We start from the raw sequence: 220,116 nt of genomic DNA, 5'->3' as shown, positions 1-220,116 counted from the left end.
ACACCGAGATGCAGCTCCTGAGAGAGCGTGTGAGGAATCTGGAGCTGCAGCTTGATGACTTACAGCTTATTAGGGAGAGTGAGTAGGAGATAGATAGGAGTTAGTCACCCTGAGGCTGCAGGAGTTAGATAAGTGGGTGATGGGCAGGGAAGCGAAGGGAAGAGCTCAGACAGTAGAGAGCACCCCTGTGGCCATCCCCCTCAGTAATTATTATCTTGTTGTGCATGCTGTTGAAGGGGGTGACCTGACAGAGGATGATCACGGCGATCAGGTCTGTATCACTGAGCCTGGTTCCGTGGTGCAGAGGGGAAAGAGGAAGATGAGGAATCCGGTAGTCACAGGGGATTCCATAGTGAGGGGAACAGACAGGAGGTTCTGTCAGCCTGATAGAGTCACCCACATGGTGTGTTGCCTCCCAGGTGCCAAGGTACGGGATGTCTCGGATCAGGTGCAGAGTATTCTGAAGGGAGAAGGTGAACAGCCAAAAGTCTTAGTTTACCTTGGAACCAATGACATTGGTAGAAAAAGGGAAGTGGTCCTGAAGAGAGGGTTCAGGGAGTTAGGTACGAAGCTGAAAAGCAGGACCTCCAGTGTAGTAATCTCAGGATTGCTACCTGCTTCATGAGCTAACGAGCACAAGAATAGCATGACCAGGCACATTAATGCATGCCTGAGAGACTGGCGTAGGGGGCAGAGCTTCGGGTTTGTGGATCATTGGGGCCTCTTCTGGGGGAGGTACGACCTGTACAAAAAGGACGGGTTACACCTGAACCCAAAGGGGTCCAATATCCTAATGGGCATATTTAATAGAGCTGTTAGGGAGTGTTTAAACTAATTTGGCACGGAGATGGGAACTGGAGTGACAGGGCTGAGGAAAGGGGAATCAGAAATAAATCTAAGAGAGCATGCAACAGAGATAATAGAAAGAACAGACAGAAGATGACGCTTAATCACAGCCAATGGGAGAACTCACAGGGCAATAGAGGTGTGGTGCAGTTAAAACAGAAAGCAACAAATATTGGACTGAAAGTTATATTTGAATGCATGTAGCATATGAAATAAAATGGACAGTCTTGAAATTCAGCTACAGTTGTGGCCATCTCTGTAACTTGGCTAAAGATGGCTGCCACTGGGAGCTGAACGTCCAAGGATATACGATGTATGGGATAGATAGGTTAGTAGGCAGAGGGGTTGGTGTGGCCCTGTGTATAAGAAATAATAATTAGAAAGGAATGACATTGGATCGGAAGGTGTAGAGTCTCTATGGGTTGAGTTAAGAAATGGCAGGGGTAAAAGGACCACAATGGCAATTGTATACAGGCTTCCAAACAGCAGCCAGAATGTGGATTACAAATTACAGCAGGAGATAGAAAAGGAGTGTCAGAAGGGCAAAGTCATGTTAATCGTTGGGGATTTTAACGTGAAAGCGGATTGGGAAACCAGGCCAGTACTGGACCTCAAAAGAGAGAATTTGTAGAATATCTAAGGGATGGCTTTTTAGAACAGCTTGTTGTTGAGCCCACTAGGGGATCGGCTGTGCTGGATTGGGTGTTGTGCAATGATCCAAAGGTGATAAGAGAGCTTAGGGTTAAGGAACCCTTAGGGAACAGTGATCACAATATGATCGAGTTCACTTTGAAATTTGAGAGAGAAAAAATAAAATCCAATATGTTGGTATTTCAGTGGAATAAAGGAAATTACAATGGCATGAGAGAGGAACTGGCCAAAGTTGACTGGAAAGGGACACTAGCAGGAAGGACAGCAGAGCAGCAATGTCTGGAGATTTTGTGAAAAAATGAGGGAAGTGAAAGACAGATATATTCCAGATAAGAAGAAATTTCCAAAGGGAAGAAGGACACTACCGTAGCTGGCAAGTGAAGTCAGAGCCAAAGTGAAAACAAGAGAAGGCATATAAGGAAGCCAGAGCTAGTGGGAAGATAGGGGATTGGGGAATTTTTAAAAACTTGCAGAAGGAAACTAAGAAGGTCATTAGAGAGTCTAGGACAACAAGGCGCGACTTCAGCATTGAAGGATGTCCATTTAGAACAGAGGTGTGGAAAAATTACTTCTGTCAGAGGGTGGTAAGTCTGTGGAATTTGTTCTTATGAGTGGCAGAGGCCAAGTCATTGGGTGCATTTAAGGCAGAGATGGATAGATTCTTGATTAGCCAGGGCATGAAAGGGTATGGGAGAAGACAGGGCAGTGGGGATGACTGGAAGAATTAGATCAGTCCATGATTGAATGGCGGAGCAGACTCAATGGGCTGAGTGGCCTGCTTCTGCTCCTATATCTTATGGTCTTATGGATTTTGAAGGCACAATGAGTGTAAGGGAAGTTTATTTGAATGCCCATAGTATTTATAACAAGGTCAGTGAACTTGTGGCATATAACAGTAAAAAATGGTATTATTTTGTGGCCATTACAGAAACATGGTTGCAAGGAGGAGAGGATTGGGAATTAAATATCCAAGGATATCAGGGTTCAATCTAAAACTAGTGTATTATGCCTAAACAAGGGAGACTACAATGAGATGAGGGAGGAGTTGGATAGGGTAGACTGGGAACACAGGCTATATGGTGGGACGGTTGAGGAACAGTGGAAGACTTTCAAAGAGATTTTTCATGGTGCTCAAAAGTATATTCCAGTTAAAAGCAAGGACAGTAAGGATGGGGAGAGCCAGCCTTGGATAACTAAGGAAATAAAGGAAGGGATCAAACTAAAAGCTCATGCGTACAAAGTCACCAGGAGTAGAGGGAAACTGGAAGATTGGGAAAACTTTCAAAAGCAACAAAGAACCGCTAAGTGAGCAATAAAGAAAGAGAAGATAGAAAATAAACTAACACAAAATATAAAATATATAAGTTTTTATAATTATATAAAGTGGAAAAGGGTGGCTAAAGTGAAAGTCGGTCCCTTGGAGAACAAGAAGGGGAAATTAATATTGGGTAATGAGGAAATGGCCGAGGCTCTGAATAACTATTTTATGTCAGTTTTCACGGTGGAGGACATGTCTAACGAGCTAAAGAGAGATGATATGGATGCGATAGGATGTGAGGACCTCAATACAAAAGGTATCACTAAAGAGGTAGTGCTGAGCAAACTTGTGGGCGGAAACATAAAAACATAACATAAGAAATAGGAGCAGGAGTAGGCCATCCAGCCCATCGAGCCTGCCCCGCCATTCAGTAAGATCATGGCTGATCTGTCCGTAAACTCAGCTCCATCTACCTGCCTTTTCCCCATAACCCTTAATTCCCCTACTATGTAAAAATCTATCTGACTGTATCTTAAATATATTTAGTGAAGAAGCCTCAACTGCTTCCCTGGGCAGAGAATTCCACAGATTCACCACTCTCTGGGAAAAACAGTTTCTCCTCATCTCCATCCTAAACCTTCTCCCCTGAATCTTAAGGCAATGTCCCCTAGTTCTAGTCTCACCTACCAATGAAAACAACTTTCCTACTTCTTCCTTATCTACCCATTTCAAAATTTTGTATGTTTCTATAAGATCCTCTCTCATTCTTCTGAATTCCAGAGAGTATAGTCCCAGGCAACTCAATCTCTCCTCACATTCTGTTTGCCTTAATAACCTGTTGTACCTTCAAGCCAACTTTTAACGATTCATGCACAAGCACTCCCAAGTCCTTCTGAACAACAGCATGCTGCAATCTTTCACCATTTAAATAATCATCTGCTCTTCTATTATTCCTTCCAAAGTGGATGATCTCGCATTTACCAACGTTGTATTCCATCTGCCAGACCATGGCCCACTCACTTAACCTATCTATATCCCTCTGCAGACTCTCCACATCCACTGTACAATTTGCTTTTCCACTCAGTTTAGTGTCATCAGCAAATTTTGCTACGCTACACTCTGTCCCCTCTTCCAAATCATCAATGTAAATGGTAAACAGCTGCGGGCCCAGTACCAACTCCTGTGGCACCCCACTCACCACTGGCTGCCAACTGGAGAAACGCCCATTTATACCAACTCTCTGCCTTCTATAGGTTAACCAATCCACTATCCATGCCAATACACTTCCTCCAACTCCATGCATCCATATCTTATTTATGAGTCTCTTGTGTGGCACCTTATCGAACGCCTTCTGGAAATCCAAGTATACGACATCCATCTATTCCCTTCTATCCAATGCACTCTTTATGTCCTCAAAAATCTCCAATAAGTTTGTCAAAAAGGACCTGGCCTTTCTGAATCCATGCTGCGTCTGTCTAATGGAACCACTCCTTTCTAAATGTTTCGCAATTTTTCCTTAATGACAACTTCAAGCATTTTCCTGACTGCAGATGTTAAGCTAACTGGCCTATAGTTGCCTGTCTTTTGCCTACATCCTTTTTTAAAAGTGGCGTGACATTTGCTGTCTTCCAATCTGCTGGGGCGCTGGGACCTGCCCAGAGTCTAGAGACTTTTGATAAATGATTACCAACGCATCTACTATAACCTCCACTAATTCCCTCAGCACCCTGGGATGCATCCCATCAGGACCAGGGGACTTATCTACCTTCAGGCCCTCCAGTTTTCTCATCACTATCTCTTTAGTGACAGTGATTTTATCGAGGCCCTCACCTCCCATTTCATCCACAACAATCCTTCTTTGGCATATTGGATGTGTCCTCCACCGTGAAGATCAACACAAAATAGTCGTTCAATGGCTCAGCCATTTCCTTATCACCCAATATCAATTTCCCCTTCTCGTCTTCTAAGTGACCTACGTTGACTTTAGCCACCCTCTTCCACTTTATATATTTATAAAAACTTTTGCTATCTGTTTTTATATTTTGTGCTAATTTACTTTCCTACTCTATCTTCACTTTCCTTATTTCTTGTGTAGTTATTCTTTGTTGCTTTTTAAAGTTTTCCCAATCCTCCAGTTTCCCACTACTCTTTGCGACTTTGTACACATGAGCTTTTAATTTGATACTATCTTTTATTTCCTTAGCTATCCAAGGCTGGCTCTCCCCACACTTACTGTCCTTACTATTGACTGGAATATTCTTTTGCTGAGCACTGCGAAAAATCTCTTTGAAAGTAGACAAGTCCCCTGGTCCTGATGGAATGCATCCCAGGGTACTGAAAGAAATGACAGAGGTTACAGTTGAGGATTTGATGATAATTTACCAAAATTCTCTGGACCTGGGCGGGTCCCAGCAGATTGGAAAAAGATGAATGTCATGCCACTGTTCAAAAAAGGGGAGTTTACATAGTAGGGGAATTAAGCGTTATGCAGAAAAGGCAGGTAAGTGGAGATGAGTCCATGCTCAGCATGGATATCAGTGAGTTAGACCAGTGCCAAGGATTGAAAAGGAAGAGAGCTTTATGAATGGACACCGGAGTGCAGGGAGACAGAGTAAGAGGGCTTTGGCTCAACGGGACTTAAACGATATTGGGTCGAGGTGAAGTAAGTTACTTGTGAGGAATAGGAATAGGAAGTATGTCTGTGGGGCCGGTGTTCTGTATTGGGTGTCAGATGTGGGAAGTCCGAGAGACTTCCAGCCTCCCGGACAGCCACATCTGCACCAGATGCATCGAGCTGCAGCTCCTTACGGACCGGGTTAGGGAACTGGGGATGCAGCTCGCTGACCTTCGTCTGATCAGGGACAGTGAGGAGGTGATAGAGAGGAGCTATAGGCAAGTAGTCACACCAGGGCTCAGGAGACAGATGATTGGATAACAGTCAGGAGAGGGAAGGGCAAGAGTCAGATACTAGAGAGTACCCCTGTGGCTGTACCCCTTAACAATAAGTACTCCAGTTTGAGTACTGTTGCGGGGTGACGGCCTACCTGGGGGAAGCAACAGTGGTCGTGTCTCTGGCGCAGAGTCTGGCCCTGTGGTTCAGAAGGGCAGGGAAAGGAAGAGGATAGCAGCAGTGATACGGGACTTTATAGTTAGGGGGTCAGACAGGCAATTCTATGGACGCAGGAAAGAAACATGGATGGTAGTTTGCCTTCCAGGTGCTAGGGTCTGGGATGTTTCTGATCATGTCCACAATATCCTGAAGTGGGAAGGTGAACTGCCAGAGGTCATGGTACATATTGGTACCAACTACGTAGGTAGGAGAAGGGAGAAGGTCCTGAAAACATACTACAGGGAGTTAGGATAGCAGCTGAGAAGCAGGACTTCAAAGGTAGTAATCTCGGGATTATTGCCTGTGCCACGTGACAGTGAGTATAGGAATAGAATGAGGTGGAGGATAAATGCGTGGCTGCTGGATTGGAGCAGAGGGCAGGGATTCAGATTTCTGGATCATTGGGACCTCTTTTGGGACAGGCGTGACCTGTACAAAAATGACAGGTTGCACTTGAATCCTGGGGGCAGGGTGGGACCAATATCCTGGTGGGGATACTTGCTAAGGCTACTGGGGGGAGTTTAAACTAGAATTGCTGGGGGATGGGAACCGAATTAAAGAGATGGAGGAAGGGGCAGTTGGCTCACAAATAGAGAAAGCTTGGAGACGGTGTGTGGGGGAGGATAGGCAGGTGATAGAAAAGGGACGTGCTCAGACTGATGATTTGAGATGTGTCTATTTTAACGCAAGGAGTATTGTGAACAAAGCGGATGAGCTTAGAGCGTGGATCAGTACTTGAAGCTATGATGTTGTTGCCATTACAGAGACTTGGATGGCTCAGGGGCAGGAATGGTTACTTCGCGTACCAGGCTTTAGATGTTTCAGAAAGGACAGGGAGGGAGGCAAAAGAGGTGGGGGGCGTGGCACTGCTGATCAGAGATAGTGTCATGGCTGCAAAAAAGGAAGAAGTCATGGAGGGATTGTCTACTGAGTCTCTGCGGGTGGAAGTTAGAAACAGGAAGGGGTCAATAACTTCACTGGGTTTTTTTTATAAACCACCCAGTAGTAACAGGGACATCGAGGAGCAGATAGGGAGCCAGATTCTGGAAAGGTGTAATAATAACAGGGTTGCCGTGGTGGAGATTTTAATTTCCCAAATATTGATTGGCATTTCCCAAGAACAAGGGGTTTAGATGGGGGTGGGGTTTGTTAGCTGTATTCAGGAAGGTTTCCTGACACAATATGTAGATAAGCCTACAAGAGGAGAGGCTGTACTTGATCTGGTATTGGGAAATGAACCTGGTCAAATGTCAGGTCTCTGAATGGGAGAGTATTTTGGAGATAGTGATCACAACTCTATCTCCTTTACCATCACATTGGAGAGGGGTAGGAACAGACAAGTTAGGAAAGCAACACACATCAAAGTTGCTGGTGAACGCAGCAGGCCAGGCAGCATCTGTAGGAAGAAGTACAGTCGACATTTCGGCCCGAGACCCTTCGTCAGGACTAACTGAAGGAAGAGTTAGTAAGAGATTTGAAAGTGGGAGGGGGAGGGGGAGATCCAAAATGATAGGAGAAGACAGGAGCAGGAGGGATGGAGCCAAGAGCTGGACAGGTGATTGGCAAAAGGGATATGAGAGGATCATGGGACAGGAGGACTAGGGAGAAGGAAAAAGGGGAGGGGGGAAAACCCAGAGGATGGGCAAGGGGTATAGTCAGAGGGTCAGAGGGAGAAAAAGGGGGGAGAGAGAGAGAGAGAGAGAGAAAGAATGAATGTGTGTATATAAATAAATAACGGATGGGGTATGGAGGGAGGTGGGGCATTAGCGGAAGCATTTAGTTGGAGTAAGGAAAAATATAAAGCTATTAGGCAGGAACTTGGAAACATAAATTGGGAACAGATGTTCTCAGGGAAATGTATGACAGAACTGTGGCAAAAAAAGCTTATGAAAGGTTCAAATAACTAGGTAATGATAGAGATCTAGAAGATTATAAGGCTAGCAGGAAGGAGCATGGGAATGAAATTAGGAGAGCCAGAAGGGGCCATGAGAAGGCCTTGGCAGGCAGGACTAAGGAAAACCCCAAGGCATTCTACAAGTATGTGAAGAGCAAGGGGATAAGATGTGACAGAATGGAACCAATCAAGTGTGACAGTGGAAAAGTGTGTATTGAACCGGAGGAGATAGCAGAGGTACTTAATGAATACTTTGCTTCAGTATTCACTGCAGAAAATGATCTTGGGGATTGTAGGGATGACTTACAGTAGACTGAAAAGCTTGAGCATATGGATATTAAGGAAGAGGATGTGATGGAGCTTCTGGAAAGCACCAAGTTGGATAAGTCACTGGGACTGGATGAGATATAACCCAGGCAACTGTGGGATGGGAGAGTTTCCAGAGGATTGGAGAGTTGCAGATGTTGTTCCCTTATTCAAGAAAGGGAATAGTGATAGCCCAGGAAATTATAGACCGGAGAGTCTTACTTCAGTGGTTGGTAAGTTGATGGAAAAGAACCCAAAAGGCAAAATTTATGAACATTTGGAGAGGCATAATATGATTAGGAAGAGTCAGCATGGCTTTGTCAAAGGCAGGTCATGCTTTATGAGTCTGATTGAATTTTTTGAGGATGTGGCTAAACACATTCATGAAGATAAAGCAGTAGATGTAGTGTATATGGATTTCAGCAAGGCATTTGATAAGGTAACCCATGCAAGGCTTATTGAGAATGTAAGGAAGCATGGGATCCAAGGGGAACTTGCTTTGTGGATCCAGAATTGGCTTGCCCACAGAAGGCAGTGGTTGTAGACGGGTCATATTCTGCATGGAGGTCGGTGACCAGTGGTGTGCCTCAGGGATCTGTTCTGGTATTCCTTCTCTTCGTGATTTTTATAAGTGACCTGGATGAGGAAGTGGAGGGATGGATTAGTAACTTTGCTGATGACACAAAGGTTGGGTGTGTTGTGGTTAGTGTGGACGGCTGTCAGAGGTTAAAGCGGGACATTGATAGAATGCAAAACTGGGCTGAGAAGTGGCAGATGGAGTTCAACCCAGGTAAGTGTGAGGTTGTTCATTTTGGTAGGTCATATATGATGACAGAATATAGCATTAATGGTAAGACTCTTGGCAGTGTGGAGGATCAGAGGGTTCTTGGGGTCAGAATCCATAGGCACTCAAAGTTGCTGCACAGGTTGACTCTGCAGTTAAGAAGGCGTACAGTGCTTTGGCCTTCCTCAGCCGTGGGATTGAGTTTAGGAGCTGAGAGGTAATGTTGCAGCTATATAGGACCCTGGTCAGACCCCACTTGGAGTACTGTGCTCAGTTCTGGTCGCCTCACTATAGGAAGGATGTAGAAACTATAGAAAGGGTGCAGGGGAGATTTACAAGGATGTTGCCTGGAGTGGGGAGCATGCCTTATGAAAATAGGTTGAGTGAACTCAGCCTTTTCTCCCTGGAGCGATGGAAGATGAGAGGTGACCTGATAGGGGTGTACAAGATGCTCAGAGGCATAGATCGTGTGGATAGTCAGAGGCTTTCTCCCAGGGCTGAAATGGCTAACACGAGAGGGCACAGTTTTAAGGTGCGTGGAAGTAGGTACAGAGGAAATGTCAATGGTAAGTTTTTTACGCAGAGAGTGCTAAGTGCATGGAATGGGCTGCCGGTGACAGTGGTGGAGGCGGAAATGATAGGGTCTTTTTAGAGCATCCTGGATAGGTATATGGAGCTTAAGAAACAGAGGGGTTATGGGTAACCCCGGTTAGTTTCTAAAATAAGTATATGTTCGGCACAGTATTGTGGGCCGAGGGGCCTGTATTGTGCTGTGGGTTTTCTATGTCTCTATGTTGCTATCAGCCATTATCTTATTGAATGGTGGAGCAGGGTCAATGAGTTGATGGCCTACTCCTGCTCCTATTTCTTATGTTCGTATGTCCTTATATCATAGTGGCTGAAGCCAGCTGCAAGTTCATGAGGGACTGGTGATGTCAAGTTCTGTAGTTATTGTGGCTGCTCATCACACCCAGGCCTGAACCCTGGTTGCTGAGCATTGGAGCGGTTTGTTCTGCTGATGTTAGTCTTAAATTAGACTGGTGTTTAATATTATAGATCTGTGACAAATAAATCAGTTCTATTTCAGATCCTGTGTCTCTGGTGCTTACTGTCTCTGCCACGCACCCAGTGTGAAATTCTGAGGCCACTCAGCCCAGCTGGTCCCTGCCCCAGTTTCTGTTCCACGATAGTCTTTTAAAATCCATCCCCGTTGCTCAGTTCTCGCTTCCCCTTGGGGATGTGTTCCAAATGGTCACCACTCTGGGTGAAGAGTTTTCCCTTGAATATTTGGCATGACTTTCTACAAGGAGCATAGGATGAGCTCACTGGTGTTTTGTCTCAGAGATTCCTCGTTCCTGGGGTTCGGGGCCAAAGACGATGTCATGGGTTGTTAAGCTCCACCTTCGCTGCTCTTTTCAAAGTTCACAGTCATTTTCTGTGTTTCCAATGGAATGTGTCTCACACACTGGGTTGTTGAAATCCACTATTCTACTCTACAACCTGATAGAGAAAGGTCAGGTACCACAGGGCATTGCTTTGAGGTGCTAGAAAGTGCTGGGGCATGGTGGGATGGATTAATGGAGAGGAGGAAGCAATCAGACCAGGAAGATGAGGCAATGAATAACAGATCGGCAACCTTTGTAAGCTGATTCGCTGAAAATATGTTTTAAAAATACAAAATGCTGGAGAAACTTGGTATGTAAGGAGCATGGTGATGTGTGTAGGGCCAAAATGTCAGCTGTTTATTTCTCTCAGATGATCCTGCCTCACCTCCTGAGTCCCTCCCCACATTTTGTGTGTGTTGCTCTGGACTTGCACCATCTGCAGAATCTCTTATGGTTTTGTATCTACAATGTGTGTACACTTTGATTTTGCAGCTTTGAATGCCTGTTGCTATTGAGTCTGTGGAAGATTTCTGCATTAAAGTAATTGCTGAGTTCACATTAAAATATTGACTGGATTTGAGGCTTCTGGCAGAGGGGAACCGATGGTTGCAGACACCTTAGAAGTCAAATCAAGTGACATGGGGGACAGCAGGGCTTTGCTTCTAGATAAGCTCAAAGCTTTCTATGCTCATTTTGACCATTAGAACATAGAGACACCAATATGAGCTCTCATATACCCCTATCATCCCATGATCTCTTCTTTGAAGCCGATGTGCAGGCTGCCTTCAGGAGAATGAATCCATGGAGATCATCCAGACCGGACAGGGTACCTGGCCACACACTAGAGACTTGTGTTGATCAACAAGTGAGTGTGTTCACTGAGATTTTAACCTCTCTCTCCAGCAGTGTGTGGTACCCACCTGCTTCAAGGAGGTTCATTTACACTGGTGCCCAAGAAGAGCATGGTGACCTGCCTCAATGACTATTACCCAGATGTACTTATATCCACAGCGATGAAGTGTTTTGAGAGGTTGGTGATGAGACATCAGCTCCTGCCTGAGAGGCGACTTGGATCTGCTCCAGTTTGCCTACCAGAGCAACAGGTCCACAACTGATGCCATTTCATTGGCTTTTCACTTAATCCTGGAACACCTTGATAGTAAATGTGCATACAACAGTATGCTCTTTATTGACCAGAGCTCAGCATTCAATACATCATCCCCTCAAAACCAATCAATAAGCACCAAGACCTTGGCCTCTACATCTTGTGCGATTAGATCCTAGATTTCCTGGCTTGCAGACCCTAGTCAGTTCAGATTGGCAGCAATATTTCCTCCATGATCTCCATCAGTACAGGTGCACCACGGGGCTGCATGCTTAGCCCCTGCTCTATTGGGCTTTGTGGCCATGTCTGTGTGGCAAAGCTCCAATGCCATTTTAAAGTTTGCAGACAACACCACTAATGTGGGATGAATCAAAGGGGGTGATGAATCATCATACAGGAGGGAGATTGAAAATCTGACTGAGTGATGTCATAACAACAACTTCTCACTCAATGTCAGCAAGACCAAGGAGTTAATTGTAGACCTCAGAAGAGGGAATCTAAAGGCCCATGAGCCAGCCCTCACCAGAGGATCAGAGGTGGAGAGGGGCAGCAGCTTTAAACTCCTGGGTGTTACTATTTCAGAGGACCTGTACTTCCTTAGGAGTTGTGGAAACTTGACATGACATCTAAAACTTTGACAATCTTCTGCTGATGTGTAGAGGATATGATAATGATTGGCTGCATCACAGTCTGGTATAGAAACACCAATGCATTTGAACAGAAAATCCTCCAAAATGTAGTGAATTTGGCCCAGAACCTCATGTTACAGCCCTCCCACCATGCAGCACATCTACATGAAACACTGTCATAGGAAAGCAGCATACATCATCAGGGATCTCCACTACCCAGGTCATGCTCTCTTCTCACTGCAGCCATCAGGTAGAAGGTACAAGAGCCTCTAGACTCACACCACCATTAGGCTCTTGAACAAAGGGGATAGCTACACTCAATTTCATTTGCCACATCATTGAAATCTTCCCACAACCAATAAGCTCACTTGAATGGACTCTTTGTCTCATATTCTGGTTACATATTGCGATTTATTTATATTTGCATTTGCACAGTTTGCTGTCTTCTACATGCTGTTTGATCTTTCAGCGATCCTCTCATAGTTACTATGCTATAGATTTGGTGATTATACCCACAAGAAAATTAATCTCAGGGTTATATACGGTGACATATATGTAGTTTGAAATGGCACCGTGCATACCCAGAAAGCACAGCGCGAAGGAATTCACCATCGCTGAAGCTGTCATTTAAATGCGCATGCGTCGGGGAAACGGAGAGCTCAGAAATCGCGCATGCGCTCAAGGGACAAAATGCACTGGCGCTTCGGGAGTAGGTAGGAGCGGGGTTCGGGTGGGTTTTCATCAGCACCGGGGTCGGCAGCCTGACTGGGGGACAATTACTCCGGGCGCCGGACACACTGTGGACCCGGGATGGTGACACTTATTTCCCTCTCTCAGCCCCACGATTCACACCCGGTCCGGTGAATTTTCCGATGATGGGCGCTGCCGAGGCCATGTTGCGGCGCATGCGCATCGCGGGCCGGTGAGGGACAGAGGCTGGGTTCGGGGTTGGTGACAATGTCTCTGTGTAGAGGCGGCAATGGGTGATGCTGCCAAGGCTTTCCACTCAGTCCGCAGGCTGAGGGGCTGGCAGCCCAGTCATCTCCCAGACACAGCCGAGCCTCAGCTGTCTGAATCCCAGGATCGGGAACGGAACAGAATCAGAGTGACAGATCACCGGCATATGTCATGAAATGTGTTGTCTTTGCGGCAGAAGTACAATGCAATATATAATTATAAAAAACAACGAATTGCAGTTAAAGTATATATAATAGAAAAGTAAATATGCAAAAAAAGTAGTGAAGTAGTATTCATGGGTGCAATGTTGATTGAGAATCGGATGGAGAGGGAAAGAAACTGTTCCTGAATCATTGAGTTTGGCTCCAGTACCTCCTTCCTGATGGTAGCAATGTGAAGACGGCATGTCCTGGGTGATGGGGATCCTTAATGATAGATGCTGTCCTTTTCAGGCATCGATCCTTGAAAAAGGATGCTACAGAGGCTAGTGCCCATGATGGAGCTGACTGAGTTAACAACTTTATGCAGTTTATTTTGATTCTGTGCAGTAGCCCTCTCCCCCTCCTCCGCCACAGTAGGCAGTGATGCAGCCAGTTAGACTACTCTCCGTGGTACGCATGTAGAAATTTACGAGTGTTTTTGGTGACGTACCAAATCTCCTAATGAAATATAGATGCTGTGCCTTCTTTGTAGCTGCATCGATATGTTGGGCCCAGGATAGATCCTTAGAGATGTTGGCAACCAGGAACTTAAAGTTGTTCACACATTCCACTTCTGCTCTGTGTATGAGGACTGGGATATTTTCCCTCATCTTACCCTTTCTGAAGTCCATAATCAGTTCTTTGGTCTGATTGACGTTGATAGCAAGGTTGTCGCTGCGGCTCTAGTCAACTAGATCAACTATGTCTCCCTTCTCGTCACCATCTAAAATTCTACCAGCAATAGTTCTGTCATCAGCAAATTTATAGCTGGCATCTTTGCTGTGTCTAGCCACACTGTCATGAGTGTAGAGAGAGTAGAGCAGTGGGCTAAGCACACATCCTCGAAGTGCACCAGTGTTGACTGTCAGTGAGGTGGAGGTGTTATTTCCAATCTTCACAGATCATGGTCTTCCGGTTCGGAAGTCTGGGACCCGGTTGCAGAAAGAGGTACAAAGGCCCAGGCTTTGGAGATTTTCAATCAGGATTGTAGAAATGATTGTGTTAGACGCTGAGCTATAGTCAACGAACAGTATCCTGACATAAATATGAGTATTGTCCGGGTGACTCAAGACCACGTGAATAGCCAATGAGATTGCATTCCCTGTAGACCTATTATGGAGATAGGCAAATTGCAGTGGGTCCAGGTCCTTGCTGAGATAGGAATTAATTCTAGCCATAATCAACCTCTGAAAACCCTGGGTGTGAGTGCGACTGGATGATGGTTGTTGAGGCAGCTCGCTCTGCTCTTCTTGGGCACTGGTATGATTGTTGCCCTTTTGAAGCAGGTGGGAACTTCCAACTGTAGCAACGAAAGGTCAAAAATGTCTTTGAACACAGCCGCCAGTTGGATAGCACGGGTTTTTGGAGCCCTGCCAGAAACCTCTTGCCTCACGAGTATTCACCCTTTTGAAAGGCAGTCTGACATTGGCCTCCAAAACAGAGATCACAGGGTCACCGGGTGCTGCAAGAATCCTCATAGCTGTGGCTTCTTTTCTCCCTTTCAAACTGTGCATAAAAGATGTTGAGCTTGTCTGAGAGTGAAGCATCGCTGCCATTCATCATGTTCAATTTAGCTCTGTATGAAGTAATGACCTGCAAACACTGTCGGAATTGACGTGCATTCATTTCCACCTCTAGCCTCTTTTGGATTTGTTCCTTTACTCCTGAGATAGCCCTCCGCAAGTCCTGAGTCACCAGACTTGAATGCCACAAATCTAGCCCTCATCAGACTACGAACCTCCTGGTTCAGCCACGGCTTTTTGATTCGTGCAGTACGTTCTTGCAGACACGCACTCGCCCAGATAAGTTTTAATGAAGTCAGTGACAATTGTGGTGTACTCATTCAGATTTGAAGATGAATCCCTGAATACAGACCAGTCCAATGACTCAAAGCAGTCCTGTGCTCTCTCGTCCACACTTCTTGGTCCTCACTGCTGGTGCTACAGTCTTCAATCTCTTCCTCTTCTCATGGAGTATGAGTACAGCTGGGTGATCAGATTTAACAAAGCCTGGGCATGGGATGGGGCGCTGAGTGCTCTTGCTGGCCATATAAATGTGGTCCATTGTGATGGTTCCTCTGGTTCCACAAGCGATCTGTTGGGTATGTTGGGTATAGTTACTTAGAAACTTTTTCAAGCTGGCCTGGTTAAAATCCTGCAAACTGATGGGGCTGCGCTGTTTCATGCCTGTTTATTACGTCACTCAGTAGCCTGGAGTTTGTATGACACTGGCCTGAGGTGTTACTAGACACTACTTAGCCAGCAGGATAGTAGGCGAAAGCCACAAAGCGAGCACTTAAACCAGAATGACATGCTCTCTTCCACTGTCTTGAAGGGGAACCGCACCAGCGACCAGCGGCCATTTGAGTTTCATTAACTCTGAGCAGCTATGGACTTTTTAAATCGCTTTAAAACGATGTCACTAATTGTACGGTTCATAGACGTAGCTGTGGTTTTCCAGCTGTAGCAATCCAAAATGGGAACATTCGATGATTTCCATTGGAATTTCTCACACAAGTTGCCTTCTTGATGGTGCCCCAGAACATCGATGAAGAACTTCTAGAGCACCTTCTTGGTAGATAATGGGCTTAGTTGAGACTGAGTCTCAAAAGAAGTTGATTGTTCTTTGTTCCAGTCAATTAAAATATCAGTTAGTGCTGAATAGAATAGAAAACAAAACCCTTGCATTCACTTTGGATCTTTTCAAAAATCACCTCTGTTCTACCTCTTCTGCTTCTAGATCTTTCTACCCGTGAGAACATGTTTAGTCCCATTCTCTCTGGGCTCAGACTGATATCAGACACCTTTATCTGGGGTAACCAGTGACCTGTAGCACTCACACTGTGGGGGGGAGGGGTTTGAGTACTTCTCCAGAGCAGCCATGTAATATCATGTGCTCTTTGTAGCTCTGTGGGACATGGCCACAACCTGAAATAATACTGACTGGGAGAGACAAACTGAGCCAAGTCACAGATTGACAACAGGCAGAAATGGTCTAATCTGATACAGACAGAAAAACAGAATTTAGTTGTCAGTTGGAATTCCCAAACCATGCCCAGATTTGTTCCTCCAACTTGGGTTGATCTTTGCTGCAGCAGTATAATGTTAGAGCTCAGTTATTTGATTGACAATGCTATCCTTCACCCATTGATGTCTTTTGTAAATCTTCTTACAGGTTTGAAACTTCAAAGAATTTCTGAATGGGGATCTTGAAAACAAAAACACGTCAGTTCTGCTGTCTTTGTCAGCTCACCAGCATTTGAAAACAATCAGTCTCTGAATGTAGAGGAGGAGATGCTTGAGAAGACAGAACAACAGCCACAGCAAGGGGAATCCGAACACGTATTCAGTGTCGGGGTGAGATTTGCATGAACCCACTTGGAAATAAAGTCTGTAAATTGTCTTCAAATTATTGAAAGAGTGACCAGAAATTTCCTTTGTAGCACTGATATATCAGTTGTCGATCCTTGGAGATAAAGATGTATCTCATCCCAGCTGGACATGTATTTTGTGTCTGAAAGGAAACATTCTGTTTTAACTCAGTGAAATCCACTGGAACCGGGGTGTTGAGAACACACCAGCATTTGTTCACCAGAGATCAGTTCTTCAACTGCAATGATTTTACAAGGGATTCACTATGACTAACATCTGACTTGGTGAATTGTCAGACAATTGATATCATTCACCTGCTCTCAGTGTGGGCATGAATTATCTCACTCAGCCAACCTGCAGATATACCAGTGAGTTCACACTGGGGAGAGGCCAATGATCTGCTCTTTGGGAGAGGATATACTCAGTCATCCAACCTGAAGATACATCAGCAAGTTCACACTATAGTGAGGCGGTTCACCTGTTCTGCGGGAAGCAATTGGTTCTGTCATCCAAACTGAAGATTTCAGACTGGGGTGTCGGAGTTTGGATTTCAGTTCAGACACGGTCTGTAAGGAGCTTGTACGTCTTTGCTGTGACCACATGGTTTTCCTCCGGGTGCTCTAGTTTCCTCTCACAGTCCAAGGACATATCAGATAATAGGTTAATTGGTCATTGTAAATTGTCCTCTGGTAGAGCTGGGTTAACAGGTGGATTGCTGGATGGAGCAGCTGATTGGGCTGAAGAGGCCTGTTCCATGCTGTATCTCCAAATAAAATCCAGTAAAATCCACACCAGTGAGAGGCCGTTCACCTGCTCCTTGTGAGAAGAGATTCACTCACTCAGCCCACTGGCAGACGTATCAGTGAGTTCACAGGGGAGAGAGACTGTTCTATGGTTTAGTGTATGGACAGAGATTCACTAATTCATCCCACATGATGAGACACCAGAAAGTTCAAAATGGGGAGAGACCATTCACCTGCTCTGAATGCGGGAAGGGATTTACTTGGCCATCAAAACTGCTATCACACCAGCGAGTTCACATTGGGGAGAGGCCGTTCACTTGCTCTGAATGTGGGAAGGGATTTACTGAGTCTTCTAATCTTCTGGCACACCAGCGAGTTCATATTGGGGAGAGACCGTTCACTTGCTCTGAATGTGGGAAGGGATTCACACGGTCATATCACCTACGGACACACCAGCGAATTCACACTGGGGAGAGACCATTCATTTGCTCCGAATGTGGGAAGGGATTTATTCGATCATCTCTCCTTCTAGCACACCAGCGAATTCACACTGGGGAGAGACCGTTCACTTGCTCTGAATGTGGGAAGGGATTCACTCGGTCGTCTATCCTTCTGGCACACCAGCGAATTCACAATGCGGAGAGCCCGTTCATCTGTTCTGTGTGTGGGAAGAGATTCACCCGGTCAATTCATCTGATGAGACACCAGCGAGCTCACACCAGGGAGAGGCTATTGACCTGCTCTGAATGTGGAAAGGGATTTACTCGACCATCTAGCCTTCTGAAACACCAGCGAATTCACACTGGGGAGAAACCATTCACATGCTCTGAATGTGGGAAGGGATTCACTTACTCAACTGATCTGATGAGACACCAGCGAGGTCACACTGGGGAGAGGCCATTCACCTGCTCTGAATGTGGAAAGGGATTTATTGAGTCATCTAAATTACTGATACACAAACGAATTCACACTGGGGAGAGACCATTCACCTGCTCTGAATGTGGAAAGGGATTCACTCAGTTACATCATCTGCAAGAACACCGGCGAATTCACACTGGGGAGAGGCCATTCACCTGCTCTGAGTGTGGGAAGGGGTTTATTGAGTCATCTAACCTACTGGCACACCAGCGAATTCACACTGGGGAGAGACCATTCACTTGCTCTGAATGTGGGAAAGGGTTTACTCGGTCATCTGTACTTTTGGTACACCAGCGAATTCACACTGGGGAGAGCACATTCATGTGTTCTGTGTGTGGGGAAGGTTTTACACGGTCAACTCATCTGATAAGGCACCAGCGAGTTCACACTGGAGAGAGGCCATTGAACTGCTCTGAGTGTGGGAAGGGATTTACTCGATCATCTAACCTTCTGCGACACCAGCGGATTCACACTGGGGAGAGACCATTCACGTGCTCTGAATGTGGGAAGGGATTCACTCAGTCAACTCATCTAATGATACACCAGCAAGGTCACAGTGGGGAAAGACCATTCACCTGCTCTGAATGTGGCAAGGGATTTACCCGGCCATCCCACTTACAGAGACACCAGCGAGTTCACACTGGGGAGAGGCCATTCACCTGCTCTGAGTGTGGGAAGGGGTTCAGTCACTTATCACACCTTAGGAGGCACCTACGAGCTCACACTGGGGAGAGACCATTCACCTGCTCTGAATGTGGGAAGGGATTCGCTCAGTCATCCAGCCTTGTGACGCACTACCGAGTTCACACTCGGGAAAGTGTTTAAATAAGCAGCCTGCTGCATATTTAACCCTCACAGTTTCTGAATCCAGAGACACGTTCAAAAGTGACTTGGTATCAGACTGTAATTATTGCTGCTCTCTTCAGACCAAGTCTGCGCCCTAGTGATTGGGATGGGAAGTGTTTCTTATACTAATGTAATGGGAATGGAGTTGAATTTTCCGGATCTGTGACAAATAAATGAATTGTATTTTAACACTGTCTCAGGTACTTAGTTAATCTACAACACACCCAGTGTAGGGTTAGGACCCAACACAGTCCAGCTGGTCCCTGCCCATGTTTATATTGCACAAATTTCCTTTCAAATCCATCCCAGCTTTTCACCTCTCAGTCTCCCTCTGGTGATGGGTTCCAAATAGCCACCACTCTGTGGGTGAAAAGGTTCACCTTAAATTTCCTGAATGACTTTCCGCAGACTGAAGACGAGGTCACTGCAGTTATGTCTGACATGTTCTTCATCCCTCAAACCTCTGTGCTGAGAAAGAGCGGCATTGGTTGTTAACTTCCCTATTCCCTGCTCTTTTCAACATCATACACAATGAACTCTGCAGATGCTGGAAAACTAGAGTAATACTCACACAATGCTGGAGGAACGCAGCAGTTGAAGGGGAAAAACGGATCGAGTATTAAGGGGGACTTTTCTGGTTTGCTACCAGACTAGTGTTCTGCAGGGGTTTGTGTTGGGACCTTGTGTAATCACGTAACAACTTGGTTGACAGAATTGAAGTCTTTGTGGCCAAGTTTGCAGGTGATAGAAAGATAGTTGCAAGGCAATGTAGGTTTTGCGGAAGCAGGGAATCTGCAGAAGAACTTAGACGTAGTTGGAGAAAGAAGTGGCAGATGGGATATACTTAGCCATGTTAGCATTCATTTCAAGAGATCTAGAATATGACGGCAAGGATATGCTGCTGAGGCTTTGGTCTGACTGCATTTGGAGCAGTCCTGAGTCCCTTACCTAAACAAGATGTGCCAGCAAGATATCTGAATTCATTGCCATAGACAACTGTGCAGTCCCAGTCATTTAAAGTGGACCTTGTTTAGTAAGGGTGACAAAGGTCACAGGGATAAGGCAGGGGAATGGGATTGAGAGTGATAATAAATTATTCATGACAGAATGGTAGAGCAGACTCCTTGGGCCAAATGGCCTAACCCTGCTGCCGTGTCTTACTGTCTTATTTAAAGTAATAAAGTGACAACATTTTGCGCCAAGGCCCTTCATCGGGGCTGGAAAGGAAGTGGGAAGAAGCTGGAATAAAAAGATGGTGGGAGGAGATGGAGTACGGGTGATAGGAGGAGGAGGAGGAGGAAGTCAGGAGCTGGGAGGTGATAAGTGGAAAAGGTAAAGGGCTGCAGAAGAAGAAAACTGATGGGAGAGGACAGTTGACAGTGAGAGAGAGGGAACAAGGAGGGGAACCAGAGGGACGTTGTGAACATTTACTATCAAAGTACATATGTATCAGCTTATACTACCCTGAGATTCGTTTTCTTGTGTGAGTCAGAATCGATGAAAGAGCATCCAACTTGGGCGTTCAACCAGAGTGCAGAAGACAACAAACTGTGCAAATGCAAAAATAAATTTTAAAACATTACTGACTATAAATAATAATACTAAATGGACAGAGGTGATTCACTTTTTGCGGGTGTAGAAAGGAATTCGTTCGGTCATCAGCTACTGAAGCACCAAGTTAAGCTAGTGGAATAGCCTTGCAGCTGTTCTGAGTGTGGGGAGGGCTTCATTCAGTTAAAACACGTTGTGAGACTCCAGCAACCTCTCAATAAGGGGAGGCCACACTTCAGTCCTGACCAAGCAAAGAGACTTGCTCAATGGTCCATCCTGCAGAAACACAAGCAACCTCGCATCAAGGAGCAGTCTGGTGGCTGAACCCAGTTGCAAGTTCCTGACAGACTGCTGATATCAGATTCTGAAGTTATTGCGGCTGCTCATCACACCCAGTACTGAACCCTGGTCACTGAGCGTTGGAGATGTTTGTTAGCCGTAAGTTAGTCTCACATAGTTAGCCCTAACTTAGGAAGGTAAGGATAAAAATCTACAGATGAATCACACATAAATAACAAACTAAAGTGCATTAATATTAAATATTGTAAGATGTGGAATAGGTTAACCAATACAATGTGGCTGGGAATTCAGAAACCTGGTGGCCTGGGGTAAGAAACTTTCTCATCCTGACTGTTTTTGTTTTTCGCATCGTAGTCTCCTGTCTGATGGCAGAAATTCAAAGAGGATGCTGGATGGTGGGTGAGATCCTTCATAACACTAAGAGCCATGCTGAGACCTCACTAAGCCTCCACATTCAGACTTAGGTTCTTCTCAGACTGTTAGCACCAGCAGCAATAGATATGAAATTGAGTCGGGTTTTTATAAATGAACAACGAAGTGAATGAACTTCTACTCAAAAACATAGAAAAGTAAACAAAGGACTAACTTAAACGGAAGTTAACTGTGTTATGCATCTTTAGTTAGCAAACAGTCGAACTTGAAGACAATTCTGAACAGATCTTACTTAAGCACAGTCTTAAAGTGGTAGTTCAAAGAGTCCAAGTGATTTATAAAATAAGTGAGAGGAGAGACTTCCCGAACCAGCGATGAAGAAAAGACGAAACTGTTGATGCAGATCCCAGCCAAGAAATGCCTTGTCCGAAGAGATCATGAAGAATAAGATTTCTCACAGTAGCGGACCTTCCGCCGGAGGTGGTCACCACCCAACACCCGAGACTATGCAGGGGTTAACCGAAAGTGTGTGTCACAATACCCGTATGCACCATACCAAATGTCAATCACAGAACACTGTTGAGAGATATCTCTCTCCCTCCGTGACATTACATCACCCCACTTTCACGAGACAATTACATCGTGCTCACGAGATACTCATGGGACAGGTAACAAGACCAATCCACCAGCCACTCCACTTCCTCTTTAGACTCCATCTCGTCATCATTTTTGGTAAGCCCAGCCACTGTTGTGTCATTGGCAATTTTGACGACACAGTTAAAGGTTAGAAATGTGAACAACAGTGGGCTGAGCACCAGTGCTCAGCATAATGGGACGAGAGACCTTGCTGCCCACACGGACTGACTGTGGCCTTACTGTTAATAAGTCCTGTATCTAATTGCAGAGGGAGGTGTTGAGACCCAGCAAGGACAGTTTCCCCACCAGTTTCTGGAGTATGAGGGTACCGAACGCCGAACTGAGATATACAAACAGCAGTCTGGCATATGAGATCCCGTTTTCCAGGTGGGAGGGCAGAGGCTACTGCATCGTCAGTGGATCTATTTGAGCAATGAATTAGAAAGGAACCAATGTAGCCAGAAGAAAGGCTTTAATGAGCTTCATGACAAACTGCTCAAAGCGTTTCATAATGGTTGATGTTAATGCCACAGGAATGATGGTTTCTACCTTGAAAACCAAGGGGACAATGGACTGTTCTGGAGAGATGTTGAATATATCCATCAACATCTCCGTCAGCTGGGCTGTGTGGTCTTTCAGAACCCGGCCTGGTTTACTATCAGGCCCCGTAGCTTTGCGTGGCTCTTCCTCACCTCAGCTTCAGCCAGGTGGAATGTCGGCTCCCTGGGGGGACTTCTGGTCCAATGCGTGACTGCCCCCATACCAGATGGAGATGTAACTTGTCAGGACATTCTCAATGGTGCTCCTGTAAAGCAGTTAAGATGGGGGGTGGGGAGTGGCAGGGAGCCTTGCTTGCCTCCATCTCCTTAGAAAGTGGAGGCACTGCTGTGCCTTCTTGTTCAGGGAGGTGATATTAAGGGACCAGATGAGGTCGTCCGTGATGAGAGCTCCCAGAAACTTTGTACGTGTAACTCTGTCTACGGAGGAGCCATGCATTCACTGAGGAGGATGGTTTGTCTGCATCTTCCTGAAATCCACAATGATTTCCTTTGTCTTCCCACGTTCAGCCTTGGGTTGTTCTTCTCACACCAGTCCACCAGCCCCTCCACTTCCTCTCTGTACTCCGTCTCGTCATCGTTGTTGATAAGGCCAACCACTGTTGTGTCATCCGGAGACTTGACGACACGGTTTGAGCTGGATCCTGCGACACAGTCAGGTGTCAGCAGTGTGAACAGCAGCGGGCTGAACGCACAGCCTTGGGCAGCGCCAGTGCTCAGCATAATGGAACGAGAGACGTTGCTGCCCACACGGACTGACTGTGGCCTTACTGTTAATAAGTCCAGTATCCAATTGCAGATGGAGGTGTTGAGACCCAGCGAGGACAGTTTCCCCACCAGGTTCAGGGGTATGATGGTGTTGAACGCCGAAATGAAGTCTATAAACAACAGTTTGGCACATCAGACCCCATTTTGCAGGTGGGACAGGACAGAGCGGAGGCAGAGGCAATTGCATTGTCAGTGGATCGACTTGAGCGATAAGCGAACTGGAAAGGGTCCAGTGCAGCCGGGAGTAAGGTTTTAATGTGCTCCTTAACCAGACGCTCAAAGCATTTCACAACTGTTGATGTTAATGCCACAGGACAATAGACATTTAGGCAGGTTACTGTTGCCTTCTTTGGCAGTGAAATGATGGTTTCCACCTTGAATATCGAGGGGACAATGGATTGTTCCAGAGGGATATTGAATATATCCGTCAGGTGGGCTGCGCGGTCTTTCAGAATCCGACCTGGCATATTATCGGGCTCCACAGCTTTGTGTGGGTTGAATCTGGCCAGGTCTTCCTCACCTCGGCTTCAGCCAAACGGGGTGTCTGTTCCCCTGGGGGGGGGCGGCGGTGGGGGTGGAGTGCCTTCCTCGCTTCGTTCTGCGCATCAAACCGGGTGTAGGAGACATCCAGCCTCTCAGGGAGTGAGGCATCCTGGTCTCCGACGCGCAGGGTTGGCTTGTAGTCTGTAACGCTCGGAATTCCCTGCCACAGGCGTCTCGTGTCTCTAGTATCGCAGAAGTGACTGTAAGTTCGCTGAGAACGCTCCCATTTCGCCTTCCCGACGGAGCGGGAAAGCACAGTTCGTGCTTAGCAACCCCCTCCCTAAAGGCAGCATCATGATGCCCCAGACTGGCACAGACCTCCGCAGAAAGCCGCGGCTTCTGCTTTGTCCTCACCAGATGCGTTTCATCCTCAGTACACTGGTCGCAAAATGCACATATTCCTCCATGGGTTCCACAGGTATCAGTCTCCCTGAACATTCTCCAGTTCATACCACCAAAGCACAGATTGCCCCCTCAGGCCAGGTTTTCACCACCTTTACAACTGCTTTGACCCGTTTGCTCGCTGGTTTGTATGCTGGAATTAGCTTTACAGATAAGTCATCTGAAGGTACTCTGAAGGGTTGAGGGATTGTGTTCTAGGCACCTGGTATATTAGTATAAACCAGGTCTGGTGTATTTTCACCTCTGCTAGCGAAATCAACATGCTGGTGGAATTTAGGCAGAATCGTCTTTAGGTTCACATGTTTAAAATCGTCTGTGATAATGAAGATAGCATCGAGCTGCTCAGTACTATGTAGTATTGAAGCCACCCAGCTTGTGCCTAGCTGCGTTTGTGCTCCACACGTTTTTATAGATCATTTTCTGTTGTTCAGCGCTCTCCCTCCCTGTGACATGCTCCACTGATCACCACTCTGTGGGCGAAGTGGGTTCCCTTGAATTTCCCGCATGCCTTTGGCAGACTGAAGAAGAAAGCGATCTCACTGGGGTTTTGTCCCAGATATTCCTCATTCCGTGGGGCTCTGGGCGAAGAGGATGCCATGGCTTGTTGAACTCCCATGTCCCTGCATTGTTCAATGTTTCACTCTGCTCCTTGAAATGTTACTGATCATTTTCACTGTGTGTAATGGGTTGCTACGTGACACCATTATCCTCGAAAGTCTGAAATCAGAGTGGGGAACCATTAGATAGATGTTCAATGGAGCAGGGTCAGAAACCAGCACAGTGCAGGGCTCAGGACAACACACAATGGTGGGAGTAGGAGCACAGGGTGAGGCGGAGGGAATTAGCTGAGGAGGATGTGGCAGCGAATGGAAGATTGACAACATTTGGAAGCTGACTGGCAGGAAAATGTCATTTTATGTGTGGAGTTTGACTTGACATATGCAATGCCTGTTGACATTGAGTATATAGCTTGTGGGAGCTTGCTGTGTTAAATGGCTGTTGTGTTCTCCTTGGGAAAACGTTGACTGGATTGGAGCCAACTCCAGAATGGTGAAGATTGTCAGTGGTGCAATCGATCTCTACCCCAAAGTGCACTGGAGGAAAATATTGTGGAGTGTCAACCAGAATGTAGCAAACTACAGCAGCTAATTGAAAACTAGTGAATCCAGGGAATAGTTCCACCCCATTCCTTATTTTGTCCATCTTGCCACATGGCTGTTTACCAAATCAGAGATGCATTGCACCAGCCACCATGGTTGGTTGAGCTGTCGGATCATTATTGTTCGAACGCATCCAGCCTGCCAGACCTTTGGTATCGTCAACCTCCCGCTTCTGTATTTCAGGCCAGTGGCCCGATCCTGGCCTGGCTGAACCATGGGGCAACTCTCCTCCAGGGCTGTGCCGCCAGCGATTAAAATATTGGAGTTCACTCCCCACCGCTACTTGTGGGGAGACTGTGCATTCTGCCGTGGCTACCCGCGTTTGCTACCAGTGTTTCCTCCCTCGTTCCAGGGGCCCACAGTTAGGGTTGGGCTTGGTATGGTGTGGACAAGGCATATTGAAACTTGTGGCTGCTCCCCAATGCAGCCCTTGCTGATTTGATTTGGCTCGGACAGCACGTTTCGCTGTATGGTCAAGCTGTACTTGAAGTATTGTGAGCAGTTTGGAAAGGATGTGTTGGCATTGGAGAGGGTCAAGAGGTGGTTCATGAGTATGATCCACAGAATGAAAGGGCTGATGTATGAGAAGTGTTTGGTAACCTGTAGTCATCAGTATTTGGAAGAATGAGAGGGGATCTCATTGAAATCTTTTGAATATTGAAAAGCCTAGAGTCGACGTGCAGAGGATGTTTCCAGTAGCAGGGTGTTTAGGAGCACTCCTCACAGCATCAGAATAGAAGGATGTCCCTTTTGAACAGAGGTCAGCAGAGATTTATTGAGCCAGACAGAGGTAAATCTGTGGAATTCATTGCGTGACGGGGTCCTGAATTACCCCTATGAACTGTGCTTTTGAAAAGAGAGAGTTGTTCAACACCAGACACCTTGTTATTAAGAGAGAGAGAGAGGCGAAGACTGCTTGGAGATGGTGTTATGGTTTCTCTGCAGCGTGTTTACACTTCTGCAAGGACACTGGCAGCTTCTGTGTTCTTACAGTGAGAGAAGGGAGGAGTTACTTGATGGACAGCTGGTGTTCAGCATGGTGAGATAAATAGAAGGTCAACTGTTAGACCTACAGACACATGGTTTTGGACACTGAATGAGCTTTGTTGTGCCCACAGAAATGGTGGGTTTTGGAGAATTGGTCAGGTGGATCAATCAGTGGCTCTTGCAGTGTGAAAAGGGAGTGACCAGTGGAGAGTTATTTGTGTGTCCGACCCTCACCTGGGTTGATAATTCCACCACAGAAGGATGGTCCCCTTTGTTGTGGTCACAGTTGGTGACTTCTAAAGGATTTTGGAGGACAGCGGGAAGATCAATGACATCAGCTCACCTGAAGACTCAAATATCTCCCTCTCTCTCTCTGCATCACTACTCAACTCAATACCATGAACTGAACTGAACTTTACTCATCATCGTAAGACTATCTATTTACCCCTAGACTTGAAGGAGCTTGGTTTTCATATATTTGCACACTTATACATATCTAATCATTGCTAACTTGTTTTATATATCTGATTTTATATTACTGTATTGCGTAGTTACTAATAAATACCTTTAGTTAATAGCAATACCGGACTCCAAAGTGTTTTCCACTTTGGCTGGATCTTTAACCCGTCACGGGGTACATGACAATTGACACAGATGGCTGTGAAGATGTAGCCTTTGGGTGTATTTAAAGTGGAGGTTAGTGGGTTCTTCTTTAATCAGAGTGTCAAAGGTTATGGGGAGCAGAAAAGAGAATGGGGTTCAGAGGGATAATAAATCAGCCATGATAGAATGGGGGATTAGAGACGATGATGTGAATGGAGTAATTCTCATCTTAGACAAGAAAATCTGCAGATGCTAGAAATCCAGGTAACACAGACAAAATGCTAGAGGAACTCAGCAGGCCAGGCAGCATCTGTGGAAAAGAGTTTCAGGCTGAGACCCTTCATGAGTACTGGAAAAGAAGATGAGAAATTGGAGTAAGAAACTAGGGGAAGGGAGATAGATGGTAGGTGATTGGGGAAACTGGGAGCGGGGAAGGGGTGAAGTAATGGGCTGGGAAGCTGATAGGTGAAAGATAGTAACACACATCAAAGTTGCTGGTGGACGCAGCAGGCCAGGCAGCATCTCTAGGAAGAGGTACAGTCGACGTTTCAGGCCGAGACCCTTCGTCAGGACTCACTGAAGGAAGAGTGAGTAAGGGATTTGGAAGTGGGAGTGGGAGGGGGAGATCCAAAATGATAGGAGAAGACAGGAGTGGGAGGGATGGAGCCAAGAGCTGGACAGGTGATTTGCAAAAGGGATATGAGAGGATCATGGGACAGGAGGCCCAGGGAGAAAGACAAGGGGTGGGGGGAACCCAGAGGATGGGCAAGGGGTATAGTCAGAGGGACAGAGGGAGAAAAAGGACAGTGAGAGAAAGAATGTGTGTATAAAAATAAATAACGGATGGGGTACAAGGGGGAGGTGGGGCATTAGCGGAAGTTAGAGAAGTCGATGTTCATGCCATCAGGTTGGAGGCTACCCAGATGGAATATAAGGTGTTGTTCCTCCAACCTGAGTGTGGCTTCATCTTTACAGTAGAGGAGGCCATGGATAGACATATTGGAATGGGAATGGGATGTGGAATTAAAATGTGTGGCCACTGGGAGATCCTGCTTTCTCTGGCGGACAGTGCGTAGGTGTTCAGCAAAGCGGTCTCCCGGTCTGTGTCGGGTCTCGCCAATATATAGAAGGCTGTATCGGGAGCACCGGACACAGTATATCACCCCAGCCGACTCACAGGTGAAGTGTTGCCTCACCTGGAAGGACTGTTTGGGGCCCTGAATGGTGGTAAGGGAGGAAGTGTAAGGGCATGTGTAGCACTTGTTCCGCTTACAAGGATAAGTGCCAGGAGGGAGATCAGTGGGGAGGGATGGGGGGGGAACGAATGGACAAGGGAGTTGTGTAAGGAGCGATCCCTGTGGAAAGCAGAGAGAGGAGAGGAGGGAAAGATGTGCTTGGTGGTGGGATCCCGTTGGAGGTGGCGGAAGTTACGGAGAATAATATGTTGGACCTGGAGGCTGGTGGGGTGGTAGGTGAGGACCAGGAAAACCCTATTCCTAGTGGGGTGGCGGGAGGATGGAGTGAGAGCAGCTGTGCGTGAAATGGAGGAGATGCGTTTGAGAGCAGAGTTCTCACCTCCAACGGGATCCCACCACTAAACACACCTTTCCCTCCCTCACTCTGCTTTCCGCAGGGATCGCTACCTACGCGACTCCCTTGTCCATTCGTGTGTCCCCCATCCCTCCCCACTGATCTCCCTCCTGGCACTTATCCGTGTAAGCGGAACAAGTGCTACACATGCCCTTACACTTCCTCCCTTACCACCATTCAGGGCCCCAAACAGTCCTTCCAGGTGAGGCAACACTTCACCTGTGAGTCGGCTGGGGTGATATACTGCGTCCTGTGCTCCCGATGTGGCCTTCTATATATTGGCAAGACCTGACGCAGACCGGGAGACCGCTTTGCTGAACACCTACGCTCTGTCCGCCAGAGAAAGCAGGATCTCCCAGTGGCCACACATTTTAATTCCACATCCCATTCGCATTCTGACATGTCTATCCACGGCCTCCTCTACTGTAAAGATGAAGCCACACTCAGGTTGGAGGAACAACACCTTATATTCCATCTGGGTAGCTTCCAACCTGATGGCATGAACATTGACTTCTCTAACTTCCGCTAATGCCCCACCTCCCCCTCGTACCCCATCTGTTATTTGTTTTTATACACACATTCTTTCTCTCACTCTCCTTTTTCTCCCCCTGTCCCTCTGACTATACCCCTTGCCCATCCTCTGGGTTCCCCCCATCCTGTCTTTCTCCCCGGACCTCCTGTCCCATGATCCTCTCATATCCCTTTTGCCAATCACCTGTCCAGCTCTTGACTCCATCCCTCCCCCTCCTGTCTTCTCCTATCATTTTGGATCTCCCCCTCCCCTTCCCACTTTCAAATCTCTTACTAACTCTTCCTTCAGTTAGTCCTGACGAAGGGTCACGGCCTGAAACGTCGACTATACCTCTTCCTAGAGATGCTGCCTGGCCTGCTGCGTTCACCAGCAACTTTGATGTGTGTTGCTTGAATTTCCAGCATCTGCAGAATTCCTGTTGTTTGGGGTGAAAGTTAGTGTTAGAGAAGAGGAAATCTGATCGGAGAGGGTAGAACACCATGGTGGAAAGTGAATTGGGAGGAGTACCAAAGGGAGGTGATGGGCAGGTAAGGCGATGAGGTGAAAGAGGGAAACGGAAATGGGAAGTATGAAGTGGGGTGGCAATTACCAGAAGTTTGAGAAATCATGTTTATGCTATTAGGTTGGAGGCTACCCAAACGGAATATAAACTGTTACCCTTCCCTCCAACATGTGTGCAGCTTCATCGGGGCATTAGGCAAGGCCATAGACTGAATTGTCGGAATGGGAATAGGAAGTGGAATTGAAGTGGGTGGCCACTGGGAGATCCCACTTTTTTTCGCGGATGCAGCGTAGATGCTCGGAAAAGTCTCCCTACCTACGTCAGGTCTCACCGATATACAGGAGGCCACACCAGGAGCACCGGATACAGTAAGTGGCCCCAACAGATTCACAGGTGAAGTGTTGCCTCACCTGGAAGGACTGTTTGAAGTCCTGGATGCTAGTGAGGGAGGAAGTGTAGGGGCAGGTATGGCACTTGTTCCGCTTGCAAGGGTACGTACCAGGAGGGAGATCAGTGGGGAGAGATGAACGGGCCAGGGAAGTGCATAGGAAAGATCCCTGTGGAAAGCAAGAAGTGGAGGGAAGGTAAGATATGCTTGGTGGTGGGATCCCGTTAGAGATAACAGAGGTTACAGAGAAATTCCTATTTCCCTCTCTCACCTCATCTCCTTCACTTCCCTCTGGTTCTCCTCCTCTTTCCCTTTCTTCCATGGTCTTCTACCCTTTCTTATCAGACGCCCCTTTCTCCAGCCCTTCATTTCTTCCACCTACCAGCTTCCCAGCTCTTTACCTCACCCCTCCCCTTCTCCCGGTTTCACCTATCACCTACTACCTGAACTTCTTCCTCCCCAACCCCCACCTTCTTACGCTGTCATCTTTCTTTTTCCAGTCCTGATGAAGGGTCCCGGCCTGAAACGTCGAATATTTACACTTCTCCATGTATGCTGTCTTGTCTGCTAAGTCCCTCCAGCATTTTTTTGTGTGTAATTCTCACCTTCGTCTTACGGTCTTCTAAAAAGGATGCAGAGATTTAGCAGGATGCTGCCTGGATTAGTGAGCGTGTCTCATGAATACAGGTTGAGCGAGCCAGGGCTTTTCTCTTTAGATCAAAGGAGCATGAAAGCTGACTTAGAGACACTGATAGAGTGGACAGACAGTGACTTTTTACCAGGCTGAACATGGTTCATCGAAGGGGCACGAATGGAAGGTAATTGGAGGAAAGCTCAGAGGCGAGGTGAGAGGTAGGTTTCCTTTTGGTACAGAGGGAGGAGGGTGTGTGGAACACCCTCCCAGGCCTGGTAGAAGCAGATGTGTTGGGAATATTTAAGAAAATATTAGATACATATATGGAAGATAGTAAAATGGAAGGATATGTAGTGGGGGAAGTGTTAGATTGGTCTTAGTGTTGTTTAAAAGGATGGGCATGACATCGGGGGCCTGTAACAAAAATTATTTTAAAATTAATTCCATGTTCTTTCCTGATTCAGCAGTAGGCGTTCATGTAAATATTCACAAACAGAGACACTATGCATGTGTTAAACCACAATGAGTCACTATTAGATTTATAGAAAAGATGCAATACAATAAGGAAAACAAATGGTTAATGACGTAGCAGTGCAAAAAACAAACTACAACTTATCATCCACGAAACAAGCTGATCTGCCAAAGTGCTGGCAATATGTATCTCTCACTCTCTGTACCCCCTCTCTCCCTCCCTCTCCTTCACCCTTTCTCCCTCTCTGTCTCCCTTTTCCCTCCCTCCCTCCTGCCCCTTTTTATGCCCTGTGAAACCCCTGACACTGGCACTTCCCCACACATATGGTACCTGTGCCTGCACAATGATCTCACTTTCCCCGGCCAAACATGCTTTTCACCATTTTCCACTGCTGTGACGGTAGACTTGGACTCCCTTCACTTTCTCAAAACATTGCAGTGGACTGGTGTGCTTGCACTTTCTCATAACAATCCCACTCCAGGCTAACAGCTTTTTGTCTCACAGATTTCCATTTTATTTTAACATATACCAAACAGGAATCACATTTCACTCTTTCCCTGGAGGGCCAAATGTCTCGCAGCGAGGGGAACGGGGGCTTGTACACACTTTCAATGGCAACATGGCTCTTCAACTCCAGACAGCCTCTGTCCTTCTCTCCCCCTGCCCCGGGATCCGCATGCCAGCCCCCAGGGAGTATTCTGTGCACGAGCGCAACAGCGAAGGTTCTGGAGCCAAATCACTGTAACCATGATGGATGGATTGGTTTCTGAATCGTGAGCATTGGTGGGTGAAGAAGGCACTGTGCATGGCATGAACAGTGCTTTCACGCCAATCCACAGGTTGTTCCCCATACAGATTACAGAAGGGAAAGGTTTGCTGGCTTGTGGCTCAGTACAGTGGATAAATCCCCAGGACCTGAGAAAGAGAAATGCACGTTCAGTGCACTGTACAGCTGCCTCAAAGCACCAAATCTCAGGACATACAAGCAAGTGATAGTCAACCCGATTCTGAAGTGGAGTGTCTATTTTCCACTTATTGAAACGCCGGGTGAAAATTGAGTGATGGTGTGTCCTCGAATGATCTGATACCCACATTTTGGGAGTTAAGTACCTAACTGAGACTGAAGTCTGGAATCTACCTCACTGTGAATTCAAATGTCACTTATTGATGCACAGAAAGAAACAAAATCATTGTGTCACCTTTGCTCCTTTAGGAAATCACCTCTATTCAACGTCCTCTGGTTCTGACCTTCTGCCACCAAGACCATATTCCCTTCGGGTACATAATAGCGTACTGGGTAACAAGTCACCTGAAGCATTCACACCACAAAAGTCCCACACAGTGTCATCTCCAACGAGGAAGACTGAGCACATTGAATGGTTCACAGAGAATGGTGACACTGGGTTTACCATCTCCAAATGCCCGGGCAGTCCATATAATCAGAAAGTCTGAAGAGGCAGCTCTGTCAATAGCATGTGCTCTTAGTAGGTGTGTGGGACTTTGTGAAGCTATACCAGATTTTCTCAACCTTTTGCCTTGGAGGAACCCTTGAAAGAACCTTCAGGTCTCAGGGAATCCCTGTGTAAAAGTTATTATATCTGCAGATCACAATATGTTAGTGTTATTATTAAGTTGTAGATACAATAATCCAAAAATAATTGTCAATGTTCTTTTGAGCAGAGAATTAATTTTAAGCCAGCCTTTCTTGGGGAAAAAAACAGGTAGTTAAACTTAGCTTTTCTATCTTGAAATTAATCTCTTTCTTTCCCTTTCATAAATTTTAAAAACTCATAAGGCAAGCATATTAAGCGCACATGGATTTCACCTTCAACTAAAATGAGAGGATTTCTATCCTTGCTCTTGATGCTTGTTAAACAAGAAAAAGCTTGCTCACACATGTAAGAAGTTGAAAACTGCAGCAAATTGTTCATTGTTTTCATGTGAATGGCTGGATACTCTCCTTTCACAGAAATCCAGAACTTGTCCAGGGTGTCAGTAGTTTCAGTTGAACTCTGTCTTTTTGTGCGTTTTCCCCCTGGACGTCAGTCTGTGGTTTTGTATTGCCATGTGCTCTTGTTTGTTTTCATGCCCCATGTGCTCCTGTCCCCACTCCTGCTCTACTCCGGCCCCTGTATTACTGAGTACTCCACCTCTCACTGTCATAGTCTGGATTGGGGTCCCTTTAAACTTACCTTGTTTATGTTACGATCCGGACTGTTGATTCCCTGTTTTCCCGTGTCCCTCAACTTTGGTGATTAGAGGCAATTAACGCTCGGCTGAACCAGTAGTTTATAGTCTCCGGCTTTCAGCGCGGGAGTGTCTGCAAAGTCATCTAAGGTACGGTGTGCCAACATCATCTGGCCGGAGCAAGCCTAGTCTCTGCCGAGGCGAGTGCCAGTAATTGTCTTTTCCTCACCAGAGCAACCCAGTCCAGTTACCTCGCTAAAGCGAGCCTGCAAAGTTTCCTCACCGAGGTGGGTCCGTCAGTTAACCCGTCGGAGGGAATCAAGAACCACTGTCTACTGTTCCCGGGCCGAGTCGAGAGCTCGCCACTACCCGGAGGCTCCAAGTCAAGTCCTGGCCCTGGTGGCATTCTAGCACCAAGTCAAGTCCTGGTCCTGGAGGCATTCAAGCACCAAGTCAAGTCCTTTCCCTGGCGGCTTCCCAGTTCTGGCCCTGGCGGTCTGTGATTCCTGTCCTACCCCCTTGTCTGAATCCCTTCTCTGCCCCTCTTGCCTCTAGCCCTCGTCTGCAGCCCCCGCCTGCACTTCGGTCTAGTTCCATCACCGGAGCTAGATAGGTACTGTCTCGTGTTCATTCGTGTTGGTCTTGTCTTGTCTTGTCCTCGCCTCCGTGGGGTAAGTCTGGCTATCTTGCCATTGCCCCGCGGGGGGTCATGAGTCTTGGTCCTATGTCCTGTACCCAAGGAGGGGTCCAGACTCTGTTCTGTGTATGTGTCCATGGTTCCACGTACCTGTTCTCCCGAGATCGAGGCACTGTTTTCCATGTTCCTCCTCTCCCTAGCCCATGTCATGTCCATGCCTGGTTCTGGGGTCTGAGCCCGAGGCAAGACCCAGGTACTGGGTCCTTGCCCAGTCTCAGGCTCGGAGTCCATACCCTAGCCTCTTCATGTCTCCTCTAGTTCTGGGAGTCGATTCCGAGTCCTAGCCCAGACCCCTAGTCCCAGCCTAGTAGTAGTCCTGAGTCCTTGTCCAGTTCGCTACTCCTGCTCCTGCCTTGCTCTCCTGGTATCGAACAATAAACTAAATCCAAGTAACCTCACAAGATGTGTCTTGCATTTGGGTCCACCCTTGCTCCCTATGCCCCCGCCATTGTGACACTCACCGGTTTCTCATTATTACCAGTTTTGCTACCACTTCTGTCTCATTGTGCTCCACCTATCATCTGCCTGTCTGTTTATTGCTCAGTGTATTTCAGTCCTGTGTTTTCACCTGTTTGTGGCCAGACTGTGCTAATGAATTTTCCTGAGCCTTTCCAGTATTCGTATCTGAACTCTGTCCGTCTGATTATCGGCTCTGCCTGTTTTCCAATTCTGGATTTTGGATTTCTCTGGATGTTTTGATCTCTGCCTGAACTTTGACGTCAACTTTGTTTGCTCCTCGGGATTTGCTACTCAAGAAGTATCTCTGTGTGCACAGTACTGGGTCTGTGATTGGATCCCTGCTCCAGCGAGCTGACAGTACAATCTGGCCAGAATGGATCCAGGGGACCATGATCGTCTGAGAGCTGCTCTGGAACAACAGAGTTCTGGACCCTAGCCACCTCCAGTGGCTGGAACTCGCAGGCACAATACAACACCTTCCTGAACGGCCTCTCTGAAGATACCAAAGATGAGCTGCTCACCCAGGACCTTCCTGCCACCTTTGAAGCCCTGATGGATTTGGCCATCCGTATTGATGTTCGCCTTCAGCAGTGCTGCAGAGGGAGGGGTTCCAGAGGGTCCGTGGGGGCACTAGGTGAGTTCCAAGCTCCTCATCAGTCTACATTGCCCTGCTGTTTGTCCCCGTCTACAATTCCTGTTCCAGAGTCTGAAGCTATGAAGGTTGACTGTACCCGCCTGACGCTGACTGAAAGACAAAGGAGAATCAGCACCTGTTCCTGTCTGTACTGTGGCCAAGCAGACCACTTCATCGCCACCTGCCCAGTAAAAGCCAACGCTCACCATTAGGATGAGGAGTACTGGTGAGCGTGACCCCTGTCCGGCCCTCCTCGACGCCACTCACTCTCATACCTGCTTCTCTGGAGTGGGGCTTCCAATGCCGAGCAGTCTCTGTCTTGGTCAATTCTGGTGCGGAGGGGTATTTTATCGATCCTGGCTTGGCTGCCCAGTGGGTGTTACCCATGTCTGCTCTCCAGTCACCATTAACAGCCAATGCCTTGAACGGTCAGAGACTGGCTATCATCACCCATGGCACGGCCCTGGTGACTCTCAGTTTATCCAGCAACCATCATGAACAGTTAACCCTTTATGTTATTGACTCTCCTCAAGCTCCCATTGTCCTGGTTATTTAAACACAACCCCCACGTTGACTGGCTCAATCGCAAGATTCTAGGCTGGAGCCCATTCTGTCATTCCCACTGCCTCCGCCATGCTCAGATCCCCTTGTCTCCAAGCCCAGATCCCCCCGAGGAATTTCCGGACCTTAGTGCCATCCCTCCTGAATACATGGACCTCAAGGCTGTGTTCAGCAAGTCCCGGGCCACTTCCCTACCATCTCATCGTCCATATGATTGTGCCATTGACCTCTTGCCTGGTACATCTCCCCCAAGGGGCCGCCTGTATTCCCTGTCCGTACCCAAAACAGAAGCCATGAGGAAGTACATCCAAGAGTCTCTGGCTGCGGGCATCATCCCGCCGTCTTTCTCCCCTGCTGGTGCTGGTTTTTACTTTGTTGAAAAGGACGGCTCCTTGCGTCCATGCATTGATTACTGGGGACTGAATGAAGTCACTGCTAAGAACCGTTACCCTCTTCTGCTCATGACCTCAACATCTGAACTACTGCAAGGAGCCTCAGTTTTCACCAAGCTTGATCTCTGTAACACCTATCATCTTGTCCGCATCTGCGAAGGGAACGAGTGGAAGGCAGCCTTCAAAACCACCTCAGGCCATTACAAGTATCTAGTCATGCCATTCGCTCTCACCAATGCCCTCGTTGTCTTCCAAGCCCTGGTAAATGACGTTCTCAGGGACATGCTGAACCAATTTGTTTTTGTGTATCTCGACAACAGTTTGATTTTTTTGTTTTTTCGAAGTCCCTTGCTGAACACACAGGTCATGTCCGTAGAGTTCTCCAGCGCCTTCTGGAGAACTAGCTCTTTGTAAAGGCTGACAAATGTGAGTTTCATTGCAATACAGTCTCCTTCCTGGGATATGTAATTTCAGATGGGTCCATTCAGATGGACCAACAGAAGGTCAAGGTGGTGGTCAATTGGCCCCAACTTTTGACTCGTCGGGAGTTGCAACACTTCTTGGGCTTTGTCAACTTCTATCGCTGCTTCATCAGAAACTACAGTACACCGGCTGCACCACTCACTGCTCTTACCTCATCGGCTGTCAGATTCTCCTGGTCCCCTGCTGCTGAAAAAGCGTTCTCTGACCTGAAGGAACGTTTCACCTCTGCCCCCATCCTGATTCAACCTGACTGGCAGTTCATTGTGGAGGTGGATGCATCTGGCATTGGCGTAGGAGCTGTTCTCTCTCAGCGCTCGGCCAAGGACGAGAAGGTAAACCCCTGCGCCGCCTTCTCTCACCGCCTCACCCCCACGGAGTGGAATTAGGATGTCGGAAACCGGGAGCTGCTGGCAAGAATCTGGAGTATATCCGTACGGCCAAGCGTCTCAACTCCCGTCAAGCCCGTTGGTCCCTGTTTTTCTCAAGATTCAATTTTACTCTGTCCTTCTGCCCATTTCCAAGAATAGAAAACCTGATGCCTTCTCCCAAAGATTTCCTTCCTCTGAGACCCCTGAGGTACCTGATGTCACCCTCCCTGCTCACTGCCTCGTGGGTGCAGCGCAATGGGACATTGAAGCCAGGGTGCAAGCTGCTCAAGAGAGCGAGGCAGCCCCTAGTCAATGCCCCACTAACCGTGTTTATGCTCCCAGCTCACAGGTATTGCAGTGGGGTCATTCTTCCCGGTTATCCTGTCACCCTGGAACCAAGCATACTCAGGCCTTCATCAGTCGGCGGTTCTGATGGCCCTCCATGGGAGATGACATCTGCAACTTTGTCTCAGCCTGCTCGGACTGTGCTCAAGGCAAGAACTCTAACCTGTCACCCGCTGGTCCGTTACAATCCCTGTCTATCCCCAAGAGACCCTGGTCCCACATTGCCCTGGATTTTGTCACCGGTCTTCCAAAATCAGATGGTAATACCACCATTCTCACAGTAGTTGATCGTTTCTCCAAGTCTGTACACTTTACCCAAACGCCCCTCTGCCAAAGAAACAGCCAAATTACTAGTACTGCATGTTTTTAAATTACATGGTTTACGTTTAGATGTTGTGTCAGACAGGGGCTCTCAATTCACGTCCAACTTCTGGAGGGCATTCTGTAATCTTCTGGGTGCCCCTGAGTCTGTCTTCAGGATTCCACCCACAGACCAATGGCCAGTCCGAGCGGGCCAACCAACAGCTAGAGACAGTACTACGGTGTCTGGTCTCCCAGAACCCCTCCACATGGAGTCAGCAGCTACCCTGGGCCGAGTATGCCATAAACTCTCATCCGTCCTCATCCACCGGTCTGTCCCCCTTCGAGTGCTGCCTTGGCTACCAACCTCCACTGTTTCCTGCCCAAGAGGAGAAGGTTGGCTGCCGAGGCATTCACCCAGCGTTGTCAGCGGACGTGGAGGCGTACTCACTCTGCCCTTCTCCATGCCTCTACTAGGATGAAGTGTCAAGCTGACCGCCATTGCTCCAAGGCCCCATGTTACCACCAGGGACAGCGTGTGTGGCTTTCAACCTGAGACCGGCCCCTCAAGGTGGACTCCCGCAAGCTCGCCCCAGCTTCATCGGCCCTTTTCCTATTGCTAAAGTCATCAGCCCTGCTGCTGTCTATCTGAAGCTCCCCTCCACTCTCTGTCGCATTCATCCCACCTTCCATGTCTCCCTCATCAAGCCTCTCATGAGCCACCCCCTGTGTCCTGTCCCCAAACCCCCCTCCCCCACAGCTCATCGATGGGTCAGAGGCCCTCACGGTGCATCTACTGCTGGACGTTCGTCGCTGAGGAGAGGTGCTGGGTCCCTGCCTGTAACATCCTGGACCCCCCTCTCATCTGTCTGTCTGAATATCGACTCTGCCTGTTTCCCAATTCTGGTTTTTAGATCTCTCTGGATGTTTTGATCTCTGCCTGAACTTCGACGCTGACTTTGTTTGCACCTCGGGATTAGTTACTCAATTAATATCACTGTGTGCTCAGTACTGGGTCTGCGATTGGATCCCTGCTCCAGCGCCCTGACACAGGGCCAGGTCAGTAAATCCCAAATTGAGTGCATGATCAGACTGCAGCTCACAAAGTTCTTCCTCTTCGCTCAAAGTCAAGTTCTCAGGCTGAGCAGAAGATTCAGAGAAAGGATCCCTCACTCACTCATACACTCGTGTTGAAATGGAGGAAAACTACCACTCAATTTTGTTCTTCAGTTCTTCCAGGTGGTTTTCAATAAGACTCGAGACTTTCTGATATCCTTCCTCACTCTCAAGCCCAAGCAGCGGTGGAAACATTTCAAAGTTTTCTTTTGTAACATGATTTTTCCAGAGATTCAGTTTCCTTTTAAATTCAAGAATCTTGTCACTTGAAGTCAAAACATTTTCTCCAGGGCCTTGCAGAGACTTGTTCAACTGGTTCATATGATGAAAAATGTCTGCTAAAGCAGGCTAGTTTCTGCAGCCAATTTTCATCTTCGAATCATTCAGCAAAATCTGGCCTACTTTTTGCTTGAAAGTACTCCTGCAATTTACCTTTCACCTTAAATATCCTGAGAACTCTTTCCCCTGCTAAATCACCGGATTTCTGTATGAAGTAGGAGATTGGTGTGCTCTTTGTCCAGATCTTCACACAGGTTTTTAAAACTTTCTTGAGTGAACTGGTCTTTGTTTAATAAAATTACCCACTTTGTAGCATCATCCGGATCTTCTTCCATTTCATCTCCAAGGGTTTTTCACATCTGCACTTCTCTGTGAAGAAGGCAGTGTGTTGTGACGGTGTCAGGATTTTCTTTTTTTACAAGATAAACAAACCTCTCATGAACCAACCATTGATGGGGCATCATCAGTACAGATGCCAATAAAGTTCCTCCAAGACAGAGCTTTTGTTTCCAGATATGAAGACAAAACATTAAAAACATCTTGACCTTTGCTTGTTTCGGGCAACTCTTTGCAACAGAAAATGCTTTCTTGCATTTCACCATCATTTACAAATCTTACAAATGCAGAAGACATGTACTGGTGAAATCTGTTGACTCATCAACCTGGATAGAAACGCTGTTGTTTTTCAGTTTATCACTCAAAGTCTCTTCAGCATCATGTGACACGTCATCAATACGTCAATTGTCGTACTGTTTGAGAGTGAAACATTTTCAATTTCTCATATTACAACTTGTCCTAGCATTTTACCCACTATAGTTTTACATGCTGGCATTATTAGGTTCTCACCAGCTGTGTGAATGTTCTTTTTCTGGGTAATAAATTATGCCGAATCACAGCATGTAAAAATTCCTTTAGATTGAAAATTTCCCCTCCAATTTTCTGCTATACTGATAGTTTGTTTGTTCCCCCAGGTCAGTCAGCTGCATGTAAAAGGAGGTTGGGGGAGGTAATTCGGGAGGAAGAGGCTGACATCACAGCCCAAGTTGGGCGAGTCCATTCAATGCTCGGAAAACGCACTTCATGCTCCTCATCAGCCTATTGTCCTCTCCTCCGTACAATGCTGTGCTCAGCAACTATCAACAGCCTTCCCCATCTCGCGTCAAAAATTGAGAAGGTACTCAAACACAGGTCACTGCCCACCACTGCGAGCGCTAGCACCGCGCTTTGCGCTATGTTAAAAAGAGAAAAGAAGTTTTTTTTACTCTTGCGGAACCCTTGGCGACCTCTCACGGAACCCTGGTTGAGAAACCCCTGGAGTAGAGGCACCCATGGGTGATGTTGCCAAGGCTTTCCTCTCAGTCCACAGGTTGTGTTTCGAAGCACTGACAGAGGGAATTTTTATAGGACACAGCTAAGCTTCAACCACCTGAATCCAAGGATATGGAAAGGAACGAAACTGGTTTTGAGTCAATCTTTGATGAAGAACTTCCTGGGCAGCTTCCTGGTAGACAACCTGCTCACTTGGTAGATTAGTTGTCTGTAGAATAAAAAAAACAAAATCCTCGCATTCGCTCTGGTTTTTCAGAAAATCAGCTCTTCCAGTTCTGGATTTTTCCACCAGTGAGAACATGTTTTGTCCCCTTCTCTCCATGAACATAACGGTACCAGACACCTTTGTCTGGGGTAACAAGTGACCTTGTGGGAGGGGTGTTAGAGTAATTCAACAGTCTCCGGGAGCAGCTGTGTAATGTTGTCGGGTAATGTGTTCACAACCACTGACATTGAGTTGGGGTTCACGTTGAGGCTGGTCTGATGTGATGACGTAAAGTCCTTATAGCACGCCTTTGAGTTCAGGTTTTGGATTTCAATAAATGAGTTGTTATGGTTTTCTCGAATTTAAAATGCCTGAATGTTGTTTTATTTGAGAAAACCTACTCTGGTGACCCTGTCGCTCTAGGACGATTCCAGAGATATTGAACATGTTGGCCAACACAGTCACTTTGAAACTGCTGGAGTTTTGGGAACAAATATCCGTTACTTGATTTGTATAAACCGAGGCACAATACGCACTGTGAGAAGTCATCGCCGATAACACCAGATTCTACTCTGTGCTGGCGTCACTCAGAAACCCCGTGGCTGTGAGAGTGGTGAGTCCACTAGAACACGATAAATAGTGATCGCTAAAGACTCACCATTTACAGACTTTAGGACTATCAGAGTGTGAGCACACCAAACAGTTGCTCTCCATACCCGGCCTCAGCAATGTTAAACCGTTGGAGCTAATGACCACATGTACCGTCTCTCCTGGAAAATCACCATCCTTGTTTTACTTTTAAAGAACTCTTCAGGCAGCAAGTGTCTGATCAAGTTCACATAGCCCTCACTAATGCACCAGTGATGGCTGGAGAGAGCTTGCTAAAATGGCTGATAATCTTCACTCAGCCAGGCAGCAGTGCATCATTCCTCCTCCTTTCGCTACCGCAATATGCCCGGTCAACAAGGTGCAACATAAGGACGCCTGCGGCTGTGACACAGACAACACCAGGCCTGTGCTTTTACCACACTCGCTTCGGTACGGACACTAGGAACTGCCGACTGCCCAAGTACCTCTATTTAGTAGCTACCATCAGGTGTCTGTGTGTTCGGAGAGCATTCCCAGAACAGTTATGATAGCCTTATTTTGTCTTTTTAAGTTTCAGCACATGAACATTTGGGCTGAAATATGCAGCACGACGGCTAATGGACTTTGTATTAAAAGACCTATATTCTTGTTTCATTTACCCGGATGACCTACTTGTCACCAGTGCGTCCAAATCCGAACACATATCCAATCTCCGCACATTTTCTGAGCACTTAAGCTAACATGGCTTGATTATTAACCCTGCTAAATGCCAGTTTGGTTTGTCAACCACTGACTTTCTCGGTGATCTTCGTATCATCCACAAACTTTGCCAAACAGACATCAATTCAACTACCTAAATCATTGACAAACAATGTGAAAAGTAACGGACCCAATACTGACCGCTGAGGAACACCACTAGTTACCGGCAGTCCCTTTCATTCCCACCTGCTGCCTCCTGTAGGTCAGCCATTCTGTTATCCATCACAGTATCTTTTATATCTTGTTAAGCAGCCTCATGTATGGCACCTTATCAAACACCTTCTGAAAATCCAAGTATATGACATCCACAATGTCTCCTTTGTCCACCCTGCTTGTTACTTCCTCAAAGAACTCTAACGGATTTGTCAGGCAAGATCTCCCTTTAGAGAAACCATGCTGACTTCGATTTACTTTATCAACAGTCTCCAAGTACCTCAAAACCTTATCCTTAACAATGGTTAAGAGTGTATTCCTGTGATATACTATTTTTTTGGAGGACTTTCCATTCAATAGCATTGGTGTTTCCATGCCAGTCAATATACTCTTCACTACAAAAACAAAAACACATCAATTCTGCTCTCTCTCTGCTGGATGGACCCACCTGGAGATAAAGCTTGTAAATTGTCTTCAAGTTATTGAAGGAGTGAACAGGTATTTCCCTTGTAGCACCAATGTACCAGTTGTTGATGCTGTCGATCGTTCACCTGCTCTGAATGTGGGAACAGATTTACTCAATCATCTAAACTACTTGCACACCAGCACGTTCACTCCGGGGAGAGGCCATTCACCTGTTCCGTGTGAGGGAAGTAATTCTCTCGGTCAAATCAGGTGATGAGTCATCAGCGAGTTCAGACTGGGGAGAGGCCGTTCATTTGCTCTGAATGTAGGAAGGGATTTACTCGATCATCCCACCTACTAGCACACCAGCGAGTTCACACTGGGGAGAGACCATTCACCTGCTCTGAATGTGGGAAGGGATTCTCTCAGTCATCTCACTCAGAGATAGAGAGGGGCAGCAGCTTTAAATTCTCGGTTTACTATTTCAGAGGACCTGGACTTCCTGAGGAGTTTGTGGAAATTCGGCATGACGTCTAAAACTTTGACAATCTTCTCCCACCTCTTCTAGCTTTGAAAGGCTCAGCAGTCCTATCCTGGCAGTGAATTGTGAAGCCATCGAGCTGAATCGCTGCATCTGGAATGTAAAATAAAAGCACCAACAGTTTTTAATGTACTACTAGTACAGTGATCTTGCTCTAATATCTTAAATTTTATTTACCAGATACTGTACATTTGCCAGCAGCCTGTATTGGTAGCCAAAAGTCACGCTTCGTATAATGAACCTTTAAGCTGGAGTAACCTCTTCGCTTTCTTCACTGTCTTAAAGGGGAACTGCACCAGTGACCAGAGTCCATTCGAGTTTCATTGACTTTGAGTAGCAATGGATTTTTTAATCACCTTGAAACGATGTTACTAACTGTATGGCCACAGATGAAGCTGTGGTTTCCAGCTGTAGCGTCTAAAATGGGAGTATTTGATGATTTCCATCGGAGCTGTTTGCACAAGTCGCTTTCTTCAAGCAGCCCAGGAATTTTGAATGAAGAACTTCCAGGGCAACTTCTTGGTAGGTAATGTGCTTAGTTGAGACTGGGTCTTAAAACAAGGTAGTCTTTCTCTGTTCCAGTCAATTAGTGCTGAATAGAATACAAAACAAAACTTTTGCATTCACTTTGGTTCTGTTTGAAAATCACTGCTGTTCTGCCTCTCCTGGTTCTGGATCTTTCTACCCACGAGAACATGTTTAGTCCCATTATCTCTGGGAACAGACTGATATCAGACACCTTTATCTGGGGTAACCAGTGACCTGCAGCACTCACACTGGTGTGGGAGGGGGGTTTGAGTACTTAGAAAGTCTCCAGAGCAGCCATGTAATATCATGTGCTCTTTGTAGCTCTGTGGGACATGACCAGAACCTGAAGTAATACTGACTGGGAGAGACAAACTGAGCCAAGTCACAGATTGACAACAGGCAGAAATGTCCATTCTGATACAGGCGGAAAGACAGGAAATTAATTGTCAGTCCAGATTCCTGCACAGTGCCCAATTAGACAATGAGGAATTGTGGGCTGAAACTCACTGTAACAGTGTAATGTCAGACTCACCATAGCGAGTAAACTGAGTGGATTTGCCCTTCATTCATTGATGTGTTTTGTAAATCTTCTTACAGATGAGAGACAGCAAAGAATTTCTGAATGGGGATCTTGAAAACAAAAACACGTCAGTTCTGCTGTCTTTGTCAGCTCACCAACATTTGAAAACAATCAGTCTTTGAATGTAGAGGAGGAGATGCTTGAGAAGGCAGCTCAGCAGTCACAGCAAGGAGAATCCAAACACGTGTTCAGTGTCGGGGTGAGATTTGCATGAACCCAACTGGAGGTAAAGCTTCTAATTGTCTTCAGATTATCAAAGAAGTGACCGGATATTCCCTTTGTAGCAGCGACAGATCACTTGTCGATCCTTGGAGATGAAGATGTATCTCATCCCAGCTGGACCTGTGTTTTGTGTCTGAAAGGAAACATTCTGTTTTAACTCAGTGAAATCCGCTGGAACCGGGGTGCTGAGAACACACCAGCATTTGTTCACCAGAGATCAGTTCTTCATCTGCAATGATTTTACAAGGGATTCACTATGACTAACATCTGACTTGGTGAATTATCAGACAATTGATAGCAGGGAGATATCATTCACCTGCTCTCAGTGTGGGACAGAATTCTCTCACTCAGCCAACCTGCAGATAAACCAGTGAGTTCACACTGGGGAGAGGCCAATGATCTGCTCTTTGGGAGAGGATATACTCAGTCATCCAACCTGAAGATACATCAGCAAGTTCACACTACAGTGAGGCGGTTCACCTGTTCTGCAGGAAGCAATTGGTTCTGTCATCCAAACTGAAGATTTCAGACTGGGGTGTTGGAGTTTAGATTTCAGTTCAGACACGGTCTGTAAGGAGCTTGTACGTCTTTGCTGTGACCACATGGCTTTCCTCTGGGTGCTCTAGTTTCCTCTCAGAGTCCAAGGACATATCGGATAATAGGTTAATTGGTCATTGTAAATTGTCCTCTGACAGAGCTGGGTTAACAGGTGGATTGCTGGATGGAGCAGCTGATTGGGCTGAAGAGGCCTGTTCCATGCTGTATCTCCAAATAAAATCCAGTAAAATCCACACCAGTGAGAGGCCGTTCACCTGCTCCTTGTGGGAAGAGATTCACTCACTCAGCCCATTCGCAGACACATCAGTGAGTTCACCAGGAAGGGAGACTATTAGTGTGTGGACAGGGATTCACTAATTCATCCCACATGATGAAACACCAGTGAGTTCACACTGGGGAGGCACCGTTCACCTGCTCTGAATTTGGGAAGGGATTTACTCAGTCTTCCAACCTGCTGACACATCAGCGTGTTCACAGTGGGGAAAGACTATTCGTTTGCTCTGAGTGTGGGAAGGGATTTACTCAGTCATCTATGCTTCTGGCTCATCAGCGAGTTCACATTGGGGAGAGACCATTCACCTGCTCTGAATGTGGGAAGGGATTTACCCAGTCTTCCCATTTACAGACACACCAGCCAGTTCACACTGGAGAGAGACTGACCACCTTCTCTCAGTATGGGAAGGGATTCACTCAGTCCTCCCACCTTATGAAGCACTACCGAGTTCACATTCGGGAAAGTGTTTAAGTAAGCGGCCTGCTGGATATTTAACCCTCACAGTTTCTGAGTCCAGAGACACGTTCAAAAGTGGTGTCAGACTGTAATTATTGCTGCTCTCCTCAAAACAAGTCTGCACCCTAGTGACTGGGATGGGAAGTGTTTCTTATGCTGATGTTCATATTTAATTGGAATGAAGTTTAATATTTTGGATCAGTGACAAATAAATGAATTCTATTTTAAACATTGTCTCAGGTACTTAGTTAATCACAACACACCATAGTTAGGACCAATCACAGTCCAGCTGGTCCCTGCCCACGTTTCTGTTCCATGAGTTTCCTTTCGAATCCATCCCTGCTTTTCCCCTCTCACTCTCCCTGTGGTGATGGGTGCCAAATACTAACCACACTGTGGGTGAAAAGGTTTTCCTAGAATTTCCTGATTGACTTTCTGCAGACTGAAGATAAGCTCACTGCAGATATGTCTGTCATGTTCTTCATCCCTCAAACCTCTGTGCTGAGAAAGAGTGGCATTGTTGGTTAACCTCCCTATTCCCTGATCTTTTCAACATCATACACAAGAGAGTCTGCAGATGTTGGAAATCCAGAGCAAGACTCACACAGTGCAGGAGGAACACTGCAGGTCAAGTTGAAAAGTAGAACGTGAGAATTAAGGGGGCCTATTCTGAATTGTTACCAGAGGCTAGTGGTGTTCTGCAGGAGTTGGTGTTGTACCTTGCCTTTTCACATAACATGCCAATGACTTGGATGGAGGAATTGAAGGTTTTGTGCCAAGTTTGCAGATGATATGAAGATAGTTGCAGGACTGGGTAAGATGGCAGAAGCAGGAAATCTGCAGAAAGACTCAGAGAGATTAGGAGAAAGGGCAAAGAAGTGCCAGTGTAGGGAAGGGTATGGCCATGCACTTTGGTAGAAGGAAAAAAGGAGTAGATTATTTTCTAACTGGGGTGATAATTGAAAAATCGGTGGTGCAAAGGGACTTGAGAATCCCGCGTGATTCTGTGAAGGTTAACTTGCAGGTTCATCCGGTGTTAAGGAAGGCAAATACCATGTTAGGATTTATTTCAGAAAGTCCGGAATATAATGGCAAGGTTGTGTTTCTGAGGCTCTGGTCTGATTGGATTTGGAGTATTGTGAGCATTCCTGAGACCCTTTACTAAGAAAAGATGTGCTGGCAGCACCCTGAGGAGGTTCAAAAGATCGCTTCCAGGAAACTCGTTGTTGTTTAGAAGAATGAGGGAGATCATTCAATCCTATTGAATTTTGAAAGGGCTGGACAGAGTGTATGCTAAAAGGATGTTTCCTCTAATGGGGGAGTCTAGGACCAGAAAGCACAGATTCAGAATAGGTGGACATCTCTTTAGAACAGAGACGAGGAGGAATTTCTTTAGCTGGAAGGTGGTGAATCTATGGAATTCATTGCCACAGATGACTGTGCAGTCCCAGTCATTGGGTATATTTAAAGTGGAGTTTGTTTAGTAAGGGTGACAAAGGTCACAGTGATAAGGCAGGGGAATGGGGTTGAGAATGAAAATAAATTATCCATGACAGAATGGTGCAGCAGACTCCAAGGGCCAAATGACCTAATTCTGCTGCTAGGTCTTAGCCATCTTATTTAAAGTAATAAAGGGATGATGTTTTGCGTCAAAGCCCTTCATTGGGGCTGGAAAGGAAGTGGGAAGAAGACAGAGAAAGGAGATGGTGGGAGGAGAAGGAGTCCAGGCTGACAGGTGACAGGTGAATCCAAGTGAGGAGCAGTTTGGTGGCTAGAGGAGGAGGAGGATGGAGTGAGAAGCTGGGAGGTGATAAGTGGGAAAGGTAAAGGGCTGCAGAAGAAGCAGACTGATGGGAGAGGACAGGACAGTGAGAGAGAGGGAAACCAGAGGGATGTTGTGAACATTTCCACTGCTTCCAAAGAGCTGCATCTCACACAAACTGGGTTGTTACAATACTCGACTGCCTAAAGTCTGAAAGCAGAATGGGAGACCATTACTTGGATGTTCTACAGAGCATAGTCAGAAACTAGAGACAGACAGGGTATGGGGCTCTGGGCAGTGGTGGGGCCAGGAGCATGTAATCAGTTGCAGGGAATCAGAGGAGTGGGGTGTGGCAATGATTGACAGGGTAACAGCATTTGCAGTTCATTGAGAAAAACTTCATGTATTGACTTCGACTAGTGACACACACAATGCCTCTTGACATTGATTAATTTGCTTGTGGGAGACTTGTGTTAATCTGGCTTTAGGAGTTTTGTCCCAGAGATTCCTTGTTTCTTGGGGCTCTGGGTGAAAGAGAATGCCATAGGTGTTGAGCTCCTTTTTCCTGCTCTTTTCAAAGTCAGGAGTAATTTTCAGTGCTTTAAAGGGCTGTGTCTCACACAGCTGGGCTGTTCCAATCAACCACTGAAAGATGTCACTGCATTGACTGTGCGAGGGATTCACTAGATCTGACATCTCCCTTGAATCGCCAGGGAGTTGATATCAGAGAGATACCATTCATCCGCTCTTAGTGTGGGACGGGATCCACTCACTCAGCTCACCCACAGACACACCAGTGAGTTCACACAGTGGAGAGGCCATTCACCTGCTCTGCGTGGGAGGGATATACTCTGTCACTCAGCCTGAAGATCCATCAGGAAGTTCACATCAGAGTGAGATGGTTCAGTGGTTCTGACTGCAGGAAGCAATTCATTCTGACATCCAAGCTGAAGACACATCAGAAAATTCACCCCAGTGAGAGGTTGCTCATCTGCTCAGACAGTCAGAAGACATTCACTTGATTATTCCACCTACTGACAAGCCAGTGAGTTCACAGCAGACTGAGAGAGACTGTTCAACTGTTCTGTGTGTGTAAAGGAATTCACGAGTTCATTTCACGTGAAGAGTCACCAGCAAATACAATCCAAGGAGAGGCCATTCACCCGCTCACACCGTGGGAATAAATTTACTGAGTCATCTCACCTACAGTCACACCAGTGAGTTCACTCTGGGGAGAGACCATTCATCTGTTCTGTCTGTGGGAAAGGATACACTGAATCTTCTGATCTGATGACATGCCAAAGAGTTCACACAGGGGAGTGGCTGTTCATCTGTTCTCTGTGTTCTCACTTATCCCAGTGGACAAAACACCTGTGAGTTCACTCTGGGGAGAAGACATTCTCTTGCTCAGATGGTGGGAAGGTACTTATCAGTCATCTCACTCTCAATGAGATGGCTCTTCACACAGCCTGCTTCTGAAGACAAATTGGAGCGGGTCCAAGCCACCACTTAGACAGGAGCTGATATGCCTCTCAAAACACTTCATCACTGTGGATGTGAGTGCCACTGGGCGATAGTCACTGAGGCAGGTGACCGTGCTCTTCTTGGGCACCGGTATGATTGAAGCCTGCTTGAAGCAGGTGAGTACCAGACACGCTGGAGCAAGAGGCTGAAGATACTCTGAACACACCAGCCGCTTGGGTCAGCACAGGTCTTCAGTACTGGGCCAGGTACTCTGTACAGACTGGGTGCTTTTGTAGCCCCCTGGCCAGCCTCAGGATCGCTCGGCTCGCTGTTGTCTAGGGAAACTGCCCTCGGCCCCGCCAAACTGGGTAATTAGTTTGTGCGGATGCTGTGTGATGTACCCCACCCCGCCCAAATAACAGACAATACACCAGATACGATTTACAGTTTATAGATATTACTGGAACTATATAATTAATAGAGATAAAATATAAAAGGAAAATAAAAGGTGCCACACTTATCATAGTTCAATCTCTTCGTGTACAACAGTTGGAGCTCTAGTAACGATCCTCTCTCCACCATTCGAGTCCCTCTGACCCACCTCGACCAGCCGCCTGGACCAACCACGGTGGTCGACCAGACGCTCCACACGAGTCTGTCTCCAACTCCTCTCCTCACCAAAAACCCTGGACCTCGGACTCCTGCTCGGGGTCCGACCCCGTTAGCAGACTCACAGCACCTTGTCCATCCTCTGTCTCTCTCTCTCTCTCTCTCTTTCTCGTGCCTTCTGCCCAAAAACCCCACACGTCACAATAACTTACAGACACACTAGAAAGAATAACATCTATCCCAATTGGTTTGTTAGCTCTATTATCAATAATATAACACAAGCAAGCTGCTAGCGTCTCAGCATTTAACATAACAAAGAAACCATTTTAATTAGCCTACGCAGTAACATAAAAGAAGAAACCCCTTACACTTTCATTCAGTAGGCAAAGAGATTTTTTCAATCATCCCTCCTGCTGAAACACCTTCCTGTCATTCAACAGCCATTTGCCTCTCAACCAGCCCGCTGGGCCACTGGCGTCATTAACTTGCCATGTCTGTATTTCAGGTTAGTGGCCAGAACAGGGCCTGGTGGGACCATGGGGCATCTCTCCTCCAGGGCCAGGTTACCACTGCTATTTTGGGGCAGCACAGTGGTGAGGCCATTGGCACACCTCTTGGCAGTGCCAACCTGTGATTAAAATATTGGAATTTGACTCCTGCCACTGCGTGTGGACAGACTGTGCGTTCTCCAGTGGCTGCCTGGGTTTACTACTATCCTCCCTCAGTGCAGGAGCACACGGTCGGGGTCGGGTTGGTGAGGTGTGAACATGCTGCGTTGGCATCAGAGGCATGTTGCCACTCCTGACTGCTCCCCACTCCGTCCTTGCTGGTTTGGTTTACTGTGGAGGTTGATGGGTTCTTCGTTAGTCAGGGCGTCAGAGATTACGTGGACCAGCAAGAAGAGTGGGGTTCAAAGGGAAAATAAATCAGCCGTGATGAAATGGCGGATCTGAGTCAATGGAGTGAATGGACTAATTCTCATCCTAGTCTTACGGTCTTACAGAGAGGATGCAGTGGTTCACCAGGATGCTGCCTGGATTACTGAGCACGCCTCATGGGCATAGGTTGAGCGAGCCAGGGCTTTTGTCTTTGGGTCAAAGGTATATGAGAGATGACTTGATAGAGAGAACAGCCAGTGACTTTTTACCAGGGTGGGTATGGTTCATGCCAGGGGGCATGATTGAAGGTGACTGGAGGAAAGCACAGGGAGATGTCAGAGATAGTCTTGTTTTCACTCTGACAGTGGAGGGTGCGTGGAACAAACTGCCAGTTCTGGTAGAAGCAGATACGTTGGGAATATTTAACAAATATTAGATACATATATGCAAGATAGAAAAACAGAGGGATATGTAGGAGGGAAGGGTTAGATTGATCCTAGTGTTGGTTAAAAGGGTGAGCATGACATCAGGAGCCTGTAACGAACTTTATTTTAAAATTTGCCTCATGTTCCTTCCAGATTCAGCCATAGGTGTTCCCATAAATATTCACAAGCAAAAGCAACACTACCTGTGTTAAACCACAAGAAATCACTTTCATAGATTTACATCAAACAATTACTGGAGTAAAGAAACAATTACCGATTATCCACAAAATGAGCTGATCTACCAAATGCCGACAAACATTCATGTCCCCCACCCATCTGTCTCTCTCCCCCTCTCTCCCTCCACCTTCTCTCTCTCTATCTCTCCCCTCTCTCTCCTTCTTCCTCTCTCTCTCCCCTTCCCTCTCTCCCTCTCTCTGCCACTTCACCCTCGCTCCCTTCCCGTTTTGCCCTCTCTCTCCTCCCACTTCCAATATCTCCCTCTCTCCCTCTACCCCTCTACCACTCTCCCTTTTCCCTCTCTCCCCTTTCTCCCTTTCTCCATCTAACCCTGACTCACTCTCTCCCTCTCTATCCTCCCTACTCCTCCTCTCCCTCTACAACACCATCTCCTCCCCATCCCTCTCTCCACCACACCCGCTCTCACCCTCTCCAGCTCTACCCCTCTTTCTGTCTCCCTCTCCATCCCTCTCCCTCTCTCTCTCCCCTTCATTCTCCCATCCCTCTCTCACCCTCTCAACCCAAATTCCCCTCTACCACTCTCCCTTTCTCGTTCTTCCTCTCTCCCTCTCCATCCATCCCATCTTCTCTGTCCATCTCCCCTCCCTCTATCACTCTCTCTTCCTCACTCTGCATCTCCTACTCCCTCTTCCCATCTCTCATTCTCCCCTCTCCCTCTTCCTCCCTCACACTCTCTCCTTGTTACCCCCGCCACTCTCCCCTCTCTCCCACTACCTCACTCTCTCCGTTTCCTCCCCCAACTCTCGCACTCTCCCCTCACCCTTTGCCCCTCTCTCTGTCTCTCCCACTCTCCCTCTCTCACACTTTAAACCTCCCTTCTCCCTCCCCCTCCCTTTCTGCCATAGTCTCCCCCTCTCCCTCTCCCTCTTTCTCTCTCCCCAGAGTCGCACTCTATCCTCTATCCCCATCACTCCCTCTCTCCCTTCCTCTGCATCTCCCCCTCTCTCTGTCCCACCCTCTCTCTCCTCTCCCACTCTCTCCCCTCTCTCCGCTCTCTCTCCCTCTTGCTCCTCCCCCTCTCAGTCTCCCTCTCCCTCTCCATTACCCACTCCCTCCCACTCTCTCTACCCTCCCCACTCCCCCTTATACCCCACCCAATCTACCCATATCCCTCTCCCTCTCTACCCCACATCCCTCTGTCACTCTCTCCTTTCTCCCTCTCCCTCCATTCCCTACTCCTGTCTCCTCCTCCGCTCTTTTCCTCTACTCCTCTCCCTCTCTCCCTATCCATCCATCCCCATCTCCCTCTCTCTCCCCCTTTTCCCTCTCTCCCTCTATTCCTCCATCCCTCCTTCTCTCTCTCTCTCCTTCCTCCCTCTCTCACCCCAACTCTCACTGCCCCTTTTGCTCTCCCTCGCCCTTCCCTACTTCCCCCATCTCTCCCTGCCTCCCTCCCTCTCTCTTTCCCCATCCCCTCACCTCCTCTCTGTTTCACCCTCTCCAACTCTCCCACTCTCCCCTCTCTCTCTCCCTTCCCTCCTTCCCTCTCTCCCTCCCTACATCCTCATATCCCTCTCTCCCTATCTCCCCATCCCACCCTCCTGCTCCCTCTTTCTCTCTCACTCCTTCTCCCCCTCCCTCTCTCTATCTCCCCTTCCACCCTCTCTTTCTCTCTCCTTCATTCTCCCACACCCCCTCTCCCCCTCTCTCTCCATTTCTCCCCCTCTCTCTCACCCTCTCAACCCAAATTCCACTCTCCCACTCTCCCTTTTCCCTCTCACCCCAAGCTGTCTCTCCCTTTCTACTTCACCCTCTCGCTTTCTATCTCTCTCCCTCTTTATCCTCCCTTTCTCTCTTTGCCTCCTTCTCTCTCTCTCCCTCATTCTCCATCTCTCCACCACACCCGCTCTCCCCCTCCTCCCCCTCCACCTCTACCACCCTCTCCTTCTCTCCCTCCCCATCCCTCTCCCTCTCTGCTTCATCCTCCCCTCCCTCCCTCTCCCTCTCTCACCCTCTTGACCCAAATTCTCCTCTAACACTCTCCCTTTATCCCTCTCACTCCCTCTCTATCCTCTCACCTCCTCTCCCTCTCTTCCCTTCTTTCCCTCCCTCTCTCTCTCATTCTCCCACCCCATCTCCTCTATCCGTCCCTCTCTTCCCATCCCTATCTCGCTCTCCCTCCCCCCTCTCTCCACCACACCCGCTCTACTCATCTCTCCCTCTCACCTTCTCTCTGCCCCACTCCCCCCTCCCCTCCTCTCTCTATCTCTCTCTCCCACCCAGCCCCCTCTCTCCTTCACTCCCTCTCTACCCCTCTCTTCCTCACTAACCGTCTCCTACTCCGTCTCGCCATCTCTCGCTTCCCCTCTCTCCCTCTCCCTCCCTCTGTCCACCTCTCCCCCACTCCCATGCTCTCTCCTCTTCTCAACCCTCTCTCCCCTTCACCCACATTCACCCTCTTTCACCCCTCTCCTTCCGTTTCTCAACCTCTTCCTCTCCCTTTCTCTCTCCCACTCTCCCTCTCACCCCTCTCCCTTCCTCCAACCCTCTCACTCCCTCCCCCCCTCTCCCACACTCTCTTCCTTATCTCACTCTCTCTCCCTCTCCCTCTGCTATCTCTACCTTCCCCTCTTTCTCTCTCTCTCTGCCTGTCATCTCCTCTCCCTGTATCCCTCCCCACTTGCCCCTCCCCCTCCCTCTCTCCCTCTGACTCTCTCTCCCTCCCTCTCTCCCTATCTTCTCCTCTCTCTCCCCTCTGACCCTGTCTCTCCCTCTCTCACCTCCCCTCTCCCCTCTCTCTCTCCCACTCTTGTCCTCTCCTCCATCTCTCCCTCCCCTTCTCCCCTCTCTCCCCTTCTTCCTCATCCCTCTTTTTCCCTCTCTCCCCCTCTCCCTCTGCCTCTCGCCCTCTCTCCTTCCCTACCTCTCCCTCCACTCCTCCTCCCCTCTCCTTCTTTCTTCCCTCTGTCCCTCTACCCACTCTTCCTCCCTCTCTCTCCTCTCTCCCTCCCTCCTCCTCTCTCTACCTCCCTCCTTCCCCTTCCCCTCCTTCCCCTTCCCCTCCTTCTCCTCCTCCTCCACCCACCCCCTTCTTTCTTTCTCTCTCTCTCTCTCCCTCTTTCTGACCCTCCTGCTCTTACAAAGGATCCCACTCCAAGCTAATACCATTTTTGTCTCACGGATTTCCATTTTTTATTTTAACAAATACTAAGCAGAAATCACATTTAACTCTTTTCTTGGAGGGCCAAATGTTCCGCACTGTGCTGTGTTTTTCATGTTCATTTGAATGAGGGGAACGGGGGCTTACACAACATGACCCTTCAACTCCGGATGGCCTCTGTTCTTCTCCCCTCTGCCCCAGGACCCGCATGCCAGGCCCCAGGGAGTATTCTGCGTATTAGTGAAGGTTCTGCCGCTGAATCACTGACAGTAATGGATGGATTGGTCACAAACAAGAGAAAATCTGCAGATGCTGGAAATTCAAGCAACACACACAAAATGCTAGAGGAACCCAGCATGCCAGGCATCATCTATTAAACAGTCAACGTTTCAGGCTGAGACTCTACATCAGGACCCTGGATCATGTGCATTGGTGAGTGAAGAAGGTACTTCCACGCCAATCTGCAGGTTGTCCCCTATACAGATTACACAGGAGGAAAGGTTTGCTGTCTTGAGGCTCAGTACTGTGGATAAATCCCCAGGGCCTGAGAAAGAGAAATACACGTTCAGTGCACTGTACAGCTGCCTCAAAGCACCAAATCTCAGGACATACAAGCAAGTGATAGTCAACCAGATTCTGAAGTGGAGTGTCTATTTTACGCTTATTAAATCACAGGGTGAAATTGAGTGATGGTGGGTCCTCGAGAACAATCTGATACCCACATTTTGGAAGATTAAGAACGTAATTTGAGACTGAAGTTAACTAGCTTTGGATCTACCTGACTGTGAATTCAAATGCCACTTAGTGCTGTTCAGAAAGGAACAAAATCATTGCATCACCTTTGCTCCTTTAGAAAATCACCTTCATTCAACATCCTCTGGTTCTGACCTTCTGCCACCGAGACCAGGTTTCTCTACCATTCTCCTGGGGTACATAATAATGTATTCAGTAACAAGTCACCAGTAGCCTTCACACCACAAAACTCCCACACAGTGTCAGTCTCCAAGGAGGAAGCCTAATCACCTGCTCCTGAGGTTCAAAGACGTTGCTAATGCTGGCTTTACCACTGTCAAGTGTTGGGAGGGTCAAAATAATCAGAAAATATCCAGACAGCGTCATTATCATGTGCTCTGAGAAGGGCTGTGGGACAACATGAAGCTATACTAGACAGAGACAAACTGAGCCAAGTTACAGATTGATGAAGGACAGAGAGGTTTATACTGTTTCAGGGTGCAGGAGATAGAATATGAGGTGTTGTTCCTCCAAATGGTATTGGGCTTGTTGTAAGAGTGTGACATCGAATCTTGCCATGGAAACTAAAATTATATCAGCTGAAATAACCATATAACAATTACAGCACGGAAACAGGCCATCTCAGCCCTTCTAGTCTGTGCCGAACTCTTACTCTCACCTAGTCCCACTGACCTGCACTCAGCCCATAACCCTCCATTCCTTTCCTGCCCATATAGCTATTCAATAATGACAACATTGAACCTGCCTCAACCACTTCTGCTGGAAGCTCGTTCCACACAGCTACCACTCCCTGAGTAAAGAAGTTCCCCCTCATGTTACCCCTAAACTTTTGCCCTTTAACTCTCAACTCATGTCCTCTTGTTTGAATCTCCCCCACTCTCAATGGAAAAAGCCTATCCATGTCAACTCTATCTATCCCCCTCATAATTTTAAATACCTCTATCAAGTCCCCCCTCAATCTCTTACGCTCCAAAGAATAAAGACTCAACTTGTTCGACCTTTCACTGTAACTTAGGAGATGAAACCCAGGTAACATTCTTGTAAATCTTCCCTGTACTCTCTCAATTTTGCTGACATCTTTCCTATAATTCCGTGACCAGAACTGTACACAGTACTCCAAATTTGGCCTTACCAATGCCTTTTACAATTTCAGTTTCAAAGTTGTCCTTCCCCCATTGATATATTTTGTCATTAATTTACAGGGAGAAAAGGTAAAGGATTTGTCTATGGGCATCTCAAACGTGAGGACACATCAGATCTGCTGTGTTGGTCAGGATCAACACATAAATACCACTGCTGCTTGAATGTGGAGGAGGAGATGCGTGAGAAGACTGCTGTAGCAAGCAGAACCCAAACAGTGTTGAGTTGTGGGATGAGAAGAGGATGAACCACTCTGGAGATAAAACTTATAAATTGTCTTCCATTCACTGAAGGAGTTAGAAGATTACATTTGTAGCGACAATATATCCATTGTCAACCCTTGGAGCAGAAGTGAAATCTCTTCCCAGCTGGAAACGTGCATCTGCTTTGTATCTGAAATAAAGTTTTCTGTTTTATCTTCTCATTGAATCTCAGTTGGACCAGGGCCCTGATAACACCCAAACAATTCTTCACTCAGACGCTCAAATACTTTATCGTTTGAGGGATCACTACGTCCGTGATCTTACTGGATGCATGGCCGGGGAGTTTTATCGCACATGCAGATACTCCTGTGAGTTCACAGCAGGAGCGGGCCACTCATCTGTTCTGACTGTGGGCAGGGATTCACTGGATGTCCCAACTGCAATTACATTAGTGAGTTCAAGTAATGCTCATTCCTTAGGGCTCCAAGCTGAAGAAGAATGATATGGTACCATAGCAGTTAGAACAGCCTTCCTCAAGCTTTTTGCCCTTGAAATAATTTTCACATCTCAGCAAAGCCCGACATAAAAACTATTATATCTACAGCTCAGAGTATGTTAGTGTGATCAGTAAGTTGTTGACATAATAATCCAAAAATAATTGTCAAAGCTCATTTGAGTAGAGAATGAAAAAAGCAGGTAGTTAAGCTTAGCTTACCTTTCTTGAAGTTAACCTCTTTCCTTCCCTTTCATAAATTTCAAAAACTCATAAGGCAAACATAATAAGCAGACACAGATTCCACATTCCACTGAAATGAGGCAATTTCTATCCTTGCTCTTGACACTTGTTAAACAAGAAAAGGCTTGCTCACACATGTAAGAACTTGGAAACAGCTGCAAAATATCCATTGCTTTCCTGTGAATGGCAGGATACTCTTCTTTCACAGAAATCCAGAACTTGTCCAGGGGCAGGTCAGTAAATCTCATTTTGAGTGCATGTTCAGAGTACAGTATTCCAAGTCCACAGTGTGAACTTCTCTAGTCTACCTTCAGGTTCATCACGGTTTCTTGGTTCTCACATTGTCCTCCAAGTTTCCAAGAGCCATTCCAGGTTTCTGAGATTGATTCTGTGTTCCTGAGTTGGATGATATGTTCCTGAGGTATGTGAAATGTTTTTGAGTTCTATGCAACATTTCTGAGTTAATCAGCTCTGTCTTAAGAACATCAGACCTGTCTCGAGTTTACCAGTCCTGTCTCAAGTTCCCCAATACTCCCTGGCTGTCATGTGCTGGCCTTGGGGAGGGAGGTCCTGTCATGAGGCCTGGGGTCCTGTGTTTCTGTTATCTTATCTGGAGTCATTGAGCCCTGTGTTTTAGGTTTAATCTGGGTCCAGGTGGTTGTCAGTGCGCACCATGAAAAAAAATGGTAAGTAACTTCAATGGAGCAGGATCAGAAACCAAACAGGAGCCAGCACAAGGCTGGGTTTTGGGGCTCCAGGAACCGATGGGGGCGAGAGTCTACAGAGGGGAGGGAGGAATCAGACCAGGACGACGTGGCTACAGATGAAGGATCAGCAACATGTAGAAACTGACTGAAGCAGGGGGGTTCCATGTACTGCTGGAGAGAGAGGTGAAAGAAGTTGTTTATTCCTGCAAACTTCAGGAGGAACTCAGCAGTGGAGAAATATCAATGGAGTGAAATTAACAGCCAATATTTCTGGACTGGAGTATGTTTTCAGTCTGAAGCCGTGACGGTTTATTCCTCTCCATAGATGGTAACTGACCAGCTTAGCTCCTCATTTTGTGTGTGTTCTTCTATCTTTCCAGCATCTGCAGAATCTCTTGTGTTTTTGGTTTCTATCTGCATCTGTGTGTAGACTTTGATTTTGAAGCAGGTTGATATCGAGTATATTGTCTGTGGGAGCTTGCTGAGTAGCTGCTGAGTTCTCCACATTAAAACATTGACTGGACTTGAGGCTTCTGGCAGAAGGGAACTGGAGCTTGCGGATGCCTTAACAGTTAAGTCAAGTGACATGAGAGATGGCAGGGCTTCACTTTCAGATTAGCTCAATGCTTTCTATGCTCGCTTTGACCATCTGAACATAGAGGAACCATCACAAAATCCCACGTCCCCCGATGATGTGTGGGCTGCCTTCAGGAAGGTGAATCCACGGAGAGCATCCAGACGGTACGGGGTACCTGGACACTCACGAGAAACCTGTGCTGATCAACTGGCTGGAGCGTTCACAGAGATTTTTAACCTCTCTCTCTGGCAGAACATGGTGCCCAGCTACTTCAAGCAGGCTTCATTTTCTAGGGCACTGCTGCCCTAGAAAAGCACGGTTACCCACCTCAATGACTATTACCCAGTTGTACTTACATCCACAGTGATGAAGAGCTTTGAGAAGTTGATGATGAGACATCAGCTCCTGCCTGAGAGGCGACTGGGATCTGCTCCAGTTTGCCCACTGGAGCAACAGGTCCATAACATGTGTCATTTCTTTGGCTCTCCTCTTCTCTCAATTTTGGAACACCTTGACAGGTGCATACATCAGGATGTTCTTTATCCATTACAGCTCAGCATTCAATACCATCATCCCCTCAAAACTGATTAGTAAGCATCAAGACCTCTGCCTCAATACCCCTGTCCGGTCTGCAACTGGTCCAGAATGCCGCAGCCAGGCTCCTGACGGGTGCCCGGAAGAGGGACCATATTACTCCAATCCTGGCCTCCCTCCACTGGCTGCCAGTACGGTTCAGAATTGATTTTAAGATTCTCCTGTTTGTTTATAAAGCCTTAAATGGGCTGGCCCCCTCCTATATCGCAGACCTTCTAACTCCTTATTCTACCTCCAGGTCCCTCAGGTTGGCTGACTTGGGGCTCCTGGCAGTCGCACGATCTAAATTTAAGTTCAGGGGTGACAGTGCCTTTGCTGTTGTAGCCCCTAGACTGTGGAACAGCATTCCCCTCCCTATCAGATCTGCCCCCTCCATTGACTCTTTTAAATTCAGGCTCAAAACTTACTTTATTCACTAGCGTTTGAATCCTCCTGATGTGGCTGATTTTTGGCTTGTGCCTGGGCCCTTGTGTTGTTTCTTTTGTGCCTTGTGGTTATGTCTGTGTTGCTTGTATTTGTAATTTTAGCTATCTGCTCTGATCTGTACAGCACTTTGGTCAATGTGAGTTGTTTTTAAATGTGCTTTATACATAAATTTGACTTGACTTGACTCAGTACCTCCTTGTGCAATTGCTAACCCCAGTCAGTTCGGACTGGCAACAACATCTCCTCCCTGTTCACCGTCAGCACAGGTGCACCACAGGGCAATGTACTTCGCCCCCTGCTCTGTTTGCTTTACACTTATGACTGCGTGGCAAAGCACAGCTCCTGTGCCATATTCGAGTTTGCTGATGACACCACGATCATGGGCTCATTCGAAGTAGTAATGAATCAGAGATTGAAGATACGGCTGAGTGGTGCAATATAAACAACCTATCACTCAATCTCAGCAAGACCAAACAACTGGTTATAGACACAAACACGAGGAATTCTGCAGATGCTGGAAATTCAAGCAACACACATCAAAGTTGCTGGTGAACGCAGCAGGCCAGGCAGCATCTCTAGGAAGAGGTACAGTCGACGTTTCGGGCTGAGACCCTTGGGTCTTGGCCTGAAATGTCAACTGTACCTCTTCCTAGAGATGCTGCCTGGCCTGCTGCGTTCACCAGCAACTTTAATGTGTGTTAACTGATTATAGACTTCAGGGGAGGGAAACCAGAGGTCCTCATCAGAAGATCAGAGATAGAGAGGGTCAGCAGCCTTAAGTTCATGGGTTTTGCTATTTCAGAAGACCGGGCAATTGCGAAGAAAGCACCGCAGTGCCTGTGGAGATTTGGCATGACATCTAAAACTTTGACAAACTTCTACAGAGATGTAGTGAGGAATATATTGACTGGCTGCATCACAGGCATTGGAACACCAATGCCTTTGAACAGAAAGTCCTCCAATAAGTAGTGGATTTGGTCCAGTACATCACGAGTAAATCCATCCCTACCATTGAGCACATCTACATGAAACATTTTCGTACGAAAGCAGCATCCATCATCACGGATCCCCACTACACAGGATGTGCTCTTTTCTCGCTGCTGACATCAGGTAGAAGGTACAAGAGCCACAGGACTCGCACAACCAGGTCTATGAGCAGCTACTACCCCTCAGACATTAGGCTCTAATACAAAAAGGGATAACTGCACTACACTCAACTTCACTTGCCCCATCAATGAAATGTTCCCACGACCAATTATCTCACTTTAAAGGACTCTTTATCTCATTAACTTCATGTTCTCGCTGTTTATTTATATTTGAATTTGCACAGCTTGCTGTCTTCAGCAATCCTATCATAGTTATTGTTCTATAGATTTACTATGTCCACAAGAAAATGAATCTCAGGGTTCTATATGGTGACATATCTCTACTTTGATAACAAAATGTACTTTGAACCTTGAACTGTGAGATGGCACCGTGCATACCCAGAAAGCCCAGCGCTTTAGAAATCACCGTCCGTCCACCCTCAATCCAATGCGCATGCGCCTGAGATCACTCTCCAGGCGATGCCAAAATTGCGCATGCGCTCAATGGACAAACGGCGCTGCAGATTCGGGAGTAGGTAGGAGTGGGGTTCGGGTGGGTTTTCATCAGCCCGGCGTCCGCAGCCTGACTGAGGGACAAATGCTGCGGGCGGGTGCCGGACACACCATGGCTCTGGATCCCGGGACGGCCCCGCTTATTTCTCCCTCTCTCAGCCCCACGATTCACACCCGGTCCGGTGAATTTTCCGACGATCGGCGCTGCCGAGGCCATGTTGCGGCGCATGCGCATCGCGGGCCGGTGAGGGACAGAGGCTGGGTTCGGGGTTGGTGACAATGTCTCTGTGTAGAGGCGGCAATGGGTGATGCTGCCAAGGCTTTCCACTCAGTCCGCAGGCTGAGGGGCTGGCAGCCCAGTCATCTCCCAGACACAGCCGAGCCTCAGCTGTCTGAATCCCAGGATCGGGAACGGAACAGAATCAGAGTGACAGATCACCGGCATATGTCATGAAATGTGTTGTCTTTGCGGCAGAAGTACAATGCAATATATAATTATAAAAAACAACGAATTACAGTTAACATGTGTAACAGAAATTAAATATGTTGTGCAAAACAAGAGTAATGAGGTAGGATTCATGGGTTCAATGTCGATTCAGAGTCATATTACAGACGGGAAGAAACTGTTCCTGAATCATTGAGTTTGGCTCCTGTACCTCCTTCCTGATGGTAGCAATGAGAAGAGAGCGAGGCCTGGGCGATGGGGATCCTTAATGATAGATGCTGCCTTGTTCAGGCATCGATCCTCAAAGAGATACTGAATGCTACAGGGGCGAGTGTCCATTATGGAGCTGAGTTCACGATATCTGCAGCTTCTTTCAATCTTGTACATTAACTTCCTCTCCCCTACCCCCCCCCCCATACTAGACGGTGATGCAGCCAGTTAGAATTATTTCCACTGTACATCTGTGGAAATTTGCAAGTATATATGGTGAGAAACAAAATCTCCTCAAACTCCCTGTGAAATATAGCCGCTGTTTTGCCTTCTTTGTAGCTGCATCGATATATTGACCCAGGTTAGATCCTCAGAGATGATGACACCCAGGATCTTGAAGCTGCTCGCTCTTCCAACTTCTGATCCCTCTCAGAGGATTGGTGTGTGTTTCCTCATCTTACCTGTTTTGAAGTCCACAATCAGCTCTTTGGTTTTCCTGATGTTGAGTGCAGGGTTATTGCTGCTGTAAACTTAAATTTGCCGGACCAAATAACCACACCACGCACAATTCTTTACTTCTGCCTTTCACCAGTTTATTCGTTGAAACTCAGCCGGCGAGAAAGACTTAGAGCTGATCATCAGGGAGACAGAATATCTCTCACTCTCTGGCAGCTCGTAACCAGCTTTCTGTCTAACACTCAGAAACATGACAATTTATAGAACTATCGAAACAAAGAATCACTTCGTTGAACAGATATTCCTGCCAAGTCAGTTTGAGCAAAACTTAATTACTTAGGTAAGAGAGTTCACTAAATCAAGGTTTAATTATTAAAAGTAAATGTTTGGTCCAGACTTTATCAGTTACTCTCCTCCGCTAGGTAAAGAAGGGAACTTAGGTTAGTGATGTGAAACCAAGAGACGTGATCTGTGAACTTAGCCATCGTCTCATTCCCGAAGGGGCAGCTGTGAGCTGTTAATCTAAACAAGCTGAAGGCAAATTTTTCAGCCAAGGACAGGCTCTGCACATTTTCACAGAATAGAGCACGCGCGCGCGCACACACACACACACACACACACACACACACACACACACACACACACACACACACAGGCTGGCACTTAACTTTATTCTGCTATTTACAAGGATCAGAGAATCATTTCTTATGTCCCCAATTCCCTTAAAATTTCATCATTCCCTCCTTTTTATCATTACATGATAACTTTTCAGAACAGATTGTGGCTTCTACAACATGATACAAAGCATGGCCAAAGGCACCGTAGGATACAGATAATAATCAAAATTAATGCAATCAGGCTTCCGAAATGCACAAACGACCCCCAGAAGTCCCCAAATATGTTGAAGGACCAAGGCCATCCCCCTGCCTTACTGGCCCCAAAGTTGTGTAGCTTACCACCATCATCTTGAATTTTCTGGCAGCACACGTCAAAGTTGCTGGTGAACGCAGCACGCCAGGCAGCATCTCTAGGAAGAGGTACAGTCGACGTTTTGGGGGGTCCTGACGAAGGGTCTCGGCCTGAAACATCGACTGTACCTCTTCCTAGAGATTCTGCCTGGCCTGCTGCGTTCACCAGCAACTTTGATGTGTGTTGCTTGAATTTCCAGCATCTGCAGATTTCCTCGTGTTTGTGTTGTCGTGATATTGGTTAACTTTGTGTCAGCAGTGCAGTGCAATACATGATCTGGGTCTGGGATCGCTCAAAAATATTTCCATTATAAATTAATGGTAATTGCTTCTTCGCTTCATGCCATTTCGGCACGAAAGGTTTCATAGGAACGCTCTACCTTAGCGGGGGAAATATGGGACAAGGGCGGTTCCATATGGGACAAACCAATTTAGCCCAGTATACGAGATGTCCCGGCAAATATGGGACAGCTGGCAACCCTATGTTCAAGTTCAACAGTGCGTGACAGGGAATGAGGAAAGGTGCAGCTGACTCATACCATTTCCTCGCGGCCCGGTAGCACATGCTTTGCGGCCTGGTGGTTGGGGACCACTGCCATAGGTATCCTGGAATCATGGCCAGATAGGCTGTGCCTTCTTTTCCTTCCACCTCTCCGATCAACAAGACCGGATACTCCAATCCTTCAAAAGGAGCATAGTACCGAGTGTCTTCGGCAGAGCTCCTGGTGGGGTCATAGCAGACGGTTACGTGGGGGTCCGATGTGGGGAGTGGTGGGGTAAACTGTGTGGGGTGCATACTTAATCCCCACCACTGAGGAACTGCAAACTGAGGATACTGCCTGCAGCCACACAAGTCTATGGTGATACCCTCATCAGTGCAAAATTACCTCTACTCCTAGTTGGCAAAGCAAATCCCTCCCGGCCAGGTTACAGCCCAGGCTGGTAGTTACCGTAAAGGAGATGTCACAGGAGCATCCTTCATGTTCCACTGACAATGGTTGTGTGCGTGAGTAAGAATCTTCACGTTCTTCGAATCCAGATAAGGCCAGACAACTGGAGCCCTTTGTCCTTTACTATTTCCTGATCGAGAGTTGAGGTGCTTGCCCCCGTATCAATCATGAATGGAATTGGGATTCCAGCCACTTGTAGGGTGACATGTGGTTCCTGATGAGGGGACGTGCTTATCACCAGGAGATTTCTGCCCTGAGGTCGAGCGAATGGATTATTGGCCTTAAAAGGGCGCCCTTGGGGGCCCAGGCGCAGGGGAATCCTGTCTGGGTTTCCAGGGGCAATTCAGTCTCCAATGGCCATGCCTTCTGCAATTATAACAGGCCCCCATCGGCGGTCCGTGTCGGGGGCCATTTCGTATTGAATCCCTCTGTCTTGCCCCTGTCCCCCAGGGTGTAATACCTGGGTCTCCTCCTCTTGGGGGTCTTCTAGGTGCTTCTAATGCCATATTATGGCTTCCTGGTGGGTCAGTATCGGGGTCAGGATACGGCCAATCGGGGAAGCGCCGGTCAGGGTCTTCGGGCTCTTGCCTTCCATTTAGGGAGTCCCCGTTTCCGCCCACCAATTGGCGCCTCGGGCGTTGGACGTATTCGGTATTTACTTGTGGTCTAGGTCGAGGCTTAAGGCCAATTTATATTTCTGCGTCGAATCTACGCCTTAGGTACGGCGTAGCCTGACGCGCACCTCCCCAAAAGTGTAACTACGCGTCTCAGCGACGCAGACCGCAACAACTGTGATTGGTCCACTTGGTAGCATCACTTGGAGACAATGAACCAAGTCGTCAAATCTACCTGCCGACATAGGAAAATATTTGAAATGCATTTCCTTGTCCATGTCTCTCAGTGGCCGGACAAGCACAGAAAATTCACCCTCCTTCTGCCTCAATCCATTCAATGCTCGTACACACCATCTCCTCCCACGTCTTCCCTCCTTTCTGCGTCGCAGTAACTTCAATAAAAGTAACTCTTGTTCAACATTTATTAGCTCCAACTGCAACATGATGCGCTCAGTTTCAGTCGCCACTGCTTGAAGTACACGAAGAAACTCAACACAGTGGCATAGAAACCCCATCGCCAACTAGCGTTTTGGCGGTGAATTGCAGAGCGACGCGGACACACCAGTGCAGAAGTATAAATGCTCACAAGGGCATAGACCACTTGCGTAGGCTACGGCATCGGCTACAGGTTAGAGCCGACGCAGAAGCATAAATCAGCCTTAACGGTCACTCTGGCCATTCCAGTAGTACAGCACCGCTGGTCTCATCTGAGGCGGGAAGTTCTGGGACCAATTCATGTTATTCGTCTGGATCATGTCGGCGATACCGGGGGAATACATTGCAAGACCATAGTGTTAAGCAAAGGTGAATCTCGTCCTTGATTAAAGGCTGAGTCCCCCGCGGATGTCCCATAGCAAGCAACGAACCGCTCCCAGTAATCACCCCCCGACTCTCCTGGCTTTGGCCTGCACTCTAACACCTTAGTGATGTTCACGGGTTGTTGTAGGTCTGGTTCTAATGACTGGGTCAAGTGGTTCGTCTGTGCTTCTTGGTCATTAGGAAATCGCTGCTCTAGTTCCCTGTGGCTTCGGATCGGCCCCCTGTTAGCATCCTCACCCATCTGATCCTGCCACTTTGTTGTCTCTTCAGGTGACAGTATCATGCACCATAGTCCAAACAGGTCCTGGGGAGTGGCATTATACATCCGGATAATACTTCGAACATACTGAGCAAATTGGGCTGGTTTCTCCTTACGGTCCGGGGCCTGATTCATTATCATTATCATCTGCTGGGGTTTCCAGGGGACGTATGTTCCAATTGTTGGTGGTTGGTTGTCCCCCGCACCTACTCGGGGATTGGGCAACTGCCCAATAGGACACTGCTGTTGGGGACTCAGTTGGTTCCTCCAAGCTTATCACAAGGTTCAGACTGCCCCTCTCCAGGATCTCCTGCCAGGACCCCCTCCGGATTTGCCTTCTGGGATTCAACTTTACTGGCTCTGCCACATTCGATCCTTCAGGGGCCTGGTATGGTGATGCGGGTGGTGCGGTTGGTTGTGGCACTTCTATGGGGGAAAGGGGCAAGGGGGGTGGTGGCAGTCTAGGGTAACATCCCCACTCCTCATCCCTATCAGTATCTTCTGCATCATCAGAAAGAGTCAGTATACCAGACATAGGCTCGGGATCCCGATCAGTTTTCCCACAACACTGTCGTTCTGATCGTTCTTTTCTGTTCATATCAGCCTTTGCCTGTTTTCTCTGTTGTTCCTGTTGGCTTTTTCTCCTACCGTCTTCCCACTCGCACTCTGCCTTTAAAGTTTCCCAACTCTTGGGAGCGCGGTCACCCCTACATAACTCTATTCCTCTGTCACATGCATTTTCCACCAACCGGCCAGTAAGGTACCATTCCGTTTAGTATTGGCTTTATCTTTCCGGACTTTGATTAATAATTTCCACTTTTTACCGCAGTTCTTTTTTCAAATCAAATTCACTGCTTGTTCACAAGGGGTTATATCACAAGTTCCCCCTGGGGGCCATACACCGTTTCCCAATCACTTGGTTAGTGCAGCACTTAACATCTGAAGATCCTTTTCCTTATCCGGTATTTGCTCTCACGTACTCTGGAGGGGGGTCCTCTTCCCTCCCTTATCCTGAACTTGTCCCATTTTAATCCTTATCCTCAAATTTCAACCGGCCATATTTTTGCTGCGGAGGTGAGAAATTTACCGGGCTGCCAGTCTTGTATCCTTATCATCAGATTTCAACTGGCCATATTTTGAGGCATGCACAACCCTTTACCTAATTCGGCAGGCAGCGGCAACCACTTCTCCCGACCAGGTCTCGAATCCCGTTCCAAGTGTAATACAGAATAGCCACTGTCACCCGCAGCAACCTCGCAGAAACAACGGCTAGCCTTATTCTCCGTTAATGCTTATCAAAAACACTTCTCCTGGTCCGGGTGGTCCTGTCAAGGTACAGGTTTCGATGGGCGAGGGGCAGAAAGCCTGGCCAGAGGTAAAACACCTCGGGGCGCCCTACCACTCGGTTGTATTCGATTCAAACCCTCGGTCACTTACTCAGCCCAGAGAAATGTTCCCTATGTTGGGATCCGAGTCACTGCACCAAATGTAAACTTAAATTTGCCAGACCAAATAACCACACCACACACAATTCTTTAACCGCTCACCAGTTTATTCGTTCACACTCAGCCGGCGAGAAGGACTCAGAGCCGATCATCAGGGAGACAGGATATCTCTCTCTCTCCCTCTGGCGGCTCGTAACCAGCTTTCTGTCTAACACTCAGAAATATGACAATTTATAAAACTGGCGAAACAAAGAATCACTTAGTTGAACAGATATTTCTGCCAAGCAGTTCGAGCAAAACTTAATTACTTAGATAAGAGAGTTGACTAAATCAAGGTTTAATTATTAAAAATAAATGTTCTGTCTAGACCTTATCAGTTACTCTCCTCCGCTAGATAAAGAAGGAAACTTAGGTCAGTGATGTGAAACCATGAAGCATGATCTGTGAACTTAGCCATTGTCTCATTCCCATAGGGACAGCTGTGAGCCATTAATCTAAACAAGTTGAAGGCGGATTTTTCAGCCAAGGACAGACTGTGCATATTTTCACAGAACAGAGCACACGCACACAAGCTGGCACTTAACGTTAACCCACTATTTACAAGAAACAGAGAATCATTTCTTATTTCCAAGTTCCCTGAAAATTTCATCACTGCGACACCACTCAACCAGCTGGTATATCTCACTCCTGTACGCCCTCTCGGTGCCATCTGAAATCTGCCGGTGATAGTTGTGTCATCATCAAATTTATAGATGGCAATTGAGCTGTTCCTAGCCTCACCGTCACGGGTGTAGAGAGAGAAAAACAGTTGGCTGAGCACACGTCCCTGGGGTGTTGATTGTCAGTGAGTTGGAGATGTTATTCCGGATCCGGAGGTGTTGATTGTCAGTGAGTTGGAGATGTTATTCCGGATCCGGAGGCATTGAGATCTTCCAGTTAGGAAGTCGAGGGTCCAGTTGCAGACAGGGGTCCAGAGGCCCAGGTTCCGGAGTTTTCCGGTCAGAAGTGTGGGAATGATTGTTTTAAATGCTGAGCTGTAGTCAGCATCGTGACGTAGGTATTTGTATTGTCCAGGTGACCCAAGGCTGCGTGAAGAGCCAATGAGATCACATCTGCCGTAGACCTATTGTGGTGGTAGGCAGATGGCAGTGAGTCCAGGAACTTGCTGAGACAGGAGTAAATCTGAGCCATAATCAGCCACTCAGAGTGCCTCATCACCGTAGAAGTGGCTGCTACTGGGTGATAGGCTGCTCACCCTGCTCTTCTTGGCCACTGCCGTGATTGTTGCCCTTTGGAAGCAGGTGGAAAATTCGGACTGTAGCAGCGAGAGATTGGAAACGTCTTTGAACAGCTGAGAGGTTGATTGGCTGGCACAGGTTTTCAGAGCCATACTAGGTACTCCATCGGGGCCTCTCGCCGTATGAGGGTTCACCCGTTTGAAATACGCTCTGATGTTGGCCTCCAAGACAGAGATCACGGGGTCACCGAGTCCTGCAGGGATCCTCATTGCTGTAGTTGTGTTCCCCCTTTCAAAGTGTGCACAAAAGGCATTGAGCTTATCTGGGAGGGAAGCATCACTGTCAGAGCTGATGTACGTACACTTCCACCTCCAACCTCATTTGGAATTGTGGCTCTGCTCTTCAGATAGCCCTCCGTAAGTCATATCTGCTCGTCGTGTATAGTCCTGGGCTACCAGATTTCAATGTCACAGATCTGGCCCTCAGCATCACCTCCTGGTTCATCCATGGCTTTTTATTCTGGTGTGTACAGTGTGTTCTTGTAGGCACACACTCGTCCACACAGGTTTTAATGAAGTCAGTGACAGCTGTGGCGTACTCACTCAGACTTGCAGATGAATCCCTGAATAAGTCCAGTCCACCGACTCAAAGCAGTCGTGTACACGCTCCTGTGCCACGACTTGGTCCTCACTACTGGTGCTGCAGTCTTCAGTCTCTGTCTGTAGTCAGGGAGTAGTAGTACAACCAGGTGATCAGACTTTTCAAACTGTGGTCGTGTCATAGCGTGGTAAACACTCCCGATGGTCGTTTAACAATGGTCCAGTGAGCTAGTTGCTCTGTCAGTGATACGTTAGTAATAGTTATTTCGAGACTTGTTTAAGCTGGCTTGGTTAAAATCGGTGAGAATGATGGGGAAGGCATCAGGATGTGCTGTTTCATGCCAGGAGCTTGTTTGACACTGGCCTGAGGTGGCCTGTACGCTGCTGCCAAAATGATGGCTGGAAACTCCCGTGGCAGAGCAGATGGAGGGTACTTGATCACTAGGTTGGAGGTTAGGTTAGCAGGACTGGGAGAGCACCACCATGACTGCACATGCCAAAGAGCTGATCATAAAGTACACTCCACCTCTGCTGCCTTTGAAAGACTCAGCAGTCCTATCTTGGCAGTGAATTGTGAAGCCATCGAGCTGTATCGCTGTGTCTGGAATGTAAAATAAAAACACCAACAGTTTTTAATGTACCTCCAGAATAGCAATCTTGCTCTGTTATCTTTGACTTTACTTTCCAGATACCGTACGTCTACCAGCAGGATAGTCTGTATTGGTAGGCAAAAGTTACACTTCCTTAACCGAGCTTTCAGACCAGAGTGACCTCCTCTCTTCCACTGTCTTAAAGGGGAACCACACCAGTGACAACAGTTGATATTTTTTAATCACATTAAAACGATGTTCCTAACTGTATGGTCCATAGATGAAGCTGTGGTTTTCAGCTGTAGCGTCTAAAATGGGCATATATGACTTTCATTGGAGCTCCTGCACGAGTCACCGTGTCTTGATGGTGCCCCAGAATCTCCAGGGCACCTTCTTGGTAAATAATGTGCTTAATTGAGACTGGGTCTTAAAACAAGGTGGTATTTCTCCGTTCCAGTCAATTAAAATATCAGTTAGTGCTGAATACAATAGAAAACAAAACCCTTGCATTTACTTTGTTTCTTCAGCAAATCACCAATTTTCTACCTCTCCTGGTTCTGGATCTTTTTACTCGCGAGAACATGTTTAGTCCCGTTCTCTCTGGGAACAGACTGATATCAGACACCTTTGTCTGGGGTAACCAGTGACCTGTAGCACTCACACTGGTGAGGGAGTGGGGTTTGAGTACTTGGAAAGTCTCCAGAGCAGCCATGTAATATCATGTGCTCTTTGTAGTTCTGTGGGACATGACCAGAACCTGAGATAATACTGACTGGGAGAGACAAACTGAGCCAAGTCACAGATTGATGATGGGCAGAAATGTCCATTCTGATACAGACAGAAAGACAGAGAACTTACTTATAACCATATAACAATTACAGCACGGAAACAGGCCATCTCAGCCCTTCTAGCCTGTGCCGAACGCTTACTCTCACCTGGTCCCACCGACCTGCACTCAGCCCATAACCCTCCATTCCTTTCCTGTCCATATAGCTGTCCAATTTAACTTCAAATGACAACATCGAACCTGCCTCAACCACTTCTGCTGGAAGCTCGTTCCACACAGCTACCACTCTCTGTCGGTCCAGATTCCTGGTCAGTGCCTAGTGCCCAGTTAGACAATGAGGTCATGTTCTTCTAACTTCGGTTGAAGCTCGCTGTAACAGTGTAATGTTCGAGCTCACATTGAGAGTGAAATGAGTTGATTTGTCCCTCACTCATTGATGTGTTTTGTAAATCTTTTTACAGATTAGAAACAGAAAAGAATCTCTGGGAATCTTGAAAACAAAAACACGTCAGTTCTGCTGTCTTTGTCAGCTCACCAGCACTTGAAAACAATCCGTCTCTGAATGTAGAGGAGGAGATGCTTGAGAAGACAGAACAGCAGTCACAGCAAGGAGAATCCGAACACGTGTTCAGTGTCGGGGTGAGATTTGGGTGAATCCACCTGGAGATAAAGCTTCTAATTGTCTTCAGATTATCAAAGGAGTGACTGGATATTCCCTTTGTAGCAGCGACAGATCAGTTGTCAATCCTTGGAGATGAAGATGTATCTCATCCCAGCTGGACCTGTGTTTTGTGTCTGAAAGGAAACATTCTGTTTTAACTCAGTGAAATGCGCTGGAACCGGGGTGCTGAGAACACACCAGCGTTTGTTCACCAGAGATCAGTTTGTCAACTGCAATGATTTTACAAGGGATTCACTATGACTAACATCTGACTTGGTGAATTGTCAGACAATTGATAGCAGGGAGATATCATTCACCTGCTCTCAGTGTGGGCATGAATTATCTCACTCACTCAGACTGCAGATATACCAGTGAGTTCACACTGGGGAGAGGCCAATGATCTGCTCTTTGGGAGAGGATATACTCAGTCATCCAACCTGAAGATACATCAACAAGTTCACACTATAGTGAGGCAGTTCACCTGTTCTGCAGGAAGCAATTGGTTCTGTCATCCAAACTGAAGATTTCAGACTGGGGTGTCGGAGTTTGGATTTCAGTTCAGACATGGTCTGTAAGGAGCTTGTACGTCTTTGCCGTGACCACATGGTTTTCCTCCGGGTGCTCTAGTTTCCTCTCACAGTCCAAGGACATATCGGATAATAGGTTAATTGGTCATTGTAAATTGTCCTCTGGTAGAGCTGGGTTAACAGGTGGATTGCTGGATGGAGCAGCTGATTGGGCTGAAGAGGCCTGTTCCATGCTGCATCTCCAAATAAAATCCAGTAAAATCCACACCAGTGAGAGTCTGTTCACCTGCTCCTTGTGAGAAGAGATTGACTCACTCAGCCCATTCGCAGACACATCAGTGAGTTCACAAGGGAGAGAGACTGTTCTACCATTTTGTGTGTGGAGAGGGATTCTCTAATTCATCCCACATGATGAGACACCAGCGAGTTCACACTGGGGAGACACCGTTCACCTGCTCTGAATGTGGGAAGGGATTTAATCGGCCCTCTAAACTACTAGCACACCAGCGTGTTCACACCAGGGAGAAGCCGTTCACCTGCTCTGAATGTGGGAAGGGATTTACTGAGTCATCTAACTTACTGGTACACCAACGCGTTCACACTGGGGAGAGACCGTTCACTTGCTCTGAATGTGGGAAGGGATTTACTCAGTCTTCTAACCTGCTGACCCACCAGCATGTTCACAGTGGGGAAAGACCGTTCGTTTGCACTGAGTGTGGGAAGGGATTTACTCGGTCGACGATGCTTCTGGTACACCAGCGAATTCACACTGGGGAGAGACCGTTCACCTGCTCTGAATGTGGGAAGGGGTTCACTCGATCAACTCATCTGATGAGACACCAGCGAGTTCACACTGGGGAGAGGCCATTCACCTGCTCTGAATGTGGGAAGGGATTTACCCGGTCATCCCACCTACAGATACATCAGCGAGTTCACACTGGAGAGAGGCCATTCACCTGTTCAGAATGTGGGAAGGGATTTACTCTTTCATCTCACCTTCTGGCGCACCAGCGAATTCACACTGGGGAGAGACCGTTCACCTGCTCTGAATGTGGGAAGGGATTCACTCAGTCATCCCACCTAGTAAAGCACTACCGAGTTCACACTCGGGAAAGTGTTTAAATAAGCAGCCTGCTGGATATTTAACCCTCACAGTTTCTGAATCCAGAGACAAGCTCAAAAGTGACTGTTGGTTTCAGACTGTAATTATTGCTGCTGTCTTCAAACTAAGTCTGCACGGTGTGATTGGGATGGGAGGTGTTTCTTCTGTTGATGTTCATATTTAATGGGAATGGAGTTTAATTTTCCGGATCTGTGACAAATAAATGACTTCTATTTTAACCACTGTCTCAGGTATTTAGTTGATCTACAACACACCCAGAGTACGGTAAGGACCCAGCAGTCAAGATTATCACTGCCACTGTTTCTTGTTCCACGAATGTCCTTTCAAATCCATCCCTGCTTTTCACTTCCCACTCTCCCCGTGGTGATGGGTTCCAAATAGTCACCACTCTGTGGGTGAGAAGGTTTCCCTAGAATTTCCCGAATGACTTTCTGCAGACTGAAGACAAGCTCACTTCAGTTACGTCTGACATGTTCTGCATCCCTCAAACCTCTGGGCTGAGAAAGGGTGGCATTGTTTGTTCTTTTCAACATCGTACACAATGAACTCTGCAGATGCTGGAAATCTAGAGTAATACTCACACAGTGCAGGAGGAACACAGCTGGTCAAGCAGGAAAGTAGAAAGAGTGGGAATTAAGGGGGAATTTCTGGTTTGGTACCGGAGACTAGTGTTCTGCAGGAGTTGGTGTTGGGTCCTTGTCTATTCACATTACATGTTAATAACTTGGATGACGGAATTGAAGGCTTTGTGGCCAAGTTTTCCAATGATGTGAAGATAGATGCAGGACTGGGTAGTTTTTCAGAAGGATTTAGACACATTAGGAGAATGGGCAAAGAAGTGGCCGATCAGAGTCTGGTTTATTGTCAGCAGCATGTGATGTGAAATTTGTTAGCAGCAGCAGTTCAATGCAAAAAATAATAATAATAAATACAATAAAATTATAATAAATAAACAAGTAAATCAATTATGTATATTGAATAGATTTTTTTTTAAACGTGCAAAAACAGAAATACTTTATTTTTTTAAAAACGTGAGGTAGTGTCCAAAGATTCAATGTCCACTTAGGAATTGGATGACAGACGGGAAGAAGCTGTTACTGAATCACTGAGTGTGTGCCTTCAGGCTTCTGTACCTCCTACCTGATGGTAACAGTGAGAAAAGGGCATGCCCTGGGTGCTGGAGGTCCTTAATAATGGACACTGCTTTTCTGAGACACCGCTCCTTGAAGGTGTCCTGGGTACTTGGTAGGCCAGCACCCAAGATGGAGCTGACTAGATTTACAACCTTCTGCAGCTACTTTCAGTCCTGTTCAGTAGCCCCTCCATACCAGACAGTGATGCAGCCTGTCAGAATGTTCTCCACGGTACAACTATAGAAGTTTTTGAGTGTGTTTGTTGACATACAAAATCTCTTCAACCTAATAAAGTATAGTCACTGTCTTGCCTTTCTTTATAACTACATCAATATGTTGGGACCAGGTTAGATCTTCAGAGATCTTGACACCCAGGAAGTTGAAGCTGTTCACTCTCTCCACTTCTGATCCCTCTATGAGGATTAATATATGTTCCTTCATCTTACCCTTCCTGGAGTCCACAATCATCTCTTTCATCTTACTATCGTTGAGTGCCAGGTTGTTTCTGTGGCACCACTCCACTAGTTGGCATATCTCACTCCCGTACACCCTCTCATCACCACCTGAGATTCTACCAACAATGGTTGTATCATCAGCAAATTTATAGATGGTATTTGAGCTATGCCTAGCCACACAGTCATGTGTATATACAGCGTAGAGCAGTGGGCTATGCATACACCCCTGAGGTGTGCCAGTGTTGATCGTCAGCGAAGAGGATATGCTATCACCAATCTGCACAGTTTGTGGTCTTCCAGTTAGAAAGTCGAGGATCCAATTGCAGAGGGAGGTACAGAGACCCAGGTTCTGCAAACACAAAACACAAAATTAAATTCCCTTCCCCCACCCCTTTATCTTTCCCCTTACTGGTTTTTCACCTGGAATCTACCAGCCTTCTCCTTCCCACCCTCCCCCCACCTTCTCTATAGGGCCTCTGCCCCTTCCCCCTACAGTCCTGACGAAGGATTCCAGCTGGAAACGTGGACTCATTGTTTCCACGGATGCTGCCCGACCTGCTGAGTTCCTCCAGCATGTTGTGAGAGTTGCCCAGGTTCTGCGACTTCTCAATCAGGATTGTGGGAATGATGGTGTTAAATGCTGAGCCATAGTGGATGAACAGCATCCTGATGTAGGTGTTTGTGTTGTCCAGATGGTCTAAAGCTGTGTGGAGAGCTATTGAGATTGCGTCTGCCATTGACCTATTGTGATAGCTAAGTTGCAATGCATTTCATCACTGTCAATGTGAGTGCTACTGGGTGATAGTCATTAAGGCATCCCACATTATTCTTCTTAGGCTTTGGTATAATTGTTGCCTTTTTGAAGCAAGTGGGAACTTCTGCCCGTAGCACTGAGAGGTTGAAAATGTCCTTCAATACTCCCGCTAGTTGGTTGGCACAGGTTTTCAGAGCCTTACCAGGTACTCCATCGGGACCTTCTGCCTTGTGAGGGTTCAGTGTCTTTAAAGACAATCTAACATCAGCTCTGAGACAGAGATCACAGGCTCATCAGGTGCAGCAGGTATCTTCACAGCTGTAGTTGTGTTCTCCCTTTCAAAGTGTGCATAGAAGGCGTTGAGTTCATCTGGTAGTGAAGCATCACTGCCATTCATGCTATTGGATTTCGCTTTGTAGGAAGTAATGCCTTGCAAGCCCTGCTAGAGTTCCCAAGCATCCAATATCGCCTCCAACCTCATTCAAAACTGTCTCTTCACCCTTGAAATAGCCCTCTGCAAATCATACCTGGTTTTCTGGTACAGGCCTGGGTCGCCAGACTTGAATGCCACAGACCTAGCCTTCAGCAGATGACGTACCTCCTGGTTCATCCACGGCTTTTGGTTTGGGAATGTACAGCAAGTCTTTGTAGTCACACACTCATCCACACAGGTTTTAATGAAGTCGGTAACAAATGCAGCATTCTCACCCAGGCTCGAAGATGAATCCCTGAATACAGTCCAGTGTACCAATTCAAAGCAGTCCTGTAAGCGCTCCTGTGCTTCCATTGTCCATACCCTCTTGGTCCTCACTACTGGTGCTGCAGTTTTCAGTCTCTGCCTATACTCAGGGAGTAGAAGTACAGCCAGATGATCAGACTTCCCGAAGTGAGGACATGGAATATCATGGTAGGCATTCCTGATGGTGGTGTAGCAATAGTCCAGTGTATTGTTTCCTCTGATATTGCAAGTGATCTGTTGATGGTAGTTGCTTCGTGATTCTTTCAGCCTGGCCTGTAAATGGGTATGGTCATGCACCTTGGTAGAAGGAATAAACATGTAGACTAATTTCTACCAGGGAGAAAATTGAAAAATCAGTGATGCAAGGACTTGAGAGTCCTGCATGAATCCCTGAAGGTTAACCTGCAGGTTCCTCCAGTGGTAAGGAAGACAAATGGAATGTTAGCATTTATTTAAAGAGGATAGAATATAATGGCAAGGATGTATTGCTGAGGCTTTGGTCAGACTGCATTTGGAGTATCGTGAGCAGTCCTGAGCCCCTTGTTTGAGAAAGGATCTGCTGGCAGCATCCAGAGGAGGTTCAGGAGTGTGATTCCAGGAGTGAAAGGGTCAATGTATGAGGAGTGTTTGATGCCACAGGGCCTGTACTCATTGGAATTTAGAAAAATGAGGGGGAATCTCATTGAAACCTATCGAATTTTGAAAGGGCTGGATAGAGTGGATGTGTAAAGGAAGTTTCTATAATGGGGGAGTCTAGCACCAGAAGGCACAGCTTCAGAATAGGTGGACATCCCTTTAGAACAGATACGAGGAGGAATTTCTTTAGCTGGAAGGTGGTGAATCTATGGAATTCATTGCCACAGACGACTGTGCAGTCCCAGTCATTGGGTTTATTTAAAGTGGAGCTTGCTAAGTAAGGGTGACAAAGGTCATAGGGATAAGGCAGGGGAATGAGGTTGAGAATGAAAATAAATTATCCATGACAGAAGTGGGAAAGGGAAAGGGCTGCAGAAGAAGGAAACTGATGGGAGAGGACAGGACAGTGAGAGGGAGGGAAACCAGAGGGATGTTGTGAACATTTCCACTGCTTCCAAAGAGCTACATCTCACACAAAGTGGGAAGGGGTATCATTACTTGGATGTTCTACAGAACATGTTCAAAAACCAGAGACAGAGAGGGTATGGGGCTCTGGGCGATGATGAGTTGCAGGATATCAGAGAAGAGGTTGTGGCAATGATTGACAGAGTAACAACATTTGAAGCTTCATTGTGAAAAACTTCATGTTGACTTTGGCTGTTGACTTTGACTGTTGACACACGCAATGCCTCTTGACAATGAGTATATTGCTTGTGGGAGACTGCTGTGTGATCCGGCTGTTGAAGTTTTGTCCCAGAGATTCCTCGTTTCTTGGGGTTCTGGGTCAAAGAGAATGTCATGGGTTGTATGCCAAAGAGTTCACACAGGTGAGTGGCCGCTAACCTATTCTGTGTGTGAGAAGGGATTCACTTAATCAATCCCACATGATAAGACACCTACGAGTTCACACTGGGGAGAAGATATTCATTTGATCAGACTGTGGGAAGGTACTTCATCAGTCATCTCACTTGTAAACACACCAATGAATAGAGGCCTTTGATCTGCACTGTCTGTGGGAAGGGATTCATTCACTAACCTGAACTGTGGAAACATCAGCAAGTTCACACTGGGGAGAGGCTGTTGACTTACTGTGAGTGTGGGTAGAAATTCACTCAGCATACTAACCTGTAAATCCTTTAGTTGTTCTGACTGTGGGATGCTTTTCATTATAAGTTTCAAAGTAAATTTATTATCAAAGTACATATGTATCAGCATATACTACCTTGAGATTCGTTTTCTTTTGTGAATCATAATCAATGAAAGACCACCCAACTTGGGCGTTCAATCAGAGTCCAAAAGACAACAGAGTGTTTAAGTACAAAAATAAATGTATAATAACGTGAAATAATGATAAATATACTCCTGGGTATGACTCTAAACTGTAACCTGTGATGAGGCTCTATAAATAAATAAATAAAATTCAAGTAACACAAAAGAAAATTATTGCCACTTGGAATGTAAGAACCCTATATCAAGCAAGAAGATTGGACAATGTGATAAATGAAATGGAAAGACTAAAGATTAACATCATGGGAATTAGCAAAGTTCATTGGATAGGTGCTGGAACATGTCAGAATAGAAATAAAACATATTCTTTTGGGACATCCCATACTAATGGAGTAGGAATTCTTATGGATGAAAACATGGCAAAAAGTGTTTTAGGACATTGGGCAATATCAGAAAGAATGCTCCTTGTTAGATTCAGAGGACAACCATTTGATTTAGCAATTATACAGGTATATGCACCAACAACAGATGGAACAAATGAGGATATAGATAAATTCTATGAAGAGCTTGAACAAGCAAAGAATGGATGCAAATCTCAATATTGTTATTGTCATGGGAGATCTAAATGCTAAAGTAGGACAAGGTGCTGATGGAAATACCATAGGAAAATTTGGACTAGGGGAAAGAAATGAAAGAAGTGAGAAATGGATAGAATGGTGCAAGATGGATAATCAGGTCATTATGAATACCTACTTTAAAATCCAAGACACTTGTGGACCTGGAAAAGTCCAGGTGATAACACTAGAAATCAAATTGACTTTATTACTATAAACCAAAGATTTAGAAACTCAGTGACTCAATGCAAAACATATCCAGGTGCAGACTGTAATAGTGACCATAACCCAGTAGTATGTCATGTAAAAGTAAAACTTAAAAAACTAAAGAAGCAAAAACCTGAACAATCCCTTGACTACTTGCAATTAATTAAAGAAGAAAACTTAAGACAAAATTTTACAATTGAAGTAAGGAATAGATTTCAAAGTCTAGAAATAGAATCTGTTGAAGATGATAGCAATCATGTAGAAATGAAATTTAACTCTCTAAAGGATGCCTTGGTAGAATCAGCAAAGTCAGTGATTCCTAAAAAAGAAAAAAGCGCAAAGAATAAATGGATGACAGATGAAATCAAAAATCTAATGGAACAAAGGAGACGGAAGAAAGCAAATCCTATGGAATATAAGTCCTTAAAAAAAAGTTAAAAGCTCATGTCAAAAAGCCAAAGAAGAATGGTTAAACCAGGAATGTGAGCAAATAGAAAGAATCCCTATTACTGATCCAAAAAGGGTGCATCAACAAATCAAGAATATCACTGGTAAAAAGCTCCTCTGTTCTTCAGGTGGATGTTTGAAAGCAAAGGACGGTACCATTATCATGGAAAAAGATGAGATTATGAACAGATGGACTGAGTATATTCAGGAATTGTTTGAAGACAATTGAGGTGTAAAACCAGAAATTAAGAAAAACATTGAAGGTCCAAATATTTTAAAATCTGAAGTTCGTAATGCAATAAATAAGATGAAGAAAGGAAAGGCAGCAGGTCCTGATGAATTAGTAATAGAACAAATTATTGCCCTTGAAGATTATGGAATTGAAAAACTTACTGATTTAATCAATGACATTTATGAGACTGGAATAATACCAGAAGAGATGAAAAAAATCAGTATTTATCACTCTTCCTAAGAAACCTGGAGCAATAGAATGTGAATTACATTAAAAAAGTAATAGGCATCCATTAGTCTCGTGAGACCATGGATTTGCACCTTGGAAGGTTTCCAGGGTGCAGGCCTGGGCAAGGTTGTATGGAAGACCAGCAGTTGCCCATGCTGCAAGTCTCCCCTCTCCACACCACCGATGTTGTCCAAGGGAAGGGCACTAGGACCCACACAGCTTGGCACCGGTGTCGTCGCAGAGCAATGTGTGGTTAAGTGCCTTGCTCAAGGACACAACACCCTGCCTCAGCTGAGGCTCGAACTAGCATAGGACCATAAGTTTAATGAGTCATATCACCAAGATACTTCTAAGAATTTTGATGACAAGAGCTAAAAGTAAGATACAAGCTGAAACAGGTAAAGAACAACGTGATTTTGTGAAAGACAAAGGTACAAGAAACACAACATTGATGTTAAGGATACTATCAGAATGAGCTATACAAGTGCAAAAAGATTTGTTTATTTGTTTTATCGACTACACAAAAGCACTTGATAAAGTGAAGCACAATAAGTTATTTGAAATATTACAGAAAACTCTAGATCTAGATTCGAAAGACCTCCACCTAATCAGAAATCTGTACTGGGTTTTCTCCCCTGATGTATTTAATGTGTACAGTGAAACAATATTACAAAAAATAAGAGATCTTGGGAATTAAAGTTGGCAGTGAAAACATCAATAATTTCAGATATGCAGATGCCACTGTGTTAATTGCAAGTATGGAGGAAGAACTACAAAACTTAATTGATATAGTTGTTGAAGAAAGTGCAAAAGTGGGTCTATTTATCAATTGCAAAAAGACAGAATGTATGGTGATATCCAAGAAGAAGGAGAATCCTATCTGCAGGCTGAGAATAAATGGGGAAGACATAAAACAAGTAAAGAACTTTTGCTACTTAGGAAGCTGGGTGACATCAGGTGGCAGGTGCGACTTGGACATCAGAAGAAGAATAGGGATGGCAAAAGACACCTTTACAAGAATGAAGAGTATATTGACCAATACTAAACTAGGCATGACAACCTGCCTCAGAGTACTGAAATGTTACGTTTATCCAGTTATATTATATGGCTCAGAATGTTGGACAGTATCTAGTAACATGAGGAAACAAATTGAAGCAGCAGAGATGTGGTTTTTGAGGAAGATGCAAAGAATATCATGGATGAAACGAATATCTAACGAGGATGTCATGAACAGAGCAGGCACAAAAAGAGAAATAGTGTGTGAGATCATGAAAAGGCAACATAACTTCATTGGGCAAGTGATTAGGAAAGAGGAGTTAGAATGCACGGTAATTATGGGAAAGATTGAAGGGAAGAAAGCAAGAGGAAGGCAAAGACAAATGATGATGGAGACAGCAGGGAGAGAACTGGAAATGAATACCAATGAATTGATCCACTTGACCCGAAACAGGAGTGTGTGGACCATGGTAGTCAAAGCTCAAACTGGGCATGGCACCTGATGATGATGATGAATGATAAATAAATAAGGAATAAATATGAAGAAAAGGAGATGAGTATCTTGAAACTGAGCCCATTGGATGTGTAGACATTTCAATGTTTGGCAAGTGAAGTTGAGTGAAGTTATCCCATTGGTTCAACAGCCCGATGGTTGATGTTTCCTCAACCTGTTGGTGTGAGTTCTGAGGCTCCTGTACCTTCTTCCTGATGGCAGCAGCATGATGAGAACATGTCCTGGGAGGTGGGGGTCCCTGATGATGGATGCTGCTTTCCTGAGACAGTGTTTCATGCAGATGTGCTCAGTGGTGGAGAGGACATTGAGCTGTCTAACTTCAGGACACATCTGTAATCCCACCCTGGAGAGAGGTCATTCACCTGGTGCAGGTGCAGAAAGGAATTCATTCAGTCACCTGACCTGCTGAAGCACCAATGAGTTCAGACAGCGGAGTAGCCTTGCACCTGTTCCGAGTGTGGGAAGTGTTCAAACTAAAATTCATTATCAGAGGTCATACACGTCACCACATGTAACCTTGGGATTCTTTTTCCTGCGGGCATACTTAACAAATCCACAGAACAGTAACTGTAAACAGGATAAATATATAACTGTGCAAATGCAAATACAAATAAATAGCAATTATTAATGAGCATGTAGTAACTAGATAATCAGTCGATAAAGTGAGACCCATTAGCTGTGTGATCACCAGAAACAGAATGTGTAGTAATCCCCTTTTGTTCAAGAGCCTGATGATGGAAGGGTAGTAACTGGACTTGAACCTGGTGGTGCAAGTTCTAAGGCACTTGTACTTTCTTCCTGATATTTGATGGTGGATCCTGCTTTTCTACAGCAACTGTGCTCAATAGTTGGAAGGCCTTTGCTGTATATACTGGGCTGAGTCCACTATCCTTTGTAGGATTTTCCACAAAAAGTATTGGTGTTCCCTTACCAAGCTGTAATGCAGCCAGTCAGCACACTTTCCACCAAACATCTATAGAAATTTGCCAAGTTTTTTGATGATGTGCCAAATCTCTGCAGACTCCCGAGGAAGTAGAGGCAGTGTCGAGCTTTGTTTGCGCGAGAGAAGAGGGTTCCCTTAAACTTCCTGCATGCCTTTGGCAGACTGAAGAAGCAAGCAATCTCACTGGGGGTTGTCCCAGATATTCCTCATTCCTGGAGGCTCTGGGCAAAGGAAGGATATCATGGCTTGTTGAACCCGTACGTCTGAAATCAGAGTGGGGAACCATTAGATAGATGTTCAGTGGAGCAGGGTCAGAAACCAGCACAGTGCAGGGCTCAGGACAACACACAATGGTGGGAGTAGGAGCACAGGGTGAGGCGGAGGGAATTAGCTGAGGAGGATGTGGCAGCGAATGGAAGATTGACAACATTTGGAAGCTGACTGGCAGGAAAATGTCATTTTATGTGTGGAGTTTGACTTGACATATGCAATGCCTGTTGACATTGAGTATATAGCTTGTGGGAGCTTGCTGTGTTAAATGGCTGCTGTGTTCTCCTTGGGAAAATGTTGACTGGATTGGAGCCAACTCCAGAATGGTGAAGATTGTCAGTGGTGCAATCGATCTCTACCCCAAAGTGCACTGGAGGAAAATATTGTGGAGTGTCAACCAGAATGTAGCAAACTACAGCAGCAAATTGAAAACTAGTGAATCCAGGGAATAGTTCCACCCTATTCCTTACTTTGTCCATCTTGCTACATGGCTGTTCAGCAAATTGGAAATACATTGCCCCATAACGAATGGGCCACAGCTGGTGATGTGAGGTTTGACTGTACCTGGGGTGACAGACGCCCTCTTCCAGATCATCAAGATCGCCCGAGTACTTGAGACAGCCTCCAGCATTGGTTGCGATATGGGGACATTATTGTTGGAATGCACACTCCAGAAAGAACATCACGATTGTTTTGAACAAAGGAATCACACCTCTTTGAGGAAGCCTTCAACCTCCAGTCTGTTCAGAGTTGAGTTTATAGCCGTGTACACCAGTACATGTACAGGTTCAATGACAGGCAGCTGCATTACAGGAACATGGCATTACTAGAAAAGCACAAATTAAACATTATACATGATCTTACTAGAAAAGAACCGTTAGATTTATCTGAATACAATTCCTATAGACCAATCTCTGTACTGAATGTGGATTTTAAAATTATTTCTAAGATCTCAGCTAATAGACTTAAAAGTATTATACCTAGTGTTATTTCCAATGATCAAACTGGATTTATTAAAAATAGATATTCACATTTTAACATTCAAAGATTACTAAACATTATTCACTTTTCTCCATCTAAAGAATCTGAATGTGTTGTTTCTCTTGATGCAGAGAAAGCCTTTGATAGGATGGAGTGGTCTTACTTATTTGAGGTTTTGGAAGGATTTAATTTTGGTCCGGGATTTATTTCCTGGATCAGATTGATCCATCAAGCCCCTACGGCTGAGGTTGTAATTAATAATCAAAAATCTCCTTACTTTAGATTATACAGAGGTACTCGTCAGGGATGTCCTCTTAGCCCTTTATTATTTAACTTGTCTTTAGAACCCCTTGCTATTGCTCTTAGAGATTCCAGTACTGTTCAGGGTGTTAAGGGAGGGGACAAAGTACACAAGGTTTTGTTGTATGCAGATGACCTGTTAGTTCATATTTCAGATCCTAGGAAATCTATTCCTTCTATGTTATCTATATTTTCTGAATTCAGTAGTTTTTCTGGATATAAATTAGTCATAGTCATAGTCATACTTTATTTATCCTGGGGGAAATTGGTTGAATTTACATAAAAGTGAGTTATTTCCCATTAATAATTACTCGGATCAATATCATCAGGTACCATTTATTATTGCTAAAAATTACTTTACTTATCTTGGTATTAAAATTACTAAAAATTTTAAGGACCTGTATAAATATAATTTTCTCCCATTAATTGATTACACCCAACAAATGCTTTCTAAATGGTCACCTATGACGTTATCATTAATAGGTCGAATTAATGCTATTAAAATGATAGTTCTACCGAAATTCTTATATATATTTCAGGCAGTTCCTTCCTTTGATCCTAAAATGTTTTTTGACAGAACAGACTCGATAATCTTATCTTATATTTGGAATAATAAAAATCCTAGATTGAGTAAACCCTTATTGCAGAAATTAAAAAAGGACGGTGGTATGGCTTTGCTAAATTTTAGAATATATTATTGGGCAATTAATATTCAATATATTACTCTTTGGATTCATTACTCAGACATACATGAATGTCCTTCATGGTTGGATTTGGAGGAAAACTTGGTGAAGGGGTTTTCTTTGGCCTCTTTGCTGGGAGCTCCTCTTCCCTTTTTGTTTTCTAAGATTAGTAGACAAGATTTTAATCCCATTATTAAACATACATTAAGAATTTGGTTTCAGTTTCACAGATTTTTTGAGTTAAATAATTTTGTAATACCCATTTCAATTATTTTTTTTAAACCATCAATTTTGGATAAGGCCTTTTCAATTTGGAAAACGAAGGGAATAACAACTTTTTCAGATTTGTTTTTAGGGGATTGTTTAATGTCTTTTTCTCAGTTAGTGGATAAATATGATTTATCTAATATACACTTTTTTAGATATTTACAAATTAGGATTTTTTTACATAGTTTGCTGCCAAATTACCCTTCTGCTTATCCACCTAATATGACAGATGCTCTCTTTCAGCTTAAATCACTTCAAAAAGAATCAATAGCTATAATTTATAAACGGTTATTGAATTTACGTATGATATCTAACGATAAAATTAAACGTGCTTGGGAATTGGAATTTCAAGAGTCATGTTTAGATAATCAATGGAGTAAAATTTTTTATTTAGTTAATAACTCATCTATTTGTGCCCGTCATTCCTTGATACAGTTCAAGGTAGTGCATAGGGCCCATAGGTCAAAGGATAAACCGGCGCGTATTTTCTCCAATATTAATCCTATTTGTGACAGATGTAATATTGAGGTGGCCACTTTAACTCATATGTTTTGGTCTTGTATAAAGCTAGATAATTTTTGGAGAGATGTTTTTAAAACACTATCAAAAGTCTTGGACCTACAACCTAATTTACTTACGGCAATCTTTGGGATTATCCCATCCGAAACAGGAAATATTTCTGTTTCCGCTCAACGTATGATAGCTTTTTCAACTTTATTGGCTAGGAGAGCCATTTTATTGAAGTGGAAGGATTCTAATCCACCTACTGTCTTTTATTGGCTTTCCACCATTATGTCCTGTTAATGTTTGGAGAAAATAAGAAGTTGAACCATTAGACCAAAAAAATTTTTTAAATTTCCTGTTTCAGCCATAGGCATTCATGTAAGTATTCACAAACAAAGACACTGTACATGTGTGTTAACCCACAAAAAAAATCACTATTATACTTATTTAAAATGGTTAATAGAAAACAAATGGTTAATGAAGTAGCAGCACAGAAAACTTATCATCCACCAAACGAGCTGATCTGACATGTGCTGACAGACTTTCATATCTCTCTCTGTCTGTCTGTCTATCTATCTACAGCAGACATCCCACCTGTCCCGGAAGTTCCGGGAGTCTCCCGCATATTGATAGCGGCTCCCTGATGCCCGCAAATTATGTACAATATCCCGGAAATCAATTTATTTAGAGCGAGCGAGTGAGAGGGAGACAGAGAGAGCGAGAGAGTGACAGAGAGAGCATCCTGATTGGTCTCTCTTTGTGCTAAGTAGACCTATCATTTTTTTCTGTGGGCGGGCTTTACAGTCGACCTCTCTCTCTCTTTCATTGTCGATCAGTTCAGTTTAGTGTCCTGCAGCGCCATGGCAGAGTGTTCCCAAAAAAAAAGAAAATATAAAACCTACTTCACCCCAGACTACACTAAAGTGTACCCCTGCCTAATAGGGATACAAAATAATGACTGTTGCTCACTGCACTGTTTGCATCAGTGACTTTTCTATTGCCCATGGTGGGTTAAATGACTGTAAAAGACGTGCTGAGGTGAGTTTAACAGGTGTCATTCATTCATTAGCATAGCTAACATTATTTAAACTAGCTGGCTAGCTGCTAAGGAGCTACTCTATTGATGTCCTACGTGATGAGGCCAAACTCCCTGTAGACTTGCTTAAAGTTGTAATAGAATAAAAAAAACGACTCCATAACTCCATGATAAGTTGCGATTCAAAGAGCTCTGCCAGTTGATGAAGCTGCTTTTGGTGCTGCCAAATTCTAATTGTGATGTAGAAAGGCATTCAGCATGGTGTGTCACATTAAGTCAGAATTCAGAAGTCAGCTGTCTCAGAAAACACTTGTGAATCTGATGTCTTGCAAAATTAACAAATTCATTGACACAGACTGCTATGAGGTTGAGACTTCCAAATGCTCATATCTGCCAAGCAAGCCACATCACAGTACAAGGAAAGTTTGCAAAAGCAGTAGAAAAGCTATTTGCATTAGCATTTAGCTATTAGCATTGAGACAGACAACAAAATACTCAATAAGAAATATATGTGTGTGTGTAAATAGTTTCAATATGTGATCAAATAAATTGTTGTGTTCTTTCATAATCAAATGTCCTGTATACATGCACCCTTGGAGGTCGACCGGGGGAAGGGGAATATGGGGTTGTGGGGGTGGGGGGGTGGGGCTGGTGGTGCTACCTCCCTGAAATGAGTTTTTGCAGGGTGGGATGTCTGTATCCCTCAGCCATCAGGCTCTTTAACAAAAGGGAATAGCTACACTTATTTTCATTTGTCTCATCATTGAAATGTCCCAGAACCAATTATTTCACTTTAAATGATTCTTTGTCTCAATATCTCACATTCCTGTATTTATTTCTATTTATTTATATTTGCCTTTGCACAGTTTGTTGTCTTCTGCACCCTGCTTGATCTTTCAGTGATCCTGTCAGAGTTGCTGAGTATGCCCACAGGAAAATGAATCTCAGATTGTATATGGTGACACAAATATACTTTGATAACAAAATGTACTTTGAAAGTTGAACTGTGAAATGGCACCGTGCATACCCAGAAAGCCCAGCGCTTCAGAAATCACCGTCCGTCAGCCGTCAATCAAATGCGCATGCGCGGAGGTCGCAGACGGCGCATGCGCTCAATGGACAAACGGCGCTGCAGCTTCGGGAGTAGGTAGGAGTGGGGTTCGGGTGGGTTTTCATCAGCCCGGCGTCCGCAGCCTGACTGAGGGACAAATGCTGCGGGCGGGTGCCGGACACACTATGGCTCTGGATCCCGGGACGGCCCCGCTTATTTCTCCCTCTCTTTGCCCCACGATTTGAACCCCGGTGAATTTTCCGACGATCGGCGCTGCCGAGGCCATGTTGCGGCGCATGCGCATCGCGGGCCGGTGAGGGACAGAGGCTGGGTTCGGGGTTGGTGACAATGTCTCTGTGTAGAGGCGGCAATGGGTGATGCTGCCAAGGCTTTCCACTCAGTCCGCAGGCTGAGGGGCTGGCAGCCCAGTCATCTCCCAGACACAGCCGAGCCTCAGCTGTCTGAATCCCAGGATCGGGAACGGAACAGAATCAGAGTGACAGATCACCGGCATATGTCATGAAATGTGTTGTCTTTGCGGCAGAAGTACAATGCAATATATAATTATAAAAAACAACGAATTACAGTTAACATGTGTAACAGAAATTAAATATGTTGTGCAAAACAAGAGTAATGAGGTAGGATTCATGGGTTCAATGTCGATTCAGAGTCATATTACAGACGGGAAGAAACTGTTCCTGAATCATTGAGTTTGGCTCCTGTACCTCCTTCCTGATGGTAGCAATGAGAAGAGGGCGAGGCCTGGGCGATGGGGATCCTTAATGATAGATGCTGCCTTGTTCAGGCATCGATCCTGAAGATGTCCTGGATGCTACAGAGGCTAGTGCCCATGATGGAGCTGACTGAGTTAACAACTTTATGTAGCCTCTTTCAATTCTGTGCAGTAGCCCTCTCTCCACCCCCCTCCTCCCATACTACTTAGTGATGCTCAGATCGAATCTATAGAAATTTGTAAGTATCTTTGATGATGTATGAAGTCTCCTCAAACTCCTAATGAAATATAGCCACTCTTGTGCTTCTTTGTAGCTGCATTGATATACTGGGCCCTGGTTAGATCCTCAGAGATGTTACACACAGGATCTTGAAGTTGTCCACTCTTGAGGACTGGTGTGTGTTCCCTCATTTTAACCTTTCTGAAGTCCACAATCTGCTATTTGGTCTTGCTGACGTTGAGTGCAGAGTTGTTGCTGTGACATCACTCAAGTAACTGGTATATCTCGCTTCTGTTTGCCCTCTTGTCACCATCTGAAATTCTGCAAACAATAGTTGTGTTGTCATCATATTTATCGATGGCGTTGGAGCTGTGGCTTGCCACACAGTCATGGGTGTAGAGAGAGGAGGTCAGTAGGCTAAGCACACATCCCTGAGGTGTGCCAGTGTTGATTGTCAGTGGGGTGGGGATGTTATTTCCAATTCACACAGGTTGGGGTCTTCCAGTTAGGAAGTCAAGGATCCATTTGCAGAGGGAGGTACAGAAGCTGGAGCTTTTCAATCATATCTGTAGGAATGATTGTGTTAAGCGCTGTGTTGTAGTCAGTAAACTGCATCCTGACAAAGGTCAGCTGATATTGTCCAGCTGATCCAAGGATGTGTGGAGAGCCAATAAGATTGCACCCCCTGTAGACCAATTGTGGTGATAGGCAAATTGCAATGGGTCCAGGTTGTTGCTGAGACAGGAGTTAATTCTAGCCATAACCAACCTCTCAAAGCATTTTGTCATCCTAGATGTGGGTGCTACTGGATGATAGTTGCTAAGACTGCGCAGCCTGCCCTTCTTGGGCACAGGTTGACCTATGATTGTAGGTCAAACTCCGACTGTAGGAATGAGAGATTGAAAATTTTGGAGAGATGGGATTTAGTTGCAGCCAACAGGCTGAGTATGAAATCATTAGGGATGCAGAATCAGAAAGGACAGCAAATATGGTACTCAGGGTGTTGTATCTAAATGAACATAGTATAAGAAATAAGGTGGTTGGTCTTGTTGCAATATTACAGATTGCCAGGTGTGATGTGGCTGGTACTGAATCATGGCTGAAGGATGGTTGTAGTTCGGAACTGAATATCCAAGGTTACACATTATATCGGAGGAATATGAAGGTAGGAGGAGGGGCTGGCGTGGCTCTACTGATAAAGAATGGCATCTAATCAGTAGAAAGCTGTGACACAGGATCGGAAGATGTTGAATACTTGTGGACTGAGTTAAGAAACTGCAAGGGTAAAAGGGTGCTGATGACAGTTATATACAGGCCTCCCAACAGTAACTGGGATGTGGACCACAGGTTACAACAGGAAATAGAAAAGGCGAGTCAAAAGGGCAATGTTATGGTAGTCATGGGAGATTTTAACATGCAGGTCGATTGGGAAAATCAGGTTGGTAATGGATCTCAAGAGAGTGAGTTTGTTGAATTCCTAAGAGATGGGTTTTTAGAACAGTTTGTCATTAAGCCTACTGGGGGATCAGCTATACTGGATTGGGTGTTATGTAATGAACTAGAGGCGATTAGGGAACTTAAGGTAAAAGAACACAATATGAGTGTATTCAACTTGAAATTTGATAGGATGAAAGTAAAGTCTGATGTAGCAGTATTTCAGTGGAATAAGGGAAATTACAGCTGGCCAAAGTAAATTGGACGGAGGTGCTGGCAGGGATGACAGCAGAGCACCACTGGCATGTGTTTCTGGAAAAAATGAAGAAGGTGCAGGATATGTGTTTTCCAAATGTTACGTACCCCATAACTGGGTTGCCAAACCAGCAGAAATGGACCACTGAGTTGGAGTCTGGGTTACTGGAACTAAGAAAGTTTTATTAAAGAAATAAGTAACACAGTACTCTAATCATAAGGATATAAATGCAACAGGTTAGCAATGATAAAACACAAATGTACACAGAACTAGGGTAATAAGAATCAATCAAGCCCTATCGCAGTCTAGGGGTAAAATGATCAGTCTCAAGTGACAGAGTTCAGTTCAGCTTAGTACAGTTCGCAGTAATCGCTGTTGTGCCATTGGAGAGAGAATATGCAAATCGGATTCAGACAGACCTTTGTTCTTCACAGTTAGCTTTCGGTGCGAGCCCTTTTAATATCTTCTGAGGTCACCGACTGTGACCCCTCCGTTCCGGATACGATCGTTCCTCTGCAGTGAACCCGGCACCCAGGCAAGGGCGGACGCACACACCAGGTTCCCGCCGATCGTACCTTTCCACCCTGTGCGTCTATGGTCGGTCCTGTGACCAGACCTCCAAACTCCCACCAACTTGTGAGGGCACACCGCTCTTCCAGGGTCTCGTGATCTCGTGGTGTCCTGTGCCTTAGCGAACCTGTTCCTTTTATCCCCCTGCTGGGGTATCGCCTGTCCATCAAACTTCAAACAGTTCAGTTTCAAAGCAACCGGTCTGACAATACTCGGAACTGTGTCGCTTTTCGTTAATCTCTCTCGTCTCCCATTAACATTTGGAATGTTTCTCTCTTTGTCTCTCTTATCAGCATCAATCTTCTGATAACTTGGTCTTTTGTCACACAAAAATGAAGAAATACTTAAATAGTAAAATAGTACAACTGTGGTTGACAAGGGAAGTCAAGCTATTGTAAAAGCAAAAGAAAAGGCATTCAACAAAGCAAAAATTAGTAGGAAGATAGAGGATAGGGAATTTTTTTTTAAAAACCTACAGAGAGCAACTAAAAAATCATTAGAAGGGAAAAGATGAAATATGAAAGCAAGCTAGCAAATAATATCGAAGTGGATAGTAAAAGTTTTTCCAAATATGTGTTGTGAACTGTAACATTTTAGAAACAAACCAGCAGTAACAGATTTCACACTGAGTTCGGTTTTGATGTTAAAACCACTACCTTTATTAGTATCTACTTATAATATAGTAACTCAACCAAGATAAACAGAAGTTAACAGCATTATGTTATATTTATGTGTGGAAATGTAACTCCCAAACTATTGAGCTTGGGGGAACAAGGCTTAGAGTCTTGAGATGGTAAAGTAGGGAAGTTCAGTAATCCACGAGATAGATGATGGAAGAGAGATATTTGTAATTCACGCTGTAATAGAGAGAGGAGGTAAGTACGATGTATTCCACAGGTTCCACGCTGGTAAAACGAGATAACAGTCGCCGTAGATCTTATCCGTCGTCGTTCCAAATCCACATACAAATTATCACCGAAAGTGACCTGTCACAGGGATATCGTCTCCCAGAGGTTACCACACAACATACCCAGGCAAGGGCTGCACAAGTGGTCCCACAAGATATCCCCAAACTGCACTCCTATGGATCATATGAGGTGACATTCCCACATTTGTTGTGCACCATGTGCCAATGTTTAACCCACCCTTGTGGGCATAGGGGAGTTCCAAGCCTCAGCTGCGACAAGCTGAAGCTACTGGCTTCCCCCGAGTCTCTCTCTCTCTCTCTCTCTCGTACTACGACTGAAGGTCTCTCTCTCTGTAAAAATCTGAAGCAAACTCTTGCAGCCTGTGACTGACGTCATAGTCCTGCCTCACTCAGGCGCTTAAAACGACAGTCCACGGTAAACGAAACCTGTGAGTTCGTAACGTATGTTAAAAATAAAAGGGAGATATGAGTGGATGTAGGACCACTAGAAAATGAGGCAGGAGAAATAATAATGGAGGAAAAGGAGATGGCTGATGAACTAAATGAGTATTTTGCATCAGTCTTCACTGTAGAAGACACTAACAGTATGGTTGATGTTACAGTGTGTGAAGGAAGAGAAGTGGATGCAGTTACTGTTATAAGGGAGAAGGTGCTCAAAGACCTGAAAGACCTAAAGGTGCATAAGTCACCTGGACTAGATGAACTGCACCCTAGGGTTCTGAAAGAGGTAGTGTTAGAGATTGTGGTGGCATTAGAAATGATCTTTCAAAAATCATTGGACTCTGGCATGGTGCCAGAGGACTGGAAAGTTACAAATGTTACTCCACTCTTTAAGAAAGGAGGAAAGCAGCAGAAAGGAAATTAGACCAGTTAGCCTGACCTCAGTGGTTGGGAAGACGTTGGAGCCCATTGTTAAGGATGAGGTGATGCAGTACTTGGTGACACAGGACAAAAGAGTACAAAATCAGCATAGTTTCTTTCAGGTAAAATCCTGCCGGACAAACCTGTTGGAATTCTTTGAGATTACAAGTAGGATAGACAAAGGGGATGCAGTGGATGTTGTATATTTGGACTTTCAGAAGGTGTTTGACACGGTGCCAAACATGAGGTTGCTTACCAAGTTAAGAGCCCATGGTGTTACAGGAAAGTTACTAACATGGTTAGAGCATTGGCTGATTGGTAGGAGGCGGTGAATGGGAACAAAAGGATCCTTTTCTGGTTGGCTGCCAATTTTGCAGATTGATGGAGAAGCAGGTAGTGTTGAGGAAACAGGTAGGATGCAGAAGGACTTGGATTAGAAGAACGGGCGAGAAAGTGGCAAATGGAATACAATGTTGGAAAATGCATGGTGATGCACTTTGGTAGTAGAAATGAATATGTGGACTATTTTCTAAACGGAGAAAATCCGGGAATCTGAGATACACAAGGACTCCCAAGTCCCCCTGCAGAACACCCCGAGGGTTAACTTGCAGGTTGAGACGCTGGTGAGGAAGGCAAATGCCATGTTAGCATTCATTTCAAGAGGTCTAGAATACAAAGCAAGAATGTGATGCTGAGGCTTTATAGGGCACTGGTGAAGCTTCACTTTGAGTATTGAGAACAGTTTTGGGCCCCTCATCTTAGAAAAGATGTGCTGGCATTGGAGAGGGTCCAGAGGAGGTTCACAAGGATGATTCCAGGAATGAAAGGGTTATTGAACGAGGAACATTTGATGGCTCTGTCTGGCATTCAGAAGGATGAGTGGGGACCTCATTGAAACCTTTTGAATGTTGAAAGGCCTACATAGAGTAGATGTGGAAAGGATGCTTCCCATGGTGGGAGAGTCTAGGACAAGAGGGCAAAGCCTCAGGTTAGAGGGGCGCCCTTTCAAAACAGAGATGCAGAGAAATTTCTTTAGCCAGAGGGTGGTGAATTTGTGGAATTTGTTGCCACGGGCAGCTGTGGAGGCCAGGTCGTTGGGCTTATTTAAGGCAGAGATTGATAGGTTCTTGATTGGACATGGCATCAAAGGTTACGGGGAGAAGACCGGGAACTGGGGTTCAGGAGGAGATAGAGAAAAAGGATCAGCCATGATTGAATGGTGGAGCCGACTGTTTGGGCCAGATGGTCTAATTCTGCTCCTATGCCTTGTGGTCTTGTGAAAATGTCTTTAAACACACCTGCCACTTGGTTGACACAGGTTTTCAGAGCCCTACCAGGTACTCCATTCAGGCCTGGTGCTGTGTGAGGCTTCAGCATCTTGAAAGACACCCTGAAGGTGGCCTCCAAGACAGAGATCACAGGGTCACCAGCTGCTGCAGGGATCCTCCCTGCTGTCGTTTTATTCTCCCTTTCAAAGCGTGTATAAAAGGCGTTCAGCTGGACTGGGAGTGAAACATCACTGCCGTTCATGATGTCTGGTAGCTTTGGTTCTTTTTGAAAATGACCTCTGTTCTACCTCTCCTGGTTCTGGATCTTTCTACCTGCCAGAACATGTTTCGTCCCATTCTCTCTGGGATCAGACTGATATCAGACACCTTTGTCTGGGGTAACCAGCGACCTGCAGCACTTACACTGGTGAGGGAGGGGGGTTTGAGTACTTAGAAAGTCTCCAGAGCAGCCATGTAATATCATGTGCTCTTTGTAGCTCTGTGTGACATGCCCAGAACCTGAAATAATACTGACTGGGAGAGCCAAACTGAGCCAAGTCACAGATTGACAACGGGCAGAAATGTCCATTCTGATACATACAGAAAGTCAGAGAATTTACTTGTCAATCTGGATTCCTGAAGTAAAAGATAAGAAGTTGTTCCTCCAACTTGGGCTGAATCTCACTGTAACAGTGTAATGTTAAGAGACTAAAACTATTTAATTTAAAATGCTCTCCTTCACCCATTGATGTCTTTTGTAAATCTTCTTACAGGTTGGAAACACCAAAGAATTTCTGTGTGGCAATCTTGAAAACAAAAACACGTCGGTTCTGCTGTCTTTGTCAGCTCACCAGCATTTGAAAACAATCAGTCTCTGAATGTAGAGGAGGAGATGCTTGAGAAGACAGCACAGCAGTCACAGCAAGGGGAATCCGAACACGTGTTCAGTGTCGGGGTGAAATTTGGATGAACCCAACTGGAGGTAAAACTTGTAAGTTGTTTTCAAATTATTGAAGAAGTGAGTAGATATTTCCTTTGTAGCACCGATAGATCAGTTGTCGATCCTTGGAGATGAAGATGTATCTCATCCCAGCTGGACATATGTTTTGTGTCTGAAAGGAAACATTCTGTTTTAACTCAGTGAAATCCGCTGGAACCGGGGTGCTGAGAACACACCAGCATTTGTTCACCAGAGATCAGTTCTTCAACTGCAGTGATTTTACACGGGGTTCACTATGACTAACATCTGACTTGGTGAATTGCCAGATAATTGATAGCAGGGAGATATCATTCGCCTGCTCTCAGTGTGGGAAGAGGTTCACTCACTAAGCCAATCTGCAGATAAACCAGTGGGTTCACACTTTGGGAGAGTATATACCCAGTCATCCAACCTGAAGATACATCAGCAAGTTCACACTATAGTGAGGCGGTTCACCTGTTCTGCGGGAAGCAATTGATTCTGTCATCCAAACTGAAGATTTCAGACTGGGGTGTCGGAGTTTGGATTTCAGTTCAGACACGGTCTGTAAGGAGCTTGTACGTCTTTGCCGTGACCACATGGTTTTCCTCCGGGTGCTCTAGTTTCCTCTCACAGACCAAGGACATATCGGATAATAGGTTAATTGGTCATTGTAAATTGTCCTCTGGTAGAGCTGGGTTAACAGGTGGATTGCTGGATGGAGCAGCTGATTGGGCTGAAGAGGCCTGTTCCATGCTGTATCTCCAAATAAAATCCAGTAAAATCCACACCAGTGAGAGGCCGTTCACCTGCTCCTTGTGAGAAGAGATTGACTCACTCAGCCCATTCGCAGACACATCAGTGAGTTCAACAGGAAGGGAAACTATTAGTGTGTGGACAGGGATTCACTAATTCATCCCACATGATGAAACACCAGCGAGTTCACACTGGGGAGAGACCATTCACCTGCTCTGAATGTGGGAAGGGATTTACTGAGTCGTTTAACTTACTGGTACACCAACGAGTTCACACTGGGCAGAGACCGTTCATTTGCACTGAGTGTGGGAAGGGATTTACTCGGTCGACTATGTTACTGGCACACCAGCAAATTCACACTGGGGAAAGACCATTCACCTGTTCTGAATGTGGCAAGGGATTTACCCGGTTATCCCACTTACAGATACACCAGTGAGTTCACACTGGGGAGAGGCCGTTCACCTGCTCTGAATGTGCAAAGAGATTCACTCAGTCATCGAGCCTTGTGACCCACTACCAAGTTCACACTCGGGAAAGCGTTTAAATAAGCAGCCTGCTGGATATTTAACCCTCACACCTTCTTAGTCCAGAGACAAGTTCAAAAGTGACTGTTGGTGTCAGACTGTAATTATTGCTACTGTCTTCAAACCAAGTCTGCACCCTAGTGACTGGGCATTGGAGTTGTTTCTTATGCTGATGTAATGGGAATTTAGTATTCTGGATCTGTGACAAATAAATGAGTTTTATTTTAAACACTGTGTCAGGTACATAATTAATCTACAAGACACCCAGAGTACAGTTCGGAATTAATTCAATCCAGCTGGTGCCTGTCCCTGTTTCTTTTCCATGAGTTTTCTTTCAAATCCATCCCTGCTTTTCAGCTCTCACTCTCCCCGTGGTGATGGGTCCCAAATACTCACCACTTGTGGGTGAAAAGGTTTCCCTAGAATTTCATGAATGACTTTCTGCAGACTGAAGACAAGCTCACTGCCGTTATGTCTGACATGTTCTTCATCCCTCAAACCTCTGTGCTGAGGTCGTTAACCTCCCTATTCCCTGCTCTTTTCGACATCATACACAAGGGTTTCTGCAGATAACGGAAATTCAGAGTAATACTCACACAATGCTGGAGGAACGCAGCAGTTCAAGCAGAAAAATCAAACAAGTGGGAATTAAGGGTCCTTTTCTGGTTTGCTACCGGAGACTAGTGTTCTGCAGGAGATGGTTTTGGGTCCTTGTCTTTTCACATGAGATGTCATTGACTGGAAGTTTCCGAATGATGCAAAGGTAGTTGCAGGAGAAGACACTGCAGCGGAAACAGAGTCTGCAGAAGGGCTTTGATTAGGCAAAGAATGGACTATAGTGTGGGGAAGTGCATGGTCATGCACTTGGGTAGAAGGAATAAAGGTCTCGATGAATTTCTAATTGGGGAGAAAACTCAAAACATCAGTGGTTTTGTACAGGGACTTGAGTGTCCTGCAGGATTCCCTGTAGGTTAACTTGTAGGTTAATTCCATGGTAAGGATGGCAAATGCCATGTTGGCATTCATTTCAAGAGTATAACAGCAAGGATGTACTGCTGAGGCTTTGGTCAGACTGCATTTGGAGTATCGTGAGCAGTCCTGAGCCCCTTGTTTGAGAAAGGACCTGCTGGCAGCATCCAGAGGAGGTTCAGGAGTGTGATTCCAGGAGTGAAAGGGTGAATGAGGAGTGTTTGATGCCACAGGGCCTGTACTCGTTGGAATTTAGAAAAATGAGGGGGGAATCTCATTGAAACCTATCGAATATTAAAAGCGTTGGATAGAGTAGATGTGTAAAGAATGCGTAGCCCCCTAGTAAGCCCCAGGCTCGCTCAACTAGCTTCCGTCTAGCGGAAGCAGCCTTCAGCCCTGCCAAACTGGGTAATCGAGTTTGTGTGATGTACCCCACCCCGCCAAATGACAGACAATACACCACATGCGATTAAGTGATTACAATTTATATCTCTTACTGGAACTATGTAATTAATAGAGGTAAAATACAAAAGGAAAGTAAAAGGCGCCAAACTTATCAAAGTTCAACCACTTCGTGCACAACAGTTGGAGCTCAGTTAACGGAGTCTTCTTTCCACCATTCGATCCCCTCCGACCCCCTCGACTCGCTGCCTGGGACCAACCCCAGTGGTCGACTAGACGCTCCACACGTGCCTGTCTTCGTCTCCTCTCCTCGCCAAAGACCCTGGGCCTCGGACTCCTGCTCGGCGTCCGTTCCGTTGGCCAGTTTACAGCATCGCGTCCACTCTCTCTGTCCCCATCACACCTTCTGCGCCAAAGCCCGCGCATCACAATAGCTTACAGACACACAAGATAGAATAACATCTATCCCATTTGGTTAGCAAATGAATACAACTCTCTTTATAACCCAAACAAGCTGCTAGAGAGAGAACTTTCTCAGCAGTTAACATAACAAAGAAGCCGGTTTTTTTTTAGTGTACGCGGTAACATAAAAGAAGAAACCCCTTACAAAAGTTTCCTATAATGGGGGAGTCTAGGGCCAGAAGGCACAGCTTCGGAATAGGTGGGCGCCCCTTTAGAACAGAGATGAGGAATTTCTTTAGCTAGAGGGTGGTGAAGGATGTGGAGTTCATTGCCACAGATGACCTTGCTGTCCCAGACATTAGGAATATATAAAGTGGAGTTTGTTTAGTAAGGGTGACAAAGGTTACAGTGATAAGGCAGGGGAATGGGATTGAGGGTGATAATAAATTATCCATGACAGAATGGTGCAGCAGACTCCATGGGCCAAATGGCCTAATTCTGCTGCTGTGTGGTATCGTCTTATTTAAAGTAATAAACGGGTGATGTTTTGGGCTCCGGGCTGGAAAGGAAGTGGGAAGAAGCCCTGATATTCAATGGAACAAGGTCAGAAACCAAAGAGGGTCCATCACACAGCAGAGCTTTGAAGCTCTAGAAAGTGGTGGTGGTGCGTCAGGGTGAAGGGTGTATATGAATCAATGGGGACAAGGAGGGAATCAGACCAGGAACCTGTGGCAATGAATGACAGATCAGCAATGTTTGGAAGCTGATTATCAGAAAATATGTTGTGTAAGTGCAAAATACTAGGGGAATGCAGCAGGTCAGGCAGCATGGTGAAGAGTCACAGCCCAAAACATCAGCCGTATATTCCCCTCAAATGATGCTGCCTCACTCGCTGAGTTCCTCCAGAATTTTGTGTGTGTTGCTCTGGATTTCCACCATCTGTAGAATCTCTTGTTTCCAGAACATGAAGGTGCACCAGTGAAGTGAGACAAACTGAATCAATTCAGAGATTGATGATGGGCAGAAGTGGCCCATTCTGATACAGATAGGAAGAGAGTCAGAGAAATTTGCTCGGCGGTTGTCTGAACCCCGTGAAAGATGAGGAGGCTTGTGTTGAGTCCTGCTCTGACAGCGTGATGTCAGACTCACCCATAGGAATTAGATTATCTCAGCGGAAATTCTGTACTTCCCAAACTGATTAATTTTATAAATCATTTTACAGGGCAGAAAGGGCAAGGGGTTTATATACCAAATCTCAAGCACAATGAAACATCGGTTGTATCATATTAGTTTTATAACCATAACCACCATTTGAGGACCATCAATCTTCAAATGTGGAGGATGCTGGAGAAGACAGCACACTGGTCATGTTAAGTGCAGGAATAAGATTTGGATAAACCAATTTGGAGATGCAATCAGGAAATCTTACTGGATCCCTGGTGAGATGGTGATATGTTTGGACACAACAGCTTCTATGGAGCCAAGTAAAGGTGTTACTGTCTTTTGTAAACTTGTTTTGTAATCGCAAGACCGTGCTGTACATTAAGAACTTAAAGAAGGCAGTGTGCAATGAGTGATTCTCTTAACTGCTTTTCTTGTGATCGCAGGGCCCTGTTGGATATTGATAATGTGGAATGCTGTAAATGGTTCACTGTTTTTTTGCCAAACGAGGTGGCAGGGAGATGCGTGGCCTTGGCCAAAGCAAGGACTAGGCCTCAAGCCACGGTGTCACCTGTTTACAGCCGTCCAGGGAGAGTTGTCAGAGTCAGAGCGGTTCTCCAGTGTTTGTTCAGTAGAAGACGAGCTATATTGTGCTTGACGGCAGACTGCTGCAATATTCATGGACTCAGGGACTATTTTTGTATGACGGTATTTTACTACTACTGTAGTGCTATATGCATCTTGTGTTCTTGTGTTGTGTATGACTGTTGGTACTGTGTTTTGCACTTCGGCCCTGCAGTAACTCGTTTCATTTGGCTGTATTCATCAGTATCCATGTATGGCGAAATTAACAATTAAACTTCAGCTTGAACTTAATTAAACTTAAACTCGACATAAATCTGTAGATTGTCCTCCAGTTATTGAAGGAGAAAACAGATATTACCTTTGTAATACCAATATGTCAGAGAAGAATGTGTATCTGGCCCAGCTGGAAATATGCCTTGTGTCTGAAAAGAAGTTTTGTCTCAGCGAGAGCACACCAGCATTTGCTCCCTATACATCAGTTCTTCAACCTCATTGACTGTGTGAGGGATTCACTGATCCGACATCTCATTGATGAATCACCAGAGAATTGATCGCAGGGGGATATTATTCATCTGCTCTTAGTGTGGGACGGGATCCACTCACTCAACTCACCCACAGACACACCAGTGAGTTCACACTGTGGAGAGGCCATTCACCTGCTCTGCGTGGGAGGGATATACTCAGTTACCCAGCCTGAAGATACATCAGTAAGCTCACACCAGAGTGCGATGGTTCTCCTGTTCTACAGGAATCAATTCATTCTGACCTCCAAGCTGAAGAAATCAGAAAATTCACCCTGGTGACAGATTGTTCACCTGCTCAGACAGTGAGAAGAGATTCACTTGATCATTCCACTTACTGACACACCAGTGAGTTCACAACAGAGAGGGAAAGACTGTTCAACTGTTCTGTCTGTGGGAAGGGATGCACTCAATCTTCTGATCTGATGATATGCAAAGGAGTTCACACAGGTGAGTGGCCATTCTGTGTGGGAAGGGATTCACTCACTCAATCCCATCTGATAAGACACCTGCAAGTTTGCTTTGAGGAGAAGATATTCATTTGAGCAGACTGTGGGAAGGATTTTCATCAGTCATCTCACTTGCAAACACACCAATGAGTTCACAATGGGGAGAGGCCATGGATCAGCGCTGTCTGCTGGAAGAGATTCATTGAATAACCTGAACTGTGGAAACATCAGAAAGTTCACACTGGGGAGAAGATATTCATTTGATCAGACTGTGGCAAGGTAGTTCATCAGTCATCTCATTTGCAAACATACCAATGAGTTCACAGTGAGGAGAGGCTGTTGACCTACTGTCAGTGAGGGAATAAATTCACTCAGTTTTCCACCTTGTGAAGCCTTATTGAGTTCACTTCCAACAGCAATCGTTTAGCTGTTCTGACCCTGGGATGCGATTCATTGAAAGTTCAAATTAAGTTTGTTATCAAAGTACATACGTACTGTGGCATGGAGGGAGAGAGGAAGAGGAGAGCCATCCGCAGTACCACGGATACGGCAGAGAGGGCCTCAAGATGGCTGTGGCTGAAAAGAGGGGAGCCATGGAGTCATAAGTAGCTAGCCATCTGGACACAAGCTGGGGTCTGATCAGCCCCGGCTGGGTCACCTGGAGGAGGTTGTATGATGTTGAAAGACCCGAAACACCCGATGATTCCAGGAACACTGAAGCTGTGTCCAGAAGCATGTATGCCGCTGTGTACATACAGTACATGAGATTCATTTTCTTGTGTGAATCAGAATTAATGAAAGACTGCCCAACTTGAACATTCAGAAAAAGTGTAGAAGACAACAAAATTTGCAAATACAAAAATAAATAAATAATATTAAATAATGATAAATAAATATCAAGGAAAAGTGACTAGAATCTTGAAACTGAGTCCATTGGTTGTGGAAACATTTCAAAGATGGGCAAATTAAGCAGAGTAAAGTTATCTCTTTGGTTCAAAATCCTGATGGTTGAGGGGTAGTAACTGTCCCTCAGCCTGTTGGAGTGAGCCATGAGGCTGCTGTACCTTCTTCCTGATGAGAGCAGTGAGAAGTGAACATGCCCTGGGAGATGGGGGTCCCTGATGATGGATACTGTTTCCCTGTGACAGTGTTTCATTTAGATGTGCTCAATGGTGGAGAGGACATTAAGTTGTCTAAATTCAGGACACATCTGTGAGCCCACCCTGGAGAGAGATCATTCACCTGTTGCAGGTGTAGAAAGGAATTCATTCGGTCATCTGAGCTACTGTAACACCAGCGAGTCCAGACAGCAGAGTAGCAATACACCTGTTCTGACTGTAGGAAGGGTTCAAAGTTGACTTTATTATTTATTGTACGTCACCACAAATGACCCTGAGGTTCTTTGTCCTGTAGGCATACTCAACAAATTTATAAAACATTACCTGTAAACACAATCAGTAAACAACAAATGGTGAAAATGCAAAAACATAAATAGCACTAAATAACGAGCATGATATAACAATATAAAGAGGCTTTAAACTAAGACCAGACATCTATAGAAGTTTGCCAAGATTTTTGATGGCATGCTGAATCTCTGATGACTTCTGATGAAGTAGAGGCAGTGTTGTGTTTCTGATGCAATTATATTTATGTGATGGGTCTAGGACAGTTCCTCTGAGATAGGGGCATCCAGGAACTTAAAGTTACTGACCCTCTCCACCTCTCATACTCCGATGAGTACTGGTTCATGGACCTCGGCTTTCCAATCCTGAAGTCTACTATCAGTTCCTTGGTCTTAGGAACATAGAAAACTCACAGCAAAATACAGGCCCATCGGCCCACAATGCTGTGCCAAGCATGTACTTACTTTAGAAATTACTCAGGGTAACCCATAGTCTTTTATTTTTCTAAGCCGCCTAAAAGACCCTATTGTATCCGCCTCCACCACTGTCACTGGCAAACCATTCCACTCTCTGCGTAAAAACTTAACCCTGACATCTCCTCTGTACCTTCCAAGCACCTTAAAACTGTGTCCTCTCGTGTTAGCCATTTCAGCCCTGGGGAAAAGCCTCTGACTATCCACACGATCAATGCCTCTCATCATCTTATACACCACTATCAGGTCACCTCTCATCCTGTGCCGCTCCAAGGAGAAAAGGCCAAGTTCACTCAACCAATTCTCATAAGGCATGCTTCCCAATCTGAGCAACATCCTTGTAAATCTCCTCTGCACCCTTTCTATAGTTTCCACATCCTTCCTGTAGTGAGGTGACCAGAACTGAGCATAGTGCTCCAAGTGGGGTCTGACCAGGGTCCTATATAGCTGCAACATTACCTCTCGGCTCTTAAACTCAATCCCACGGCTGAGGAAGGCCAAAGCACCGTACGCCTTCTTAACCACGGAGTCAACCTGTACAGCAGCTTTGAGTGTCCTATGGACTCAGACCCCAAGATCCCTGATCCTCTACACTGCCAAAAGTCTTACCATTAATACTATATTCTGCCATCATATTTGACCTACCAAAATGAACCACCTCACACTTATTTGGGTTGAACTCCATCTGCCACTTCTCAGCCCAGCTTTGTATACTATCGATGTCCTGTTGTAACCTCTGAGAGCCACAACACCCCCAACCTTTGTGTCATCAATAAATTTTCTAACCTATCCCTCCAATTCCTCATCCAGGTCATTTATAAAAATCACGAAAGGAAGGGGTCCCAGAACAGATCCCTGAGGCTCACCAACCTCCATGCAGAATATGACCCGTCCACAACTACTCCTTGCCGGTCTACAACCAGTCTTTGCCTTCTGTGGGCAAGCCAGTTCTGGATCCACAAAGCAATGTCCCCTTGGATCCCATGCTTCCTTACTTTCTCAATAAGCCTTGCATGGGGTACCTTATCAAGTGCCTTGCTGAAATCCATATACACTACATCTACTGCTCTACCTTCCTCAGTATGTTTAGTCGCAGCCTCAAAAAATTCAATCAGGCTCATAAGGCACAAACTGCCTTTGACAAAGCCATGCTGACTATTCCTAATCATATTATGCCTCTCCAAATGTTCATAAATTCTGCCTCTCAGGATCTTCTCCATCAACTTACCAACCACTGAAGTAAGACTCACTGGTCTATAATTTCTTGGACTATCTCTACTCCCTTTCTTGAATAAGGGAACAATATCCACAACACTCCAATCCTCCGGATCTCTCCCATTCCCATTGATGATTCAAAGATCATTGCCAGAGGCTCAGCAGTCCCTTCCCTTGCCTCCCACAGTAGCCTGGGTTATTTCTCCTTCAGTCCCGGTGACTTATTCAACTTGATGCTTTCCAAAAGCTCCATCTTTATTAATGTCAATATGCTCAAGCTTTTTAGTCTGCTGTAAGTCATCCCTACAATTGCCCAGGTTTTTTCCCATTGTGAATACCGAAGCAACGTATTCAGTAAGTACCCCCACTATGTCCTCTGGTTCCATATACACTTTTGCACTGTCACACTTGATTGGTCCTATTCTTTCATGTCTTATCCTCTTGCTCTTCACATACTTGTAGAATGCCTTGGAGTTTTCCTTAGTTCTACTTGCCAAGGCCTTCTCATGGCCCTTTCTGGCTCTCCTAATTTCATTCTTAAGCTCTTGCCTGCCAGCCTTAAATTTTCTGGATCTCTATCATTACCCAGTTTTTTGGACCTCTTGTAAGCTTTTCTTTTCTTCTTGACTAGATTTTCAACTGCCTTTGTACACCATGGTTCCTGTACCCTACCATCCTTTCCCTGTCTCATTGGAACCTACCTGTGCAGAAGAAGAAGAAGAAAGCCTTTAACTCTGGGTGGAGCCATTGGGACACCGTCATGAAGCTCAACAGTCAACCCAGCACGGATGAAAAGCGTGCAAGGGAGCCGGCCGGATTCGAACTCGGGAGCCTTTACTCCAAAGTTCGTCGCTGATGCCACTATGCCACCAGTCGGCCTACCTGTGCAGAACTCCACACAAATATACCCTGAACATTTGCCACATTTCTGCTGTACATTTCCTTGAGAACATCTGTTCCCAATTTATGCTTCCAACTTCCTGCCTGATAGCTTCATATTTCCCCTTACTCCGATTAAACACTTTCCTAACTTGTCTGTTCCCATCCCTCTCCAATGCCATGGTAAAGGATATAGAATTGTAATCACTATCTCCAAAATGCTTTCCCACTGAGAGACCTGACACCTGACCAGGTTCATTTCCCAATACCAGATCAAGTACAGCCTCTCCTCTTGTAGGCTTATCCAAATATTGTGTCAGGAAACCTTCCTGAACACACCTAATGAACTCCACCCCATCTATACCCCTTGCTCTAGAGAGATGCCAATCAATACAGGGGAAATTTAAATCCCCTATCACGACAACACTGTTATTGCTGCACCGTTCCAAAATCTGTCTCCCTATCTGCTCCTCGATGTCCCTGTTACTATTGGGTGGTCTATAAAAAACACCCAGTAGAGTTACTGACCCCTCCCTGTTTCTAACTTTCACCCACAGAGGCTCAGTAGACAATCCCTCCATGACTTCCGCCTTTTCTGAAGCTGTGACACTACCTCTGATCAGCAATGTTATGCCCCCACCTTTTTTGCCTCCCTCCCTCCCTGTCCTTTCTGAAACATCTAAAGCCTGGCACCCGAAGTAGCCATTCCTGCCCCTGAGTCATCCAACTGTCTGTAATGGCCACAACGTCACAGCTCCAAGTACTGAACCATGCTCTAAGCTCATCTGCTTTGTTCATACTTCTTACATCAATATAGACACATCTCAAACCATCAGTCTGAGCGCATCCCTTCTCTATCACCTGCCTCTCCTCCCTCTCATACTGCCTACAAGCTTTCTCTATTTGTGAGCCTCCATCTCTTCAGTTCGGTTCCCAACCCCCAGCAATTCTAGTTTAAACTTACCCCAATAGCCTTAGCAAACCTCCTTGCCAGGATATTGGTTCCACCCCCCCCCCACCTCCCCCCCCCCCAGGATTCAAGTGCAACCTGTCCTTTTTGTACAGGTCACGCCTGTCCCAAAGAGGTCTAAATGATCCAGAAATCTGAATCGCTGACCCCTGCTCCAATCCCTCAGCCACGCATTTATCCTCCACCTCACTCGATTCCTATACTCACTGTCGCGTGGCTCAAGCAGTAATCCCGAGATGACTACCTTTGAGGTCCTGCTTCTCAGCTGCTCCCCTAACTCCCTGCAGTATGTTTTCAGGACCTCCTCCCTTTTCCTACCTATGTCATTGGTACCAATATGTACCACGACGTCTGGCTGTTCACCTTCCCACTTCAGGATATCGTGGACACGATCAGAAACATCCCAGACCCTAGCACCTGGGAGACAAACTACCATCCGTGTTTCTTTCCTGCATCAACAGAATCACCTGCCTGACCCTCTAACTATAGAGTCCCCTATCACCGCTGCCATCCTCCCCTTCTGAGCCACAGGATCAGACTCTGTGCTGGAGGCACGACCACTGTTGCTTTCCCTAGATAGGTCATAGCCCCCAACAGTATTCAAACAGGAGTACTTATTGTTAAGGGGGATAGCAACAGTTATCCCCTGGTTTCTGACTCTTACCCTACCCTCTCCTGATTGTTACCCACTTATCCATCTCCCCAGGCCCCTGTGTGACTACCTGCCTATAGCTCCTCTCTATCACCTCCTCACTCTCCCTGACCAGACGAAGGTTAGCAAGCTGCATCTCTAGTTCCCTAACCCCGTCCCTAAGGAGCTACAGCTCTTAGGGACCTGGCGCAGATACGGCTGTCTGGGAGGCTGTGTGCCTCCCGAACATCCCACATCTGACACCCAGTACAGAACACCGGCCTCACAGACATACTTCCTATTCCTATTCTTCACAGGTAACTTACCTAGCCTCGACCTGCTATCGCCGAAGCCCCATTGAGCCAAAGCCCTCCTACTCTGACTCCCTCTTCTCCATCTTATTGATATTGAGTGAGAAGTTGTTGTTATTGCATGACTCAGTCACATTATCAATCTCCCTTCTGTATTCTGAATCATCGCCACCTTTGATAAGCCCACAGCAGTGGTGTGAGCATCAAATGTATGTGGTGCTTGAGCTGTTCTTAGACACGCAGTCATAGGTGTAATGTGAGTAGAGCAGGGGGCGAAGCACACATCTCTGTGTTATTCCTGTGCTGATGGAAATTGTGGAGGAGATGTTTTTTTGCCAATCTGAACTCACTGGGGTCTACAAGTGAGGAAATCCAGGATCCAATTGCACAAGGGGGTATTGACGCTCAGGTCTTGGAGTTTACTGATTAGTTTTGGGGGCATGATGGTATTAAATTCTGAGCTGTAATGGATAAAGATTATCCTGATGTATGCATCTGTGCTGTCCAGATGTTCCAGGGTTGTGCAAAGCGCCAAAGAGATGGCATCTTGTTGGCCAGGAAGAACTAAAGTCTAGAAATCAGTAAATTTGAATGAATCAAGGATTGGTGGAAGCAGATGTTCTTTCCATGAGGGAGTTAATGGAGGCTGCTATTTTATGAAGAGACTACGTTCTCCATTTTGTGAGTCAGTCAGTCAGCTCCATCAGAATTTTAGAAGGTGATGTAAAGATGTCTCAGGTAATCTGAACTAGGGATCATTTGGTTGGAGATAAAATGCGGGTTTTGACTGGGGTCTGAATCTGTTCCATTTGATTTCAGATTGTTGCTGATTGAGAACAAAGAACTATACATGATCAACTGTCTCTTGCAGGGAAGAGGGCACTACATGGATGCAGGCCTGGAGCGTGCCAATAAAAAGGAGTTGAAGGTCAGAAACATGACATACAGCCAATGGTGCTGGAATGCAATATTAGAATTGGTGAGGAATGAATGTGAAAACAGATGTTTCAAGTGAGCTGGCGGCTGTAACTCTGTCGGAGAGCAACTGTCACGGAACTGAAGACCCCACGGGTACATGGGAATTCAAAATGGGACTACGAGGAAACACTTTATTAACTGGTAATATCTCTTCTATTCTTTGACTGTTCATGGAGGGCCAGGCAAACTTAGTAGGTGTGCACACAGGTATTTGGTCATGTAAGTTCACAACAGTAAAGGTACTTGTCAATAAAGGAACTTCATAAATAAATGTACTTGTCAGTAATTACAGGTTCTCTCTGACTCCCTGGTCATCGCAAGGGTTGATTCTTGTAAGAACTTGCTGCTTCTGTGGGCAAATTGGAGTGGATCCAAGCCACCACTCAGACAGGAGCTGATATGCCTCTCAAAACACTTCATCACTGTGGATGTGAGTGCCACTGGGTGATAGTCAATGAGGCAGGTGACTGTGCTCTTCATGGGCACCGGTATGACTGAAGCCTGCTTGAAGCAGGTGAGTACCAGACACGCTGGAGCAAGAGGCTGAAGATACTCTGAACACACCAGCTGCTTGGGTCAGCACAGGTCTTCAGTACTGGGTGCTCTGTCCAGACTGGGTGCTCTCATTCAGTTAAACCACCTTGAGAGTCTCCAGTGAGTTCTCAATAAGGACAGGCCACACCAGTCCTGAATAATCAAACAGATTTACTCAATGATTCCTTCTGCTGAAACACCAGCAACTTCACATGTTCACATGCAGTTAAAAAAGTTAATTTTTTTAACTAACCATCATGGTGGCTGAACCCAGTTGCAATTTCCTGACAGACTGCTGATATCAGATTCTGAAGTTATTGTGGCTGCTGGTCACACCCAGAACTGAACCCTGGTCACTGAGCATTGGAGGCATTTGTCAGCCTTCCATTAGTCTTCTGTTTAATATTGTGGATGTGTGACAAATAAATCAGTTCTATTTCAAATCCCCTGCCTCGGCTGACTTCTGTCTCTGCAACTGCTCACTGCTGAGTACTGAGGCCACTCAGCTGGTTCCTAGCCGCATTTCTGTTCGTCAAGTCTTTTTAAATCCTTTCCTACTGTGTATCCCTCTCCTCAGCGATCATGTGTTCCACTGGTCAGCACTTTGTGGGAGAAGAGGATTGACTTGAAGTTCCTGCATGACTTTCTGCGGATTGAAGAACGAAGCAATCTCACTGAGAGCTTTGTCCCAGGGAATTAGACAAGGGGGATGTGGCAACAAATAAAAAGATTGGCAACATTTGGAAGCTGATTGATAGGAAAATGTCATTTTATTCCTGCAACTGTTTGTTGAGCCTGACTTGACATCTGAAACGCCTGCTGTAATTGCGTAGGTTGCATGATTGAGCTTGCTGTGTTAAACTGGCTGCTGTGTTCTTCTTGGGAAAACAGACGGATTGGAGCCAATTCAAGAATAACGAAGATTCCTGCCACTGTTGTGGGGAGACTGTGTGTTCTCCTGTGGCTGCCTGAGTTTACTACTGGTGTTCCTGTATCGTCCCTCAGTGCAGGCACACATGGTCGGGGTCGGGTTGGTGAGGTGTGAACATGCTGCGTTGGCATCAGAGGCATGTTGCCACTCCTGACTGCTCCCCACTCCGTCCTTGCTGGTTTGGTTTACAGTGGAGGTTGATGGGTTCTTCGTTAGTCAGGGCGTCAGAGATTATGGGATGCAGAAAGGAGAATGAGGTTTAGAGCCTTGATGGAATGGGGGAATCAGAGTCAATGGGGTGAACGAACTAATTCTCATCCTAGTCTTACATTCTTACAGAGAGGATGCAGAGATTGACCAGGTTGCTGCCTGGATTAGTGAGCATGTCTTGTGGGTACAGGTTGAGCGAGCCAGGGCTTTTCTCTTTGGATCAAAGGAGCATGAAAGATGACTTGATAGAGACATTAACAGAGTGACTTTTTACCAGGGTGGACATGGTTCATGCAAGGCAGAATAAACTGAAAGTAATTGGAGGAAAGCATAGGGGGGATGTCAGAGATAGTCTTGTTTTCACTCTGACAGTGGAGGGTGCATGGAACAATCTCTCTCTCTCTCTCTCTCTCCCCCCCTCCCCCTCTCTCTCCCTCCCCTCTTGGCATACTTGTCCCTATCTTCTCCAACTCTTGCGCTAACAGTGGCTCTAAGAGAGAATTCTCCTCACCCTCTGTGACCCTCCTGCTCTTACAAAGGAGTTGCCCCTTTTTATGCCCTGTGAAACCCCTGACACTGGCACTTCCCCACACATATGGTACCTGTGCCTGCACAATGATCTCACTTTCCCTGGCCAAACATGCTTTTCACCATCTTCCACTGCTGTGACGGTAGACTTGTACTCCCTTCACTTTCTCAAAACATTGCAGTGGACTGGTGTGCTTGCACTTTCTCATAACAATCCCACTCCAGGCTAACAGCTTTTTGTCTCACAGATTTCCATTTTATTTTAACATATACCAAACAGGAATCACATTTCACTCTTTCACTGGAGGGCCAAATGTCTCGCAGCGAGGGGAATGGGGGCTTGTACACACTTTCAATGGCAACATGTCTCTTCAACTCCAGACTGCCTCTGTCCTTCTCTCCCTCTGCCCCGGGATCCGCATGCCAGCCCCCAGGGAGTATTCTGTGCACGAGCGCAACAGCGAAGGTTCTGGAGCCAAATCGCTGCGACCGTACTGGATAGATTGGTTTCTGGATCGTGAGCATTGGTGGGTGAAGAAGGCACTGTGCATGGCATGAACAGTGCTTTCATGCCAATCCACAGGTTGTTCCCTATACAGATTACACAGGAGGAAAAGTTTGCTGTCTTGAGGCTCAGTACTGTGGATAAATCCCCAGGGCCTGAGAAAGAGAAATGCACGTTCAGTGCACTGTACAGCTGCCTCAAAGCACCAAATCTCAGGACATACAAACAAGTGATAGTCAACCCGATTCTGAAATGGAGTGTCTATTTTCCGCTTATTGAATCCCAGGATGAAAACTGAGTAAAGGTAGGACCTTGGGAACAACCTGATATCCAAATTTTGAGAGATTAAGGACATAATTGAGACTGAAGTTAAAAAGTACTGGATCTACCTCACTGTGAATTCAAATGTCACTTAGTGATGTACAGAAAGAAACGAAGTCATTGCATCACCTTCGTGCCTTTAGAAAATCATCTTTATTCAACGTCCTCTGGTTCTGACCTTCTGCCACCGAGACCAGGTTTCTCTACCATTCTCCTGGGGTACATAATAATGTATTCAGTAACAAGTCACCAGGAGCCTTCACACCATGAAACTCCCACACAGTGTCAGTCTCCAAGGAGGAAGCCTAATCATCTAGTCTTGAGGTTCAAAGATGTTGTTAATGCTGGCTTTACCACTGTCAAATATTGGGAGGGCCAAAATAATCAGAAAGTGTCCAGCGGTAGCTGTGTCATTACCATGTGCTCTCATTAGGTCTGTGGGACTATGTGAAGCTATACTAACGGAGAGAGACTAACTGAGCCAAGTCACAGATTGATGGAGGACAGCAATTACCCCAACTGATCAGACAGGAGGACAGAGAATTTGATGCTGTGTCCAAATGCCTCAACTGTGCTCAGTCAGAATATGAGGTTTTGTTCCTCCAGATGGTGTTGGGCCTCGCTGTAACAGTGTGATATCAGAGGTTACCATAGAGACTAAAATTATATCAGCTGAAATGTTGTCCTTCACCCATTGATATATTTTGTAAATAATCTACAGGTAGAAAAGGTAAAGTATCTATGGATGGGTTTCTCAAACATAGTAGCACATCAGATCTGCTGTGTTGGTGAGGATCAGCAGTTGAATGTGACTACTGCCTGAATGTGGAGGAGGAGATGCGTGAGAAGACAGCTGTAGCCAGGAGAACCCAAACAGTGTTCGTAGCAGGGATGAGATGAGGATGAACCAGCCTGGAGATAAAACTTATAAATTGTCTTCCATTCATTGAAGGAGTTAGCAGATTACATTTGTAGTGACAACATATCATTGTTGATCCTTGGAACAGACGTAAAATCTCTTCCCAGCTGGAAACGTGCATCTGTTTTGTATCTGAAATGAAGTTTTCTGTTTTATCTTCTCATTGAATCTCAGTTGGACCAGGGCTCTGATAACACCCAAGCAATTCTTCACTCAGATGCTCAACTGCTTTACTTGTTGGAGGGATCACTACGTCTGTGATGTGATGGGATGCGTGGCCGGAGAGTTTATAGCAGTGAGATGCCATTGACTGGCTCTCATTTTGGATGAGATTCACTTGGCCATCGCACCTGCAGGTACTCCTGTGAGTTCACAGTGGTTCATTCACTCAGTCATCCCATCTGCAATTACATTCGGAGGGGAGGAGAAGATGGTGATGCGACGCAGCGTGCACGGCCGCTCCGGAATGATATCTGTATTTGTTAAGTAAGGTACCGTGCACAATCCGGATTTGATGGAGACAGACGTGAGAAGCATGGAGGAACATCTGGAGAAACTTCTGAAATGCCTGCTTCGCTGCCGCTGCTACTGTACGATCGAGAATCTCCAGAGGGGAAGGCCCCAAATCCTCAGCTTTGCCTATTGCCTGTTGCTGGGGCCGGGGTCGAAGCACTTGGCAGAGATGGTGCTCGGTGCTCGGTGTCGGAGGGCTGGTCGGAGGCTCGAAGTTTTCGGATGGACTCAAGAGTCGGCTGTGGTTGGTGCTTCCAAGGTGCTGCATCTGCAAGTTTGCGGTGCTGGAGGTTCATGACAGGGAGAGTTTTTCTTCCTTCTACCATCTGCGTGAGATGATGGGACTTTCAAGAGGCTTTGAGACTTTTTTTTTTACCATGCCCATGGTCTGTTCTTCATCAAATTATGGTATTGCTTTGCACTGTTGTAACTATATGTTATAATTATGTGGTTTTTGTCAGTTTTTTCAGTCTTGGTTTGTCTTGCGTTTCTGTGATATCATACCAGATAAACATTGTATCATTCCTTAATGCATGCATTACTAAATGACAATAAAAGAGGATTGTGTGTCCTTATAATCTAATAATCTAATCTAATCAGTGAGTTGAAGTATCACTTGTTCCGTAGGGTTCTGGGCCGAGGAAGAATGATAGGGTACTGTGGCGGTTAGAGTAACACTTTACAGCGCAGTGACCGGGGTCTAATTCGCACCTCTGTCTGTAAGTAGTTTGTGTGTTTTCGTGGGTTTACTCTGGGTACTCCGGTTTCCTCCCACGTCCCAAAGAGGAACAGTATGGTCAGTTAATTTGTTACATGGAAGGATGTGTTACCGTGCTGTATCCCAAAGTAAAATAAACTAATGTCATGGGTGGTTAAACTCCTTCCCCGCTCTTTTCAACGTTAGGGGTCATTTTCACTGATTTCAATGGCCTCTGCCTCACAGCTGGTCACCTCCACAGTACGAGAGGTACTGTGAGCCCTCGGGTTTGTACATCTGTACTTGTTCATTGTTGTCTTAAGCCCTTCTGCTTTCTGTTTCATCTTGTCAAGTCTATTTCGACAGGCACGGGCTTGCCACGTACTGTGATTATTTAAAGCAGACTCCCGATTAGTGCTTATCATAGGGTCCACGTGTTCGAGAACAATTCATTGTTCAGTGTCGCCATGTCAAGCCACCTGTTCGGACTCCTTTGAATGGACTCTTGTATCTGTCCGCACTTGGGAATCTGTCATTCCTCTGCTCCCGGGGTCAGTCGTCTCTCAGCGTACACAGTGACAGTAGGACCCTGCCATAAATGGACTAAGGACAGGTTCAACAGAGGGTTAGACATCACTCAGCTGGAGGCAAAGGTGTCTTCTTCTCTCAGTGCTTGTCCCGTGGCTATGTTCCAAGTTTCTCAAGTCCATGTTCTGAGCTTCTCTAGTCTGTGCTCAAGGTCATCACGGATTCCTGGTTCTCACATTGTCCTCCAGGTTTCCAAGGATCATTCCAGGTTTCTGAGGACAATTCAACACTCACAACATGCTGGAGGAACTCAGCAGGTCGGGCAGCATCCGTGGAAACGGTCAGTCAATGTTTCGGGCCGGAACCCTTCGTCAGGGCTGAAGAGGGAAGGGGCAGAGGCCTTATAAAGAAGGTTGGGGGAGGGTGAGAAGGAGAAGGCTGGTAGGTTCCAGGTGAAAAACCAGTAAGAGGAAAGATAAAGGGGTGGGAGAGGGGAAGCAGGGAGGTGATAGGCAGGAAAGGTGAAGAAGGAATAGGGGAAAACACAATGGGTAGTAGAAGGAGGCGGAACCATGAGGGAGGTGATAGGCAGCTGGGGGAGGAGGCAGAGTGAAATAGGGATAGAGGAAGGGAGGGGGAGGGAATTACTGGAAGCTGGAGAATTCTATATTCATACTAAGGGGCTGGAGACTACCCAGACGGTGTATCAGGTGTTGTTCCTCCAACCTGAGTTTAGCCTCATCATAGCAGTAGAGGAAGCCATGTATGGCCATATCCGAATGAGAATGAGAAGCAGAGTTGGAGTGGGTGGCAACCGGGAGATCCTGTCCGTCGTGGTGGACGGAGCGGAGGTGCTCGAAGAAGCGGTCCCCCAATCTGCGTCGGGTTTCACCGATGTAGAGGAGGCCGCACCGGGAGCACCGGATGCAATAGATGACCCCAACAGACTTACAAGTGAAGTGTTGCCTCACCTGGAAGGACTGTTTGGGACCCTGAATGGTGGCAAGAGAGGAGGTGTAGCACTTACGCTTACAGGGATAAGTGCCGGGTGGGAGATCCGTGGGGAGGGGCATGTGGACCAGGGAATCACAGAGGGACCGATCCCTGTGGAAAGTGGAGAGGGGTGGAGAGGGAAAGATGTGCTTAGTGGTGGGGTCCTGTTGAAGGTGGCGGAAGTTGCGGAGGATAATGTGCTGGATCCGGAGGCTGGTGGGGTGGTAGATGAGGACAAGGGGAACTCTGTCCCTGTTGTGGTGGCAGGAGGATGGGGTGAGGGCCGAAGTGCGGGAAATGGCCAGACTATTCCATGTTTCTGAGTTCCATCCCATGTTCCTGAGTTGAATGATACGTTCCTGAGTTATATGTAATGTTTCGGAATTCCATGCAATGTTTCCGAGTTAATCAGCCTTGTCTCGAGAGCACCTGATCTCTCTTGAGCTAACCAGCCCTGTCTTGAGTTCCCTGAGTGCTGGCCTTAGGGAGAGGAGATACTGTCACGAGCCCTGGGGAACTGTACATGTTTATTTGTTCCTTGTTGTGTTATCTAGAGTCGTTTAACCCCAATGTTTTCAGTTTAATCATGTGGTGTCACTCAGTCAGGCCACTGATCTTCTGTTGGAGTTCTTATGAATAAACTCTTGTTTCCATCTCAACATGGGAGTCTGTTGTTGCTCCGTACCTGGGTTCAGTCGATTGCCAGCACGTACCATAACAAAAAATTGTAGGTAGATCTTGAATGGAGGGGATCAGAAACCAAACAGGAGCTAGCACAAGGCTGGGCTTTGGGACTCCAGAAGGTGATGGGGACTGAAACCTACAGAGGAATCAGACCAGAACAAAGTGGCTGCAGATGAAAGATCTGCAACATGTAGAAACTGATTGACTATGGAAGGAAGTTGTTTATTGCTGCAGAATGTTGCAGGGACTCAGCAGTGAAGCAGTATTAGTGGAGTGGAATTAACAGCCAATAATTCAGGAATGGAGAAGGTTTTCGGCTCGAAGCCTCGACTGTTTATTCCTCTGTGTAGATGGTAACTGACCAGCTTAATTCCTCATTTTGTGTGTGTTCTTCTATATTTCCAGCTTCTACAGAATCTCTTGTGTCTTTGGTTTCTATCTGCATCTGTGTGTAGACTTTGGTTTTGAAGCAGGTTGATATCGAGTATATTGTCTGTGGGAGCTTGCTGAGTAGCTGCTGAGTTCTCCACATTAAAGCATTGACTGGACTTGAAGTGGAAGCAGTGCTTGCAGATATCTTAACAGTTAAATCAGGCGACATGGGAGATAGAAGGACTTTGTTTCCAGGTGAGCTCAATGCCTTCTGTGCTCACTTTGAGCATCAGAACATAGAGGAACCATCATGAACTCCCACATGTCCTGATGATGCCATGGTCTCAGTCTTTGAAGCTAACATGGGGGCTGCCTTCAGGAAGGTGAATCCATGGACAGCATCCGGACCGAACTGGGTACCTGGACACACACTAGAGGCCTGTGCTGATCAACTGGCTGGTGTGTTCACTGAGATTTTTAACCTCTCTTTCCAGCATTACATGGTACCCACCTGCTTCAAGCAGGTTTCGTTTACCCCATTGCTCAAGAAGAGCATGGTGACCTGCCTGAATGACTATTACCCAGTTGTACTTACAGCCACAGCGATGAAGAGCTTTGAGAGGGTGGTGATGAAACATCAGCTCCTGCCTGAGAGGCGAGTTGGATCTGCTCCAGTTTGCCCACTGGAGCAACAGGTCCACAACCGATGCCATTTCATTTGCTGTTTACTCAATCCTGGAACAGCTTGACAGCAAAGCTGCATACATCAGGATGCTCTTTATTGACTACAACTCAGCATTCAATACCATCATCCCCTGAAAGCTAATCAATAAGGCTCAATAAGACCTTTGCTTCAATACTGCATTCTGCAATTGGATCCTGGGTTTCGTCAGTTGCAGACCGCAGTCAGTTTTGTTTGGCAACAACATCTCCTCCACGATCTCCATCAACACAGGTGCCCCACAGGGCTGTGTGCCTAACCCCCTGCTCTACTTTACCCTTATGACTGTGTGGCTAAGCACAGCTCCAATGGTATATTCAAGTTTGCTGACAACGCCACCGTCATAGGTCAGATCAAAGGTGGTGATGAATCAGCTTATGGAAGGAGATTGAAAATATAGCTGAGTGGTGTCACAGAACAACCTCTCTCTCAATCTCAGCAAGATCAAAAAACTGATTATAGACTTCGGGACAGGGAAACCAGAGGTTCTCATCAGAAGATCAGAGATGGAGAGTCAGCAGTTTTAATTGATGAATTTTACTATTGCGGAGGACCTGTCCTTGGTCCACACCATAATAAGTGCAATTGTGAAAAAAGTACCAGAGCACCTGTACTTCCTCAGGAGTTTGTGGAGATTCGGCATGACGGCTTAAACTTTGACAAACTTCTATAGATGTGCAGTGGAGAGTATACGGACTGGCTGCATCACAGCCTGGTATGGAAACACCAATGCCAATTGGTATGTCCTCGAATAGGTAGTGGCCTGTTGGCCCTTCACAACCAGTGAGCACATCTACATGAAACACTGTCGTAGGAAAGCAGCATCCGTCATCTGGGATCCCCACTAGCCAGGCCGTGCTCTTTTCTCACTGCTGCCATCAGGTAGAAGGTGCAAGAGCCTCAGGACTCACACAATCAGGTTCAAGAATATTACTGCTCCTCAACCATCATTGAATTGACTTTATTTCTTACGTCCTTCACATACATGAGGAGTTAAAATCTTTATCTTAAATTAGATTAGATTAGATTCAACTTTATTGTGCCGAGTATATATACAAAGCCAATGAAATGCAGTTAGCATCTAACCATAAGTGCAAAGAATACTGTTATTTACAAAATAACTGCGAATAAAAAGTAAGTGCTACAGCACACAAATATAAAAGTACTGAGACAGTACAATATGAGTGCAATACTGCTTAGCGCTGTGATGAGAGGTTCAGCAGGGTCACAGCCTCAGGGAAGAAGCTCTTCCTGTGCCTGCTGGTACGGGAGCGGAGGCTCCTGTAGCGCCTACCGGATGGGAGGAGAGTAAAAAGTCCATGGTTAGGGTGAGATGCATCCCCGATAATGCTTTTCACCCTGCCCAGGCAGCGTTTATGGTAGATGTTCTCAATGGTGGGCAATTGGGTGCCGATAATCCACTGGGCAGTTTTCACCACACGCTGGAGTGCACTGGGGTCCGATACGTCCCCGTCTAAATGTGCAATGTGCAATTTATAGTAATTTGTAATAAATAGTATGTACAACAGGACATGCTGCAGTAGCATTTCCCTGATGGTTGCAGCTGGAACAGTTTGTGGTTGGGGTGACTCAGGGTCCCAATGATTCTTCAAGTCCTTTTTATGCACCTGTGTCACATTGTAAATGTCCTGATAGTGGGAAGTTCACATCCACAGATGCACTGGGCTATCTGCACCACTCCCTGCAGAGTCCTGCGATTGAGGGAAGTACAGGCAGTGATGCAGCCCGGTGCCTCTGTAGAAAGTCCATAGGATTTTGGGGGCTCATGCCAAACTTCTTCAACCATCTGAGGTAAAAGAGGCACTTTTGTGCTTTTTTCACCACACAGCTGGCATGTACAGACCACGTGAGACCCCTGGTGATGTGTACGTCGAGGAACTTAAAGCTCAACCCCAGATCCATTAATGTCAATAGGGGTTAGCCTGTCTCCATTCCTTCTGTAGCCCACAACCAGCTCCTTTGTCTTTGCGACATTGAGGGAGAGGTTGTTTTCTTGACACCACTGTGTCAGGGTGATGACGACTTCTTCTCTGTAGGCTGCCTCGTTATTATTTGAGCCAAGGCCAATCAATGTGGTATAACTAGCAATTTAATTAGCAGGTTGGAGCTGTGGATGGTGACACAGTCATGAGTGTACAGAGAGTACTGGAGGGGGCTTAGGACACAGCCCTGAGGGGAACCTGTGTTGAGAGTCAGAGGGGCAGGGGTGAGGAAGCCCATTCTTAGCACCTGCCGGCAATCTGACAGGATGTCCAAGATCCAGCTGCACAAGGAAGGGTGAAGGCCAACAGGCTCTTGAACAATCATAGTTATAGTCATAGTTATAGAAATGCTTTATTGATCCCGGGGGAAATTGGTTTTCGTTACAGTTGCACTATAAATAAATAAATATTAATAGAACCATAAATAGTTAAATAGTAATATGTAAATTATGCCAGGAATTAAGTCCAGGACAAGCCTATTGGCTCAGGGTGTCTGACCCTCCAAGGGAGGAGTTGTAAAACCATTAGGCTGTTTTGATCGCACTTTAAAGCACGTTATCGCATGTTCATTTTCATTATTATTCTCATTATCTCATGTTCCCGTTATTTATTGCTATTTATTTATATTTGCATTTGCACAGGTTGTTGTCTTCTGCTCACTGTTTGATCTTTCAGTGATCCTGTCACAGTTACTATGCTATGGATATGCTGAGTATGCCCACAAGAAAATGAATCTCAGGGTTATATATGGTGACATATCTATACTTTGAGAATAAAATACACTTTGAACCTTGAACTGTAAAATGGCACCGAGCATACCCAGAAAGCACAGCGCTTCAGAAATCACCGTCCGTCCGCCGTCAACCAATTGCGCATGTGCATGAGTCACAACCAGCTGCCAATATTCGCGCATGCGCCCTGGGGACAACCGGCTCTGGAGCATCGGGAGTAGGTAGGAGCGGGGTTCTGGTGGGTTTTCATCAGCACCGGGGTCGGCAGCCTGACTGGGGGACAATTACTCCGGGTGCCGGACACACTGTGGACCCGGGATGGTGACACTTATTTCCCTCTCTTTGCCCCACGATTTGAACCCCGGTGAATTTTCCGACGATCGGCGCTGCCGAGGCCATGTTGCGGCGCATGCGCATCGCGGGCCGGTGAGGGACAGAGGCTGGGTTCGGGGTTGGTGACAATGTCTCTGTGTAGAGGCGGCAATGGGTGATGCTGCCAAGGCTTTCCACTCAGTCCGCAGGCTGAGGGGCTGGCAGCCCAGTCATCTCCCAGACACAGCCGAGCCTCAGCTGTCTGAATCCCAGGATCGGGAACGGAACAGAATCAGAGTGACAGATCACCGGCATATGTCATGAAATGTGTTGTCTTTGCGGCAGAAGTACAATGCAATGCTCCTGTACCCCCTCTTGTCACCATCTGAAATTCTACCAACAATAGTTGTGTCGTCAGCAAATTTATAAATGGCATTTGAGCTGTGCCTAGGTGTAGAGAGAGAGAAGATCAGTGGGCTAAGCACTCATCCTTGAGGTGCGCGAGTGTTGATTGTCAGCAGGGTGGAGATGTCATTTCCCATCTGCACACATTGCGGTCTTCCAGTTAGGAAGTCAGGGTCCAGTATCAGAGGAAGGTACAGAGGTCCAGGTTCTGGAGTCTTCTGATCAGAACTCTGGGAGTGATTGTGTTAAATGCTGAGCTGTGGTCAATAAACAGCATCCTGACAGAAGTATTTGTTTTGTTCAGGTGATCCAAGGCCGTGTGGAGAACCAATGAGATCACGTCCTCCATAGACCTACTTTGTGATAGGCAAATTGCACTGGGTCCAGGTCCTTGCTGCGACAGGAGTTAATTCTAGCCATAACCAATCTCTCAAAACATTTTATCACCGTAGATGTGGGTGCTACTGGACAATGGGCATTGAGACAGCTCACCTTACTCTTCTTGGGGACTGGTATGATTGTTGCCCTTCTGAAGCAGGTGTAACATTCTGACTGCAGCACTGAAAGGTTCAAAATGTCTTCGAGCACAACCTGCTGGTTGCTTGGCACAGATTTTCAGAGCCCTATCAGGTACTCCATTGGGGCCTGGCAGCTCTTTAAAGATGCTCTAACGTCAGTCCCTAAGACAAGAGATCACAGGGTCATCAGGTGCTGTAGTTTTATTTTCCCTTTCAAAGTGTGCATAAAAGGCGTTGAGCCCATCTGGGAGTGAAGCATCACGACCACACATGATGCCAGGCTTCGCTTAGTAGGAAGTACTGGCCTGTAATCCTGGCTAGAGTTGACATACATACAATTCCATCTCCAGCTTCATGGGGAATTGTTCCTATGCTCATGAAGTAGCCCTCCGTAAGACATACAAGGTCATCTTGTATAGTCCTGGGTCACCAGACTTCAATGCTACAGATTTAGCTCTCAGCAGACTACGAACCTTCTGGTTCATCCATGGCTTTTTATTCTTGTGTACAGTGTGTTCTTGTAGATGCACACTCATCCACACAGGTTTTAATGAAGTCAGTGACAGTTATGGCGTACTCATTCAGACTCGACTCAAATGCACGATTCCTTAAATTAACTTTTAAACCAGAGCAACATCCCCTCTTCCACTCCCTTGAAAGGGAACTGTACCAGCAACCAGAGTCCGTTCGTGTATTATCCACTTTGCAATGGATTTTTTAAATACCTTAAAATAATGTTACTAACTGTATGGTCCATAGATGAAGCTGTGGCTTTCAACTGTAGCGTCTAAAATGGGAATTTCATTGGAGCTCCTGCACGCATCGCCTTCTTGGTAGATAATGTGCTGAGTTAAGAATGAGGCTTAAAACAAGGTAGTGGTTCTCTGTTCAGTAAAGCAGTGTGAATAGAATCGAAAACAAAAGCTTCTTAGGGAGAGCAAACAGGAGATAGATAGGAGCAACAGGGAGTTATTCACCCAGAGGCTGCAGGAGTTCGATAAGTGGGTGATGGTCAGGGAAGTGAGGGAAAGGGCTCAGATGGTAGAGAGCAGCCCTGTGTTCATCTCCACCCCCCCCCCTCCCAGTAATCATTATCTCATTTTGGATGCTGTTGAGTGGGGTGACCTGACAGAGGACGACCATGGCAATCAGGTCCCTGGCACCGAGCCTGGTTCCGTGGTGCAGAGGGGAAAGAGGAAGATGAGGAATCCGGTAGTCATAGGGGATTCCATAGTGAGGGGAACAGACAGGAGGTTCTGTCAGCCTGACAGAGTCACCCACATGGTGTGTTGCCTCCCAGGTGCCAGGGTACGGGATGTCTTGGATCGGGTGCAGAGTCTTCTGAAGGGAGAGGGTGAACAGCCAGAAGTCTTGGTACATGTTGGTACCAATGACACAGGTAGAAAAAGGGAGGAGGTCTTGAAGGGTGAATTCAGGGAGTTAGGTAGGAAGCTGAAAAGCAGGACCTCTAGGGTAGTAATCTCAGGATTGCTACCTGTGTCATGCGCTAATGAGCACAAGAATACCATGACCAGGCATATTAATATGTGGCTGAGAGACTGGTGTAGGGGGCAGGGATTCAGATTCCTGGATCATTGGGACCTCTTCTGGGGGAGGAACAACCTGTGCAAAAAGGACGGGTTACACCTGAACCCAGATGGGTCCAATATCCTAGTGGGCACATTAAATAGAGCTGTTAGGGAGGGTTTAAACTAATTTGGCAGGGGGATGGGAACTGGAGTGATAGGGCTGAGGAAGGGGAAAACAGAAATAAATCAAAGATAGCGTGCAACAGAGATTACAGAAAGAACAGGTAGGAGATGAGGCTTAATCACAGCCAGTGGCATGAGTTACAGGGCAATAGAGGCATGGTGCAGTTCAAACAGAAAGCAACAAATACTGGACTGAGAGTGTTATATTTGAATGCACGCAGCATAAGGAATAAAATCGACAATCTTGAAATTCAGCTACAGATCAGCAAATATGACGTGGCCATCTCTGAAACTTGGCTAAAGGATGGCTGCCATTGGGAGCTGAACGTCCAAGGATATACGGTGTATCGGAAAGATAGATTAGTAGGCAGAGGGGGTGGTGTGACTCTATGTATAAGAAATAATATTAAATCATTTGAAAGAGATGACATAGGATTGTAAAGTACAGAGTCTCTGTGGGTTGAGTTTAAAATGGCAAGGGCAGTTGTACACAGGCCTGCAAACAACAGCCAGGTTGTGGATTACAAATTACAGCAGGAGATGGAAAAGGCGTGTCAGAAAGGCAATGTCATGATAATCGTTGGGGACTTTAACATGGAAGTGGATATGGAAAACTAGGTCAGTGCTGGACCTCAAGAGAGAATGTGTAGAATGTCTAAGGGTTGGCTTTTTAGAAGAGCTTGTTGTTGAGCCCACTAGGAGATTGGCTGTGCTGGATTGGGTGCTGTGTAATGATCCAAAGGTGATAAGAGAGCTTAAGGTTAAGGACCCCCTTAGGGAACAGTGATCACAATATGATTGAGCTCACATTGAAATTTGAAAGAGAAAAAATAAAATCCAATATGTGTGGGTATTTCAGTGGAATAAAGGAAATTACAATGGCATGAGAGGGGAACTGGCCGTAGTTGACTGAAAGGGACATTTGCAGGAAGGACAGCAGAGCAGCAATGGCTGGAGTTACTGCGAAAAATGAGGGAAGTGCAAGACAGATATATTCCAAATAAGAAGAAATGTTCCAAGGGAAGAAGGACACTACCGTGGCTGGCAAGTGAAGTCAAAGCCAAAGTAAAAGCAGAAGAGAGAGCATACAAGGAAGCCCGAGCCAGTGGGAAGATGGAGGATTGGGGAGTTTTAAAAACTTGCAGAAGGAAACTAAGAAGGTCATTAGGAAGGAAAAGATGAATTATGACAGGAAGTTGGTGACTATTATCAAAAAAGATACTAAAAGATTGTTTTAAGTATATAAAGAGAGTTGAGGGTAGATAGAGGATCAATACAAAATGATGCTGGAGATATTGTAATCAGAGATGCAGAGATGGCAGAGGAACTGAATGTGTATTTTGCATCAGTCTTCACAGTGCAAGACATCTGCAGTATACTGAACGTTGAAGAATGTCAGGCAAGTGAAGTTTCTGCAGTGAAAATTATGACTGAGAAGGTGCTCAGAAAGCTTAATGGTCTGAGGGTGGATAAATCTCCTGGACCTGATGGAATGCACCCTCGGGTCCTGAAGGAAGTAGCTGGAGAGATTGCGGAGGCATTAACGATGATCTTTCCAGAATCGGTAGATTTTGGCATTGTACCAGATGACTGGAAAATTGCAAATGTTACTCCCCTATTTGAGAAGGGTGGAAGGCAGCAAAAAGGAAACTATCGACCTGTTAGCCTGACATCAGTGGTTGGGAAGTTGTTGGAATCGATTGTTAGGGATGAGATTATGGGGTACCTGGAGGCACGTGACAAGATAGGCCAAAGCCAGCATCGTTTCCTGAAAGGAAAATCCTGCCTGACAAACCTACTGCAATTCTTTGAGGAAATTACAAGCAGCGTAGACAAAGGAGATGCAGTAGATATAGTGAACTTGGATTTTCAGAAGGCCTTTGACATGGTGCCGCACATGAGACTGCTTAGCAAGATAAGAGCCCATGGAATTACAGGTAAGTTACTGGTGTGGATGGAGCATTGGCTGGTTGGCCAGAGAATGGGAATAAAAGGATCCTATTCTGTCTGGCTGCTGGTTACCAGTGGAATTCCACAGGGGTCAGTGTTGGGACCACTGCCTTTTACGATGTATGTCAATGATTTGGACTACGGTATTAATGGATTTGTGGCTGAATTTGCCAATGATACAAAGTTAGGTTGAGGAGCAGTGAATGTTAAGGAAACAGAGAGATTTAGATAGTTTAGGAGAATGAGCAAAGAAGTGGCAAATGAAATACAATGTTGGAAAGTGAATGGTCATGCACTTTGGTGGAAGAAATAAACGGGCAGACTATTACTTAGATGGGGAGAGAATTCAAAATGCAGAGATGCAAAGGGACTTGGGAGTCCTTGTGCAAGATACCCTAAAGGTTAACCTCCAGGTTAAGTCGGTTGTGAAGAAGGCGAATGCAATGTTGGCATTCCTTTCTAGAGGTATGGAATATAAGTGCTGGGATGTGATGTTGAGGCTCTATAAGACACTTGTGAGACCATACTTGGAGTATTGCGTGCTGTTTTGGGCTCCTTATTTTAGAAAGGATGTACTGACATTGGACAGGGCTCAGAGAAGATTCACGAGAATGATTCCAAGAATGAGAGGGTTACTGTAGGGGGAATGTCTGGCAGCTTATGGGCTATATTTCCTGGAGTTCAGAAGAATGAGGGGAGATCTCTTGGAAACATTTGGAATGTTAAAAGGCCTAAACAGATTAGATATGGCAAAGTTATTTCCCCTAGTAGGGGATTCTAGGACAAGAGGGCACGACTTCAGGATTGAAGGATGTCTTTTTAGAACTGAGATGCGGAGAAATTACTTTAGTCAGAGTGTGGTAAATCTGTGGAATTTGTTGCCATGAGCGGCTGTGGAGGCCAAGTCATTGGGTGTATTTAAGGCAAGGATGGACAAGTTCTTGATTAGCAGAGGAATCAAAGGGTATGGGGTGAAGGCAGGGGAAGGGGATGACTGGAAGAATTGGATTAAATGGTGGAGTAGACTCAATGGACCAAATGGCCTACTTCTCTCTATATCTTAAGGTCTAAAAGCCTTGCATTTGACTTGGATCTTTTCTAAAATTGCCTCTGTCCTACCTGTTCTTGTTCTGGATCTTTCTGCCTGCTAGAACATGTTTAGTCCCATTCTCTCTGAGAACAGACTGATATCAGACACCTTTGTCTGGGGTAACCAGTGACCTGCAGCAGTCACACTGGTGAGGGAGGGGGGTTTGAGTACTTAGAAAGTCTCTAGGGCAGCTACGTGATATCATGTGCTGTTTGTAGCTCTGCGTGACATGACCAGAAATTGAGATAATACTGACTGGGAGAATCTCACTGTAACAGTGTAATGTTAGAGATGAAAACTATTTAATTCAAAGTACTATCCTTCACCCATTGATGTCTTTTGTAAATCTTCTTGCAGGTTTGAAACTTCAAGGAGTTTCTGAATGGGAATCTTGAAAACAAAAACACGTCAGTTCTGCTGTCTTTGTCAGCTCACCAGCACTTGAAAACAATCAGTCTCTGAATGTAGAGGAGGAGATGCTTGAGAAGACAGAACAGCAGTCACAGCAAGGAGAATCCGAACACGTGTTCAGTGTCGGGGTGAGATTTGGATGAACCCATGGAGGTAAAGCTTCTAATTGTCTTCAGATTGTCAAAGGAGTGACCGGATATTCCCCTTGTAGCACCGATAGATTAGTTGTCGATCCTTGGGGATGAAGATGTATCTCATCCCAGCTGGACCTGTATTTTGTGTCTGAAAGGAAACATTCTGTTTTAACTCAGTGAAATCCGCTGGAACCGGGGTGCTGAGAACACACCAGCATTTGTTCACCAGAGATCAGTTCGTCAACTGCAATGATTTTACAAGGGATTCACTATGGCTAACATCTGACTTGGTGAATTGTCAGACAATTGATATCATTCACCTGCTCTCAGTGTGGGCATGAATTATCTCACTCAGCCAACCTGCAGATATACCAGTGAGTTCACACTGGGGAGAGGCCAATGATCTGCTCTTTGGGAGAGGATATACTCAGTCATCCAACCTGAAGATACATCAGCAAGTTCACACTACAGTGAGGCGGTTCACCTGTTCTGCGGGAAGCAATTGGTTCCGTCATCCAAACTGAAGATTTCAGACCGGGGTGTCGGAGTTTGGATTTCAGTTCAGACACGGTCTGTAAGGAGCTTGTACGTCTTTGCCGTGACCACATGGTTTTCCTCCGGGTGCTCTAGTTTCCTCTCACAGTCCAAGGACATATCGGATAATAGGTTAATTGGTCATTGTAAATTGTCCTCTGACAGAGCTGGGTTAACAGGTGGATTGCTGGATGGAGCAGCTGATTGGGCTGAAGAGGCCTGTTCCATGCTGTATCTCCAAATAAAATCAAATAAAATCCACACCAGTGAGAGGCCGTTCACCTGCTCCTTGTGAGAAGAGATTGACTCACCAAGTCTACGTGCAGATACATAAACAGGTTCACGAGAGAGAGAGAGAGAGATTGTTCCACCGTTTAGTGTGTGGACAGAGATTCATTAATACATCCCACATGATGAGACAACAGCAAGTTCAAACTGGGGAGAGACCATTCACCTGCTCTGAATGCGGGAAGGGATTTACTTGTCCATCAAAACTGCTATCACACCAGCGAGTTCACACCAGGGAGTTCACTTGCTCTGAATGTGGGAAGGGGTTTACTGATTCCTCTAATTTACTGGTGCACCAACGAGTTCACACTGGGGAGAGACCATATACTTGTTCTGAATGTGGGAAGGGATTCACTCAGTTAGGTAACCTACTGACACACCAGCGAGTTCATACTGGGGAGAGGCCGTTCACTTGCTCAGAATGTGGGAAGGGATTTACTCGGTCATCTAACCTACTGACACACCAGCGAATTCACACTGGGGAAAAGCCATTCACCTGCTCTGAATGTGGAAAGGGATTTACTCTGTCATCTAACCTACTGGCACATCAGCGAATTCACACTGGGGAGAGACCATTCACCTGCTCTGAATGTGGAAAGGGATTTAATCTGTTATCTAACCTTCTGGCACACCAGCGAATTCACACTGGGGAGAGACCATTCACCTGCTCTGAATGTGGGAAGGGATTCACTCAGTCATCCCACCTTGTGAAACACTACCGAGTTCACACTACTGAGTTTAAATAAGCGGCCTGCTGGATATTTAACCCTCACAGTTTCTGAATCCAGAGACACGTTCAAAAGTGACTGTTGGAATCAGACTGTAATTATTTCTGAAGAGGGGGTACGTAGGTCTCAGAGAGGTTGGCCTATGTAACACCTAGGGAACAAGGTGTGATCTCTGCTGTGTTGGGGAGCAATTTCACGGCTTTCTGCATGTGGATTGGGCTGTGTGTTCTGCAGGAAGGGTTGGCGAATTATCTGAACATCATAAAGGCATGACTTAATTCGGTGGGGGGAGAATGTAGGGTTCCCAGTAATATTAACTGGAATGTTAACTGTTAACTGCTAATTATAAAATGGTTTCTCTTAAGTGTTATAATGAAATGGCTTCTTTGTAATGTTAACTGTGAGGTAATGTTTGGGTTATAGTTATAGATAATAGAGGAACTAACCAATGGAAGCTATGTTATGCTACTGTATCTCGTATGTGTGTGCTGAACTGGGGTTCACGGGCTTTTTCGGGAGGCTAGCGGGGAACGGACAGCGGTTCCAGGGCGGCAGATACCGGACCTCGGGGGCTCGGAGGGTGGCTGGAGTCTCGGAAGGACGTTGTGGATGGAATCGGAGGCGTGAGCTCCAACATATTACAATATTATGTGCACCAGACTGATAAACTTACTTATGTGGCGCCTTTTCTTTTAGTTATTTCTACTAACCCACCAGTAAGAATTACTATAAAGTATATTTCTTTACTTGCACACTGTATGTTGTTTGATATTTGTGTCACGGCTAATGTTTGGGTGCATCACACCGTATCCACACCAAAGCATTTGCACTGTTTGGTGGGATAACGACGATTCACCCTAGGCAATGGGAGTCAGTTGGGGTCACTGACGTCACATCAGTAAAAGAGTGACAAGACTCGACTCGACATTGGACTGCTGGAAAATGATGCTGGTGAGGTAGTAATGGGATAGAATGAAATGGCAGGTGAGCTAAATAATATTTTGCATCAGTCTTCGCAATGGATAACACCAGCAGCGTGCCAGAAATTTGAGAGAGTCAGGGGGCAGAAGTGAGAAGGTAATAGGGAAGCTGAAAAGTCTGAAGGTAGATAACTCATCTGGACCAGATAGATTACACTCTGGGTTTCTGAAAGAGGTAGTGAAGAGCCTACCTCATTAGTAGCGATCTTTCAAGAAACACTTGATTCTGGAATGGTTCCAAAGGAATGGAAAATTGCAAGTGTCACTCCACTTTATATGAAGCAAGAGCCAAGAAAATGACAGGAAATTACAGGCCGGATTAGTTGAATGTTAATTTTCAGGTTGAGTTGGAGGTAAGGGAAGCAAATGCAATGTTACTGATCATTTATAGAGGAGTAACATCAAAAAAGCAAAGATGTAATGCTGAGGATTTATGTAAAGCTGATGTTTCACAGGTGGAATGAGTGAATGAATCCCTTCCCACACTCAGAGCAGATGTATGGCCTCTCTTCAATGTGAACTCAGTGATGTGTCAGCGGGTGGAACGAGTGAATGAATCGATGTGCTCTTCTCCACGTCACTGTTGTAACGCATGGTTATTTGAGTTACAGCCAGTCTTCCCTCCATTCTAGTGTTTTTGCTGTAATACTATAGCAGCTTCAAGTGTGGCACCTTGTCAAAGGCCTTTTGAAAATCCAAGTGAACAGTATCTACTGACTCTACTGTCTATCTTAGGGTCATTGTCAGAGAGCAACACAGCACAGAAACAGACCCAGAGACCATCCTAGTCCATGCTGAACTATTGTTCTGCTGAGTCCCATTGACTTGCACCTGGACCATGAAGCACCATACTCCTCCCATCCAAGTGCTTATCCAAACCTCTTCAATTTTGAAATCAGACTCCACCACTTCCACTGGTACCTCGTTTTACAATCTCATCACCACCATGGAGTCTCCCTGTCGTTCCCCTTGAATATTTCACCTTTCACCTGAACATATGACCTGTAGTTCTAGTCTCAGTGTGAAAACCGACTTGTATTTACCCTTCTGAAGAGCGGTGCCTCAGAAGGATGGCATTAAGGGCCCCCATCACGAGGATCATCAGGGTCTCCATTCCACCCATCTGAGATATTTATCAGAGGTGCTGTGTAGGCAGGGCCCTCAGAAATCCCCCCTCCCATGCGTCCAACAATGTTTTTGAACCCCCCCTCCCCACTGTCAGGCAGGAGATACAGTAACATTAGGACAAGCACTGTCAGAGTGGGAAACAGCTTCTTCCCCCGGTCCGTGAGACTACTGAACTCATTTCCACCACCCAGGTCTGACCAGGTATGAAAACCCAGTAGTGTTATACGGTTTACCTTTTGACTTGTGTCATACATGCACCTTATTATTTAATATGGTAATATTACCTTATATGTTGCGTGTGAGATATTTCTTTGACAAGGTTCCACACGGAAGGTTGGTTAGGAAGGTTCAATCGTTAGGTATCAATATCGAAGTAGTAAAATAGATTCAGCAGTGGCTGGATGGGAGATGCCAGAGAGTAGTGGTGGATAACTGTGTGTCAGATTGGAGGTCGGTAACTAGTGATGTGCCTTAGGGATCTATACCGGGTCCATTTGTTGTATGTCATATATATTAATGATCTGGATGATGCGGTGGTAAATTGGATGAGTAAGTATGCAGATACTAAGATAGGTGGAGTTGTGGATAATGAAGTAGGTTTTCAAAGCTTGCAGAGAGATTTAGGACAGAAGAGTGAGCTGAAAGATGGCAGATGGAGTTTAATGCTGATAAATGTGAGGTGCTACATTTTGGTAGGACTAATCAAAATAGGACATACATGGTAAATGGTAGGGCATTGAAGAATGCAGTAGAACAGAGGGATCTAGGAATAATGGTGCATAGTTCCCTGAAGGTGGAATCTCATGTGGATAGGGTGGTGAAGAAAGCTTTTGGTATGCTGTCCTTTATAAATCAGAGCACTGAGTATAGGAGTTGGGATGTAATGTTGAATTTGTACAAGGCATTGGAAAGGCCAAATTTGGAGTATTGTGTACAGTTCTGGTTCACCGAATTATAGGAAAGATGTCAACAAAATTGAGAGAGTACAGAGGAGATTTACTAGAATATTGCCTACGTTTCATCTCTTAAGTTACAGAGAAAGGTTGAACAAATTGGGTCCTTATTCTTTGGAGCGTAGAAGGTTGAGGGGGGACTTGATAGAGGTATTTAAAATTATGAGGGGAATAGATAGAGTTGATGTGGATAGGCTTTTTCCATTAAGAGTGGGGGAAATTCAAACAAGAGGACATGAGTTAAGAGTTAAAGGGCAAAAGTTTAGAGGTAACATGAGGGGGATCTTCTTTACTCAGAGAGTGGTAGCTGTGTCGTTTAAAGTTAAATTAGATAGCTGTATGGACAGGAAAGGAATGGAGGGTTATGGGCTGAGTGCAGGTCGGTGGGACTAGGTGAGAGTAAGAGTTCGGCACGGACTAGGAGGGCCGAGATGGCCTGTTTCCATGCTGTAATTGTTATATGGTTATATGCACTGGGTTGTGCACCTTGATCTGGAGGAATGTCTTTCGTTTGGCAGTATACATGTATAGAGTTGAATGATAATAAACTTGAAAACTGAGTATCAGTGGATCATGATAAAGCCCAACTGGTTCAGTTTCAGGGACAATGACCTTGCACTGTACAGGGGATCCAGATGTAACCTCTGTAAAGCACTCAGGATGCCAAGTCCGGACACCAGGGTCGATCAGAATCTCAGTTGCATCACGGGCGATAAGCAATATTGGAGTGATCCCTGGCAACCATGCAGCTCCACTGCATGTCCTGAAATCATTCACTGATCACACGGCCACTTGGAACAAAAATATTTTAGCAGTAGTTCCTTGTTCTTTCCTGATTCAGCCTCAAGAGGTATCCACAAACAAAGGAGATACAGCACCTGGGTTAAAGGTTATAATAAATTACCTTATTAGACATATAAAGAATGAAATATAGAAAGAAAAATGATTAATAAAATAATAAAAGAGACAAAATTATACTGATCACCCAATCACGAAGCCACTCCACACAATGCACTGTCAGATGCCCGATGGCTTTTCAGTCTTTTTCCCCCCTCCCCACCTCTCTCTCCAGCTCTCAGTACTCGCCGCAACCCAGCCTAACAGAAGGTTCCCCCTTGCACAAAGAATTACCCCCTTTTATACCCTTCAAAATCCCTTCAAAAATCTGACATAACATTTCCAGACAAGTGTCCATTCTGTGTTACACATTTTAGCATAAACCAAGGAGGAATCAAATTTAAATCTTTTCTTACACTCCATCCTTTCCCTCCCAAGTGGGACTTCTTGATACTAGTTAGTGTTCAGGTACAATACCATTTTGATCTCCAAGTTTGCCAGTGACACCTGCAGTATATTCTCAGCTGGATTAAATGAGACAGTACGGGGAAGAGACTTTGTGTCATGGTGTCGGAACTATAACCTGACCCTTAATGCCAGCAACCGAAGAAATGGTGGTTGACCCAAGGGAGAGGGGACAGCGGATGGTAGGTGGGTCTGGGGTCATGTAGATGAACATAGCCCCATCCTCAATGGATCTGCTGTAGAGCTGGTTGACACCTTCAAGTACATGGACATCCATATTGCCAGCAGCATCTTCTAGTACCTCCATACGGATGGAATGATCTAGAAAGTGCAGAGTACGTACTTTATTTTAGGGACCGGAGAAGATTCAGTGTGTCCACCAGGATTCTATCAAACATCGGCAGATGCATTATCCTGATGGGCTGCACCTCACCCTGGACAGCTTCAGAATCATACAGCATGGAAACAGGCCATTCGGCCCAACAACTACCTACCTGAGCTATTCCCATTTGCCTGTGCTCGGCCCATGTCTCTCTGAACCTCTCCAAACCGTGTACCTAACCAAATATATTTTCCGTGAGGTTCATTGTTTTCAAGCCGCAAAAGTAACTAAAGTGTGAAAAAAATAACAACATAGTTCATGGATTGTTCAGAAATATGATGGCGGACAGGAAGAAGCTGTTGCTGAATCTTTAACTCCAGACCCCTGTACCTCCTCCCTGATGGCAGTAATGAGAAGAGGGAATGTCCCTGATGGTGAGGATGCAGAATGATGGATGCCACCATCTTAAAGGCAATGCCTTTTGAAGATGGCCTGAAGGTGGAGAAGGCTGTGCCTGTAATGGAGCTGGTTGAATCTACAACCCTCTGCAGCCTCTTGTGATCCTGTGCATTGAAGCTCCACACCAGGCTGTGATGCAAACAGTCAGAATGCCCTGTATTGTAGAACACAGAACATAAAAAAGTTCTGCACAGGAACAGGCCATTCGGCCCACAGTGCTGTGCTGAACCAGACAAATAGCATTCAGAAACACACAAACACCAATCCCTCCTACCTACACATTGTCCATATCCCTCTGTCTTCCTTACATCTATCTGTCTATCCAAATGGCTCTTAAAAGCTTCTAATGTATTTGCCTGTACCACCCTAGTAGTTGCCTCTATCCATCACTCTGAGTAAAAAACCTTACCCCTCACATCTCCCTTGAACCTACCCCCTCTCACCTTCAATGCTTGCCCTCTGGTATTAGGTGTTTCAACCTGGGGAAACAGATACTCTCAGTCTCTTCATGCCTCTTAATCTTCTGGATTAGCCTCTCATTAGGGACTTTGTCAAACACCTTAGTAAATCCATGTAGGCAACATCCACTGCCCTACCCTCACCAATCTTTCGTCACCCTGTCAAAAAACTCAGTCTAGTTGGTAAGGGATATCCTGCCACACACAAAGCTATGCAGGCTGTCCCTAATTTCTGAATGCTCATATGTCCTATCCCTAAAAATGTTCTCCAGCAGTTTGACTGATGTGAGACTTACTGGTCTATAGTTCCCTTGTTCCCTTCTTAAATAGAGGGACAACATTAGCTACTCGCCAGTCCTCCGGGACCTCGCCTGTGGCTGGAGAGGACAAGAAGATACTGGTCAAGAGCCCAACAATCTCATCTCTTGCCTCCTTCAATACCCTGGGATAAACCCCACCAGGCCCTGGGGACTTATCCACCTTAATACTCATTAGGAGGCCCAACACTTCCTTCTCCTTGACCTCTAAATGCTCTAACATATTTATACATTCAACAGCGATCTCCTGGTCCTCCATATCCTTTTCCTTGGTAAATACTGAAGTAAGGTTCTCACTAAGTACCTCATTCACATTCTCTGCATCCAAACAAATGTTCCCCCTTTATCCTTGAGTGGTCCCATCCTCTCCCTAGTTATCCTCTTGCTCTTGATATATGTATGGAATGCCTTGTGATTAACCTTAACCCTACTTTCCAAGGACTCTTTATGGCCCCTACTGGTTTCCTAATTCCCTTTTTTAGTTCTTTTCTGGCTTCTTATACTGTTCATACGCTTCGTTTGATCCAAACTTCTGAATATTTGCATACTTTTCCTTTTTCTTCTTGACTAAACATAAAGATATTTCCACTTAACTTTCTTAGTTCCTGCCTAATGCTCTCATAATTTGCCCGACTCCAATTTAGAAACTCTTCCACAAGGACTGTACCTATCCTTATCTATAGCTATCCTAAGTGATAAGGAGTTGTGGTCACTGTTCCTTAACTGCTCACCCACTGAAAGGTCAGTCACCCTGGCCAGGATCATTACCCTACAGCAGGTCCAGTGTGGCCCCTCATCTCATTGGACTGTCCACACATTGATTTAAGAAAGCTTCCTGGATACACTTAACAAATTCTGCCCCATCTAAACCCCTGACACCAAGCAGGTCCCAGTTTATATTAGGGAAGTTGAAATCCCCCATGACAACAACCCTATTATTGTTAAACATTTCTTTAATCTGATTGCATAGCTGTTCCTTGTGTGGCTATTCGGGGCTGTGTGGTACAATCCCTCAGTGTGATTGTACCCTTCCTGTTCCTGAGTTCCGCCCAAGTGGACTCAGTGTCTGACCCTCCATTACGTCTCCTCTGAGAGCAGCTGTGATATTGTCCCTGATTAGTAGTCCAACTCCACCCCTCTTTCATCTTTTCTAGAACTCCAAAAACCTGACTCGTTAGTTACCCATTTCTGCCCCTCTTTCAACCAAGTTTCAGTAATGGCCACAGCATCATATCTCCATGTACTGATCCACACTCTATAAATTCATCACCTTTACCCATAATACTCCCAGCATTAAAATATACACACTTCAAACTATCCGACCCATCATACGTGTTATTTCGATTTTGCCTTTCAATACTTTCCCTGACAGGTCGGTGACCCCTGTTTAGAAGGAGACCTTTGCAGGCGTTTGGGCTCATTCCAGTAGCCCAATCAGTGGCAGGAGCAGGGCACAGTGATGAGGTTTCTTGCAGCTTGGCGACGCTTGTTTAAAGGTACAGAAGGGACAAGCAGGTCGGCCATTGTTAGGAGTAAGCCAGTGGTGAGAGTAGGAGTCTCAGGCTGTGACGCGAAGGAGGCTTTGGCTCGAAAGACACTTGGCTCCGGCTAAGCTTCTGTTAAGGTTCCCATTTTACCCTCTCTTACTGTGTCTAATGTAGTAAATCACCATTGTGTGTTCTTCATGTCGGATGTTGGAATCCTGGGAGACTGGGTCTCCCAGGGAACTACATCTGCGTGAAGTGCACCCAGCGGCAGCGCCTTAAAGACCGTGTTAGGGATCTGGAGCCGCAGATGACCTTCGGCTTGTACAGGAGAGTGAGGAGATGATGGATCAGTGTTACTGGGAAGTAGTCGCCCCTAAGTTGCAGGAGGCGAGTAGCTGGGTGACTGTCTGGAGAAATGGAAATGTGAATAGGCAGTTAGTACCCCCGTGACCATTCCTCTCAATAATAAGAATACTGTTTTTGATACTGTTGTGGGGGATGACCTCCCAGGGAAATGCCGTGAAGACCAGGTTACTGGTACTGAGCATGGGTCCATGGTGCAGAAGGGAAAGAGGGAGAACAGGGGAGCGGTAGTGATGGGGGAGTCAATAGTCAGGGGGACAGACAGGAGATTCTTGGACAATAATGGGACATCCGGATAGTATGTTGCCTCCCAGGTGCCAGGCTCGGGTCACATCCACAACATTTTGGAGAGGGAGGGAGAGCAGCCAGATGCCTTGGTACATATTGGTACCAATGACATAAGGAGGAAAAGCAAAGAGGTCCTAAATTTAGAGAGCTAGGTAGAAAGCTGAGAAGCAGAACCTCCAGGGTGGTAATTTCTGGATTGCTGTCTGTCCCATGTGCCAGTGAGGGTTGAAACAGGATGATTTGGCAGATTAATGTGTGGCTGAGAAGCTGATGCGTGGGCAGGGCTTCAGGTTCTTGGCTCGTTGGGTTCTCTTCTGGGGGAGGTATGACCTGCTCAAAAGTGACGGGTTGCTCCTGAACCCGACGGGAACCAGTATTCTCGTCGGCAGGTTGTTAGAGCTGTTGGGGAGGACTTAAACTAATTTGGCAGAGGAATCGAACAGGAGTGAAAGTACTCAGGATAGGACAGATGGTAAAAAAGCAAAGATAGTGTGCAGGCAGACTGTCAGGAAGAGCAGGCAGATGATAGGACAAAATTGCAGCCAGCAGGGTGAGTATCAGTGCATTAGGGATGCGGAATCAAAAAGGGTAGCAAATACAGTACTCAATGCATGGAGTATAAGAAATAAGGTGGATGATTTTGTTGCTCTATTACACATTGTTAGGTGGCTATCACTGAATCATGGCTGAAGGATGGTTGTAGTTGTGAGCTGAATATCCAAGGTTACACGTTATATCAGAGGGATAGGAAGATAGGCAGAGGGGGTGGTGTGGCTCTGCTGGTGAAGAATGGCATCAAATCAGTAGAAAGATGTGACATAGGATCAGAAGATGTTGAATCCTTGTAGGTTGAGTTAAGAAACTGCAAGGGTAAAAGGACATTGATGGCAGTTATATACAGGCCTCCCAACGGTAGCTGGAATCTGAACAAGAAGTTACAATGGGAAATAGAAAAGGTATGTCAAAAGGGCAATGTTATGATAGTCATGGGAGATTTCAACCTGCAGATTGATTGGGAAAATCAGGTTGGTAATGGATCTCAAGAGAGTAAGTTTGTTGAATGCCCATGATATGTGTTTGTTGTTGAGCCTAGTAGGGGATTAGCTATGCTGGATTGGGTGTTATGTAATGAACCGGAGGTGAATAGGGAGCTTAAGGTAAAAGAACCCTTAGGAGACAGTGATCACAATATGGTTGCGTTCAACTTGAAATTTGATAGGGAGAAACTAGTGTGATGTAGCAGTATTTCAGTGGAATAAGGGAAATGACAGTGGTATGAAAGAGGAATTGGCCAAAGTAAATTGGACGGAGGTGCTGGCAGGGATGACAGCAGAGCAGCAATGGCATGAATTTCTGGGAGAAATGAGGAAGGTGCAGGATAGATGTATTCCAAAAACAACGAAATACTCAAATTGCAAAATAGTACAACTGTGGCTGACAAGGGAAGTCAAAGCTAATGTGAAAGCACACCCAAAGCAAAAATTAACAGGAAGACAGAGGATTGGGAAGGTTTTAAAAACCTACAGAGAGCAACTAAAAGAATCATTAGGAGGGAAAAGATGAAATATGCAAGCAAGCTAGCAAACCATATCAAAGTGGATAGTAAAAGCTTTTCCAAGTTTGTAAAAAATAGAGAGATGAGAGTGGATCTAGGACCTAGGACCACTAGAAAATGAGGCCAGAGAGGTACAAGAACAGGGATGTGAGGCTGAGATTTTATAAGTCACTGGTGAGACTTCACCTTGAGTATTGTGAACAGTTTTTGGTTCCTCATCTAAGATGTGCTGGCATTGGAGAGGATTCAGAGGAGATTCACAAGGATGAATCCAGGAATGAGAGCGCTATCATACGAGGGACGTTTGATAGCTCTGGGTCTGCACTCGCTGGATTTTGAAGGATTGGCGGCGGGGCGGGGGGTGATCTTATTGAAACCTTTTGAATGTTGAATGGTCTAGACAGAGTAGATGTGGAAACAATGTTTCCCATGGTGGGGGAGTCTAGGACAAGAAGGCACAGCCTCAGGATAGAGGGGAATCCATTTAAAAGGGAAGTGGAGAAATTCTGTTACTGTCACTTTTCACATTTCTCTTTGCACTAAAGACAACTCTGTTGCCCTGGCAGTACGCATGTACAAAGCTATGCAGTGAGTTAAACAACTTCTCAAAAATCAGCTGAGATGGAAGCTTTCTTCAGCATTTTTAATCAGATGGGAAACATTGCAAGAACTCAGCACTAAGATGAGAAATTCTGCAGATGCTGGAAATCCAAGCAACATACTCAAGATGCTGGGGAACTCAGCAGGCCGGGCAGCACCTATGGAAAAGAGTGGACTGATGAAGGGTCACGGCCTGAAATGTCGACTGTTTACTCTTTTCCATAGATGCTGCCTGGCCTGCTGAGTTCCTCCAGCATTTTGTGTGTGTTGCTAAGACCTCATTATGCAGTCTGAGATTAGACTACATCAATATGTCTAGCAACACTATCAGCACTGTTTTGTACCCCTGGGGTTCCTTTTTGCTGTGGACTGTCACTTTGAGGCACAAGAGAGAACTGAGAACTAAGACTAACTTTTGGATTTCTGCAGAGAGAGAGAGGGGCAGAGTCTGCCTTTCAGCTCATGTTTACACTTTTACAAGGACACTGACTACTGCTGTCAGCTTCTGGGCTGTCATGGAAAGAGAGAGAGCGCGCGCATGCACAACGAGCAGCTCGTGAGTTGCCATGGTGACCTGAGGGCGGGGTTATGTGATGGACAGCTGTTCAGCATGCAGAGATAAATACAAAGTCAGCTGGTTGTTAGACAGATACATGGTTTTGGACACTGCATGAGCTTTGTTGTGTGCCCACAGAAAAGTGGAGTTTTTGGAGGCTCTCATAGTGTGGAAAAGGTGTGACTGGTGGGAAGTTATCAGTGGCTCCAACCCTTGCAAGGGTTGATAACTTTTCCACAGAAGACGGTCTCCTTTTTGTGGTCACATTTGGTGACTTTAAAAGAAGAGAAGAGGGGAGAGGAAGGTTTGAAACAGAAGAAACCTAGTGGACTCTCTCTCGCTAGGTAGCCCGTGAGGGTGAGTTTGAGTTCCATTCGAATACGAAGGTGTGACTGTCATGTAGTTAATCCAGAAGAGTGGGTTCTCTGGTGAGGGGAATACCTTTGTGAATATCACGTGTGTGTTACCCCGGTCTGGGTGTGGTAGTTCGCTGAAGAAAGGCGCCCCTGTGGCAAATCACTGTTGGAGTTATTTCGTATGTTGTGGAAAGTGGCTATCATGTTGTGTGTTTGGGGTACCCTCGTGTGGAAACTAGCTGTGTGTGGTAATCCTTAAGACCATAAGACCATAAGACAAAGGAGCAGAAGTAGGCCATTCAGCCCATGGAGTCTGCTCCGCCATTTTATCATGAGCTGATCCATTTTATCCTATTTAGTCCCACTGCCCCGCCTTCTCACCATAACCTTTGATGCCCTGGCTACTCAGATACCTATCAATCTCTGCCTTAAAGACACCCAATGACTTGGCCTCCACTGCTGCCCGTGGCAACAAATTCCATAGATTCACCACCTTCTGACTAGAAAAATCTTTTTGCATTTCTGTTCTGAAAGGGCGCCCTTCAATCCTGAAGTCATGCCCTCTCGTACTAGTCTCCTCCATCATGGGAAACAACTTTGCCACATCCACTTTGTCCATGCCTTTTAACATTCGAAATGTTTCTATGAGGTCTCCCCTCATTCTTCTAAACTCCAAGGAATACAGTCCAAGAGCGGACAAATGTTCCTCATATGTTAACCCTCTCATTCCTAGAATCATTCTAGTGAATCTTCTCTGTACCCTCTCCAACATCAGCACATCCTTTCTTAAATAAGGAGACCAAAACTGCCCACAGTACTCCAAGTGAGGTCTCACCAGTGCCTTATAAAGCCTCAACATCACATCCCTGCTCCTATACTCTATTCCTCTAGAAATGAATGCCAACATTGCATTCGCCTTCTTCACTACCGGCTCAACCTGGAGGTTAACTTTAAGGGAATCCTGTACGAGGACTCCCAAGTCCCGTTGCATCTCAGAACTTTGAATTCTTTCCCCATTTAAATAATAGTCTGCCTGTTTATTTTTTCTGCCAAAGTGCATAACCATACACTTTCTAACATTGTACTTCATTTGCCACTTCTCTGCCCATTCTTCCAATCTATCCAAGTCTCTCTGCAGACTCACCGTTTCCTCAGCACTACCGGCCCCTCCACCTATCTTCGTATCGTCAGCAAACTTAGTCACAAAGCCCTCTATTCCATAATCCAAATCGTTGATGTACAATGTAAAAAGAAGCGGCCCCAACACTGATCCCTGTGGAACACCACTGGTAACTGTCAGCCAACCAGAATAGGATCCCTTTATTCCCACTCTCTGTTTCCTGCCAATCAGCCAACGCTCTATCCACGTATGTAACTTTCCTGTAATTCCATGGGCTCTTATCTTGTTAAGCAGCCTCATGTGTGGCACCTTGTCAAAGGCCTTCTGAAAATCCAAATATACAACATCCACTGCATCTCCCTTGTCTAGCCTACTGGTAATTTCCTCAAAAAATTGTAATAGGTTTGTCAGGCAGGATTTTCCTTTAAGGAATCCATGCTGAGTTCTGCCTATCTTGTCATATGCCTCCAGGTACTCTGTAACCTCATCCTTGACAACTGACTCCCAACAACTTCCCAACCACCGATGTCAAGCTAACAGGTCTATAATTTCCTTTTTGCTTCCTTGCCCCCTTCTTAAATAACGGAGTGACATTTGCAATCTTCCAGTCCTCCGGAACCATGCCAGAATCTATCGACTTTTGAAAGATCATCGCTAATGCCTCCGCAATCTCCACAGCTACTTCCTTCAGAACACGAGGGTGCATTCCATCTGGTCCAGGAGATTTATTGACCTTTAGCCTATTCAGCTTCCTGAGTACTTTCTCTGTCGTAATTGTGACTGCGCACACTTCTCTTCCCTGCCACCCTTGAGTGTCCGGTATCCTGCTGTCTTCCTCAGTGAAGACTGATGCAAAATACTTGTTCAGTTCCTCTGCCATCTCCTCATCTCCCATTACAATTTCTCCAGTATCATTTTCTATCGGTCCTATATCTACTCTCACCTGTCTTTTACTCTTTATATGCTTGAAAAAGCTTTTAGTATCCTCTTTGATATTATTTGCTAGTTTCCTTTCATAGTTAATCTTTTCTCTCTTAATGACCTTCTTGGTTTCCTTTTGTAAGGTTTTAAAGACTTCCCAGTCCTCTGTCTTCCCACTAATTTTTGCTTCCTTGTATGCCCTCTCCTTTGCTTTAACTTTGGCCTTGACTTCTCTTGTCAACCACGGTTGCATCCTTTTTCCACTCGAAAATTTCTTCTTTTTTGGAATATACCTGTCTTGCACCTTCCTCATTTCTCGCATAAACTCCAGCCACTGCTGCTCTGCCGTCTTTCCCGCCAGCGTCCCTTTCCAGTCAACTTTGCCCAGTTCCTCTCTCATGCCACTGTAGTTTCCTTTACTCCACTGAAACACCGACACATCAGATTTCGGCTTCTCTTTTTCTAATTTCACAGTGAACTCAATCATGTTATGATCACTGCCTCCTAAGGGTTCCTTCACCTCAATCTCTCCAATCACCTCCGGTTCATTACACAATACCCAATCCAGTACAGCCGATCCCCTAGTGGGCTCAACAACAAGCTGTTCTAAAAAGCCATCTCGCAGACATTCTACAAATTCTCTCTCTTGAGATCCAGTGCCGACCTGATTTTCCCAATCTACTCGCATGTTAAAATCCCCCACAATTATCATAACACTGCCCTTCTGACAAGTCTTTTCTATTTCCAGTTGTAATTTGTAGTCCACATCCCTGCAGCTGCTTGGAGGCCTATAAATAACTGCCATCAGGGTCCTTTTACCCCTGCTATTCCTTAGCTCAACCCATAAAGATTCTGCACCTTCCGATCCTATATCACCTCTTTCTAATGATTTAATATAATTTCTTACCAATAAAGCCATGCCCCCCCCTCTGCCTACCTTCCCATCCTTCCGATACACCGTGTATCCTTGGACGTTCAGCTCCCAGAGACATGCATCCTTTAGCCAGGTCTCAGTGATGGCCACAATATCATACCTGCCAATCTGTAGCTGTACAACAAGATCATCCACCTTATTCCTTATGCTGCGTGCATTTAAGTACAACACCTTAAGACCAGTATTTGATACTTTTTGCTTTGATTTCACTGCAACTTTATTGCACTGCAACTCATCCCAATGGCTACAAATTTGCCCCATCACCTGCCTGTCTTTCCTGACATCTTTACTGCTCACTAACTTAGATTTATTTCTGTTTTCCCCTTCCTCCGCTCTATCATTCCGGTTCTGGGTTGGTAGTTTTACCACTTGAAGACGGTACCTCAGTGATAAGCTACTGCTGGTGATCATCCATACGTGGATTCTGTTGAAGTAGCCTGTGGCCACCACTTTGGGATGACCCGTAGCTGAATTCCAGGGTGGTACCACTTGTGTTGAAAAGATATTCGTTGAAGATCGCTGTCGGTGATATTTCGTGTGTGGAGTGGAACAACTTCGGAGATAAAACCCACTAATATTGTTATTTTGTATTGCTGTCGTGGAATCTGTGGAATATCGATGTAATTGCCTTCTCTCGACATTTACCCTGGACTACAAATATCTCTCTCTCATCACCTATTCCGTGGATGAACTGAATTTTCATACTTTACCATCTCAAGACTCTAAGCCTTGTTTGCCTCCCAAGCTCAATAATTTGGAAGTTACATTTACACACATATATACACATAACACTGTTAACTTTTGTTTATCTTGCTTAAATTACTATATTATAAATAGATACTAATAAAGACAGTGGTTTTAGCACCAAAACCAAACTAAAGGTGCTTTCCATTTCTGCTGGTTCTTGAACCCATAACGAGGTACGTAACAGCACATTGACTGCTTCCTCTGCATTAGAGAATAATTGAAGACTATTAAAGAACATGGAATTTCCTCTCTATGTGCCTATGTGCTTCAGTTCGGAATTCCTTCTCTCCCTCGATAGCTGTCCTTGTAAGGCCAGATTGCCACAGCAGGAGAGGGACAGTTAGCGCATACATGAAGTCTCATACGGGTCTCCAGAATCTCATTGTCTAGTTGGTTGTCACAAAACCACAAGGATCTGAGGTAGTGTCGGTGATCCTCTCTCACTAGGAAGCTGCTGATGTTTCCACAGTTGTTTGATATCTGCCATCACTGCAACAGAATCATTTCTGAAGCACGAGACCCCGCGCAGACTGTTATTGAGATCAGGACCCCACAAGAGTGCATTGCTCAGTGATACACATTTGAAGTGCATACATAAATCAAAGACAACTTGTACTATTCGTAATAGCGTGCACTGTCATCTGGCATCTGCCTGATGGAACTGACCCTCTAGTTTGCTGTGGTTTTCTCAACTGGCATCCAAGAGCTTCACAAAGATCATATTTGCTCTCTTGTACAGTGTGAATCAGTTGGGCTTTATGATGATATACTAACACTGAATTTTCCAAATTTCACACCTCAGGAAGTAATGGCACTCTCAAACGTGGCATGCAGATTGCATATCTTTTTCCTGTGGGGGTACTTTCTAGTTTTCTGGTGGGGGAAAAGACAGAGAAACAGTCTCCTGTATCAGAAAGGTTGACATTGAAGTCATTCAACTTTGACTCACCAATACCAGAGGAATGGATAAAAGGAATGAACTGATTAAGATGTTGGGACACAAAGACGTCTTTTCTACTGACGAGTATGATGCTGTTTTTTTAAAGTACTTACTACGCTATCAGAGTGACAGAGGAAACAGCTTTCTGAGAGAAGTCTTGCCAGTTAACACCAGCAGAGGTTGAAGGTGTTACACATCTACTGAAAATGGTGTAGCTAGAATTGTCACTGAGTTGAGGAGTCCCTATATGTTATCTATAATTGTTTTGAGGGAAAAGAATGGGAAGATATGAATGTGTGATGATTATCACAGAACAGACGTACAATCCCAGACCCACACACAGTTCCATTGTGATATAGAGGATGCTTTGGCCTGCAGAAGTGGAAGGAAATGGTTCAGTGTGTTGGTTCTAAGAACCGGGGATTACCTATAAGACCATAAGATACAGGAGCAGAATTAGGACACTTGGCCCATCGAATCAGCTCCACCATTTCATCATGGCTGACCCAATTTTCCTCTCAGCCCCAGTCTCCTGCCTTCATGCCCTGACCAATCAAGAATCAATCAACCTCTGCCTTAAGTATACAGGTGCCCATGGCAAAGCATTCCACAGATTCACCACTCTCTGGCTAAAGAAATTCCTTTTCATCTTAGTGCTAAAAGGACACCCCTCTCTTCTGAGGCTATGTTCTCTGGTCTTGAGACTCCCCTACCATAGGAAACATCCTTTCCACACCCACACTATCAAGGCCTTTCACCATTCCATAGGTCACACCACACTGAATATACCAAATATTACCCAATACCAATGAGTGAATCTGCTAAAGGAGAAAGAGGATTCATATGTCCTCTTGGAGTTTTTCCAGTTTGAAAGGATACCCCAGGGCATATCAAGAGCACTGGCTAACTTCCAACGTGTCATGGAGCAGACTGCTGGAGACATGAACCTGCTTGAAGTACTTGTGTAATGGGATGATCTCAGAGTGTTTGAGTCAACACTAGAGCAGCAGGAGACAAGACTACTGAAGGTGTTAGCCTACCTGAAAGCTGAAGGTTTAAAACTGTCTCTGGACAAATGTCAGTCTGTAAAACGTCAGTCAACTATGTACGACACATAGACTCTCGGAATGGAGGGGCTACAGATCCTTCTAAGATAGAGGCAGTAACCACATGGCCAAGACCAAGAACTGCATTCATTCCTTGGGGACAACTGGAGATTTGTAAAGAATGACTCCAGAGTGAGTCACCACTTGAATCAACTCCTTGCAAGACTAAAGCGCTGATTATGGACTTCAGGAAGGGTAAGATGAGGCATCAGAAGTGAAGAGAGTCAGCAATTTCAAGTTCCTGGGTGTCCAATTCTCCAAGGACCTAACCTGGATGCAGCTATAATGAAGACAAAATAGCGATTATATTTCAGTCGGACTTTGAAGGGATGTGGTTTGTCAACTAAAACACAAAAACTCTACGAATGTATCATGAAGAGCATTCTGACTGGCTGCATCACAAAGGACCAGAAAGCATCCACAGTTGCAAAAGCTTTGTTGGGAGAAATACTTCATTCATTATGGCCTCCCGAGAAGGATGCACAGTGATCAGGGAAAGGATTTTGACAGCAGTCTCATACATGAGTTACTGAGCATGTTTGGAGTCGAGAAGTTCAAGGGCAACGCTATATCATCCTCAAGATGATCCTCAGCCTGAGAGATTCAACAGGACATTGTTAGACATGCTAGGAACTCTTGATGCCAAGAAAAAGAGTAAGTGATGTCAGCATATTGGACATTTGGAACACAGTTGTAACTGTACTTAGAATGAAGCCATTGGTTCCTCACCATACAACGTTTGGACATGAAGCCAGATTACTCCTGCAGAAACACCACTAGTCTCCAGTAGCAAACCCAAAACGGCCCCCTTTGTCCCATTCTTTCAAATTTTCTTTTGACTTCCTGTGCTCCTCTAGTATTGTGTGAGTATTACTCTGGATTTCCAGCATCTGTACTCTCATGTATTACACTGAAAAGAACAGGGAATAGGGAGGTTAACAACCAATGCCATTCTTCCTCAGCACAAAAGGTTTGAGGGATGAAGAACATGTCAGACATAACTGCAGTGAGCTTGTCTTCAGTCTGCAGAAAGTCATGCAGGAAATTCAAGGGCAACCTTTTCACCCACAACTGGTGACGATTTGGAGCCCATCACCACAGGGACAGTGAGAGGTGAAAAGCAGGGATGGATTTAAAAGGACATTAGTGGAACAGAAACATGGCAGGGACCAGCTGCACTGTACTGGCTCCGAATGGTAAACTAGGTGTGTTGTAGATTAACTAAGTACCTGAGACAATGTTTAAAATAGGACTCATTTATTTGTCACTGATCCAGAATATTAAACTCCATTCCCATTATATTAGCATAAGAAACACTTCCCATCTCAGTCACTAGGGTGCAGACTTCGTCTGAAGAGAGCAGCAATAGTACAGTCTGACACCAACAGTCACTTTTGAATAAATCTCTGGACTCAGAAATGTGAGGGTTAAATATGCAGCAGGCTGCTTATTTAAACACTTTCCCGGTGTGAACTCGGTAGTGCGTCACAAGGTGGGCTGACTGAGTGAATCCCTTCCCACATTCAGAGCAGGTGAATGGTCTCTCCCCAGTGTGAATTCGCTGGTGTGCCAGTAGGTGAGATGACAGAGTAAATCCCTTTCCACATTCAGAGCAGGTGAATGGTCTCTCCCCAGTGTGAACTCGCTGGTGTGCTAACAGATAAGATGACTGAGTGAATCCCTTCCCGCATTCAGAGCAAGTGAACGGCCTCTCCTCAGTGTGAACGCGTTGGTGTACCAGTAAGTTAGATGACTCAGTAAATGCCTTCCCACATTCAGAGCAGGTGAACGGTCTCTCCCCAGTGTGAATTCGCTGATGTCTCAGGAGCATAGATGACCGAGTAAATCCCTTCCCACATTCAGAGCAGGACAACAGCCCCTCCCTAATGTGACCTCGCTGGTGTCTCATTAGATGAGTTGACTGAGTGAACCCCTTCCCACACACAGAACAGATGAATGGGCTTTCCCCAGTGTGAATTCGCTGGTGTGTCAGTAGGTTAGATGACCGAGTAAATCCCTTCCCACATTCTGAGCAAGTAAACGGTCTCTCCCCAGTGTGAATTCGCTGGTGTGCCAGTAGGTTAGATGACCCAGTAAATCCCTTCCCACATTCGGAGCAGGTGAACGGCCTCTCCCCAGTGTGAAGTCGCTGGTGTGTCCTTAAGTGAGATTGCAGAGTAAATCCTTTCCCACATTCAGAGCAAATGAACGGCCTCTCCCCAGTATGAATTCGCTGGTGTGTCAGTAGGTTACATGACTGAGTAAATCCCTTCCCACATTCAGAACAAGTATATGGTCTCTCCCCAGTGTGAACTCGTTGATGCACCAGTAAATTAGAAGACTCAGTAAATCCCTTCCCACATTCAGAGCAAGTGAACGGCCTCTCCCTGGTGTGAACTCTCTGGTGTGAAAGCAGTTTTGATGGCCAAGTAAATCCCTTCCCGCATTCAGAGCAGGTGAATGGTCTCTCCCCAGTTTGAACTTGCTGTTGTCTCATCATGTGGGATGTATTAATGAATCCCTGTCCACACACTGAACTGTGGAACAATCTCTCTCTCCCTCTCGTGAACTTGTTTATGTATCTGCACGTAGACTTGGTGAGTCAATCCCTTCCCACCAGGAGCAGGTGAACAGCCTCTCACTGGTGTGGATTTTACTGGATTTTATTTGGAGATACAGCATGGAACAGGCCTCTTCAGCCCAATCAGCTGCTCCATCCAGCAATCCACCTGTCAACCCAGCTCTGTCAGAGGACAATTTACAATGACCAATTAACCTATTATCCAATATGTCCTTGGACTGTGAGAGGAAACTAGAGCACCCGGAGGAAAACCATGTGGTCACGGCAAAGACGTACAAGCTCCTTACAGACCGTGTCTGAACTGAAATCCAAACTCCGACACCCCGGTCTGAAATCTTCAGTTTGGATGACGGAACCAATTGCTTCCCGCAGAACAGGTGAACCGCCTCACTATAGTGTGAACTTGCTGATGTATCTTCAGGTTGGATGGCTGAGTATATCCTCTCCCAAAGAGCAGATCACTGGCCTCTCCCCAGTGTGAACTCACTGGTATATCTGCAGGTTGGCTGAGTGAGATAATTCATGCCCACACTGAGAGCAGGTGAATGATATCAATTGTCTGACAATTCACCAAGTCAGATGTTAGCCATAGTGAATCCCTTGTAAAATCATTGCAGTTGACGAACTGATCTCTGGTGAACAAATGCTGGTGTGTTCTCAGCACCCCGGTTCCAGCGGATTTCACTGAGTTAAAACAGAATGTTTCCTTTCAGACACAAAATACAGGTCCAGCTGGGATGAGATACATCTTCATCCCCAAGGATCGACAACTAATCTATCGGTGCTACAAGGGGAATATCCGGTCACTCCTTTGACAATCTGAAGACAATTAGAAGCTTTACCTCCAGTTGGGTTCATCCAAATCTCACCCCGACACTGAACACGTGTTCGGATTCTCCTTGCTGTGACTGCTGTTCTGTCTTCTCAAGCATCTCCTCCTCTACATTCAGAGACTGATTGTTTTCAAGTGCTGGTGAGCTGACAAAGACAGCAGAACTGACGTGTTTTTGTTTTCAAGATTCCCATTCAGAAACTCCTTGAAGTTTCAAACCTGCAAGAAGATTTACAAAAGACATCAATGGGTGAAGGATAGTACTTTGAATTAAATAGTTTTCATCTCTAACATTACACTGTTACAGTGAGATTCTCCCAGTCAGTATTATCTCAATTTCTGGTCATGTCACGCAGAGCTACAAACAGCACATGATATCACGTAGCTGCCCTAGAGACTTTCTAAGTACTCAAACCCCCCTCCCTCACCAGTGTGACTGCTGCAGGTCACTGGTTACCCCAGACAAAGGTGTCTGATATCAGTCTGTTCTCAGAGAGAATGGGACTAAACATGTTCTAGCAGGCAGAAAGATCCAGAACAAGAACAGGTAGGACAGAGGCAATTTTAGAAAAGATCCAAGTCAAATGCAAGGCTTTTAGACCTTAAGATATAGAGAGAAGTAGGCCATTTGGTCCATTGAGTCTACTCCACCATTTAATCCAATTCTTCCAGTCATCCCCTTCCCCTGCCTTCACCCCATACCCTTTGATTCCTCTGCTAATCAAGAACTTGTCCATCCTTGCCTTAAATACACCCAATGACTTGGCCTCCACAGCCGCTCGTGGCAACAAATTCCACAGATTTACCACACTCTGACTAAAGTAATTTCTCCGCATCTCAGTTCTAAAAGGACATCCTTCAATTCTGAAGTCGTGCCCTCTTGTCCTAGAATCCCCTACTAGGGGAAATAACTTTGCCATATCTAATCTGTTTAGGCCTTTTAACATTCCAAATGTTTCCAAGAGATCTCCCCTCATTCTTCTGAACTCCAGGAAATATAGCCCATAAGCTGCCAGACATTCCCCCTACAGTAACCCTCTCATTCTTGGAATCATTCTCGTGAATCTTCTCTGAGCCCTGTCCAATGTCAGTACATCCTTTCTAAAATAAGGAGCCCAAAACAGCACGCAATACTCCAAGTATGGTCTCACAAGTGTCTTATAGAGCCTCAACATCACATCCCAGCACTTATATTCCATACCTCTAGAAAGGAATGCCAACATTGCATTCGCCTTCTTCACAACCGACTTAACCTGGAGGTTAACCTTTAGGGTATCTTGCACAAGGACTCCCAAGTCCCTTTGCATCTCTGCATTTTGAATTCTCTCCCCATCTAAGTAATAGTCTGCCCGTTTATTTCTTCCACCAAAGTGCATGACCATTCACTTTCCAACATTGTATTTCATTTGCCACTTCTTTGCTCATTCTCCTAAACTATCTAAATCTCTCTGTTTCCTTAACATTCACTGCTCCTCAACCTAACTTTGTATCATTGGCAAATTCAGCCACAAATCCATTAATACCGTAGTCCAAATCATTGACATACATCGTAAAAGGCAGTGGTCCCAACACTGACCCCTGTGGAATTCCACTGGTAACCAGCAGCCAGACAGAATAGGATCCTTTTATTCCCATTCTCTGGCCAACCAGCCAATGCTCCATCCACACCAGTAACTTACCTGTAATTCCATGGGCTCTTATCTTGCTAAGCAGTCTCATGTGCGGCACCATGTCAAAGGCCTTCTGAAAATCCAAGTTCACTATATCTACTGCATCTCCTTTGTCTACGCTGCTTGTAATTTCCTCAAAGAATTGCAGTAGGTTTGTCAGGCAGGATTTTCCTTTCAGGAAACGATGCTGGCTTTGGCCTATCTTGTCACGTGCCTCCAGGTACCCCATAATCTCATCCCTAACAATCGATTCCAACAACTTCCCAACCACTGATGTCAGGCTAACAGGTCGATAGTTTCCTTTTTGCTGCCTTCCACCCTTCTCAAATAGGGGAGTAACATTTGCAATTTTCCAGTCATCTGGTACAATGCCAAAATCTACCGATTCTGGAAAGATCATCGTTAATGCCTCCGCAATCTCTCCAGCTACTTCCTTCAGGACCCGAGGGTGCATTCCATCAGGTCCAGGAGATTTATCCACCCTCAGACCATTAAGTTTTCTGAGCACCTTCTCAGTCATAATTTTCACTGCACAAACTTCACTTGCCTGACATTCTTCAACGTTCAGTATACTGCAGATGTCTTGCACTGTGAAAACTGATGCAAAATACACATTCAGTTCCTCTGCCATCTCTGCATCTCTGATTACAATATCTCCAGCATCATTTTGTATTGATCCTCTATCTACCCTCAACTCTCTTTTACTCTTTATATACTTAAAAAAATCTTTTAGTATCTTTTTTGATAATAGTCACCAACTTCCTGTCATAATTCATCTTTTCCTTCCTAATGACCTTCTTAGTTTCCTTCTGCAAGTTTTTAAAACTCCCCAATCCTCCATCTTCCCACTGGCTCTGGTTTCCTTGTATGCTCTCTCTTCTGCTTTTACTTTGGCTTTGACTTCACTTGCCAGCCACGGTAGTGTACTTCTTCCCTTGGAACATTTCTTCTTATTTGGAATATATCTGTCTTGCACTTCCCTCATTTTTCGCAGTAACTCCAGCCATTGCTGCTCTGCTGTCCTTCCTGTAAATGTCCCTTTCAGTCAACTACGGCCAGTTCCCCTCTCATGCCACTGTAATTTCCTTTATTCCACTGAAATACCCACACATATTGGATTTTATTTTTTCTCTTTCAAATTTCAATGTGAGCTCAATCATATTGTGATCACTGTTCCCTAAGGGTTCCTTAACCTTAAGCTCTCTTATCACCTTTGGATCATTACACAACACCCAATCCAGCACAGCCAATCCCCTAGTGGGCTCAACAGCAAGTTGTTCTAAAAAGCCAACCCTTAGACATTCTACACATTCTCTCTTGAGGTCCAGCACTGACCTAGTTTTCCATATCCACTTCCATGTTAAAGTCCCCAACGATTATCATGACATTGCCTTTCTGACACGCCTTTTCCATCTCCTGCTGTAATTTGTAATCCACAACCTGGCTGTTGTTTGGAGGCCTGTGTACAACTGCCCTTGCCATTTTAAACTCAACCCACAGAGACTCTGTACTTTACAATCCTATGTCATCTCTTTCAAATGATTTAATATTATTTCTTATACATAGAGTCACACCACCCCCTCTGCCTACTAATCTATCTTTCCGATACACCGTATATCCTTGGACGTTCAGCTCCCAATGGCAGCCATCCTTTAGCCAAGTTTCAGAGATGGCCACGTCATATTTGCTGATCTGTAGCTGAATTTCAAGATTGTCGATTTTATTCCTTATGCTGCGTGCATTCAAATATAACACTCTCAGTCCAGTAATTGTTGCTTTCTGTTTGAACTGCACCACGCCTCTATTGCCCTGTAACTCATGCCACTGGCTGTGATTAAGCCTCATCTCCTACCTGTTCTTTCTGTAATCTCTGTTGCACGCTATCTTTGATTTATTTCTGTTTTCCCCTTCCTCAGCCCTATCACTCCAGTTCCCATCCCCCTGCCAAATTAGTTTAAACCCTCCCTAACAGCTCTATTTAATGTGCCCGCTAGGATATTGGACCCATCTGGGTTCAGGTGTAACCCGTCCTTTTTGCACAGGTTGTTCCTCCCCCAGAAGAGGTCCCAATGATCCAGGAATCTGAATCCCTGCCCCCTACACCAGTCTCTCAGCCACATATTACTACGCCTGGTCATACTATTCTTGCGCTAGTTAGCACGTGACACAGGCAGCAAGCCTGAGATTACTACCCTAGAGGTCCTGCTTTTCAGCTTCCTACCTAACTCCCTGAATTCTCTCTTCAAGACCTCCTCCCTTTTTCTACCTGTGTCATTGGTACCAACATGTACCAAGACTTCTGGCTTTTCACCCTCTCCCTTCAGAAGACTCTGCACCCGATCCAAGACATCCCGTACCCTGGCACCTGGGAGGCAACACACCATGTGGGTGACTCTGTCAGGCTGACAGAACCTCCTGTCTGTTCCCCTCACTATGGAATCCCCTGTGACTACCGGATTCCTCATCTTCCTCTTTCCCCTCTGCACCACGGAGCCAGGCTCAGTGCCACAGACCTGATTGCCATGGTCGTCCTCTGTCAGGTCACCCCACTCAACAGCATCCAAAATGAGATAATGATTACTGGGGGGGGGGGGGGTGGAGATGAACACAGGGCTGCTCTCTACCATCTGAGCCCTTTCCCTCACTTCCCTGACCATCACCCACTTATCGAACTCCTGCAGCCTCTGGGTGAATAACTCCCTGTTGCTCCTATCTATCTCCTGTTTGCTCTCCCTAAGAAGCTTTTGTTTTCGATTCTATTCACACTGCTTTACTGAACAGAGAACCACTACCTTGTTTTAAGCCTCATTCTTAACTCAGCACATTATCTACCAAGAAGGCGATGCGTGCAGGAGCTCCAATGAAATTCCCATTTTAGACGCTACAGTTGAAAGCCACAGCTTCATCTATGGACCATACAGTTAGTAACATTGTTTTAAGGTATTTAAAAAATCCATTGCAAAGTGGATAATACACGAACGGACTCTGGTCGCTGGTACAGTTCCCTTTCAAGGGAGTGGAAGAGGGGATGTTGCTCTGGTTTAAAAGTTAATTTAAGGAATCGTGCACTTGAGTCGAGTCTGAATGAGTACGCCATAACTGTCACTGACTTCATTAAAACCTGTGTGGATGAGTGTGCATCTACAAGAACACACTGTACACAAGAATAAAAAGCCATGGATGAACCAGAAGGTTCGTAGTCTGCTGAGAGCTAAATCTGTAGCATTGATGTTTGCTGACCCAGGACTATACAAGATGACCAGGTATGTCTTACGGAGGGCTACTTCATGAGCATAGGAACAATTCCCCATGAAGCTGGAGGTGGAATTGTATGTATGTCAACTCTAGCCAGGATTACAGGCCAGTACTTCCTACTAAGGGAAGCCTGGCATCATGTGTGGTCGTGATGCTTCACTCCCAGATGGGCTCAACACCTTTTATGCACACTTTGAAAGGGAAAATAAAACTACAGCACCTGATGACCCTGTGATCTCTTGTCTCAGGGACTGACATTAGAGCATCTTTAAAGAGCTGCCAGGCCCCAATGGAGTACCTGATAGGGCTCTGAAAATCTGTGCCAAGCAACCAGCAGGTTGTGCTCGAAGACATTTTGAATCTTTCAGTGCTGCAGTCAGAATTTTACACCTGCTTCAGAAGGGCAACAATCATACCAGTCCCCAAGAAGAGTAAGGTGAACTGTCTCAATGCCCATTGTCTAGTAGCACCCACATCTACGGTGATAAAATGTTTTGAGAGATTGGTTATGGCTAGAATTAACTCCTGTCTCAGCAAGGACCTGGACCCAATGCAATTTGCCTATCGCAAAGTAGGTCTATGAGGACGTGATCTCATTGGTTCTCCACACGGCCTTGGATCACCTGAACAAAACAAATACTTCTGTCAGGATGCTGTTTATTGACCACAGCTCAGCATTTAACACAATCACTCCCAGAGTTCTGGGACAACACATTTCATGACATATGCCGGTGATCTGTCACTCTGATTCTGTTCCGTTCCCGATCCTGGGATTCAGACAGCTGAGGCTCGGCTGTGTCTGGGAGATGACTGGGCTGCCAGCCCCTCAGCCTGCGGACTGAGTGGAAAGCCTTGGCAGCATCACCCATTGCCGCCTCTACACAGAGACATTGTCACCAACCCCGAACCCAGCCTCTGTCCCTCACCGGCCCGCGATGCGCATGCGCCGCAACATGGCCTCGGCAGCGCCCATCATCGGAAAATTCACCGGACCGGGTGTGAATCGTGGGGCTGAGAGAGGGAAATAAGTGTCACCATCCCGGGTCCACAGTGTGTCCGGCGCCCGGAGTAATTGTCCCCCAGTCAGGCTGCGGACCCCGGTGCTGATGAAAACCCACCCGAACCCCGCTCCTACCTACTCACGAAGCGCCAGAGCCGGTTGTCCCCAGGGCGCATGCGCGAATATTGGCAGCTGGTTGTGACTCATGCACATGCGCAATTGGTTGACGGCGGACGGACGGTGATTTCTGAAGCGCTGTGCTTTCTGGGTATGCTCGGTGCCATTTTACAGTTCAAGGTTCAAAGTGTATTTTATTCTCCAAGTACAGATATGTCACCATATATAACCCTGAGATTTATTTTCTTGTGGACATACTCAGCATATCTATAGCATAGTAACTATGACAGGATCACTGAAAGATCAAGTAGCGGGCAGAAGACAACAACCTCTGCAAATGCAAATATAAATAAACAACGAGAACATGAGATAATGAGAATAATATTGAAAACGAACATGCGATAACGTGCTTTAAAGTGCGATCATTGATTGTGGGACATTTCAATGATTGGGCAAGTGAAGTTGAGTGTAGTTTAGACTCTTTTGTTAAACAGCCTAATGGTTGTTCAAGAGCCTGTTGGCCTTCACCCTTCTTTGTGCAGCTGGATCCTGGACATCCTGTCAGATTGCCGGCAGGTGCTAAGAATGGGCTTCCTCACCCCTGCCCCTCTGACTCTCAACACAGGTGCCCCTCAGGGCTGTGTCCTAAGCCCCCTCCAGTACTCTCTGTACACTCATGACTGTGTCACCATCCACAGCTCCAACCTGCTAATTAAATTTGCTAGTTATACCACATTGATTGGCCTTGGCTCAAATAATAACGAGGCAGCCTACAGAGAAGAAGAAGTCATCACCCTGACACAGTGATGTCAAGAAAACAACCTCTCCCTCAATGTCGCAAAGACAAAGGAGCTGGTTGTGGACTACAGAAGGAATGGAGACAGGCTAACCCCTATTGACATTAATGGATCTGGGGTTGAGCTTTAAGTTCCTCGACGTACACATCACCAGGGGTCTCACGTGGTCTGTACATGCCAGCTGTGTGGTGAAAAAAGCACAAAAGTGCCTCTTTTACCTCAGATGGTTGAAGAAGTTTGGCATGAGCCCCCAAAATCCTATGGACTTTCTACAGAGGCACCGGGCTGCATCACTGCCTGTACTTCCCTCAATCGCAGGACTCTGCAGGGAGTGGTGCAGATAGCCCAGTGCATCTGTGGATGTGAACTTCCCACTATCAGGACATTTACAATGTGACACAGGTGCATAAAAAGGAAGAATCATTGGGACCCTGAGTCACCCCAACCACAAACTGTTCCAGCTGCAGCCATCTGGGAAATGCTACTGCAGCATGTCCTGTTGTACATACTATTTATTACAAATTACTATAAATTGCACATTGCACATTTAGACGGGGACGTATCGGACCCCAGTGCACTCCAGCGTGTGGTGAAAACTGCCCAGTGGATTATCGGCACCCAATTGCCCACCATTGAGAACATCTACCATAAACGCTGCCTGGGCAGGGTGAAAAGCATTATCGGGGATGCATCTCACCCTAACCATGGACTTTTTACTCTCCTCCCATCCGGTAGGCGCTACAGGAGCCTCCGCTCCCGTACCAGCAGGCACAGGAAGAGCTTCTTCCCTGAGGCTGTGACCCTGCTGAACCTCTCATCACAGCGCTAAGCAGTATTGCACTCATATTGTACTGTCTCAGTACTTTTATATTTGTGTGCTGTAGCACTTACTTTTTATTTGCAGTTATTTTGTAAATAACAGTATTCTTTGCACTTATGGTTAGATGCTAACTGCATTTCATTGGCTTTGTATATATACTCAGCACAATGACAATAAAGTTGAATCTAATCTAATCTAATTTAAGATAAAGATTTTAACTCCTCATGTATGTGAAGGACGTAAGAAATAAAGTCAATTCAATGATGGTTGAGGAGCAGTAATATTCTTGAACCTGATTGTGTGAGTCCTGAGGCTCTTGCACCTTCTACCTGATGGCAGCAGTGAGAAAAGAGCATGGCCTGGCTAGTGGGGATCCCAGATGACGGATGCTGCTTTCCTACGACAGTGTTTCATGTAGATGTGCTCACTGGTTGTGAAGGGCCAACAGGCCACTACCTATTGGAGGACATACCAATTGGCATTGGTGTTTCCATACCAGGCTGTGATGCAGCCAGTCAGTATACTCTCCACTGCACATCTATAGAAGTTTGTCAAAGTTTAAGCTGTCATGCCGAATCTCCACAAACTCCTGAGGAAGTACAGGTGCTCTGGTACTTTTTTCACAATTGCACTTATTATGGTGTGGACCAAGGACAGGTCCTCCGCAATAGTAAAATTCATCAATTAAAACTGCTGACTCTCCATCTCTGATCTTCTGATGAGAACCCCTGGTTTCCCTCTCCTGAAGTCTATAATCAGTTTTTTGATCTTGCTGAGATTGAGAGAGAGGTTGTTCTGTGACACCACTCAGCTATATTTTCAATCTCCTTCCATAAGCTGATTCATCACCACCTTTGATCTGGCCTATGACTGTGGCGTTGTCAGCAAACTTGAATATACCATTGGAGCTGTGCTTAGCCACACAGTCATAAGGGTAAAGTAGAGCAGGGGGCTAGGCACACAGCCCTGTGGGGCACCTGTGTTGATGGAGATCGTGGAGGAGATGTTGTTGCCAAACAAAACTGACTGCGGTCTGCAACTGACGAAACCCAGGATCCAATTGCAGAATGCGGTATTGAAGCAAAGGTCTTATTGAGCCTTATTGATTAGCTTTCAGGGGATGATGGTATTGAATGCTGAGTTGTAGTCAATAAAGAGCATCCTGATGTATGCAGCTTTGCTGTCAAGCTGTTCCAGGATTGAGTAAACAGCAAATGAAATGGCATCGGTTGTGGACCTGTTGCTCCAGTGGGCAAACCGGAGCAGATCCAACTCGCCTCTCAGGCAGGAGCTGATGTTTCATCACCACCCTCTCAAAGCTCTTCATCGCTGTGGCTGTAAGTACAACTGGGTAATAGTCATTCAGGCAGGTCACCATGCTCTTCTTGAGCAACGGGGTAAACGAAACCTGCTTGAAGCAGGTGGGTACCATGTAATGCTGGAAAGAGAGGTTAAAAATCTCAGTGAACACACCAGCCAGTTGATCAGCACAGGCCTCTAGTGTGTGTCCAGGTACCCAGTTCGGTCCGGATGCTGTCCATGGATTCACCTTCCTGAAGGCAGCCCCCATGTTAGCTTCAAAGACTGAGACCATGGCATCATCAGGACATGTGGGAGTTCATGATGGTTCCTCTATGTTCTGATGCTCAAAGTGAGCACAGAAGGCATTGAGCTTATCTGGAAACAAAGCCCTTCTGTCTCCCATGTCGCCTGATTTAACTGTTAAGATATCTGCAAGCACTGCTTCCACTTCAAGTCCAGTCAATGCTTTAATGTGGAGAACTCAGCAGCTACTCAGCAAGCTCCCACAGACAATATACTCGATATCAACCTGCTTCAAAACCAAAGTCTACACACAGATGCAGATAGAAACCAAAGACACAAGAGATTCTGTAGAAGCTGGAAATATAGAAGAACACACACAAAATGAGGAATTAAGCTGGTCAGTTACCATCTACACAGAGGAATAAACAGTCGAGGCTTCGAGCCGAAAACCTTCTCCATTCCTGAATTATTGGCTGTTAATTCCACTCCACTAATACTGCTTCACTGCTGAGTCCCTGCAACATTCTGCAGCAATAAACAATTTTCTTCCATAGTCAATCAGTTTCTACATGTTGCAGATCTTTCATCTGCAGCCACTTTGTTCTGGTCTGATTCCTCTGTAGGTTTCAGTCCCCATCACCTTCTGGAGCCAGTCTTCACAGTGCAAGACATCTGCAGTATACTGAACATTGAAGAGTGTCAGGGAAGTGAAGTTTCTGCAGTGAAAATAATGACTGAGAGGGTGCTCAGAAAGCTTAATGGTCTGAGGGTGGATAAATCTCCTGGACCTGATGGAATGCACCCTCGGGTCCTGAAGGAAGTAGCTGGAGAGATTGTGGAGGCATTAACGATGATCTTTCAAGAATCGGTAGATTCTGGCATTGTACCAGATGACTGGAAAATTGCAAATGTCACTCCGCTATTTAAGAAGGGTGGGAGGCAGCAAAAAGGAAACTATCGACCTGTTAGCCTGACATCAGTGGTTGGGAAGTTGTTGGAATCGATTGTTAGGGATGAGATTATGGGGTACCTGGAGGCACATGACAAGATAGGCCAAAGCCAGCATCGTTTCCTGAAAGGAAAATCCTGCCCGACAAACCTACTGCAATTCTTTGAGGAAATTACAAGCAGGGTAGACAAAGAAGATGCAGTAGATATAGTGAACTTGGATTTTCAGAAGGCCTTTGACATGGTGCCGCACATGAGGCTGCTTAGCAAGATAAGAACCCATGGAATTACAGTTAAGTTACTAGCATGGGTGGAGCATTGGCTGGTCGGCCAGAGAATGGGAATAAAAGGATCCTATTCTGTCTGGCTGCTGGTTACCAGTGGAGTTCCACAGGGGTCGGTGTTGGGACCGCTGCTTTTTACGATGTATGTCAATGATTTGGACTACGGTATTCATGGATTTGTGGCTAAATTTGCCAATGATACAAAGTTAGGTTGAGGAGCAGTGAATGTTAAGGAAACAGAGAGATTTAGATAGCTTAGGGGAATGAGCAAAGAAGTGGCAAATGAAATACAATGTTGGAAAGTGAATGGTCATGCACTTTGGTGGAAGAAATAAACGGGCAGACTATTACTTAGATGGGGAGAGAATTCAAAATGCAGAGATGCAAAGGGACTTGGGAGTCCTTGTGCAAGATACCCTAAAGGTTAACCTCCAAGTTAAGTCGGTTGTGAAGAAGGCGAATGCAATGTTGGCATTCCTTTCTAGAGGTATAGAATATAAGTGCTGGGATGTGATGTTGAGGCTCTATAAGACACTTGTGAGACCATACTTGGAGTATTGTGTGCTGTTTTGGGCTCCTTATTTTAGAAAGGATGTACTGACGTTGGAGAGGGGCTCAGAGAAGATTCACGAGAATGATTCCAGGAATGAAAGGGTTACCATATGGGGAATGTCTGGCAGCTTATGGGCTATATTTCCTGGAGTTCAGAAGAATGAGGGGAGATCTCTCGGAAACATTCAGAATGTTAAAAGGCCTAAACAGATTAGATATGGCAAAGTTATTTCCCATGGTTGGGGATTCTAGGACAAGAGGGCACGACTTCAGGATTGAAGGATGTCCTTTTAGAACTGAGATGCGGAGAAATTACTTTAGTCAGAGGGTGGTAAATCTGTGGAATTTGTTGCCATGAGCGGCTGTGGAGGCCAAGTCATTGGGTGTATTTAAGGCAAGGATGGACAAGTTCTTGATTAGCCGAGGAGTCAAAGGGTATGGGGTGAAGGCAGGGGAAGGGGATGACTGGAAGAATTGGATTAAATGGTGGAGTAGACTCGATGGGCCAAATAGCCTACTTCTCCCTATATCTTATGGTCTTATGGCCTAAAAGCCTTGCATTCGATTTGGATCTTTTCTAAAATTGCCTCTTTCTACATCTTCTGGTTCTGGATCTTTCTGCCTGCTGGAACATGTTTCATCCCATTCTCTCTGGGAACAGACTGATATCAGACACCTTTGTCTGGGGTAACCAGTGACCTGCAGCACTCACACTGGTGAGGGAAGGGGGTTTGAGTACTTAGAAAGTCTCCAGAGCAGCCATGTAATATCATGTGCTCTTTGTAGCTCTGTGGGACATGACCACAACCTGAGATAATACTGACTGGGAGAGACAAACTGAGCCAAGTCACAGATTGACAACGGGCAGAAATGTCCATTCTGATACAGGCGGAGACACAGGAAATTAATTGTCAGTCCGGATTCCTGATCTGTGGCCAAGTAAAAGATGGGGAGTTGTTCTTCCAACTTGGGCTGAATCTCACTGTAACAGTGTAATATTAGAGATGAAAACTATTTAATTCAAAGTACTATCCTTCACCCATTGATGTCTTTTGTAAATCTTCTTGCAGGTTTGAAACTTCAAGGAGTTTCTGAATGGGAATCTTGAAAACAAAAACATGTCAGTTCTTCTGTCTTTGTCAGCTCACCAGCATTTGAAAACAATCAGTCTCTGAATGTAGAGGAGGAGATGCTTGAGAAGACAGAACAGCAGTCACAGCAAGGGGAATCCGAACACATGTTCAGTGCTGGGGTGAGATTTGCATGAACCCACCTGGAGATAAAGCTTCTAATTGTCTTCAGATTATCAAAGGAGTGACCGGATATTCCCATTGTAGCAGCGACAGATCACTTGTCGATCCTTGGAGATGAAGATGTATCTCATCCCAGCTGGATATGTGTTTTGGCTCTGAAAGGAAACATTCTGTTTTAACTCAGTGAAATCCGCTGGAACCGGGGTGCTGACAACACACCATCATTTGTTCACCAGAGATCAGTTTGTCAACTGCAATGATTTTACAAGGGATTCACTATTTCTGACATCTGACTTGGTGAATTGTCAGACAATTGATAGCAAGGAGATATCATTCACCTGCTCTCAGTGTGGGCATGAATTATCTCATTCAGACTGCAGATATACCAGTGAGTTCACACTGGGGAGAGGCCAATGATCTGCTCTTTGGGAGAGGATATACTCAGTCATCCAACCTGAAGATACATCAGCAAGTTCACACTATAGTGAGGCGGTTCACCTGTTCTGCGGGAAGCAATTGGTTCTGTCATCCAAACTGAAGATTTCAGACTGGGGTGTCGGAGTTTGGATTTCAGTTCAGACACGGTCTGTAAGGAGCTTGTACGTCTTTGCCGTGACCACATGGTTTTCCTCCGGGTGCTCTAGTTTCCTTTCACAGTCCAAGGACATATCGGATAATAGGTTAATTGGTCATTGTAAATTGTCCTCTGACAGAGCTGGGTTAACAAGTGGATTGCTGGATGGAGCAGCTGATTGGGCTGAAGAGGCCTGTTCCATGCTGTATCTCCAAATAAAATCCAGTAAAATCCACACCAGTGAGAGGCTGTTCACCTGCTCCTTGTGGGAAGAGATTGACTCACCAAGTCTACGTGCAGATACATAAACAAGTTCACGAGAGGGAGAGAGAGATTGTTCCACAGTTCAGTGTGTGGACAGGGATTCATTAATACATCCCACATGATGAGACAACAGCAAGTTCAAACTGGGGAGAGACCATTCACCTGCTCTGAATGCGGGAAGGGATTTACTGAGTCTTCTAATTTACTGGTGCACCAACGAGTTCACACTGGGGAAAGACCGCATACTTGTTCTGAATGTGGGAAGGGATTTACTCAGTCATGTAACCTACTGACACACCAGCGAATTCACACTGGGGAGAGGCCATTCACCTGCTCTGAATGTGGGAAGGGATTCACTCAGTCAGCCCACCTTGTGACGCACTACCGAGTTCACGCTCGGGAAAGTGTTTAAATAAGCAGCCTGCTGCATATTTAACCCTCACATTTCTGAGTCCAGAGACACGTTCAAAAGTGACTGTTGGTGTCAGACTGTAATTATTTGCTGCTCTCTTCAGACGAAGTCTGCACCCTAGTGACTGAGATGGGAAGTGTTTCTTATGCTAATATAATGGGAATGGAGTTTAATATTCTGGATCAGTGACAAATAAATGAGTTCTATTTTAAACATTGCCTCAGGTACGTAGTTAATCTACAACACACCTAGTTTACCATTCAGAGCCAGTACAGTGCAGCTGGTCCCTGCCATGTTTCTGTTCCACTAATGTCCTTTTAAATCCATCCCTGCTTTTCACCTCTCACTGTCCCTGTGGTGATGGGTTCCAAATCGTCACCAGTTGTGGGTGAAAAGGTTGCCCTTGAATTTCCTGCATGACTTTCTGCAGACTGAAGCCAAGTTCAGTCATCCCTCAAACCTTTGTGCTGAGGAAGAATGGCATTGGTTGTTTACCTCCCTATTCCCTGTTCTTCTCAGTGTAATACACAAGAGAGTGCAGATGCTAGAAATCCAGAGTAATACTCACAGAGTACTAGAGGAACACCGGAAGTCAAAAGAAAATTTCAAAGAATGGGACTAAGGGGGCCTTTCTGGGTTTGCTAGTGGAGACTAGTGGTGTCTCTGCAGGAGTAATCTGGCTTCATGTCTGAACATTAAATGGTATGGTGAGTAACCAATGGCTTCAATCTGAGTACAGTTACAACTGTGTTCCAAATGTCCAATATACTGACACCACTTTTTTTCTTGGCGTCACGAGTCAGCACACACTGTCCACCGCACATCTATAGAGGTTTGAGAAGGTTTCTGATGACATGTCAGATCTCTGCAGACTCCTGAAGAAGTAGAGGTCCTCCCATACTTGCTTCACAGTGATACTTACATGATAGGTCCAGGACAGGTCCTCTGAGATAGTGACACCCAGGAGATTGAAACTTTGGCTGAGTCGTGGAATAACTCAAAGTCAATAAGACCAAGGAACTGATGGTAGACTTCAGGAGTGGAAAACCAGAGGCCTATGAGCCAGGAGGATCAGAGATGGAGGGGTTGATGCTCCCAAGGTTTTCCCCTCAGTCTGCAGGGTGTTTTTGGAAGTGCTGGCAGAGGGAAATTTTAGTGGACACTGCGAAACTTTAGCTACCTGAATCCTAGCATTTGGAATGGAACATAACTAGTTTCGCGTCAATCTTCAATGAAGAACTTCTTGGTAGATAATGTGCTCAGGTGAGACTGAAGCTTTGAAGGAGATGCTGGTTCTACCTTCCAGTCAATCAGAATGTCAATTAGTTCAATAGAACAAAAAACAAAATCCATGCATTCACTCTGGCTTTTCAGAAAATTGCCTCTGTTCTACCTCTTCCAGTTCTGGATTTTTCTACCAGTGAGAACATGTTTTGTCCCATTCTCTCCATGAACATAACGATTCCAGACACCTTTGTCTGGGATGACCTTGTGAGAGTAATTCAACAGTCTCCAGGAGCAGCCATATTGTTGTCACAACCATGGATACGGCAATTGCGCTTGTGAATTTGCACATGTCAGGCAATTATTATTTAATCGTGATAGTATTTAACTCCATTCTTGTCGTCGTAGTGCTTGTCGAGACTTGGACAGAGCATAGCAATGTTTCGCTGCTGTTTTGTATTTGACCTTCCCTGAGCTATTAGACTTCCCAATCAACTGACTGTAAAGACTAGCAGTATTCGTTAGTGTTTTAGGTGTTCTTTTCAGCCACAGCGTAGGCTTCGTTTTCCTTTGAGAGCTTTAGTTAACAGCCCTGTTTGGCCTAACATTTACTGTTTTATTTTCCCTTTAACACTGTCTGTATTAAAGTCTGTGAACTATCGACCTGCTTCAGTGTCTCTCACTCCGCACTTGGGCCATACCTGAACCGAGGTGACAATTGTCGGGTAATGTGTTCACAGCCAGTGACATTGAGTTGGGGTTCACGTTGAGGCTGGTCTGACGAGATGACGTAAAGTCCTTATAGCACGCCTTTGAGTTCAGGTTTTAGAGTTCAATAAACGAGTTGTTATGGTTTTCTCGAATTTAAAATGCCTGAATGTTGTTTTATTTGAGAAAACCTACTCTGGTGACCCTGTCGCTCTAGGACGATTCCAGAGATATTGAACATGTTGGCCAACACAGTCACTTTGAAACTGCTGGAGTTTTGGGAACAAATATCCGTTACTTGATTTGTATAAACTGAGGCACAATACGCACTGTGAGAAGTCATCGCCGATAACACCAGATTCTACTCTGTGCTGGCGTCACTCGGAAACCCCGTGGCTGTGAGAGTGGTGAGTCCACTAGAACACGATAAATAGTGATCGCTAAAGACTCACCATTTACAGACTTTAGGACTATCGGAGTGTGAGCACACCAAACAGTTGCTCTCCATGCCCGGCCTCAGCAATGTTAAACCGTTGGAGCTAATGACCACATGTACCGTCTCTCCTGGAAAATCACCATCCTTGTTTTATTTTAAAAAGAAGTCTTCAGGCAGCAAATGCCTGGTCAAGTTTGCATAGCTCTCACTAATGCTTCGTGAAGGACTACAGGGAGCTTACCATAGTTTACACTCAGCAGGGCAGCAGGACAGCAATTCCTCGTCCTTTCTCTACTTCAATAAGCCCAGTCAGCAAGGTCCCCAACATAAGGACAACTGCGGCTGTGAAACAGAGGATGCCATGCCTGTGTTTTTACTAGGCTCGCGTTGGTGTGAATGCCAAGAGGTGCCGAATGTCTTGCAGCTTCCGCAGTGGTCAGAGGCCTGTGAACACTGAGGGTTCCTGCTGTCAGTGACGTCTGCTGTTCAACACAGACACCCTTTCAGAGCCACACTTCCTGTGTGACACGGGTGCTCAAGTCGCATCACCTACTGATGTGAAGGCAAAGAATTATGATAACTCGCTAACATCCAGACTTGCAGGACAGAATGGATGACCTTCTGCTACAGTGGGCAATGTTAGACATAGGACTTCATCCTGGCTAAAGCTGCTAAATCTCTACTCGTTGCAGATTTCCTGCGTGCCCAAGAACTATTAATCAGTCTTAAAAACTGCCGGCTTGTGAATGTCAAGGACTTTGGAGTCACTACCCTGCTCCCCTAGTAAGTTCCCCACAGACTCTGTCAAGTGAATGCACCACCGCATGTGAGTTTACTCGACTGCTGGGCAACTTCCCAAACCTCAACAAGCCCACATTCTCCACTACAGTCACAAAACATGGGGTCAAGCACCACATTCCCACAGCTGGCCCACCAGTCCGTGTCCGTGCATGTAGACTGGACCCAGAAAAGCTGACCATTGTGAAGATTGAGTTTGCAAACAAGAAAAGACTTGGCACTGTATGTCAGTTGAATAGTCCCTGGGCCTCACCCCTCCATTTGGTCCCTAAGTCCAATGGTATTTGCTGCCTAATGTGGTGATGACCGATGCCGTAACGTGGCCACCGCCACCCCGCTCCCCCCCCCCCAGATCGTTACCCAGTCCCACACATCCAAGATTTTACTGGCACATTCAGCCAAAATGTAAATTTTTTCCAAAGTCGATCTAGTTAGGGGCTACCATCAGGTGCCTATGCGCTCGGAGGATATTCCCAAAACAGCTGTGATAACCCCTTTGGCCTCTTTCAGTTTCTGTGCATGCCATTTGGGCTGAAAAATGCAGCACAGACTTTCCAATTGCTGATGGGCTCACTTTTAAAAGGCTTAGATTTTGTTTTTATTTTCCTGGATGATATATTTGTCGCCAGTGCATCCAAGTCGGAAAAGCGTCCCATCTCCGCACACTTTGCGATTGGTTAAGCCAACATAGGTTGATTACTAACACTCTCTCGGCCGTCACATCTCCACAGAAGCTGTGAGCCCCCCCCATCAAAAGTAGCCGCTATTATGGATTTCCCACTGCTCTGTACTACTATAAAACTACAGGAGGCATGGTGAATTTCTATCACCACTTCATCCCATGATCTGATGAACTTATGCTCCCCTGTATACTGCGTTTAAGGGCAATGCCCCTTATCAAGTGCTTGACTGGTCAGTGGACATGGCCAGGGCAGTTGATGACACCAAATGAACCCTTTCCAGCATCGTCCAGCCTGTGCAGCTGCTCCGTGTAGCTATCACAAGCCTGTCCCGTGGGTGCTTGGTCAGAGGTGAGTGACAGCCCCTCACCTTCTTCAGCTGCCAGCTCCGTCCCCCAAAAAGGAGGTGTTTGACAGTGAGCTGCTCGGTTTCTACCTGTCTGGCCACTATATTGGTTTTCTTCTGGAGTGCCGCCATTTCACAGCGTTTGTTGGCCACAAACCACTTGTGCGTGCAATAGCCGAAATATCAGACTCTTGGTCTGCAGGGCAGCAACACCACCTGGCCTATGTATCCGAGTTCACACCTGATAGACAACCTATCACGGGGAAAAATAATCCTGTGGCTGATTGCCTCTCACGGCCAGACACTGAGGACACGCACATAGGGGTTGACTGTGCTGGCATGGCAGCTAACCAGAGGTCCAGGCTTACCGGACAGCATTGGCTAACATTCAGTTCAGGAGAGCTGGGCTTTCTCTCCTGTGCCTCAGTCAGTCCTCCTCTCCCCATAGTGGCTGCGAACTGGAGGTGGACTGTTTCTGACTCCATACAAGGCCTTTCGCATCCGGGCCGGAAGGCCTCACAGAAACTGGTTGCATGAAATTTTGTAAGGCATGGCCTTAGGAAGGACTGCGGCCTGTGTGGAGTGCCGGCGGGCAAAAATTAACCATCATGTTCAGACCCCATTGACATATTTTGAGGTCCCTGAGCGATGGTTTCACCATGTCAATGTGGATCCTTTCCCCCTTCCCCCTCCCGCACCTCCTTACCATGGTGCACCGTACCTCCAGGTGGCCAGAGGACATGTCTCTAGTATCAATGATGGCTCGAGCGTTCATCAGCACCTACAGTATTCGGTTTGGCACGCCCATCTGATATTTCCTCTGACCACGGCCCACAATTTGTATCAGACCTCTGGGCTGCGATGGTCCAGAAGCTCGGCATTAGGCTACATCACGCCACAGCGTATCACCCACAGTGCAATGGCCTATGCACCGCTCCTAAAGGTTGCTTTGGGAGCTTCCCAGACAGCTGTACTTACAGCCACAGTGATGAAGAGCTCTGAGAGGGTGGTGATGAAACAACAGCTCCTGCCTGAGTGGCGACTTGGATCTGCTCCAGTTTACCCACTGGAGCAACAGGTCCACAGCAGATCCCACCTCACTGGCTCTTAGCCAACCCTGAAACATCTGGATTGCAAAGTTGTTCAGATCAGGATAACTTTATCAACTAAAGCTCGGCATTCAATCCCATCATCCCCTCAAAACTAATCAATAAGGCCCAAGACCTTGGACTTAATATCTCCTTGTGCAATAGGATCCCGGATTTCCTTACTTGCAGACCCCAGTCAGATTGGATTGGCAACGACATCTCCTCGACAATCTCCATCAGTACTGGTGCACCATGGGGCTGTGAGCTTAGCTCCTGCTCTACTTGCTTTACACTTATGCCTGTGTGGCTAAGCACAGCTCTGGTGCCATATTTAATCTTGCTGAAGTTGTAGGGTAACGTATTTGGGAGAAATGTACATAATTCAGTGCCACACACATTGAGTCGGGGTTTCACTGTAAGAGGCTAGTCTGACGTGATGATATTTTTACGTAAAGAGCTTTAGCACACTTTTATGTGTAGGTGTGGAAGTTCAATAAAATGTGTTACAGGTTCCATGAAACATGATGAAATGTTTGTAAAAACATACCTCCTCACCACTGTTGTGGGCCAAATCAAAGGTGGTGATGAATCAGCATACAGAAGGGAGATTGAAAATATGCCTGGTGCTGTCATAACAACAATTTCTCACTCGATGTCAGCAAGATCAAAGACCTGATTATAGCCTTTCACAGAGGGACAGCAGTGACCCATGAGCTAGTCCTCAGAGATGGCGAGGGGCAGCAGCTGAGAACATCTACATGAAACACTGTCATAGGAAAGTAGCATTCATAGTCTGGGATCCCCACTCCCCAGTCCATGCTCTTTTCTCACTGCTGTCATCAGGTAGAAGGTGCAAGAGCTTCAGGCCTCACACAATTGGGTTCAAGAACAGCTCCTACCCCTTATCCATCAGGCTCTTGAACAACCATTAGGTTCCTTAATAAAAGGGAAGAACTACACTTAACTGCACTTACCTCATCATTAAAATGTCCCAGAACCAATTATCTCACTTTAAATGATTCTTTGTCTCAATAGCTCACATTCCTGTATGTACTTATTTATATTTATTTATATTTGTTTTTGCACAGTTTGTGTCTTCTGCACCCTGCTTGATCTTTCAGTGATCCTGTCAGAGTTGCTGAGTATGCCCACAGGAAAATGAATCTCAGATTGTATATGGTGACACAAATATACTTTGATAACAAAATGTACTTTGAACGTTGAACTGTGAAATGGCACCGTGCATACCCAGAAAGCCCAGCGCTTCAGAAATCACCGTCCGTCAGCCGTCAAACAAATACGCATGCGCGGAGGTCGCAGACGGCGTGAAGCCAAAATCGCGCATGCGCTCAATGGACAAACGGCGCTGCAGCTTCGGGAGCAGGTAGGAGTTGCTGCGCGGTTTTCATCAGCCCGGCGTCCGCAGCCTGACTGAGGGACAAATGCTGCGGGCGGGTGCCGGACACACCATGGCTCTAGATCCCGGGACGGCCCCGCTTATTTCTCCCTCTCTTTGCCCCACGATTCACACCCGGTCCGGTGAATTTTCCGATGATGGGCGCTGCCGAGGCCATGTTGCGGCGCATGCGCATCGCGGGCCGGTGAGGGACAGAGGCTGGGTTCGGGGTTGGTGACAATGTCTCTGTGTAGAGGCGGCAATGGGTGATGCTGCCAAGGCTTTCCACTCAGTCCGCAGGCTGAGGGGCTGGCAGCCCAGTCATCTCCCAGACACAGCCGAGCCTCAGCTGTCTGAATCCCAGGATCGGGAACGGAACAGAATCAGAGTGACAGATCACCGGCATATGTCATGAAATGTGTTGTCCCAGAACTCTGGGAGTGATTGTGTTAAATGCTGAGCTGTGGTCAATAAACAGCATCCTGACAGAAGTATTTGTTTTGTTCAGGTGATCCAAGGCCGTGTGGAGAACCAATGAGATCACGTCCTCCATAGACCTACTTTGCGATAGGCAAATTGCACTGGGTCCAGGTCCTTGCTGAGACAGGAGTTAATTCTAGCCATAACCAATCTCTCAAAACATTTTATCACCGTAGATGTGGGTGCTACTGGACAATGGGCATTGAGACAGCTCACCTTACTCTTCTTGGGGACTGGTATGATTGTTGCCCTTCTGAAGCAGGTGTAACATTCTGACTGCGGCACTGAAAGGTTCAAAATGTCTTCGAGCACAACCTGCTGGTTGCTTGGCACAGATTTTCAGAGCCCTATCAGGTACTCCATTGGGGCCTGGCAGCTCTTTAAAGATGCTCTAATGTCAGTCCCTAAGACAAGAGATCACAGGGTCATCAGGTGCTGTAGTTTTATTTTCCCTTTCAAAGTGTGCATAAAAGGCGTTGAGCCCATCTGGGAGTGAAGCATCACGACCACACATGATGCCAGGCTTCGCTTAGTAGGAAGTACTGGCCTGTAATCCTGGCCAGAGTTGACATACATACAATTCCATCTCCAGCTTCATGGGGAATTGTTCCTATGCTCATGAAGTAGCCCTCCGTAAGACATACCTGGTCATCTTGTATAGTCCTGGGTCACCAGACTTCAATGCTACAGATTTAGCTCTCAGCAGACTACGAACCTTCTGGTTCATCCATGGCTTTTTATTCTTGTGTACAGTATGTTCTTGTAGATGCACACTCATCCACACAGGTTTTAATGAAGTCAGTGACAGTTATGGCGTACTCATTCAGACTCGACTCAAGTGCACGATTCCTTAAATTAACTTTTAAACCAGAGCACCATCCCCTCTTCCACTCTCCTTAAGGGGAACTGTACCAGCGACCAGAGTCCATTTGTGTATCATCGACTTCGCGATTTTTTTTCAAAGGCCTTAAAATGATGTTACGAACTGTATGGTCCATAGATGAAGCTGTGGTTTTCATCTGTAGCATCTAAAATGGGAATTTCATTGGAGCTCCTACACGCGTCGCCTTGTATATGATGCCTCCGAACCTCAGATGGAAAATTTCCAAGACAACTTCTTGATAGATAATGTGCTGAGTTAAGACTGAGGCTTAAAACAAGGTAGTGGTTCTCTGTTCAGTAAAGCAGTGTGAATAGAATCGAAAACAAAAGCTTCTTAGGGAGAGCAAACAGGAGATAGATAGGAGCAACAGGGAGTTATTCACCCAGAGGCTGCAGGAGTTCGATAAGTGGGTGATGGTCAGGGAAGTGAGGGAAAGGGCTCAGATGGTAGAGAGCAGCCCTGTGTCCATCTCCACCCCCACCCCCAGTAATCATTATCTCATTTTGGATGCTGTTGAGTGGGGTGACCTGACAGAGGACGACCATGGCAATCAGGTCTCTGGCACTGAGCCTGGATCCGTGGTGCAGAAGAGAAAGAGGAAGATGAGGAATCCGGTAGTCACAGGGGATTCCATAGTGAGGGGAACAGACAGGAGGTTCTGTCAGCCTGACAGAGTCACCCACATGGTGTGTTGCCTCCCAGGTGCCAGGGTACGGGATGTCTCTGATTGGGTGCAGAGAATTCTGAAGGGAGAGGGTGAAGAGCCAGAAGTCTTGGTACATGTTGGTACCAATGACACAGGTAGAAAAAGGGAGGAGGTCCTGAAGGGTGAATTCAGGGAGTTAGGTAGGAAGCTGAAAAGCAGGACCTCTAGGGTAGTAATCTCAGGATTGCTACCTGTGTCACGTGCTAATGAGCACAAGAATACCATGACCAGGCGTAGTAATATGTGGCTGAGAGACTGGTGTAGGGGCAGGGATTCAGATTCCTGGATCATTGGGACCTCTTCTGGGGGAGGTACAACCTGTACAAAGAGGACGGGTTACACCCGAACCCAAAGGGGTCCAATATCCTAGCGAACACATTAAATAGAGCTGTTAGGGAAGGTTTAAACTAATTTGGCAGGGGGTGGGAACTGGAGTGATAGGGCTGAGGAAGGGGAAAACAGAAATAAATCAAAGATAGCGTGCAACAGAGATTACAGAAAGAACAGGTAGGAGATGAGGCTTAATCACAGCCAGTGGCATGAGTTACAGGGCAATAGAGGCGTGGTGCAGTTCAAACAGAAAGCAACAATTACTGGACTGAGAGTGTTATATTTGAATGCACGCAGCATAAGGAATAAAATTGACAATCTTGAAATTCAGCTATAGATTGTCAAATATGACGTGGCCATCTCTGAAACTTGGCTAAAGGATGGCTGTCATTGGGAGCTGAACGTCCAAGGATATACGGAGTATCGGAAAGATAGGTTAGTGGGCAGAGGGGGTGGTGTGGCTCTGTGTATAAGAAATAATATTAAATCACTGGGGAGAGATGACACAGGATTATAAGGTACAGAGTCTCTATGGGTTGTGAGAAGAAATGGCAAGGATGAAAGGACCCCAATGGCAGTTGTACACAGGCCTCCAAACAGCAGCCGGGAAGTGGATACAAATTACAGCAGGAGATAGAAAAGGCGTGTCAGAAAGCAATGTCATGATAATCGTTGGGGATTTTAACATGAAAATGGATATGGAAAACCAGGTCAGTACTGGACCTCAAGAGAGAGAATTTGTAGAATATCTAAGGGATGGCTTTTTAGAACAGCTTGTTGTTGAGCCCACTAGGGGATCAGCTGTGCTGGATTGGGTGTTGTGTAATGATCCAAAGGTGATAAGAGAGCTTAAAGTTAAGGAACCCTTAGGGAAAAGTGATCACAATATGATTGAGTTAACATTAAAATTTGAAAGGGAAAATTTAAAATCCAATATGTGTGGATATTTCAGTGGAATAAAGGAAATTACAATGGCATGAGAGGGGAACTGGCCGTAGTTGACTGAAAGGGACATTTGCAGGAAGGACAGCAGAGCAGCAATGGCTGGAGTTACTGTGAAAATTGAGGGAAGTGCAGGACAGATATATTCCAAATAAGAAGAAATGTTCCAAGGGAAGAAGGACACTACCGTGGCTGGCAAGTGAAGTCAAAGCCAAAGTAAAAGCAGAAGAGAGGGCATACAAGGAAGCCAGAGCCAGTGGGAAGATGGGGGATTGGGGACTTTTTAAAACTTGCAGAAGGAAACTAAGAAGGTCATTAGGAAGGAAAAGATGAATTATGACAGGAAACTGGTGACTAATATCAAAGAAGATACTGAAAGCTTTTTTAAGTATATAAAGGTTAAAAGAGAGTTGAGGGTAGATACAAAATAATGCTGGTGATATTGTAATGAGAGATGCAGAGATGGCAGAGGAACTGAATGTGTATTTTGCATCAGTCTTCACAGTGGAAGACATCTGCAGTATACCGGACACTCAAGAGTGTCAGGGAAGTCTGGTCAAGTCAAATGGCTTTTATTGTCATTTCAGCCATAACTGCTGATACAGTACACAGTAAAAACAAAACAACGATCACCCAGAACCATGGTGCTATATGAAACAACAGAAAACTACACTAGGCTACCAGAAACAACACAAATCTACATTAGACTTCAGGCCTACGCGGGGCTACATAAAATACACAAAACAGTGCAAGACAGTACAATAATTAATAAACAAGACAATAGGTGCAGTAAAGGACAAATTACAATATAATAATGATGTACATATAAACAATGTATGAGCAGGAATTGAGAAAGAAAGGAGCAAAAATTGAAAAGGGAATGGAGTGGTGTTCAGTTGAGTGAGTGTGTGTGTGTGTCACACTAGACTCTGGAAATTGAGGAGTCTGATGGCTTAAGGGAAGAAACTGTTGCACCGTCTGGTCGTGAGAGCCCGAATGCTTCGGTACCTTTTGCCAGATGGCAGGAGGAAGAAGAGTTTGTATGAGGGGTGCGTGGGGCCCTTCACAATGCTGTTAGCTTTGCAGATGCTGTGTGTGGTGTAAATGCCTGTAATGGTGGGAAGAGAGACTCCGATAATCCCTTCAGCCGACCTCACTATCTGCTGCAGGGTCTTGAAGTGAAGTTTGTGCCGTGAAAATTACGACTGAGAGGGTGCTCAGGAAGCTTAATGGTCTGAGGGTGGATAAATCTCCTGGACCTGATGGAATGCACCCTTAGGTTCTGAAGGAAGTAGCTGGAGAGATTGCGGAGGCGTTAGCAATGATCTTTCAAGAATCAATAGATTCTGGCGTTGTACCGGATGACTGGAAAATTGCAAATGTTACTCTGCTATTTAAGAAGGGTGGGCGGCAGCAGAAAGGAAACTATAGACCTGTCAGCCTGACATCAGTGGTTGGGAAGTTGTTGGAATCGATTGTTAGGGATGAGATTACGGAGTACCTGGAGGCACATGACAAGATAGGCCAGAGCCAGCATGGTTTCCTGAAAGGAAAATCCTGCCCGACAAACCTACAACAATTGTTTGAGGAGGGTAGACAAAGGAGATGTAGTGGATGTGGTGAACTTAGATCTTCAGAAGGCCTTTGACAAGGTGCTGCATATGAGGCTGCTTAGCAAAATAAGAGCCGATGGAATTACAGGGCAGTTACTAGCATGGGTGGAGCATTGGCTGGTCAGCTGAAAACGGAGTGGGAATAAAGGGATCCTATTCTGGCTGGCTTCTGGTTACCAGTGGAGTTCCACAGGGGTCGGTGTTGGGACCGCTGCTTTTTACGATGTATGTCAATGATTTGGACCTACGGTATTCATGGATTTGTGGCTAGATTTGCTGATGATACAAAGGTAGGTGGAGGAGCGGGTGGTGTTGAAGAAACAGAGACACTTAGATAGTTTAGGGGAATGGGCAAAGAAGTGGCAAATGAAATACAATGTTGGAAAGTGTATGGTCATGCACTTTGGTAGAAGAAATAAACGGGCAAACTATTATTTGAATGGAGAGAGAATTCAAAATGCAGAGATGCAAAGGGACTTGGGAGTCCTTGTGCAAGATACCCTAAAGGTTAACCTCCAGGTTGAGTCGGTTGTGAAGAAGGCGAATGCAATTTTGGCATTCCTTTCTAGAGGCATAGAATATAAGAGCAGGGATGTTTTGTTGAGGCTCTATAAGGCACTAGTGAGACCACACTTGGAGTATTGTGTGCTGTTTTGGGCTCCTAATTTTAGAAAGGATATACTGATATTGGAGAGGGTTCAGAGAAGATTCATGAGAATGATTCCAAGAATTACAGTATGGGGAACATCTGGCAGCTCTTGGGCTGTATTCCCTGGAGTTCAGAAGAATGAGGGGGGAATCTGATAGAAACATTCAGAATGTTAAAAGGCCTGAGCAGATTAGATATGGCAAAGTTATTTCCCGTGGTAGGTTATTCTAGGACAAGAGGGCACGACTTCAGGATTGAAGGACTTCCTTTTGAACTGAAGTGCGGAGAAATTAGTCAGAGTGTGGTAAATCTGTGGAATTTGTTGCCACTGGGTGTGGAGGCCAAGTCATTGGGTGTATTTAAGGCAAAGATAGACAGGTTCTTGATTAGCAGAGGAATCAAAGGGTGTGGGGAGAAGGCAGGGGAAGGGGATGACTGGAAGAATTGGATTAAATGGTGGAGTAGACTCAATGGGCCAAATGGCCTTCTCCCTATATCTTATGGTCTAAAAGCCTTGCATTCAATTTGGATCTTTTCTAAAATTGCCTCTGTCCTACCTTGTCTTGTTCTGGATCTTTCTACCTGCTGGAACATGTTTAGTCCCATTCTCTCTGGGAACAGACTGATATCAGACACCTTTGTCTGGGGTAACCAGTGACCTGCAGCACTCACACTGGTGAGGGAGGGGGGTTTGAGTACTTAGAAAGTCTCCAGAGCAGCCATGTAATATCATGTGCTCTTTGTAGCTCTGTGTGACACGCCCAGAACCTGAAATAATACTGACTGGGAGAGACAAACTGAGCCAAGTCACAGATTGACAACAGGCAGAAATGTCCATTCTGATACAGGCGGAAAGGCAGGAAATTAATTGTCAGTCCGGATTCCTGAACTGTGGCCAAGTAAAAGATAAGGAGTTGTTCCTCCAACTTGGGCTGAATCTCACTGTAACAGTGTAATGTTAGAGATGAAAACTATTTAATTTAAAATACTATCCTTCACCCATTGATGTCTTTCGTAAAACTTCTTGCAGGTTTGAAACTTCAAAGAATTTCTGTGTGGCAATCTTGAAAACAAAAACACGTCAGTTCTGCTGTCTTTGTCAGCTCACCAGCATTTGAAAACAATCAGTCTCTGAATGTAGAGAAGGAGATGCTTGAGAAGACAGAACAGCAGTCACAGCAAGGAGAATCCGAACATGTGTTCAGTGTCGGGGTGAGATTTGGATGAACCCAACTGGAGGTAAAGCTTCTAATTGTCTTCAGATTATCAAAGGAGTGACCGGATATTCCCTTTGTAGCACCGATAGATCTGTTGTCGATCCTTGGAGATGAAGATGTATCTCATCCCAGCTGGACATATGTTTTGTGTCTAAAAGGAAACATTCTGTTTTAACTCAGTGAAATCCGCTGGAACCGGGGTGCTGAGAACACACCAGCATTTGTTCACCAGAGATCAGTTTGTCAACTGCAATGATTTTACACGGGGTTCACTATGACTAACATCTGACTTGGTGAATTGTCAGACAATTGATAGCAGGGAGATATCATTCACCTGCTCTCAGTGTGGGCATGAATTATCTCACTCAGCCAACCTGCAGATAAACCAGTGAGTTCACACTGGGGAGAGGCCAATGATCTGCTCTTTGGGAGAGGATATACTCAGCCATCCAACCTGAAGATACATCAGCAAGTTCACACTATAGTGAGGCGGTTCACCTGTTCTGCGGGAAGCAATTGGTTCTGTCATCCAAACTGAAGGTTTCAGACTGGGGTGTCGGAGTTTGGATTTCAGTTCAGACACGGTCTGTAAGGAGCTTGTACGTCTTTGCCGTGACCACATGGTTTTCCTCCGGGTGCTCTAGTTTCCTCTCACAGTCCAAGGACGTATCGGATAATAGGTTAATTGGTCATTGTAAATTGTCCTCTGCTAGAGCTGGGTTAACAGGTGGATTGCTGGATGGAGCAGCTGATTGGGCTGAAGAGGCCTGTTCCATGCTGCATCTCCAAATAAAATCCAGTAAAATCCACACCAGTGAGAGGCCGTTCACCTGCTCCTTGTGGGAAGAGATTCACTCACCAAGTCTACGTGCAGATACATAAACAGGTTCACGAGAGGGAGAGAGAGAGAGAGAGAGGGAGAGATTGTTCCACAGTTCAGTGTGTGGACAGGGATTCATTAATACATCCCACATGATGAGACAACAACAAGTTCATACTGGGGAGAGACCATTCACTTGCTCTGAATGCGGGAAGGGATTTAATCTGTCATCTAACCTACTGGCACACCAGCGAATTCACACTGGGGAGAGGCCGTTCACCTGCTGTGAATGTGGAAAGGGATTTACTCAGTCAGCCCACCTTATGAAACACTACCAAGTTCACACTACTGAGTTTAAATAAGCAGTCTGCTGGATATTTAACCCTCACAGTTTCTGAATCCAGAGACGCGTTCAAAAGTGACTGTTGGTGTCAGACTGTAATTATTGCTGTTCTCACCAAACCAAGTCTGCACACTAGTCATTGGGATGGGAGGTGTTTCTTAATGCTAATGTAATGGGAATGGAGTTTAATATTCTGGATCAGTGACAAATAAATGAGTTCTATTTTAAACATTGCCTCAGGTACTTAGTTAATCTGCAAGACATCCAGTTTACCGTTCGGAGCCAACACAGTCCAGCTGGTCCCTGGCCATGTTTCTGTTCCACTAATGTCCTTTTAAATCCATCCCTGCTTTTCACCTCTCACTGTCCCTGTGGTGATGGGTTCCAAATTGTCACCAGTTGTGGGTGAAAAGGTTGCCCTTGAATTTCCTGCATGACTTTCTGCAGACTGAAGACAAGCTCACTGCAGTTATGTCCGACATGTTCTTCATCCCTCAAACCTTTTGTGCTGAGGAAGAATGGCATTGGTTGTTAACCTCCCTATTCCCTGTTCTTTTCAGTGTAATACATGAGAGTACAGATGCTGGAAATCCAGAGTAATACTCACACAATACTAGAGGAGCACAGGAAGTCAAAAGAAAATTTGAAAGAATGGGACAAAGGGGGCCGTTTTGGGTTTGCTACTGGAGACTAGTGGTGTTTCTGCAGGAGTAATCTGGCTTCATGTCCAAACGTTGTATGGTGAGGAACCAATGGCTTCATTCTAAGTACAGTTACAACTGTGTTCCAAATGTCCAATATGCTGACATCACTTACTCTTTTTCTTGGCATCAAGAGTTCCTAGCATGTCTAACAATGTCCTGTTGAATCTCTCAGGCTGAGGATCATCTTGAGGATGATATAGCATTGTCCTTGAACTTCTCAACTCCAAACATGCTCAGTAACTCATGTATGAGACTGCTCTCAATATCCTTTCTCTGATCACTGTGCATCCTTCTCGGGAGGCCATAATGAATGAAGTATTTCTCCCAACAAAGCTTTTGCAACTGTGGATGCTTTCTGGTCCTTTGTGATGCAGCCAGTCAGAATGCTCTTCATGATACATTCGTAGAGTTTTTGTGTTTTAGTTGACAAACCACATCCCTTCAAACTCCGACTGAAATATAATCGCTATTTTGTCTTCATTATAGCTGCATCCAGGTTAGGTCCTTGGAGAATTGGACACCCAGGAACTTGAAATTGCTGACTCTCTTCACTTCTGATGCCTCATCTTACCCTTCCTGAAGTCCATAATCAGCGCTTTAGTCTTGCAAGGAGTTGATTCAAGTGGTGACTCACTCTGGAGTCATTCTTTACAAATCTCCAGTTGTCCCCAAGGAATGAATGCAGTTCTTGGTCTTGGCCATGTGGTTACTGCCTCTATCTTAGAAGGATCTGTAGCCCCTCCATTCCGAGAGTCTATGTGTCGTACATAGTTGACTGACGTTTTACAGACTGTCATTTGTCCAGAGACAGTTTTAAACCTTCAGCTTTCAGGTAGACTAACACCTTCAGTAGTCTTGTCTCCTGCTGCTCTAGTGTTGACTCAAACACTCTGAGATCATCCCATTACACAAGTACTTCAAGCAGGTTCATGTCTCCAGCAGTCTGCTCCATGACACGTTGGTAGTTAGCCGGTGCTCTTGATATGCCCTGGGACATCCTTTCAAACTGGAAAAACTCCAAGAGGACATATGAATCCTCTTTTTCCTTTAGCAGATTCACTCATTGGTATTGGGTAATATTTGGTATATTCAGTGTGGTGTGACCTATGGAATGGTGAAAGGCCTTGATAGTGTGGGTGTGGAAAGGATGTTCCCTATGGTAGGGGAGTCTCAAGACCAGAGAACATAGCCTCAGAAGAGAGGGGTGTCCTTTTAGCACTAAGATGAAAAGGAATTTCTTTAGCCAGAGAGTGGTGAATCTGTGGAATGCTTTGCCATGGGCACCTGTATACTTAAGGCAGAGGTTGATTGATTCTTGATTGGTCAGGGCATGAAGGCAGGAGACTGGGGCTGAGAGGAAAATTGGGTCAGCCATGATGAAATGGTGGAGCTGATTCGATGGGCCAAGTGGCCTAATTCTGCTCCTGTATCTTATGGTCTTATAGGTAATCCCCGGTTCTTAGAACCAACACACTGAACCATTTCCTTCCACTTCTGCAGGCCAAAGCATCCTCTATATCACAATGGAACTGTGTGTGGGTCTGGGATTGTACGTCTGTTCTGTGATAATCATCACACATTCATATCTTCCCATTCTTTTCCCTCAAAACAATTATAGATAACATATAGGGACTCCTCAACTCAGTGACAATTCTAGCTACACCATTTTCAGTAGATGTGTAACACCTTCAACCTCTGCTGGTGTTAACTGGCAAGACTTCTCTCAGAAAGCTGTTTCCTCTGTCACTCTGATAGCGTAGTAAGTACTTTAAAAAAACAGCATCATACTCGTCAGTAGAAAAGACGTCTTTGTGTCCCAACATCTTAATCAGTTCATTCCTTTTATCCATTCCTCTGGTATTGGTGAGTCAAAGTTGAATGACTTCAATGTCAACCTTTCTGATACAGGAGACTGTTTCTCTGTCTTTTCCCCCACCAGAAAGCTAGAAAGTACCCCCACAGGAAAAAGATATGCAATCTGCATGCCACGTTTGAGAGTGCCATTCCTTCCTGAGGTGTGAAATTTGGAAAATTCAGTGTTAGTATATCATCATAAAGCCCAACTGATTCACACTGTACAAGAGAGCAAATATGATCTTTGTGAAGCTCTTGGATGCCAGTTGAGAAAACCACAGCAAACTAGAGGGTCAGTTCCATCAGGCAGATGCCAGATGACAGTGCACGCTATTACGAATAGTACAAGTTGTCTTTGATTTATGTATGCACTTCAAATGTGTATCACTGAGCAATGCACTCTTGTGGGGTCCTGATCTCAATAACAGTCTGCGCGGGGTCTCGTGCTTCAGAAATGATTCTGTTGCAGTGATGGCAGATATCAAACAACTGTGGAAACATCAGCAGCTTCCTAGTGAGAGAGGATCACCGACACTACCTCAGATCCTTGTGGTTTTGTGACAACCAACTAGACAATGAGATTCTGGAGACCCGTATGAGACTTCATGTATGCGCTAACTGTCCCTCTCCTGCTGTGGCAATCTGGCCTTACAAGGACAGCTATCGAGGGAGAGAAGGAATTCCGAACTGAAGCACATAGGCACATAGAGAGGAAATTCCATGTTCTTTAATAGTCTTCAATTATTCTCTAATGCAGAGGAAGCAGTCAATGTGCTGTTACGTACCTCGTTATGGGTTCAAGAACCAGCAGAAATGGAAAGCACCTTTAGTTTGGTTTTGGTGCTAAAACCACTGTCTTTATTAGTATCTATTTATAATATAGTAATTTAAGCAAGATAAACAAAAGTTAACAGTGTTATGTGTATATATGTGTGTAAATGTAACTCCCAAATTATTGAGCTTGGGAGGCAAACAAGGCTTAGAGTCTTGAGATGGTAAAGTATGAAAATTCAGTTCATCCACGGAATAGGTGATGAGAGAGAGATATTTGTAATCCAGGGTAAATGTCGAGAGAAGGCAATTACATCGATATTCCACAGATTCCACGACAGCAATACAAAATAACAATATTAGTGGGTTTTATCTCCGAAGTTGTTCCACTCCACACACGAAATATCACCGACAGCGATCTTCAACGAATATCTTTTCAACACAAGTGGTACCACCCTGGAATTCAGCTACGGGTCATCCCAAAGTGGTGGCCACAGGCTACTTCAACAGAATCCACGTATGGATGATCACCAGCAGTAGCTTATCACTGAGGTACCGTCTTCAAGTGGTAAAACTACCAACCCAGAACCGGAATGATAGAGCGGAGGAAGGGGAAAACAGAAATAAATCTAAGTTAGTGAGCAGTAAAGATGTCAGGAAAGACAGGCAGGTGATGGGGCAAATTTGTAGCCATTGGGATGAGTTGCAGTGCAATAAAGTTGCAGTGAAATCAAAGCAAAAAGTATCAAATACTGGTCTTAAGGTGTTGTACTTAAATGCACGCAGCATAAGGAATAAGGTGGATGATCTTGTTGTACAGCTACAGATTGGCAGGTATGATATTGTGGCCATCACTGAGACCTGGCTAAAGGATGCATGTCTCTGGGAGCTGAACGTCCAAGGATACACGGTGTATCGGAAGGATGGGAAGGTAGGCAGAGGGGGGGGCATGGCTTTATTGGTAAGAAATTATATTAAATCATTAGAAAGAGGTGATATAGGATCGGAAGGTGCAGAATCTTTATGGGTTGAGCTAAGGAATAGCAGGGGTAAAAGGACCCTGATGGCAGTTATTTATAGGCCTCCAAGCAGCTGCAGGGATGTGGACTACAAATTACAACTGGAAATAGAAAAGACTTGTCAGAAGGGCAGTGTTATGATAATTGTGGGGGATTTTAACATGCGAGTAGATTGGGAAAATCAGGTCGGCACTGGATCTCAAGAGAGAGAATTTGTAGAATGTCTGCGAGATGGCTTTTTAGAACAGCTTGTTGTTGAGCCCACTAGGGGATCGGCTGTACTGGATTGGGTATTGTGTAATGAACCGGAGGTGATTGGAGAGATTGAGGTGAAGGAACCCTTAGGAGGCAGTGATCATAACATGATTGAGTTCACTGTGAAATTAGAAAAAGAGAAGCCGAAATCTGATGTGTCGGTGTTTCAGTGGAGTAAAGGAAACTACAGTGGCATGAGAGAGGAACTGGGCAAAGTTGACTGGAAAGGGACGCTGGCGGGAAAGACGGCAGAGCAGCAGTGGCTGGAGTTTATGCGAGAAATGAGGAAGGTGCAAGACAGGTATATTCCAAAAAAGAAGAAATTTTCGAGTGGAAAAAGGATGCAACCGTGGTTGACAAGAGAAGTCAAGGCCAAAGTTAAAGCAAAGGAGAGGGCATACAAGGAAGCAAAAATTAGTGGGAAGACAGAGGACTGGGAAGTCTTTAAAACCTTACAAAAGGAAACCAAGAAGGTCATTAAGAGAGAAAAGATTAACTATGAAAGGAAACTAGCAAATAATATCAAAGAGGATACTAAAAGCTTTTTCAAGCATATAAAGGGTAAAAGACAGGTGAGAGTAGATATAGGACCGATAGAAAATGATACTGGAGAAATTGTAATGGGAGATGAGGAGATGGCAGAGGAACTGAACAAGTATTTTGCATCAGTCTTCACTGAGGAAGACAGCAGGATACCGGACACTCAAGGGTGGCAGGGAAGAGAAGTGTGCGCAGTCACAATTACGACAGAGAAAGTACTCAGGAAGCTGAATAGGCTAAAGGTCAATAAATCTCCTGGACCAGATGGAATGCACCCTCGTGTTCTGAAGGAAGTAGCTGTGGAGATTGCGGAGGCATTAGCGATGATCTTTCAAAAGTCGATAGATTCTGGCATGGTTCCGGAGGACTGGAAGATTGCAAATGTCACTCCGTTATTTAAGAAGGGGGCAAGGAAGCAAAAAGGAAATTATAGACCTGTTAGCTTGACATCGGTGGTTGGGAAGTTGTTGGAGTCAGTTGTCAAGGATGAGGTTACAGAGTACCTGGAGGCATATGACAAGATAGGCAGAACTCAGCATGGATTCCTTAAAGGAAAATCCTGCCTGACAAACCTATTACAATTTTTTGAGGAAATTACCAGTAGGCTAGACAAGGGAGATGCAGTGGATGTTGTATATTTGGATTTTCAGAAGGCCTTTGACAAGGTGCCACACATGAGGCTGCTTAACAAGATAAGAGCCCATGGAATTACAGGAAAGTTACATACGTGGATAGAGCGTTGGCTGATTGGCAGGAAACAGAGAGTGGGAATAAAGGGATCCTATTCTGGTTGGCTGCCGGTTACCAGTGGTGTTCCACAGGGATCAGTGTTGGGGCCGCTTCTTTTTACATTGTACATCAACGATTTGGATTATGGAATAGAGGGCTTTGTGACTAAGTTTGCTGACGATACGAAGATAGGTGGAGGGGCCGGTAGTGCTGAGGAAACGGTGAGTCTGCAGAGAGACTTGGATAGATTGGAAGAATGGGCAGAGAAGTGGCAAATGAAGTACAATGTTAGAAAGTGTATGGTTATGCACTTTGGCAGAAAAAATAAACAGGCAGACTATTATTTAAATGGGGAAAGAATTCAAAGTTCTGAGATGCAACGGGACTTGGGAGTCCTCGTACAGGATTCCCTTAAAGTTAACCTCCAGGTTGAGCCGGTAGTGAAGAAGGCGAATGCAATGTTGGCATTCATTTCTAGAGGAATAGAGTATAGGAGCAGGGATGTGATGTTGAGGCTCTATAAGGCACTGGTGAGACCTCACTTGGAGTACTGTGGGCAGTTTTGGTCTCCTTATTTAAGAAAGGATGTGCTGATGTTGGAGAGGGTACAGAGAAGATTCACTAGAATGATTCCGGGAATGAGAGGGTTAACATATGAGGAACGTTTGTCCGCTCTTGGACTGTATTCCTTGGAGTTTAGAAGAATGAGGGGAGACCTCATAGAAACATTTCGAATGTTAAAAGGCATGGACAAAGTGGATGTGGCAAAGTTGTTTCCCATGATGGAGGAGACTAGTACGAGAGGGCATGACTTCAGGATTGAAGGGCGCCCTTTCAGAACAGAAATGCGAAAAGATTTTTTTAGTCAGAAGGTGGTGAATCTATGGAATTTGTTGCCACGGGCAGCAGTGGAGGCCAAGTCATTGGGTGTATTTAAGGCAGAGATTGATAGGTATCTGAGTAGCCAGGGCATCAAAGGTTATGGTGAGAAGGCGGGGCAGTGGGACTAAATAGGATAAAATGGATCAGCTCATGATAAAATGGCGGAGCAGACTCCATGGGCTGAATGGCCTACTTCTGCTCCTTTGTCTTATGGTCTTATGGTCTTAAGGATTACCACACACAGCTAGTTTCCACACGAGGGTACCCCAAACACACAACATGATAGCCACTTTCCACAACATACGAAATAACTCCAACAGTGATTTGCCACAGGGGCGCCTTTCTTCAGCGAACTACCACACCCAGACCGGGGTAACACACACGTGATATTCACAAAGGTATTCCCCTCACCAGAGAACCCACTCTTCTGGATTAACTACATGACAGTCACACCTTCGTATTCGAATGGAACTCAAACTCACCCTCACGGGCTACCTAGCGAGAGAGAGTCCACTAGGTTTCTTCTGTTTCAAACCTTCCTCTCCCCTCTTCTCTTCTTTTAAAGTCACCAAATGTGACCACAAAAAGGAGACCGTCTTCTGTGGAAAAGTTATCAACCCTTGCAAGGGTTGGAGCCACTGATAACTTCCCACCAGTCACACCTTTTCCACACTATGAGAGCCTCCAAAAACTCCACTTTTCTGTGGGCACACAACAAAGCTCATGCAGTGTCCAAAACCATGTATCTGTCTAACAACCAGCTGACTTTGTATTTATCGCTGCATGCTGAACAGCTGTCCATCACATAACCCCGCCCTCAGGTCACCATGGCAACTCACGAGCTGCTCGTTGTGCATGCGCGCGCTCTCTCTCTTTCCATGACAGCCCAGAAGCTGACAGCAGTAGTCAGTGTCCTTGTAAAAGTGTAAACACGAGCTGAAAGGCAGACTCTGCCCCTCTCTCTCTCTGCAGAAATCCAAAAGTTAGTCTTAGTTCTCAGTTCTCTCTTGTGCCTCAAAGTGACAGTCCACAGCAAAAAAGGAACCCCAGGGGTGCAAAACAGTGCTGATAATGTTGCTAGACATATTGATGTAGTCTAATCTCAGACTGCATAATGAGGTCTTAGCAACACACACAAAATGCTGGAGGAATTCAGCAGGCCAGGCAGCATCTATGGAAAAGAGTAAACAGTCGACATTTCAGGCCGTGACCCTTCATCAGTCCACTCTTTTCCATAGGTGCTGCCCGGCCTGCTGAGTTCCCCAGCATCTTGAGTATGTTGCTTGGATTTCCAGCATCTGCAGAATTTCTCATCTTAGTGCTGAGTTCTTGCAATGTTTCCCATCTGATTAAAAATGCTGAAGAAAGCTTCCATCTCAGCTGATTTTTGAGAAGTTGTTTAACTCACTGCATAGCTTTGTACATGCGTACTGCCAGGGCAACAGAGTTGTCTTTAGTGCAAAGAGAAATGTGAAAAGTGACAGTAACAGAATTTCTCCACTTCCCTTTTAAATGGATTCCCCTCTATCCTGAGGCTGTGCCTTCTTGTCCTAGACTCCCCCACCATGGGAAACATTGTTTCCACATCTACTCTGTCTAGACCATTCAACATTCAAAAGGTTTCAATACGATTACCCCCCGCCCCGCCGCCAATCCTTCAAAATCCAGCGAGTGCAGACCCAGAGCTATCAAACGTCCCTCGTATGATAGCGCTCTCATTCCTGGATTCATCCTTGTGAATCTCCTCTGAATCCTCTCCAATGCCAGCACATCTTAGATGAGGAAACAAAAACTGTTCACAATACTCAAGGTGAAGCCTCACCAGTGACTTATAAAATCTCAGCCTCACATCCCTGTTCTTGTATCTCTCTGGCCTCATTTTCTAGTGGTCCTAGGTCCTAGATCCACTCTCATCTCTCTATTTTTTACAAACTTGGAAAAGCTTTTACTATCCACTTTGATATGGTTTACTAGCTTGCTTGCATATTTCATCTTTTTCCTCCTAATGATTCTTTTAGTTGCTCTCTGTAGGTTTTTAAAAGCTTCCCAATCCTCTGTCTTCCTATTAATTTTTGCTTTGTGTGTGCTTATACATTAGCTTTGATGTCCCCTGTCAGCCACAGTTGTACTATTTTGCAATTTGAGTATTTTGTTGTTTTTGGAATACATCTATCCTGCACCTTCCTCATTTTTCCCAGAAATTCATGCCATTGATGCTCTGCTGTCATCCCTGCCAGCACCTCCGTCCAATTTACCTTGGCCAACTCCTCTTTCATACCACTGTCATTTCCCTTATTCCACTGAAATACTGCTACATCACACTAGTTTCTCCCTATCAAATTTCAAGTTGAACTCAATCATATTGTGACCACTGCCTCCTAAGGGTTCTTTTACCTTAAGCTCCCTATTCACCTCTGGTTCATTACATAACATCCAATCTAGCATAGCTGATCCCCTACTAGGCTCAACAACAAACACCTCTAAAAAGCCATCTCATGGGCATTCAACAAACTCACTCTCTTGAGATCCATTACCAACCTGATTTTCCCAATCAATCTGCATGTTGAAATCTCCCATGACTATCATAACATTGCCCTTTTGACATACCTTTTCTATTTCGCATTGTAACTTCTTGTTCAGATCCCAGCTACTGTTGGGAGGCCTATATATAACTGCCATCAATGTCCTTTTACCCTTGCAGTTTCTTAACTCAACCTACAAGGATTCAACATCTTCTGATCCTATGTCACATCTTTCTACTGATTTGATGTCATTCTTCACCAGCAGAGCCACACCACCCCCTCTGCCTATCTTCCTATCCCTCCGATATAACATGTAACCTTGGATATTCAGCTCACAACTACAACCATCCTTCAGCCACGACTCAGTGACAGCCACCTAACAATGTGTAATAGTGCAACAAGATCATCCACCTTATTTCTTATACTCCATGCATTGACTCAAATACATTTTGAGTATTGTATTTGCTACCCTTTTTGATTCCGCATCCCTAATGCACTGATACTCACCCTGCTGGCTGCAATTTGGTCCTATCATCTGCCTGCTCTTCCTGACAGTCTGCCTGCACACTATCTTTGCTTTTTTACCATCTGTCCTATCCTGAGTCCTTTCACTCCTGTTCACATTCCTCTGCCAAATTAGTTTAAGTCCTCCCCAACAGCTCTAACAACCTGCCCACGAGAATACTGGTTCCCCTCGGGTTCAGGAGCAACCCGTCACTTTTGAGCAGGTCATACCTCCCCCAGAAGAGAACCCAACGAGCCAAGAACCTGAAGCCCTGCCCACGCATCAGCTTCTCAGCCACACATTAATCTGCCAAATCATCCTGTTTCAACCCTCACTGGCACATGGGACAGACAGCAATCCAGAAATTACCACCCTGGAGGTTCTGCTTCTCAACTTTCTACCTAGCTCTCTAAATTCAGGACCTCCTTGCTTTTCCTCCTTATGTCATTGGTACCAATATGTACCAAGGCATCTGGCTGCTCTCCCTCCCTCTCCAAAATGTTGTGGATGCGATCTGAGCCTGGCACCTGGGAGGCAACATTCCATCCGGATGTCCCATTATCGTCCAGAGAATCTCCTGTCTGTCCCCCTGACTATTGAGTCCCCCATCACTACCGCTCCCCTGTTCTCCCTCTTTCCCTTCTGCACCATGGACCCATGCTCAGTACCAGTAACCCGGTCTTCACAGCATTTCCCTGGGAGGTCATCCCCCCACAACAGTATCAAAATCAGTATTCTTATTATTGAGAGGAATAGTCACGGGGGTACTAACTGCCTATTCACATTTCCATTTCTCCAGACAGTCACCCAGCTACTTGCCTCCTGCAACTTAGGGGCGACTACTTCCCAGTAACACTGATCCATTATCTCCTCACTCTCCTGTACAAGCCGAAGTTCATCTGCTACGGCTCCAGATCCCTAACACGGTCTTTAAGGCGCTGCCGCTGGATGCACTTCACGCAGATGTAGTTCCCTGGGAGACCCAGTCTCCCAGGATTCCAACATCCGACATGAAGAACACACAATGGTGATTTACTACATTAGACACAGTAAGAGAGGGTAAAATGGGAACCTTAACAGAAGCTTAGCCGGACCCAAGTGTCTTTCGAGCCAAAGCCTCCTTTGCGTCACAGCCTGAGACTCCTACTCTCACCACTGGCTTACTCCTAACAATGGCCGACCTGCTTGTCCCTTCTGTACCTTTAAACAAGCGTCGCCAAGCTGCAAGAAACCTCATCACTGTGCCCTGCTCCTGCCACTGATTGGGCTACTGGAATGAGCCCAAACGCCTGCAAAGGTCTCCTTCTAAACAGGTGTCACCGACCTGTCAGGGAAAGTATTGAAAGGCAAAATCGAAATAACACGTATGATGGGTCGGATAGTTTGAAGTGTGTATATTTTAATACTGGGAGTATTATGGGTAAAGGTGATGAATTTATAGAGTGTGGATCAGTACATGGAAATATGATGCTGTGGCCATTACTGAAACTTGGTTGAAAGAGGGGCAGAAATGAGTAACTAACGAGTCAGGTTTTTGGAGTTCTAGAAAAGATGAAAGAGGGGTGGAGTTGGACTACTAATCAGGGACAATATCACAGCTGCTCTCAGAGGAGACGTAATGGAGGGTCAGACACTGAGTCCACTTGGGTGGAACTCAGGAACAGGAAGGGTGCAATCACACTGAGGGGTTGTACCACACAGCCCCGAATAGCCACACAAGGAACAGCTATGCAATCAGATTAAGGAAATGTTTAACAATAATACGGTTGTTGTCATGGGGGATTTCAACTTCCCTAATATAAACTGGGACCCGCTTGGTGTAAGGGGTTTAGATGGGGCAGAATTTGTTAAGTGTATCCAGGAAACTTTCTTAAATCAATGTGTGGACGGTCCAATGAGATGAGGGGCCATACTGGACCTGCTGTAGGGTAATGATCCTGGCCAGGGTGACTGACCTTTCAGTGGGTGAGCAGTTAAGGAACAGTGACCACAACTCCTTATCATTTAGGATAGCTATAGATAAAGATAGGTACAGTCCTTGTGGAAGAGTTTCTAAATTGGAGTTGGGCAAATTATGAGAGCATTAGGCAGGAACTAAGAAAGTTAAGTGGAAGTATCTTTTCTCAGGAAAGTCCATATTAGATGTGGAGGGTATTTAAAGATCAGTTGCTCAGAGTACAGGAAAGGGACATTCCTGTTAGAACGAAGGACGGAGATGGAACGATAAGAAAACTTTGGATGTCAACAGAGGTGATGTTTAGTCAAGAAGAAAAAGGAAAAGTATGCAAATATTCAGAAGTTTGGATCAAACAAAGTGCATGAGCAGTATAAGAAGCCAGAAAAGAACTAAAAAAGGGAATTAGGAAACCAGTAGGGGCCATAAAGAGTCCTTGGAAAGTAGGGTTAAGGTTAATCACAAGGCATTCTATACATATATCAAGAGCAAGAGGATAACTAGGGAGAGGGTGGGACCACTCAAGGATAAAGGGGGAACATTTGTTTGGATGCAGAGAATGTGAATGAGGTACTTAGTGAGAACCTTACTTCAGTATTTACCAAGGAAAAGGATATGGAGGACCAGGAGATCGCTGTTGAATGTATAAATATGTTAGAGCATTTAGAGGTCAAGGAGAAGGAAGTGTTGGGCCTCCTAATGAGTATTAAGGTGGATAAGTCCCCAGGGCCTGGTGGGGTTTATCCCAGGGTATTGAAGGAGGCAAGAGATGAGATTGTTGGGCTCTTGACCAGTATCTTCTTGTCCTCTCCAGCCACAGGCGAGGTCCCGGAGGACTGGCGAGTAGCTAATGTTGTCCCTCTATTTAAGAAGGGAACAAGGGAACTATAGACCAGTAAGTCTCACATCAGTCAAACTGCTGGAGAACATTTTTAGGGATAGGACATATGAGCATTCAGAAATTAGGGACAGCCTGCATAGCTTTGTGTGTGGCAGGATATCCCTTACCAACTAGACTGAGTTTTTTGACAGGGTGACGAAAGATTGGTGAGGGTAGGGCAGTGGATGTTGCCTACATGGATTTACTAAGGTGTTTGACAAAGTCCCTAATGAGAGGCTAATCCAGAAGATTAAGAGGCATGAAGAGACTGAGAGTATCTGTTTCCCCAGGTTGAAACACCTAATACCAGAGGGCAAGCATTGAAGGTGAGAGGGGGTAGGTTCAAGGGAGATGTGAGGGGTAAGGTTTTTTACTCAGAGTGATGGATAGAGGCAACTACTAGGGTGGTACAGGCAAATACATTAGAAGCTTTTAAGAGCCATTTGGATAGACAGATAGATGTAAGGAAGACAGAGGGATATGGACAATGTGTAGGTAGGAGGGATTGGTGTTTGTGTGTTTCTGAATGCTATTTGTCTGGTTCAGCACAGCACTGTGGGCCGAATGGCCTGTTCCTGTGCAGAACTTTTTTATGTTCTGTGTTCTACAATACAGGGCATTCTGACTGTTTGCATCACAGCCTGGTGTGGAGCTTCAATGCACAGGATCACAAGAGGCTGCAGAGGGTTGTAGATTCAACCAGCTCCATTACAGGCACAGCCTTCTCCACCTTCAGGCCATCTTCAAAAGGCATTGCCTTTAAGATGGTGGCATCCATCATTCTGCATCCTCACCATCAGGGACATTCCCTCTTCTCATTACTGCCATCAGGGAGGAGGTACAGGGGTCTGGAGTTAAAGATTCAGCAACAGCTTCTTCCTGTCCGCCATCATATTTCTGAACAATCCATGAACTATGTTGTTATTTTTTTCACACTTTAGTTACTTTTGCGGCTTGAAAACAATGAACCTCACGGAAAATATATTTGGTTAGGTACACGGTTTGGAGAGGTTCAGAGAGACATGGGCCGAGCACAGGCAAATGGGAATAGCTCAGGTAGGTAGTTGTTGGGCCGAATGGCCTGTTTCCATGCTGTATGATTCTGAAGCTGTCCAGGGTGAGGTGCAGCCCATCAGGATAATGCATCTGCCGATGTTTGATAGAATCCTGGTGGACACACTGAATCTTCTCCGGTCCCTAAAATAAAGTACGTACTCTGCACTTTCTAGATCATTCCATCCGTATGGAGGTACTAGAAGATGCTGCTGGCAATATGGATGTCCATGTACTTGAAGGTGTCAACCAGCTCTACAGCAGATCCATTGAGGATGGGGCTATGTTCATCTACATGACCCCAGACCCACCTACCATCCGCTGTCCCCTCTCCCTTGGGTCAACCACCATTTCTTCGGTTGCTGGCATTAAGGGTCAGGTTATAGTTCCGACACCATGACACAAAGTCTCTTCCCCGTACTGTCTCATTTAATCCAGCTGAGAATATACTGCAGGTGTCACTGGCAAACTTGGAGATCAAAATGGTATTGTACCTGAACACTAACTAGTATCAAGAAGTCCCACTTGGGAGGGAAAGGATGGAGTGTAAGAAAAGATTTAAATTTGATTCCTCCTTGGTTTTTGCTAAAATGTGTAACACAGAATGGACACTTGTCTGGAAATGTTATGTCAGATTTTTGAAGGGATTTTGAAGGGTATAAAAGGGGGTAATTCTTTGTGCAAGGGGGAACCTTCTGTTAGGCTGGGTTGCGGCGAGTACTGAGAGCTGGAGAGAGAGGTGGGGAGGGGGGAAGAAAGACTGAAAAGCCATCGGGCATCTGACAGTGCATTGTGTGGAGTGGCTTCGTGATTGGGTGATCAGTATAATATTGTCTCTTTTACTATTTTATTAACCATTTTTCTTTCTATATTTCATTCTTTATACAAGTCTAATAAGGTAATTTATTATAACCTTTAACCCAGGTGCTGTATCTCCTTTGTTTGTGGATACCTCTTGAGGCTGAATCAGGAAAGAACAAGAAACTACTGCTAAAATATTTTTGTTCCAAGTGGCCGTGTGATCAGTGAATGATTTCAGAACATGCAGTGGAGCTGCATGGTTGCCAGGGATCACTCCAATATTGCTTATCGCCCGTGATGCAACTGAGATTCTGATCGACCCTGGTGACCGGACTTGGCATCCTGAGTGTTTTACAGAGGTTACATCTGGATCCCCTGTACAGTGCAAGGTCATTGTCCCTGAAACTGAACCAGTTGGGCTTTATCATGATCCACTGATACTCAGTTTTCAAGTTTATTATCATTCAACTCTATACATGTATACTGCCAAATGAAAGACGTTCCTCCAGATCAAGGTGCACAACCCAGTGCATATAACCATATAACAATTACAGCATGGAAACAGGCCATCTCGGCCCTTCTAGTCCGTGCCGAGCTCTTACTCTCACCTAGTCCCACCGACCTGCACTCAGCCCATAACCCTCCATTCCTTTCCTGTCCATATATCTATCCAATTTAACTTTAAATGACAACATTGAACCTGCCTCAACCACTTCTGCTGGAAGCTCGTTCCACACAGCTACCACTCTCTGAGTAAAGAAGTTCCCCCTCATGATACCCCTAAACTTTTGCCCTTTAACTCTCAACTCATGTCCTCTTGTTTGAATCTCCCCCGCTCTCAATGGAAAAAGCCTATCCACGTCAACTCTATCTATCCCCCTCATAATTTTAAATACCTCTATCAAGTCCCCCTTCAACCTTCTACGCTCCAAAGAATAAAGACCTAACTTGTTCAACCTTTCTCTGTAACTTAGAATATGAAACCCAGGCAACATTCTAGTTAATCGCCTCTGTACTCTCTCAATTTTGTTGACATCTTTCCTATAATTCGGTGACCAGAACTGTAGACAATACTCCAAATTTGGCCTCACCAATGCCTTATACAATTTCAAAATTACATCCCAACTCCTATACTCAATGCTCTGATTTATAAAGGCCAGCATACCAAAAGCTTTCTTCACCACCCTATCCACATGAGATTCCACCTTCAGGGAACTATGCACCATTATTCCTAGATCCCTCTGTTCTACTGCATTCTTCAATGCCCTACCATTTAACATGTATGTCCTATTTTGATTAGTCCTACCAAAATGTAGCACCTCACATTTATCAGCATTAAACACCATCTGCCATCTTTCAGCCCACTCTTCTAATTGTCCTAAATCTCTCTGCAAGCTTTGAAAACCCACTTCATTATCCACAACACCACCTATCTTAGTATGATCTTCATATTTACTAATCCAATTTACCACCCCATCATCCAGATCATTAATATATATGATAAACAACATTGGACCCAGTACAGATCCCTGAGGCACACTACTAGTCACCGGCCTCCAATCTGACAAACAGTTATCCACCACCACTCTCTGGCGTCTCCCATCCAGCCACTGCTGAATCCATTTTACTACTTCAATATTAATACCTAACAATTGAACCTTCCTAACTAACCTTCCATGTGGAACCTTGTCAAAGAAATATATATATATATATGTATATATCTCACACGCAACATATAAGGTAATATTACCATATTAAATAATAAGGTGCATGTATGACACAAGTCAAAAGGTAAACCGTATAACACTACTGGGTTTTCATACCTGGTCAGACCTGGGTGGTGGAAATGAGTTCAGTAGTCTCACGGACCAGGGAAGAAGCTGTTTCCCACCCTGACAGTGCTTGTCCTAATGTTACTGTATCTCCTGCCCGACAGTGGGGGGGGGGGGGGTCAAAGACATTGTTGGACGCATGGGAGTGGGGATTACTGAGGGCCCTGCCTACACAGCACCTCTGATAAATATCTCAGATGGGTGGAATGGAGACCCTGATGATCCTCGTGATGGGGGCCCTTAATGCCATCCTTCTGAGGCACCGCTCTTCAGAAGGGTAAATACAAGTCGGTTTTCACACTGAGACTAGAACTACAGGTCATATGTTCAGGTGAAAGGTGAAATATTCAAGGGGAACAACAGGGAGACTCCTTGGTGGTGATGAGATTGTAAAACGAGGTACCAGTGGAAGTGGTGGAGTCTGATTTCAAAATTGAAGAGGTTTGGATAAGCACTTGGATGGGAGGAGTATGGTGCTTCATGGTCCAGGTGCAAGTCAATGGGACTCAGCAGAACAATAGTTCAGCATGGACTAGGATGGTCTCTGGGTCTGTTTCTGTGCTGTGTTGCTCTCTGACAATGACCCTAAGATAGACAGTAGAGTCAGTAGATACTGTTCACTTGGATTTTCAAAAGGCCTTTGACAAGGTGCCACACTTGAAGCTGCTAAACTATAGTATTACAGCAAAAACACTAGCATGGAGGGAAGACTGGCTGTAACTCAAATAACCATGCGTTACAACAGTGACGTGCAGAAGAGCACATCGATTCATTCACTCGTTCCACCCGCTGATGCATCACTGAGTTCACACTGAAGAGAGGCCATACATCTGCTCTGAGTGTGGGAAGGGATTCATTCACTCATTCCACCTGTGAAACATCGGCTTTACATAAATCCTCAGCATTACATCTTTGCTTTTTTGATGTTACTCCTCTATAAATGATCAGTAACATTGCATTTGCTTCCCTTACCTCCAACTCAACCTGAAAATTAACATTCAACTAATCCGGCCTGTAATTTCCTGTCATTTTCTTGGCTCTTGCTTCATATAAAGTGGAGTGACATTTGCAATTTTCCATTCCTTTGGAACCATTCCAGAATCAAGTGTTTCTTGAAAGATCGCTACTAATGAGGTAGGCTCTTCACTACCTCTTTCAGAAACCCAGAGTGTAATCTATCTGGTCCAGATGAGTTATCTACCTTCAGACTTTTCAGCTTCCCTATTACCTTCTCACTTCTGCCCCCTGACTCTCTCGAATTTCTGGCACGCTGCTGGTGTTATCCATTGCGAAGACTGATGCAAAATATTATTTAGCTCACCTGCCATTTCATTCTACCCCATTACCACCTCACCAGCATCATTTTCCAGCAGTCCAATGTCGAGTTGAGTCTTGTCACTCTTTTACTGATATGACGTCAGTGACCCCAACTGACTCCCATTGCCTAGGGTGAATTGTCGTTATCCCACCAAACAGTGCAAATGCTTTGGTGTGGATACGGTGTGATGCACCCAAACATTAGCCGTGACACAAATATCAAACAACATACAGTGTGCAAGTAAAGAAATATACTTTATAGTAATTCTTAGTGGTGAGTTAGTAGAAATAACTAAAAGAAAAGGCGCCACATAAGTAAGTTTATCAGTCTTGTGCACATAATATTGTAATACGTTGGAGCTCACGCCTCCGATTCCATCCACAACGTCCTTCCGAGACTCCAGCCACCCTCCGAGCCCCTGAGGTCCGGTATCTGCCGCCCTGGAACTGCTGTCCGTTCCCCGCACGTCCGTCCTCTCCGCTAGCCTCCCGAAAAAGCCCGTGAACCCCAGTTCAGCACACACATACGAGATACAGTAGCATAACATAGCTTCCATTGGTTAGTTCCTCTATTATCTATAACTATAACCCAAACATTACCTCACAGTTAACATTACAAAGAAGCCATTTCATTATAACACTTCGGAGAAGCCATTTTATAATTAGCAGTTAACAGTTAACATTCCAGTTGATATTACTGAGAACCCTACATTCTCGCCCCACCGAATTAAGTCATGCCTTTATGATGTTCAGATAATTCGCCAACCCTTCCTGCAGAACACACAGCCCAATCCACATGCAGAAAGCAGTGATCTGACTCCCCAACACAGCAGAGATCACACCTTGTTCCCCAGGTGCTACATAGGCCAACCTCTCTGGGGGGTTCCTACCTCTCTGAGACCTACCTACCCCCTCTTCTAACTCTTTTGCCTCGGACACTACAGGGGACCCTTTGAAACTACGAGGCGAACCCTCCCCCGAGTGGTCACCCAAACCCATCTGTACCTCGGAACCCTCTATCTCTGGTTCAGGCCCTACATCCTCTCCTTCAGCGCCCTGCGGTACCATGGACTGCCCCTCTCTAGCCCCCCTTACCCCATCTAACCCAGTGGGGGAAAGGCCAGGAGTCTCTTCCTCCATCATGGGAGCATCAGCAAACGGCAGAAGGTACCAACCATTCCAGTCATCATCCTCCGAGTCAATATCCTTCACAGGGGCTGGACTCGGGCCCGTCTCTCCCGGGGTGGGCACGTCCTCCACCCTGAGGGGACGCAGAGTCCTGGCACTGGGTGCAGCAGCCTCGTCAGCCTCCCGCTCTACCTGTATGTCTTGTCCGAGGGGGCAACAGGTGATTCCAGTGGAGAATCTTGACAGGCCCCTTTCCATCCTCAGGCCGCACCCAAAAGACTGGTAAATTTGGCATCTGACTCTCCACCACACAGGGCGTGGCCACCCAGCGATCAGCCAATTTGTGCTTTCCCGGTAATCCCAGATTCCTGATCAGGACTTGGTCTCCCGGTAGGAGTTGAGAGAACTTTACTTTCTGGTCATACCTCCTCTTATTTCCCCGATTCTGCCGGGCGGCCGCCTCCCCAGCCAATCTGTAAGCCCTTTTCAGCTCTTTCCTCATATCAGACACATACTTCAAGCAAGGCTTCGGCGATACTTCACCTGCATCAGTCCTGAAACAGAGATCAATGGGTAACCTTGCCTCGCGCCCAAACTTAAGATAATAGGGTGAGAAACCAGTAGCTTCGTTGCGTGTACAGTTGTAACAGTGAACCTGATGTCCAATATGTTGACTCCAACGATTCTTTTTGCTGATCTCCAGAGTCCCGAGCATGTCTAGCTGTGTCTGATTAAACTTTTCCGGCTGGGGATCACCCTGCGGATGATAGGGTGTGGTCCTCGATTTCTCAACTCCCAGCATGCCCAGTAACTCATAGATGAGTCTACTCTCAAAGTCCCATCCCTGGTCACTGTGGATCCGCTGAGGAAGGCCATAGTGCACAAAATACTTCTCCCATAACACTTTCGCCACCGTAGTCGCCCTCTGATCCTTGATTGGAAAAGCCTGAGCATATCCAGTGTAGTGGTCCGTGATGACTAAGACATTGGCCGTGTTGCTGGCATTAGGTTCTATGGCCAGGAAATCCATACACACCAGGTCCAAAGGTCCTGCGCTCTGCAAGTAGGACAAAGGGGCAGCCTGCCCGGGCAGCGTCTTCCTCCGTTTGCAACGACTGCAGGACTTGCAGTATTCTTCGACATCCGTCCTCATTTGGGGTTGGTAAAACTGGTCCTTGAGCAATCCGTAGGTCTTTTCCATCCCCAAATGTCCAGAGTCATCATGGAGGGACTTCAACACAACCTTCCGATACTTCTCTGGCAGGACCAGCTGCCAGCACCAAGGTCGGTCCAGGAGTGATGTTACCCGGTATAAAATTTGGTTCTTCAACCTCAACCGAAGCCATTCCCTCAGTAACAGAGACACTGAAACGTGTTTAGCCTTTTCCGCCTGTGTCACATCCCCCTCTTCCACGGCATGTCAGACAGGACCTATGTCTGGGTCACCTCACTGAGCAGCGGCCACTTCCCCAGGGCTTAACGCTGGCAGCTGCATGGTCTTCAGAGCAGTCATGTCACAGTACACTAGGAGCAGGGCATCACCCGATGCCCCCAGTGAGTCCACTGCCCAATCTGGCCTCTCCTTCTCCTCAGCCTGCACGGTGATAACAAACTGACACATTGTCTTCACCCAGATGCAGGAACACTCTCCCACGCCTCGTCCTTCCCCAGCTCCTCATGCCCCCGTCGGGACAGAGCGTCCGCGTCGACATTCCGGCTCCCCAGCCGGTACTTCAGGCTGAAATCATATACAGATAAAGCTGCCAACCACCGATGGCCTGTGGTGTCCAGTTTCGCCGAGGCCAGGATGTAGGTGAGCGGGTTGTTGTCTGTCCTCACCTCAAACTTGGCCCTGTAGAGATTGTCACTCAGCTTATCCACCACTGCCCATTTCAACACCAGGAATTCCAACTTGTGAGTGGGATAGTTTCTCTCAGAGAGCGACAAACTCCAGCTGACAAACGCTACAGGCCTCAGCCCAGTGCCCTGATCCTGATACAAAACGGCCCCTAACCCCTCATGGCTGGCATCAGTGTGTAGCACGTAGGGCAATCGGGGTAAACGCCAGTACCGGTGCCTGAGTCAGCATCTCCTTCAGTCACTGGAAAACCACTTCACATTGGTCATCCCGTCTTTGTCTGAAGGGCACTGATGGGTCCAAATATTCTCCAACCTCCTGTCCTCTCCTCCCTCTCCCCCTCTGTCCCAGGGGAGGGCAGCCACGTAGAAGCTGGTTCAAGGGATGACTCACCTTGGCACAGGCCTTCATGAATCTCCGATAGTATCCACAGAACCCCAGGAACGAGCTCAGAGCACTCACGGTCTGGGGCCCCGGCCACGTGGTCTCCGCTTCTATCTTAGCCGGGTCTGTAGCTACTCCATCTCACAAGATTATATGTCCGACATAGCTAACAGACATCTGGCAGAACTGGCACTTGTCCAGGGAAAATTTTAACCCTTCCTGCTTCAGCTGGTTGAGCACCTTCATTAGTCTTGCTTTGTGTTCTTCCAAGGTGGATCCAAAGACTATGAGGTCATCCAAATATACTAGCATTTTGAGCAAGTTCATATCCCCCACTGTCTTCTCCATGACCCTCTGGAAGGTGACAGGGGCCCCCGATATGTCCTAGGGCATCCTTTGGAACTGGTAAAATCCCAGAGGGCATATGAATGCCATCTTCTCCTTATCGGCCTCACTGATCGTGATCTGGTAATACCCACTCCACAAATCCAACACACTAAACCACTTCGCCCCACTCAGACAGGCCAGTGCACCTTCGACCCAGGGGACCGTGTACTGATCTGGGACCGTGCGCCTGTTCAGTGTTCTATAGTCCACACCCATACGAACCTTCCCATTCTTCTTCCGGGCCAGTACGATAGGAGACGCATATGGGCTCCGGGACTCCGTGATAATCCCAGCCTCCTTCAACTTGTCCAAATGCTGCTGCACGTCTTCCACATCTGCAGGGGCCAGGCGCCATGATCGTTCTCTAAACAGAGTATCCTCAGTCACCCGTATGGTGTGGCGAGTGCTCCTGGATCAACCCACATCAAACTCATCAAGGGAAAAAACATCTGTCATCGTCAACATCTTCTCCACCAGCCTCCGCTTCCAACCCTCCGGCACAGGTGATACCCCAAAGTTAAAAGCTTCAGCAGTCAACTTAGGCCTTTTCCCCAACAGCTCTCCATCAGCTGGCCTCACGGGGGCGCTATGCATTACCGTCACCAGGAACAAGTGCGCCAGTGGCATTCCTCGCTTAAAGGTGACCTCCTGTGCCATAGTGTTCCTGACGATCACCACTGGCCTGCGTGCCTGTACCACCGAGGGCTTCTGCAACTCAGGTCTCACTAGCACCCCAGACAGGAATCTCGACTCCCCCTCAAGATCTTCCAGGGTGTCCACTAAAAGGGCTTCACCCAAAGGTACTACCAGGAATCTACTGGGCTTCGACTGGGCACACCACACAGTGCCTCGTTCACACGCCGCGTCCAGCCCAGAGCGACCCCATGCTTCCTCAAAAGCAGCTCAGAACACTAGGTGCACTGACAGGGTCTCCAAAAAATCTTCACCCGCCTTCTCCTTGCAGGCTCCCAGCAGTCCCCGCACAGTAGGGGTGTTGGCCCCCACCAGAATGGACACCCCCCACCCCCGTCTCACCGGGGTCTGGGCAAACCAGTACCAGGGCCTCATGAGCCTCAGCTTCCAGGAACTCCAGTTTCACGGACAAATAGCCATCGTACGGGTAATCACCATGACTGATACCCCAAATTTCCAGTGCACTGAAAGGTGTGGGGGTAAATGCGCCAGATACTGATCGTAGAAGTAGGAGGAGTAGAAGATGGTGGCGCGACACAGCGCACGTAGCCTCTCTGGTGAAATTATATCGTATTTGTAAGTAGGATGCCGTGCACAATTCTGATTTGACGGAGACAGCCGTGAGAAGAGCACGGAGGAACATCTGGATTAACTTCTGAAATGCCCAGTTCGCTGCCGCTGCTACTGTGCAATCCAGAATCTCCGGAGGGTAGGCCCCAAAATCCTCGGCTTTGCCTGCTGCTGGCGACTGGGGCTGGGGTCGAAGCGTTCGGCAGAGATGGTGCTCTGTACTAGGTGTCAGAGGGCTGGTCGGAGGCTCGAAGCTTTCGGACAACTCAGAGCCGGACTGTGGTGGGGCATGGTACGGAGAGTTTTCTTCCATCTCCCGTCTGCGTGAGATGTGGGACTTTCGAGAGACTTTGAACTTTTTGCCGTGCTAATGGCTTGTTCTTCATCAAGTTAAGGTATTGTTTGCACGGTTGTAACTATGTGTTATAATTATGTGGTTTTTGTCAGTTTTCCAGTCTTGGTCTGTCCTGTGTTTCTGTGATATCACACCGGAGGAATGTTGTATCATTTTTACTGCATGCATTGCTAAATGACAATAAAAGAGGACTGCGTGACTCTAATCTAGAACGACCGGTACAGTAATGTGACCTGCGACCCAGTGTCGAGTACTGCTTTTGCATCTATCCCCTCTCTCCGTATCGACACGCTGGATCGGGGCCCCACCAATCCTTCGGGATCCTCTCGAGGGTCCCGCTGCACATCGTTGGGAACGTATTTTCCCAGAGACTCCAGTCCGTTCCCTCACTGAGTCCCCTCTAAGTTTCCCGACCTCCTTTCCTGCTGGGACACCCGTCGGCTCTCCCTCGGAGGGGCTCCCTGCCGTTTACATTCCCGCCTGAAGTGCCCCTCTTCCCCGCAGTTATAGCACACGCCTCGTCTCGCGGGACCCCGGCCGCCGCCTGGCCTCAGTGTCGTCCATCCCGCCCGGGAGGGGCCTCCTCCTCTAGGCCCCTCACGCGGAGACACTCCACCTGCCGCGACCCCCTTTGCTATCTCCCGCGTGGAGCTGGCCCCGGTCATTTCCCCACGAGGAGCGGAGCCCCCTTCCGCTTCCAATGCGGCCTCCTCCTCCCTTACCTCTCTGAGCAACTGAATAAAAGACGGGAGGGGACGCATTCTATGGGACAGCCGGAGGCTCGTAGCGATCGCATCGTGTCTCTGCGCGCCCCTGACTACCTGGTCGATCCTTATCCGAGCCACCTCATTTCCTGAAATTAACTCCCGGCGCCTCAAATAATCTAGCCTTCGCTCTAGCCGGAAAAGATACTCAGAAAGCTTTTCCCCTTTCTCCTGACGCAGATTCTGAATCCCCTCCGTCAGCCCAAAAGCCTCCTCTAATGCGTCTAAACACTCCCTCCAAGAAGCCGAGGGCTGGTCAAATGTCACGTCTTTTACCACCTGAGCTGCCACCCCTCTCAAACTTTCTCCCAATCTTTGCCGCTTCTCCTGCTCAGAACACTGCCACTCACCGAGCAGCTGAGCGGTGTCTTCGATCCAGGTCTCATAATCATCTTCCCCTTCCGGGGTGGGAGTCCTCCCTGAGAACATTCTTAACTTCTGACGAGGACCCACCGCCCAGTTCACCAGGGAATTAATGGCTGAGGCCAACTCAGAGTCCTCCCACTTCAGTGGGGAATGAGAACTAATTACATTTTCCAAGTCTGACCACCCTCTTCCTTCATTCTTCAGAAACGATTGGACCCGCTCTCCAAAATCTCCGCCCCTAGCTTCGGGCAACCCCTCAGACCCTTCCTCCGTGACAGTGTGCACGCCCCACGGTCCCGCCTCACCGATACACGGCGGCAGACTCAGTTCCTTGACATCAGCGCCCGTCTGTACCAGCACAAAGGCTGGGTCTCCTGTTTTACCGATCTTTCTGCTTACAATTTCAACCTTACCGATAGCTCTGACCGTACTCAAACATCGAATTAACACATCGTCCGGGGTACGCATATCCACCCCACTTAAAACGCAGGCATGATTAACCGGGACATCCTCGATCTCACACCAAAGTTCAATCTTACCCGAGTCCATCTCTTCTAATCTACAGTGTATCCGACAGAATTCAAACCGCCGAGGAGCAACCCACAATGTAACGTCGGTGACCCCAACTGGACTCCCGTTGCCTAGGGTGAATCACCGTCGACCCCGCCAAACGCTTTGATGCGGATACGGTCTGATGCACCCAAATATCAGCCGCGACACAAATATCAAACAGTATACAGTGTGCAAGTAAAGAAATATACTTTATAGTAATTCTTAGTGGTGGATTAGTAGAAATAACTAAAAGAAAATGCGCCACATAAGTAAGTTTATCAGTCTTGTGCACATAATATTGTAATACGTTGGAGCTCACACCTCCGATTCCATCCACAACGTCCTTCCGAGACTCCAGCCACCCTCCGAGCCCCCGAGGTCCGGTATCTGCCGCCCTAGAGCCGCACGTCCGTCCTCTCCGCTCGCCTCCCGAAAAAGCCCGCGAGCCCCAGCTCAGTCCACACATACTAGATACAGTAGCATAACATAGCTTCCATTGGTTAGTTCCTCCGTTATCTATAACTATAACCCAAACATTCCAGCTACAGAGAATATTACCTCACAGTTAGCACTACAAAGAAGCCATTTCATTATAACACTTCAGAGAAGCCATTTTATAATTAGCAGTTAACAGTTAACATTCCAGTTAATATTACTGAGAACCCTACGCTCATTACAGATCTAAAAAAGGCTTTGGAATCCTCATTTATATTATGAGCTAGATTACCTTCATATTCCCGCCTTAATTGTATTTTAGTTGCCTTCTGTGTAGTTTTAAAATATTTCTAATCATCTAGCTATTTTTGTTATATTGTATGCCGTGTTGCTTTTATGCTGTCTTTGGCTTGCCTTGTTGTAGTAAAAATCCTAAAATGTCGGCCAGAGGGCGCAGGGAACAATTGCTGGGATCAAATGCGTGATGTGCGGCGAAGAGTGACCAAGGTATTGTCTCTGCGGACCTGAGCCGGTAGCGCCCGAGGCAATGAATGGTCAGGTGACGGGTCAGCTAGGGGTGGAGAGAAGTGACCACTGTATCAAAGAGGGGGCACACCGCTGGTGAGGTCTCTTGGATTTGAGCTCACCACAGGTTGGGTCGCGACTGACGCTGTGGACCAACTGGAACAGGGCGGCTGCAGTTTAACCAGGCTCAGGCGCGCTCGCGAGATAAGAGGCGATAAAGTGCGTTGTGCGCAAGGCTGATTTCTACCGGATCTGCGAACAGTCCCTGACTTTTGGCATAACACCCTGATTACCCCAAAACTATCTTTCGTTAGTAATCTTTTTATTGATTTAGAGAAAACATATATGCAGACAAGGGGAGAACTATCTCAAATATATATATCAGCAACAATATTTTTGCTTATTGCTAAGTATGATTATGATAATATCTATTTCATCTTTTGTTTATATTCATAGTAGTCATAGTCATAGTAGTCACACTGAAATAGATATTATCATAATCATACTTAGTAATAAGCAAATATGCAATATATAATAAAAAAGGACAACTAATTCTCCTCATCAATTCATAAAGAGAGAGGGGGGAACTTTAAATTTAAAATGAAAGGAAAAAACCCACTGCACTAAAAAAAAGGAAAAAAGGGGGGACTGGGCAGTCCATTCGGAGGATACAATCAAGAAAAAAAGAAAGACTTTCTGATCAAATCTAAAACTCCGAAAAAAAATAATTGGAAGTGTAATAAATCAAATCAAATGAAAATATAGAATAAAAGGTCGTCATATTTGCTCAAATTTAAAGGATGTATCAAATGTCCAACTTCCTATTTTCTCTAAATTTAAACAGGACATAATGGAGGAGAGCCAATAAAAGACAGTAGGTGGATTAGAATCCTTCCACTTCAGTAAAATGGCTCTCCTAGCCAATAAAGTCGAAAAGGCTATCATACGTTGAGCGGAAACAGGAATATTTCCTGCTTCCGATGGGATAATCCCAAAGATTGCTGTAAGTAAATTAGGTTGTAAATCCAGATCCAAGACTTTTGATAGCATTTTAAAAATATCTCTCCAAAAGTTATTTAGCTTTATACAAGACCAAAACATAGGAGTTAAAGTGGCCACCTCAATATTACATCTGTCACAAATAGGATTGATATTGGAGAAAATACGCGCCAGTTTATCCTTTGACATATGAGCCGGATGCACTACCTTGAACTGTATCAGGAGATGACGAGCACAAATAGATGAGTTATTAACCAAATGAAAAATTTTACTCCATTGATTATCTGAAAATGACTCTTGAAATTCCAATTCCCAAGCACATTTAATTTTATGATTAGATATCATTTGTGAATTCAATAACTGTTTATAGATTATAGCTATCAACCCTTTTTGAAATGGTTTAAACTGAAAGAGAGCATCTGTCATATTATGTGAATAAACCCCCCAAAACTATCATGCATAGTGAATGCATAAGATGGCAAATGGAAAATTTCTGTATCGTCACCGTTTTTCTGGCCACCTCTTCCCTGATCCAGTGGATAAACATTCAAGGCATGCATCCACATCGGCTTTCCTTGGACCCTTAAAGCGATATATTTGGTGAGCAACCCTTGCAATGGACCTCCTCAGGAGGGTCCTGGAGGCAGGTTCGTTGGTAGGTTCTCACCAGCACCCAGTCCCCTGGCTGGTAGATATGGCACTCTGCAGCCAGCACGATCTTCCGAATTTCAAATACGGGTTTAAGGACTTGTGTTAGAGCCATACAGTACTGCATTATGCTTTCACACAAAATATGGATGTCCATCTGTTTAATTGAAAAAGGAGGGGCATCTGGCAAATGCACGGGATGTCCCAAAGTTATTCCACACGGAGGTAGGACTTCAATTAATTTGAAGCACAGCGCACAGCCATGAGGGCCAGTGGAAGCACCTCTGGTCATGTTAGCTCAGTCTGCTCATGCAATTTAGCTAACCTGCACGTCGGGGTCCCACTACGACCGTCAGCTGCCCTGTAGGATTCAGGGTGGTAAGGGCAGGTGAAATGATGTTGACACTACAAAGCCTTTGTCATCTCCTGTAGAGCTGCCGATAAAGTGAGGATTGTTATCACTTGGGATTTTCTCAGGATTCCCGAATATAGTTATCAACTCTCATAATAAAAAAAAGCAACAGTTTTTAGAACAGCTTGTTGTTCAGCCCACTAGGGGATCGGCTGTGCTGGGCAATGATCCGGAGGTGATAAGAGAGCTTAAGGTTAAGGAACCCTTGAGGAGCACTGATCACAATATGATCGAGTTCATTTTGAAATTTGAGAAGGAGAATCTAAATTCCAATGTGTCGGTATTTCAGTGGAATAAAGGAAATTACAATGGCATGAGAGGGGAACTGGCCGTAGTTGACTGGAAAGGGACATTTGCAGGAAGGACAGCAGAGCAGCAATGGCTGGAGTTTCTGCAAAAAACGAGGGAAATGCAAGACAGATATAGTCCAATTAAGAAGAAATCTTCAAAGGGAAGAAGGACACTATCATGGCTGACAAGCGAAGTCAGAGCCAAAGTAAAAGCAAGAGAGAGGGCATACAGGGAAGCCAAAGCTAGTAGGAAGATAGAGGACTGGGAAGCTTTTAAAAACTTTCAGAAGGAAATTAACAAAGATGAAGTATGAAAGAAAGCTGGCAACTAATATCAAAGAAGATACTAAAAACTTTTTTAAGTATATAAAGGGTAAAAGAGAGTCAAGGGTAGGTATAGGACCAATACAAAATGACACTGGAGATATTGTAATGAGAGATGTAAAGATGGCAGAGGAACTGAATGCATATTTTGCAACATTCTTCACAGTGGAAGACATCTGCAGTATACAGGACATTCAAGAGCGTCAGGGAGGTGAAGTATGTGCAGGGAAAATTATGACTGAGAAGGTACTCAGAAAGCTTAATGGTCTGAGGGTGGATAAATCTCCTGGACCTGATGGAATGCACCCTTGGGTCCTGAAGGAAGTAGCTGGGGAGATTGCAGAGGCATTAGCAATGATCTTTCAAGAATCAGTAGATTCTGGCATTGTACCAGATGACTGGAAAATTGCAAATGTTACTCCGCTATTTAAGAAAGGTGGGAGGCAGCAGAAAAGAAACTATAGACCAGTCAGCCCAACATCAGTGGTTGGGAAGTTGTTGGAATCGATTGTTAGGAATGAGTTTATGGAGTACCTGGAGGCACATGACAAGATAGGCCAAAGCCAGCATGGTTTCCTGAAAGGAAAATCCTGCCTGACTACCCTACTGCAATTTTTTGAGGAAATTACAAGCAGGGTAGACAAAGGAGATGCAGTAGATGTGCTGTGCTTAGATTTTCAGAAGGCCTTTGACAAGGTGCTGCACATGAGGCTGCTTAGCAAGATAAGATTCCATGGAATTACAGGGAAGTTACTAGCATGGGTGGAGCATTGGCTGGACTGCAGAAAACAGAGGGGAAAACAGGAATCCTATTCTGGCTGCCAGTTACCAGTGGAGTTCCACAGGGATCGGTGTTGGGACCGCTGCTTTTTACGATGTATGTCAATGATTTGGACTACGGTATTAATGGATTTGTGGCTAAATCTGCTGATGATACAGAGATAGGCGGAGGAGCTGATAGTGTTGAGGAAACAGAGAACCTACAGAGGGACTTAAATAGTTTAGGGGAATGGGCAAAGAAGTGGCAAATGAAATACAATGTTGGAAAGCGTATGGTCATGCAATTTGGTGAGAGAAATAAACAGGCAGACTATTATGTAGATGGGGAGAGAATTCAAAATGCAGAGATGCAAAGGGAATTGGGAGCCCTAGTGCAGGATACCCTAAAAGTTAACCTCCAGGTTGAGTTGGTTGTGAAGAAGGGGAATGCAATGTTGGCATTCATTTCTAGAAGTATAGAATATAAGAGCAGGGATGTGATGTTAAGGCACTGTAACGTACTTGTGAGACCACACTTGGAGTATTGTGTGCAGTTTTGGGCTCCCTATTTTAGAAAGAATGTACTGACATTGGAGAGGGTTCAGAGAAGATTCACGAGACTGATTCCAGGAATGAAAGGGTTACCATATGAGGAACGTCTGGCAGCTCTTGGGCTGTATTCCCTGCGGTTCAGGAGAATGAGGGGAGGGGGATCTCATAGAAACATTCAGAATGTTAAAAGGCTTGAACAGATTAGATATGGCAAAGCTATTTCCCATGGTAGGAGAGTCCAGGACAAGAGGGCACGACTTTAGGATTGAAGGACGTCCATTTAGAACAGAGATGTGGAGAAATTATTTTAGTCAGAGGGTGGTAAATCTGTGGAACTGGCTGCTATGAGCAGCTGTGGAGGCCAAGTCATTGGGTGCATTTAAGGCAGAGATAGATAGGTTCCTGATTAGCCAGGGCATCAAAGAGTATGGGGAGAAGGCAGGGGAGTGGGGATGACCGGAAGAACTGGATCAGCCCGTGATTCAATGGCAGAGCAGACTCAATGGGCTGAATGGCCTGCTTCTGCTCCTATATTTTATGGTCTTATGGTCTTATTATTTTGTGATGTGATTTACTTCGGCGACAGTTAATAACAATATCAGCAGGTAATTGAAAAGCAGGAAAATATTCATAGTTAATTCACCATCTTTTATCAGCATCCCAAAAGGCAAAAACGCACGTAGTTTTCATATGCACATGATACTCCTAAAGCAAAACGTGAGTCTGTGTAATTATTTACAACTGCACCGCCTGCAAGGATGCAGGTTTTGTTAAAAAAGTTTGGCGTCTCGAGCAGAACAGGAGAGAAGGTAGCTGAGCCATCTTAACTGCTACTTGAGGTGCTCACACTGCATTTCCACTGGGATTTTCCACTAAAAATGTCCCAGTATCAAACTGGAAGGAAAAGCCGCAACGAAAAATTACATGTGGGCTTCCCCAGTGTGAAGACACAAGGAGCGGTAGGCAGTCAGAGGTGTGAGACACGGAAACAAATCCTTCAGCCCGAATTGTCCATACCGACCGAGCTGTCGACCCAAACTACCAGCATGTGGCCCAAAACCTTCTGAACCTTCCTTGTCCATGAAAAGTCTTTCAGTACTTCTCCCTGCCTTTACCTCTTCCTCTAGCATTGTGAGCCAGACACCTACCTCTCTCTGTGTGAAAAACCTGCCCCTAAACAGGGTTATGTACCCCGTAACCGGGTTGCCAAACCAGCAGAAATGGACCACTTAGTTGGAGCCTAGATTACTGGAACTAAGAAAGTTTTATTAAAGAAATAAGCAACACAGTACTCTAATCAAAAGGATATAAATGCAACAGTTTAGCAATGATAAAACACACATGTACACAGAACTAGGATAAACGGATCAATCAAGCTCTATTTCAGTCTCGGGGTAAAATGATCAGTCTCAAGTGACACAGAGTTCAGTTCAATTCAGTTCGCAGTAATCGCCGTCGTGCCGTTGGGGAGAGAGAGAGAGAGAGAGAACGAATGTATATGCAAATCGGTTTCCAAACAGACCTTCGATATTCCTCGCAGTTAGCTTTCAGGCGAGCCCTTTGTAATGTCTTCTGAGGTCACCGACTGTGACCTCTCCGTCCCAGATACGATCGTTCTTCTGCGGTGAACCCGGCACCCAGGCAAGGGCGGACACACACACCAGGTTCCCGCCCGACCGTATCTTTCCATCCTGTGCGTCTATGGCTGGTCCCGCGACCGGATCTCCAAAAAAACTCCCACCAACTTGTGGGGGGGCACACCGCTTTCAGGGTCTCGTTACCTCGTGGAGTCGTGTGTCCGTTGCCTTAGCGAACCTATCCCTTTTTATCCCCCTGCTGGGGTATCGCCTGTCCATCAGACTTCAAACAGTTCAGGGTTCAAAGCCCCCGGTCTCTGACAACACTCGGAACCGTGTCTCCTTTCGGTAATCTCTCTCGTCTCTCTCTTATTAGCACCTTGCATGTTCCCCCATTGTCCTCTTATCGGCATCAATCTTCTGATAACTGGTTCTTTTGTCACAACAGTTATTAAAATCTTTCACTCTCTCACCTGAAACTGATGCCCTCTAGTTTGACACTCCCCTACCCTGAGAAACGGCTGTGATTACCCACCTTATTGATGCCCTTTGTCACTTTATAAACCTCGGTAAGGTAAAGCCTTACGTTTATGCTCCAGGAAAAAAAAATGCAGAGACATATGTTTTTTTCAAAAAACTGAATAAGAGCCGGAGGTGGTAGAAACAGATACATTAGGGGTGTAGGGTAATGTGATGTAATTGGGAGAAATGTGCATAATTCACAACCACCAACATCGAGTCAGGGTTTCACTTTAAGAGGCTGGTCTGACTTGATGACATCCTTGTTACATAAAGACCTTCAGTGTGCTTTTGTGTTTTGGGTTTGGAATTCGTTAGAATGTGTTATGGGTTTCTTTGGACTTAAAACGCCTCACTTTGTTTTATTTGCGAAAACCAGCATTGGTGATTCCGAAACTCTAGGACGATTCCGGAGTGATAGAACATGTCGGCCAACGCAGTCGCTTTGAAACTGGCGGAGTTTGGGGGGGGGGGGGGGGGTAAATGTCATCGCTGCGAGAGTGGCGAGTCTGCTTGAACACCCGCCTAAACACGGTAAATATCGATCGCTGAAGATTCACCTTTGACAGATCTTTGATCTACCCGGCCTCAGCGATGCTAGGCTTTTGGAGCTAATGGACCACATGCTGTCTCTCCTGGGAAATCACCATCCTTGTTCTACTTTTAAAGAACTCTTCATGCAGCAAGTGCCTGATCAAGTTCACATAGCCCTCACTAAAGCAGCTGTGAATGACTCCAGGAAGCTTCCTAAAATGGCGGATAGTCTACCCTCAGTTAGGCAATGGTGGATCATCCTCCTCCTTTCTCTTCCACAGTAAGCCTGGTTAGAAAGGCCCCGAACATAAAACATAGAAAACCACAGCACAATACAGGCCCCTTGGCCCTAAAGTTGTGCCAAACATGTCCCTACCTTAGAAACCCATAGCCCTCTATTTTGCCAAGCTCCATGTACCTATCTAAAAGTCTCTTAAAAGACCCTGTCGTATCCGCCTCCACCACCATTGCCTGCAGCCCATTCCACACACTCACCACTCTCTGGGTAAGAAACTTACCCCTGACATTTCCTCTGTACCTACTCCCCAGCACCTTAAACCTGTGTCCTCTCGTGGCAACCATTTCAGCCCTGGGAAAAAGCCTCTGACTATCCACACAATCAATGCCTCTCATCATCGTGTACACCTCTATCAGGTCACCTCTCATTCCCTGTTGCTCCAAGGAGAAAAGGCCGAGTTCACTCAACCTATGCTCATAAGGCACGCTCCCTAATCCAGGTGACATCCTTGTAAATCTCCTCTGCACCCTTTCTGTGACTTCCACATCCTTCCTGTAGTGAGGCAACCAGAACTGAGCACAGTACTCCAAGTGGGGTCTGAGCAGGGTCCTATATAGCTGCAACATTACCTCTCGGCTCCTAAACTCAACTCCACGATTGATGAAGGCCAATACACCGTATGCCTTCTTAACCACAGAGTCAACCTGCGCAGCTGCTTTGAGCGTCCTATGGAGTTGGACTCCAAGATGCCTGTGATCCTCCACACTGCCAAGAGTCTTACCATTAATACTATATTCTGACAACTGCAGTGTGAAACAGACAATGCCAGGCCTGTGCTTTTACCAGGCTCGCTTTGGTATGAATGCTAGGAATTGCCAACTGCCTTGAAGCTTTGACGGTGCCAGCACCGTGAAGTCCATGGGTTCCAGGGGCTAGGATTGTCTACTGTCCATTCTGGACACCTCCTGTGTGACAAGGATGCTCCGATGAGTGTGTTGCCAGCAGTGCCAATTGCTGAGAAGGCAAAGAGTGACAAATCCTCGCTGGAGGCCACTAATGGGGGCAAGATCCAGACCTAAGGGACAGGATGGGTGATGCTCTGCTGCAGTGGACAATGTTACACATGGAGTTTCGTTTTGGCTGAAGCGGCTAGACCTCAGCTTGGTGCAGATTTCCTACATGCTCAAGATCTGCCGTCTTATGGGTGTCATGGACTTTGGGTCGGTACCCTGCTTTCCCCAGTAAGTTCCCCACAATGACGTTCTCAAGTGCATGCACCACTGCGTGTGAGTTTGTTCGACTGCTGGGTGAATTCCCAAACCTCACCAAGCCCACGTTCTCCAGAATCAGTTCCTGCAGTCACTTGTGAACTCACTGCTGTGTCAGAAGCTGCCCTGTTTAAATGTCCCAAGTATGGACTGCACATTTAAACTGTCCCTTCAGTATGCATTTGGCAACGTCTGCAGAGGTGTGACAACTGAGAGGACTTCTTCCCACATTCGAGACGGCTGGATGGTCTCTCTCCAGTGTGACTTCGCTTGTGCCTCAGAAGGAGAGATGACCGAGTAAATCTTCTCCCACACTCGGAGCAGGTGAAGGTCCTCTCCCCGGTGTGAATTTGTTGTTGCCTCAGAAGGAGAGATGACTGAGTGAACCCTTTCCCACACTCGGAAAAGGTGAAGGTCCTCTTTCTGATGTGAATTCGTTGGTGCCTCAGAAGGAGAGATGACCATGTGAACGCCATCTCACACTCAGAGCGGGTAAACCATCTGTTCCCAATATGAATTTGCTGGTATGTCACAAGGCTGGACCATGAGTGAATCCTTTCCTGCACAAAGAACAGGTGAATGGCCTGTCCCCAGTGTGAATTCGTTGGTGAGCTAGAAACCTGAATGACCGAGTAAACCCCTTCCCACACTTGGAACAGGTGAACGGCCTCTCTCCATTATGAACTTGTTGGTGTGCCAGAAGCCTGGATGACTGAGTTAACCCTTTCCCGTAATCAGAGCAAGAGAAGGGCTTCTCCCCGATGTGCACTCGCAAGTGCTCCTGCAGGCTGAAGGAATTCTTGAAAGCCTTCCCGCAGTGAGAGCAGGTGGACTGCCTCTCCCCAGCAGGTATTTGCTGGCTGTTCATCACGTCGCCAGGTCACTTAATGTCCTTACTGTGGTCCAATGTGCAGGAGATTGGATGACCAAATGAACCCCCTCCCACAATGAGAGCAGGAGAATGCCTGTCTCTGGAATGAATTCAATGGTGTGTCACCAAGTGGGATGAGCGAGCAAATCCCTTCCTGCACGCAGAGGAGGGGGACGGCCTCTTCACAGTGCGAATTTGCCAGTGTCTCATCAGAACGACAACTGAGTGAGTCTCTTCATGCGCCTGAAGCAGGGTGACAATGTTTCCTTGGGACTTCAGTGATCAGTCAGGAAAGAGACGAGCAAATGAATTACTTTCCTCAACTGGAAACAGGTGGAAAGAAGGTTTGAATATTCTCAGGGTAATGGATCATTTAAAATATTTCCCCAGTCAAAAGAATGGATGTTTCATTGGTACAAAGACAAGGGAGTGGTAAACACGCTCCCTGCCACAGATTAGGTGAGCTCATCACCCCCAACATGTCACACACAGTCTCTAGTTGCAGTGGGGGTTCCTTTTCCAACCTGCACTGGAGTGATAACTGCCTGCTCCTTCACAGATGAAGGAGTTACATCATTTCTCGGCAAACTTAGTTCATGGCCTCACACAAGTGGATTCTCCCACCATCGCTGACAACAGCGCATTGTCTCCCCAATGTGTCACGGTCGGTGCCCTGCAACAGCCCTCACTGCCCGGGGTCTGGAGTGAAACAAACCAGCATCTCTCCTTCCACGTTCACAGGCCGATGATATTCAGGTGCTGGGGAGCTGAGTGAGACTGTAGACTTGATGTGATATTCCCTCTGAGATAAGCATTCACAATTCTTCCATCTTTAAAATCCTGTAAAAAATTACAAAAATCATCAGTAAGTACAGGGTAGTGGCTCAAACAGATCACTTTAATCTCCTGGGTGGGCTGTGACTCAGTTGGTGGCTCTCTGACTATGACACTGTAATTGTGACATCTAGACATTCGGCGCATCGAGTCTGCTCTGCCATTCCATCACGGCTGACTTATTGTCCCTCTCAATGGCATTCTCCTTCTTCAGCCCAGAAGCTATGAAGCCCTGACTAATCAAGAACCTGTCAACCTTCACTTTAAAAATACCCAATGAATTGACCTCCACAGCCATCTGTGGCAATGAGTTCCACAGATTCACCAGCCTCTGGCTAAAGAAATTCCTCCTCATCTCTGCTCTAAATGGATGTCCCTCTATTCATGTGCCTCTGGTACTTGACTCCCCCACAACAGTAAGCAAACTCCTCATGTCCACTTTTCAATATTCGGTAGGTTTCAATAATATCCCCACACATTCTTCTAAGCTCCAGTGAATACAGGCCCAGAGCAATCAAACGCTCCTCATGCATTAACACTTTCACTTCTGAAATTATTTTCATGACACTCTTCTGGGCTCTCTCTAATGCCAGTGCCTTTTCTTAGATTAAGAGCCCAAAACAGCTCACAATAATCCCAGACTGGTCTGAGTTTAAACCCCCACCAATATCTTATAAAATTTCAATATAACATCCCAATTCCTGTACTCAATACGTTGATTTGTGTACCAAAAGATTCCTTTACAGCCCTATCAACCTGTGACACCACTTCCAAGGAATTATAGATCTGTAATCCAAGATCCCACTCTTCTGCCACATTCCTTAGTGATCTACTGCTTTCGTGTAAGGCCTACCCTGGTTGGTCCACTCAGGGTTCGACACCTCACTTTCAATTTGGCATTTATCAAACTGTGGAACATTAGCTATCCTCTGGCACTTCGCCAGTGGCTAAGAATATTATAAATATCTTTGCTAGGGCCCCAGAATTTTCTGCAATAGGCTCCCACAGGGTGTGAGGGAACACCGTGTCAAGCCCTGGGATTTATCCACACTAATTTGTCTCAAGCGAGCAAATATCTCCTCGTCTGTAATCTGTATAGAGTCCATAACCTAGCTGGTGCTTTGCCTCACTTCTATAGACTCTGTGTCCATTTCTGTCTGAGAAAACACAGTTGTAAAATATGCACTTAGGATCCCTCCATCATAAAAACATAAAAACATAGAAAACCTACAGCACAATACAGGCCCTTCAGCTCACAAAGTTGTGCCGAACATGTCCTTACCTGAGAAATTACTAGACTTCCCCATAGCCCTCTATTTTTCTAAGCTCCATGTACCTATCTAAAAGTCTCTTAAAAGACCCTATCGTATCCGCCTCCACCACCATTGCTGGCAGCCCGTTCCACGCACTCACCACTTTGAGTAAAAAACTTACCCCTGACATCTCCTCTGTACCTACTCCCCAGCACTTTAAACCTGTGTCCTCTTGTGGCAACCATTTCAGACCTGGGAAAAAGCCTTTGACTATCCACACGATCAATGCCTCTCATCATCTTATACACCTCTATCAGGTCACCTCTCATCTTCCGTTGCTCCAAGGAGAAAAGACTGAGTTCACTCAACCTATTCTCTTAAAGCATGCTCCCCGATCCAGGCAACATCCTTGTAAATGTCCTCTGCACCCTTTCTGTGGTTTCCACATCCTTCCTGTAGTGAGGCTACTAGAACTGAGCACAGTACTCCAAGTGGGGTCTGACCAGGGTCCTATATAGCTGCAACATTACCTCTCTGCTCCTAAATTCAATTCCATGATTGATGAAGGCCAATACACCGTATGCCTTCTTAACCACAGAGTCAACCTGCGCAGCAGCTTTAAGCGTCCTATGGAGCTGGACCCCAAGATCCCTCTGATCCTCCACACTGCCAAGAGTCTTACCATTAATACTATATTCTACCATCATATTTGACCTACCAAAAGGAACTACTTCACACTTATCTGGGTTGAACTCCATCTGCCACTTCTCAGCCCAGTTTTGCATTCTACCAATGTCCCGCTGTAACCTCTGACAGCCATCCACACTATCCACAACACCTCCAACCTTTGTGCCATCGGCAAACTTACTAACCCATTCCTCCACTTCCTCATCCAGGTCATTTATAAAAATCACGAAGAGTAAGGGTCCCAGAACAGATCCCTGAGACACACCACTGGTCACCGACCTCCATGTAAAATATGACCCATCTACAACCAGTCTTTGCCTTCTGTGGGCAAGCCAGTTCTGGATCCACATAGCAATGTCCCCTTGGATCCCATGCCTCCTTACTTTCTCAATAAGCCTTGCATAGGGTACCTTATCAAATGCCTTGCTGAAATCCATATACACTACATCTACTGCTCTACCTTCATTAATGTGTTTAATCATATCCTAAAAAATTCAATCAGGCTCCTAAGGCACGACCTGCCCTTGACAAAGCCATGCTGACTATTCCTAAACATGTTATACCTCTCCAAATATTCATAAATCCTGCCTCTCAGGATCTTCTCCATCATGTTCAACTCCCCATAAAGATTACCAGTTTGATCTCCCAGAGGAAGATCCTTTGCTATCTTTTTACAGTGTGGGAGTTCCAGTCAATGTGGAAAGTTAAAATCACCTACCAATTCAGCCTTCTATTCCTTCCAACAGTCTGTGATCTGTCTGCAACAAGTTGGAGCATCACTTGAGTCGGCACTCAAAATAAGCAGATTGATGAATGAAACACAAGAGCCCATCAGACAAGCGGTTGTGCCAGTATTAAACTGAAGAAATGAAGTGAACCTGTACCTCCCTCATTAAACTATGATTTCATGAGCACCTGGCACAGGGTGGCAATCCTGGGATCATAACCCTGGAAGTCCAGCCCTTTAACTCAGCACCGAACTCCCTGAGCTCACTTTGCAGAACCTCGTCATCCCTCTGACCCACGACACTGGTACCTTCCTGGACTATGACCCCCACCCTCCCACTGAACACTGAGCACCGATGAACAGCCAGAGGCCATGGTCCATGCAGGTAGCGATGACACAGGTAGGACGAGTGACGAGGTTTTGCATAAGGAGTTCAGGGAGTTAGGTGCTAAGTTAAAGGGCAGAACTTCCAGAGTTGTGATCTCAGGATTGGTACCCGTAACACATGCTAGCGAGGCCAGAACCAGGAAGTTTAATACAGTTTAATACCGCTAAGGATTTGGTGTAAGTGGTGAGGGGGTGGAGACATAAGTTTTTTGGGATCACTGGGGTCTCTTTCAGGAAAGGTGGGACCTGCACAGAAGTGATGATTTGCACCTGAACTGGAAGAGGACTAATATCCTAGTGAAGAGGTTTGTTAATGCTGAATGGTCAGGATTTAAACTAGAGTTTCAGGGAGAAGGAAACCAGGGGGCCAGAACAGTTAGTGGAGAGGTTGTGGAGTCAGATGCTGGTAAGATCTCAAAGTCACGAATCAAAAAGTTGAACATAATGTGACTAGTGTCCCGAGCTGCCTATATTTCAATGCAAGAAGTATCATAGGAAAGGCGGATGATAGTGCTCAAAATGAGATGACAAACTGAGGCAATGTGTAGTGAGGAGAGGCTGTTGATGGGGCAAAGTTGCAGTCAATAGGACAAATTGCAAGGTAAAAGGCAGACAACATCAGAAAGGGTGAATACAGGACCGAAGGTGTTGTATTTGAATGCACGTAGTACCCGGAATAACATAGATGAAGTTGCAGCACAGTTGCAGATTGGCAGGAATGATGTTGTAGAAATCACTGAATCATGGCTGAAAGATTATAGCTGGGAGCTTAATGTCCAAGGATACACATTGTGCCGAAAGCAAAGGCTAGAAGGCAGAGGGTGTGGTGTTGCTCTGCTGGTAAAAAATGAAATCAAATCATTAGGAAGAGATGACATAGGGTCAGAAGGTGTAGAATCATTGCGGATAGAGGTAAGGAACTAAAAAGACCCTGATCAGAGTCAGATAGAGATCCCCAAATAGTAGTAAGGATGTGGCCTACAAATTACAAAGGGAGATAGAAAATGTATGCCAAAAGGGCAATGTTATAATATTCAAGGGGGACTTCAATATGCGGATTGATTGGGAAAATCAGGTTGGCGCTGGATTACTGGAGGGGGAACTTCTGGACTACCTACAAGATGGCTTTTTAGAGCAGTTTGTGGTTGAGCCCACTAGAAATCCCTATTCTGGATTGGGTGTTGTGCAATGAACCAGAATTGATTAGAGAGTTTAAGGTAAAAGAACCTTTAGGGGAAGGGATCATAATATGATCGAATTCATCCTGAAATCTGAGAAGGAGAAGCTGAAGTAGGATCTATCAGTATTTCAGTGGAGTAAAAGGAATTACAGAGGTATGAGAGAGGAGATGGACAGAACTGATTGGAAAAGAACACTGGCAGGGATGATGGCAGAGCAACACTGGCTGGAATTTCTGCAATTCGGAAGGCACAGGATATATACATCCCAAAGCGGAAGAAGTATTCTGAAGGAAAGATGACACAACCATGGTTAACAAGAGAACTCAAAGCTAACAAAAAAGCCAAAGAGAGGACATATAATAGAGCAAAAATTAGTGGGAAGTTAGAGGATTGGGAAGATTTTAAAAACCAACAGAAGGCAACTAAAAAGTCATCAAGAAGGTAAAGATGGGTTATGAAAGTAAGCTAGCCAATAGTATTGAAGAGGATATCAAAAGTTTTTTCAGATACATAAAGTGTAAAAGAGAGGCAAGAGTGGATATCAGGCTGCTGGAAAAGAATGCTGGAGAGGTAGTAATGGATAACAATGAAGTGGTGGATGAACTGAATTAAGTATTTTGCATCAGTCTTCACTGTGGAAGACACTAACAATATGGTGGAAGTTCCTGGTGTCAGGAGACATGAAGCGTGTGAAGTTATCATAACAAGAGAGAAGGTTCTTGGGAAACTGAAAGATCTGAAGGTAGATAAGTCACCTGGACCAGATGGTGTACACCCCAGGCTCCTGCAAGGTGTGGCTGAAGTGCTTGTGGAGACATTACTAATGGTCTTCCAAGAATCACTAGATTCTGGAATGGTTCTGGAAGACTGGAAGCAAGTGTCACTCCACTCTCCCAGAAGCGCGAAGGGCAGAAGAAAGGTTAGTCTGACCTCAGTAGCTGGGAGGATGTTGGAGCTGATTACTAATATGAGGTTTCAGGGTACTTGGAGGCATATGATGAAATAGGCCACAGTTAGCATGGTTTCCTCAAGAGAAAATCTTGCCCAACAAATCTGTTCCAAATTCTTTGAAGAAATAGCAAGCAGGATACACAAAAGACAATCAGTTGTTGTTGTGTACTTGGATTTTCAGAAGGCCTTTGACAAGGTGCCACACGAGACTGCTTAACAAGCTATGAGCCCATCGTATACAGGAAAGATTCTAGCATGGATAAAGCTCTGGCTGATTGGCAGGAGGCAAAGAATAAGAATAAAGGGACATTTTTCGGGCTGGCTGCTGGTGACTATGGTGTTCCACAGGGGTCTATGTTGGGACCAATTCTTTTTATGTTATTTGTCAATGATTTGGATGATGGAATTGAATACTTTGTTGCAAATTTGAGACAATATGAAAATAAGTGGAGGAGCAGGTAGCTTTCAGGAAGTAGAAAGGCTGCAGAAGGACTTAGATTAGGAAATGGCAAAGAAATGGCAGAGACAATACAGTGTTGGGAAGTGTATGGTCACTCACTTTGGTAGAAGAAATGAAAGGGTTGACTATTTTCTAAGTGGAGAGAAAATACTAAAAACTGAGGTAGATGCAAAGGGACCTGGGAGTCCTTGTGCAGGATCCCCTGAAGGTTAATTTGCAGGTTGAGTTGGTGGTGAGGAAGGCAAATGCAATTTTAGCATTCATTTTGAGAGAACAAAAATATAGAAGCAAAGATGTAATGTTGAGACTTTATAAAACACTGGTGAGGCCTCACTTGGAGTATTCTGAGCAGGTTTGTGCTCAATAGAGGTTCACAAAAATTATTCCAGGAATGAATGGTTTGTCACCTGAAAAGTGTTTGATGGCTTTGGGCCTGTATTCACTGGAATTCAGAAGAATGGGGGTGATCTCATTAAAACCTATCAAATGGTGAAAGATTTTGATAGAGTGAACGTGGACAGGATGTTTCCAATGGTGGGACAGTCTAAGACCAGAGGACACAGCCTAAGAATGTTATTTCAGAACAGAGATGAGGAGGGATTTCTTTAGCTAGAGAGTGGTGAATCTGTGGAATTATTTGTCACAGGCAGCTGTGGAGGCCAAGACTTTATGTATATTTATGGCAGAGGTTGATAGATTCTTGATACGTCAGGGCATAAAGGAATATGGGGAGAAGGCAGGAGATTGGGTCTGAGAGGAAAATTGGATCAGCCATGATGAAATGGCCAAGCAGACTCAATAGGCCAAATGGTCTAATTCTGCTCCAATATCGTATGGTCTTAAGGACTCGATCTGAGATATTCCTGACCCTGACACCCAGAAAACAATACAGCATTCATGAATCTCACTCTTGTCCATAGAACCTCCCTTTTGTTCCCCTAACTAACAAATCTCCTACCACCAGAGCTCACCTCTTCTCCCCACTTCCCTTCTGAGCCATAGTGCTAGACTCTGTGCTGGAGACCTGACAGCTATGACTCTGCCAGGTCATCTCTACAACAGTATGCAAAGTTTTTGAATGAGGGAGGTGCTGGGGGTTTGAAGTCTGATGTTCTTGTTGCTGTTTTTTCCCGTGTGGGCAGCTTGTCAGTTCTCTGTGCAAGAGGGGGGCTGGGGGTGTGATGTTATTGTCCCTGTTTAGTTTTAAAGACGGGTAGGTTTGGATGATTGTGAGTTTTTCTTTTCATTGGGGGATGGTGTTGATGTCTTTTCTTTCAATGAACACAATGCTCTTGTCGGATTTCATGGCTATCTGGGGAAGACGAATATCAGAGTGGTATTCTGCATACATACTTTGATAATAAAGTGAACTTTGAATCTTTATTCCTGTTGTTGAGGGGGATGGCTATTGGCTGTTTAATCCCTTTCACCATCCTGACTGTCACCCAGTTTCCCATGTCCTGCACCTTGAGTGTAATTACCTCTCTATATGTCCTGCCTATCAACCCTCAACCTCCCAAATGATCCAGTGTTCATCCAGTTCCAGCTCTAACTCCTTAACGTGGAGTGTTAGAAGCTGCAGCTGGATGCACTTCCTGCAGGTTAAAACGTCAAGCACACTGGAGGTCTCCCTACCTTCCCACATCCTGCAAGAGGGGCATTCACTATCCTGCCGGGCATCCCTATTTCTCTAGCTGTACAAATATAGAAGTTTCTGTACCACACAGTGATGCAGCCGCACAGGACAGTCTCGATGGTCCTCCTATAGAAAGTTGTTGGAATGGGGACATGCCTCAATATCCTCAGAAACTGTAGACGTTGCTGCATCATGTTGACAAGTGAGGTGGTGTTGTGGGTCAAGGTTAGATGGTCCATTATGTGCACACCAAGTAACTTTGTGCTCTTCACTGTCCGTGGCAGAGTTATTGATGTGTAATGAAGACTGGTCAAACCGTGCCTTCTTCAAGTCTACAATCATCTCTTTTTGTCTGGTCTATGTAGACATGCAGCTTGATGTTCCAGGACTGTTTGACGGGCCTCTCTACCTCCTCTCTGTGTGCCGACTCATCATCGTTGCTGATGAGGCCAACATCAGTGAACTTGATGATGCAGATTAAGCTGAATCTGACAGCTCAGTCATTAGTCAGTAGCGTGAACAGCAATAGATAAAGCACACAACCATGGGGTCACCAGTGCTTAGTGTGATGGAGCTTGAGATGTTGCTGCCAACTCAGACTGACTGCGGTCTTCCCATCAAGATCCAATTAGTCAGGGGTGCTTAATCCCAACAAGGACAGTTTACCCGCAACCCTCTGAGGGATGATCGAGCTGGCATACGAAGCATCGTTTTCTAGGTGGGACAGGACAGATGTGGGGGCGGAGGGGAACTGAGGCTATAGTATCATCAGTGGATGGATTTGAGTGGTAGGTTTACTGGTAAAAGTCTAATGAAGCTGGAAGGTGGGATTTTATATGATCCATTACCAGCCACTGAAAACACTTCATTTTTGTTGAAGTCAGTGCCACTGGGCAGTAGTCATTTAGGCCATTTACCAATGCTCTCTTGGGCAGAGAATGATGGTGGCTGCCTTGAACCCTGCAGGGACAGTAAATTGTTTCAAAGATATTAAAGGTGTCCATTAAGACCTCTGCTAAATGGGCCACACAGTCCAACAGCACTTGGCCAGTGATATTATCCGGCCCTGCAGCTCTGCATGAGTTTACCCTGGCTAGGTTTGTCCTTGCCTCGGTTGTGGCCAGACAGGGTGTCTGTTTCTCAGAAAGAGGGGGGGCTTTCCTTGAAGAAACACACATCAAAGTTGCTGATGAACGCAGCAGGCCAGGCAGCATCTCTAGGAAGAGGTGCAGTCGATGTTTCAGGCCGAGACCCTTCGTCAGGACTAACTGAAGGAAGAGTGAGTAAGGGATTTGAAAGTGGGGGTGGGGGGAGATCCAAAATGATAGGAGAAGACAGGAGGGGGAGGGACGGAGCCAAGAGCTGGACAGGTGATTGGCAAAAGGGATATGAGAGGATCATGGGACAGGAGGTCCGGGAAGAAAGACAAGGGGGTGGGGGGGGACCCAGAGGATGGGTAAGGGGTATATTCAGAGGGACAGAGGGAGAAAAAGGAGAGTGAGAGAAAGAATGTGTGTATAAAAATAAGTAACAGACGGGGTACGAGGGAGAGGTGGGGCATTAGCGGAAGTTAGAGAAGTCGATGTTCATGCCATCAGGTTGGAGGCTACCCAGACGGAATATAAGGTGTTGTTCCTCCAACCTGAGTGTAGCTTCACCTTTACAGTAGAGGAGGCTGTGGATAGACATGTCAGAATGGGAATGGGATGTGGAATTAAAATGTGTGGCCACTGGGAGATCCTGCTTTCTCTGGCGGACAGAGCGTAGATGTTCAGCAAAGCAGTCTCCCAGTCTGCGTCGGGTCTCACCAATATATAGAAGGCCACATCAGGAGCACCGGACGCAGTATATCACCCCAGCCGACTCACAGGTGAAGTGTTGCCTCACCTGGAAGGACTGTTTGGAGCCCTGAATGGTGGTAAGGGAGGAAGTTTAAGGGCATGTGTAGCACTTAACAACTCCTTATATTCCGTCTGGGTAGCCTCCAACCTGATGGCACGAACATCAACTTCTCTAACTTCCACTAATGCCCCACCTCCCCCTCGTACCCCATCTGTTACTTATTTTTATGCACACATTCTTTCGCTCACTCTCCTTTTTCTCCCTCTGTCCCTCTGAATATACCCCTTGCCCATCCTTTGGGTTCCCCCCCCCCTTGTCTTTCTCCCTGGACCTCCTGTCCCATGATCCTCTCGTATCCCTTTTGCCAATCCAGCTCTTGGCTCCATCCCTCCCCCTCCTGTCTTCTCCTATCATTTTGGATCTCCCCCTCCCCCTCCAACTTTCAAATCCCTTACTCACTCTTCCTTCAGTTAGTCCTGACGAAGGGTCTCGGCCTGAAACGTCGACTGCACCTCTTCCTAGAGATGCTGCCTGGCCTGCTGCGTTCACCAGCAAGTTTGATGTGTGTTGCTTGAATTTCCAGCATCTGCAGAATTCCTGTTGTTTGGGCTTTCCTTGATGTCACATCATTGTGGTATCTATACCTTGTCACATGCGCATGTCCCTGGTATCACAAAGGTGTCTGTGGATCTTCTCTGTGTACACACACCTTGCCTTCTTGATGCCATGGCAGAGTGTGGTCCTGTCTCCCAATCTGAAGGCAACGTCCCAATTCCCAAGCAGTGCATAAACCTCTGCAGTCAGACATATTCTCTGGTTTGTCCTGATGATTATATATTCATTTTTTAGGACAGAACCAGAGCAAATTTTAAAACTGGTATTGAGTTGTGTGCGGGCCCATGGCAAATGTTACACCGAAAGAGCTGTGGATCCTAAATCAGGAAGATACAAATTCCCCTTATCAGTTTCAAAACTTCATTTATTCAGGCAGGTAGAGGAAGCATTAAAATATTTAACAAGATGTGTGTGGACTCTTCTCCCCTCCTGCTCTACCCGATCCACTACACTGTTTGTGACCCAACCCATCATTCAGTACCCGCCAAGCCCCCGACCGCTCTACTGCAATACCCACTCCACTGATATAAAATGCTGCGGATCAATACATTAGCACCAGCTCAAACCACCGATGCAGTCTTCACTTGCCAACACTCTTCATAAGTCCAGACACAGTCATAATCCAAGCTTTTGCAGATAGTGATATACACAGTAAAGATACTTACACACATAAAGTTTAACTCTTTACAATATATTCAACTCCAATGTGGCAAACCCATTACAGGATTTAATACAATTTCTGCGGATGTCCCACTAAATGATGAGCAAGTCGCAAAG

At 45.8% G+C, this 220,116-nt stretch overlaps 3 protein-coding genes across 6 annotated transcripts; 1 reads left to right on the top strand and 2 right to left on the bottom strand.

Moving 5' to 3' along the window:
• Positions 1-12,634: 12,634 nt before the first annotated feature.
• On the top strand, positions 12,635-174,351 carry LOC140203686 (uncharacterized). The gene is made up of 19 exons (XM_072269732.1): positions 12,635-12,680; positions 16,299-18,947; positions 42,538-42,695; positions 45,138-45,425; positions 60,808-60,892; positions 70,559-70,667; positions 71,568-72,330; positions 86,537-86,648; positions 93,673-93,781; positions 94,686-94,972; positions 106,255-106,363; positions 108,998-109,143; positions 124,021-124,129; positions 124,924-125,693; positions 158,122-158,230; positions 159,086-159,479; positions 162,542-162,632; positions 172,864-172,972; positions 173,863-174,351. Exons 2-19 carry the CDS (start codon positions 17,428-17,430, stop codon positions 174,157-174,159), a joined length of 5,565 nt encoding a protein of 1,854 aa, XP_072125833.1. The 5' UTR covers positions 12,635-12,680; positions 16,299-17,427; the 3' UTR covers positions 174,160-174,351.
• On the bottom strand, positions 143,836-158,276 carry LOC140204014 (uncharacterized). 4 transcript variants are annotated; one of them, XM_072270236.1, is made up of 2 exons: positions 158,252-158,276; positions 143,836-146,209 (listed from the first exon to the last, which is right to left on the bottom strand). In XM_072270236.1, exon 2 carries the CDS (start codon positions 145,075-145,077, stop codon positions 144,025-144,027), a length of 1,053 nt encoding a protein of 350 aa, XP_072126337.1. In that variant the 5' UTR covers positions 145,078-146,209; positions 158,252-158,276; the 3' UTR covers positions 143,836-144,024. The 4 variants fall into 4 exon arrangements, with proteins under 4 accessions (XP_072126337.1, XP_072126336.1, XP_072126338.1 ...); XM_072270235.1 differs by lacking the exon at positions 158,252-158,276 and adding an exon at positions 152,051-152,091; XM_072270237.1 differs by lacking the exon at positions 158,252-158,276 and adding an exon at positions 152,055-152,077.
• Positions 174,352-197,519: 23,168 nt separating the features above from the next.
• On the bottom strand, positions 197,520-198,812 carry LOC140203685 (paraneoplastic antigen Ma1-like). The gene has a single exon (XM_072269731.1). The coding sequence runs from the start codon at positions 198,810-198,812 to the stop codon at positions 197,520-197,522; it is 1,293 nt and encodes a 430-aa protein (XP_072125832.1).
• Positions 198,813-220,116: the final 21,304 nt, after the last annotated feature.

This window comes from Mobula birostris, chromosome 10, assembly GCF_030028105.1.
Source record: "Mobula birostris isolate sMobBir1 chromosome 10, sMobBir1.hap1, whole genome shotgun sequence".
NCBI lineage: Eukaryota > Metazoa > Chordata > Chondrichthyes > Myliobatiformes > Myliobatidae > Mobula > Mobula birostris.
Note: the sequence above shows the minus strand (reverse complement) of the source record. Positions and strands in the feature narration are given on the sequence as shown.

Coding starts and splice junctions, on each gene's coding strand:
- LOC140204014 (XM_072270236.1), bottom strand. CDS start 145,077: ATGATGAGACAACAGCAAGTTCAAACTGGGGAGAGACCATTCACCTGC.
- LOC140203686 (XM_072269732.1), top strand. CDS start 17,428: ATGATGAGACACCAGAAAGTTCAAAATGGGGAGAGACCATTCACCTGC. Junction 42,696..45,137: donor GGGATTCTCTCAGTCATCTC/ACTCAGAGATAG, acceptor CTCAGTCTTCCA/ACCTGCTGACACATCAGCGT. Junction 60,893..70,558: donor CGCATGCGCATCGCGGGCCG/GTGAGGGACAGA, acceptor TGTCTTTGTCAG/CTCACCAGCACTTGAAAACA.
- LOC140203685 (XM_072269731.1), bottom strand. CDS start 198,812: ATGGACTCGGGTAAGATTGAACTTTGGTGTGAGATCGAGGATGTCCCG.